Here is a 273,258-nt window from a genome sequence, read left to right on the forward strand (position 1 = left end):
AAGCCATGTAGAAGAAAAATGTGTTTTTGGTCACTTAAAGCTTTTCTAAGGTGCTGCATGGCAGTAGCAGAAACAGAAGGTCCAGGGATCACAAAACTCACACAACACAAACATCACCATGCAAACTTTTAATTCAAGGAAGAAAAATAAAATTAGAGTTTTGAGGTCTTCACCCAACAGCAGCAATAACGATTTTGCAATATATACAGTAGTAATATAATGTCCACATCAATGCATTTATCATCATTCATCATTGCTCCTATGTGTGAAAATGTAGTGTAAGATACCTTGTGTGGCTCAGCCTTTACTAATGTGTTGTAATGGAAATCCAAAGGGTTTTAATTCAAATCCAGAAAAGAACAACAGCAAAATTAAATGAAATATAATTCATTTTAATTAATTGAAAAGATAGGTCAAATCAACAGCTACAATAAATGCCTTTGACACTGAAGATTTTGGATGTGAAGAGTAAATTGTCACTATTCACGTTTTTATTTTTCGTCACATTTTTCATGCACTTTGGGAGTTCTACATCAGCAATTGGCAAAAAAAACACCTGACGCTGCGTATGTATGGGTGCATGCCTGCATCCGTGTGTGTGTGCAGGAGAGTCTGTGTGTATGTGTGTGTGTGCATGTGTATGTACTGGGATGTTTGTTGGCTGTTCTTGATGTAATTTATCATTCGGTGGCCCCGATGCACCAGTCAACAGTCTCCAATTCCCCTATAATATGGGGGATATTTGTGGCTGCTGTGAGGCAAACAATTTAATAAATCAGTTCATTGCAGTGCACACAACGCCCCTGAGCCTTACACATAAACAACATGTTTCAGCATCTAAAGATTCCAAAAGACAGATGAGAAAACAACTCGTATTAAACAGCCTCTTTAAGGAAGGCTAATTTCCAGTTGCTGTCCGCACTAAAACACAACATTTGTATTCCTAGGATGCTGTTGAAGAAAGATGAACCAATAGCTGTAATGGGCTAGACTTAACAGCAATTAAAAGAATAATTTCTAACTACATTTGCCATCCTTTTCATATTTTCAAATGATTATAAATTAATTACGCTACTCTCATCAGCGTAATTGAGTAACAGGAGATTAGCTGTAGATTAATTTAGTGGATAAATGTAATAGGAATGGGAGAATGGAAGAAAAAGGGAGCCTCATATCTTCAAATGAAAAATGCTTTAGAATGGGATTCTGGCCACACACACACAACATGCACGCACAACGCATTCATAACAGGCGCATGACACGATTCATAATGCATTTATGAAAGAACAATAGTTGTTTGTAAGAGCTTCATTACACATTTATATTACATGATTTAATGATTTATTCCACAATAAAAGTCAACCCCAGTTGGAAAGTGAGGGGGCTTGACTTGATTGGTAAAAGTCAGTAGAGTAAATGTGCTGGCTCAGTGAACTGATAATTGTTTATTCCTGATTGACTTTTATTTTGAAATTTGCTACGTAACCACTTAGATAACATGTAAGGATTTCTGACAATTCCTTATTCATATGTAAATGAGTCATGAAACGTGTTGTCAGCCTGTTATAAATGTGTGAAGGATTTACAAAGGGATAATAGTTGCAAGACGGCAGCATTACACACAACTGCTGAAAATGATACTGATCACAAAGAGAGGTGTGCGCCCTGCCAGATCTCACTGATGGCTTCCCCTCATGCCAGGTGTTTGTTGGTAACCTAAAGAGATAACATGAGTGAGACCCTGCCAGTTACCAAGAAGCTCGTTCCTGCAGCTTCTCTGACACTCATTTATCAACAGGAGCTCTACATAGCAACAGGTCTTTTCTTTGCCACCATTACCACTCAACAGCCATCACATTATGAGCACACATGGCTCTCTGTGTGTATGTGTGTGTGTGTGTGTGTGTGTGTGTATTCATGTGCATATGCATGTGCATGTGAGGCGGGTGGGCGGTGCAAATATGCATACATGTATCAAGAAGAGGCTCAGCATTCTAATTCATTCTTGATTAAATGTGCGAGCGGCACGCTGATTAAAGATGATCAGTGGAGATCCCTCCAGTACCCTTTCTAGAAGTTCTTGTGCTTTCTGATTAGATATGCCGTGATAGATTCCTAGCCATGTGGAAAAATAGGGGGAAAAATGCTGGATTTCCGCAAGTCATGAATTGCCTTCTGTCAGGGAGATGTAAATCAATGTAGCAAGCTTAAATTGATGGAGCATCTTCTGGCTGTGCGTGGTTTTATTCCTGGCTCACCCCGAGTGCTCCAGTGAGCGCATACACACACTGAAAGGTGGACTGCAAACAAAAATGAAAAGTGTGTTAAAGTAACAAATTCAGTGTCAAAGCTATCAATTGTATTGATCTGATCGAGCTGTGCGAGCTTTTTCCTGGGTCTTAGCTTGTTACGTAAACTGTAATTATGGATACAGTTGATGGAGAATCAGAGGCCTGTATCTGTGTTCATCCCCACTGACAGTGCTTATGTTGAGTTAATTGAGCTCATATCCCAGGATACATGGTGTGAGGCTATAACATTAGCCATTTCCTGCATGCAGCTCATTGGGATGCAAGGGCAGTGCTGGCAGAGTAAACTGCGCCTTGGCAGAGATGCTGAGCAGTGGTAGGTGCTGCTGCTGCAGGGACATGACAGCTACAGTCTTCCTGGCCATAAATCCCCCACACTCCGCAGGGCATACAGCCACACCTGTGTATTAAGTTGAAAGACAGCTAAATTCAATCTGCCCCATCTTGCCATGTCAGTGGGTGAACTTGGACTGGTGTAAGACATTTGTGCTGTTTCATCAACACCATGTTATTTATTCTGGGTGTTTTCTCTCTCTCTTGGGGGAAGGGGGTTGGGAGTTGCTGAGTCTCCCCAGAATGTGAACACAATTATGCCACTTCCTTCAGTTGTCCCACTCAAAATCAAAGCAATTAGCTCAGAGCCACAATCTAAGCTTTTCTTATTATGTCAGTCACGGACATAAGCATGTAATGTATTCTCGAGAAAACAGACTTGAATAGGGTGTGATGAATTTTAAGCTTTTCGTAATTTTTCTTTTTTAAATAAAGCAAACAACGATGTTCAAAGACAATCATTGACTGATTTATGAGGTGTACTTAATTGTTCATATTGCCTGTTGACATCAGCCACTTGCTGCTGGGTATAAGGAAGAGGAGGCAAACAGCTTCATCCAGCGGCTTGTTCTTCTCATTCTGCTTCCCAGCTCAGTGTGATATGACTTTGATTGTCTACTTGCAATTTACCCAGCAACTGCCAGCCCCCTGTCCTCGCTACATCTCATACAGACCTTTTCTTAGATCTCAATGGATTGCCTAGCAACCTTTTCCTTCAGTACAAATACCAATCTGTGCGCTGTACAGTACATGATGACCAATATAAGTGTTATGCAAGAGAGACTAACCAGAACAACACAAGTATAGAAATCCCCATTTGAGATATACAATACTTTATTACGCTCATTCGGTGTTGAAGAAATCAGTAACAACTGTCCACTTAGTTATACTGGAATATCGTTGAACGCTGGACAGTTGAACTGCTGCCTATATACCAGTATAATAAAGTCAATCAAAACCTTGTTTAAACCGGTAACTGGTGAGTCGGCACAGAGAACAGTGCTAAAGAGGGTATTAGTAGTATGCAATAGAAATCCTCCAAGTGAACCACCTCGATTGCCTTTCATCTCAACTGCAGCTAAATATAAAACTAGATTAAGCACATTTATGGGAGGTGGATTGATGGGGAATTTCCATATTATGCAGCACATACGGCAACTATAATCCTAAGGCGAGCATGCATCAGGTAAAGTGAATGGTATTCAGCCCATAATGCAAACCGAACAGCACAATACTGGCTTAACTATGGGGCTATTTACCATAATTGATTTGTATTTTCGACATTAAATGTGGCGTTGGGGGAGATGGATTCTGAAACCATTTAAATACCAGCATTAACTAGACATTACACTAGCTTTCAAGTCTCAGCTTAGAGAGCACAAATGCTGGCTCAAACAGCTGTGGCTATAGTTTGAGATTTTAAACCTAATTTCATTGCTTACTGAAATGTCGACAATGGGAGCTACGGGTTTCCTTTCACCACTGCTACCCAACGTCCCCCGCTGTCTTTCAATCAAGCATCATCATCACAAACCTTGTGTTTTTTTTAGTAGGTCAATGTGTCTTTTCCCAATTGTGTTTTGTCGACGCCCTCTTCTGCACTGGAAATCTGCAAAATCAAGGCAAAAATCTAGGACGCATATTGGATTTAGATATTAAATCTTCATCCAATAATGCTGACATCCTCATGTGAATCGTTTCTTATTGCTTCAAGTGATGAAGATGTATTTTTTATTGGGATTTCACCTCTGTTTTACTGTAACCACATGACAATGGATAAACATTGAGTCTGCAGATACAGAGCAGATTACTGGGTTATACAAGTTCATTTATGCAAGATTGTGTGTCTGTTCCCATCAAATTGCAAAATAATGGCCTAGTGAAGATAGTTTGAAATGGGAAAATGGTTGATTATGCCTTCAAGCTGTATACTAATGCAGGATTCATAGCATTTATCACTCCACAAAGATCCTTGTTTGAAGCAACTTTATGCGACGTAAACAGAGTTCTCAGTCACTGGGAGCGTTAAAAAGTGGATACGCCCTTGACCCTGAAAGCTATCATCAAAGCAGTAGATTGCCTTGCGATTAGACACACAGTTTAAAAATATACTAGCAGGTCCAGTGTCATACTGGGCCTGTAAGATGGTAAAGGTAATCTGAAAGTGTGGGCATAGCAGCGGCATAACTCCCCAGGGAAATCAGGCGCTTTCACAGCTGCCCTGCCTGCCAGCAGTTGCAACACAACTCCAAAATGACAGGGCAAAGTACAAGGGGACGAAGACGGAGAGAAACTTGAGGTCCACCTGATATCAAAACACTTCAAATACAGCATCAAGTGGGGGGTAAGACAAACGCCGCATGGTTCCAAATAAATACACGACTGCCTGAAGTGCAGCCGAATATGAAAGCGTGTCTCACTTCCACGCTGCAGGTTCTGAGTTGAATCCTACTGCCTGTGTGCGTTTTACAGTGTAAATATTCCTGCTCATTTTGTGTTATGCCAACTGCTCCGCATCCAGGCAGAGAGGAATATAGGTTAGACTATGCCAAGAGCAAAAAACATCTGGTCCTATTTTATTGGAATTCAGCTAGTTTGAGTAAACAAGTGTGCTGAGTTATTTGTATCACGTCTAGGTGTATATGCAAAGGAGCGCAGACAGTACATAAAATCAAGGAGCTATCACGACTTTTTAAAATTCTTCTACCCTTTAGTTTATTGTGCTTTTATGACTCTTGTAAATGCAGAGAGGCCCTCTTGATGAAGTCCTGAATCTAACTGAAGTAAGACCGTTGGATGAAATCAATGGAACAGAATGAGGGATGAGACGATTTTAAGCCCACATAATATAAAGTAGTATATTGTCTGGCTTACTTTGACAGCCCTGAAGAGGAAGTAAATAACTTGCCTCTGCTTTCCAAGAAAGTGCCAACAGAGTGTCAGTAGGACCAATATGTTGTCCAAATAGATAAACTGTCAACTGGATAACAAACCAACAAACATTTCTTGCCATTACCTTGACTCTTTTCATTTCTCAAAATTAGGTCTATGGCAGAATCCGAAGTAAATAAAAGTCAGTCAACCCAAAACCCCAAAAGGAGTACAAAGGTTGTTGTTCTTGCATCATGGAGGATAAACCAGAGTCTGCAGGCATGGAGATGGATCTCAAAACAAAGATTCTCACTCACGACACCCTGACATGGGTGTGCATACAAAAATCATGAACTATGACTCCAAGCACTGTTTTTTTCAGCTTTTCAGGCTATTTAACTTGATTAATTATTAGGGGAAGCTGAGGCTGAATAATTTCATTATTTCACACGAAGAAAGCATTTTTCACAAAGATTAGACACACGATAATATATTTCTCTATTAGAAATGTTTTTTCACATTCCATAAATCATCTTGTGACCTCTTAAAATCCTCTGACAACCCCCTTGGTTTAGGTAAACTCCAGAATGGAAAAAACCTTGTACTTATCTCTCGTTTATATGAGTCACCAAGTTGATTTGAGATGTGCTGTGAATGATAATCATTTTCCTAGTCTGTGTGTAAAGTTATATAGAAGGGACAACTGCAGAACTGGCTCTCGATGGAGGCATCATGACTGTTCAGCCTGTTAGTGCCAATGCATATAGACATCCTGTATAAATCTGAATCCCGCCAATGCTGTGCTGTTGCATCTGTCACAGCTCCCTGTCCTGGTTTTCTCACCGAATACTATTCACAATAAAACACTTGAAGTGAGTGCAGTATGCAATCTATCAGTGTCATTAAACTGTTACAAGTGTGCAGCTACACAGCAGTAAATCTTTCAGCAGCGCGTATCTGTCACTGAATACATTGTCATAAGCAGATATATCTTCGACACATCGCCTATTCTTACAGATGAACACAAGGCAAAGCATTTACAAAATGTCTGTTATTGATGAGTCATTGAAAATTGGAGAGAGAAAAGTGTGCAGTTGTACACAATGCGTATTTCATTTGTGATTAAGATTCCAGACGACTGATTTCAGTCGATCAACTTCAGGTTAGAACAATATTCAGGTTAGAACTCAGGACTGGACATGGACACAATTTTGACAATGATGTTGCAATATGGCAAAATATCATACATCCCCGCACCACGTTATGCCCAAAAAGAACAAGAATATACAAGAAAGGAAGAATACTTCTATAAAAGTAAAAACATAAAAAGTCAAATATATAATAAATATAATAACGTTCTTCAAGTTGTCATTTCACATGTTCAAAAGCATCGTGTTGTACAAATGCCCAACTCACAAACGTCCCAGTTATGCCACATTTAGTTTCGTTAAATTCCGCCATTTTCACGGCACATTATTTGTTTGTGAAGTACAGGTGGCCGACGTCTATTAATATCCAGGACTTTAATTGGGTATTGTTTTCTACACAAATATGCAGTGTCGTATGTTCCTTTTCGGGAAGCAACATAAAAGGTACGAGTCTGAGAGCCACGTTCAGAGAGGCTAGTGTGGTGTATTGTGTTGGATAACGGTCACACACAGTCACACAAGGACAAAATAGCAAGCGAAAGTTGCCAGGTCTTGATTACTTAGGAGAATACGGGGCACACATCATTATCAAACAGTCTGTTGTCTTCAGCACTGTGCTCTTCAGTCTCAACCACCCATGCAGTTGTCTAGGCACGGCAGACAGTTGTTTGGGCTGACACCACTTTGATGAATGACATTGTAAGTATTGGTCATTTACCATAGTTTATTCATCATGTACTATAATGTAACATCTTCTAAAAAGTACACACAGATAGATATATGAGTGTGACTGAAGTGCACAATCAGATTACTGGCTGTAGAACACATTTTATGACAAAAATATCCTTACAAGAAAGATTAATATGGATGATGAAAAGTAAATATGTCAACAGAGCAAACTCATTCCAACGCACCAAGCTCTGCACTTGGTGTTTATTTTTAATCAATGTTTACTTCTCAGCTAGATTAAATTAATTATAATGTAATCAACATTGCAAATCATTTAGGAAATCAAAAGTCCCCATGTAAATTACATGTACTGCTGGCAAAACGTGTGGGCTGTACATTTTACGTTGACAATTTATTCTTATTTGCTGACTTGCTTCTCTCATCTTGAGTAATTGATTCTGAGTGGCTCGTTTCTTGCGATGAAAAACACTACAGGGACTTGAGGAAGAGAAAGACCTCTGACTGACAGCATGATCAGAGAAAGCAGCAGAGAACCTTTTAGCTCGGTTGATCTTTAATTTGTTCTGCTATTCCGTTGCTCATCATGCTGTTTCCCCGTTCTGTTTATAGCATTTTGCATTTAATTACTTCACCTGACACTGCAGAGGTGCCCGAGCGGCGAGAAGTCGAGGTAATATGTCCAATAAGAATAACAAATCATTACATTATTATCCTTATTACTCCTCGAGAGGCATAGTGGAACACGAGAAGTCACACCGTTGGTTCCACCTCCTCTGCTAAATGAGGACATCAGGGGGTCAGGTGGGGGCGCGGGCTCGCCGATCAATTCCGCCGCACCCCTTCATTTCCACCGAGAAACATTTTCATTTTCATTAGCGTGACCCTGGGTCCAGGATACTATATGCAGCGGATTAATTGTCTCCTTTACTCCTTCGCTCGGTAATCCAATCCCAGTCCCCTTCACCACAGGCTTGTGTTTCATTAGAGGGGGTCCCCTGGTTCTCTGCAGCAGACATATAGGTTCAGTGAAGGAGACAAGAGGTGCTTCTCGAGCCTCGCGGCGGACGCAGCTCACTGTTGGAGGGAGTGGGACTGGGAGCAAGGCAGCACGGGCTCGGAGGGGAGGGCAGCCATAAGGCCCGTGTGGTGCCCGGCTGGCCTCGCACCTCCCAGGGCCTGAGTGGGGGGCTCCGCGCCCGCGTTGAGGTGCAGTGACAGGTGGGCGTGGCAGTAGTCCAGAACCGACTGCTCATACCTGTACAACGTCAGCGCACTCAGCTGCTGTGGTATCTGGGGGAAAAAAAGAGAAAAGGGAAAGAGGGAGAAAGAGAGAAAACCAGACCTGTAAGTCAATCCAAGAGCTTCTGCTTGCCCGTTCCACATTTTATCCGCTTTTAGAATATCTGGAACGCTTTTAATTCACTTCATGCAGCGGCGGCACAGCAGTGTCATTAATGCAGCCTTGGCCAGTGATACAGTGCGAGCCCCAAGACCTGAAGACTGTGGTGCTCAAACACCCACTTTCAACTGGAGTGATTTATATGCAAGATGAAAGCCTTAAGCAAGAGTGCATACATATTTTCTGCCCTCTTTTAAATGGAGTCAAGGCTCCATTTAGTAGAGAGTGCTTATTACATTACAAGCACTTTGCTGATTCAAAGACCCCTCTCAGTTTTACGTGCTACTGTGGTCTGAATTATGTCAATTAAATGGGATAAAGCTGCATCTTGGCCTGCGCAATATTGATACTAATATCTCCATGTCTGTTAATGTCTTCGCACAAAATATGAATGCACTCATGCATGTCAAAATGCACAAAGCAACATATACATAGTAACAGTCACACACATCAGATAACAGCACAGAACACATACAGGACTCACATACAGGACTTGTATGCATGGTAGACAACTCTCTCTTCTCATACTCACCTTCAGATAGAGAAGATATTCTTGCCATTACTTTCATTCACTTTAAGAATCTAATTCCAAGAAATCAACTATTTTCATTTTCAGTGATAATGTGTTCAACTTAACTGCAGTATACTGAATGAGCAAACTATTAGAACTAATTAAAATTGTGCAGTCTGTAACTGCACTGCGAACGTTGCTTTCACTGCCTCCATTAAAAAAATCACAGATCACTGTAATGTGACTTGTGGGTGGAATATCTATTGTTAAATATGCTGTCTTGGATTATTTTATTGGATTGCAATAGGATTTACTTTAAGCTGATTTGATGCAGCAAGGGCTTTTAGATAGGTGTTCCCTGAATGCGGTTAGGTCAAATTTCACAGCGCCGCCGCCATTCAGACCTCTGAATTTAAGATCACAGCTTACAAAAGGTTATGTTTTACAACCCGGTTCAGTTTGTTCGCCGCTTTAATGGAAAGCTTAGCTGAAGACACTCCATTGTGTAATTCAGCGGCTGAACTTCACACACTATTTTAGAGGACTTAATACAATATTCATGAACAACAATGCCCTGAATGCAAAATGAACTAAGTGGGAGGTCTGTATCTGGGAGTTCTCTCCACAAATTGTCATGGGGGAAGGCTGCATTGAGGACAAGTTTTCTCAAATTGCTGGAACAGAGAAAGTCAAACATATTGGTGGAAACTTAGACATAAATCTATGCCACTGGTTGTTTGGTCGAACCAATAGCCACCGCTCTGTATGTACAACAACAGAGTGGTACTATAGATTAAACAGCTATAGTATTTTTCAAACGTGCCATAAACTATACTGAGCTGAGGTTGCTGCGGCGATAAAGCTCACTGTTCGAGCTTTAGGGAACTCTATATGACTGTTATAAATACATACTAGCATAGCATACTCTCAGAGAGGTATAATGCTATCATTATATCGGTTGACTCACTATAAAACAACCTGGATCTTTTTAAATTAGGACAATCCAGACAGCAGAAATTGTTAGGATGAATTATCATGTGATCTTAGTTGGTGTGTTTTGGACTAAAACAACATAATGATTTGAAGGATTTGCATCATTCAAAATACTCAAAAGAGAAGGGAAGTTAAAATAATCAACAGTAATGAACTCCAGCGAGTTCTATAATAAAGTTCTGCAATGCCAAGCTTTGACAGTGACTGCTTGTTTATTGTACTTTATGTCAAGTTATTTCCCTAACTCTAGCCTGCTCACCACCACTGTGCAGATTGCTTAGGATTCAAACCCTCTCAAACCTCTCAAAGAGCTTGACTCATACTCTTAGAGTATGAGTCAGAAGTGATCTGATACCTAGACAGCATATATATATTCAGTCTAAGGCCTGGGTATCTGTGTCTTCAGGTGCTTTTTTTATTGTATGTAGTCTAGTGGTGTGTGTTGAGCCTTTACAAACCCCTCAAAGTGAAAAATACTTTATCTGTGTGATGCACATATCCATAACGTATCCCAATGAGATGAGAGAGGTCCCAAATTATGCCGATGTCAAAATCATTTTTTCTGCTCTTCCAGTAAATGCACTGTGAAGCGCTGATGCCTCGGCTTAGACTTGGGGCCGTGACATTTTGACATCTCTAAGCAAGCACCGGGTTCTGTGATGGAGACTAATTTCCAAAAATGTTTCTAGTTTGTCCAGCATAGATTTGCAACCTACCAGTCAAAGAACAAACACACACACACACACTCACACACAATCCACCCCCAGCAAGTATGGTGATAAAATCTGTTCGACAACAATCACTTTTTATCGTGACCTTTTTGGCTTTTTACTGCCACTTTCCTCAAACACTCTAGTTAGTTGCCGGCTTTTTCAGCACTTTGCTTGAGCTGTCACCTAGCTTACATAATGTGCACCCTCAGCCTTCAATCCGCAAAGTCACACACTCGTATTTTCTTTTCATCAGAGCCACTTACCATGAAATAAACTATAATTTCCGTTTCATGGGGTCTTTAAATTTTAGGAAGGCCCTCCCCAGTTTTTGCATCGACAGCCATGGGCGGCAGCTGCAACCTATTCTCTCTCAAATGTTGTAAACTAGAACGGAAACAGGAACACTCGAGCCCCTATGACTTGCTCCAGATCAGTCCTCAAAGATCACGCTTCAAGACGATTCGCGCATGCAAATCTGAATTCAGTACAATGGAAGTTCTACAGACACTGAAAAGTTAGGGAGGGAAAGTCACTGAAACTGTATCTGCAACACGATGGGTACTCGTCATCTAAAATGGGTTTTGGTGAGAAGGTGAGTGTAGTAGTTGGTTGTGAATCAGCAAGTGGTGGAAACCTGGATGCCCTTATCACATACTTGGGACACTGTGGCTTTGAATCCAACTCATGACCTTTATTGCATGTCACCCTCTTTCTCTCCTATATTTCTGTCTCATCTAAGAAAGCATAAATGTCTTAAAAAATCAATGATGGAGACTGAAGCAATACGGCTTAATGTAACTGCCTTGCGACACTACATTTACATCCAAGATAGTACATACAGTACATACAGTATCTGGGGTGGCAAGCTGTCCTGTAACCAAAGGTCACAGTTTAAATCCCTACAACAGCTAGTGTTTATCAACTGCCATATGTCCCGCTTAAGTGGTTTTGAGCAAGACATCGAACGCCGTGCTGCTCACTGATTGTAGGTCACTCTGGATAAGAGCATGAGCTAAATGACTAAAGTATAAAATGTAAATGCAAGTATTTAATCCTCACTCACACTAACTTCATGTCAGCTCTCTTTACAGCTGCGATGAGGTCTCTATGCGGTGAAGGGTGAATAAATTGAGATAAATGGGATTTATGTTTTTACCACTCTCGCACGCTAACAAAACGTAGCACTGCACTTTAAATATACTCCATTCACACTGAGCAGGCAGCGCTCCTTTGCTGTACTCCCTCGTGAGGAGGACGGAGTTCAAATATCCCCGTTTCTGAGGCAGTTTTCAAAGTAGGATCGGTTTCACGTCTTAGCAAAGAAGAAAAGAATAAAAGCCTTTTTGGCCAACCAAACAGAGCGAGCCTCCAGGTCTAATCAGGAATATTGGGGGAAATGCTGGCTGTTATGGTTGGTGCTCTTAGAGAGGTGAGTCATTGGCTGGCGTAGCCTGGACAGCAGCCAACAGCGCTGCTTTAGGGCCAATCGCTGCAAACAGTAGGATTTGCTTTAGGCATGATCACATCTTCCCTCAACTTTCATGGCTGTGGAAGTCTTCTCCCATCTCTGAGCTACGCAAAACGATAAATATAAAATGATTTCAAATCTCTTGATTACAATAGCCGACTATGAATAGCCCAGTTTTCTCTTGACAATCGTAAGTCATTATTCAGTGACTCATTGGCTCCAAGCCAAGGTAATAAAACGGGCATCTGGCATCAACTCTTGTCCTCACTTTATGTTAACAGTTTAAACTATGGCTGAACCTATTTATCGTCAAGGAAATTCAAAGGGAAGAAAAACTCCAGCTGAATATATATCGTGCAAGTTGGCTATTCTTACCCCGTTGATACTAAATCTTTATTCAAGGTATTGTATGTTCATATTATATGACATATTTAAACCCGAGGTGACAATGTTATGGCAGCGCGATTGCATCACCTTTCAAACTTGTTATGCATTTAGACTCTTATTATCTGCATCTCCCTCTTAGCTGACATGACTCATCTTCTATCATTAGAAACCTCTAGAGTTGAAAGCGATAAGAAATACATTTTGTAGTAGATCAAGCAGTTTCATAATCTGTTAAATCAGTCTGGGAGTTTTTTCTGTCTTCAAGTGCCAACAGCTGTAAGAATCACAACTCTTTTTCTTTGGTTCTTTAGTTTAGTTTAGTTTAGTTTAGTTTAGTTGTTTACACAGTGATACAGCAGAGGTGAAGTGATAAACACTGTGATAAAACACAATGGTAAAGTACAGAAAGAAGAGGAAAACATACTAATTGCATTTGACACAAATAACCCGTCGGCGTACAAAAATAATTCACCTCAAAACAAACAAAACGAAGGAGAAAAATAAAGATGCCAAGCAAAGATACTACTGAACTGAATGACAGAAACTAAATGACAAAGAAATACAATGTGTGTGTGTGTGTGTGTGTGTGTGTGTGGTGGGAGGGTTATACAGCAACAACAAATTGCATTAATGACAAGTTGGGGACTTAAATTCTATTTGCCCTGATGCAGGGAATGAAATCATAGGAGCAGTGCGAGTGTGGATCTCGGAGATGTATACTTCCCAGTCTGCCTTCAGCAAAACCAGTCTGTCAGCTTAGTCTGCCTTCAGCAAAACATAACCACTGGAATCCTGACCCCAGGCAAAATTACACATTACTCACTGCTGGCTCCTTGTTATGGCCATTTCTGCCCGAGAATGCAGTGCGCAGTGTAAAACTACTACTTCTGTATAGCGCAACCCATCACCGAGCTAAGCAAGTCATTTTATAATGGTAGGATTGCATGCAGTACACAAAGCCTGAAGATTATCTGGCCATTCTGACATCTGAATGTTGATGCTGAAATGCAGATCTCACAACACCAGTGAAATTACTGCAATATGGTGGCCATTTTAAAAGAAGAGGTCTGAATTTAGGCAGAATCTTTTGGTATTACATAAAACTACTTCTCCACCAAATTCAGTGTTTTATTACAAAACGCACAGATCTACATAAGCACTCTACTAACACACTCTGAGGCACTTTGCTGCAGATGCCGAGGAGGACAATGATATAAACCCTTATGACACAGCGCACCGCCATTAATTCTATTTCCCAAGCTATTAGCTTTTGATTGCTTATAAAAGCATTCACTTAAGTTGTTCCCCTTTGCACTGCTGTGAATGTGGGTCAAGCTGCAACTAAATGATTCCCAATTAGGTGACAGACAGCTGCACCATGCCAGCATGCCTCAGACTGGCACGGGAGGCATGAGCTCTCATTGGCATATTAACAACATCCTCCGCCCGAGCAGTGCTGCTGCTCTCTGTCAGCTGGATAATTCACTCAGTGGTCAACACTGCAGCGAGAGAGCACAGACAAGCCTCTATTATCATTGCTGTCTATTAGGCTACACACCCATGGATGCTGAATGGCATGCTAATGGCCACAAGGCCCTTTTCCCGATCGCTGCTTTGCATGGATAAATTGCAAAATGACTTAAGGGTGAGTGAGAAAGACACATAGTTGATAAGAAGTGGTCAGTGACATTGAATGAAGCGCGGCATAAGACTTAAACATACTGTACTTGGTAGAAATGCACTTTCAGATATCGTGTATTTCAGATGATGATTATCGTGGATGTTTGAAATGCGCGTGAAAAAGTTAAGACGCATCCGACAACACAATTTGCTGTTGCTAAACGGAACATTCAGTAATATTCAATAAATCAGACAACAAATACTACGGATGAGACAGCAAACTGTCTAGCTTCCTCCTTTTTAGGTTTTTGTAGCAATTAGGACAAAAAAAAGCTAACATCCATTGCGGCTGAAAGTTGTACATCGTAATACTGCATGTGCTAGAAATCCAGAAAGATGATCTTTTGCCGACTTTAATATTCACCATGTAATTACATTTCTATTTGAAAAGCGTTTCACATTTGTCAAAATAACCATAATCCTTCAGATGTGGGGATTTATCTCCCCCTAATGCTGCTCATCCCATTTTCTGCTCATCAATGTTGGCAATGCATGCCGAGATTTACTGTTATTTACTGGATGGACGTTTTATGAGTCACTACAGACTCTTTCTGATGTATGTAGATATAAGTAACCTGAACATGGATGCCAAGAAAGATAGATGCACCATAAATTAATTCATGTGCAGTAGGAACCATACAGTATGAAGAGATGTGCACTGTACTGTATGTTTCACTCTCCCTCGCTGGCTGTCTGTTTTTCTCTCTCCTTACACACCCACACACATCCCTGAGCACACACACGCACACGCCAATGCTGCTTGTCAAAACACCCATTAAATGCCTCAATCCTGAAAAAAATGATAATTATGTCACTTCTAAGGTCACAGTTGTTTACTTGAAACTGCGATGGTATCATGGCGTAATATGTTTTCAAATTTATTTAAAGCTTCATAGTTAATTTATGTAACAAACATGCAGCACATGTTTTGAAGAATACCGTTTGCAAAATGATGCTTTCATTCTGTAACAGACACTGTGCTGAGGACTAAACACTGCAGCCTTTGATGCAATTCCAACAATCTTTATGACAAAAAAAAAACCTCCACAACAAAGGCAATTTTTTCATTTGGACAGATACCTACAGTAATCCAATTTGATAATATGCCAGATGCTGTAGTGCCCTGCTCACAGTGTATACAACATGTTTGAAGAAATTTAAACTATGACGAATGTTTGTATGTATAAACGCTACACGCCAATGCTTGTATTATTTCATTTGGAGTCTTGTTGCATGGGTAGACCAACCTGGAATTACAGGGGAAAATACTCATATGTTTTTCTTATGGCCCAAGACTATGAGCAACTCTCTTCCAAAGCAAGAAACCAGAGGAACCAAGACTCGCCCATGGAGCTTATCCACTGACAGTGAATGGACTTACTCACTGTCATCCATCATCATTTTTTTTTTTTTACAGCCACATTACCAGGATATTTCAGTCGTTCTATCTATTACAAACCCTCAGAAAATCAGTGCAGGTATTGTCCAAGTCACCTTTTCCATCTTATCCAATTCATAGACCTGTGCATCACCGATAGGGAGGCTGGACAAATGGATAAATTATGGAATTCATTACAATAACTCACTCAAGAACAGTACGGCGGTTGGATTGTTGATTGCAAGATTTCAAGATTTAAATGTAGTTATCATCACACTATTGTATTGCACTGTCAGTAGGTTTGTAGAGTGAACACATGTAGATTAATATGTGTATATATGTAGGTCCATACGGGATAAGTGTCAATGTATGTAGGTTATATGTGTCATGCATGTATGTATATGATATATGTGTGTCAACAATTATGTATTGTATAATATGAATTATTGTATGCTTAAATGTTTTTAATGTGGACTCTTGGAAGATTAGCAAATAGGCTAAAAGAGATCCAAATAAAATCAATCAATCGATAGGGAGGCTGGACAACCTCTTGATTCTATTGTTTCTAGCTTCATTAGACAATAATTAATTGTCCCAAGCGTATAAAATAAACATAATGTCAATATATTACATAGAAATAACAAACATATTTAAAAAGGGAACTTTAAATCATTTGGCTTGTGCAAAGAACAAATGAAAACCCCAAACCAAACAGAATCACATCACTACTTGTAGACGCCACTAATGGTTTCCGCAGAGAGTATTTTTCTTGGAACTTTACTTTTTCACTTTCTCACCAAAAAGAAAAGTAGTTCAGAAAGAGAGAGAGAGACGATGTCAGATATGCTAAGAGGAAGGCTAAAAGGGGTTCAATGCACCAATGACAGGCTATTTCATTCTCTAATGGATTTCTTGAGTTTATCAGCCTTGCTTTGTCTAGATGAGATATCAAGCTAATGTTGCAAATCACAGATAATTTAGTAAGTGCAAAGAGATATGAAAAGACCAGACTGACAGACTTGTGTTTAATGGATATGGTAATAACACAATCACCTTAGTTCAGATTGAACGCTCATCGATTGTGCGGCTGACTGTATTGTTACCGCTTCAGAGAAGTCAGCCAATATTTTATATGATGGAAAGGTTTTACATATAACAGAGTTTCTGCACTCAGTGTCTAGAGTTGGAGTCTGCTTTTTCTTGTTTTTGAAAAATATTAAGTCGGCGCGAATATACTAAAATCCATGTGCTCCAGGACAACAGAGGAATGGTAATTTTAAGGGGAGACTGAAAAAGTTGACTTTCTGAGGTTTGAAAAGAACTTATTCCTCTAATCCACCCAAACAGCCTGTCAAGAGCTCAAAATGAGGGCAACAAGAGCATCTGAATAGTGTTGCTGAGGAATTTTTGCACCCTCAGCCATCACTTTCATTTCTCCAATACATTACTGACCACATCTAACTCAAATATAATTGCGTTAATTCAATGTGGTGCTGTTAAAACAGCGTCGAAAATAATCCCCAACAGACCCGGAGTGAAGACAGAAAAACATAAAAGCCTCAAATTTTCTGATATCTATGAAAAGTGCTTTCAGACTTTTCAAAACAAGACTTGCAAAAGAAAGATACGGAAAAAATAATCTTTATTTTTTTCATCTCGGGAGAGTTGGCAGATAAAGTTGATACATTGCGGTAAACCATCTCATATAAATGTCACAGTCTAAGGTCCAGGATGTTGTCATGCCATTGCTCAATCCACCATAGTACAGGCCTTTCACTCCTGTCCAGTTTCCATGGTGATAACTCATAAAAAATGGGCTGTATGTCTAACTCTTAATGCTGTGGAAGACTGTGTGTGTCTCTATGTGTGCGTGCGTGTGTGTGTGCGTGCCATATGAAGGTTTGTGTACTCTGTTATTATGTGAATATCCCCTTTACTTTCTACACTGAGATGAACTCTTAAAGGAGACTAGAAAGCCCATAAAGCACACAGTAAACACACACACACGCACAGACACGCACGCACACACATTTTGTCATTTTTTTCTGCACTAGATTTGATCTCTCTCCTCATGATTGTGTTTTGGTTGGAGAGCCAACATATCTACAAGAAAACAATTGGTCGCATAGAATATTCAAGACAATGAGCTGCAGGGAGAAAAAAAACAAAAAGATCAGATTTGGTTTATCCCTGATCTATTTGTCTGTTGCCTTCAAAAGAGGCCAGAGGACAGCCATCTGTTTAAGTGCTACAGTCTGAAACAGCCTCTGAACTTGAGCAGACTTGTCCAATATTGATGTGGCTGAAAATGTGAGGCGACAAGAGATGAACTGCAGCCAGCTGTTGGCCTCCTGTGATATTACCACAGAGGAATGGTCTGTACTAGGAGGATCTGGGTGATATACGGGGACCGGGGCCTGCTGAAGATTCATCTGCAGTGATGAGATGTGAATATTGCAGCGGGATAATGTACAACTCAAGTGAAGCGGTATGAGGCCATTGCTGTGATACAATAGCCACTGCATGAAACCATACATTATCCTGTCATTCTTCCCTTGCTGTCAAACAAAGGGACTGACGCTGCTGTCGCTGCGCCTCAACAGTTTCAGGAATTGCAGTCTCAAAGTGTCTTCTTCAAACAATCTGTAAGAACCGTGTTTTTTTTTTTAATTTATTTTTGGCAACATCTTTGGTCAAAGCTGTGGTGTTTCTGCACTGCACTTCCCAGACTTGTCAATCAAACAGTGTGTTCAGTGCTGTGATGGATTTTCTCTGAGTTTCTGTAGGTGGGGCTCTTTTCTTTCTCTGTCTGTCATGGTGGCTATCGCTGCTCATGCTAACTACCCAGTTCTTCTTCTGTTTGTTCCAAACAAACCAGACTTGTCTTTCTCTTGGGAGAGACCTACCAGACACCAGGTGTTTAGAACAGCAAATGTAAAAGTTTCATGAACTGGCTATGGGCTGAATCGCTATTGTGTTGTATCCGTCGCCAATAGAGAGTAGCAAAACTGACATTTATTTATATGAAAATGTCACCGATTTTCACTTTAAAGAATAATGTGTTGCCTCGGATTTGGAGTTTAATTAAAAAGTGCTTTGCAGTAGTTCTACAAAATGAGCATTTCTGCCAAGCTGTTGCCAACAGGTAGACTACAGTCCTGTTCTATTCAGAGGACTGATGCTGTGAAAAGAACATTATGTTTACGGCTGAGAAATCTTTCCCATGGCCCTGTCTGCATCACTCCTCTCTCTCTCTTTCTCTCTCTCTCTCTCTGCATTTCTTCCTCCGTCTAACTAGCACCTCTGCAGCCACATCAGTTTGATGGTCCACTTTATTAAGATGAATGATTCTCATCCGTGTGACGCCTTCCCTCATTTGACTGCGGAATCTTCCCGGTGTGTGCGGCGGAGGCGCCCAGCTGTCACCTTGGGCAGCTTGACAGGATCTCCCCGGAGGTCACCTTGGGGATCTAAGTTCACAGTCACAGTGCAAACGTTTCGTTGCCCCGGCAAAAGTGCCGCAGCATGACTCAGTTACACTGTCGGTCTGTTCAACGGGGCGAGATGTACCCCGGCAGGATGTACAGTAATAAATCACATAAGATAAACAAGCGGTGACAATGAAGGGAACAGGAGGGGTCAGCAGCCTCGATGTCTTCTTGAACAAAACCCATCTGAACTGGCTGATATGACGAGAGATGCGGGGGGAGAGGGGTGAAAGATGCCAGTGAGGTCTATGTGTGCTGCGGTGATATAAGGAGGGCGTCTGCCTTTTGGGCGAAAGCACTACCCTACATCTGTTCTGTGAGCCCTGCAGGATTGGGGGCAGTAAATGTAATTGATTACAAGACCCAGTGGTTCAGTTTGGCCTCAGTTTGATTATTTAGCGGTGCTCACAATGGGGGATAAACAACACAAGCAGATTAAGTGTTGACCATTAATCTCCTATGTTCAGCAATCACATTAACACAGAAAAATGCTCCTCTGCTTTGATATCCTTACACTTATTTTTTTTAATGTGACAAAAATCTTTCATTCTGACATAATAATAAAACACAGTTTTATTAGGCAATTTCTTAACTGTATTTGTGCTCCATCAATTGTTCCAGTCTGTTATAACAACAATTATGGACTGCTGAACGGAATTAAACAGAACAGAGGGGCTTAATCTAAATGAACGCCGCTGAACAACAACACATCACTACTTATCTATAAATAACAAGAAGGTGCTCTTTAAAATAGTGATTAAAACAACACATTTCATTTCAAACAACAAAGGAACCAACCGGCCTAATGAATCCTGAATTGAGATCAAGGAGTCAAGCAAATATCCTCTCAAAAACAACAAAAAAGCGGTCTGTTTTTCCTTTGTCAAACTTGGGTGTTTTTTGCGGTCTCTCTTTACCCGCTGTCAGACACAGCTGACATTAGTATTCTGATGCGGCCTCCTTCAAGCAGTGTTCGGTGCCAGCCACTTAATTTGTCATTTATTGCTCCATGACAACTGAAGTAATTGAACCTCTTGCCCATGGAAGATCTCTGCCAGCCTTGTGGCCGTTTTCCCTCATTGTGGGGGAGACGCAGCTACAGGACCTTGGTGCAAATAAGGGCACAGATCTCATTTTATGGGGCAATGAGATGGTTAGTATGTACCCCGGCCACAAGGGCCTCTGAGATGTTTACTGCACGCCTCAGAACCCCACTGAAGGCTAACTGGACTTCAGATAAAGAGAGGAAATTGGAGAGTATGAATAGCTATGAAAATGAAGGAGCGATGACAGAAGAGGGGAGAAAAGAGAAAAAGAACAACAGAGCCTGTGATTTGTGTTCATAAAATCATCTGTTGTGAGGAATTATTCTCGGAAGTCGTGTCACAGACAATTAGGATGCAAACTAATCACCTAACTAGAGACTTGGGATAATATGTGTGTTTGTCTCAATCTTCACGCACCAGGAAATGAAGGTGACTGTGTATCAGATTGAAGTATAATTAATTAATGTCAATCTTTGATCATATAGATTGCTATTTTTCTCATAGGTTATTGAAAAGTAAACTCTTTGCTTACTCAAATCTACACAAATCTTTCTTTTTTGATTCAAACTCTAACCCTTTCTTCCACCTTATTCTGATTTGTACACAGTCTGATCTACAAGGCTAATTAAGTTCTTCTTACTTCAGCAACATTCTGACTCTTCCCTTCATTAACGTTTTTGCACTCATTATAGTTGTATAGCAAGGACGTGTTAGACAAATTAGGGGATACAGAATGAAAGAAACGCCAGAAAAACGTGGTGGAACTCTTTCATGTGAGGAGAATTTGTTTTAAAAAGCAGAATAATTACCAGAGACAGGTAGGGTCTGAAATAATACCCATGTTGAGATATGGGCAGTATTTCCACTGTATGCATGTAACTTCTTTTTGTGTATTATATGTATTTGACATCACTTTAATTATCACTAAGTAATTTGGAGAATGATGCTTTTGATGGCAAGAGTTTTGTATTTTAGAAATACTGGAATACTTTCAAGCAGAAAAACATTTAATAGAAAAAAAAGCTTCTAAAGCTGAACTGCTATGATATTGATGACAGACATGTAATACTGGAAAAAGGATGTATTGATCAAGCCTGTAATGGGCTCTATTTGGAACCAATACTAGAAGACAAGTGTAGCTCTGAAACAATAACACTTGAGGGAGATAGGTTTGATTGCAGAGGATGCCCAATGAAAACAATAATGCTCTCAAAACCTACAGTATACAGGCTTTGCTCACACACCTAGAATGCTCAGTTTTAGATGAGGAAAAGTTCCAAGGTTTCTGGTGCCATTAAATATGTCATGTCATCTAATAGGGAAATATGGATAATATGGGACTTAAGATTTCCCAACATCTCAGCAATGTGCTGTGCATGTTCTATACTCTACATTGAAAAAAACACTTAAAGGAAAAATCCACCTTAAAACACACACACACAAAAAAAACAGCTATTGGCGATGCACCTTGCATTCCTGGGTCCATTTTATTGTTCGCTGGTGTATTTTTCTTATCCATGATAGTGTAAACATATACACATCAGGCACTTTCAGGCTCTTTTTGATCGCTAACTCGAAACCAGCATAAGTCTATTCTGGAGCAAAATGAATGCGTTTGAGGGTGCAAACAGACTTTTCAAGGGGAAACGGATTGGGATTCTTTCAGTTTCCATCAGGAAAGTCAGAATAGGCAAAAAATAACTCCCCCAAAAAAACATTAAAAAACAAAGAGAGGACTGGGTAGGGGGAAAAAAAGCAAGAAGAGAACCTGTTGCAATCAAGTGGTGCTGCCGGCCTGGTGTGTTTGCTGAAGACATTTGGAAAAAAAGGGTGGAAACGTACACCAGCGTGGGGGAGGTGCTGGCTTACGGGGGCAACATCAAAAAATTTCAAGACATAGCTGCACACTCATAACTCTATATACTATTATACTATGCTATAAAAATTAATTTGAGGGGCGTCCTGGTGGCTTAGAGGTCTAAGGCACGTACCATGTAACCGTGACGTCCTGTGCTGGAATCCGGCCCAGGACCTTTTGTCGCGCGTCATCCCCCTCTCTCTTCCAATCTTTCCTGTCTCTCTCAACTTTGAACTATCTAATAAAGGCAAGACAAGGCCAACAATAAATCTTAAATAAAAAAATAAATAAAATTTGAGAACACACATTGGCGTAAATATTGTACACGTAAGGGCTTTAACATAACTATAGCATAAATAGCACAAAAAGTTTCATGTTAGCTTGTTAAGTTAATGCATTTAAGTTATGCTTTGGTTGCATAAGAAAAATATTTTCTGAAATATTGAAAAAAGTGGTTGTAAATTGTTCTTCCTCTTCCAGTTATCACAAACATATTCATTAATGTGCTTTTACTTGTTTGCTCTAATAAGATAACAAAAGCAGAAAACCTCAATGATTCCTTACGGAAGGATCAATCAATGGAAATGTATTACATTGACGATACACACTATTGTTCTCAGCATGTGCCTGAGTGATGAAGTCAACCCTATCTGTCAACAAGGACTCTGAGCCCTTAAAAATCAAACATTTCTCTGTCAATCAATGCCAGAGCATGTGACATCTTTTTGAATAGCTGTCTGTACTGCAAAACCAATTCTATAAGCTTCAAGGCTCACTCCTGTCTCATGAGTCATTAGCGATCCTCTTCTCATCCCGGGCTTTACTAATTTAGCATGTCTGTACAACCTTGATATCAATCACTTGAGAAAGACTAATTAGGCCTGTAGTCTTGGATCTCACTGCACTATAATTGCCAAAGGTGTGCACAGTACACAAAATGTGTGCTGAGATGTGGGACCAACCCCTCCTTGCTCAAGTCAAGTCACAGGACCACATAGAGGTGTGCGGCGATGCTGCTATTTGTATCTGTATTTGTTCCACCAACCAATTTGTATTTGGATCTGTATTTGAATAAATCTGGGAGTGAGCAGAGCTTAAACTGAAAGTTCCCCCTTGTAATCATTGCCATTGCTATTGCTGAGATATTAAAGCATTAAACTCATGGCTTTATAATGACCCATCAATAATGATGAAATATATGAAAAAACAGATTATTTGCAAGTTCATAAACAACCGTAGCCATAACCAATTATAAACAGGAAACCCGAATCTCTACCCGAAACTTATTGTATGCTAGTATGACCTGCAGGAACACTGGGGGACACCAAACAATCAATTATATACTGAATTATATCCTCCTCTCACTCTGAACTACTCTTTCAATTGGATATACAGTGTGGGGTTGGTGGTAACTGGGAGACAGTGAACAGTAAATTATAAACATTATAAATCTTCATTATGAACTACCTTATGCTATGAAATACACAACCTGCCCTTCTCTAAGCTGTATTTAGTGAAGACCAGTAGTGCGCAGCGATGGGGAGACACAACATCCTGCTGTACTGAGCAGACTCAGTCAAACCAACTCACAAAGTCTATCAGCAGAGCAGAGCAGAGCAGCAGACCCACCGAGACAAGAATAAGCGAAAAATCAGCCTCACCAATGCTGAATTAGTAATCAAAATAATTAGACTATTCCTGGAGCAAACAAAAAGTGTACGAACAAGCAACACTCTCTCTCTCTCTCTCTCTTTCTCTGTATTGCGGATCTGCGTGTGGCAAGCAGTGAGAACACCAGCAGACTGACTGAGGGACACAAACACACCCGCCCACTTCGCATCTGAGCTAAATGAGAAAAGACAATCAAGTTATTTTCAGCTTAATATGTTTTCTCCATGATTATAGGTATGCTACTAAAACATCTTACTAATACTGAAAAAAATCGCAAGGAACAAATATTAATTTCAAACATATTATTCATGCTTTGTCGAATATGGTATTGTTATGGTACGGTGTTGGAACATCCTTAACGTCAAGTCAGGTGGCGCCATAGTGGAGATTCTCAGCTGTGGTCGAGCCTCTTTTAAAGAAACCCAGTTTAGATCCTCTAGTTCTTAGCAATTTTAGACCTATTTGTAAGTTACCTTTTCACTTTTTAAAGAAAGTAGTTTCTCCTCAGCTGATTGCTTTTATGAATAATAACAACACTTATGGCAAGTTTCAGTCTGGTTTTAGAGCCCAACATAGCACCGAGACTGCTCTTGTTAAAGTCACTAATGATGTACTACTTACTGTGAATGCTGGTGATTGCTCTATTTTAATCCTTCTTGATATTACTGCTGCTTTTGATGCAGTCGACCATACGATTTTACTCAATTACCTCGGAAAATGGATTGGCGTCACAGGCACCGTTGGTATGCTCATACTTTACCAGCTGGTCTTTTTCAGTGGTTATGGGGAATGCGTCTTCTGCACATCTTATGTCTGGTGTTCCCCAAGGTGCGATATTAGGTCCCTTATTGCTCTCATTTGCTTCCCTTAGGTCACGTAATTCGCAAACACAATATATCCTTCCATATATGTGGATGACACACAGCTATATGTTCCAGTAAAAAACTACATTAGTGCTAGTTTCAAGCTCACCACCTGTTTTGTCTGTGAAGCTGACCAATAGCTTGCATCAAAGCATCAAACCCAGGTATATCAATTGTAAGCATTTTCCAATCATTTTCAGCATCCAGGCTATGCTGATGACATCATCACACAAACAATAAAAATCAAGAAGACCCAAGGCAACCTGCTTAGGCCTATAAATAATTTTTGTCTCAGAGGGGGTGAACCGCCCCCTCCAGCCCCCCCAAAAAACATTAACAAACGCTCTCTCTCTCTCTCACACACACACACACACACACACACACACACACACACACACAAAACCAAGTGCCATATCATAGAAGACATACACACAAAAGAAAGAAAGAAGCAAGTAAACAAGCCAGAAAGCAAGAGAAACAGAGAGAGAGAGAGAGAGAGAGAGAGAGAGAGAGAGAGCGAGAGAGAGAGACGTATCATCTTTCATTCAGACCTATATTCATATTGAGCTTATACTACTCAACTTACACTATGCTTAGGGTTTGAAAAACAACTGTAAAAGTAATAATTCTAACAAATAAAATGAACACAACTAAGATGTACAGACTTTTTAGAACCTTAAAGTTGATTGGCGCATCACTTTGCATCAATGCCTCTACCTTGAGTGGGGATCAGACTACAAACCCCATTCTCAGCAAAATATTTTGCATTGTCACAGTCCATTTAGCCAACAAGACTGATGTTAATCAGAGTACTATTTATAGTTGACTGCAGAAATCATCCAATAATGCATCATGTCTAGAATGTCATGTGAACCGGATCATTTGGTGTTTTTGTAATAAAAGTTACATTTTAAAATGCAAACGCTACATGTTTTGAGATTCCTGTTTAGCTAAGGCTACTATTAAAAACTGTCCCTGTATTCAGAAGAGCTTGTGACATATTTTTCACATAAAAAACTCTTGTGCCTGCTCAACCAAGGTAGATCAATCAACACAATGCCTACAACAGAAGCAATAGACTCCACAATAAAATGTAAATGAATCACCCATATAAAAAAGAAATACCCCTGCACATTCCAATAGACTATAACAAGCAGTAACTTCGACATAAACTAAACAGCCTAAATACCAGAGATAACAATATATATGATATAATTTCTCCCCATCATTCCAACACAGTTATTACAACCGACGACACAACATATGACAGGCATAATAGCCAGGCGGCCAACAACAATGGCACTAAACACACAGCAGTCAATCCATTTTGAAGTAAAGAAAGTAGAGGAAGCCTAACTGCCACAGATTTAAGTGAATGAAAGTGAATGAGCATCCAAAATGAATGGAAGTCAATGAACACTGTCCCCAAAATATGTCCTCCTTATAAACAAACCAACATATAATCTGCCTTACAGTTGTCCCAACATTTTCTCCAGCTCAGTGACAATAGTATGAGATTGTTTTATTGGCCCTATAAATTTCCATTAATCAGCTGCAGCCTAACCTTGGTATTCTCTCAGCTAATGTTAAGCCTGCAGCTAGAAACCTGAGGCTGAGTTTTGATTCAAACTTGCGCTTTGATGATCAAGTTAAAAAAGCTGCACAGTCCAGTTGCCTCCAGTTGAAAACCATCAGCAAAGTAAAGTCTTTTTATATCATTTCATTTAAACTACTGTACTTCTCTTTATCCCTGTTTCAGTCAGAATTATTTCTCCCGGCTACAGAAGGCTTCTAACTAATGTAAGAGACCATAGCCCTATTTTAGCCTCACTACACTGGTTGCCTGTAAATTTTAGAATTGATTTCACAATTTTATTTGATCACCTTCAAGGCTTCATCTCTGAACTTGAAATCCCCTACGAGCCAAACCACAGCCTGAGATCCTCTGACAGGACGCTGTTACTCATTCCAAAATCCAGGCTGGAAACAACATTTGATCAGGCCTTCTATTCCACTGGTACTGTGGAACAAGCTGCCCGAGGAGATCAGGCAAGCTTCTTCAGTGTCTTCTTTTTTAAATCACTCCTAGTAACATAAACTTGCTTTTACTTATTATTTTGTCATCTGTTTTTTTTTAAATTATTGTTACTGTTTTTTTTTGTTTGGTTGTTTCTATTGTTTTCCTCTCTGTTTTGCGGTGAAGCATTTTGTAACTTTGTTTCGAAAAGTGCTCTTAGTAGCCTATTATTATTATTATTATTATTATCATTATTATTACTATTATTACTATTTCTTGGCCAACAGTAGCTGTGTTTCTTAATGTACAACTTGGCTGTCTCAACAGAATTGAATAGACATGGTTCATTTCTGTGCTGTTTTTGAGTGGGAACTGATCATTTCATCGCTGATACATCTGATTGATTTTGTGTTTGGATAATGTCAGCTTGTTAGCTAGCTAACCATCTGGTCAGCTATCTGTCTTTTTGTAAACACTTGTCATTTGGGCACTAGCTAACATATCTAGTAGAAGCTAGCGTTAGTATAGTCGCATGTTAACATTAGCACTGGTTGTTTTGCTAAATTAGCATGCTGGCTACTTAGCAACCAGCTGTTTGTTCAGCTCTTCTCAAACTAACTCACTCAATCACTGTTTTGGGGTGGAGACTTGGGCTGAATTCAGACAGTTTACTGTGTTACAGTAATCTACATTTGGAAATCTACCTTATCAGGCCAACTCCCCCCCAAGCTAATTTAACATCATCTGCCCTCTGCGGCTTCTTTATGGTTACGTATATTGTCTCGTGGTGATTCTGCACCTCCTGCACAAGAATATCAGTTTCCTCTTGGGAGGAGTTCTTGTGGAGGAACCAGTGGCGTGTCCTGGGTGGCCGAGGTGGGGCATAGACTCAAGCAAGGGTGGCACTGAGCGCAGCATGGAAGGATGGAAGGAGGTCCCAGGTCAGAATTCCGAATTCTGAGTCAGAATTCTGACTTTAATCTCAGAATTCCAACTTTAAACTCAGAATTCCAACTTTAAACTCAGAATTCTATCTTTTTTTCTCAGAATTCTGACATTAAATTCAGAATTCTGACTGAACTCAAATACATTTTTCACATGTGGCCCTAATCCTCTTCCGTACAAGGCCCAGGTTGAAAACAACCAGAATTATCAGGCATCACTGTCAACTGTATGCATATAAAAAAATGTAGACTACTAACATTACCTCTTGGTTTTTATCTTCAGGTGCGTGCTGCATTTTTCTATGCCATTCAGTTTGGTCAGACATAGTGGTTTTTTTCACATTGATCCCTAATTTGGTCTTCTCTTTGCTCCCCTTGGCATGTTTCTTGGAACACAGGAGTGTAGTTTTGGAAACAGAAATGCACTGGCTTGATGGTCCCGCGTCTAACATGGTAATCAGCCAATCATAACTCAGGATTTTGGGGTGGCACCTGGGGTATCCAATCAGATTTCAGGGGTGGCCCTGACCACCCCCCCTAGACACGCCCCTGGGAGGAACCACTCCAGACTGTTCTCTCCATCACCAAATTGTCAGAGTGCCGTGGTGCAGAGCGTACTCCTTTTAAAGGGAAGGAAAAGAGGTGATTTGATTGATCATGATTGAAGCCAGGCCCACCACACCTACTGATAATGTATTCCTCCTATTCCAAACCCCTTTACAACTGCACCGCAGCTGTGCCACGCACCTCTGGCCATGAAATTACCAAAAATGAGTCGCCATGTCCTGTGCGCTTGCACCATGCGCCTTTAACTGCGCTTTGCACCATGCACCATTGATTCATAACAATAGAGCCTGTAAAGTCAGATTTCTACTTGCACCTAGTATTATTTTACTGGCCCAGCAGGACAAAATCAAAATAATAGAGCAGCAGCAGTAACACAAACCTACAGTAAACCAGAGGGGAAATTCATGACACTGATAAATCTCTCCATTTAGCATCTTTCCAACACATTAATGAGACATGATGAGGGGGTGTCAGCTAGCCGTTTTGCCAACATACAAGCTAGTTGCTGCTGGCCCTTGTTGTGGGCTTCAAGTGTCTGTTTGCAGTAATTGTCAATTCCTTCAAAAAAAGTGAGCCAGCTCGAGCCGCCTTACTCGGAAATCGCTGACAAACGGTACAAATGATACGGAATTGATTCATCATTTTCAACCCAAGGAAACTGTTACTTCCACAATAAAAGAAAAAGTCTTTCTTTCCTCACTTTGTAATTTGAAGTACCTGCCACAATGTCCGCTCCCCACAACTCTCCAACTAACTCAGACGAAGGCTACTGATAATGAATTGTTGTGTGTGCGTGTGTGTACATTTGTGTGTACTTATTTGGTGCTAAAACAAGCTGTCGAGAGAAGTCAAGGTATGCAAGACTACAGCAGCATGTGTGAGTCTGTATCTCTCTGACTTGAGGGTTGACGTGATGCATATTCAACTAAATGCTGCTGCACATAACGATTCATATCAGTAGCCTTGTTTTCTGCTCACTTGAGACATCTCAATGCATGAGGCCCTTCCTTGACAACTTCAAGTGTGCAGTGGCACTGAGATGTCATCCCAAGTTAGAGTATAAAGAGATGTGTTACAAAGTGCTATAGTGCTATTATAGTGCTACAGTGCTTTCATAGACACAATCTGGTTGGCAAAACACAACCACTAAAAATGCATTGTGGGCAATAAAATGTCCTGCAGGTAAAATAGCTCCCATCATACACATCGATTCCATTATATCCTTCCTGAGAACCTGCAATCTAAAGCAGGCTGTATAACATACTGTGCACTAGGTTTGTAGTCTAAAAGTGGTCAATTTTGATTGATTAGCTTAGATAGCACATCACAAAAACAATTTTGGGTCAAAAGAAAGACTCTTTTGAAAATATGCGTCCCAACAAAAAATGTTTGAAAAATCCATTGCTCTAGAGGACAGTGTCTGTGCAACACAGTTAAATGATTGCTAAAAGAAAAAATGTTTTGACAGGTGGGTGGAAAAAATGAGAAAAGCACTTCTGGAGCCACGTGACCTCCCAGCTCTGCACAATGCCACCGCAGCAAGCTCACTCTTCTACGCTCTATGGAGATGGGGATTGACTAAGTTCCAAGAGTCGCCAAAAACAGGGAGGTTTCAGTGATGTCAAACATGCATGGGCCGGGCGATCAATACAAAGTCCTGATCTCCAATTGATGAAATGCCTCTCTTCTTGGCTCCAAGGATAATCTCACCCACTGATTTATCTGTGGTAAGAACGCTTTGCAGAACATGCAATATTGATCTCTCTCCACTTTGTTCCAATTTCCTTCCATTCACTCGTGTGTTTGCAACTCCCACTGCTACGTTTGAGCAGGATAACATCAAACACACGGAAATCACATTAATGTGGTGAGGTAAAAGACAAAAACCTTAAGATGTGTGCAGCACTGTAGAAAAGTAAAGCTACTAAGCATCAAATCACTCAGTGCATTTTAAGAAATGTGAAGTTTTCGAAATGTGTAAGTGATAAGATTCTGCTCCTCCATTTGAAATCTGTCTCATTGACAATATTACTATGGTTGCATCATCAGTGGCAACACTGTGAACATTCTGATGGTGAGAAAAAAAATCCTCTTAAATGGTTAGATCTATCTATCTATCTATCTATCTATCTATCTATCTACTTTATTTTTATATGCCGAGTTCTGTCTGAAATCTGTTCAGTGCACATCCAATCCTAACAATATACTATCTGCACCACATGCTGTAGATAATGTACACTGTAAATTTCAACATGCTACATTCATCAAATCTCTGTGAAGCCCAAAGGCTGTTGTGTGTCTAGTGTCATGCTGCTACTGTTTTATGTGAATGGTCAAATTTACTACCATGTTGCCCAGCATTGTGAGAGAAATATTACCCATTTAATAATATTTGGCTGATGTCTACTCAGTCAAAGCTGGAAAGCATTTAAAATTTTGAGTACTGAAACACCCCACTGATCAGAACGCATTACACGCCTTTCAGATAGGGCAAGTAAAAATACTCTGCAGAAACAAAGGACTGACCCATTTGTTCAATATAAAAGGGATACATTGGCACCCAGAGCAGAAACGCAGGGGTGATTTCCTCCTCTGCCTCCACCTGTGAACAATACATGTCACAACAAATGATACGGCAACAAATATCCAAACATCTCTACCGCACACACTGCCATATTCACACAGAAGTGATGTGTGACAGCGACAACATTTCATTCCTTGAGTCTATTTGCTCAGATTGCTAGGCGAAGGGTGTGGAATGATTCAAATTTAACGATTCGATTTAGATTAAAAGTTTGTCGCTTTTGAAGAGTGAGTCTCTGTTCTTTTTAAGAGGTTTTGTCTTTTCACAAATATCTTTGTTTCGGTTCATACCCCGCATGCTGTAGATCTCAATAGAAACCAGACAATACAGTTTCACAGCCCACTGTGTGGGCTGAAAGCACATGGATTGTTGCATCAGTAAATACAAACATACATATACGTCAGTCCAAATCTACACACATGATCGCCTAATTATATACCTACATGCTACAACCTGACACACATGCTTATATGCCTAAACATGTACACACACACACACACACACACACACACACACAGATAAACAAATAGACACCAGTTAACTGACAACATAAATTATATCTGTATATTTATTTTCTATATGATAAGCCACGCCCACATTGAGCAATCACAGCCAAATTTGGTATATAGACAAAAACTTGCCCCTCGACCACATACACCACATTTCAGAACATTTGGTCGAACAGATTTCGAGACATCATGTTTTGGCATTTGTGGCACCCCCTATCGACTGAATCCAAATTGGCTTGATATTTATACTTATAGAACACTCTTTTACATATGTACCAAGTTTCATGATGATTGGACAAAGTACCATCAAGTTTTGACCCATTTTGTGATGTGCCACAAATGCTAGCAACTCTATTGGTTAAGAACAGTCAAAGATATAAAAAATCTGTTACATTAGTTTTGACCTTGATGGTCCAAGAGGCAAATTTGTAGAACAACAATAGCTGGATGTGTGTGCAAAGTTTCATGTCTCTAGCCTGACCCAGTCTTTTACTGTTGACCGGTGGCTACAGCGCCACCAGGAATATTACTGTCATAATTGCTTTGGCACCTCCACAATTAGCTGCACAATCTCAAGTTTGAATGGAGCTGATATCTTAAAGTATGCTGGAGTTATGCAAGTCCAAAGTGTTGGGTGGAAGAATAAAAAGAACTGGTATGCTAGATTCAGCCCACCAATTTTATAAGTTAGGTAAAACTACAGATCACAGAGTCTCAGGTGCAGCAATGCCTACAGGTATCGCACATCCAAAAAGAACTTCTGTCGAAAGTCTGAATGAGAAACATGCAGGTTAGGCTTATTTTGGGGGGGAAATCTCACCCCACGCATGCAGCTGCCTGAGAGGAGCTTCACACCAACTCATCCTCCGAGCGGATAAGGCAAAGAGCAGAAGCTGGCAGAGACGCTGTATCATTCTCCCTTCACTGACTCACTCACCATTGCTTCCCATCAGACAGCAGCAAAAACACAGACTGAGAACTCATATAGATGAAGGCGTTTTACTTTCTGGGGATATCGCAATGTGATTCATGGGGCAAAATACAATATTATATCAAAATTCTTCACACTGGAACAAAAAATGAATGAATCAGCCGACAGGTAACTGTGCTGTGGAAGAGCCCGGTTCTTGTGCACAGGTGAAATTAACAGTCCAACAACTTTCTAAGGCATGTAGTAATGTGCCAAGTCAACATTTCATTCTTTTTTTTTGTATCATTCTCAGTTTCCTTTTCAGTGAATGAACGCGACACAGTAGACAGATCTACAGTATCTAGGTCAAATTGACTTAATACCCATAATTAAATGAATCATAACAAAATGAACAACTAAGTAGGCTCTAATTGCCTGGAGCTGAAAAATTAATGTTGCTGCTGTGACCATAAAACAGCATAAAATGTTATGCCCAAATATTTTCACAAGTTAAATTGTTTGCTCTGTCTGTACTGTCTGAGTTAAAGTGATAAATAAGATGTCAAGCCCTATTAAAGGAGAGGTGTCACAGATTGAACACACAGAAAAAAATTGAAGCACAACAGTATAGGAATCAAGGCCATATGATCCCTAAAAACTGAGGGGGACGTGTCTGATAGACTTTGGAATTATTGACTAAGAGGTATCTGTAGCCTTAATAATATAGGATTAAAATTAATATATGATTAATATTTTTTAAAGTTATTACAAACAAGTATTTACAGGATTTCTCCAAACCGTCCAGGGAAGCATTCCCCTGGACTCCCCAAGCATTTGTGCTGATCCCACATTTAAACTAGTTCTTTTGCTCCTCAGCTACAATTCAGACTTAATGGAAAAATCCATCCTCCGATACTCTTACACTGTTATCAATTTTTTTATTTTGTGATCAAGTGAAATGATTTATCTTCCCTCAACTCGCCTTGTCTATTTCTACTTCAGTTGGTGATTTCCTACATTTCCCAGAATGCTTTTCGACAACCCCCAGAGAACGGGCGTGAACTTGTCGCATTCAGCTGTGGGTTATGCATGTAAGTGGAAAGATGAATTATGATTTCATCTTGTGGCTGCATTGCATTCTGGTCTATTGAGACTACTGTTGGTGAAGAGTCGGTATGCACTGGAATAAGAAAAATATACAACCAAACAACAAAACCTATCACCATCATAGCTGTTTTTTAACAGTCTTATAAGTGTTATAGGGTGGATTTTCCTTTAATCCATGCATAAATTGCTCAAATAACACTGGAAATAGACAGTCAAAGCTCTTTGTATTAGACTTGAGCTGCACAGGTGCTTAACTCTTATTTCAGGCATCCCAAATATTGGAATCAGCTGTTTTAAAATGCCCTTTAAAAAGTACCTAGCTTTAATTGTTTTTAGCCGATTTGCCATTGCTTGAACAAAATGGTCTTGAATATATAAAAAGAGAAGATTTGTCACTTAAAAAAAAATAGTTCATGTCACATAAAAAGGCAAGTAGGCTTATTTGTGGCTGCAATATGGCTGGACCACTGGAGTTTCTGTGATATGAGAGGATGGACTATTTTAATTTATGACTGTAGTCTATTTCATTTTCACCAGAATCGGGTTGTGTTTTCTATACTGCTTCAATTCAATATCAGAATTTAGGCTATAGGGTTCTTTGTTAAACGGTATATGCCTATGTATGGACCCACTTGACTTGTTTCATTTTTATGCAATAACAGACAAGTTAATTTGATTTTGGGTGTAAGTGAAGGACTAGGTTATCGTCTGACGTAAATTGCATATGAGAGAAACATTGATGACATTGTCAATCAATGCTGACCTTGTTTTAAAATGCTAATTTGGAGATTAACAGCGTAATGATTTTCATTTCTGCTTTTCTCACCATCCATTGCCATCTTCAGTGATCTCCCTCTGACTATCACTTGCCTGGACAGCCTTAGGCTTAGTCATAGTTTATAGACATCAGTTCATTTTCTATGTAAATAAGTACATATAACCCAGAGTGAAATTCAATGCTGTCTGTGCTGAAGCGTGGAGGATGAACATAATATTTTACGCCTTTGTTAGATTGAGCTATCAGTCGGCTGGGCATGTGTCATTGTGAATCATAATAAGAATAATACAATCCTAAAATATCAATTGAATAAAAGACAAATTGGTAAGATGAATTATTATGAAGCAACCAGCCATATTCATATGAACAACCCATTTTAGACTGCGGTCTGGTACTGCACAGAACTCTTCTGTGCTTTTCTTCATAATTCTGCTAAGTTTGTTAGATTTTTTTTCCACCTCCTCTCAAGAGCAGATATCACACCTCTAAAAAGAGCTTCTGTCAAAAGTCTGAATCATGAACATCTCAGGACATGTTTATTTTGGGGAAATCTCACACAGCAGCCTGAGAGGTGTTTAATACCAAAGATAGGTCTGAAGTCAGAATATCGCCATCTGCATTTGTGGTAATGACAAGCCATTGCGCAGATTTAACTCATCTTGGATCACAGTCATGATGGGAATGACAGGCAGTATATAAATATCTGCTATGTAACATCTAATTTGTCTGTGCAAATTCTACGCTTAAAAAAATCAACTTTGAAACATCACCTGTTTTAGAAATGACAACTCTATGAAAGTTTGTTTCTTAGTACAAATAGATTTCAGAATTCAAGTCCTTTACTGGCATCTCAAGAAGCCATGTCAGCAGGTCTTCATTAAGTGAATGCTGTAGGAGTTGATCTTATAGACAGTTATGTCAAAATAGGAATTATAGTCTTGAACAGCTAAAATAATAGTTCACTGAATTATATTGGACCTGTTGTTTTGATGAGAAATGTATTTGGCTTGACTGCAGTAAAACAGTAAAAAAAAAAAAAAAATGAAAGAGAAAAACTTCCAAAACTATTTATGTATATATATATATATATATATATATCACCTTGGAACAGATCCCTAGCGTAGCATAGCACTTTGAGCTAATGTGGTGTGGTTGATCATATACAGAAGTCTATTGAAAGGAGTTTTTTTTATATTACCACTTAAAAACAGCAAGTGCTACATCTCAACACTAAAAAATAATGCATAGCAACCACTAGAAAAAGCAGTCAGATAACTTTTCCTCACTTCTCCCATCATTTATTTCAAGTTTTAAGGCAGTAGCCAATTCACTTCAAAGGCAGTTGGTTTCCTGCTCATTTGCTGCAGTCGAGTTTGAGTCAAGTTGACCAAAGCCCGGTTTTCACAAAATCATCAGTTATGATAAAAATAAACTACTTCTGCCGCTAATCGTCTTCCTCTCCATGGATTGCGGCCCTGCGGTCTTGCTTGCAGTGAATAACCTATGTTCATTTTTCTTATTAATTGGTAGCTATGGGCAAAGGCTGTGTGTGAATGTGTTACATAAGAAAGCAATGGGATATGTGAGGTGCCAGGTCGCCATACCAGACAGAGGGAGACCAAGCAAAATGAAAATAGGAAGAAATATTGATTTTTGTCAATTTGCTTTTCTATTTTTCATGCTTTTTTGTTTTGTTTTTTTCTTTGCTCTTTGTCTTCAATTGTTCATTGTTCTGGTGAGTCTTGGTAAAATCTGTCTGTCTAGTCTTTCAGTCTTTCCATCAAGCCTGTGAAATGAAAACAGTAAAATCATATATGCTAATTATGCGGCTAGCTCACCTTTATTTCCCAAGTGAACAACAAACACTGTAATAAATTAAATTCATGTACTAAACAGATGAAGGACAAGCTGGCATCTATTTGGCAGCTGGCAGTATTTTTGAATTGTTCTTTATGTCTTGAAGACGGGGCTCATACTACAGCGCCTAGGAATTAGACAAATGTTTGCTGAATGAAATGTGCCCACAGCTGCAATATTGGTCCTAGGCAAATACTTATAAGGACCAGCAGTTTTTAATATAGCCAGGATGGGGACATGGGGTCTCACATTCTAAGTGCAAATGTATGAAAAGATGATAACAACTTGGGCACATGTTTTGGGCTAGTGCTGACTTCAATTAGTTTAAAAACTAGCTTGCTCTTCAGAGTCTTACGGTCAAAATGCTCTCAACTCTTTCAGCTTGGTGGAAAGTGAGTCAAAGTAAACCTCTGCTGTATAGTCTGTATTTCAGAAGGTATTTGCATCAGTCACCCAGAGGTGCCAGCAGTTGCAGATCTCCCTGTCTCCTCGTTTCTTCTGCCCTCTTGCTGCCCACTTTAATTTTCTATGGGCAGGATCTCCTCACCTTGTTAATGCTAGCAAATTCTACCCAAGTACAAGAACCGCCTTTGGCTGAGATGATGGGATTTTCATTTTGATATTTTTTGAACTAACTTTGCAGCGGCTGTTCCGTGGGTGGACAGCAACTACTGCAGCTGCTCTATGAGTAGAGAAGTGGATGGCATACAAGGGAGCGAGCAATTTTTTGGCACCATGTGCTGCAGACCGAAGCCCAAGGAAGACCATGGATCTGCACAGTGCAAAGTGTTTGTCACAATTTACATTCAACCGGTTTAGCTTGCAGTCTCGAACCCAACCAGCTGAGCTGTGCTGGAAGAAATCTACAGAAACAATTTAACTCCAAGTCTATTGGCCCGGGCATGTGCAAAAGATAACAGGCTTCAATTGCAAAGCTCATTCTCCTGATTGAAAATGAAGCTAATAGCTTAAGTGCTTGCTATCTTGAATAGCTCAAATAATGTGCTGGGGGATCAGTGGGTTAAGGCGGACACTGTACAATGTGCTTGTGACATTGTGGGTTTGAACCCCTGGAGCAGCCTTTTTCGGATATGCCATCTCTCTCACTTTCATCTTTCTTGACACTCTCCACTGTGTGCCATCCAATAAAACTGAACTGCCTTCGCATATATCAGAGAAGAATGTGCTGCACTGCCTGTATTGTGATGCAAATAGCTCTAGACAACATCATCACACAGCATGGGCCCTTTTTTGTACTGCAACATGCTGAATTTTGACGCATTTAGTTACATGCCTGGGTAACAGAACACTCTGTCTGATCAGGACAATTTAGATGTTATTGAAAGATGCAGCAGTTTGAAACAGTTTTGAAAGTGTAAATGCGCCATTCTAACCTAAATGCGCCCATAAACACGGATAGTGGTTTACAATGTCATTAAATCGCTTATTCTACGAAGATATGTCTCCTGTTGTACTATGTGTTCTTACTTTGCATTGCGGTGTTTGGCACGAAATGTAACACACACACAAAAAAAAAATCCTATTACATTTTTAACAGCTCAGGCTGCTCCCCTGAGCTGTAGAGGGCAAGGAATAACAAAGCTGAGGGAAGTCTCGGCTCCTTACCTCTGATGGGCTATTAGTTATTCCAGCTAGCAGAAGCCCCATTAGGTCTGCCATTTAATGCTCCCACGCCACATTCTCACATGAAAGCTACAAGATTGATAAGCCGACCGTCTCACCTCAAGCTTCCCTTGTATTTGAGAAATGCTCTGCCACAGATATTCTGACAAAGAGCTGATTTAGCTACCTGTGTACTTCATATTATCTGACATTACTGAAAACAGTGAAACATATTTGCGCTTGCCCCTCCACTGGCTTCAGTGGAGAACACAGTGAGAAAGTCAGCAGTGCTACAGTGCATTCCAGTACACAAGCTGCCACCGACGTCTTAAAAACATATTTTACAAAATGATTTATAGCGTCCACGTGGAATATAGGAAATGAGCTGTGTGTCAGTGTGAGATAAAACGTCTTGTCTGAGTTGTGCTGACAGGTACAATGGAGGAGAAAGATGTCTCCTGTATTCCACGGCATGTCTGGTTAGTTCGACAAAAGGAGCCTTGAGACAAAGGTGCAGCAAAGATTCTAGTGACACTACGTCTTTCCCAGCACAGCATGTCCTGTTAATCACACTTTACTATACTGCCAAATGAAAAAAGCTGCTGGACAGGGGAAGACAGATGCATAGCATTAGGGGAAAAAGAGTACACAGGCAAAAAAAAAGTGCCTAATTAAGCATGAGCAAATTGATTAGTCTTTCTGTCAAGACTTTCTGTCTCAATCCCTTGGTGCCGTACAGTGGTTCAGAGTCAGTCATGTAGAGGAGTCCAGCTTCAGGACAAGCATTTCAATTTGCACACTTTAGGATGAGAAGTTTGCATAAGAGTTACTTCTGAGATTAAACAAAATAGCATAATGCAGTTTGAACACGATTGTGTTATTGCAGTAGTATACAAAAGCAATATGGAAATCAAGGCCAAATGCATAATTTATCTCTTATTTGGCCCCAGGCCTTTACGACGATATTCAGGCTGTGCTGACTGTTTGAACCTTGTAAATTAAACTAATGAATAAAAACTTAAGTACTCTATGGCTACAGGCAGAAAGAGAGAGGGAGACATATATGATCAGCGAGAATGATTGCAAATAATTACATAGATTATACAGGAGCAAAACAAATATCAAGTCTCACATGACTCATGTATTTGCCACAGATGAAGCACTGCTGTTGTAGCAAACACACAGGATAGGAGAGACCACCTGCACAGTGACTTGATCCAAAAAAAATTTATCATTCCATTCTGGACAGCAAGCCATTTGTGAATAAGTAACTGTCTGACTGAAAATGCATAGATCCATCAATGAGCTCTCAGGATGGCAGGAATGAAAGATGGGCATATTTTATATATAATGTATCTGATGTAAGTTTTGCACTTCATCTTTGTGACTGGAACCCAGAAAGCTGTGCTGTTACTGCAGTTTCAGCTAATGGGAATCGTATTCTCACTATATAACTATAAAACTACATGATTGAGAACAGCAGCTGGGTAATCATATGGAATTGAACAAACCCAGCATGTTACAATACAAGTCACCATGCACTGACCATCACCTCCTGATCCCACAACAGACAAGACCAGAGGAGAAAAAAAACATCTTTTTTCTCCGCATATTGTTAGAAAATTTACCTCTCGTGCCTCGCAGTGGAAATGGATTTTTGGAGGGCAACGGTCATACCTCGCATTCTCTGGAGCCTGAGATGGTGTATGTGTAGGGTCCTGTCCCATTAACCAGCACATCCATAGTCTCTGAGTGTGTAGGCTTGTAGTCCACATAGTACTCTTGCAGTGGCGAGTTAAGGGAGCGCTCAGTCTCCCGCGCCTTTTTCTGGCGCTTTTTAACCATGGAGCGCTGCTGAAGCTGTTTGATACTGCTGGGATAGCGCTTCCATGACACATAGATAACCAGCAGAATTATAGCCACAGATAAGAGGAGGGCCACGCTACCGGCTATGATCTTATGGAAGGACACATACTCAGTGTCTGGCAATGGGATGGTGGGGGAGACCTCAGAGGGAGTGGGGGAGACCGTCCTGTTCCAGATCAGCTTCTTATCCACCACAGACTGCGTGGGAAGAGGTGGCAGCTCAGGTTGAGACGGGGAAGTGACAGCAGACGTAGACGAGGCAGCGGGGGCAAGTGTTGCTGCACAGATATTAAGAGTCTCCACCACGTCATTGACTTTCTCTCCTTGTGCCTCCTTAGGGCCCGCACAAATCATAGTGGACTCCTTGTTACCTTTGAAGGCCCTCAGCCAGGCCACCAGGGGACACATGCTCGGGTTACAGTACCACACATTACCAGCCAGACTGATGGTGGTGAGGGAGATCCAAGCTTCCACTGTCTGCTGAGAGACGTTGGTGAGCTTGTTGGAGTCCAGGTTCAGAGTCTGCAGGTTGGGGAGGCATTGGAATGTACTGGCATCCAGCACTTGGAGCTCATTTCCTGAGAGGTCCAGCTTTTGCAAGGACGTCCACATCCACGGCAGGCCCTGGGTTATAGATTTGATACGGTTCCACTGCAAATAGAGCGCTCTCAGGTTAGTCAGGCGGGGGAAGTGAGCGAAATTTATCTTCGAAAACTGGTTGTGCTCCAAATGAAGCTCGATGAGCTTAAGGAGTCCGGCGAAGGCGTTACGTGTGAGGCTCCGCAGCCTGTTATAGCCAATATCAAGAAATTCCAAGTTGCGGCAGTCCAGGAAAATTCGCATTGGGACAGTTTTTAAGGAATTTGACCTCAAGTGTAGACTAAGTAATTTCCGCAGACCCTGGAATTGACTAGACTGGAGAACCTGCAATTTATTGTAGGAAAGGTCAAGGTTACGCAAATTCGGGACATCGTGGAAAGTGTTGTTTCTTAGCTGTGTGATCTTGTTAGAGCTGAGAATCAGTTCTTTTAGCCTCCGGATCCCATGGAAAGCTTGGCCGTCCACAGCGTTAATGTAGTTGTGGTCGAGGTACAGCCAAACCAGTTGACTCAGGCCTGAGAACTGCCGTGCTCTGAGGTTCACCAGGCTGTTGTAACGCAGGGAGAGGCCCTGCGTTCCTACAGACACATTGCTCGGCACGTCACGGAAGGCATTGGATTCACAGTATATTATTTTCCCATCACATCTACAGCTCTGGGGGCAGGGACGCTCACGGATGCTGCTTGGAGCAGCAACCAGCCAGGCGGGCACCAATGCTGTGAATACAAGCCATTTGAAAAGCACAGGGAGTCCTGCAGAAACACAGAAAAGTGATAGACTCAGGAAAGAGGAAAGAACACGGGCCAAGGATAGGCTAGAATAGCATAGGCAATATAGATGCAATAGAACAGAACAGAACAGAACAGAACAGAACAGAACAGAACAGAATAGAATAGAAGTATTCAATTGTATCAGGGAAGCAAATGTAGTAATTCTGACTGTGCTCTAAGGTTATTGCATTTGTTAACCAGAGAGGATTATTTGCAGACTAGGCAGCCCACTTAATTTGCATTCCTGTGTTCAATGCAATTCTGTGTTCAGACTGAATACCAATCTACATCCATTATCACTGTCAAACGCATATTCTTGGGACATGGGAACAGTGATTGATAACCAAATGCACCAGGCACGATCTGTCAAATAGTTGGTGAAAGAAAAATCTCCGTCAGATCCCACAGCCTGCAGTCATCATTCATAAGCTGCAGGGTGCAAAGAAACCAGCAGCATTGGCTTTAAGTGGATAGTAATTAGGCAAACGACAAGGACTTTGTGCAGAAATGTAGGCTTAGTAGCCTGCGGAACGATATGTACATACCCATATTTGCGCGGTGTCTGCTCCTCCTCATGTTTAGGGCTCTCTGTTGCATGCGTCCCAGGTCCACATGTTAGACGCACTCCGCGTTTAGTCCAAATAGTTGGACACGTACCCAGGACGCCCAGCTACACGGGAAATACGCACTTTGCGCCGTGGCCAGAGCCGCTTTGCGCACAGCCGCACGCACACCTGTCGGAGATGCGAGGAGCTCCTGAAGGTGTGAACCAACCCTTGTCTGTAGTTTCCTACGTTACCGAACAACATGAGCCTGATTATGCATATTTCAGGCTGCGATCCAACAAAAGCCCTTGGACGGACGCACTCAAGCTCATAGCCTGACGAGAATGATTTACCTCTTGTTTAGTTGGCTGTAAAATAGATTTTAAAGACGCATCCGGAGTCGCCAATTGTTGAATTTCATTGGTATGAAAGACATTGGCATAAAAGACATTGGCAACCGATCAAGTGAAGAAATTTGAGAGGAATACTTGTGGTCCGAAATGCGTCAAGTTGAATGAATCCCGAGTCAAATGTGGAAAAGAACGGGACCGGGCGCAGTCTGCTGTGGATAAGACCCGTTGACCGTGGCATCTAGAGTATATCAGTTGTCTTATAGCAACAGGAATGCTGTTGGTGTAGGATTATAGTGAGCTCGCCGGTGCTCGTTTTAGGACTTGAGATGCCCTCTCCTGGTCACTGAGCGACTCCCCTCAGCTCTCACCGTCACAGACTTCCTTGTCCTCGTGAAGCTGAACCTTCAGAGTTTATTGATTAAAGCGATGGAGTTAAGTATTTCTGTATCTGCTGTACATTTAATCAATTGGGGTAATCAATAATGTAAAGACAAGAATAAATGGGAAGAAAAACAGACTGTCTGCAAAAGCATGCAGCATGCCATATAGCTTACTGTAAAACTACACTTATTGTTTTCATATGCATGGTACTATGTGTTACTCAGTGCCATGAAATAAAGCTGAAAAGCTCAGTGGAAGAGAGTTTTTTTTTTTTTTTCACACCACTCATTGTTGCACATTGACACTGAAATGTGTCATGCCTAAACAAAGGATGCTTTCAAGGCCTCATAATGGGAGTTTGAGTCGGGGTCAAAGTCATCACTTCTAATGGGTCCCTCTGCCCCTGCACTTAATGAGCAGAGTAATTACTGGTAATGGACATTAATGAACATTTGAGCTAATACTGCAGTTGCTGTGTGACAGGAAAATGGGTGGAAACAACAAATAAAACTGAAGCGTCAAGCGCACCAGTAACTACTTTAATTCCCATTGTGAGGATCAATCAGGCAACTGGAGGCCATGCCCCACCTCCACCTCCACCCCATGTAAAGTTGGTACCACATTAGAGTCACCCTAACCTGATAGAGTGCCTTCATGAACTGTATGTGGATTGGTTTCCTGAGTCTACAAACTTCATGCTACCTCACTCTCATCTCCATTAAAAGGTCTGAGACTTCAGCAAAAAACATTGTTTCACACTAATGACGTGACTGAACATTTGTCCCCCCGCATTATTTCTCTTCTCACTTCATCCACATGACAAAACACTAGTCAATTTGGTCTGTAAATTGTCAAATCTATGAATAATCTGTGAAAACAAATTGCCAGAGTTCCATGCAGGGAAATCTGATATCTCCTGCTATAGCCCTGAGCTTAAAAATTCACATTAAGCTGCTGTTGTGCCATCATCCTACCCTTAAGTTTCATTTAATTCCCCGTGGCCTGTGCATCAATTCTGATTTATGTTGTTGAACAAATCTGACATGACCCACTTTTGCATTTCATCCAGCTTCTTTGGGTATTTGCTATAACTGGCATACGCAGGGAATGCTGAAATACAGCGGATCAATAATTCAGTTTCACAGGTTTGTATATTTATAGCCAGAAAATGTTATTTTTCAACATTGGAAGGAATATCACCACCTTAACTCCTCTTAACACCCCTGTTTTCCTGCTTTATATCTCACTTACAGTTTGAATTTGACTGTTGGTCAAAACGTTAGGCTCCAAATAAAATAAGGACTTGTCTTTCCTCTACCTCAAACCAGATTTTGGGACCTGGTGACCCCCAGTGGGTCTTCAAGTCAAGTAAATTTTATTAGCGTTAAATTTATATGAAGTCAACCCAATGAGAGAACAGGAGAGCCTAGCTAAGAGTGATGTTTCGGATCAGAGGTTTCACTCTTCTACTTTTATCTCCCCACCTGAAGTAATACATTTAAAACGAAGTCACATCAAACATTAAAAATCTCCTTAGATGGGGGTCTTTGGGACAAAATCTTACCAAACAGGCGTCTGTGGCTGAACACACATCTATTTTGAGGTTCTTGACATGAAAAGTATGAGGAGCCATGCCTTAAACATCACTAAAGGTGCAGTACACTGCCACCATATGCACTCACCTCGCTTTGCAAATAACTCGGCGCCCAAATTGCGTCCTATGAAACTTTAATGACTGTCTGTGACTGACTGAGCCCTGAATAATAGAGCAAGGGAAGGACCTGCTTTTTTGCAGCATAATGAATCCCCCTGTAACGGAGTGCGGAAATATATAAACAGTGATATAATTAGGACAAAAAAGACACCTAAAACAGCGTTCAGGCAGGTTCTGTTTACTCCACAATTTGGCTGAACCTGACTTATAAATGTGCAACTTTAATTACCCAGTGAATTATACCAAAACATCAGGTAAATATTTCTAGGGGAAAGGTCTTGTCCCAAAACATCTGGCATTTTATCCCCTGCTGCTGCTCAAATAAAAAAACAAAGAACATTGCATACAATTTGTCTTGTATGTCTTTTGGTATACAAGGGGTTGTGTATTATGTTTGCTCTGATATCCAGTAAATTATATGAATGGCATTGATTCCAACCATCTTACCACAGTTTAATTGCGTCTTTGTTCGGTCCTCATTATAATGAGGGTTCTTAAAGGTGTGCTTCTGCTTAGAAACTTTTTCATCTGGAGAACCCAGAGAGCACTGCAGGGATTCTTGAGGGTTTCTGTTGATTAAAAGCTGATAACTTGCTCATTTGACCCGCATTCATATTCTGTTTTATTTTAAGGAATCATATTTTTTTTCAGGATGCACGATAAGTGTCTTGTCTGTTTAGAAGAATTTACATGCCGAAACACCGGGAACAGAGGTGTCACCTAAAACATTCATGAGGTTAATGAGGGAAGGTGGTTGAGTTGAAACCCGCTCTCCATTAAAACGCTGTTGTAATAAAGGTAACACCATGAGTATTCAGTCACAGAGGCCTTCTCCAGCAACACTCAATGGGAAGTGATGGGTTCATAAAAACACAGAGACACAGCGATAGTCTACTCTTTCATATATTTCTATGAGGAATCCTGAGTGGATCAGTTGGTAAATACGCTTTAGAGACGGTGATCATGAGCTCTTGTGTGTAAATCCAGAGCAAAACAACCCTAATACGGTAACAAGGTCCCTTCAAAATGAGTTGTTTCCAGGATCATAAGTTTAGAGGGTCAACATACTTTTGCAACTCCGGGGATTTTATTTTTCATTTTTGTATTTTCTCATACATAATGCATTGTAGATGGCACTGTACGCATAAGACCACTGGACAAAAAGATTTCTTCATCAAAAAGGGTTCTACACTGTACCTGGAAAATGACTGTTGTGATTATGTACTTTCATCCCATCACTGGTATAGCACACTGTAATATAAGTCAAATCTGAAGAAAAAAAAATCTGAAAAAGCAAATAAATAAATAAAACAGTTGATGTGATGAGTCTCTCTTGTTAAAATAGACAAGGTAATTTACTTTAACATTTTTGTGGATTCATGCCATCCACCTGTCTTCTCACGCCAAAGGGCTTTAATCAAGGGATTACTTGGCAGTTTATGTCTTTCAGAGGTCATGAAAGGCCATTTTGAAAATGGGCGACCTCCTGCCACGCACAAAAATACAGTTAAATACAGTTCCTCTCAAAGACTCAGACAGATGAAGTGAGTGGGTGAAAGACTATCTATCTATCTATCTATCTATCTATCTATCTATCTATCTATCTATCTATCTATCTATCCTCAGGTACAGTGCAAAAGGACAGTGTAGATGTACAAGGACACTTTACAAATCAGTCTACACTATGTATTCAGTAATTTTGTTTAAAATCATTTAGTAAAGGTGGACTCACATCCAGATCTTCCTAAATGGGCTTGAAACAGATTAATTGTGCACAATATATGAAAGTGTGATGTGTTATCCACTTCCACTGCTCTATGCAACCTGTCATTGTCAGTTAGATGATAGGAGTTGGCACTTCTCTGGAAATGATTGTATTGTAGAATTACAACATGTGGGTGGTGTGCACACATATTCACTTCATTTTCTGTATTTTGCATAAGCAAGATAAGATCCAGTTGATAAGTTATCCCTGCTGTCACAGGATTACAGCCAACCAGTGGATGCAGTTTATAATCTCTAATATCAGTTCCTCTCTTACTGAATGCCGGTTTCCTTTTTTGTGTTGAAATCTATACAGGGTAACTTGATGGAAAAATCTGCAGTCCAAAAACAATCTCCTGCTTAAATTTTGCAAAAGATCCTCTCATTACAGCTTCATTGTCAGGCAGCATGTTTTCCCACACGTTATTAGCACGTTTCCTGAATGACATGTGATCTCTGCAGACAGGTGTGAGGCAGCACAGTCTTTGAAGAGCAGATTTTGTTTGACATTTCGTTGCAAAATGTGATACTATGACGCTGGAAGGTATTAGCTTAACACAAACATTTTCACACCTCTTACATTCACCCCTGCTATGGTTTCCTGAAACATCTCTCATAAATACATTTCTTTTCAGTGCAATCTATGGGCACCCTAAAATCTAATATTCCAACATTCCCAGCCAAATGTTTATATGAATTCATTAGTTCATATCAGCAAAACACAAGTAATGTCGATGTTGATTTCTCTCCTCTATCATCACTGAAGTCACAGATTTTAGATCAGTGTCAAGTGCTGTCAAGAAAACAGGACATTTCTCTTTCCATGCACAAGGGGATGCTGTTACCACACATTACAACTCAAACCTTCCAATATGATGCAGCCCAAATCATGTTTTCCAGACTATTGTGCCCAATGTGATGAATGTCTGTTCAAAGTAGACTCAGCAAAGTATGAAAAATGAGTATTAAATGACCATAGAATTATATGTTTCCCTATCTCCTCTACTTCAAGCATGTTTTTTTTTTTAAATTTTGCTTTGCCTGCTGATGACTGCCTATTTCATAAGGTCTATTCATTTGAATACCAATAAACTTACTGTTACCACCCCTTCAACACTATCTCTAGACACTGAGAGGTGTTAACCGTTTATTTACATAAACCCCCCCTGGTGTCTAGGGTGTGAATGGATGATGCATGTCAACATCGCACTTAAACAGTTATTATCATAATCATTGTTTAAATCAGCCACTGAGATTAGAAACAAAGCCCTGATTACCCCCCTTCCTGACATTTTAGAATGAATGAATGAATGAATGAATGAATCTATCAATGAATCAATGAATCAACAAACACATGGTTTTGGATTATGTGACCTTCCTCATTGTTTTCACAAAGGAAATGTTATCATAGATGCTATCATCAACATCGTCATCATCATCATCATCATCATCTTCATAATCATCATCATCATCATCAACATCATCATCATCATCATCATCATCATCACCACTACACCCCCCCACCATCAACTATACACACTGCTGTTAGCTGTGTTTAAGGTCTACTGCCTCCTGTCCTTGAACCTCATAGAAATGACATATGAATAGTTAAACTGTTTATAGTGTGCTATTCCCCTTCCGGTCCTCTATACCCCGTCGACCTCACCCCCCTGTCCCACTCACACCCCAAATTTCAACTAACTTTGAATTACAAGCTAATAAGTTGCAAAACATGCTAATGAAATCAAAATGTTATGGTCTACTGCCACCTCTATGAATGTAGGCTGCTATATCTTAGGGCATGTATACTAAATTTCATGAAATTTTGTCAAGCAGATTAAGATATTTTGGATAATTGGCCCCCTATGGTCAATTTGAAAGCAGCTGAGCTAACAGCTTTTGCAGGTTCATGGTGACCTGACCAGCTGTTCCAAAGCAATGATAGGTTACATTACAGCAGCATTTCACAAGTTCATTGATTAATAGCAGCCATGATGTTTGTCAAATTGCGCAAGAACCAAAAAAATCCATATCTGTATGTTAATCTATTAATGCCATGTTCTAAGCCTGGCGTCAACAGGTTGAGATACAAACAGAATAACAACTTTTGGTAAGTAACACATAATCTAATATCCAGCAGGGCAGATTTGACCAGCTAAAGATATTTCTAGATTAATTTCAGTGGGAAATGTGTAAACTTACATCTGTTGGCTGCAGGTGCAACATGCCTGAGGCGCTGGACCACCACCAAAAGCCTCTACATTTGCAAAGCCTCACTAGGGAGTTTCACTAGTTTCAATGGGAATATGTGCAAAATGATGTGTTTGTAGTAAATAGTGCAGCTCACCTACTTCAATACCAACTGTTTGGATAATATCCCCTAAATTTGCAAGTGACATCTTATTCTGGTCTGTTATTCAAAATGTGTTATTAATGGTGCTTTGTTGACGTTTTCCCATGCAAATCCATGTAAACTACTGCATGGACAAGCTGTAAAAGGAACGGGGACCTGCATAATGCAAAGTTTATTGTCTTGGTATCAGACATAAAAAATTCAGCAGGCAAGAGAAGGAACGATAATGCCTACCAAAAAGGACAAAGATAATTGAAACAGTTATTAAGGAACTTGAAAACAACAATTTCATTGTGGGCCTAAATATACTGGAATCCAAATGGCCAGATAAAGCAGAATTTTCCGAACAGCAGGTTAGATGCAGGCCTATTTCATAAACCAGTGACCTGCCACTGACTTAATCAAACGCTTGTGGGATCTGGATGAAATACACACCACTGTGGTTAAAAATATAACCGCACCAACTGGATTATCTCCCAAATGTGGGATATAGTGCCAAACGAGAAAAAAAACACAGATGCTGTCATTGGAATAAATTAAGAACCTTTTTTAACATAATTCTGCACTAATATTTAAGTTTTTCTTATAAGCAATAATTGATAGTATCATCAGTCATTACAGATGTTAAAACGAGCGAGAGTATTTGCTCGCCTACGCGTCTTTACGCATTTGAAAGAGAGGGGGGGGGAGAGAGAGAGAGAGAGAGAGAGAGAGAGAGAGAGAGAGAGAGAGAGAGACTGCATGGAGGATTGTGGATCAGTCTATTGGCGCTCAAACGGGTTATTGCGCACACAGCAGGCTGAACTAGCAGCGGCTCCAACTAAGATCCAAGTGTGAAGGTGTCCTATTTCTGAGGGCTTCAGACAGAAATCAGAGAGGGTTTTCAACGCTGCGTAAACTTGCATTTATATGGTTTCCTCCTCTAATTGGAGGCACAAGTGATGCTCACCATGCGGATCGACTCTAACTCCGACAAAAGGTTGCCTGAACTGCGATTTTCTCATCTGAGAGCAGTTTAATGTGCTCTCCATCCATTTATTTCAGAGGATTAATCCTTCCTTCACTAACGATGGGTAAGCCATTATGTTTTACATAATTTATTGACACATTTTCTCCCTCTTGAGGCCCATTGCAGCCAAGACGACAGCTATGAGGTGATTTGATCAATTTATATTGCCATGGTTATTAGTTCCTAAAATTGGAGGCTTGGGCTTGTTTTATTTTTTTATTTTTTTTGCACGTAAATGAATAAGTAGGACTCGTATTTATTTAAGTGGGCTATTCAAGTATCTATTTAAGTATTTATTGAAGTCATATCTATTGCTTATGCCTTCTTATTGATTCAACACTATGTCTGAATATTTTCACACATCCATTAAAGTATGCCAGACTCCATTATCAATTCTTCATGCGCTGAGACATCAGACTTAAAGCTGGTCCTCACTACAGACTCCTTCTGTTTGAAGAATGAATTTCCCAGCTTTACTTATTTATAAGTCTTTGAGCACACATTTTCTAACACTAGTCAGCCTTTTGATTGCCTCTCCCCCACTCTACCCCCAACAGGTTCTGTGATCTGGGACTGGAGGTTATCTTGTCTTCTTCTGCAGGCAGCTGTGTTGCTGCTGCTCAGCAAGGGGGAGAGGATGTGCCCCGCAAGTTGTCGCTGTGAAGGGAAGATTGTTTATTGCGAATCTGGCATCTTCCAAGACATCCCAGAGAACATCACCACCGGATGCCAGGGTCTGTCTCTGCGCTACAACAACCTGCTGGTTCTGTTGCCGTACCAGTTTGCTCATCTCAACCAGCTAATCTGGCTTTACCTGGACCACAACTCCATCACTGTTATAGATGCTTTAGCCTTCCACGGTGTGCGTAGGCTCAAAGAGCTGATCCTCAGCTCCAACAAGATCACACATCTGCACAATAACACCTTCAGCGCCGTACCCAACCTGCGCAATCTTGACTTGTCCTACAATCAGCTACAGTCCCTGCAGCCAGGCCATTTCTACGGCCTGCGCAAGCTACAGAACCTCCACCTTCGGTCTAACGGTCTGAAACAGATCCTTGTTCGCACATTTCTGGAATGCCGCAGCCTGGAGTTTCTAGACTTGGGTTATAATCGCTTGCGGAGCCTCACCCGCACAACATTCTTAGGGCTGTTCAAGTTGAAAGAGCTTCATTTAGAGCACAATCAATTTTCCAGGATTAATTTCTTTCTTTTCCCGCGCCTTACCAACCTCCAGGCCCTTTACTTGCAATGGAACCGCATACGATCCATCAATCAGGGCTCGCCTTGGACCTGGCATACACTACAGAAACTAGACCTTTCAGGGAATGAAATCCAAATGTTGGACCCAGCTGTTTTCCAGTGTATGCCAAACTTACAAATACTCAACCTTGAATCGAACAAGCTCAGCAGTGTGCCTATGGAAGCCGTAGCGGCGTGGACCTCCCTCACCGCCGTCAGCCTGGCCGGTAATGCCTGGGACTGCAGTCCCAGCATCTGCCCGCTCATGGGCTGGCTCAAAACCGCCAGAGATTCCAAGGACATCAGCATGATCTGCAGCAGTCCCAAGTTGGTGCAGGGAGAGCGGGTCGTGGATGTAGTGAGGAACCACTCGATATGTGTGGACATATTTGTGGTCTCCACCACTGCTCTGATCCTACTGACTTCAACCCCGGTTGTGAACATCCCAATCCGCCCGCCGCCTCCCCCTGACCTTACAGACCCGGGTCATCCTGAGTCACCGGTGCAGAGATTAACCCCTCCGCCTGTCCCTCCCAGTGTGATGGACAGAAAGGCACAGACGGAGGCCACAGCCATGATCTCCACAGTGCCCATCTCCCCAGAAACCTCTACATCATTTATCCCAGAGCTACAGTTTGAACATATGGCCTTCCATAAAATCATTGCAGGCAGCGTAGCCCTGTTCCTGTCGGTGTCATTGATCCTTCTGGTTATTTATGTTTCGTGGAGGCGCTACCCCAACACCATGAGGCAGCTGCAGGGGCACTCAGTCAACCACAAGCGCAGGAAAAAGACCCGGAAGCAAGAGCTGGACCTTAACTCTCAGTTGCAAGAGTACTATCTGAGTTACCATTCAAACTCAGAGACTATGGACTCTCTGGTGAGTGAGACAAGGCCATGTACCTGTACTGTATCAGGATCCATTGAATGTGAGGTCTGAGCTGTCCACCTTTAAAGACTAAAAAAAGTGCAATTGCAAAGCAGAGGTAAATGGTTTTCCTTGAAATTAAATGTTTTTACCTCCAAATGAGGTGATTGATTCTGCAGTATTGAAGAAATACGTGTACACATTTGGGTAGTATTATGTGCACAGAAAAGCTGAATGGAGAATGGTGAGAACTAATTGCTACCCTGACTGAAAAACAGTGACAATGTCAGTCTGGTTAACTATGTTTGATCTAACATAACTGGAGCGCTGCTACAGAAAATTTCAACCTTGTAGAGAGTGTGACCTTATTCTTTCAAACTACAGTATTTTGCCATAGAAGATATGAACCAACAAAAACACTTTCTACTTGTTAGTTTTGATTTGTATTATGTAGCTTGTAAAGCATTGAGGATGTATGTGTGTGTGTGTGGGTGTGTGTGTGTGTGTGTCTTTATGTGTACACGCGTGCATGTGTGTGTGTGTGTGTGTGTGTGTGTGTGTTTTGCAGGGTCGACCTCATGATCTGATGGTTAACTGAGTTCTGGTTGGAAGAATTGTGGCACCTTATTGTCACTGATACTGTGTGTCCATAAATACTATTTACATTTCTCATACTAGTGCCGCATTTAAAAGGAGCACCACCACTGAAAAGCAGCAGCGGAGGTATGAAAGCAGAGAGAGCATCTTGTCCTGAGATATTTTGCATGAGTTCATTCTCCTTAAATACGATGCTACTCTCTCTTATACAATAAATTGTCCTAATTTCAATTCCATTTGGTATAGGCTACACAGACTAACAATATTTAAAACTCACTATTCTAATCTCAGGACTGATATTTTCCAAGCTGTAAAAAAAAAAATCTGTTGTCAGGTCAAATGCAGGCCTCGATGTGTCCAATTAATGACGTTAATTTTCATAAAGAATTTTGTATTGACTATTCCTATCATTATGATTATGCATTGTTTGTGTAAAGACATAACAACATGGGTACTAGGCATTCTATGTGATAATGGCTGTGTAATTAAAAAAGACAACTATAATTTATGAGGAATGGTGTGCTGATGAATATATTGGTGCGTTATCGATGTGGAAAAAAAGTCTCATCCTTACATTCATTACTTGTGCTCTTGATATTGTAAATTTCACTGGATCTACTACAGCTGCAGCAGAGCGAAGCCAACATTTTTTCCCATCACCGGTCTCGTCTGCTGGCTGTCTTCTATTCTATCCTGTACTGGCACTAAGTGTGCTGTCTGTAGCTGTGCTGTATATCTCAGACTCAGGGTTGGGGCCCAGCGTCAGTCCCTGAGATACCACTGAGCAGCCCTCCGGATGGTTATCTGCTGTAGAAATCAGCTGTTTTCTGCCCTCAGTTTGAGCGTAAACAGGTTCAGTTTTAATGTAAGTGGGGGGTCAAGCAGGCGATGCCGTTCTTTGCTGATCCACGAGAGAAAAAGATCGCCGCATGCCAGTCCCTGAAACCAAAAAAGATTAAGAACCTCGGCTTTATATAATTCATGTATATGCTGTTGGTTCGGGAGTGTTGTTTTTCTGCTGCGAAAGGCAAGGAAGAAAAGAGGCAGGCTACTGAGGGACTGTGGGTGTTATGGGTCAAGGCAGTTTTTGCTGTGAGGATAATATCACCCACCTTGGTCTGTCTTCTTTCCCGTCCCCTCCCTCTCTCCCTCCCTCCCTCTCTCCCTCCCCCTCCCTCTTTTTTTCAGCTTGCTCACTGAGAGGAGAGAAAATTAAAGTGCGCAAGGGGACATATGTGCATGTGTTAAGCCAGGCAGGATTAGGCAGCTCCGGTGCCAGCATGTAAGACCCATTCTACCTGTTTGTTATCCACCTAATCAAAAAGGTGCTTTTTTCTGTGTGAGACTCAATTGAAAACAATAATCCACTGCTTACTGCGATCCGTCTTCCTTTCAGAAGGCTCCTCCGCTAGACATTTATACCACAACTGTCAGTTACTCCTCAGGCCGCCGCTGTGAAGCTATATGCCAGTGTCAAGGTGTTTGCCTGTGTAGTAGGAGACCAGTAAACAGACACTTGATGCCGTCTCCTTGTTAACAGTCATTAGCATGTGCACACGTCTTGTGCACAGTGTGTCTAAAGTATGTGACTGGTCAAAGGTTGGTCTGATGAGGATTTATGATCCCCATAATTCACTTTCTAAATATGACTCAGGATTTCTGTAGCCTCCAGGCAGGCATGAAGGCATGCTGCCAAGAGGATTTATATCCATATATTCTGTTTCCAGCACTTGCATATATGATGAATTTCTTTGGAGGGCCAATAGAAGCTTATGTCAGCCCATACAGCAATGTAATATGAATAGGACAAATGATTTGTTGATCTTATTTTGGCAGATATTGTAATTAGTGTTTGATTTGTCATATTGTGACTGATGAAATGCAATTCTGTGTGTTTTGAAAACTTTGGGTGTTCTGCAGCTAAGAAAAGAGTGCTGATTAGAGAACTGTGGACCGCGTCTCGCAGATCATTATTGAGGATATTGGGATGAAAAATTATGGGAGTGCACAGTATTGGCTTGGTACAGCAGTAACACAAATACAAGCACATTCCACTGGCAGAAATGTAAAATATGTACGCTAAAAGCGAAAAATCAAAAATGTCTTTTTGAGTTAATCGAGGTACCTGACCAAAAGGTACTCCAAGGGAGATGATGGAGGCCAAAACAAATCACTGAAATCATGCCTACGAGAGGTTTGCACTCAAAACATCCGACCGTATTTTTTTCTCCATTCTTCCTGTAAACCCTCTGTGAAGGGGAACTGGCTCAACTCTCACTGGCAGACATAAAATTTTGATTCCCGTCTCTGGCTGGGGGCTCTTTTCCAAGGTAACATGTATACAAACTTCTGTTCATCTTTGCCACAGGTTAGTACGCCAGTGATTTCAAAAACGACACAATGATCCCAGTAAGCGAGATAAAATCTGAATCTGTTTGGCTATAATCATATTTCATCGCTGCTCCTTTGTTTTGTTATTGCCAGTACTTCAAATACAGAGCGGTCAAACTCTGATCGCCCGACTCCTGCCCATATTTCCTTTCTATTAGAGCCACACAACATGAACTGAGCTTGGCTTTCCATTTTATGTCTTTAGAAGTAAGTAGGTTTAAAAAAAAAAAAAAAAAAAAATCATTGGCAAATCAATAGTACTAATGACTACAGCGTTCTATAGCTTCTAACTGCTTTCTTTAAGCAGACTTAATTACACCACTCCCCATTGCTTTTGAAATGTAACTTACCAGTCTACCATCTACTGGAAGGGATTTTCATGGGTAATTGAGACGAAGAACTCCCAAATTGGACAAAATGAACTCACAAGAAAGATGAGAGTCATGAGAGTCACTTCTTTCTTTTCTTTCTTTCTTTCTTTCTTTCTTTCTTTCTTTCACAAAAATTAGCATGTCATCACATCTACTTTAACAGTGTATGAATTAGGGAATTCAACATGAAGCAGCATTAAAGCTATTACCTAGTCAAAATAATGTGTTCCAGACTGTTAAATCCAAATGATTAACGTAAAGTTGAAAATAGAGTCAGTGAAGTATGAAGAATGAGTATTCAAAGACAGTTGTCACATTTTGAAAAAGTTGCCCTGTCTCCTCGGCTGAAAAACAGGGGTTCTTTTTTTTTACCTTTTGTGCAATGCATGTCACCTGTAAAATTAATTTGAATAGTAATGGTTTAAATCTATTGTTAGAAGGGCTTCAAAAGTCCCCGCAACCCCTCAGAGGACAGACGATTTTGCTCCTTTGCTTCTCTTTTGTTCAGGTCAAGGTGGGGATGGTAAGGAAGACCTTCCAGGCTGGAGGGTGTTGGAATCCCTGAATTTACCACTTTCTGACCACTTTGATATAAAAACCTCTTTTGGGTAATGTCATTGTCCCATAAGAGGACATTAGATATCTGGATGTTCCCTTAAAGCATCAGAAACAGCTTCTGAGTGTCCAGTTGACACAAAGTTGAATCCCATGCTCAGATTATGTTCCATATCATAATCTTTAACTCTCACCTTTCCTATTACTCCCCACTGTGTATAATCTACTGAAACAGAAATGTGAACATATATATAAAACAAAAGCAATAATTTAGATGTGTTTTGCATTTACCAAATGTTATGGGGCATAACATACAGTATACAGTTATAGTTATACAAGTTATAGTTTGGAAGAAAGTAGTGGAAGGTGGACATTTTCATCAGTCAACAAATATATTCATTGTCTGTCCACTCTGTATATCTTTCTAACAATAGCGTTTTGTGTTCCTGTAACATTTCACAGATGGCGGTAATTAGTATTCACATGCAATGTGTGTCACAATAAAACACCTTTCTGATTAAATCCTCTGTAAACTGGCCTTTAGTTGCAGCAATATGACACTATAAGCACCAGTGTTGGCGAGGCTGCTTCAAAAAAGTAATTTATTCAATTTGAAATACTTTTCATTCAAATTAAGCTATATTGTTGTCAATTATTTTAAGGTGCATAAGGGAATGCAGTGATCTCAAAGCAGCTATCTTTCTTTGGCTTTGTGCGTAACAATATCAAGAAATCATTTTCAGCATAAATTCAGTTTGACTTTTAAGATATGTATATATAGCACTATAAACAGAAAAAATGTGATTCTGAAAGTTATTTTGCTATACTTTCACATGACTCTAGCTCATATAGACTCACCTCCATCACTAATAAGCACAGAAGCAACTCATCAAGTGTCCATTTATTTAATATACTGCTATTAATTTAGGAAAATATGTGAATCTTAAATGTAGTATCTTAAAGTTTGTCTCTAACAGATACTGTACATGCTGACTCTGTGATGCAACAGTGATACAGTGCTTTCTTTCAGATGTTACCTCATTATTTCATTATTTCTCTGATTTATTTCCCCTGTTTCTTCAACTGCTGTGCTTCCCACACCAGGGAAATCAACCCAAAGCCAACACGAATTAAATGTATAAGATTTATAAGAAGCACATCTAGTCATATTGTTGTTTGCTGAGTAATAAAACATCACTCTGGTACATATAATAAAGACACTGTAGCAATTTCCATAGAGGATCCACTTTAGAGCTAAAAAAGAAAACTCATTTAATTCTAAAACAGAAGTTTCCACTCTTAGACAACGCCCCCGCCACACACACACACATATACACACACACACACACATATATATATACACACACACACACACACACACATACACCCTCTGCCCATCCCAAAGACAGTCTTGTGAGTTGACAGTATGTGACTGACAGATGAGCTGACTTGACACAAGTGAAATAAAAAAACAAAACAACAACAACAATGAACATCTCAAAAGCAAGAATGACACAACCTGCCCACGACCTTCTTGTATAACAAGCTAGCGGTTACCTGATCATTTCTGAATTATTATTACTATTTTTACAATGCATTATTCATAATTTGACATCAGATTAGGTATTATATTCGATTGTAGTAACCCCTAAACAGGCAAGGATCATCTCTCTGAATGTTTCAATCACAATATCCGCCCATTTAACAAGAGACATTGCTATTATAAATGCCTGTAAAATATTAGCCTGATTATTTTCTCTACAGAACTACCTCAGGCTCGTAGCTGTGGGCTACTCCACTGCTGCATGAGTGATGCCAGTGTGTGTGCGGCGGGGGCATACAGTGCCACAGCGCTCTGAAACATCCTAATAAAGATAAAAAGCACCAAACCCGTCTTTATTACCATAGAGACTCTACAGTGAAGGTCGTTAAGGGGCAGGAAAGCAGTGGAACCAACTTGCAGAGTAATGAATGGATGGTGGATTGCCGTTGGTTGGATCACTGGAGTTTGACTGGCTTTTAAGACTGTAACCTCATGACTCTGGGATTTTCTCTACAATACGTGCCCTCTCTGTGACACCTGTGCAGCAGAATCTTCTTCAGTGGTTTATTAAAGGGGTATTAAGTCATCTATGACCTTTATCGACCTCAACTGGCAACCGAGGATTTGTAACAACATTGACAGGCTGGCGCTTACTGGCGCTGCTTACGGTGGCCTGTAATTTACATAAATAATAAAGGCACAGTTTCGCAGTGGGGACGAGTAAGCGAGCTAATGAGAGTAGCGATCCATCAGAAATGTCTTGTGAAGAGGTGATATATCACCGAGTAACATAGCGCCATAGTAATACTGCGTTGTCATTTGTCATCTTTTGGCTTGAGAATGAAATGTCTTGAGACGCTGGTCAGTCGCTCGTAGCACTGTCCTCTACTGCCGAACAGATGAGAACAAGAGTGGGTTGGTGGGAGAGAAGGAGGGAGGGAGGGGGGGGTTGTTCCAATACACAGTCGGGGCTGGGGAATTGAGTTTTGAAAGGCAGCAGCACCTGGTGAAGTAATCTTTGAGTCACTTGTATTGATCAACAACTCTATCAACCCCCCGCAGGTATATTAGGGTCATTTTGTGCTACGGGACAGTACAAATCGTACTTATTGCACCTTTAAAGTGAGTTAACACACACACACACACACACACACTAACATATTGCAATTTCTCCTGTTTTTTTATGCTCCCTCTGTTGGAATAGAAAATGCTTCATTGATCCTCTTAAAAGCTACATAATCATGGAAGATGTGCGTTTCATTGAGAGTGCCTCTTTCCCTCTGATACACTGTAAAAACTCATAGTGCAATTTAGTGAAATCAACGCATCTTTATTCATTAACACAGTGTATATAGATGTGTTTGTCAATTTCAACTTAAAAGTGCTAGTTATGAGCTTCATGACTTAAAATTATGAGTTGAAAGAACACCTTATAAAGCATTCACTAAACTCAACACCGTTAGTTTATTAGCAGACTTCCCAGTATGCACTGCATTCGGTTTAACTCTCCAGGAACTCTTCCTTCTTCTGGTTTGAATGAAGTTACAGGATAGAGACTTGTTATGTATGTATGTTTGGTGAATCATAGGTCAATTTCTGATAATAAATAAATAAATAAATAAATAAATAAAAACATGATAAAATCTACTATCTATCTATCTTATCTATGTATCTGGGAATTCACTATCAAGTAAGTTTCTCTCTGATGCACATGGCAAGTACAATCCACTACACGTAAATGTATTGCAGCTGCATACTATATGCTGAGCTGTGTATTAATCATGTGATACTAGAGGAACTTCAACTTAAACCTAGCAAACCTTAAAAAATAAATAACACTGGATTTCAGTTCATCAATTAATGCATTCAACTTCAACACGAATCAGCACAACTAGACATTTGTTGATTGAACTTATTGTCTTAAGTTCACTCAGTTAGCTTTTCTACATTAGAACAACTAACTAATGATCTTTGACTTTACTATTCAGTACTACTTCAGTCAACTCACAATTTTAAGGCAGCAAGGAAACTTATGTTTTTAAGTTGAACTGCCTTAATATTTTTTGCAGCAATGATTATCACCCTGTTTATTTTCTGTATGTGTGTAAATGTTTTTCATTGAGGGCTTCAGTCCCCAAATATCAAGCCAATTCCACATTGGAAAATGAGTTGCTATTCATGTCATCCATAGAATATGATTATTTCCCCAGAATTCAATGCTATATTTACATCCAGGGGAATAACACACTAATCAGTCTAAGTAATGATTTCTGTATAATCCTGTGGTGTAATCTACTCATGAAATTTACATTATGAATAAAGGACATTGCTGAAAAAGATGTACAGCATTCTCCTTCCCGTAGTCAATATAATCGATTAGATTTACAGTACATTATATACAGTAGTAAGCAACTGCAGATCATCATGAGTTCAGCCATGACTGGGGCTTGAATTAGTTAATTAATGAATTAGTGGCAGGCTGATTAGAATCCTTTCTTTTTGCTGTCTTCAGTTTACCCCTATTGTTCTGGAAATAATACCATTCATCGTTGTTTTGATCTATTGAATGACATTATTTTGGTATAATTAACATGAATTCCATTTTAATATCTTATGCAATATGTAAATATGTTATGAAAATACATAATATTCATGCATTCTGTCCTTAATACATTCATCTCTGTAATGTTATGATAATTTGTGTGGTCATGTGCTAGGAGTGTTGTCATAGCAAATTGCATTCCCTTGTTAGACTTTGGACCAGACATTAAAAGAAACAAGTGCCAAGTTTTAAACTGATTTTTGAATTTGGAATGAACTGTGCATGTTTGAAATGCCTGTGGCAGTAACCTTTATAGGCCAACTATGGAGCCTGGGAGTTGCTGTCCTGTAGGGGAAAAAAATTGTTTTGTGATAATGAAGTGTTAACTTGGGTGTACAACTATTACACAATATCTAGAATGTGCATTCAAATAGCATAAACAGCATGCAAATAGATATAAAACATGCATGTACTAAATTCATATACAGTATGTGTAACTGCACCAACTGTTTCTCTGAGATGTTGAGGAGTGTTGGGTAATACAGATCCTTTATCAGGTCTGTAAGATCCTCCAGTCTGAATATTTACGACGGTATAGCCTATTAGCTCTCAATATCCTTATCATCCTTGTTGTTTCTTACTAACAGTAACACCTTTAAATGTCAGTAGGCAGTGCAACTTTTGTACCTAAAGTAAAATCTGATTAAGGAATCTATTGTGTCAAAATGGTTCAACTAAATACATTTCCCTTCAATAAATCTGTAATTAAACTATATATCAGTGCAATCAAGTAAAATAAATATGGTAAGTGGCACAGGTTAATTTGTTCACACAAATTATGAAATTGTGCTTAATCAGTTACCACCGCAATTACAATCAATGCATACAATAAATAACTCCTCACCTAGACAAATATTTGATACATCAAAATAATACATCTTCATTAAGTTCGCTTCACAGTGTTCTAAATAAAATAGTTGTTGTAACTCTGTGCTATTCAACCTTACAACCTCATCAAATCTTCTCACCATATGTGCACAATTAGTTATTAAAACACTTTATAATGAAGATTAACCCACACAACTACTCAAGCACACTTCATTATCACACATCCACACACTTTTTATTGGAACTTATTTACAATAGCCATTGCATTTCATTTCTGTAATATAATAATTGAGATCATCAGTATGTGTTGTTCTCTATGCTCTACCTATTAATCTTGCCACCCAGTTGTCATGATGTAATCCAAGACTGTAAACATCTCTGCAAGTCCACATTTTACTCCAAGCTCTTTGATGTCTTAAGTGGTGTTGCCAAAAGTGGTGTTGTGATTATTATAGCATTGCAAAGATTGGACGTTCCTGCCCATCTATTACTTCTAATTGTGCGATATCTGGCATGTGTTTATCTGAAGAGTAGATGCGGAGTATGTGCTGTGTGACTGCAGTTCACAGTTCAGTGAAATCTCAAATGAACAGCATCTTCTCTCTGATTCTCCTCTCAGACTTCATATCACATCAGATTTGCGTCATACATTTTTTGTTTTTGGTGAAAATTGACAGCTCTCTTGATAATAGGCAGTCTACCAATGCTACACATTATTTGGATTATTGGTACAGGAAACAGTAGCAAGCATATGCAATGTAGTCGATGGAGGGTTCTCACAAGTGTAGTAATACAAACGTGTGTGTGTCACTGCCTAGTGTTGACCATAATTGTCTGTATAGAAAATAATCAAGTTCACTTAATTGTGACTCTGAACAAAGAACGAGGATAAACAGCATCAAAAGAATGCAACATTCACTCCACAAGCTATTATTATTGTCTTGATGAAAATTGCCGCTACCGTTATGAAATATTATGTTGCTTTCAAGCATGGCCAAGCATGTATGAGAATCCATTCGACTGGGCTTCAATTCTGCAGAAATAATTTCCTCTCCAAAATGAATTTGTTGCTTTGTTGTTTTTTTTTCCTATTCTGTGTGATTGATTGTGGTACAACAGACAATAAAACATTACCTTACCCGCATTTTCATCATCACACTTTTTTCAAAATCTCACATCACAGTTGGTGGAGCGGGCTGTTACTTGTTAGAACAAGAACATTTTACTTAACTTTCACTTGAGAACAAAACAACGACTACAAAAGAACACATCATTATAGAGAACTGTAATTTATTGAACTGACTGTTCATCTGCTACTATTATTACCTCTTGGGAATTATCCTCTATAATTCCCCAATTGCATGTGGGAAATAGCAGCTATCAGAGAGGTGGAGAGAGCAGAGAGGTGGAGAGAGCAGAGAGAGAGAGAGAGAGAGAGAGAGAGAGAGAGGGAGAGAGAGAGAGAGAAAGATCTGAAGTTCTTTATCACAGAATACAGTTTCCATCCCACTCCTCCTAGCCAGGCTTAGGGGACCGTGCTCTCCATGGACTCTCTCTGTGTGCCAGACTTCACTGGGTTTAGCACAAGAAGCACAACTTATTGGATTATGGGGTCCACCATCTATGCTCAAATTGCCGGCGGCTGTGTGTGTGTGTCCACTTGTGTGTGTGCCCATGTGTGTGGTGCTTCTGACCGTATGTCTCTGTGTGTGTGTGTGTGTGTGTGGGGATATGTGGGTGGGTAGCTAGTGCACAGGGGAGGAATGAGGGAGAAAATACATGATAAATTCCCTTTTAGTTTCCTATTTTACATGCAGGATTTCTCACCCTTTCATGTTCAGGGGTTAGAAGTTTAAGCAGGCCTGAGGAGCATCTTTAGGGCAGAGCATCGTAAATGTAGCGCGGCTGTAAAGGTGTGCGAACAAGATCTTTTTCTTGTTCGAAATGGCTGTAACTTCACCTGTCTAATTCCAGTCCTCGGGAAGTGTTTTGTCTGCGCGCGGCGGATAAGGGTTGGCACACATTCGTGGTGAGATGGACTCTGCTGATGAAATAGCACTCCATCATTGTCCGTGCCTTGAGGGAATTTCACAGGGGAAGTCATTTACTGGCACAAAAAACACTCTCTATTTGTGTCCTTGGTTCTTATTCAATTCAGCAACCCCGCTCACCCTGCTTCGCACATTTCAGCTTAGGTAGCACGGGGTGTTAATATTCTCTCTAGGCTTGTTCTGCGAAGTTGAAGTTAATCTTTCTCCTTCTTCGTCGTCTTCTGATTTCCAACCAAAAAATATCACCTAGGAAACGACATCAATATGCTGTAAATGTCACATTAAAGCTGATGATAACATCAAATCCAAATCCAGTGTCCCTAACCTTACTAGTTTTAATATGAATATTATTAGAGAATGAACGCGTCAGGGGCAACCAATGGGAATTTTTCCCCTGCTGTGTCCAGCGCCATTCAGGCGTGTCCACATTGTGCTGTGCACCGCTTTCATGGCGGTGACTGGTAGATGTGCCCTTTCCTTAGTGAGTTACTCACTGAGATGAAGGATCATAGAGACCGGGGAGAATCTTTGCACTTGCCTCTTCATTATTTATTCTGCAGCGCGGCACATGGATAGCACGCTGGGTAGGCAGAGTTCCAAATGTGCCATGCCTGGAAAGAAGAAGTAATCGGTACCGTTAGACTGAACGCTAAGAGAACAATTAGAATGGAACGATGATTGGCAGCCAAAAATCCACCAACGCTGCTAACCCTGTACTCATTACTGGATGGTCTAAGTCTAGCACTACCCAGGCTGGATACCATATGTTTATGATGGGTATAAGACATCTGTGAATAATGACCAATTGTTGTAAAGGAGAGGAAAAAATCAATTTCACTGTCAGAGTGGCCGTTTAATTGAGAAGATTCAGAGGGGTATGAATATACAGTGTGGCCGAGAGCGAGCGAGCTGCATTCCGCTCACGTAGCTCTTTGAGGGGGTGAGTGACTGCCTCCCTCTGCCAGAAGCTCCATCCTTGTCCCAGTGGCGTCCCACCTTAAAAAGACGAATATATGTGCCTAACTGGCTCCCTGACATTGACACGCCGTGACTCACGCTGCCATGCTATTTCAGTATGACTGTTGGCAAGCCTTAGCTTTCCGTAGCCTCTCCCTTCCCTGCTTTGGTCATTTGTTTGCCTCCCCTGCTAGGCTGTTTACTTGTAATTTGGACATCTGTCAAGGTGGTTTGTTTGCTACCCTGTGGTGTGATTAGGGCCACCTTTGCCAAATCTAGGAAGATAGATGGGGTTATCACAAGTCTTGGCCGTGAGACAGAGCCAGAGTTTGGCCTCCTCTCATCTACTAAACTTAGTAGGACAATTAACAAAGCGTCGGGTGTCCAAAGGGATACTGCGAAAGAGGCTCAACAAATTCAATAGATTCAGGTCAACGGTCACATATTTATTCATCACGCTTGTTAGTACTCTCCTTCCACCAGTCTTAATAGCAGTGTTTCGGTGCGTCCCAGCACGGCCTGTGTGCTTTCCACGCTCCCTCCTTGGCCTGTCGCATTCTGTTCAGCGCTGCGCTCTGCTGCCAGAACCTCGTCCTTACACCAGGGGGACAGAGTGGGGCAATTAACCACCTGCTGGTAAAGAGGCCATACTGTATAGCCTCGCACACACTCACACACTCACAATTGCAAACTGTAGTGCATGACGTGATGCCACTCATACAGGCTGTATATTCATGAAGCTCAGGTATGAAGCTTGTATTCACAAAGCGTGTGAGAGAGAAGCGGGCGGTGGTGATTTCAGATCTGCATTCTGATCGTGTTTTGTCTCGGGTGTTGCTAATTTGTTCAACTCCTTAATGAACATTATTGGCAGGATCGCATTAACCAAGCACTTAACTCTCCTAATGGTCTAAGTCATGCTCCAAGGATATCACGTGACCAAGTACATACACTCTCAGACGATCAATACTGAATAATTTCACATAGGATTTCTCCCCATCCAATTTATGCTCATTGGCAATCACCCTGTTTCTGTTAATATTTGGATTGTCAGCCACCATGAAGTTTTGTAGTTTAATTAAGAAGTGACACAAATCACAACAGCCACTCATCTGGAGCTGTAAAACAGTTTGAAAAAAATCTAATCTCTACATCTTGGTAAATCATTAAAAGCTGATAAGGAGCTGTGGACTTGTGGACTGGTTCACATAGCACAACTCCTGACTTCTGTAATAAGCTTAATCATCAAAGAAAGGTTTTATTTAGAGCCTGAGCACTGCAGCGGCGGCAGTAGCTGCAGTGCGATTTGCAGCTCTGTTGTCGTGTATTGTGAGGTTCAAATCAACATGTGTCTCTCAGCCAGTGTGTTTTCATGGGTGTGACAAGAGGGTGTGGCAGGGAGGTGCTGGGGGAAATCTGCAGACTACTTCACACTGAAAGAACTTAAACTGCTGTTGAACAACCCTAAAGAATGTGCAACCAAACCACATACAAAACATTCAAACTATTTTGAAAAACAGAGTGACGTCTAAACACAATTCCATAAATGAGATCATGGTACAGATACCTGGGTTTGTGGCTTGGGAAAAATATATATAGGCTACATAAACGATGGAAATGATGCGGTGGAATCAAGGGAAAAGGTGAGAAACAGAGATAAAAATAGAAAGTATGATTTCAAATTTATGACTTCTTGTAGTTTAAGCCATTCGTGAATTAAAACTGTTGCCGACTAATTAACTTGTTGACTAGTTAAAAAAAAGTGGAACTTAAGAAATAGCTCAACAACATAGTTGTTGATCTGCTCCCCAACACTGGCAGGTAATAATTAATCTCATTCATCAGCTACTGTACTTAAGCCTGTGATAACAAAAAAAAAACAACAAAAAAACAAGCAGACAAACATTTTTTCTGCTCTATATTCAAAGTAACTATGCTAAATGACCTACATTATAACATGTTCCCATCCCAAAATACTTTTAAAAATGAGGTTGGAGGAATACAACTTTTCATTTGGGCTGGCTTGACACTGAAGGCAGTTTGAAATGCTCTCAGCTTCAGGAGTGGCCAATCAACCAGCACTATGGACAGAGAGGGTGTGGCTGATAGTTATCTGTTCAGTTTCACCTGAGAGCAAAATAAATAAGCAAGCATTACACACTGCACTGAAACACGGCCAAGCCTCAGGAGCTACACTGTCTTTGGATTATTTCTCCACTGAAAGGTAAATTGGAGTTAAATTTATTTTCAACCTATATTTCACTATTGCTCAACAGAACTCCATTTAGTATTCTTGGTAGTGTGCAGTTGTCCTACTTGAGAATTAATTATTTTGTCTTACCGCTGCTCACTTTGCTCACATTGATATTCACATTCATTTGAACTCTAACTTGCTAATAACCTGGCAGGGAGAACCTTTAAAACTTTAAGAGCAGTGCAGGTAATAATTCGACTGCCTTGTGCATGTTGGATTTTAGCCAAATAGGTGTAGCGTTACAGAACTGAGGTGCATGATAAAGACAACACAGCAGAAATGTTTTCATGGTCAGGAGATTAAATCAAAATGAGAAAGCACAAACATTCAAATAAGGTAGACAGTTTCTGAAATCACATTCTGAGAATCATTTCCTCACTTTGTCTTTGCATTTGCTCCCAGGGTCATAATGGAACATCTGTTAACAAGCGTGAGGCTTAAAGTGGCTGTGTTGTTTCTTTTAGCAATTCATCTCAAAACAGGTGAGTCTGGTTTGATAACCAAGGAGTGTGTTTGAGGTTTCTGCTAAATCTACATGTTTTTTAATGTGTCTGTGTCCACATCAGGCCTTCAGGCAGGCCTATACATATTCTGAGCATGAAGAGTTGAGCGTATCTGCTCTCTAACACAATAGGTGTTTTACTATAAGCGCCATAGTGGTGATGGGGCTTTGTTGAATCAAGTCAAATCTGTGATCCACACGGCAGATTGGCTTGTCTGACATGCTCTCAGTTATTGATGTGACAGTAATGCATCTGCCCTTGTGTGAACTGCATCACAGATGTCCAATGGACCATGGGCATAAAATGTGGCTGACAGCTACTCCTTTTAATATTCTTATTTCTTTCATGCCCACTGCTTGGTTGCAAAGGGTCAAAATGTTGTGTGCTTCCGTAAATTACTACTCTATGTGCCAGAGCGAATTCCCAATAGCATATTGAGAGGAGAGCATTATCTGAGCCCGCTCTCTGGCCAATGAGGAGGTGCAAAGGATTTGATTATTTGCAATGGTAGCTTAATGGTATCAAGCTTAGTGGTTGAGTGCGCTGGCAAGCGAGCTGCAACTCCACATGGGAAATATATCGTCCTTACTTCACAACTTGCCACTTTTTGCCAAAAGGGTTTATTAGTGTAAACATGTGACTGACTAATTTGAGTTTTTTTTATATTCCCATCATCATATCTGCCATCTGCGCCCTTTTATAAATGCCTCTAACATATTTTGTTCTGTTCCAGTGGAATCAGAGGGATCTCAGAGTATTAAAATTAATTTACAAAAAAGACATATAACAACTAAATTCTGTAGGGAATGTGCTGGATGTGAGATGGGCCAGGAGTAATGAATGCAGTCAACAAGGACGCTGACATGATTTACCAACATGGTCCATTAATGCTGCAAAGAAATTTACCAGAGGTTAAGCACCTATATGGGAAAATTGTGAGAGGAGGCTTGCCTCAGATGTCAGAGGTGTTTCAGTGACGGCACCACCAAGATAAACAACCTGAGACTGTAAAATGTGTCATTGTGTTGCCACACAATATTTTCAGCCTTGAGTTCTCCTTATAGAAACCAAGGCCTGTATGCGCCAAGCTTTTAGGCATGATGAATTGGGATTCCTGGTTAAAGTACATGACCACAAACAATAACCACATATTTGAGGTCAAGGGTGTGAGTCGTATTGAACCACATTCACACAGAGCGCTAACATACTGTTATTTGTCATCCAAGTACAATTTACATTTCTGTTAATGTATTCAGTTTTGGTCCTGATTTTAGCAATGTACTCATAATTAATGAATCTCAAGAGTTTTAATTTTACACATAACTCTTTTTCACACAAAATAGCACTTTTACTTTTCTTCTGGCTCCAAACCCTCAAATAAAAATCTTCAGTCTTCACTTTGACTTAAGAGGCCAATTAGTCTCAGATCAGCACTCCTCCTCCACTCGGAGACTGTTTGTGAATACAGGCCTAGAGCTTGAATGCCATTGAGAGGGGAAAAAACATTAACATATTTGAGAAATTACTTTTTTTCCCCCTTTTTTTTTCTAACATCTTCTTTTGGTCAAAGTATAAATTGCTTTCATTTGGACGGAGGAAGTGTATTATGAGGCAGACGATTTGAATGTAATGTCCTCTGCGCCACTGAGATATCACAGAGGCGATGCAGGTGACGTCCACGGGCTCCCAGACCATCCAACGGGCCCAGGGGGAGAAAGTCGCTCTGGGGTGCACCTACACCCCCGGCTCCTCGGACACCGGAGAACTGGACATCGAATGGTCCAACGTCAGCCCAGACATGACCCAGAAAGACAAGCTGGTGAGTGAGGAAAGAGCGGAATGCTGTGAGAAACTTGTCTGGGAGGCTGGAGAACTGACTTAGGCATACATTACTTCAGCATCTCAAACATTCGAGACTAGACTGACTAGACTTCGGGCTATGTTCTTACTAGCAATTTAGTGGAAAAACCTGCTCTGAAGGATTGTCGTCACTGAATGGGATCTTTGCATCTCAGATCTTATCGTACGCAGGGGGCCAGACGCTGCACTACGGTGACCCCGGCCTCTCCAAAAGGCTGAGCTTCACAGGAGACCCCAAGCTGGGAGACGCCTCCATTGCCATCTCGGATGTGAGGGTCTCGGACACGGCCACCTACCAGTGTAAAGTCAAGAAAGCGCCCGGTGTCGACATGCGAAAAGTCACTCTGGTGGTGATGGGTGAGGAAGAATTCCTTGACAGTCTGACACTCCTCCCCGACCGGTTTCTGTTTTACCTGTTCCTTCCTTCAGCTGCCCTCTTGTTCTTTTAAATATCGGTCTCACTCGTATGGAATGTTATTGCCTTTTGTAGTTTTCCTTCCCCTGCCCTTCTCTAGCCACACCTAGAGCTGCTTGTCTCTGTCACACGCCTAAAAGTTCCCCCTGATGAGCTGAAACATACAAGCATTCCTCTGAGGAAATGCTATTTGATATACTGGTGTTTATTTTTATATTTGTGCTTTCTCTTCACTAGTTCGCCCATCTGTGCCAAAATGCTGGGTAGAAGGCGGTGAGGAGAAAGGCGGCACGGTCTCCCTGCGCTGCAAATCCTCTCAGGGATCCACCCCTTTGAGTTATGTGTGGAGGAGAGAGAGCGGAGGTGCCATCCCACCCACTGCAACGCAAGGTACAGAGGCAACCTGCTAGAAAAGCGACCTCTCCATAAGCAGGTGTACACATCAATAATGTAGTGTTTACTCTGGTATGTAATGTGCTAGTACTAAATGTTCTGTTCTTTCATTAAGACCCACAGACCGGGGAGTTGTTGATAAGGAATCATTCAGAGAGCAATGTGGGAAATTATGTGTGTGAGGTGAAAAATGCTGTTGGCAGAGAGCAGTGCAAATACACACTGTATGCATACAACGGTAAGTCTAATCCAACATCAATTATATCATAATTCCTAATTTTACTCTTCTTTACACTTTCATGCCCTAAAGTATCTTATTGGTTTCTCATGTATGAGTGTTTGCCATCTGCTGCAATTTTAAATTCCATGAAATGATACCAGTTGAAACCTCTATTTAAAGCTAGTATACAGTGCTGTGAACAAGGACAGCTGCAGTTGTTTGACACCTGTCTCTAAGCGTCATTTCTACTCCCCTAGCTACCAACAAAGTGGGTGTCATAGTTGGGGCGGTAATAGGTGCTTTGTTGCTGCTGCTGCTACTCCTGCTTCTCATCTGGCTCCTGATTTGCTGCTGCCATAAGCGTCGCTATCAGAAGGAGGTTGCAAATGAAATCAGGTACAATATGAGAACTGATATGCATTTCAAACATCAATGAAAACCTTTAACACTTTATTTGGATATTCTAGTGTTGACACTCAACTATCAGGTGACAAAATGTAGATGTAGGTGACAAAACAAAGTGTCACTTGCCTATTTGCTGCATCTCCCAGACTATGTAACCCTGACCCTGACCTTAGCCTAACTCTTAAACCTAAACCCAATCCTAACCTGACCCTATTTCTAACATTAACCCTAGCTCAGACATTGAATATCTATAGACTACTTCTCACAAAATTATGAGTCTCACTTGAAACTCAGTAGACTTTTTAGTGACACATTACAGTCACTTGATAGGAAGTTGAGTGTCAACATTAGACTGTCCAAAATAAAGTGTGACCCTGGAAGAGGCTGCATCAGAAGAGCAGTATTTTGAGCGCTGTGCTGCTTCCTCAGGGAGGACGCCCCGGCCCCAGAGAGCCGGCCCTCCAGCAGAAACTCCAGCTTCCGCTCAGTGGTGGGCTACCGCACCCACCCCGGGGTGGTCTACAGCTCGGTGAGGAAAGCCCTGCCCAGTAGGACTGAGTCTGGCCGCAGCGCCATCTACACAGACAGGAGCAACGGCACATCGCAGCCAAACTCTGCCGGGGAGAAACCTCCTCCCCTCAAATACGACAGCAGATATGGATACCCAGTGTAACAATGGGAGTTCAAATGCAAGCCCACCTGGGCTTGATAGACTTTCCTTCAATACAAAACTACATCTTGTAAAGAATACTGTATGTATGTGACAAATGGTGCAATACAATATACTGGAGTATAATGGTACAGATCCACTAGAGGCATTTTTGCAGCCGCAATTGCTAATTAGCTAGTTAATAGCAGAGTGCTGCTATAGGACTACTGGAAACTTGTAAAATCTTAACTCTGCCTTATGGACAAACATAATGCGCAACTGGCTGACTTTCATGATGCACTGTAAAACACATCATGCCATTGTAAACAACAAGAGAAGGTTTGAGAAAATGCCTCCTCATACCCCAAGTCATTATTACACTGATTTTGCAAATGCTGTGTAAAGAGTGTGTGTGTATATAGAAAATAACTTTTTTGTTTTTGATTTTTTGTTTTGATGCATATTGTTTTTTCCATGAGGCATATGTAACTTGATATGTCATTTTTTATTTTTATTTTTATTTTTTTTTTTAATTTGTACAATTAAATAAAAGATTTTAAAATGAAAAACAAGTCAGTCAGCACGGCACCATCCTGCATGCCTTACAAAGCCCATCTAGGGTTCACTGAGCTTTCAGGTTTTTGTTTCATGGCTCCGTCTTTAATTGTTTGAGCATATCTGGGTAGACGAAACATAATGTATTAACGAGATACAAAGTAGGCTACATCTCCTAGTATGTAGAATGTGTGACGTGTCACCTTTCTGGAAATGATTCAACTAAATGAGACTGAATGAGTTTTTATTTTTGCATCACCACAATGAAATCAGACAGTCTGTTTTGACATGCAGTAAAGAATTTCTAAGTTTGTACTTTACCAACAAAAAAAATGAGGTATTAGAAAAGTATATAGGAATTTAATCTAAAACTTTACCAACAATCAGATTGTCTTTATGACTAGGGATTTGAATGCATTGATTTTGTACAGATTGTTTACATCAACAACAGGGGAGGAGAATTATGTTTAATGATGCATGGAGAGTGCATGAAAAATGAAACTTCATGTTCTGCTGTAGCCTAACCCTAATTTACAATTCAGATGAAAGTGCTTAAAAATAGTCTGAACAACAATTACATCTAACAGTTTTCACAGCCTATAGATGGAAGACGTAGTTTCAGTAGTGTCACTGTGTAAATATGAATTCAAACTAAAAGCTACTCAGAATATTTGATTCTCTGATGGCCTTGTACAAGCAAATTCAGTTCAGATGAATTGTGGCCCCGATCTTATGTGCATTTGACTCCTTTTCATTTGACACACTATACATTGAAAACTGTCAACGTGTGTGTGTGTGTGTGTGTGTGTGTGTAAATCTGTTTCTTCCTGTATGCCCAATTCAAGTAAAGATGTGCTTATTTATCACAAGGAACAGTTCACTGCAGTACAAAGCCTTATCGTGCTCAATAGTTACACAAGCCTCTCATTTGATCCATGAATGAACTGGGAAAATAGATACAATGATTAATTACAAAAACGTGACCATCAACCTGAAAAGGAAACCAAGAAACTCAAGTTCTAACAGGGTTGGTAAAGCAATTATTGAAAAAAAGGCACTGTCCTCAGAGCCAAATGTGCTTTCACATCTAGATTCAAAGAGCGCTCTAGCTGGAAGGAGATATTTTTTTTGTGTAGAAAGGTAGAATCTGGCCTTGAATTTAGCTTTGCATTGTTTTGGTTCCACTGACAAAATCAATTGGCTGTCATTCAGTAAACATGGTCATTTTAAGGAATTTAAGACCCCTTTGAGGGCAAAATGTGGTTTAGGAATTGGAAAGCCATATTCTTTGCTTATGTAATGAATGAATTACGACAATGCTCATTTTGATTACATAGTTTGTATGTAAAACAAGCAAGCAACACAAAAATAAAATGTAGACAGAGATTCTTAAAGTCAACATCTTGTTAAAAATCCAAGTGAGTGCCCTCCATAGCAAAACTACAGTGATAAGGTATTGCATTAGCAAGGCTCCTGAAGGTGATTCAAAGGTGATTGGCTTTCCTTATCAGGTAAATGTGTGTGTGATATGGTGTTTGTAAATATGTGGCCAAGCTTCAGGAATAACTATTTGCATGGGGAGCGCTTTAGAGTGTGATCTGTGAATTGGCTGTCATGGTGCGGTGATCGTCGTACAGTAAAGTCACCGGATATTCATAATGAGCACACATCCTTCTCACCACATGCTGATGCAAATACATAACCACAACTACCTGTGGTCATTTCTGATGCAAATCATGTCTAATTCTTATGTATAAATCCCTGTCAGAGAACACAAAAATCATGCCATTCTTAGTCAACATCTTTAGGCAAGGGGTTAAAGCTAACATTAAAATCATCAACTACAGCCAAAGGTATTGAGTCAGACAAGCTATCGCAAGGTCTAGCAAGGATTAAGAATGAAAAGAGAAAGCTTGGGTGGGGTTTAAAGTGATGAAATGCCTCATCCGACCCAAGGGATCTTCCTCTGAGGTAAAGTTTGAACCTTTTCTTCCTCTAATTGCTTCAGCCCTCTTAACCCAGCTATGCTTGACTTCATTTTACATATGATCACTCAAAATGCAGATTTTTACCTTCTTTAATGTTTTTTCTATAACATAATGGCACATTTGAAATGAGTTTATTCAGAACATTTCAAAAGCTTAGCGTGTGAATCTTTTCCCCATGCAGGCCGAGTGACAAACTGTGGCTGATTTCATTCTGTGGTAGAAATGACGAATCGTGTGGTTTGGACTGTCTCTGGAATTATTGCCTTCTTGCCATCAGTCTTTCAACACTACAAACAACATTTCAAAACACCACACTGAGCCGCTGAGTGGTACATAGAAAGGTATGAAGATTAAGTTATTCTAAAAAAAAAAACAAGAAAAAAGGTTTATATTCCAGCCATCTCCCCACATTGCTATAGGAAAAAGAATAGCATTATGCTGGGGACAAATAAGGTGATCATCTGGGTCATGACGGGCTTCGTGGCTGTCACCACTGTGTTCTTCAATCTATATATCTTCCTGATGAGTCTGTGGAGCTACAAGCAGAAGAAGCAGTGGACCGCTAGTGAGACCATCATCACCGCCCTGTCTGTGGCCAGCGGGGCCCACCAGCTGATCTGCTACTTCTGGATGACCATGGATGAGCTGGACATAGAGTGCCACATTGCCCAGAAGCTCTACTCAGTCATGCTCCTGTTGATCTTCAGCCTCAAGTTCACCATCATGTGGACCAGCGGCTTCCTCACCTTCTACTACAGCACCAAACTGGTGACCACACCCAATCAGTGCTACGCGAAGATCCAGGCCGCCATCCTCAAACACGTGACCCTTGCCGTTTTCCTCATGCCCCTGTGTGGCCTGGGGACCTGCTTGCCCATGCTGGTGGTGCTCCACCCTGAAAATCAAACCATGGAGAACAAAGACTGCGGGGTCATGATGCCGGACACCACCTACGGCAAGGTCTACGAAACCATATATCTGATGCTAGCCGACGTACTGCCGGGGCTGCTGATGATAAAATGCTGCATCTCCATCTCTGCCCACCTGGCCGTCCATCTCCGCAACATGAAGGCCAGTACCAACGGAGCCCACGGCCCAAAGCTGGGCGCTCAGATGAGGGTGATCCGCATGGCTCTGTCCCTGGTGGCGGTCTTCCTCTGCTTCCTGGTGGTCGACCTGTACGTACACTGTCAGATAGCAATCAACCACGAGAACGCCATCGTGCTCACCCTCTTCTTCACGTCCGTGTACACAACGGTCAGCGCCATGGTGCTGATCTACGGGAAAAAGACGTTCTGGAAAGCTCTGATCCAGGCCTACAACGTCTGCCTGGATGAGTATCCATGTTTGTCTTGTCTAAAGGTGCCTGAAAAAAAGGCCAAGCCCAGCTCTCCTCCCAAAATTGAAAATTGAGTTCTGTGAAAAGTCTGTTGTGCTGAAATCAATTAACATTTGTCTGAAATTGGACCACTTATTAAAAACACTTTGAAATTGCTCTTTTGTTATGTGCCAGCAATTACAGCAATGAATATTGTACTGCTGTATCAACGTTATTAAGATTAGTGAGCAGCTTTGCATTTTGAACATACTATCCAATTATTTTTTTCTTATATCAATATTTGTCTGACCTCACTGGCTGATGCTCCTCAGATTTTAAAGAGGGTTAGTTTAACTGTGCCAGCAATTTTAGCTAATTCAGAATGGGGAGGGCAGAGCCGTACGAGTCGAGTACTGGTCTTCACAGTGTGATCCTCAGCAGCCAGGTAACAACACACCACCTAAATGATGGGTTCATCAGACTGTACCTTGGCGTATGAATATTTCATGACAACAAATAATACCTGGGCCAGTAAAATAGATCCATAATAGCATGGTTGCATGGACATGATGTAACTCGGTACCCATCTGAAATGCTGAAAAATACATGTGACTGTGGTGAGAGTACAGAACATATTAATAAAACAAGAAAGTACTCACAACCTAAATTCTATTTTTTTTTTAGTTTTTTGATTTTTTTCTCAGTCATGTTGCAGATGGTTTAAACTGCAAATAGGGGTGATGGTAGCCTGAAGATTTGAAAGGCCAACTTGTAATTGGAGGGTTGCCAGTTCAAATTCCTGCATCGGCTCGGAAAATCTCGCCGGGAAAGGCACTTAACCCCCGGTTGCTTCTGTGGAGCTGCTCAGTGGCCGGCAGCACCAGTGTGTGTGTGTGTGTGTGCTTGTGCTGGGCAGCTCCCAGGTGTGAATGTGTGTAACTGTGTGCGCGTGGGCGTGTAGCTGGGCGTTGCTGAAAAGTGCATTCAGGCCCAGCAAGCCTACCCTGAGTAAATAAAGGTTTAAAAAAAAAAAATGCACCAGACCTCTTTGCAATGCTCCATTAGTTCATACCCTCTGGCACCACCTAGTGAGGTTCAAAGTGGAGATACAATAGTGCAGCTAATCCCACTCCACACAGAGGCTTGGGATCCCTCCAGCAGCTAAATGGACAAAGAAGGAAAGGGCATCTTTTCCTTTGATGCAGGGGAATTAAGTCATACCACTGCCTCTGGTTCTGTCCCCCCTCTCTCTCTCTCTCTCTCTCTTTCTCTCTCAGCTGGAGGAAGTTATGTTTGGCATACAACTAAATGTGACTGACACAATATTAGCTGACATGAAAGCAATACTCGCTATTGAATATCACCTATCTAGGGTCCTTTATTTATGAAATACTAATATTTGTGAGTTTGCAATCACATGTGTTTTGAAAATGCTGCAGAATGAACATCAGGTAACGTTTTGTCTCAAAGGACAAAATGTTTTCCACCGAGTGCCGTTTCCCATCCCAAGGTAATGGAAACTGTGTGAATATGACCTCGGAATCGGCATGCCAACCCAAAGTTACACACAGATGTTTTATTGGCCACTGTCAGTTTGCGGGAAGCTGTAGAGACATCTGCACTGCTAATTGAATTTAATTTTAATTAAAGTAAACTGGTTTCTCATGATGGAAAATATCCTTGGAGATACAGTATAAACTCGTAAACATTCCTATCAAGCTACAGCTAAGTGTGGAGATTGTTTCCATGGAGACAAAAAAAAAAAAATCCTGAGGATCCAACTAAACCTGGCAGTCGCAAAACTGCTTTCCATGCATGGGTGAACATCACAGTGCAGATCCTCAGACTGGGACCTCGACTAGTTTGCGCTCCTGAGACTGTGCAGGGAGAGTGATATCCTGTTCTCCAGTATCTGACAGGAAGGAACAGGCCATTAGCAGTCCAGATTAGCTCAACCAGCACCCACCACACTGCTGCTATAAACATCTCAAACTCCTCCCTGTAGACACCCTCCCTAGATAACTGACTTCATGAGCATGAGCTATAGAGCTGTTATTTTTCTACTCCCAATTGTATTTCAGATACATCTATTGCCAGTTTCACAGCAGTTTGTTACATCTTTGAGCATGAACGGGTCATTTTTCACACTATCAGCATCCAAATGACTGAGTTCCCCCTGAGAGCATTAAGACAAAAAAAAATGTAAATAAAAATGTATTCAGGATCATATTTAGGAGACCTTTCTAGAATAATGAAATAAAAATGTATTCAGGATCATATTTAGGAGACCTTTCTAGAATAATGAATGTCACCCGAAATAAATAAAATAAAAATGTAAAAAACTGTTTTGTTGGTCTTTCAATGAGTCTTTATTTTTGTTTGGTCGACAGTCTCGGCTTGTTCATGAAAAGAACATATTAGATCTCGTCATGCTAACATGACACAATATTTTGTATAAAATTTCTCTGATCCTTGTTAGGAAATGCAGACTGTAAAAAAATGTTATTCCCTTGTAAAAACAACTTGCAATATCTAGAAATATAAAAGCTAAAATACTGGCAATTTCAAGGATTCAAATTGATCATTTTCAAAAGAGCTTGCATGCATAGACTTAGCAATCTGAAGGCACATAAGTTGTATTGCTTCTTTAAAAAAAATTTAAATCACAAATAATTAAACCGTATATTGAGATTAGATTGAAATTAATCTGCTTAAAAATAAACTATCTCTGTACACCTTGGGTGTGCAAAACAACGAAAATCTCAAGTCATTCAATAACAATAATTTAAAGTATTCAATAATGCATCAATAAAAAAAGCAAAAAGGACATGTACCAGGACCTGAAATATAAAACTGATAAAGTGAACTCCAAAGGCATCTCTGCTTGTACCATACAGTGTTTAAGGTTATTTAAAGAGCAAACTTACTCCCACTGAACACATCAACGTGATGCAGCTGGGAAGCAAAACTCATTAGATCTAGTATTTTGTTCATCTGAAACATCAAAACAAATGCATAATCTGCATCACATTCATGTATGCCATCCAGTGTCTCTGAAACATTGCGGTTTAGAAAAATGGGTGCAGTCCTAATATTACCAAAGACCAGCGTTGCTATGGATAAAATCAGTCAGTCACTACCACAAAATAACTAAATCTTAAAATAACAATTACATTCTATACATTTTATTCCCTGCCCTTGCTCAATGTAAATAAAGGTTTGATAATGCCTAGTATCTAATGCAGCTCTCTCCTGTTCTATTATTGTGGAATGCCAGTGAACAGGTAGGGGGAAAATGAGTCATCCAGTGTCAATCCAACACATAAAAACAAAATACAACATTGCAGCATTGGTCATTCCTTTTCCCAGCAAGTGATATAGAAAAATACACCGTTTCACTGTACATCATTTTGACTTCTCTTCAGGAAAAAAATAAAGGATGGAATCACTGTTTTTCGTTACCTTTTCAAAAATATACCGAGCATCTCAATCCAAGGCTCTAGTGACGTTATGTACCACAGATGGTGTATCCATTCTTGTACTGTAGTACCATCCTATGACAATAACCCCACACATATCCTTCCTTGAGGCTTACAAACAAAACAAAAGCCGAATCCCTAGAACAAAGGACTGCTTGGAATTATTAGTAGCTTGCATCAGAATTCTTTTACCGCTCTAAATCTCACATCCATCCCACGTAGACGGTCCAGTATCTGTGCCATATTGTGGTGCGCTACAATACCGCAAATTAAACCGTTTCATCCCAGCCAGATGAGAGAATTAGCGAGACTTTGGGGCCTGCGTGTTGGTGTCTCCTTACTGGGGGCTGTGCTCGTACGAGGGGAACATAGACTTCCGCGTTTTAGGAGGCGGCGGTGGAGGCTTGCTCTCAATTTTCATAGGTAGCGGAGGAATGAACTGAGGGGGAAAGGAGAGGAAGGGAGAGTTCACGTTAGGGCTTCGAAAAAATAAAATAAAATATGAAAACAGAATATTTTAACGTTTACATGCCATTAAATATGCATTAGTGAGCGGGTGCTATTTTCTCCGAGTAGATGTACCTCTGAAGAGAACTGGGGGTTGTCAATCTCGTGCGGGTGTTTCTTTGGAGGCATGGGTGGGGGGGTCCCTGGGGTGTCAATGATATTGGCGTCATTGTCACTCAGCAGCGACGAATAACCTGCGAGAGGAGAGAGGAAATAAAAGCATTTCAGACCGCACGTGTGTGTGGGGATGCGTGTGTGTGTGTGTGTGTGTGTGTGTGTGTGTGTGTGTGTGTGTGACCTGATTAGGCCGGTAGGCCAGGATGTGCATAGACAGGGTTGGTAGGAATGTTACTTCTCCTTTTGTGTGCAAAGTAGATTTTTTAAAAGAGGAAATGATATGCTGTGTGGTGTTTGCTGGGAGTCACAGATGTGTTACGCACTGGAGCTGCGCGGTGTGTGTGGAGTGGCAGGTAGCGGGCTGAGAGGGTTAGACAGGCTGAGCTGGGATGAGACGCCCTGGAACAGGGAGAGGGTAAGCCGCCGGTCTCCTAACTGTAAACTCTTGGGTCTCTGCTGCTTCTCTGGAGGAATCTGGAAGGAAGCCAGAGAACAAAAATACAGGCCCGCTTGTAAAGCAGTCAAGCAAAATAGAGCTATTCCCAATTCACAGCTGAATCACAGGAAAAGCTTAATATCAGGATATGATCTCCGAGACTTGTAAACAACTTATGTATTCAGTTGCAGCATCCGGTGCCAATTCTATGAGTGAAAGTATGTTGCACGCCGAGATGAAAATAGCAGGAATTAAGTGCACCTGAATCGAAGGTCTTACCTCATCTGCATCTGACTGCCTCTCCAGTAGGACCTGGGATTTGCTCACGCTCCACTCCTTCCTGTTCTTTCTACTGATCCTGTTGTCATCCTCTGAGCGGGATAAAACCGAGGCCCTGCGATCGTTGGGACGGGACAACAAGGAGCTGCTAGTGAATATCAGGGCAGAGAGAGAGAGAGACGCAAAAAGAAACACAATGAGAAACACAAACAATACTGTTGGCATGCGCAAGACTTGGGAAAAATAACATATCACACTGTTTGAAGAAAGCGGTCCCTGTAGTGAAAGCAACAGAGCAACTCAGGCAACAACTTGGAAAAGCACAAAGGCGTAAAGCGGCGGGGGGGAAGGAGGCGGGGAGAGGACTGACTCTTGGGAGGAGATGCGGGACGGCCCGTCTGAGGACGCCGAGCCGCTGGAGAGGCCCGAGGAGGCGTTGGAGAGGGTGGAGACGGTGGACATGCGGCGCAGGGTAGAGGACAGGATGTAGGGCATCACCACCGAGCCCACGCGACTCTTCTTCCTCTCAGTGAGAGAGCAGGGCTGGGACACACAAATGGGATTAAGCATCATCGGGGGGGAAACTTGGCAGGGGAGATGCACAATGACAGGCAAAACACCGGTCGCAGTGGACTGCCTAAAGGAAGATTTATGGTCCTGCAGCAATATAATGTACACTCTGCTTTGAATGAGACGAGTTTGATAGGGAGGCAAGAGAGCCAATAGCTTAAGTTGGCACCCTCTTACATTAAATTGAGTTTGCGGCTGGCAACTCACCAAGGTTATGACGCCATAATGCTTCTCCACTTTCTCCCGAAGGTCTTGGAAGCAAGTCACCATGCGGTTGTGTAAGGGCTTCAGCTGCTCCGTTGACTTCTCCCCATGGATGCGAATCCCATCTGCCAGGAGAGGGATCTAGAGGGGAGGAGGGCATTCAAATATTACAAAACGTGTCGTGGGTTCGAGGCCAGAGTCAATGACAAGGACAGTCAAAGCATTCACCTGCAGGGCGATAAGATGTTTAAGGACCTCGATGCGCTCGTGGTCCTCTGGGTGCTCATGGATGTAGGTGTCTGTAAAGAATGCCTACAGAGACACACACACACACAGGATGGCAATTGGGTAGCATTTGAATACACTCATCAAAGTAAATGCTTAAAGTATAGCTGCAAGCAACACTGAACAGGTTTCCACAGCATGACAAAGAGGCCAGTGGTTCCCTTACGGATACAATTACATAGCTCACATAGCAGGCCCGAGGCCAGTCAGACCTCCGGTTCATGAGAAAGAGATTTTCACATTTGTATTATTGTTAGCAGCTTTATTATTCAGCAGTTATATTATTATTGTAGTTTAGCAGTTTTTAATAGCAGCAGCTTCTTCTCCAAAATAATGACCAAGTCCTGTGGAGCCAACTGCACTCCACCTGAACTGTGCTTGGTAAGATATTTCAAGTAATGGCTTCTTTTCCAAATTTCACATAGGAATTAGTTGAAATGGCTATTTTCTTCAGACATTAAACTATCATCACTTGGCTTAACGGGTATTTTCAATGGGATGATATTTACCCCAGTGATGAGTTTCAAGCTTATTAATTGCTCTGTTGAAATTTGTATGGCAACTTGAAAAACTGGATGGTAACCTTTTATTTGACCAATCACTTAGCAGAGTATTGTATTTCTATTGTATTGCATATGTATTGTTAAGTATTTTAGCTGTTTTGGGCAGTGAGCCTACACACCATGTGGTTGTTCATTATTTCCAGGTTACATCTGGCCTAGACCTGAACCTGGCCTGCTATGTGCCAAATTAGAAACAAAGTACTAATCTATACAATACTCCTACTCTTACTCCTACTACTAACTATTATAATACCACAGCACATTGTGTTAACCTCATTCGCTCAACAAATAAATGCAACATGCTCAAAAATGATCACTGAATTATTCTAGAAAATAAAGGAAAGAGTCAAACCTTCTCATAGTTGGAGAAGCCGCCCATGACAGCAGGGTCAACGATGCCGCTGAGCATCATGGACAGCGGATGGATGGCCTGCGAGCGATCGCAGGCCTGCTGCTGCACCAGGTTGCTCAGCTTTTCATTGGCCATCTCCATGGTTTCTATGGCATTCTCCAAAGGACTGATTTCCTCCTGCCAAGTGAGACAGGCACAAGGATGTATAAAGAAGATATTTAAGAGGAAGAAAGGATGATAGAAAAGACAACAAAAGCAGCAAGATGGTGGTTCAAGTGAGCATCAAGGTTGCCGGAGTTGCTTCTTACCACAGAGACAGATCTGACTTCGAACCATTTGAGAATTCCTGGGAAGCGATAGGCGGTGATGTAGGTTGTTCTCTCAATCCACATGGTCTGTAGGGCGGCATAAAACATGAAAATATATTAAGGGATGACATTTTAATATCTTTATTAGTCTTCAGAGTGAGGGAAGTGCAAACACAGGCCTGTTTATACTTGTAGAATTTATGAGTTCTGGGAGCCTGTTACTTAAACATAAAAATAAATTTAAAAAAACAGTGCTCACTGCAAATTCATTGTCTGGGTCCTTTTCACCTTTCCTGAAGGGCCTGGAATACTGGAACTGGTCCATTTCATTGGTTCTGTAATAGCTGGGAGAGAACAAGGAAGGACAGGAGTGAGTTAGCGATTCGACCAGGCGGAGTACAATAAATCCCAGGATCTTCATGAGAAAATAAATTAGCCATTAAGTGTTCTGGTCCGCACTTTAATATCTGCTCTGGAACCCCCTTGTCTTTAAACTGGTGCGGCACAGTGAGGACTGGCTTGACAGTAAAGCACTGGATGTCTGTGAAGTTCAGCTAAGGATAAAGACCACAGGCATTGTGGAATAGCAGTCAAAGACAAGTTGTATTGAATCATTTTGAATGCTCTATTCGTCAAAAACTTCTCTTTGCACATGCAGACATTGTGCGACATATTATCTAAGGATACGCTGTCCTGGGGAGTTGCTGATGTTGTCCCCAGGGGGCGCTGTGCTGGTCATCCGGACTGCGATGGGGAACTGAGACAGCAGCTTCAAGCTGAAGTCTTCCAGCCACTCGTACTCCTTGCCGCGGTAGATGAAGATCTTGTTCTGTAACACAAAAAGTGAAACACAATAAAACGCTAGCATTTCAATGATGCTCGAGACATATTAACTTATATTCCACATTATATGACAGGTGTGCTTCTGCAACGGCTCGTCAGGATGATATTTATTCTGACATTTTCTTGTGTCATCAAAAAGCTTAAACGTCTAGCTCTATGAAGCCAATAACCTTTATCAGCTTTATTGCACCTTGCCCCAAGAAACGTTTTAAAAAGCCAGCTCATTGCGTAAGCAGAGGTGCACGAGGGTTATTCTTACTCCAAGTCTGTATTTATTGAAAGAGGTAATCATTTTCTTACCCTGAGGAAGGAGGGGAATCCAAGGCCATAATATCCCACAGCAAAGTACTCAGGCTGAGGCCGCATAGCATGCATTATATTTTCATAGAACTGGGCTTGCTGTTTCTGTGACAGTGGAGAAAGAGGATGGGAGGGATGTAGTATATCTTGCTTAACAGGCATATATGTTCCAATATATCAGCTAGTGGTAACAAAATGATGATATTATTCACAATGAATTCATTCCAATAACATTTTCAGAGAGTGGATCGCCTCATTGCGTTTTATGTTATAATGAAAAAAAGGATTTAACGCGGCATAATCATAATAAACTATTTACAGTAAGAGTCTTATAAATAGATTGTTCATAATAGATTCCATGTGAGTAAACATCAAACACCACTGCATCAGCAGGCACTGTCTGGGAGGAACGGAGTTGAGTAAAAGGGTTGACACTGTTATCTCTTCTCCATTTCCTCGAGACGTTTTTTCAACCAACTGTACGCAGGCTTGGACAAGTTGGCAGCACATTCTTGTCTAAACCACAGTCAACGGACTAATTCTGATACTATTAATGAGCTGCGATGACATTTTGTTCACATCACAAAACAGTACGGCTAATTACTATGAATAAGTCCTCTTACCAGCAGCTGGCTGAGCTCCATGAAGTCAAACATGTGGCTCTCGTGCATCTTGGCCAGCTGTTTGCCCAACTCAATGGCCTTCTCCCACATCTGAGAAGACGTGTGCATCACTCAATTAAAAACAGACATGAATCTTGAACATGAAAAGACAGGAGCGCAGGCTAGACTTTGCCATCTGTCTCCAGGGGTTGTTCTGGGTGAAACCCCCGTCACCAGCTTTAGTCTATACTTTTATAGCAGCCCATGTTTAAGTTACTGCCTCACAAGTGTCACGCAGCTAACAGTGAGGGGGGGTTTCAAATGGAGAGGTTAATGCTCACTTTGCCCTTGTCCAGGTAACATATGATCTCCTGGAAGAGCCTCTCTTTCAGCTCCTGTTGGGTCCACACATGCTGCCCATCTCGGGGAATCAGATGGGGCGCGCAGGGCTTGTCAGACCACTGAGGAAGAACATTACCATGAATCAACATTCAGACAAACAGCTCAAACATAAAATCTCCATTAAACTGCAAAAAAACAACAAAAAAAAACTGTGTATGACACCTCCAGTAATTCGGCATGTAGTATCAGAGTGTAGGCTGCCTCTGTGTAGTTCTCACAGTCCAGGTGCAAATCCCGAAGCTTGTATAAGTACCTGGTTACAAAAATATCACATCAGTTAGGCGCACAGTGGTCCAAAAATCAGTGCACAAACAGCATGTCTTCAAGCTGACTCACCGGATGTAAATGTCCTCTCTCTTCTTTTCTTTGTAGAAATTCTGCACAAAAAAACAAAGGTTTTTTCTTCATTGCATATTCTTGAAAACATTTTGTCTCAAGCAATTTGCAGTGACAGCACAGGTGATCGTTATATGTAGAAACCCCCCGAGCGTTAACCCTTTGGTCAGCTAATCTGAGTGCGGGGCGTACCAGCACGTTGACGGTGCAGCTCATGCGGTGCTCGGGACTTTCGTCATGTGTGATGGTGCGGTACGCCAGGAGATTCTCCAGCAGGCTGCTGAGCAGCAGAGCCAGCTCCTCTCCCGACTGTGACAGGTATCTGTGGCGCCTGCAGTGCTCCAGTAACCTGCACACACAAACAATATGCTTCATAGACTACTCCCTAACTGCAACAGAGCTAATTCTGAGCTCTCAATTTCCCAAGGCCTGCCTTTCTCCTGACGGGGATATTAGATTCTGGTGGAGGTCCTATAGGAGAAAAACATGGGATAGCAGCACTCCAAAAATCCCCAAAACAGCAAGACCTGGTCTTAGTTTACCTTTTTTTTTTTTTATTCTGGCTTTGCGTTTCGGGGTAAAGCCTTCATCAGAGCACCAAGGTCTTGCAGGGCTTTTACAATCATTTTGGATTCTACATCCCATCTCTGTGGGGTTTCTATTGATTAGAGATTTCTTGTATTTCCAACATCCATCTTGTTCAACTGAATCCTAGAGGACTGGTTTCAAAATACAACACAATCTGACAGACCTTTATTGTATTTTAGAACCAATCCTATGTGGATTTCTTGTTACACAGGACTGGAGGATTTTTGATCGGTGCGTAATACTACTAAAATCCGTTTTAGAATAAAGAAGTAGTGCATGTTTGATCTGTCTTACGTTTTCTCCAGCAGGACTTTGTACTGTTCGTCCCCTCGGCCTCCTTCTACCTCTTGATCCAATTTTGTTATCAGTTCGTTCTCAAACTGCAAAGATAAGAGGGGCATTAAAAACACATCACAAATGTCATATTTAGCCAGGAGCGACTTCAGCAGAATTTAAACAATAATGCCAAAGCACTGAACTTTCGAGACAGCTCTTTACCATTTCAAATGTGCGTCCGGGGCTGAAGTTGTGCTCACACTGCATCATATCAAAGAAGATGGGGATGGTGGCTTTCCTCAGCTCGGGCTCCGGCACCAGCGTGGCCTCTAGAATGGGACCCACCATGGCAGGGATGAACTTCATTTTGTGGGGGCCTGAGGGACAAGCACAACATAATCATCCAGAAATATCATGGCATGATTTGAGAAGGCAATAAGCCGCGTCTTCATTTCACAAACAGAAGACAAAACTAATAAAGCGGTAAACAAAAAAACAAGGCTCTGTGAAACTGGACAATAAAAAAATATTGTCTTGTTATTCTCCTTGTATTACCACCGGTCACTGAATAAACAATTCCACAAAACTCTCTGATTATAGCAGTTTTACTGGGATGGTGCAAAATACTTACCGAGATTATACCACATATCTCTGATCTTAAAGCCAATGGCCTTCCTCATGTCTCCATATCTGTGGCAAATTAAATCAAATCACTTTGTAAATGCATGTTGAAGTGAAAGCAATGTTGATCCATATAAAATCATACATTTTTCATTTAAATAATCTATTTAACGAATGTAAATGATCATACTTGTTCAGTATCTTATTTCGTTTCTCTTGAGAGAAGGATTCCAACTGCAGTGACTTGTGGATGAGGAACGCCACGGTCAAATGAAAGTAGTTATTCCACAGCTGCAAGGAGAGTGAGGTTTTCAAATATTAATAGCATAATTACCTTCTCATAACACTGGCTTTTGATTTTCTGTTGAATAAAAAATGTGACCTCTAACAAGGTGGAGGAGGAGACCCACCTGTAGTTCGAAATGCGTCTGGTCCAGGAAATACATGTTGAGAACCTCGGAGTACTGGTTGATCGCCCTCAGGAAGACTTGCATCTGCAGCAGGTTCATGATCATCCAGTCAACAGGGAAGACATTTCCCATTAGGTCCTTAAACATGATGAATGTCTCCATCAGGAAGTCCTGAGGGCAGGAGCAGAGCAGTCGCATTACTGCATGTGTATGCACATTTTTGGTAAAAAAAAAATAAAAAAAAATGTAATACCCAGAAGACCCACCAACAGATACAACCATGCTTAACCAACCCAAGCCAGTCCGAAGCACTGCTGCTACATGTCAGGCCAACGTAACGTTACCACGGCTCAATGCAAGTGCAGTGACATCCTCATCATGTCAGTCCAATCCATTGCATGAAATGTCTATAATCAATATTCTCTTAAGGAGCCGTAAGTGGTCTGGCTGCTTTAATGCCTGTTATTGATGAGATGTTTCAGGACAAGATGTAGCCAAGAGGGGAGGAACCGGGACACTTACAATGATATCCTGTCTGGTCTTGAAGGTGCTGATATAGTGGGCGTAATGCATGTCATCCATTTGCTTCAGGATGGCCGTCATGCAGGCTAGATAGTGGCCCTGCGACAAAGGAGTCACACCATTACTCACAGGATTTCTCAGTGAAGCATCCCCCCAAAACACAGTATTTTATTCTTTGGTGTCCATTCACAGCACATATTCCTTGTTGTGTTGTTAGCAGATGAGGAACTAGGTGCACTCTGAGATTTGTGTATTAGTAGTAACATTGCTATTGTTGATGTTTTTATTATTAATATTAAAATCAGTAAGAATATGTTTCATCTGTATTGCCACTGTGCCTTACAATGAGAGGGGAGGATCTGTCCATGCTGATGACGGTGCGATTCACCCTGCGAAGAAGCCGTTCCATTATCAGCTGAACATGCCCCCGGGTCGGACCCTGCTCACACAAAACAACAGATACAATTGCCACTGATTTCGTGGACATGTGGCAGAATACTGACAAATCAAACACATGATCCCTGTGTGTGTGTGTGTGTGTGTGTGTGTGTGTGTGTGTGTGTACTGGTTAATTCCAACTCCTCACCACGTCCTTGCGGTCCAGGCTGTCCAACACAGTGCTGAGTAGTTGGACGCAGGCTTCGTAGTCAGGCTTACTAGAGTGATCATCCAATTGCCCACTCAGCTGGTCAGTGACGAGTGGTAATAGGACATCTCGACAATCTGCGGCAACAGAGGGGAGAAAAACAGAGTGGCTATCATCTAGCTCATTGAAAACGTTGTATGTAGGTGTAATGTGGCGCTGGAGCTGCAATTTTTCCCTGTTCATCTCATGTGAAATGTCATTACATTAAGTTGCCTGAGCCCCAAGAACGCCTACCTGGCTGCCTGAAAAGGTCACTCTCCACCATTTTACACATGCAGCCCAGCTTCTGACGCACAAGCTGCGAGTCAGGGATGCTCTCAATAAACTTGGTGAGAAGAACACTAGAAAATGTAAGAAAAGAGTTAATTGCATTTGACAACTAATAATTATTGTCATTTAAGACCAGGTTGATTTTATAGCAGCGAGAATTGAGAATAGCGCCTCCTTTACTGAAACGTAAACATGATAATTTGCACTGAGACTTGACAGGTAATTATCATTTCCTATTTGTGCAAAAGCCTGGGGATAGTCACCTGAGCTCCACGGGATCAAAGACGCTCTGGATGTCATTAATGATGCTGGGGAGGTATTTCAATATTGCCCCCTGAAAAAGCCAAGCAGCAGGTCCCATCAGATCGAGGCATGGGGTAAAATATCACTCACTTCTCTTTGTTTTAGTTTTATTTTTATTTCTTTAAAGCTCATTCTCTGGTAACATACAGGAAACCTGCAAATGTGAGCTGGCAACGTTTTCATCACCTTGCTCACACTGCCAAGTTCCTGCCAATAAAAGGTCAGGCAGCAAAAAAGCCAGTCAAACTTCCACAATTTACCTTTATCTTCACTCCCTCGTCCAGCGGTCTGTCCATGAGAGTGTTGAAGGAGAGGAAGAGGGTGCGAATGGAGTTGAAGAAAGCATCTCCGTCCTCGCTGTTCCCGTAGAATCTGAGAATCAACAAGGTCAGGCATTGCGTCACCCCAAACTACCCTTCTAATATCTGAGTGCGAACGGGATGCTTGCGCCGCGGCACCGCTCATACCTTAGGTAGAGGACCCGGGACTGTACAATGAACCTGAACAGGTACTTGAGAGCCTTGAGCGCCGCGTACAGCCTCTCGGTCAGGACGGGCTCCTCCGCGTGGCCCACGTAGTAGTTCAGCACCCGGGTCAGCTTCCTGAGAAAGCGAAATGAGGCATCAGGCATCAAGGTCAGCTGGTAATTGTGTGCGTGGGCGGAGGCGGAGAGCAAGGAGAAAAGAAGCGATAAAAATACACAGCATGAAGGAGTGCGAGGTGGAAAAGTACAGAAGGGAGACTCACATGTAAGCCAAAGTGGCACTGAAGTGTTTGTTGATGTAGGTTTCCAGGACAGGGTTAAAGTGCTGGAACTTGATGTCGCCAATCAGTGTGATGATAAATACCTGATTAGAAAGAAAAAGAGGAAGCAGCCTTACCTAATGATGACATGGCGTGTTATCATGGCATTGACACCTATGGGAAAAGGCATTGCCACTGACAGTGTAGTACTATAGAACTAACCAAGGCATTGAACACAAGGGTATCATAGGTGTCCTTCTCTGAGGTCTCCATCATGATGTTGAAGAGGGCATCAAGAGTGTCCTGGAGAAACTGTGCATAAAACAGAAACCTATTACAAAAGGTGCCATTTAAAGGGCATTATAAAACATCTATAAAATATAGAAGCGCATTACATATTTAGTGCGCAATCTGGGAAGAAGAGGACTCACTTTGACGATCTCCCCTCCCTCGACCTCCATTAGCCTCTGCAGGTTCTGGTCCAGATCCTCAGGGTTAGACCTCCAGTTTAACAGGCCAAGTAGATCCACTGGACAACATCAACACATCAGAAAAGATAGATACAACAATTTGTCCATTAGGACATCATTTACGGTAATTAGGTTAAAAGCTTGAGATTTCAATATTGAAAGCCTAATCAAATCTGCTTCAATCAACATCAACACATCAGCAAAATTGATCAGCTAAATGAATTTCAAGGCAATCAGGGAGAGGGAAAGAACAAGAATGGTGGCATAGGACAACTTATCCACGGTAGAATCTGCTGCATTTCTTAAAGATGACTTGTGACAGGACGTCTCTTTTTAATTATCACAGATTCTATCCTCTGAGATTGGAAAATATAAATGGTGCCCCACGGTACCGTTCTGAGTGAGTTTAGTGGAGCAGGTGAGTGTGGCTATCTGGAAGCTGTCTTTAGTCATAGGAATCACTCCTGAATGGTGGAACTGCTTCCCTGTTTGCCGCTCCTTTTCCTCCACTTCAGCCCAAGTCCCTGGCAAGGTGAGATAAACCTTTGCATCCTCTGCCTTTTTCACGTCAACCTAAGAAATGCAGAAAATGGGGAATGAATCATGAAGCGTATTGATCGATGGGGATGTAATTTCATATTTATTGATTGAGGGGAGATTCATGCATAATCCATCTACCCACTGTCAGCTATTCAAAGACACAATTTTTTGTGTAATTACATAAAAGCAATAAACAATACACTGCCCATTTTAAGGATGAGCTCAATGTATTAAAATTTATACAAATAGAAAAAGAGAATTCTGCAAGCGCACCTTGTAGACGATCAGGTCATGCCTGCCGTCTCGGAGTGTGGTCCCGTCTCCTTTCATGAGGCGGACGAAGGCCATGCCAAAGGGCTTCTCCGATTTGTCCCTGGCTGAAGGAAATACAGGAACATCACACCAGAACAGACCCACGCACAGCCCTTCTAGCCCTGTTTACCCTGGTGGAAGGATTACATGTAGCTGGTTGTCAGACAAATACGGCACTCACAGTCCTGGGATGATCTGTGTCGAAACATCACCCTCAGGTGACAGCGGCACACATCTTCAATGGGAATAGTCACCTTGCAGGGGGGGAGGGGAGGAAAGTAAAGGGGATTGAGGAAGAGTGTGAATACAGGATTATAAGCATACAAGAAGCACTATCTGGTGTGAGATTGGTATGACTAGCACGTTCTGTGCCAATATCTACCCCAGAAGATTATTTCATTATATTTAGGCAAATCCATTTGAGGGAGTAATTGGAGAACTTGAGATATTATGGGCAAAGTACTGTGCTGCTCTTCTCTTGTTCAAGCACACGTGAGTCTTGTGCGTGAGCTTACCTTCACCGTTTCATTCCAACAAGGCTGCTTAACCTGGTAGTAGATGACAGACTTGTACTCTGTGATCCCATCATACCCGGCCCCAGGAAATATTGCTTTCTACAAGAGATTGAGGGAAGGAAATTTGTTTACATGATAACCAACAATATCAATTTACTCCAGGATTCTTTTGCAATCAACTTTGACCTACAAGAATACATATTTATATCAAATTTGCAAAGGATGTCTGAAAGGATTAATACAAACAAAATAAAAATCAACCCTGCAAACGCATTATTAAGTCCAATAACAATGTATCTGGCATCTTACCTCCATGGGATTGCCTTCTTCATCATGCACACTCACTATGACCTCCACATTTTTCGGTGTCTTCTTTTTGCCACGATCAAACTCTCCCTGCAGCAAGGTCACATATATATCGTTCCTCACGTTTCCTGGAGAAGGAGCAACAGAAGATCAGGTGGACGTGCCGAGCCGTTTGTCGACCCTCACGGTTTTGTACGCAATTACAATGCACATGACCCCCCCCCCAGCGTCTGTAGTGCAATGGCCGGCAATAAAGACTTTAGGCACCTGGGAGGATGATTTCTGGAAAGCCCATCTTCCTGACGATGGCCGTGGTGCGGTCCACAAAGTGCGGGTAGTCCTTCCTGACCTGGGCGAGGTCTCCAGGGAGGAGTTTCAGGGTCACAAACAGCCCTGCCAGCAAAACACATGAAGAAACGCAATGAGGCAGACACAGAAAGGATAGACTCTGTAGACCCTCACGCATCATTTGTTTGCCCCAAAACAAAAAAAAAGGTTGATGTAGAGCGAGCCTCTGTAAATCACAGGGGACGCGGTGTCTGTGCGCGCTTCATTTTACCCTGGCCTTTGTGATTGACCTCCCGAGTGGCAATGACTTTGTTGAAGACAGCAGTGAGCGGCTCGTTCTCTCCTATGACTCTAGATGGGATGAGCGGAGACATGATGAGCTGCCTCTGACGGATGTAGGTTTCCATAGCTATCCTGGGAGAGGTGGATGAGAGAAAGAAAAATCTGCTGCTAACTTTGCTGACAGCTGACAAACAAATGGGTGGACAAGTAAGTTGCAGAGGCAATGCTAGGAAATCTGAGGTTAGGGACAATGGAACAGAGAGCAATAGGAACTGAGGCCCATAAAGTACAAACCTATTTATATGTGCATGTCAATCTATACAATACAGGTTGGTCTGAGTCATGCTATTACAAGAAAATATAAGTTTTCACCATATTTCCATCATAAAACCTCCACTTTTCATTGTTTCTTTCCTTTGCATGGCCTTGTTGTTATTATTTGGGACTATTTTACCCATTCATGATAGAATGTATAAGTGGAACATAAGTTACAGAGTGTTGAGGCAATATATATACCAAGAGATTCACAAGATTGGAAACTTTGACAAGGTTTTCTGTGTTACAATGAGTCTGTCGCAAGGAATACTCAGCAGAGGCAATGGGATTCTTAGACCCTTGCTATTCATTGTAGAGCAGAAAGAAAATTGCATGTCCAGGAAACTTTTACTCAAGCCTTTAGGGGACATAATTGAGTAGTACTATGCGTAAGCAGTGACTGTGCCAAAGTCTAGACTGGAGTACAGCCCTGCAGATGCAAAACGACTTCTGCATTTCAGGTCAGAAAAATGTCTCAAAAACCATGATTTAGCATTTAAAATAATCATTAAAACATTTGATGAGCCTTGGCTGGCGTTCATCAAAACATTCTATCCTACAGAAATATTTGTTTTGGTCTGTGACTTCTCCTGAGGTCACAGTGAACTCAGAAAGAGGTGAGAGTAAGCAAACATAGGTGAGGTGAAGGTTGCTGTCACCTCTGTGTGAATACGCTGACCACTGTGTTCATCTAATAGAGATGGATTCTGACTCAAACAGCAATAAGATGGACTTTCCACTGCTGACAAACATGGATATTGAAGTTTCACATGGGTCCTGAAATCATGGTTAAATGTGGTTTTGATGTTGACAATCATTCAAGATATTTTGAGTCTCCTTCCATCTCGGGGCCCTGTGAAAGTGTATCATCCTCATCCCCCCACTGTGCGCCTGATAGGAAGACACATCCTCGACTCTTTGAGAAGCACCAACACACAGTATTGCAAAAGGTTTCATGCTCGTCCTTGAAATGTCCTTGAAAAAGGGAAGTTGAATTGCATCCCTTTGAAACAATGTGATGAAAAACAATGAGCAAATGTAACTCAAATCCTATTCCAATTCCATTCCATTATCTGTACTCAATTGCATTAGGTTTCAAGGCAAGGTTGAGCCTGTTAACAGCATAAGCAGTGTGCGACAATATCAAAAGACTCACTGCTGAAAAGGAATGAAATGCTGTTTGTCCTCATCATCTGTTTTCCCATGGGCGATATCTGTTATGTCCATCACTGCAATGACAAAGACAATGGGAGCGTCACGGTATGGCAGCAGACTGTTGTCAAGGATAAGCTAATTTTCTAGTTGCAATGCAATTGTCTTGTTGTTGCCAAAACTACAGCAAGAGGAAGTTCCAAGTTTTAATATCTCAGAAATTCAATTTTCTCTCTATAACTTTGGAGACTGTATTTTCTTCAATAGCAGAACCAGTTGTTGGATCTCACTCACCTGTTGCCTAGCACCATGGACAGCCAGAATAGTAAGACAGATTGAGGGTCCTTGATCTCCTGCCGGCAGTGGGTGACGCCGCTGAATTGTGCATTCCACCCAGCTCTTTTGTTAAATTGTTTTTTATTCCTGGCTACGAATAATGTGACTTCTGAGTTAAGCATTCCTACTGACTCTGGTTTCAGTCCATTTGCTGGGACACCAGAGGAAACCATTTCTCATCAAACCCACTAATCATCTGGCCAAAAACAAAAAGACGGTTGCTAAACCAATTTCCACTGACCACTTTGCCAAGGCAGAGTTGGGGTATTTTCCAGGTCAGGAAGCAGGTGTTCCGATCTCATCCAGCACACAATCCTTCGTTTTTTTAGGCCTCAACATAACTACACATACAATTGCGATAATATATAATATTATTATATAAATGATATTATAATATAATATCATTTTTGTGTAGTTTTGCGATTTAATTTTTATGCAACTTTAACAGCTTTGCAAATATGGGGACATTTGAAAAGCATCTTACCAGCCACACCGAATGGTCTCCTTAGTCCTCCGGTGTGTTTCTTGCCCTCTTTGAGCTCCATGCAGCCCACTCTGATGATCTGACACACCAGGAAGAGCCGCTGTCTGATCAAGTCACTGCTGCTCAGGTCCTGGACACAAACATGATGATTTATAGGAGGGATCCATGGACCAAATATACATTCAACATTCAATCTTTATGTGCATTCAGGCAGTATGGCATATCGTATGGCTGCAGCTGTAGAGGAGCCCGGTAGTGTATTGGACCAATGTACCAAGAAGCAGTCAGTAATACAATGAAATGCATGAAATAAAGCCCTCAAACTTATCACTTTCCAAACTTGATGTGTTTACTGTCCTGGATGCTTCTGTAAGTCAACAGATTCTTGACCTATGAGCTCTGAGGAAGTAAATGTAATTATGTAATTCAAGCGTTTTGTCTGGATGAATGTGGTTTTTCACGTTTTGATTCACCATTTCCTGGTGGTAAACATGCGAGCTACTAGTTTTACAAGGAGCACCCATCCATGCAAACAGCAGCAATATGCATTGGAGGCAAATGTATTAAAAATATCCAAGATGTGTCATGAATGTGAGCAACTCAGTAAAAACTCTATAAATTAGGTGCTATCCAGGGGCAAACTGTCTTCTTTGTCACAGATTTCAGGCAGCATTGCGACTGTTTTGCACTAAATCTAAAGCAGAGGGACTATAGCCAGTGCGGTGGGATTCAGTTACCGTGAAAAGTGCAGGCAGATTGTTGAGTTTCTCAATTTCTTTAGGCATGCCCATACTGTCCCAGCGCACCAGGAAGTTCTCACTGTATGAATTTAAATAACAATCACAGTTAGGAATCTGTCTATCCAATGCATATCTTATATAGAAATACAAAAATACAACAAAACTGACTCAAAAACCCATGCATTATTCTCGCTGGCATATCTGGAGAGAAAATGCATAGTGTCCAGAAAATTTTGAGAAGCATTCATTTTTATAATAATATGACAGTTTATTGATCCCTGTAGGGATTCTCTTTATGCTTGCTGCCCTCCAGGGAGGTCAGAGGTCATGGTCCGCTACAGAGCAGCAGCCCTGCAGCTGGTAGGGATTCAGTGTTGTGTTATTAACGTGTTTTAAAACAAGCATGTAATCCCTGATAAGATGTGACCAGATTGGTGCAGGTTATTGTCATTGTGACAAGTGGTAGCCTAAAGTCGGCCTATACTTGTTTAGATTGTGCAGTCACTAATAAGGATGTTCATGAATAGGCCTAATCAATGATCTGTTCATTTAGTCCTATTTCTGACTGTGTGCATCATCAATCAATGTTATCAAACTAAAGGATTAATTTTGGTGTGCGGCGTAACTTTGTTCTTAGTGTATTGGCTGAAACATGCTATCTTATATCAAACTGCATAATGTAAACATTCAGTGCTTGCTGGGTTCAAGAGTCAAACTGTTTGAATTACTTGCCAACCCCCGGGTTAGAACCTGGGATCCCTGCATGAAAGTCCGCTGCCGTACCAAGTGAGCTAAAGCACCAGCGTGGCTGCCTCAGGTTCTGTATATCTGTATCCTGCGGCTCTATATGCGCAGTGGGGTTTCTAGAAATTTCTGGGTCTGAGCCTACCAACCGACCGATAGAGTGAATTATAAATGTCCAACAATTAAACTAAGCTGAATCAAACTCAACTAAGATAAGCTAGTCATAGTTTAATCACGGAACAAAGAGAAAAGGGAGGAGCTAACCTGATGAATTCAGACTGGTCAGGGTCGTAGAGAGACATGAGCAGCTCAGCATCTTCTCCAATGTTACATACAAAGTTTTTCAGGTTCATGAGGAGACTGTAGGTGTGGACTGTACTGAACAGGGACTGCCGCCTCATCTCCAGGTTTTGTAGCCGCGTCTGCAATAGACCATGGACACAGATGTTCATCGAAATGGACAGCTAACACTATGGAGGTAAGTGAGTGATAGTATCAATAAAACACAATCATGCCTTCTCCTCCTGTATCCTGTCATCGATGCTGCGGGATGCGATCTCGTGGGCCCGGAACAGACTGACCGTACTAGTGTAGTCCGGATCAAGCGTGTTTCCTGCTTCATCTCGCACCACCAGGTCCAACCCCAGAATCCTGAGCCACACAGAGCGTCAAATTGCCTCAGATGAGTTTACAAGGGCATAATCTTAGCGCCATGACTCAAGCACATAAAACTTTACAACAGCGTTTATGCCAGCATGCAATTCATTGCGGTAGAGAAAGACAGTGGGATTCATACCGGTTTCCATAATCAATCTTAGCAGTGACTTTCTTTTTGAGCTCTACAAGGTCATCCTTGGGCAGCGTTCCTGACACTATCTGAGATCGATATTCGATGAGGCTGTAGGCCATCTGCTGAACACTCCTGAACAGCGTAGTCTTGTTCGCCTGTCAGGAAAACAGGTAGACACCATGCATTATCAACAATACATTCAAAACAACAATATCTTCAAGTAAAAGTGAGAGTCAAAGTGGTGAGGAGCAGAGTGGTGTACTGTATGGAAGCAGAGAGACTGATAAGAGAGAGGTAATCTACACATACCACATAGAGCTTGTGCCATATCTGTGCCCATTCCCGCAGAGTAGCCCCCAGCTCCTGCACCAGGGGTAAATCTGCTGGGATAATTATTTCCTGCTGGCTACCAGCCACAAGGAGAGAATAATAAGATGTTGGAAAAGTGGTGCATCACTCACAAATCATGTCATATCATTTGGACAAACTCAAGTGCATTCCTATACATGATATAAATAGCTGGATCGTTTCCCTCCAAAAGCCAAGAAAAGCAGTACTGAATCCTCACTTACTATAATTACAAGTGCGCTGTTACGTTATTGGCAAATGACAAGGTGGGGCGGCAAACCAAAAGCAAAGTGGATTGTCATCAAGCTGATATGATGTTTACTGATTCATGATCTCACCCTATTCCCTCAACGGTGGCCTCCTTTAAGTGGATGTAGGAAGCTGGGAAAATGCCCTAAGGAAAGAGTGAGTTAATAACAGTATATATTCTAACAATAAATCTTGTTATAGGATAATGTGGTGCTGATGATGCCCGTACCCTCTGTGATTTGTCCCGTAGTGTGTAGCCCCTATACCAGCCTGAGGAGATAAAAGATTGATACACATTACAGCGAGGGAGAGGGAGCGAAGGAGACAGGAGTGGTGACAGTACAGGCTGTCGTGAGCGCTAGCTGCTAAATTGCAGACTCATTTACATTATGCATAACATATTGATCACAGGGCTGGTTAGTTCAACGTCTATTTTGAAGTTCCTGTGCCAGCTTGCTAGGAGAAGGAATAAGGGAGGGATATGTTGGGGCCTGTTGACTGTTCAGGCTCACTCACCTTCAAATGTCTCAAGTATGTGCACCGTGTCCCCCACCTGCAGACACAGCTCCTGCTCTCCTCTGGGATCATAATTGTAGATTGCTAAGGAACAAAGCAGGACTGTCTCATTACGTGCACCACACACACAAAAATGCAGCGATTGTACTATTAACAAAAACTGTTTTGACTGACGTGTTTTGTTCCCCGTCTAGGTCCAGAAGATTAAGAAAAAGGCAAAATCCCATTTCAATCGCGCAATGCACAGAAGAGCGGGTCTGTTTTTTAAAAGGTTTTGGATCAGAGGTTTGCAGTTTCTCAGTGGAAAAGGAAACAAATTCATCCCCCTTTTTCCCAGAACCTGGACTCGCAAGCGTAAAGGATCTTGATCTTTGATTTATTCCTCATCTTATTCTTCTTAACTACCGGGCAAGTAGTGTGTTTGTGCAGCAGGCCCGTGCGACTCAAACTTCTAAAGCATTTTAATGATTCTAGATTGAAACTGATGCCCCGAGGCTGTGTTCAGCATTAGAGCAAATGGACTGTGCCGGAGCAGGTAGTTTCCAGGTTTGTCACAATATCGACAGTAAGGAGCAGAGCTTTAAGGCAACTTACATCACATCCTCTTTCCTTCTGATATCACTGAGCCACTGAGGCCTCTGGTCAATAGTTACACTCTGCAGGGCCTGCTGCTGCCAACTGGGTCATCAGTGTGCCCTGCCCTTCCCTACATTCATACTCAGTTTGTTAACCTAAGAGCTTTCCTGGAGGCAGCTCTGTCTCCTTTTCAACTTTCCAAAGGACATGTATGGGAGGGATCACACAAGAATGTGTCTCATAGACACACACAAACACACACACACACACACACACACACACACACAGCTAACCAGAAAGACGTTGCAAAAGAGAAACCTTCACAAACAATACTGTTGCAAAGGTCTTTGTCATGACTTGAGGGAGCTGCAATACCGCGCAGACACCCGTTCTCATAGCGAGATAGAGGAAGTATGAGCAGAGCTCTGCCCTGACTTGCATGGTGATAATGCTTGTTGCTGGAGGCTAGATTTCACAGCACGCTTCAACTGGCTCAGCTTATCACACCTCCGTCTGAATACCAAAACTTGACAAAAAACTGAATATGACTACCCTTGTCTCTCCACGAGTTCTTCCTCATTGATAGATTTTTCCAGCTTTTCTAAACACACATTTGCACAGACAGGGATCTCCACAGGGAAACAATTATTAGTCTAAGACTATGCTTACTGCATGTTTGTGTAACCAGCTCCTGGGCTCTTAAAATATTAGGCTAGGCCCATGCCTACTATGTTGTTGGGACGATCCTCTGCACAGGTTCATCTGAATGACACCTTACTGTGAGATCCCTCATCCTCACAAGTTTTATATAAACAGAGATCAGAAACCTGGTTAAGGAGTTCAGAAACACCATAATACCATACGCTGGTTTTTGCTTGGTCAAAATTGGAAGTACCTCACATCACTGTAGTGGTATGTATATAATTAAAACTAACTATTATAACCCTATTGTGCTATTTTGTGTCTTGTGCTTTGTTTTCCTTCCTTGTGTTTTATTTTATTGCATCATTTTGTGCGATGATTGATTGTTGATTAGTTAGATTTAGGTATCCTCATTCTCTGTAAAGTCCTTTGGCACATGCTTGTGATGAAGGGCTATATGAATAAATTAACTTGACTTAACTTGAGGAGAAAGTTCAGGCCTTTAACACTAACATAATAATGTGAATGATTTATTTAATAGAGCTTATTGACATACTGTTAAATCTCATCAAAAAGAGTCTTCATTTTCACTTGGAAATCATTTGTGCAGCCAGAAACAATGCCCGAGTCAAACGCGCACTGAAGAAATGACATCTGCCTCTGGTCATGCCGAGAGTGACAATGGTCTATTCACCAAGTTGACACAGTGTCCAGGCCTGGCAACAGCATGGCAATATGCCAATGGCTAGAACCCAGTTGAGCATGTTGTGATGCCACACTGTCTAAACTAAAGGCAACAGTCTGGACCTTGGCAGCACAGCTCAGTGGTGCAACTCTATGACACACTATTTTCCACTTTAACTTGTAAACATCCGAGAAATACTGTGCTTAAAGCTGTTCTTGTAAGATTGCAATAAAACTTCCATCTTGGCAGGTTCGAGTTAATGTGCATACTAATGTTAAACCAAAGTCAGCCTGATTCTGTGTGAATGGGTTATCATAGAACTGGATTAACCAATAATTAAAGAACACCACGGGTGAATGGTCTCAGCAGCCACTGGCAGCCCCTCAACATAAGAACAACTTAATGAGAAAGTATATGAAGAGTGACTGGGTGATGAAAACACAAAACAACACAAAAAACAACTATTGCAAATTCTGGCAAAGACAAAACACACAAATCACACAATTATGCTAGATGTAGAGTCTAGCAACCAACAGGAGCTTGAATTAACCTTGTATTCAAGGCTGATTCTCAATTATGAGTATGAAAAAAATTATCTTTAATTTAATAAATGGATGAACAACGCCAGAAGTGGGGCAGAAGTGTCTCATTGAAGGGTGCCATGCTGCAACCACAGATTTGGGCTTTAAACAAAATAATAATCATCACCATCATCTTCATTTGCAGAAATTGTCAAACAAAGCACTTTACATACTAGATTATAAAACAAAGGCAAAGCAGAGAACATGGAAAGTGCCATAATGAAAAATGGCAGGACTTTAAATTTTTAGGACTGAATCAATGAATGAGGAAGGCTATTACATGAAAACTGATTTGTCATGAATCAGTATTCAAGAATGTATCATGTATCTGTTATGAAGCTTGTATTCAGGCATAATGGATTTTCAAAGAATTTCATGTACTACCAAAAATGGGTAGAGGTATCTTTACAAAAATCATTAGGTAAAAGCAAGTCTATTAAAGTTTGTTTTTGAGCCAATTCTCCTCAGGCAGGCCATTCAAAACATAAAGGCCCTGATCGAAAAGCCTTTTGCCCTGCGTCCACTGTCTAGACAGCCAAAAACGATCTGCGCTAAGATCTTAAACTGTGCTCCAGCTCATAAGCCCTTATAGGTTATCAATAAATCATAAAGTCAATGCTAAAATTCAAAGCGAATACTGTAAAAAGGCTAAAATTAGAACGATGTGGTCTCATCTTTTTATTCTGGTTAAAAACCTTGCCGCAACATTTTCACAGAAAGAGGAAATTACAATAGCCTTATCTAAATGAGGAAAAATAATAGCATAGATGTCTTTCTCCAGGTTGTAAAATGATTAAAGCACCGTATTTTGAAATGATGTCTCAGCTTTCAAAAGCCTGCCTGACCAACCATTTGGCCAGTTCATCAAAACGGAGAACAAGGTCAACACTTATCTCTAAATTACTGGCAGCAATCAGGTTTGACATTGGAAGATGAACAAACAGGAACATAATGATTGTGATCTATGGAGGCTGGGAAGCTGAACAGTTTCAGATTGTTTTCATTGAGTTAGGAACAAATGAGATACCCGCTCAGCATGTACCACCTGCAGGGCGAACTTTAAGAGCTTTATGCTGCAGGGATTTGTTATGGAAACTTATTTGGTATTTAGCATTTGTGTGAAAATGGACATTGTGTTTTTTGCATGATATCATCAAGTGGAACCCAATTAACACATCCACAACGCCTGATTATGTGCATAAGAGCTTCATGGCACATTCATGTATACCGATGTTAAATACCATTCAATAAAAAACAAGCCACTTTTCAAGGCTTATCTCAAGGAATGTTTAGAAGGGCAAATTCCAGAACAAAACCCCATGATACAACATGCATTAAAACACACAATATGCGAACACTAGGGGTTTACTACTGTCAGTTAAATGTAACAATAATAATAATAATGTCACATATATTAGCTTTATTGGCCCTCTCTATCAGTAACTGTGATAACTGGAAGTGACTTCCTGGAAAAGTGTTTTGATCAATGTGCTCAATAAAGGTGAGGTCAAAATAAATACGGTGTCTCACTGGTCCCTGATTGTACTGTTATGCCGATGCAATGTAAGTACTGTAGCTGTACATTTATTTGACACTGTGTTTAAACCTTTTTATACCATTATATGACCCCTTACAAAGCCATTGAATGTCATTATGGATATGAATAATGTGAAAACAGAGGTGCAATAAAAAAACTAACCAAAGAGTGCACCGACCTTCATCTGCTGATTATAGTACTTCACTTGAGCTTCTAGTACTTCATTTGTCTCCAGGAAGTGAAAACGGAGAAGCTATCCTGTTATGGTGGTGTCACAACATCACCATTAAAAATTGTGATATCTTAAGCCCCATATTATCCACATTTCCCTGTTTTAGCTAGCATGATATAATTGATATTATCAGAAACCTTGGGATCTCCTCTGTCATCCAAAATTTAGTTGCCTGCATGTGAGCAGAGCTTGGCTTTACTAATCGGATTAAAAGCATAAGACCTGGTACAGGGTCCGATGGCGTTTAAAGGATTAAGTACAGTGTTAGTGACACCAAGCCTGTTTCTGAGGCGAATGGCAGGAGAATGGCATAGTCTACAGAATCAAACAGAGCAACAGTTTTGAACGGCGTACCAGGATCTAAAAGGATTAAGACAGAAAACTCCCCAGCATCAGATGCTAAAAGAAGGTCATATATAACCAAGGGGGGGGTGTTTGTGCTGTGGAGTGCTCTATACACACCTGCAACTTCTGAAAAAAATGTTTTCACTCATAACAGCAACTGAGCAGACTTTCTCTAAAAGCTGAGGTGAAGTCGGTGTGAGGATCCAGGTTCGATTACAGCCAAGACATTTTGAAACTAGGGCTCTGGTTCACGCCTATTCCAGCAGTCAGAGGATTAGCTGAATGCTAGGCGTATGCCCTGCATCCCTAGATACAGGGGTTTTCTTCATGTGAACTGCATCTGCTGCACACCAGGAAGCATGTTTGCCTGAAAGCAATAAAAGTGATTTCAGCTTTTCGGCTGCGCTCGGTGTTGAGTCAGTATGGTAACCACCCAGCCTGCACTGACTGACTCACTACAGTACACTGGAAAGGGATTCCTTATATACCGTTGTACCGATTTACCTTGAGGGCGCGGAGGCCTACCTGATAGCATGCACACACACACACACACACACACACACACAGGTGACTAGGCCACACCTCATTACAAGCCCTTGCAGCCCTAATAAAAAATTCTTTCCCACTGTAAAGTTCTATGGAAAACAAAACCAGTTTAATAGCCATAATTCATTACCAACACTCACAAAAATCATTTCATCCCTGTCTAATCACAGCCATTAGCATTGACACACCAATGCCCATACAAGTCACATTAGTCTCACATATATAACAGCATGTGGGTCACAGCAGTGGTTGCCAAGCTGGGACCCCCGGGGGTCTTTGAGGGGCTTCCAGGGACCCTCCAGCAAAATGAGGATTCATTTAATTTCACTGTTACCCCATTCAACTGCATTCAAAGCTGAACTCAATGAGAGAATGTATAAGAACGACTGTTATGTTGACTGGACTCCTGGTTTTAATGCCCCCAGTCTTAACGTTACCTCCCCACCTACAGTACAGTAGGCTAGGTGAAAAATTCTTACAGTCGTACCAGAATGCGGATCCATTTCAGGGTCCTTGGCATGAAACAGTTTTTAAAGCCCTGCTGGGTTACAGTGTTTATCCCCCGTGTATCAACAACAAAGTCGCAACCAACTTGCCTCCCAACTTGACGCCACCAGAGCCCCTTTTCCCTTGAAGTTGGTGAAGTTGCAGAGAGCAGAGAAGTTAACAGTCACAGCGAGGGTTCAAGTAGCAAAACATTGTCGCGGGTCGAGCAAACTTACCGACGCCGTATTTCTCCTTTTTAGTTGGGATCCAGCGGGTCATTTCGGGGGAAGAGAGAAAGTTGGCCGAATAAATAAATAAGTATATACAATTACGAAACGAGGACGGGCGGTGCACTCCTGCTCGTCCCGAAGTCTACAGTTCCGCCATCATGACTTAGAGACAGGGGGAGGGGAGAGGAGGGCAAACAAGAGCTGGGAGAGGAGGGATAGGCGTAGACCAGACCCAGAGCGTCCCAAACTTCCCCAAACACTTCCACATTACACCATGGAACTCGTCTGGATATAGTCTCTCCCAAGCGAACCTGTCTGAGAAGTTTTTAGATGTTCTAGTGCGGATTTATGTAACTGTCTCTACTGTGGGTGGGGGGTCAGGAGAGTGGACGCTCCCTGCAAATCCTCTTAACTCTAAAAGGGAAATAAAAGTGAAATTTAAACTACTCCTCATTTTGCCTCCAGGGCCCCCCGGTGGTCCCCGCACCTCTCTTTGGGAACCACTGGCAGCAGACAATGTGACAATCAAAAGCAGAATAATTAATTGACTCCTAAGCTCTAAATCACTGACACTGTATAAAGAAACAATTCCAATGTTATTGTTTTTAATTTGAAATGTAATTGACTTGCAAACAGAACTCCAGGCTGCTGCTGTAGTTGGCTCCCATACATGAAATCCTTTCCAAAGTGAGAAAGCCTATATGTGCTAGGCCTGCTGGGATATGTTTATATAAACCCATATGGCATTAGACCTATATAGTTCATACAAAGAACAAGGTTACCTGTTCAGCATAGCATACTTATAACAGAAGTCTACCCAAAACAATTGTGTTCAATTTGAGCTTGTTAATTGCTGGAATTTTCATGTCACTTCAACTGGGGGATTAATTGTCTAGACTATCATTAACTTTATGTGCTATTGTCCTGCATGTCAGTATATCACAAATGATGCTCACCAGCCTCCTTCCCCGCCCAATGAAGCCATTTACAGCTGCTGCCTGCGACCTGGTATCCCACTTAGCCTTTTGTCTGCCCATCATGTGTTTTTTTTTCTGGTGCCACTGGTCAGCCAAATGGTGCTGTCAATAATGTTCAGCCATCCAGTGCTTTTGTTGTTCCCTCTGACAGCTTGATCTCCGTTCCTTTTCTTTGTGTGGCGTGAGTTTTGATGTGGCTGCTTTAAATCACAGCTTGCAGAGAATTAATAGTAACACAAGCACATGGTTGGTGGTCAGTCGAACAGAAAGCTATTATTGAATCAAATTATTTTGCAAAGGACAAGGCTATTCAATGAACATATGGTAATTTGAAAAGCAGCACAGGCTCACCAAGTGATAGTGGCCACAACCAAAATCAGGACTTTTAAAACCGTGCCTTTAGATAGTGTCGTCTTTGAATTATTCTCTTTTCTGCCATAAAATTATATGGAGGATTGACATGTTTGACAGCTGTAGAATCTTCAAGGTTATGATTTGAGCTGTTGGACATGATTACTGTGACCTATTGGTAGAGCTATAGGTGCTCACTGAGGCTTTCAATTCATTGTATGAGGCTTCAGATGTGCAGATGTCTTTTTCACCTCTGAGTGTCCTTATTCCATAGGAAATATCTCTCACACTTCATGTCAGATGGGAAGAGTTACTATTAGGCCATCAAAAGGGAAAAACAATCAAATCTGCAAAAAGGAATACAATATTGCCATCATCTGACTGCTTTGTGCCATTACATACAATACATTGTTATTCCTTGACAGAGCCTGAACATTTTATCACATTTTGTACTGACATAGGGTTTTAAATATATGCATATATGCAACAGCTTAAATCTATTGCCTCAGTACAACTACTAAATCTTTAAAGATAAATATATTGAATTCAACTGGTGATGGGAGCATTAGATTTACTGACCACCACCAATGTGTGTGTGTGTGTGTGTGTGTGTGTGTGTGCGCGCGTGTGTGTGTGTGTGTGTGTCTACTTGACAAGTAGAGTTCAACTCCAGAGTTCACCTAGAGTTGAACGTTCCACAAGCAATGGGAGTATAAGGCTGCGCTTTAGCAGAAACTCCCTGTTTCTGCTCTAATCTGTCATGCTCTAATGTAGATCAGGTTACGTTATGTCTCAGGCCTCGTCATATTAAAACCCTCGACGAGGTGCAGCATTTTAATGATAGGGGAGCTTAGAAAGAGAGAGGCGCTTTGAATTCAGCACCCCTTATCCAGTGCTGTTGCCTAGCAAAGCTCAGTGGTTGATCTATCGGCTCAACTATGTGCAGATGCATGAGGTTAACAGAAACAGGTGTACAAGTGGCTGCAGTGCCAGAATGGCTGAATATAAAGTCCAATTACTCTCACTTTCTGGCCACAAGTGAACAAGTGTCTTGTGATAATGGACTCTCATTGTTATTGTAGATAAAAAGAGAGATGAACCAATTGTCTCTCCTGAAACTAGGGTATATAATAGATTAACATTAGCATTTTAGCATGATATACTTCGTTCAAATAATAATAAATGTGTCCCCTATGTCCAATTATTCAATGACTAACATTACTGAATTTATTAAATTGGGATTTTCATGATGTGAGAAAGGACTTCTGAATGGTAGTATTGGTAATATTGGTCTCAGCCCTGCCTGAAGTGTTCGATTCCTGAGATAAAAACAGACAAAAGGCCTAATGGATTGAAGGGTCCACTGCCAGGACTGCGTGATGCCAAAAGCAAATGGAAATGCCGCCTGCTAAATGAAGACCTCAGCATCCACCTGCCTGTCTAGCAGCAAAAACAGGTAATAGCCCTGGCCCCGCAATGCTGGGTAGACAGGTCACTGCACTCTCCACTGGGGCAGAATTTGATTCATGGTTTCACTCATTTTGGTGCAGGTACAGTACAACCAAACTCTCCTACTTTCCTGGTTTATAGCATGTTCTGTTTATATGTTTGTCCTCTGTCACTGTTTGCATAGGAGGTCCTGTTGTCTCTATGTGTGAGTATATACACATATACTGTGTAACAATGTCAGTTGTCAATATGTTTCTGCACTAATGCCACCAAGAAAAATCCCTGAAGTTAAAGGGGAATGCCACCCATTTTAAGAATTCATGTTATTTGTTATTACATGTTATTTATGTTAATATATGTTATTTCTGTGCTCCAAGACAATTCAGTCAGTGTCTGTAAACTTGCACCACTCTTAAAGCTAGAAATCCGAGAGAAAACCCTTGAATTTGTCATGTCACTGCGATGTAAAATAATAATAAGAAAAAAGCTCCATAGACAATGAATGGAGCACTGAATTTGTGGAGCCATAAGATGCCAAGTTGAGTTGTGACCCTGAATAGAAATAAGCAGGTAAAGAAAATAAATGAAAATTATTCTGATTCACATTTTGATGTTAGATAGATACAGATTTACAATATTATTTAGCACAGATATTTTTGTGTCTCTGCTTCACATCGGGACACAATATGGGTTGTCCATTGTTTGATAGAAGGAGAGGTTTCAAATACAGAAATACACTGAGATGACATTGAAACATATGGTGTGTATGCGTCTGTTCATGGGACCAGTCTTCTGCAGGTACAGCACACACACAAAGTCAGGCACATTTATGCACATTTATATTCATATTCACAACTATAACATCTAATTTCCAGATTTTAATGCATGAGAGAGGATGTGCCCTGGGGCTCCCTCATTTGTTTCCATCGACTCAGTGATGCATCCTTTGTTCCCCTTCAGTGGCCGGCTCAGTGCAGCGAGCTTGGATGGGAGCACAGAAGGCCATCCGAAAACTGTATGCTGTGTGTACACTAGAAACAAGCATCTATTTTTAGAGAGTGTAAAAGTTTTAAAATGAAATGGGTACTACTGTCTTCTCTCCTAAGCCAGTGCGAAGGCTCATTCGACAGACTTTAATTGGGTGAGGGAGATTCCCGGAGATCAGCAGAGGGAGCCACAACTCTTATCTAACACTTCCTTTCTTTGTGGAAACAAACTGTTGGCTATGTGACAACCACAAAGGCTGACCACAGTGTGAAAACCCTCGCTGTCTGGAACGGGGCTGGAGCAGAGAGGAGTGGACGCCCACCTACATGTCCGGACCCATAATCAGGACGACGGCTTCTACTAACAAAGGTGCAACATCTTTCCAGAGCTATGGGAAGCGTTAACTTTCTGCTTTGTGGTTCTACTCTCCCAATATCAATGCAATTCCTGAATATCAATGTGTATTTGTCCTATGCAGGTGCTACAGTGAGGCGCAAGGCTGTGATGGACAGCTAGTCTTCTGTCACAGGACCCCTGGAGACATCAGCATTTCACATCAGCATCGACTTGATTATCTATTCAAAGGTTATCAGGTGGGCCAAAGTACAAGATCAAACTTACAATCATTGTCTGACTTTCAGCCCAGAGCAGTGATGAAACACGGCGTATCGTTCTGTGTGCTCCAGAAATATTATACCTCTTTTGTAGTAAGAGAAAGCTGATATTGTCCTTCTTGTGTAGATAATGTTTCATGACTCTGGGACCAAGCCAAACCATTGATATTGTTGTAAAATGCTAGGAATACATGAATGTCAATAGGAAAATCAGTCAGTTTTTATTAATCCCTGGAAGGCTGACTTTTAGGAAATACAAGGACTTAAGTTACAACAGCTGTAACATCATTGTCATTTTTAGTTGTGTGGGGATTTCATTTGTCAAGCCATCAAGTGCAAAACGACTATCTCAAATGTGTTGTTGATATTTTCCCTGTTTTCGATGCAAATGATCATCCCAAATGAGTCGTCTGCTGAAAATTTTATGTTGAACACAATCACAATAATCATATTTTATGTGGTGGGATTTTTGGCAAGTGTACAACACCGACGCTCGTTTGTTTTGCCTCTTTACAGGAAACGAAGTTGCCGCCTACGTCTCCTGCTGCACCCTCGATACTTTTTCATCAAAGGATTGTACTTTGGGGAGGTCTCAGTGGGAGGCAGCGCCGGACCTGCTTCTCATATATCATGTGCCCACATGAGGGAGAGAGATTTATATACCGGTCCATTCACGGCCGATATGTGACAGATGAAGCTTGAATGAAACTCAATATGTGAGAAATAAAATGTGATAAAAAAAAAAAAACATCCTTCCTTTTGCTGTGCTTACAGTGGGTCTGTGTCATGTGCCCAACACACACACACACACACACACACACACATGCACAACCCCGCAAGCCTCCCCTACTGCTGCAAGCCACATGTGACATAAATGATGCATACAGCAGGAACACCTGAGGCGACATCTATGTATCCCTCTGGTTCTTCTTCTGGTGATTTCTATTGTGCAGAGCTCTATCATGACTTCAGCCTTCTGTCTGTCGGTTTGTGTTTGTCAAATTCAAACAACAGCAAACCATCACTTCATCATTACAATCAATAAGAAAACATTTACAGTATTGCTATCTCTTTCAGCTGATACTGTGGTGTATATTTAAGTAAGTGTATATTTAAGCATAGCCTAAATTATTTCCAAGAAGAAATTACAGTGATTAAATGGAGTGCTCCGTTGGACTCGCTCTACTCTTTCTGCAGCAATAAGAGGGACAGAGGAAGGAGGATAATAGTCTAGCTCAGGGTGGGGTGAAGTGAGGACAGGGACAATAGAGAGGGAGAGGGGAAGGAGACGGCAGCATTGCTTAGTTTGGGGTGTTGCCTTCCTTTGACACATACAAGATAGGCTATATGTACCAAAAGTGCAAGGATGTATGTGTACAAATAAAAAAAACATAAGATGATGCAATGTTTCAAACACTCCACATCTATTCCTGTGTGTGCGCGTGTGCGTGTAGATGTAGATGTAGATGTGTGTGTGTGTGTGTGTGGCGGGGTTGGGGGGTTCATTTGTGTGCCATAGGGATTGTATCTCTGCAGATGCCTGAAGGAAGCCCCTGGTCTCTCCACCTCTTTGCTGGGGGAAAGAAAGTCTGTCCTCTGTCAAGGTTTAGTGCAGTGACATATTTCTTTGCTTCTCTCTCTCTCTCTCTCTCTCTCTCTCTCTCTCTCTCTCTCTCTCTGTCTCTCTCTCTCACTGTCTCTCTCTCTAATGAAATAATGAAATTGCTCTCTCCCGCTGTCCTCCATCAGTTGACACTTGGCCAGATTCTTTGGTGCAGCAGACTAGCTGAGTCATAAAGGTTTCAGTGGGCCCTGATTTATGAACAGTGATGTGGATGAGGGTGAGGCAGCAGGAAAAACACTGGTGTCAGCTCACTGATCACACACTGACTATAGGCAGAACGGGACAGAGACGACCTGCTGACTTATGAGATAAAGACAAGCACACACCACACTAATTCTGCTTCCTACTCCCTTTTCATTTAGTCAATTCAAGAGAAATCCAATGAGGCTGCATGAGCAGTTAATGTTGTAAATCTGAGGGGTAATATTTCAGATTTGCTATGAATCAGTTGTTTAATAACATGTTGCTCTTTTGAAATAGGCATCTACAGTGAAGTTTTAAGTTTTCATTTCAAAGATCGGGCTGGAAATGGTATCTTTTGCTGAAAGAAACTAAAATGACTCATAGTTGCTGATTTTGCCCGGTTTGCTGCAGCCCTCCCTCCCAGAAAATTGTGGACTGGCTTGTCAAGATGGATAGAACCAAAGGCTATTTGGCTGCCATCTACATACTTTCTCCATTAACCCCCATTAAAATTCTGGCTTGAGAGGAGCATTTTGTTCAAACCCAGACTGGAAAACAGCAGCCCCAGGCTAACTAGCAAGTAAAAAAAGTCTATCCCTGCTTGTCAAAATGAGACACAGAGCTTGGACACTGAATATCATTTTCTGTTAATGCGTTTATTTATGCTTAATGTTATTTGATTCGGCAGTTCATTGCAGTTGTGAGTGTTTAGACATATGAATAAAACAGCCTCGAGTCAGCATTAGTTTAACGTTTTTCAAGGCTTTATTGGAGTTCAATGCAGCACATCATGAATTCCACTCTCAGTGAGGATTTTCAGTAAGGCATTTCAAACTGGGTATTGCACATACTTGCTGTCTTATAGGCATATGTTGGTGACAGTAAAGCACACAGGTATTTGCAAACAAAACTCCACAAAGCAGAATTTGCACTCCAGACACTTCCCACATCCTGTCCTCTAAATCATTGTCTTCCATTGATTAGCTGTTTTATTGTTTGATTTCTTTGCTGGTACAGTATGCATGCTTGCGTACATGCACTGGCTCACTCATATTGATGATACAGAGGAAGTGTTCACCCACATTATTGCCCTCTGATTTCTAGAGATTTTCATCTGGCTTGCACTGGATGAACATGTCTGTATATAGAGCACCGAAGAAGACAAGACCCTTCAGATACAATGCTGTCAGGCATTATTCAGCATGTCAATCTAAACCTTTTTATCCTTTGCTTTTCCATTTTTCTCTTCAGCCTCCGCTGCCTCTACTTCTTTACTGTCTTCGTCCTCTTTCTCACCTCCCGCATCATCCCCTTCCTCTTTCTGATCAGCTTCCTCTTCTCCTTCTGCAGGTTGGCTCTCCTCTCCTCCTTCCTCCCCGTCTTCTTTTGCTGCTTCTCCTGCCTCACCTTCTTCATTTGCAGCGTCATTTGGGGAATGGATAAAAGTTAGAATTAGTTGACTGCTACTACACAAAAAATGCAAGTACAAATATCAAGCAAACATGAGAATAGCAATCAAATTGAAGTACTAAACTTACCTTCTCCATCTGCTTCTTTACCTCCCTCTTCCTCTCCCTCTCCCTGTTTTTCCGCCTGATCCTCTTCTGCCTCCTCCTTCTCTTCCTCCTTCTCTTCCTCTGCCTCCTCCTTCTCTCCCTCCTGCTCCTCTTCCTCTGCCTCCTTCTCTTCCTCCGCTTCCTCCTCCTCCTTCTCCTCCTTCTCTTCTCCCTCCTCCTCTTCTGCCTCCTCCTCTTCTGCCTCCTCCTTCTCTTCTCCCTGCTCCTCTTCTACCTCCTCCTTCTCTTCCTCCTCCACCTCCAGTTCCTCCTCTTCCTGGGGAGGGCTGGCCTCTGCCCGCAGTGCTTGGGTGGCAGATATTGTCTCCTCTGTGGAGAGCGGAGAACCGCGGAAGCGGGAGCTGAGTAGATAGGGGGCTGCGGAGCTCAGCTGAGAGTGCATGGAGAACTGAGGACCTCCATACGATGGGGCAGTGTACATGGCTTGGGAGTAAACATTGATGGACCCTGGTCCTGCCACATTAAAACGGTTCTCTTCCCCTTCAAGCAGCTTCCTAACATAGATTAAGAAACACATTCGAAGAAAATGACATGGTTAATTAGTTGTTTTTGAGGCGTTCATTCAAAGCCTTTATACAATGAAGATACAATATACAAAACATAGACACTGATAACACACTGACCTATAAGCTGCAATCTCAATATCCAAAGCCATCTTCACATTCAGGAGGTCCTGATAATCTTTCAAGTAGCGAGCCATGTCGTTCTTGTTTGCCCGCAACTCGTCCTCCAGTTGACTTATTGTGTCCTGTAGAGAGAGAGAGAGAGAGATAAATTGATGTGTTAGTGGGAGATTATGGTGCTAGATGCTGAATGCATCTCAACTAATCTTACATCTTTTGGGTATTATTAACACTCTCATTTACAGTCAGATTACAAGTCAAACTGATTGGAATTGTCAAAAGATGTCGAAATTTACTGAAATCTCTTATTTTCATCATAGAGGCCAATGTTTAAATGGAACCTATTCCTTTGTTTCAATGCTTTTCACTCTCTGACCTGCAGTGCAGAGATCTCAGCACTCTGTTTCTCCTCCACGTCCTGCAGTTGGTTCTCCAGAGCTTGGTTCATCTGGCGGCAGGCTTCAATCTCCAGCTCCCTGGCTTTGAGCAGCCGGCGGTACTCTCCAGCCTCATCTTTGGCATTGCGTGCACTGTCTGTGTTGCGAGCGCTGTCTACTGTCATCACATTCATCTTGCCGCAGAACCATTCTTCGGCCGATTGGAGGTTGTGTTGTGCCAGTTTCTCATACTGCACTCGAATGTCGCGGAGGGCGACGGATAGGTCGGGTTTAGCCACCTCCATCTCCACTGACACCTGGGCGCTGTACTGTACTTGGGCCTGCAGTTCTGCTATCTCGCTCTCATGGAGGCGCTTCAGGAAGGCCAGCTCGTCCAGCAGGGTCCCAACTCTTTTCTCGAGCTCGGCCTGGCCCAGAGCGGCCTCATCTGACCCCTTCCTGGCATCCATGAGCCTGCCTTCCACTTCCTCCCTGGCAAGCACTTCTTCCTCATAGCGCCCCTGCAGGTTCTGCAGCACCTCCTCCATCTGGTCCCTGTGGTTCTGGGCAGCCTGCTTCTCATGACGGGCCTCTTCCACGGCGGCACGGAGCTGGCGGATCTCGTGCTCGTACAGCCCCTGGATGTTGGATGGCTCCACGTGCCTCTGCCTGAGGACCAGGAGTTCAGTCTCCAGCAACTTGTTCTGCTGCTCCAGTTCATGGACCCGCTCAATGAAGCTGGCGAAGCGGTCATTCAGGTCCTGCAGCTCAGCTTTTTCCTGAGTCCTCAAGGTTTTGAACTCAGAACTGACCTGTGCTGCCTGGTTAAGGTTTAGTTCGGTGGTAGTGGCAGACAGTGGAGCAGAAAACAGCATGGAGGAGCAGCTGGAGATGGCACGGCTGTGTGTCGGATAACTTCTGCGTGTAGACCCATAGGAAGTTAGTGGGGCAGAATGGCTGGAATATACGGACTTGGATCCTATTCCTCCACCTGCTCCATATCCTGCACTGCGCACCACCACTTTCCTCTTGTAGGAGGAAGGGAAATAAGGGTCGTAGCCAATGGAAGTCATGACTTGCGAGGCAGGCTGCTCTACGTCTAGGAATGAAGCCGGCTTGACTGCACAGTGGAATCTGCATTACTCTGGCTTTTATAGTGCCAGTAATGACTGTGACGTAAGCTGTTTTTTGTAGGCATGCTGACAGAAGAAATCGATAATGGTGCCAGCCAGCCAGTCTCAGCCAAAGAGAGAGATGGAGGGAGGGGTGCGGAGGTGGGAGTGGGGGGAGGAGGGGGCGGGGATAAGTGTTGGAGCAACAAGGGACTGCAACAGACAGGGTCACTGAGGACAAATACAGTTTTGATGTATATTGTTCCCCTTGAAAAAAGCATAAGCTGTTACAACTGTCACCTTAAATCCTGACAAAGGCCTATCTCTGTCATGTACCAGTGCAAACTCCTTGAATAGTGCCTCTACCAACTGACAGAGGAGGGGGGGGGGGGGAAACACCTTTTGTCAACAATGACACAGCTTTGCACCATTTTGCGTCAGCCGTCAGCTGTAAGAGAGAATTCATTAAAATATCATCATGATCAAAATATCCCAATAAAGATGGCAGTTTATTTTTAGAACACTGCAACAGACCGAACAAATTCATCACAATAGGCCAATAAAAAACATTTCGAGACTCCAATGATTCCAACATTCCAATGATAAAAAAGAACTGCTCAGTCTTACAAAATAAAATGTTAAGCTCTGCACAATTTTAGAGGATTCTAATCAAAGTTCGCCCCCTAGTGGTTGTCTGTTCGCCATGCAAGTTACCCTGCATTAAATAATATTCTGACTCACTAAATGTAGCTGTATATGAGATACATTGCATATCACAAAACACTGCTTGCTAGGGATCAACTTTATAGATGCATTTTCCGCTTTACAGAAATTACATCTCAGTAAAAGTGATGTCTGAGAAACCCATGGACTGTCAAGTGCCTCACTGTACAAATAGCCTAGAGCATGGGATATGCTGTTTCATGGTTCAAAATCTTGATTTACAGGTTTTGGTTACCAAAGCCTGGGAATAAATGAATTCTTCCTTTCAGGATAGACTAGAAATCCTGGGATTCGTTGCAGAGAATAGACAGTCTCTTGAACAGGGAATTAGGTTCCTTGTCTTCCTATATTGGCCTTGATGTTGGCTACTAATGTGGTCACCTGTGAACCTGTGTTAAAGTAGCTTTGCATAATTAAAATGCATATATGAAAGTCATATTTTCCAATTATACGTGATCTCTGTGTCACTGTAATTTGCTTTTATTTTTTAAATACAACGACACAGTCATCAGAAGTATCGTGTTAAAAATTACATATTTTTTCAGACCTGCCAAGTACAAATTTGAAAAGACAGAGATGGAATTAAATGCTTATTTTATATACCTCCAATAAATAATGTGGTGTTGTTTTAGTCTGTTTTCATACACGCCAATCTTCAGAATGAGCAATATTTTTTCTCTCTTTAGTCTCGTACACATAACGAAATTAATGTGTGAATATGTGATATGAAATCAAAGACAAAGAGCAATGCCTTTGTGGTAAAAGACATTTGTCAGTACGGCGTGCAGGTTGTGTAGATTGGGATGGTGTGGTTTCACGAAATATCAAAGTCTGTGATTGGCCACATGAAAACACCCACAATATATTGTCCAATAAGCGATGACCTTACTAAAGAGCGGGTAGCAGAACTGTTGCTGTGATGCTGTGACGTAAAACAATACTAACGTTAACAACAACAAAGGATGATGTTATGAAGTTTTGAAATTAGTTTGTGCCTCATTTCCCCATATAAACGAAGTTTTTTCACCGTTCACTGTCTTGTCAAAGTCACAGTATACACGTAATTACAATGAGGATGACCGGTAAGTCGTTTCAGCTTTACAAGTGATGGTCACCCGGTGAGGCTAACGTTACGTTAGCTAGCTCACGTTATCTATCCAGCTGAGTTAGCTTGCTAGCTAGGCTAGCCAACAAAATTGAACTATTTTATCACCAGGTGACAGGTGTTCATTCTGTGTGTTTCATCAGGGATGAATCTGTTCATTTGCTCAGGAGAGATTTTCGGGGCAGCTGAGAATCTGAGCGGTTACCGCTGCAGAGCTAACCTGGCTAAGTTTTGAGTGACATTTGGGCTAAGGGTAGTCCCAAACACTTCTCGATCGATAAATGCTATCAAGTGACACAGCACCTTGCCCAATTATCTGTCCAGTTAGGGTTTCTTAGGAGACTCTCAAATACACGTAACGTTACATAAACTGAATGAATATAAAACAGCAGGAGACTTGGTAGTCGAATGATATTGCTAGATGAAAGACTTGTCAATAACATTAGCTAACGTTAGTCTCCGTAGGCTATTGTTGTCTGGCGATGGGACATTGAAAAGGCTATATTCAGCCTGTATATATTTTCTCTGTATATTTTCTTTTACATAAATTCAGTCATTGAATGGTCCATTTGCCTGTTTTCCACACACTCTCTCTCTGTGTCTGCTGCGCTTCCACACATTTCTGCAGATCCCGTGAAAAGCTGCTAAGCTTCAAGTTGGAAGATCAGCTTCATCGATATTAAAATGGTAAGGCCTCCTATTCAGCTAGCCAGTGCATCCTTGGTGTGTTGTGCATTTTACTTGTGCAGCCTATGGTTGCACTGACTATTCTTTAGCAGGCATTGCTCTTACTAGCTCCCCTTGCAATCAACCATTCCTGAGCTATATGTCTTGCCTGGCCAAGGTTTTTGTCTTCTTTTCTTTCATGTATTTTTTTTTCCAGATCCGGATAGCAGCATTGAATGCTGCTTCAACAGCTGCTGATGAGTCTCAAGACCCGCTGAAAAGTAACAAGAGTCAGACTAAGGAGGCTCAGGTACAGACTGTTACACACTATGCAAAATAATTAGTAATATTAGGCCTATCTAATTACTCAGACGTTTTCTTTCTTCTATTTAATAAAACATGTTTTATCCCTAAGGGGTATTTAAAATAAGTTGTCTGATTTGTTTGTTGTCTGTTTGTCGTCTGATTTGTTTTCTCTGTAGGAAGCCGAGGCTTTTGCTTTATATCACAAAGCTTTAGATCTTCAAAAACATGACAAGTTTGAGGATTCAGCCAAGGCCTATCATGAACTTCTCAAAACTCCACTGCTTAAAGAGGTAACATGTCACACAGCGTAAGCCTGATCCTCTTATCAGGGTTCCTGATAGATTGATCAAAAAATTTGAAAAACAGTTTCAAAATTACTGTAAATCTAGAACAATTTGGTAAACTTTACCCAATCTTTAAAAGGCATGATTTCAAATTTCCAAAAAAGTAAAGAAAGTTCAACCTTTCACTGATCACCTACAAATTCAGAACACAAAATTCAGATTGAGTTGTCTGATTGCACAATTCTTGCTCTATACAGGGGCCCTGTCTTTACATTCATATTTCTTGACAGCACTAAGATTAATCTGCATTACACTTTGTCTGATGCCGTATTTGATGCATCCTCTAATGTTTTAGGCCATGCCCTCAGATGATCAGAGAGTGGGTCTCAAGCATCCTGGGCTGATGTTGAAATACTCTACTTTTAAAAACTTGGCTAGTTTGGCTGCATTGCGAGATGACTTGGAGACGGCTATGGAGTTTTACTTGGAGGTAAATCAATCAAAATACCAAAATAGCACCAGTTTAAGTGTCTATTGTTATACCTATGACATTGGACCATTTTGTGCAACAAAATGAAAATGCCTTTTTAACGCACATAAAGTCCACTGTAGAGAGTGTTCCTATCCCATTTGCTGATGTGTTCTTTTCCCAGGCTGTTATGTTGGATTCCACTGATGTGAACATGTGGTACAAGATTGGTCAGGTGGCTGTGCGACTGGTGCGCATACCTCTGGCCCGACATGCCTTTGAGGAGGGTCTGCATTGTAACCCAGACCACTGGCCCTGCCTGGACAACCTCATAACTATTCTCTACACACTCAGCGACTACAGCTGTATGTCATACATCTTTATAAGCCTTTTTGCTATGTGTCCTCTCACTGCATTAGCGGTGTTCTTTTGAAGTTTGCAAATGGCTTAGATATTGAAAGGGGAGTACTATCATCTGTTTGTATTTTTCCAGGCTGTTTGTATTTCATCTCCAAAGCCCTAGAGAAGGATCACTGTTACACTAAAGGCCTGGTGTTGAAGGAGAAAATCTTTGAGGAGCAGCCCTGTTTGAAGAGGGACACCATGCAGATGTTCATGAAATGGTGAAGCCCGCTCACTCTGTATTCCTTAACTCCATCTTGAGAATGTGCCATAGCTGTAGCTTTATACTTTCACATCAGTGAACCCGTCTGTTTGGAGTTTTACAAACCTCTGTGCTGTGGTCTATTTTGTGTGCAGCGATATGTCTGTTCACTATGTGGATGTGGAGGAGGAGGAAAGCCAATCCATTGTGGACGAGGCCCTGGAGCTACGGAAACGCAGACAAGCTCTCTCTTACCGTGAACCGAAGCCTGACCTTGTCCTGATTCAGCCCATACGCTGCTTCTCGTGAGTGCTATCCAGCTTTACTCTCTGGTTGTGCTAATAGTTTTGAGCAGGGTATATAAATTAATTGGTGATATCTCCTTTTAATAAGAATTGAACTAGTATGAATGAGCTATTGTTTTGCTCTTCAGGTGGAAGCATGTGGGCGAGAGCCTTCTTGCAATGTACAGACATCAGACCACATGTGAGCCACCGCGCCCGAGCCTCGGCCGCAGGATTGACCTCTCGGAATACCGCGACCCCAACTGCCTCCAGAACCTGCCCCAACCAAGCAGCCCAATCAGCACGGGCCAGACCACCGTGCCCAGCAGCAGCCCCAGCTCCTCCCTGCCCCCGGTGTCCCTCCCTGAGCCAGCAGTTGTGCCCCAACCCAGCATTCAGCCTCAGATCGCCCCCAGCCAGGCCACTGTAGAGATCACCACTACTGCTCCCCCTGTTGGTTAGTTGCTTGCAAAGACAAATTACTAAATTGCTTTTGTATGTATTGTTTTGTGTTAGTTATATTTGTAACTATAATCGTTGTATTACTGTTATGCAGTGTGATTTAATGATTTATTGTCCATACTGTACGTTCACAGCTATGGATACTTCACTGACAGAAAAAGTGAAGAAAGCGCCGAAGAGGAAACGTGTGATGGAAGATAGTGGCGAGACAGCCAAGCGACGCTCGGCACGTGTTCGAAATACAAAGTGCAAGAAGGAAGAGAAGATTGATTTTCAGGAGCTGCTTTTCAAATATCTACCCTCCAGGTAACCTCAAATCAAATATAGGTAGTTAACATCACTTCTTTGAGTTTAGCTTGGTTGGTAAAGCATAGGTTTGCCACGCCAGAGATCCTGGGTTCAATTCCATCAGAGTCGACACGCAGCCATTCTGTTCTTTTTACACTTGTCTATTTTTGCCGCAGCTGCTTATGTCTGTGAAGCATGTAAATACACTATTTTGACTTGCGGGTGTATCTATACACAATGAAGACATAGAAAATCAATATATTTTAAGATTTCTTTATTTATTGCACCAAAATTTCAGTTTCCCAATTGAAAACAGTCAAACTCCTTCCACACTGTAAGTCAAAATGACCCTAAACAAGCTTCCAAATAATCTGCAGACACTGAACTGTTTGATTTTTTTTCAAAAACTAACAACCATTTCACATTTGCTTTTAGGCTAAAGAAATTTGATCCGGAGGATGATGATGAGAGCCTGAGTAATCTTGAGGCGCAGTGTAATGGGAAGGATGACGCACGGCTTCTCCATGGGAGTTGCTTGCCTGTGGACTCAATTGAATACATGGAATCTGGTATGTAGTGTATCATGGATATGTACGGACAATTCATTCTCTACTGGCATGTTGTGTTTTCTGTCATTATATTCCCTTCTGTAGAACAACAGGATGTTCACAACTTCCTGCTCAATAATATGGCCAATGGTGGCATACTGGACCTGATGATGCGCTATCTGAAAGCAGTGGGTCAGAAGTTCACGGAGGATTGGCCTCGGGGGCTGACTGCTGTGGTACTGGAGGTCTATCAGACCTGGAGGAAGCACAGCAGCGGCCTTCCTAACCCTCTGCTTCGGGACTGCAGCAACCAACACATTCGGGTAAACAGTTGTTTAACTTCTTGACGAACTGAACTGGATTGGCAACATTTTCTGTTTCGGAGCCAATGAGCCAACTGAATTGGGTTGCAGATGTTAAAGGGCTTTGGGGCTTTGGGGCTATCTGGAGATCATTGGCTCATTGGCTCCAAAACAGAAACATTTTGGGGCTCCACATTATAAGCAATAGACACAAAGTAACAAGGTGGAATCTCTTTATTATGGTAGAGGTTGTTGCTTGCTGTTGTTAATGTAGCTTATCCTGTCCCTGCAAGAGACAAACACTAGTGGAGAAATCTAAATTCTCTCTCTAGCTGGAAGCCTCGGCAAAGACAATTGACTGTTCTGAACATCTCAGCACTGCAAAACATAGTTATTAGAATAATTCTTCAACTGTCTTATGATTTTTCTCAGTATGTTCACCTATGAAAGAGCAATGTTTGTTTTACATGCACCTTATGTTGTTTTTGGCCTGGGTTAAAGTTGAAAGACATCTGATCCACATATTCCCAGCTACTCTGGGCTGTTTAAGGACTCAATCTGGACATCAGACATTTGGGCTGGTCCGTAAACTCCCACGGCTAATTCAGGTTTTTAGAACCAAGGACCCAGACATAGTTTTCAGTCAGATTGGGCCTCATATTTTGCACCCATGATGACCTCTAATAAGTGATTACTTCTGTTTCATATACAGGAAATGTTGGCAATGAGCTTAGCATGTATGGAGCTGCAGTTGGAGCAATGGTCACACAGCAAAGGGAAGACTGGTAAGTGCCAGTGAACTAGCCTTGACTTGGGCTTGCAACATCCATCTGTTACCCTGTGAATTAGGGCTTTACCCACGATGAAGTTGGGGGGAGGATCATCACGGATCCAAATCCATAGTCCGAAACTTGCATTGTATTTTTAAAATTACAATGATTAGTCTGAACGGGGTGCTGCAATTACAAAATAAGATGAAATATTTGTTACTGATTAGCTGAGAGGGGGAGCGTATCATTTGTGGGGGACGCCATGTTTACTGTTGCCTTGTTATACATTTCTTTGGTCTTTTCTAGTGTCTCCGCGAAGGAACAACATTGGTCCTGGCAGTGATGCAGCTGACACAGAGTTCCCTGGGCAGCACTTCCAGGGCGATCTGTTACTCCTGGCCTTAGGTTCTTCCCAGAGGGACCTTTTTGAGGAGGACTGGCTGGATGTTATGGTGCGTGTCTACTGGCTCAAGGCACGATTCTTGGCCCTTCAGGTAAGGTTTTTGCTTGCCCTTTGATTCTGTGGGAGCTTACCTCTCAGCCATCTCAAGTTTGAGCTCACCTCAGATGGCCTGCTTCTCTGTGTGCTGCCTTGTTTTTTCTCAGGGGGACATGGAGCTGGCCTTGGAGAGCTACGACGTCTGTACAGGCTTGTTGCAGAGCAAGCCGAAAACCCCAGAGGGAAAACATTACACCATCAACCTGCCTAACCTACGTGTAGATGCAGCAATCTCAGTGGAGGAGGTCAGTTTCCTGGCTGATAAAGAACTCTCAGATGCATAAAGTTGCAAATGTGTTTTTCTTTTGTCAATCTAATTCCCAATTCCTACACATTATAATAATACACTTTTGTCTAATTATTTTTTTCTTCATATTTTACTTGCAAATAACCTGACCATTGTACAAAGAAAGGAGGCAGTTCCACCTCTAGTATGGAGTGCACTATGCAGGATATGTTAACACTTTTGAGATGATGCTAACCAGCTTGTACTATCCACTAAACATACACAGTGTACTAAACGTTAGTGTGCACCATAGCAAACTAATTCAATATCGTATACAACATGGTGACTGTGCAGCATTTTTTTGCATAACAGTAAATTCGAGAAAGAGATTATTTTCAAAAATTAGCAAATTCCTTTAAGAGCTTCTCTGTAGCTATTTTGGTTGTGGTTTCATGAAAGCTCTTCTGTCTCCATGGATAGATTGACAAGAGGCTGAAGTCTCTGGAGCGTTGTCAGTCTCTGGAGGAGATCCAGCGCCTCTTTGAGTCTGGGGACTTCGAGTCTGTTGTGCGCCTGTTACAGCCCACTCTTAATTACGGCAGCAGGAGCAAACCTCTGGAGTTTGTCAGCTCAGCACCCGAGAGGCCTGCTCAGCTGATGCTTCTTCAGGTTAGATATGCTGCAAATCATAACCACAATAATATAAATTGATTCTCCATCACTTTGGAAGCACATGATATTGAATTGCACGGTTGACATTTTGTCATTCTCTGCCCTACTTCCCTGTGGCATAGAACTCGCTGTTGAAGCAGAAGGACTACCAGCAGTGTCTGGAGTACACAGAGTTGGCTCTGAACGAAGCCCTACAGCAGCTCAACTCAATCCCAGCCAGCTCCCCCTCTGCTAAGGAGGAGTGGGTCAACACCATCGCACAGCTGCTGAATGGCATCGAGGTCTGCTTCACTGAAAAGCCAGAGCTTCTCAGCAGCGTCCCTCGCTTCTCCAGCATGGCCCGACTGGCTAACAACCTCATCCAGGTCAGGCGCGTGCTAAACACAACACTGTTCTTCGCTAAAGGAATAAATAAAGCTTTGTGGGAGCTAAAACTAGTGTGTTGTTATTGTTGTGTTTCCAGCTGATTGACCTTAGCATGGCCATTTCCGACGATCCCAAGGAGCCTTATTTCTTCTCGGTTCTGCCTTGGATTATCCTGCATCGCATTATCAAACATGAAGAGGCTGCTTTTGACTGCATGCTTCGACAGCACATGTCTGTAGGGGATGATGAAGGTTTGTTGGGTTCTCATTTTCAAGCCCACTGTTTATGTCTTGGTAGTCGTTACACTGGGTTGATACTGTTAAGTCTCATCCCCAGATGACTCGGACACTCCCATGCTGCCCTCCTCCCTGATGTTGCTGAATACAGCCCACGAGTACCTTGGCCGACGCTCCTGGTGCTGCAACTCAGACGGTGCACTCCTCAAGTTTTATGTGAGTCTGTTGTTACACTTTGGTTGAAGCCCTGATCAAGTAATGATGTGTATTGTGTTATAGTGCTGTCATTTTTTTCATAATTTAGTTTGAATGCAACCATTGCTTTTGAAAAAAATCCATATAATTTTCTTCAAAACTCCCCCAGTTAAAAGAAAATAGGCTTGATTCATTGTTTTAATGCAGTGCTCACAGGGAAAGGCAGGTTCCACATTGAACAATAATGCAGCCTGCAACAGTTTCATGATAGTTTTTTAAAGTTCTGCAAGTAATGTATTCTGCCTAAGTGCAGGGACCAAGATGCTGTTCTGAGAGTGCTGTTATATCTAGTGAAAACATTCCATGAAGCAATGCATTGCTTATATCATGTAGGCCTATATGCATATATGCCTTACATTTATTCAAAAATGGGATATTTTGATCACTGTTTCTCGTATGTTTTGTCAGTGCTTTGTCTGTTTATTGTACAGAGAAAATAACATGGGAAAATTGCAAAATAATTTTGAACATTGGGAGGAAAGCAGGTCATATGAGGCTACAATAGCAGTAGTAGTTTATATCATCTGTATGGATTATCTGAACACTTTCACCAAGCTGTATGCCATATGTTTGGTGTAGGTTCAAGTTCTGGAAAAAGAGCTTGCAGCCTCCTCAAAGGAAGAGTCCCATCCCTACAAAGAGGAGCTGGAGATGGCCTTGGAGCAGTGCTTTTTTTGCCTATATGCCTACCCCAGTAAGAAGAGCAAGGCCCGCTACCTTGAGGACCACTCTTCTCCCCAGGTCAAACACTCACATCCTTCTTAATGTCACCCTAGTCATGCTTTTGGTTCAGTGCATCATCATTTCCTTTTTTTTAACAACTTTATTTACATTTTCACAATACAAAATATATTCAAGTTGGAATATGGTTACATGTATATACTGACTTATCACCCCCACCCCACTCTAACATAAACACCCACCCCCAGCCACCTCCTCCCATTCAGGGTCACACAAACAACCAAGGAGAAGAAAAAAAAAAAAATTTTTTACCAGCCTTGTCCTTTACATTTTTGGTACGTAAATTAACCAGTTTACATATATGACGGCTACAGATTGTTCAGTCAAAGGATAGTTTCAAAATAACTAATAAAAGGAGACCAGGTTTCATCAAACTTTTGGCGTGATCCACGTGCAGTATATCTGACCTTCTCTAATTTCAACATTGACATCACCTCCTGAATCCACTGCATAAAGGATGGCGGCTTTTTTGCCTTCCAATTATACAAAATAAGTCGACGGGCCAGCAGAGAGGCAAATGCAATTGCATTTCTTTGGTGACCAAGGAGGCCCCCCTCTGACTGGACTATCCCAAAAATGGCAGTAAGGGGGTTAGGATTCAGTGTTGTATTGCATAGAGATGAAAAACATTCAAAGACTGAGGACCAGAAGCTGCTTAGAGATTGGCAGGACCAGAACATATGCCCTAGAGAGAGACCGGCGTATGATGGCACCTAGGACATTCTGGGCGGACAGATGGATACATTTTGGACAATTTATCATTGGAAAAATGCAGGCGATTAAATATTTTAAATTGTATCAGATTGAGTCTTACACAGAAAGATGAAGAGTGAATCTGTGAAATAATGGAGTCCCACAGTTCATCTGAGATTTCCTCTCCTACGTCTGATATGCATCATCATTTCTGACATGACAATTATATCCATGCTGTCATAGCCATTCTACCATAGCTTGTTCCTGTCACGTTCGTGGCCTGCATGATATGGCGATAATATGCAATGTGCGATTCATTTGCTGCAGTAACCATATGACATGTGATATAGCAATATCAGAGTGTACCATTCTTTATTCCTCCTGATTAGGTGTACTGCTAAAGCACATCTTGAAAATAAATAGCCTATGACAGCTGTATCAAAAATGAAAGAAATTTAAAATTTTCATTAATATACATTAATATGTGTTTGGTCTGGCTACTACTGGAACATTCCCCCATTTCTTTGAGGCTTGGCTTCAAAGACATGCCTCCTTCCTGGCCCCCTGGTCTCTTGTGTTTTTGCAATGTATTTGTCCGGCCACTAGGTGGTTGTCATTCCCACAGTTGTGTGTTGGTACATTTCTGACTGACATTCTAACTATAATGCAGTAATTGTGCAATAGCACAATGCAAGAGAGTTCACTTGCTAACGCTGTTAGCTGGTTGAACATCTAAGTCCTAGGATCCTGAGGAGCCGCAAAAACAACTCAGTGCATCATTAAACAAATTGATTCACTTTCATGGAGCTTGAATTGGGTTAATTGTCTGTATCAAAATGTATCAGAAGTTCCCCTGGGCTTACACACTGGAGGGAAGTAGCAGGACCAAGCTCCTGTTTGGAACTTTAAATCATAGTAGAAGTCCTAAAGGTGTATTCACAAACACCTCCGGCTTTTTCACTGAACCCTTGTTCAGTATTTTATGAATTTTCAGTGAAGATAGAAGAGTGACAACAGAGAGATGCAATAGCCGAACAGGAGTTAGCAGTTGTGTTGTTCTGCATTAGATATACACATTAGTAGACTAAATAACCAAGAGGCCCCATTACCACCCTTTTGCTCTGCCACTGTGTTTTACACTGTGATATAATGGACCGTGACATTAACATTTCCTGTGAAATTAATCTCTGTTTGGACTGCAGGTTGAACTGTTGTGGAGCAATACCCTGTTCATGTTCCAGTATTTCAAACCTAAGACACTGCCTGAGTTTGACAGCTACAAGACCAGCACAGTGTCTGCGGACCTGGCCAATCTACTGAGGAGATTCTCTGGCATCGCTCCCCAGAGTGACACTCCCACCCTCACCATGGACGAAGTGGCAGCCTACATCGAGGACACGACAGCAAAGGTCAGTTACTGGGCTCACACCGAATGTTCAGAGCGCAAATGAGTTAGACATGCCAAATGAGTGGATGTTAAGTTAAGCTCTCTGTATTACCATGGTGTTTTTTTTAAAGTCATGCACGACCATTAAGTCACAGAATTGTACTTAAAGAAACATTGCATTTTGTTCTCTTTAAGGCCCCATGCCTTCCTGAGGGTGGTGCCCCTGCGCCTCCCATCATTAATGAGATCTACTACCTGCTGGCTGACTACCACTTCAAGAACAAGGAGCAGTCCAAAGCCATCAAGTTCTATATGCATGACATCTGTGTGTGTCCCAACAGGTTGGCATTCAGCTCATATCTCTACACCAGTGTAAATACTTTAGCAGAAAAGAAATGCTTTGGTAATTCTATCCTATTTTCTTGCATCTTAAAAGTTAATATTTTATTTCTGCAATAAAGATTTGCAAAAACAACATATGACCGATTTATATGAGTGTAAATGTGCATGTGTCGGTCTGTCTGTTTTCTGGTATTACAATTCCAGAAGATTAATAATCAGAATCAGCCAGATTTGCCAAGTACAGTAAATGTTATGGAATCCATCTTGGTGGCACTGGTGCAGATGCAGTGTGTGTCTTCCATCAGGTTTGACTCCTGGGCCGGTATGGCTCTAGCCAGGGCCAGCCGTATCCAGGAAAAGCTAAACTCCAACGAGCTGAAGAGTGACGGACCCATCTGGAAACACTCCCAGGCTGTGCTCAACTGCTTTAAGAGGGCCCTGGAGATAGACGGCTCCAACCTGTCTCTGTGGATCGAGTATGGTACCATATCATATGCCCTGCACTCCTTTGCCTCGCGACAGCTCAAGCAGTGGCGCAGCGAGCTGCCTCCAGAAGTGGTTAAACAGGTGAGGCGCATGTTAACGTCAGGCGTCGGGGAGTTTTTTTGTTGCTCCGCTGTCAGTTTGGGTTGCGTCCGATTTTGTGTCAGATTTTCCACCTCTGTGAGCTAAATAGATGTCACGTCCTGTCACTTCTGCTTGTTCCACATGTGAATTTGCTGTAGAGTAAATTGATCTGTCCCCTTGAGGTAGATCACTCATGAAGGCTCAACTGTGTGTGTGTGTATGGTTTCAGATGGAGGAGAGGAGAGACTCCATGCTGGAGACAGCCTCCCAGTGTTTCCAGGGTGCTTCCCGTTGTGAGGGGGACAGTGATGAGGAAGAGTGGCTCATCCACTACATGCTGGGGAAGATAGCAGAGAAACGCAAACAGCCTCCACGGGAATACCTGCAGCTTTACAAAAAGGTACACAACAGGGGTAACCCATGCAAAATGATATGAATTTCAGTGATGTGATACATAAGTGCCATAAACAAATATGTTGAGGATAATTCCAGTTCTTTTCAACCTGGGTCTTATTTTCCTAGTTTTTGAAATTTTGAACATTATCAATCATCATGATGGCAAAAAAAAGGCCCAGGTTGAAAATAACCTGAATTATCCTTTAATGTTGATGACCCTGATGAAGGCCACAAGCCGAAGCGCGTTGGTCTAACAATAAAGTTGTTCTATATACTACAAGTGTTGCTGGAGTTTTTACCTTTTTAGACCTTTTTCCCTTCTCCATGCACCTTGGAAGTAGGTGAAGTTGTGCCAGAAACCCCTACTCTTATCCTTTAATGTTGACATGATTGCAGACATTTCTCTAGCTCTCCCTGTGAGTGGTTTCATAACCCACCTACAGAAACAAAGATCACTGCCCTCCCACCACCGCAAGATGTTTTCCATGATAGAAAAATGTATGAAGTTACTCATAGGTCTTTTGTTCTGATTAGATCAGTGGAGGCAGCTGAACTTGTAAGAAACAGAGGGCCATGGAGGTCAGCAAAGGATGAGGGGGCAGTGTTAACACCGTGAACTCATGTCAGCACACATGGCTCTGTTAACGCCTCCCTATTGCAGTCATTTCCCTCAGTATTATTTATGTAAGGGTTATTTAGTATTGGCAATCAGATGAGTGCGTTGTGTTGTTGACTCTCTCCTCTTATTTACAGGCAGCACATTATCTGCATGAGGAGGCAGCCAGGTACCCCCGGAAAATCCATTACCATAATCCTCCTGACCTGGCCATGGAAGCCCTGGAGGTGAGCTACCTGTAGCTGGTCATTCAAAGGGTTTCTAGTTGTGTCACATTGATGCAATGATTTATAAGATAAGTGTCAGAAACCATTCTAATTCAAATGAATGAATGAAAGACATAGACATGCACCTTTGGACCATTAACCCTCTCTCTCCAACGTCTCCCCTCCAGTTATATTTCCGTCTGAGTGCCACCATCTTAAAACTGCTTGAGGGTGGTGTGCCTGACCTGGAGCACGAGGTCTTTTTCAATATACTGGTTGAGGCAGCCACAGGGCCGTTTGCCAGGGGGGAGGAGAAGAGCATGCCAAGCTTGCCTAGGTCCCACGAAAAGTAAGCTACAGTAATATAACCCAGTAGGAATCGGAAAACACAACTGCCCATAAGGCCCAACATTCATCCTGGATCTTTCTGGTCCTTCATTCTTTCCAGGGAGAAGCCCCCCTCAATGATGGATGAAGACTCCCACTGTTCATCAGTTTGCGCAGGAAATGTCCTCGGCTCCTCCCTTCCTTCAGTTGCCGCCCCAGGTCTGACATCCCCTCCTTACATGGCCACACCGGTCGACCACGATTACGCCAAACGTAAAACACTCCGGCGGCAGCAGTGGCAGCAGCAGCAGCAGCAGCAGCAGCAGCAGCAGCAGCAGCAGCAGCATGAGGAGCAGCAGGCCGATGGTACAGTCCCAGTCCTAGACACTGCCTCTGGGGTTGGGCCCTTTGCCTTTTCTGCACTGGGACAGGAAGCCCACTGGGGGGTGCTAAGAAGGCTAATCACCACGCTAATGGCTTTGGTTTCAGTAATAATTATCCCCATATGCACTGGGTGATTGGGATGTGGTGAAATGGGCAATATGGCTACTGATTATTTGACTGCTTTGTTGCACCTAAAAAAGCAGTGGTGTTCACACAAACACAGGTATGAAGTCAGAGTTTGTCAGAGAGCATCCAGTGTGTGTGCTGGTATAACATCCATTTTAAGTCTCTGTTTTACTGTTGGTCTTTCTCCTTATTTACTTTCCTTCCCACTCCTCTTGCTTCTTCTAATATTTTGCAATTGCTGTTTTGTTGTAATTTCCTCAGCTTGTATCATAGAGCAAATGCATCAGCTTTGATGAAACAGCATTGTCAGGCAGTACTGCAGGCTTATGGGTTTTTGGTGCTAAAGCTTTGCCAATGACAGCCAAGCCTTGGTTACACTTGGCCAGTTACCGCACTAGACAATGATGACAGTAAACACAGATTTATCGAGAAGCACCTCTGCTGGATCATAGACTGACGAGTTCATCTAAGGTTGGTGTAAAAGTTGCAGAAGCCTGACAATTTGGGATTTCATCTCTCTTTTACAAATCAGGATACTAGTTTCATGTGAACTATAAATTTTGGGTGTACTGTGTAAAATTACAGAATGTTTTTAGTATTACACAACCCACAGAAATGTGTACATATCTCATAAAGCGGGACATGAAAGTAGGAAATGAACGCATTTGCATAATGGTTTCTTGACTTCATAGTTGCAAGCAATAATGTTCATCTAAAGCAAACTATGAGCTTTTAAATTGTCGCACATTTACCATCCATTATGGAACCTCTTTTACATGCAGTGTTATACAGTCATGACTGTCTTTTTTGTACATTAGAGACATTGTAAGTATACCTCTGAGCTTTTCAGTAGTATTTTATGGTGCCACCAAGAAGTCAGAATGAACAGCAAATGTTTGCTACATCTTTGATATTGAATGAGTATATTGCAGAGTCAATGATTTTATTCCAGTCTTAAGTCAATGCATCAAAGGTGATTGTGAAACAAAGATGCTGAGATGCTATTGGAGAAAACATAGCCCTGACCATTCTTTCCATGGAACAAAACTTAAGCCAGTGACATCCTTCCACCCACCCCATGCCCTGAATCATGTTTAGCTTGAATGTGCGAATAATGCAGCCATATTGCCCATGTTGCCAGTTTTGTCACCCTTTCCAGATTCCTTCCTACCTACCTACCTACCTGCCTGCTACCTCTCTGCCTGCTTGCTTCTACCACCTGCTTTGCCATTTATATATGCATGTAGATCTAATGGGGTGAATGTCTCCACTGTACTGGACAAATTCAGTCCTTTATCACAATCCACTAAATAGTGTGTCATGTGGTCACATTTTGTTTCGGTTTGGTGTTGGCTTAAACTTACAAAAAGACTTAAACTTCGTGGTGATATTTTAAATCTTGTGTGAATCCTGTGTTTGCCATTGCAATTATGTTCAATTAATGTGAAAATGCCATGTCAGGAAGAATGTGACTGGCCCCTTATCGGCACACATCTTTGAGACTGAAGGTAAAAAATAGACTACCATGCGCAGGTTTGCCTGTGGGTGTCCAATCCCTCTGGCTTGAGGCCTGTTTGAAGCACATCATGGTAACAAAAAACTGTAGGGCCTGATTCAGACTCGAAGCATATCTACACCTGATTTACCTGAAACTGTGTATTTATAAAATCATTACGGTGGGAAACCCACCTTCAAAAGTTAATGTTATTGCCGTAATACTGAGCAGTTCTGTCTTGATTTGTGAACATGAACTAGCATCCCCCAGAGCTAGAAACAAGAGAGCCAAGATGTTCTTGATGTTGCCGCTCCATTGACAGTGAAATGGGAGATCAGTTAGACACAGTAACAGTAGCCAGGGTGATTTTCCAGAGGTATGAACACATTTCTGAGTGTCTTCATAGCCAGAGAAGCAGCTCTAGGTTTTGTCTGTTGATGATATCACAGATAATAATGACCTTTCTCCAGTTTCTGGTTTGGGGGAGAGATGTTAATGTTCACAAATATTGATTGAGCTGTCTGAAAGCATCCGAATAACATTGTATTTTCTCATTTACTGGTCAGTCTACCAACAAATGTGGTGTAAATCGACAAATGTGCAAATCTGCCACTATGATCCACATACGATGCACTGCACATTTTGTGTGCTCTCAGAGAGAGATTGGTTTGAGTCTGAATCAGGTTCTAGGTTATCAAGGGGAGTAGAATTAATTCTGTACTCAGTTGTCAAGAATGATATGTGATTTTTTTTTAAAGAAAATGTCATCATCTCAGTTTCTTGTCAATTCAGGGATACAGCTTTGCTTGATTATATTTTAAAACCAGCTCCCCATATCTTCAACAGCCTCCCCAGAGTTTGACCATGATTACTGCCTGCCCAGGTCTCCAATGTGGCTGGCTTCCCTGAATGGTACTGCTCTTAATACCCACCAAACAAGGCTATGTTTTCAGTCCAAAAACAGTTCTAAACGAATACTGAAGTGCATTCCTATAGGAAGCACAGGTCACACAGTTATCAGTTTACATAAGTTCTTAAGTACCATAGTACCTACCAGTATCTTACCTCTGTAAACTATTATGTTGCTGCCATCTGTTTTGCACTGCCTTTTATAATGTACATTGGTGTTAATTTATTATTGTGAATCTTTCGAGTAGTCCCTTGTGTGCATTCTCTGAAATTGCAGAGTCTTGTTGCCCTCCTGCTAATTCTGTTATTTACAGTCCCCTGCCAAGGACTTTTCTTGCTGAGGCTGCACAACGTGGCAATTAAGAGGAATGCTGGCATTTTGGTTTTGGGCTTGTTACAAAAACAAACCACCTCTCCTTCATAACAATTGAGTTTGTCATTAGTGACACATTGATAGCGATGCACTAATAAGGATTTTTTTCATTGCAATTAGGAATATTTTACATTTTTTGTATTTTAAAACAAGCCATCTATCAACAGTTTTAAAAAGGCCCACACAGCATACTGCCAAAGCATCAGCTGTGCATACTGGATCATTGATTGAAATTCCCCACATGATACAATAATCTCCATTTATTGGCTAATACCACCACTATAAGCAGATAGATTGAGCATCCCCACTAAATACTATCAAAATGTAAAGCTACATATACCCCCATTGTTAGGAATGAAGATCACTTCACACATGAGTACCTTTTCCATGATATCCCAAAGGTTAAATTGTGTGTTTGGCCCTGGGGCCAGGCAGCTGGCCACATGACCCGTGTTGTTTTTGTGTTGCCTCCCTGGCAGAGCGCAGTCAGGACAGCGAGGTGGTGATGCTTTCTGACTCCAACTCCACCCAGGATGCCTTCACAGATCCTGCTAGCTCACAGGACAGCAGCCACAAGCTGGCTTCGGGGAAGGCCAGCTCCTCCTCATCAGAAAACACAACCCCTATGAAGGAAGGGCAGCCTGCAGCTGATGACACAGGTACACTGGCATGGGAATAGTGGACTTCACATTGATGCTTTGGTAGGTGATATTTGAATCATTCATAAATCTTTGATTTGAATCCTATATTAGCTTCACATGGAGAAAAAAGCAATGAGGGAGGACACGCTGGCATCCAGATGGAGGATAAAGTTGTCCAGGAAGTAGTAGACCCTATGTCGGTGACACTGCCTGAAGCTCCAGCCCCCAAGATTTCAATGGATCCCTGTCCTCATTCTCTGCCTGTCACAGCCACCCCTCCGAAGTCCGCCCCTTCTCAACAGGCCGCTCCCCAGACCCCAGCCAGCGAGGGCAAGAGGAAACCAGAGCCACCCGTTGAGGTGGTGGAGGTGCCCAAAGCCCTACCTGCAGAGCGCACCGACCAGAGACGTATGCTGGTGGAAATGTGTGTCAGCGCTCTCTTCCTCTGCCTCGGCCGCTTCCCTCAGCACTACAAGAGTCTCTACCGCCTGGCCTTCTTCTACACCGATAGCAAGACCCATCAGGTCAGTCCACCCACGGAACTACCCTGCTAATTTACGGCACTAGCCCATTCTCATTGCTTTTCACAGGCCAACTCATCCATTAAACCCAGGCTATACACCTGTCATCAGTATCTCCTGCCATTAAGGCTGACATTTACAGAAGATGGGTCTTTCTAAGAATTCTTACAATTCCATGGAAATCACATCGACCTTTTGTGTAGCTCATGTCAGGGACTTAAAGCTGCTGGGCCTACTAGTATTTTTTTTTTTTTTTTTGTATTTTCCTGTGTGCCTGTGGGCTCTCTGCAGTGGTACAGGAGGTGCTGAAACAGCATGTGTGTTGGCTATAAGGCTCTGTGGGCAGAGGTGTGTGTGGGTGGTAGCGCAGTGCTCTCTCAGCCAGTTTGGCACAGGGAGGTTGTGTTGAGCTTTACTGTGGTGGCATCCTTCTGTCAGCACTCTGTTTGTCAACCCGTTTTAATGCAGTCTTGGTCCCTACTCAATAAGGACGAGTTGGGGAGGGAAGGGTGCTAACAGTTTTTAGTTTAGTGTTTTATAATATCGGTATACATTTGACCTCAAAGTATATGCAGTGTCAGAGCATGCGTCTCATGGCTCCTGGCTGCAGCCTCTTCCTCGTTTGTTTGGACAAAATTGATTGAGAAAAGATAATCTCAGATCACGATCAAGTGCTGTAGCTTTAAATGGTGGATAAAAGCTGATGTTTAGACCTCATTTAATGGCAGACAAAGAACAGATAACCTTGTTTGATCCACTTTATAATGTTCGAGATTGTAAGCAAGACTGAAACAATCTTGAATCTTTTTCTTGATTCTTGTAGTAGCAGTCATGAGCACTACGGTTATTAAATTAAATTAAGATAATATAATTCCCAGAGCGAAACCTTGATGTAGAATGACTTTTGATTGAAGCTTTTACAGTTGGTAAGGCTTTCCCCAATTTCTGCCTCCGGTGGAGTTCTCTACTGCCTAGATGAAAGCAAATGTGAAAGCACCCTGGCAGTAACTTGATGACACAATCGCTTGATGTGATTCTGTTGACACGGGTAGCTTAGCTGCTCTCACAACTCCTCGCATCCAGTGTTAAAAGCCTCTGCACCCCTTTTGTTCTCAGGAAAATTGCTCTACCTGCATTGACTGGCCAGCGTAACTCTCACTACAAAGATGGAAGGAGAGAGAGCCTGTAATCTCATGTTAGAAGATACCGGATTTGTGGCAGATAACATGAAGTGGTGTTAGCTTGCTATTTTTTTCAAGCGTGGCACTGGTGTAGATACTGATTTGTGAGTCATCATACTGCGAAAAGATGTCTGCGTTTTCCTGATTGCAAATAAGCATAATTGTTTCATTTTCATTTTGCAGTAGTGCATGATTTAAATACTACATTGCTAATTTGCCTCTCTGTGGTCTATCAATCCTGACTCAGTCAGGGAGGGGTATCCCCTTGTTTTCCTATTTATATACATTTATATACATACAAATGTATGGGTTTTTTTTCTCCACAGAACCTACAGTGGGCCCGAGATGTGTTGCTAGGAAGCAGTGTCCCATGGCAACAGCTGAAGCACATGCCAGCACAAGGACTTTTCTGCGAAAGAAACAAGACAAACCTGTTCAATGTAAGTCATATAGTTCACACCAGCATAGCTATTACTCTACTCTAAATATGTCATTATGTCACCACATATTGCTAAAGACATTCGGAGACCCCATTTCATTGCTGGGAGCATACGTGGCAGGCTAACAGTTACATTGTTAAAATCTCATTAACCACGTTTAGTGTTCTGCATAAGGCAGAGGTAATAGAGAAACAGGCTGTTTTTCCAAGTTTGCAGACCAACAAAGCTGTTGATATTGAGGATGTCCTGACCTTTTTTTGTTTATATTTCACAATGTGATGCATACACTTGGGTGGCTTAAAAAACATTAAAAAAAACTTAATACATTGTGAAGTCCCTAACAATCCCCAGTCCTAGTTCATATTAATTTCCACTAACTCTCAAAACTGTAATTACTGCACAGCACTTGTAAGGGTGCTGACAAATGCAGGGGAAAACACGAAGAGATTCTGTACAATCCCACGAGTCATTCATGGCAATGATATCTATACCTAATGAATTAATCTCATCTCTCTGGCTCCCTAATTGATCAACAACCTTGATCTCTGTCATGGCTCATGCTATGCTACTTGGCTTGTTAACGTTGGCAACTGAACTGGTAGCAAACATATTAAATGGCTTATAGCATACTATATATCGCTGTTGTCATGTGAAAACCTCATAACCCCCATTTTGGTGATTCATGTTTTCACTTCAATTGAAGGATTACCTGTTCCTCTATGGGATAAGAAAAAATTTGCCTATTTTGCCTAATTTGCTTATGAAACCCTTTCAAAACACACTGGAGAATGTCAAAACTGCATGGTGGTCATGCCAAAAACAAACTTGTTTTTCTTAGTTCCTAAAAAGTTGACATTTTGTAAGGTTTTCACCTGACGGCAACAATATACTCCTTGACACAGCACAAAAAGCCGTCTTTGAACCGGCTTCATGACTAGATGGGAAGGCGGCTTATTGGTGAAAAATGCTGGTCTGACCCTTTAACACAGAACTCAAAGCCGCCGACAAGCTGGCTTCAAGTCAGCTTTTTTAATCTGTGTGAAAGCGGCTATACATACATAGAAGCATTGCTTAATACAAAAATGTGCTTGATTGTAAAATGCCTATATGTGTTTTCTTACAATCATCAAACGATTTAGCTATATATACCTCCATACATCACTGTATGGTAGCAGTTCATGCACACTAACAGATGAAGAACCCATGAACCGATGAAGTACGTTCTCACATTCTTGGTTAATGATCTGTCTCTGTGTTCACTGTGAGTGCAGGCATAGAACATGGTTAGGTTTACTTTTTCACACAATTTAATTTGATGCACTAAAATAAGCCCTAATTATGGATCACTAATACAAGCACTGCTATGAAAGGAGCCACACAGTGGGTGATTGTTGTATTGTCTGCCTCCCAGAATTACAAGGCCTCTGGTGGGTTCCAGGGGAGGAGATTACTGTCTGGATCTGTCATCTGTTCTGCATATCGGCTCATTTACCTCTTTTCACATTTACTTGAATGAAATCCATATGGAAACACATATTACAGCTATTTCAGTGAGCGCAAGAAATGTGTTTACTTTTGGATTCTGTTCTGCTTGTGTGGTTTGTCATAGCCTGAATACTTTCACTTTTATTAGAGAGCCAATAATGCAGGCAGAGTCTCATATCAAGTCAGGACCTATGGCTATAGAGTCCAAAGCTGCCTCCAGAAGGCTTCTGGTAACAGACTGTAGGTGCGGTGTGTGAGGGCCAGGCCTAAGCTGGGGGAGAACTCTGCAGATCTCTGGCTCCCACTGGGTTCTCACAGAGCCCCTTCTGGAGGCAAACCTGCCGCCCTGGCATACCAACTGTTGGAGCTTTACTGTTCCCTTCAAACCAAGTCCTCTCTCTCTACCACAGGGCACTGCAAACCGCCTTGAATATTAATCAAACGGGCCTGTTTTCTGAGTCTAGTGTTTGTTCAAGACAAATCTATCAGTCAATCAGTGACACTAACAGTAGAGTTGCTACAAGACAGGGCATAGCCTATATTTTCAACTTTAATTTTGTCTAGGGACATTTGACTGGGCACACGTCCTCTTTCAACAACACCCTGCTTCACACTCACACAGTTACTCACATTCACACCTGGGAGCTGCCCAGTACAACCAGTCTTCTACCGTTGGCTGCAAAACAGCTCCACGAGCATAATAGGGGATTAAGTGCCTTGCTCATGGGCGCCTCGACAGTAGTTGTTGAAGGAGGGGAACAGATTTTGCCAGCTGGAACAGGAATTGAACCGACATCCTTCCAGTCACAAGTCCGGCAAGTCAATCTTAGCTGGGCCTACAGGTGAGTTTGACTTGTCTTTAGCATCACAATCACAATCAATCACTGTCAGTGTATGAATATATTGTGCGTTGAGCAGTCATCTCTGAGTGACAGAATGACCAAGTGAGTGCATGAGAGCTGGCACAAATTGACACAGACCGTGGATCACATCAACGATCTGAGAAGACACATGGCACCTTGATGTCAAGGAGACTTGTGTCTCAACAGAGCGCGTACCTCATTGAGCCTGTTGGTGAATACTCAGTTCCCTTATGTAGGTCATGACGCCCTACTTTCCTCCTTGTTTTGGCTGGGTTATATCAACTGGGCCTGCATAAAGTAACCTATATACTGCTGTTTTGAAATGATCCAGATCAGTTGAGGTTGTGTTGCATAATTTATTGCTGTTAGTCTTCAACAGGAGGGCTTTTTAGGAGGGCTAGTGCACTCTGTTAAACTGGTAATCAACTCACGATTGTTAGAGTACCGTTATTATTTGGAGTCTCAAATTGAAGTCATAGTAATTTGACAAATGTTTAGGGCTGTATTCAAGACAGTATGTGAATCAGTTTATCTAAAAGTGTAGGTGAGGTCTAGGTTAATATTGCCACAGAGTCACAGGATAGCAAGGCTGGATCTCATGATATTTGGCTGTAATGCTGTTGTAATGCTGGGCATAGTACTTGTCAGGGCAAGAAAACCATCCTCTTTAGTTTGGACCCTCTGGCTGTATAGGACTACTGTTGTCTGATCCTGCAGAGTCACTGTGTGCTTGCTCAGGCACGGTGTTGCCCCCCCCCCCCCCCCCCCCCCCCCCTCCACACAGACATACACACGTGTGCTTACATATTCCTCCACCCACTCACACATTCACTCTCCTCCAAGCTCCAGAGAAAATGGATGTCCTTGTTGCTGCATTTCAGACAAACATTATCCCATCCTGGTCTTTTAACTTTTCAGAGAACGTGTTTTGAACTGTTACTGTCTCTTCAGGGCGAGCTTTCATGTTGGCTTTGACTACTTGAGTTTAACTTTGCTTGTAGGTAGGCCTCAGTGTCTTGTTATAGTAGGTTAGTGTAATCTTTTGGGGGACAGTTACACTTGCATTACTTGCATCACTTTGATGTATGACTCAAACATTTTGTGTGTTCAGCTGTGCAATGTGCTGTAGGTGGAGCTCCACTCAGGAGAACCTTTTTTTTTTGTGAAGGGAGGAGTGTTAGCCAAATAAATACATGTGTTGAAGAAGTTGATATTTTGATTTGCATCTCAGAGGTTGACTCTGCCTGCCAGTATGTTCTCCTTGTCTCGTTCTACTCTGTTTTGTTGAGCTCAGCATTTTTCAGCATTTTTTTTTTGTCACTCGCACAACAGGAAGCAGGAAAAACAAGGTGTGTTTGCGTTTGCTTAGTATGTTTATGGTGACCAGCTGGAGAGACACAACCAGAGATGAAAGAGAGGAAAGGAAGGAGGTGAGGGCTGTTGAATTATTATGCTGCTGGCTGAGGACATACTTTGTGTGTGTAGCACTATCTTGCCTGTACAGGCAGCACCTTTCTTCTTCAGCCTGCTTCTTTCTTGTTATTGGGGGATTTTACCTTTACAAACATGCTCTTTTTTTCCCCACTCTTTTTTTTTGTCCGTCCGTCCTCCTCTCTCTACATCACGCTACATTGATCTGGTTTTGTTGAGCCCATTTTTCAGCCAGTTTGTGTTCTCTTGTTCTTTTCCTGTTGCTCTCTTGTCTTCAGGGTGATCATGCTCTACCCCTCCCCCTGGCTCTTATTCGCTCTACTCCTCTCCTCTATCTGTTGCACCCGCGTTGTTTCCTCATTACTCTCTCTCACTCCTCTGTTTGTGTATGTATTGTGTGGGTGTGCACTAATGGGCGGGAGTTACTCAGCCTGCCTCTGATTGGCTAGCAAAGACCTACAGGGATTGGCTGTATGCTGTGTATAGTGAGAGGGAAAAGAAGGGAGGAGGGGGAAAAGAACTCCAGCAGGCTGGGGTCAGGGGAGAGCGGAGATAGAGAGAGTGCGTGGGTGTTTTTGTTTTGAGATGGCAGGGTTTGAAAGCGGGAGAGGAACGAGTCAGCTTGTATGTCAGTGGCATACTGAGCTTATAGGCCCTGACGCCAGCGCTGTTTCTCCTCTTGTCAAGGCGACTGCTATCCTCTCCTTCTTCTTCTACTCCTGTTCTGCCGTGTGCAGCCGTGCTTCCCTCTTGCTCTCTCCTGCAGCTCTCGCAGCCCCAGCACCCAAATGCAGCCCACCCCTTGCTCTCTGAGCGTGAGCCGCTTTCAGGGTGGGGGCGCTGCCAGGGCTGCTGGTGCTGCTACCGCCAGCAGGAAACTGTCCAAAAGAATACTAACACAGGCGCCAGTGGAGTAGCTTTCCTTGGTGATGGTGAGTCGCTTTCTCTCTTTCCCACAGACTCTTGTGCTTACCGACTCGAGCACAAGATCATTTTAATTTGTTTGTATGAGTGGAGTTCCCCTGTGGTTTGCGAGAGTTGGTGTTATACTTGGAGTGGAGTATTTTTACTTGGCCTGTAGATGAGGAGAGGACTTCCCAGTGCTGGCAACACAGATGTGTGTTTTCACTCTGCCTGGTTTTCGTCTGCAGTCAATAGCCTTAGGCTTGTGTTGTTGCATAGAGATGGACCATAGGATCGCAGAACTAATTGATGCAAAAGCAATTTCCTGTAGTAGTGTCAGCATTTTTCCTGATATATTCAGTGGTATTTTGCAGGGTGGTGTACCTTGATAGAAACTGACATGAGACATTGGTCTGTGCATGTGGTGATGTGAGTGTACTATGCGCTCACATAGTGAGGTCAACAGGGGATTCATGGGTCATGTTCAGTGTTAGTGAGGGAAAGTGGTGCTCCAGCAGTATGATAAAGAACTGCAAAAGAAAATGACTTTTAAAGAGACTTCCTGGGGTTCTTGATCCATTGGTCCTGATTTTTCACATCAAGTAGCGTAATAATGTTGAAGACGAATGTAGAAGGGTGGAAAATTAACACCAGCCACCTGCTGGTAATATCTGCAGGTAACCAGCCATCCTGGATGTTCTTCTCTTATCTAAAAATGTAGTTGGCAGGTAAATCAGTAAAATTGCCTTTTGAATTTTGGAACTGGAGGGGCCTGTAGGGAAAACTGCTTCCTGCTGTGGTGGTTAGGTTGGCAAAGAAAAAAAACCCAATGTAATCTAATGTGAACTCATACTCTGACCATATTTCTGCTTGTTGCCAACTTTTAGTTGAGGGCTGACAGAGTGAAGCATTTCAGTGCAGTTTATTTATAATAGCAGCCACAGTAATTTAGCTGCATTAGTCATTACTGGTTGCTACAAGACTCATTATCAGTAACTGTATGCAAAGCACAGTTTCCTAGAGTTTATTAGTTATTCCAGGGAGGAGGTTTTGAGCCTGTCTCTTCCCTGTCATTGATGGCATACTGAGGGCTTCCCTGTGAGATGATGTTTGGGAAACACCCAGCATCTAGTCGTGGCTCAGGGTTTTACCCAGGGAACTAGAGGGAGAATCCCTTTTCTGTCCCTTCTTCTCCCTCGCACTCTTGATCCTCTGTTTTGCTCCTCTTTCTATTATTTTTTCTTTTTATAAAAGATGGCCAGAGCATGAGAGTAGCACTAATGCTAAATTGGCATGCTGCAACAGTTATCCTAGTATGTTGCTGTTTGTAATGCTGGATTAAGTAAGCAATTAGGAATTGTTTATGTGACATGTGAATATTCCACAGTCTAATCGCTTTCTTCATCTCCCACAACCAAACTGAAAACAACCTGAAAATTGGTTGGAGAAAGAGCAGATTTATTTTTCCCCCAAGCATCCTCTTGTCACAAATTCATCACTTGTTCCTCCCACTTTTGCTATGCATGTAAATCTCTGTTTGATTCCTAGGTGGTGTATCAGCCACATGTTTGTGCCAAAGCTGTTGCTCCAGATATCAACCAGTGGTCATATTTTCCTTTACAAAAAAGAAAAAAATATGCTTAAAATCATTGCGGTTAAAGTCTTACAAATCTGCTTTAGCTGTTGTGCTACAGCATAATCTGTGCAAAGCCATGGCTCTGCTCTCCCTAAACAGATTTGCTGTGGTTGGATGGTTCTCCGCTGAGGAACAACTCTCCTCCATTAGAGCTGTTTTTCTAAGTGAGCATAGCCCACCCCCTCGCCTTACTTGCCCTGCTCCTGTTGGAGGCTTTTGCTAATCTGTGCATTGAAAGGTTAAAACCTTCCCAAGCCCTGCCTGATTGCATCATATAATAATAAATCTTCTGTGTTTCACACAGGCGTTGTAGCCACGCTCTAGTTCTTGAGCATTTTTCTAACCACTGGCTCTGAAGCTGGATCATTCCACTAACCTGAATAGGATCCCAATAACCCCATCATTGAAATAATTAATGAACTTTCTGAGCAGGAAAGATGGAGTGCTGAATTATTCTGCTTTTATGTTCAGGAACAAAAAAGTAGTAATCTCCTGTTAGAAACAAATGGGAGCAGCCAAAGAACTGAAAACCCTGAAAAATCACATCCCTGATTTATTATTTGTTAAGGAGAGAGGTATAATTTTGCTGGGATGTGAGATTGAGTGCCCATATTACATTTTGGATGGCCAGCTTTGACACCTTTTTGAGTGAATAGGCTCCAAGTCCATCCTCTGGAATGCGATTTGATTTGACAGATTTATTTAGCCTTTCTTTCCTGCTTGGCTCCTCTCCAGTGGCTTTGAAAATGTCATCTGACAATCTGGAGCTGTCAGTTAGGAGGAGGACTAGGCTCCCCAGTGCCTTCGATAGCTGAAAGAGCCATCTCATTTGTTTTGTTCCGTCCTGATATGGGCAGCTTTGCTCTGCCTCACACACACTTCTGAGGCCAGGAGCTCTACTCCGTGCCATGTGCTTTATAACTGTACACAGCCTAGGCCACCATCTGCACTCACATCCATAGCTTTAGAGTGCAAAACCTCGCCCAGTTCACCTGCTGAGAGGACATGTGCTCGCTGAAAAGGTTGACTCGGCCGTCACAAAAACACCTCATCAGTCTTTCTGCAAAGGAGGGGCTGTCTTTGTCGGCAGCAAGTCCGTTGTTCTGTTGCATTGCCTGGACAGAACTGTGCACTAATGAGGCTGCCTATCATGTCTGCCCAGAGAGAAAGCTCCCCAACCCTCCCCACCTCCTACACGGCCAGCCAGTCCACAGGATCTCTCCTGCAGCAAGTCTTTCCATCCCCTCATTAGGGCTTTCTTCGATGAATGCCATGTTTTTAGCTCACATTAATTCCTCTTGCCTTCTCTTCTCCTTTCTTTCCCTTCGGTTTTTCCATGTCTCCCTGTTAATTGTTTCCGTGTGTCATAGACTCCACGGTGCTTCGAAAACCTGCAATAATGGCAGAACACAGGCTATAAAAATATAAACGTTGGGAATTGCCCAGATTAGCCTGTTTGTTCGCTGATGGTCCAAGTAATACTGAATCAACGAGTCGCGTCTAGCCAATGACAGCTCGTCGTAGACTCCATTCAGCCTCCTTGCCCACTGCAGGGTGATTTTATTAATGTTGGATGATGTTTTGAAACTGAGCCATGTTTTGAAATCAAGCTCCTGCTAAACTAAAAGTCAATGCCACACAAAAGCTTGAGTCTGTGCCATGTGCCGCTGTCAGTTTGTTGGAGATGCAATATTTTAGGTTATTCGGTTTTGGCACAGTGACAGTAAACTGATGATTTCGCTCTTCATTTGTTTCTCCTCCACCACCTCCAGGGCATCTGGCGTATTCCAGTGGATGAGATTGATCGCCCGGGAAGTTTTGCATCTCATATGAACCGATCCATCGTCCTCTTGCTGGAGGTGCTGTCTCAGCTCAAGGATCACGACACACTGCTGAAAGTCTCTTTCATGCTGCAGAGAACCCCTGACCAGGGAAAGTAAGGACCAATCTCTTAAAGTACTGCACTGGATTATATGTGTTTGTTCTATTACTTATCCTCTCTCTCTCGCTCTCTCTCTCTCTCTCTCTCTCTCTGTGCCTTGAAGGAAGTATTTACGGGATGTTGATCGCCAGGTTTTGGCCCAAAGAGCATTTTTCCTAACTGTAAAAGTCCTGGAGGACAATCTGAACAGTCTCACAGGGGTAAGGAAGCAGAACTCACTGTACACACTCTGAGAGCAGCTCTGTGTTTTACGCTTTTGGCATGCACCCACCTTGTGTTGTGACAGGTTCTGTTCTCTCTCAGGTGTCTGAGCAGCCTTCCAAAGTGCCTGCGCCCTCCATGGGGGAGATGACCACAACGGATGCATCCAACAGGCCCAGTTCAGAGGACAGCAAACATGCGCTGCCTAAGAAGCCCGGGCTCACAGAGGGAGTCTGTGCCACAGGCCCTGACACCGGGCCCAGGGAGGCCTCCCAGGCACAGCTTGCCCCAGCCCCACTGGCCACAGACAAGGGGGATAAGGCTCAGGAGCTCCAGTCTGGGAAGGTGGAGGTTGCTGGGATTGAGGGGCTCAGAACAGGGCCAGAGGAACCCATGGAGTTGGACACTAGCCACTGGAGGAGGCCCTCTACTACTGCAGATTCTCAGGGCAGCCAAACGGAGGCTGAGGCCCCACGGAGCGCTACGGAGCCTGGGGAGAAAGTGGCTGAGAGCAGCCGGACACCAGAGCTGTCTCTGGAGGAGCTAAGCATCAGCTCCAGGCAGCAGCAGCTCCAGGCCCCAGCACCGAAGGGTACAGTGACAGCCAGTGGGACTGATCAGGGCTTGTTGCGAAGGCCCAACAGGAAAAGAAAGCTACTGGAGGATGTGGAGTCAGGCAAAACCCTGCTGCTCGATGCCTACAGGGTGTGGCAGCAAGGCCAGAAAGTCATGACCTACGACCTGGGGCGCATTGAAAAGATCATGTCAGAGACTTACATGCTCATAAAACAGGTATACCTCTTCAAGATATACAAGGTGTCTCTGGTGTGCTTATATCAGATACAGGCATGCAGGCAGACGTGCACATACACATATACGTACACAGAAGCTTGCTTATTTATTGCTGAGAACATAGGCTCTACTATAATTTTTTTTATTATTCTGCATTGTCATGCATGCTTGATATGAGCACTCCTAAAATAAAATGGGGAAACCCCTCTCTAAGCTGAATTAGTAACATAACCCCCTCTGCAGTGTAGGGACTTTCCCTGCTTCAATCAGGTATCAAACACTACTGCAAACCAGGCTTATAAAGCACGGTTGTGTTATTACTCACAGTAAACCAAAGTCAACCTCTGCACATTGCTATTACTGTTTGAACAGATTGCCGACTCTGAACTCAGAAATGGTTCTGATATGTTGCCCCATTGTGTAGCATAATTTTTAAGAATATTATTGAAAGGCTTATTTTTGGAGACCCAGTAAGAGCCTCTCTCTGAATGAGTCACATTCAGTCACAAGGCTCCAGAGTGCTACCATTTGGTTGCATTTTGTGACTTTTCTTCAGGTGTTGATGCTAATCATTTTCTTTGGTCACGCCAGGGCTGATGGCAAAAAGCACCCACTCTAAACATTTAATTCATTATCCACTCTGTTCACTCTGCTGTTGCATGCCCCATAGCCTCCAGTCCAATGATCCCTCTTGGTGGGTTATCAGGTTTTATGTAGACCATGTCATGAATGCAGTTTAGCAAGATCACACACATAAGCAAGGTTCCCACTGGTTATGGAATTTCTATATCATGGAATTTAGAGAGGTGTATGCCACACAGGGAAAGTCAGGACATTTAATAAATTCTCTGGGGAAGTCATGGGATATCAGGGAACTGGATTACTTTACAAAAATATGCCTGAATGCATTTTGCAACTTCTTTCACACATTCATAGCAATAGATGGTGTTTTTCTGCTGTTTTTGTACATCGTATTCTCCGCAGCAAGCCCAATTTAAGTGGAAACCAGACTGTTTACCCCTTGAGAACTTTTCAGAGCTGAAAAACAACATTAACAAACTGGGAAGGAATTACATTTTTAGGTTGGGAAAAGTCATGGAATTTTACATCGAGGCCACATAGGGAAACCTGTATGAAACCTAGTGTTTGCTGAAATGTAAATCAAATTCCAAGTAGTAAATACTGCACTTAACACCTAATCTATGGTTCGGGCAAGGAATAGCCTTTAAAAAAGAAGTAAAATCTTGTTGCAGAGATTTTGCTTTTTGCTATGTCAAGCCTCCTGTAAAAATGAGCCCCATCTCTACTAGATACATCTACACTATCCTTTCATTTTCCTCCATGATGAATTCGAGATAGGGGATTTTGCCGAAACTTGAAGAAATTATGCATCTCACACCACTGCGTTCCCTCAATTTCAAAATTACAGTGATTGGACTAGGGGTTGCATCTTGCCTTTGGGTGCTAAATCAGCTTGCCAATGTCCATGTTAACCATTTTTTGCCCCCATACAAAGCCTATGTAATGGTGAAATTCTCTATTAATGTAATGTAATGTAATAGTGGTGGTGGTGCCACAAAGTGAAAATGCTTAGTGGCATAGTGCCATCACAGTGACAGGGATGCCTTCGTTGTATTTCTCCGGAGCAAGCTTGAAGTGTGTTTGGAAGTTACTCCAACTGTAGCGCTTGCTGTGGCATTCATGGTGTCGTTACAGAGCAGCTCACATCAGCTTATATAGCCTTATTGAGCTGTAGATCAATGCTGACCCTAGGGAAGTTGCCATGTCATTGGCTATGTGTCATGTCAGAAAGCTGCAGCTGGAGTGGGAGGTAACAGGAAGGGCAATAGGCTAGGCTAGGCCAGCTACTATAGCTTTTGTCCTATTTAGGTGCTTTCTTCCAGTTGCTATCATTTCTTGTTCACTTCAAGAGGTAACAAAGAGAACATTTTCTCAGTCACATCCAGAAGAAAGAATAGCCAACCAGCTTGTTTTGCATGGCAGCTCTCTGTCATCAAATGAGCAAATCAAATGCAATTCATTTGTCTGGGCATTTTCTTGCAGTAACTACATATGGCTAATGAAATGTTTTCTCAGTCGGTTTTGTATTCTATATGGTCTCTCGCATTTCATAGCTGCATGTAGTTATAATTTAGATCTGTCCCTTGCCTCTTGCCATTTAGATTTTTTTTGTCATTTAGAATAGAACTCCTGCATATTTCAGTCTTTTTTTTTCTTTCAGATCACTTTAGGGTACTAATCTTTCAAAGTCCCACTAAATCTTATGCTCTAAACACAGACGGAGCATTTTCTCCCATCAGAAAGTATTTGCAGCTCGATAAGTGAAGGATAAAAACTGCACCAGCTCGCCCATTCAGAAGCTCGACCACACATCATCATGCTAACAGCCCTTCCACATTTCACAACCCAAAGCATGGCCTCAGAATGTGTTCAAATGACAGCTCTCGGGCGTTATCAAACACTATCTGTTAATGAAAGTGTAGCAGCTCCTCCACCATCTCTGAAAAGCCATGATGGTCTCCCAAATACTCCCCGAGGTTTCTCCAGGTCCAGCCTGTTGCAGCGTATCAGCTTCACTTCCATTCTGTAATAATAGGAGAATTGCATTTAAAAACTGCATTAAAAGGTTATTTATGTCCAGTGACATTCCTGAGAGTTTAAGTGAAAGATTTTATTGTGGAGGAATACTAGAGAGATGTCTTCTTAAAATTAGCTATATTCAAACATGAATTATGTGATATTGATGTCACCACTGGCAAGTGGGTGTGGTTTGACGAGGAACGTTTGCAGGGGGGATAGACATGAAGTCAAAACAGAGGGCTGCCCCCTGTGATACATCGAAGCTTGAGTCAGTCCATCTGACAGTTGCATAATTTGAAAAATAGCAGAATGGGGCTGCCGTGAAATCCCTCCCTGTGGGGCTCCCTGAACCACTGCATACAACAGGCTGCTTGAGGGAAAGGAACGGCTGTGTGAACAAGAGTACTACTAAGTGTATGATGTTCTGCTGTAGCTAAGCTCCCTAACTCCCACACAACACCACACATCTACTGGCTGTACCGGGTCCTAATGAGAGCCTTTCTCTGCCCGTGCTATGATCAGTCAGCCATTTGCAGACTCTCAGAAGAGTTCCTGCTGGTTCCGACAGTCAGAATCAGAAATTACAGGAATCTGTCTTGTTTGCATTGGTGCAGAGACGTGTTGACAAATCAGCACACGTGGTACATGGACAACTGGACCACAAACCGTGCAAAGGGACTTATGATAGACCATAGGCTGCACATATCACTCCAGAAATATACATATAAAATATACATTTTTCAAGCCGCATGACATATAATATTTTTGCAGCCGTAGAACACGAGTATGCAGTAGTGCACTGGCTATACTGAATATAATGAGATGCATGAAATGATTTATGACATTGTGAATAATGAACATGTAGATATGTTGCTCTGCTCTCATCCTTTGCCCTAACTTCTTCATTCTGCCTGTTCTCCGGTCTCAGGTCGATGAGGATGTAGCTTTGGACCAAGCTGTCAAGTTCTGCCAGATACAGTTGGCCACTTCTGCCCAAAGACAGGTAAAACACTGTTAAACTCAGCTCCTCTGCTATCTTTCTCTGCCTCCACATTTCCTTCTGATTTACACTTTCTTGTGCAGTGTAGCTGCATACTGTAGTGTCCATTTATGTCGAGAGCTAAATGTGTGTGCTATCTATCCTGGTTTATGCCAGATACTCTGATCTGTTTCATCTGTTTCCCCGTCTGACTGGAGCAGTCTTCCATAGCAGGGCTTTAAAAGAAGCTACTCAAAGGATGTTTATGCTGGTGGAGATGGTCCACAAAGCAAACAGAAACTTAAACTTTGCTCCGATTCTTATTTGACCACCGGAACGGCAACAAGATTTATTCAATGACTGTCAACATCATGCATTACTTTTATATAGCCTTTATCCAAACTGCAGAAGAAAACATTCAGGATGACAGAATTTAATAAACGCTTTTTGTTCATGAAATTAGTCATAAAAAGAACATGTTTTTGATTGTAATAGGTGAAAGTTTAAAAAGGATAGCAGCGCTGCTTGTTTCCATTACCTTGGTTATGATTCAGCTGGGATCAGGAGCAGAATATCCAGAACAAACCTCAGTTATACACCTCAGTAATGCCGTAGAATAGCAGTGTCAGCATTGTCCCGCAACCTAGATAGTAATTTTAGATTACTGGACTTGCTTGTGATTAAAAGTTGTTGTTTTTTTAACTTTACTCTTACAGCCAACAGCTATGTGGGTGCATCTTTGCTAAGAGTTGTATCTGAGAGGCTTGAATACAGTGTCTGTGGAGTGGTCCACTCCCCATGTTTAAGTTTGCCTTATTTGGGTGCATTTGGCGCAGGAGACCTAAAGTATGGCTCTGTTGCTAGGAACAGTACAGTGTAGCTATTTAGCAGAAACTGAGTCGAACAGTATTTGCAAATAACTCCTTTGTTTTAACCTATTTTGTGTACAAATCGGGTGGGGTTTGCCACATAGGAGAATACAATCAGCTCCAGAAAGTTTAGACGATCGGAAGAAGGCACTGGAGTCAATTTAGTATACTTATCTGTGATTGACTTTCCAGGCACTATCTGAATTGCCCTGATGTGGTAAACCCCACCCATCTGGCATTCCAAGTAGATTAAAACAAACAATAAGAATCATGTGCGATTTCTATTTGACCCAGGATGCTATTTATCTCATAATATTGTTCATTTAGGGACAGGTATTGTGTTGTAATCTCATAAATGTGGGGAATTAACCAGGCAGCATCTGTAGTAAAGTGTGCTAAACTGATGAGTAAGTGGGTAATTCCCAGACTTATTCAAGTCTTCCCTGCTCCAACCTGCCAGTGCTAAATATAGCCCAAAGTGTGGCGTGAATGTTCCCTGTTGTCCTCTCCAGCCTCACTCCAGTAGTTGCCAAACTTGTTATTGGTTTCAGCTGAGCATTGGTATGCTTGCTGTTTGTAATTTGCACATGAAAGGCAAATCCACACTTGATTTACAAGGGAAGACGCCAGATAAAAGCATCTGAATTCATTAAACAAGGATGTGTCCGATTACACTGATAAAAGCTAATGGGAAATGCTCTGTTTGAATTTGCTGATTTAGCTAGAGCTAAACCAGTAATAATGACCACAGAGCTTTGTCTTTACTACTCATATTCCTTATCGAATCAGTTGCTCTGCCTCATCCTCTGTCGCTGACTCCTATCCCCCTTCCTCCCCTCCCTCCTCCTGCCCACACAGTCATCAAGGGTCTCTCTGCCCACATCCTGTTGTCACGGTGATGTTCCCGCAACCTCAGGCTTGTGAAAAGTAGCTGTGGGCAAAATAAATCTCTTTTTTCCCAGTTCAGTGATTATATGATTTTATTTTCTGCATGATTTATTTTTGTTTTCTTTGTTCTTTTTATTCTATTCATTTGTTTATCTACTTATTTTGAAGCATTTACACTTGGATAAGACACAACAAGGTTGCGTTTAGACCGGGCTCCTAGCCACTTTTATTAAACACGTGTAAAAACACCCACAAGGATTGGAAGATGATTTTACTGAAACGGCTATGTGGGCAGTTTGGAAATCAGTTTCCAGTCAGTTTCCATTTTTTGTGTATTTACATTTATACTTAATTAAGACAGAATGTTGATACATCTTCTATCTGCACTGTGATTTTCATGCCAGGTGTACGTGAGGCCACAGTTGATCGGAAAAAATGGTTTGAAGCCTTAACTTGACACACTCCAGATGCATCTTCAGGCTGCATTGAGAATTTACTGTCGGGTGTAAACGGCGTCATTGCTGACTGGTTTCAGATTATGATAAGTAATTTCCCGATGGTCATTTGTGTTCTAAAATGACCTGGATACCCATAAGATATTGTGCTTCTACATGCAAGCTTGTTTTGAAGTCCATCAAATGGCTGCTTTTGTGTGATTATTGTGCCGCCTACTCATGTTGGGGTTCGCATTGGGTTGTGCTTTTATGAAATGGGAACTGTGAGTTGGCACCCTGGAGTTCTCAGCTCGAAGATATGAAAAAGTCTTTGCCTGTGCCTCAAAAATTCAATAAACTGCTTCATCCAGATTCGCACATTCCTTCAAGCCCCCGCAAGTGCAGAGCGAGGTCTAACTGTATGGTGCTGATCCGGAAAATCAGCTGTGTTGTGCTCTCTGTTTTCATCCCTATTATTTGCTCCCTCAGCTAGATCTCATGTCAGGGAAGCATGTCAAATTTGAATAACCTGTGTGCTCATCATTGTCATGCCCTGAATCTTCAGAAACTGTCGATAATGGATTGAACTTTCCAGAGTGATTTATTTTGAAAATCGGTTTTTCTTTGCTCCTGTACTTTATCTGGGGAGATGGTGCAGTCTTTCACCTGCTCTACTGGCCCTCGTATCATTGGGCCTCCTCAGAGAGAGTTCATGGAGTCACTGTACTGCGATACTGGGCAAAGGCAGGCTTATGAATGTTGAGCTTTACTTATGGAAGAATATGGAGATTTAGCTTCACAAAGGAGCTCCATCATCAGTCTTATTTGGGGAGGCAATTTAATTAAAATGTTCGGTTGGCTGGTCTTTTCAATTGTGTTGGAAAGATGACCGAAACCGTAGATGACATCTACAGCGGTACTAGTCTGATTTAAAGCCCCATCTCGATAATTGCAGAGAACCATTGTTTGATTCACATTTTCGGACCTCAGTCTTGCTGCCAGCAGCCCGCTCTTGCCACACAGTGAACGCTAGTGGAACCTACAGAGTGACTGCATGTAGTCTGCTGCAGTGTTCTCAGGTACAGTGTTTCCTAACGCACAGGGTCCAACTGACTTGTTCGTGTCTTTGTTGCCGATGTTTAATTCATGAGATGTGAATCATCAAAGCTAGCGTTGGAACTCTGTGCATGCTTGTAGCTGCCGTGCCGGTCTGCGTTGAGCTGAGGGATCTGTTGCTGTCTAAGGTTTGGAAGGCTGCTCTGTTTGTTTGATTGTCTGTGCTCTGCTGTGTGAATCCCTCAGGGAGCTTCATCATACAGCTCTGACTCAGAGCACAATTTGACTTAAAATCCCAGCAGTGAGAGCCTGAGAAAAATGGAAAGCTCTGTTATTGCCAAATTATCTGGTGCTAACATATTTGTTAAGCCTACTTATCAGCTTGTACATGACAGTAGTAGACTATAGCCTTCAACATTGCCTATGGGCCTTTTGAAACCTTGACAAAACAATAAATCATTCAAATTGGATTTTGCTGCTGACATGGATCACTCTGTGGCATATTTAGTATTGTCATTTACTGTCACTTCACAGTGTGTTTGGACTTGTATACATAATTATTGCAGTAGAATAATTCTGTATACTTCATTCTGATGCTATGAAGTCTACAATGCTTCCTTTTACTGGATGTTAAATTCATTCTGCCCTATTTCTTTAGCTACTTCTTAAATTTGGCCACTTTTCATACACAGAACAATATGAAGAAGAACTGGTTAAACGGGTTAGAAAGGCTAGTTCAACTTTCATCCATTTTAAAGGGAAAACTGTAGAGAAGGTGTATTCATTTCTTTTGACTGTGCTCCTCTGCGTTGCCATGACAGCGGCTGTGGGAGCAGGGCGGCTGTTGTCACAGGTTGTTTGTGCAGCTCTTGTGTTTATGAGTGGTCCTCAAAAGGACGCCCAGGAAAGTGGCACAGAGGGATGTAGCGTGGTCTAGTGCAGTTCTCTTCGCCAGCACCCCACACAGCCACTGAGTCCGGCACACAAGTAAGCCTCCGAGCCCCTAGGGAAGACCTCGCAACATTGTAAAGGATATCATTGCTTCTAGCATAAAGAGCCAAGACTAAGAGTGGTGGTGTGTATTGTGTGAAAAGTGCAGTGGTATCGACTGTGACTCATTCCATTTCTTCAAGTCCTGCAAAAGATTCTGCCTCCAGGGAAGAGGATGTGCAGTTCTCAGCGTTCTACCTGAGCAGGGGGAAGGCTGGCGCTGCAGATGGATCCCCAAGGTCAATCGCACCTCTTCACCGCCACTGCTCTCTCTCTGTCTCCAACAGTCCGCAGGCGATGCCCCGACCACACCTAAGTACACCAAGGACCACCGCGACATCTTCTTCCCCGCCTCGCTGCCGACGCCGGTCCTGCTCAGCCACGCCGCCTGCCACCCGCTGTCCGCCCAGGACGGCCAAGCCAAATCGGTGTACGAGCCCCTGAGCAAGCTGTCCAGACCTCCAGCCTCGGGCTTCCACGACCAGCCGCAGCACAGGAGAACAGCCGGCCACCCTGCTGCAGCCATGGCCTTCCTACCACACACAGGTACAGTAGCCCCCACTCTGCCATCTCTGACCACCAGTTGGTTATTTTGGTGGTGTTTGCCATGATGTAATGTATAAAAACATGTGACCAGCAATGATTGCGCTTTGGAAAGCAAATGCTTTTTTTTGAGTTGTAGTGCTGAGTCGTAGTTTAAAAGACATCTGTACTTCAGTTTATATGTGTGTGTGGTGTTTTAATTCCCAGGTGTATCCTGTGGTGGGCTGATGCCTCTGCTTGAGTAGGAAGTGAGGCTTTGAAGGTGTCTGTGCAGTTTGTGAGGACTCTGCCTTGCTCTTAGTCTAAATGACCAGCAGGGGGCACCTGTGGCCTTTCACAGCTCGGTTACATAAACTCTAGACCCTGGCCTGGTTTTATTTTGCCTTTTGGGTTTTGTCAGTCCCCCAATTAAGAGTTTTAGAGAGCTGTCTCATCCAGATTGTGATTTTTTTTTTTCTTTTGTTTATGTCTACATGAATTACTGGAGGGGTTTGGAATAATCATCTCTGATGCTCGTAATGAATATTTTGGTGGTGAATATGCATTTGCATTTAGTCTCATATTCACCACCTACAGTAAAAATACAACCCTTAAACCTAGTGTCTTCAGCCTGAACTCCCCTAATATTCTAGTGGATTTTAAACATTTGGGGGAAAATAAAAATAATATACCAACTTTGCCTGTGATTTAGGGACCTTGAATCTACTGTATGCATCCGCAGTATTTGTTAGTGTTAGAAAACTCCTTCACTTCTTTTTGAGCAAGCTTTCATTGCATTTCTGTTAGATGAGCACTGAGGAGCTATTGGATTTGGCTCTCGCCAGTTGGCTCACCTATTTTTTCCTGCTTTCACCTCACAGTCATGGTCTTTCTAGGTTTACAGTGATATCTGGGAACTATGGGTTACTTAAAGCCCCTAACCCCTAGCTATAAGAGAGCTATACATCTCTTAAACAGTGGATAACATGGATAAAAGGAAGATATAAAGAATCTTGAAAGATTATTACATAGGTTGTTGCTTATTAGGGGTATGACCCAAAATATCCTTACATTACTTGAATTTACTCAAAATCTACCCCAATTCAAGCTCACCTGAATCTGGGCCATAATTTATATTTTTCCATGATGTATTACCATACAAACAAATAATGTAACATAAGCTTTTTCCACATTTGCAAACATAATCAAAAATACAAATTTAATAGGGATGTAACAATACATTCAGCTAACGGTTCAGTTCAATACACATACTGGGTTCACGGTTCAATATTATCACAATTTTTGAGCAAAACCTTAATGAAGATAGTTACGACTTACATTTTTTTTTTTATTTCTTAGGGAAAACAAAAACAAAACAAAAGTTCTGTAAATGTAATACTTTTTCACAGCTTTTTTAATGCCAGCCAAAATAGAACTTAAGTTCAAATTAATCCACAAATAAGAAGTATACATCTGCGCAACCAGGGAAATGTGTCACTTGAGAAGTAGTACAAAGAGAAATAGTTACATTTATAAGACCTCTGAAACCATATTTAAGATTCAAACTTGACATTTAACCATACAGCGGTGGCTGGAGTTCTTCATTGCGTTGTCATACATAGTGCAGCATGTTGCTAGTGTTACCTGTAAGGAAAGGCTCTGGTACAGTTCTTGCCAACAGTCTTTGTCTTGTTGTTTTCTTCCTTAATTGGAAACCCACAATGCAGCCACACAGCAAACTATTTCTCAAGAGGTCCTTAAGTTATTAATGTTTTAAGACCTTTGAAGGTTGTGCAAACACATATGCAAAAGGATGTGTGCATGAACATACACACACACACACACACACACACATCTGGCATCAGGCAACACTGCACTGATGTGTACTATTGTAATGGTATAGGCAACATTAAAGGAGAAACTAGAGAGGTGGATTATTGTATTGGTTTTCATTGATGTTAGACACGTATATGCATACTCAACTCCTGTGCAGACTGTCAAAACAACTTTCCTCTTGGAGGATAATAAAGTATCTAAATAAAATCTAATCTAAAAAGCAGCATGACCCTCATCAGTATGCTTAAAATGCTTCATTCTTGAATTCTACCTGAGGGGCAGAAGAAAGTCAAGCCTGTATAAGATAAAAATGAAGTAGCTTGTCTGATCGCAATAGTTGTGTATTTCAGTTATTACTTTTTGTGTGTGTATGTTTGATTTAGTTCACATAAACTCATTTCACATTAGTGCCTACTGAAGATGGAAGTGAACTCAATACATTGAATCACTCCAACAGACCTTTAAGACCACTACTAGGAATCAAGGCTTGATACACGTTATTTATTTGTGCTAAAATCGTCAGCACTTATTCCGCCATCTTTATGCTTATAGTCCATTGGATTCTACATCAATTACAAATAGTTAGGTTCTGCATATTTTGACTGTTTAATGTACAATAACTAGCAATTTTGTCACTGTTTATTTGCTGTAAAAGTCCAAAGATAGCTAAAAAAAAAGAAATCCAAAAATAATTTTGCTACAATTGTCTTTGTTAGCGAGGGATCTTATTAGATCATTTATTAAAGTAAAATTGTGGTAATTTGTGACATTTGGGAGACCCATCCTTTGTATTCATTTTATAAAAAAAAAAACAAATCCGTACCATGTCCTACATGTATCGCCTTGCCGTATTGTGACAGTGTGTTTTGTCCACAGAGGAGCGAGAGGAGCCCTCAGAGGGACTTTCATACCGACAGCAGGAGTCTCACCTTTGTCAACAAATGAAACTCGCCACTGTATCCCAAGGGCAAGAAATGACAGCAGGCTGGTACCAGGAGGAGCCTGCCGCATGTAGCACCGCGCAACTTTGCCCAGGTCAGAACCTCTCGGATTAGAGGTGGGGTAGGAAAAGGTGACAGGGGGATAAACGGATTGAATTAATAATTAAATTGTCTAATTAGTAGAATTTTCACTGACTTTCTAAACCTTCAAAACGTTCTGATATTTAGAAATGGCCCTCTTGTTTCATCTATTTCTTCTTCTTTCTTTTTTTTCAGACCAGCAGCAGTATGCCAGCAATGAGCAGTCCAAGCTTCCAGACCCCAGCCGTATCCGCTCTCGTATCCCACCCAACATGCCAAAGCTTTTCATCCCTTCCACGGTTACCAAGTTCCCACCAGAGATCACAGTAACGCCTCCTACGCCCACGCTGCTCTCCCCCAAAGGCAGCATCTCAGAAGAAACCAAACAGAGACTTAAGGTATTCTGTCTGCCTCTAAAATGCAAATGCCTGTGGTTCTGTGTCTGTGTGTCCGTGTGTGTGCGCGTGTCTGTCTGTCTGTCTGTCTGTGTGTGTGTGTGTGTGTGTCTGCCTGTGTATGTGTATGTGTGTGACCATGCATAACCACATGCACAGCGCTCTCAACTCCTCTCCTGTAGTCAGTCGAATGCCTGTCTGAGACCCAACAGTGCCCCCTGCTGTTTGTGCCCGTACAGAACGTCATCTTGTCCTCCCAGTCTGCAGCCACAGTCAAGAAGGACACGCTGAGCCAGCCGGCGCTGGAGGTGCAGGAGACGTCCAGCCAGGAGTCGTCTCTGGAGAGCGAGTCGGACGAGGAGGACGATTACATGGACATCTGAGCCTCCCGCTGAAAACCGACCGGCGCCCGGGCCACGCTCCTCGCAGCTCGGCCTCTGACTTTGCCAAACCCCCCCACCCCCCACCCCCGTGCCCCTGTCTTAAGATAACGGAATGGTACATGTCGCTGCAGCTAACGTGTCTTTGTTGATGCTATTGTTCTCTCTCGTGCGTTAAGAAATGGTAAAAGAAAAAAAAATGCAAAAGAAAAAAGGCACTCCCGAACTGAGAAAATGCAGTATTCCCGTCGCCTGTCATGTCACTGTTTTGCTCTGGTTGTCAGCGGTGATGGTGGATGACAGGCGATGTCTTCGGTTTCACAGCATGTCTGTAACGTGCCATTTATGCGTATGGCACAGCAGCTAAAAGAGCTTTCCTGTACTCACTGAAAACGGGAAGCGCTATAAAAGAACAACTTATCAACTGTATGCTGGATCTGGCGAAGCGGGCTTCTGGCCTGCGGAGCCGTCCAGCCCTTTGTTTATGCATCTTTTCTGATGTCGTATGCTAATTGTATCTCTAAGCTGCAGCTAAATCCTCGTCTTGAGAACTCTACATCTCCGATCTGAGGTGCTTCAATCCGGACTGGCGCTCAGCAGCATGTACCTGCTGTCAACCACTTTGACCATTTACATAGGCATGATAATTTAATCTGCGAGGCACTTGCATTGATACATGACATATTTCAATGGACGCAAAGGTGAAATGAGGACAATCAGCTGCATTCGAAGTTTGTCTGTGGGGCCGCTGCGCCGCACGGCCTCCTAACCTGTAGCAGATTGGATATGTTTACACTTAACATTTGGGATGTCTTTCATTTGTCACTTAATTTTGTGCTATTTTTGTACTCACTGTATTTCTTGTAATATTTTGTCCAATATATATTTTTTCTTTTGTGTGCATTTGTAGCTAAGAGGAACAGTTCTTACCAGGAAGAAGTCCTGTCACCAGCATTGATCAGAATGATATAGAAAGGGAGTTGGTTTCGATTATTAGAAATTAGCTTTTGTACATATCATAATCCAAATATCTTTCCAATGTGACTGCTCTAATGGTCTGGGTATTGAGTTAAGCTGTGGAGGTGTGCGTGTGAGAGAGTGTGAAGGTTAGGGTTAGGGTTAGGGTCACTTCAATTCCAATCAACTCAGGAAACTATGGACAGGACTAGTTACTGGACACATTCATGTGATCTCTTTTATTTCCTGAATTCAGTGGAATTGAAATGCAGGCTGAGGAAAACCTTATAATACAGATGCCTTTCCAATGGAACCATTTTGGTAAATTCGTCAAAATTCTAGCTTAACTCAGAGGAAGACAACAGAATGTTTTTTTACAGATTGTTTTCTATAAAAAGAAGGATATTTACTGATTATGTTTCTTGAAAGCCGTCTATAAAGACTTTTTAAAAAGGACACAAATGAATAACTAAACAGTATCACCCTTGACAAAACTGTTGGGAGTTTGTATTTTTTTGTTTATTTGTTTGTTTTTTGTTTTTTGGTGTAAGATACTTTTATATTCTACTGCTGAGCTTCTTCTGGGAATGTATCATGGCTAAGAGGTGACTGGGCTCAAGGCTTTTGTTCTGCTCTGTCCCCTTAGCTCAGGCTACTGGAGGGGAACTGTTCTCTACATTTGGACTGATTGCGTATAAGATGTCACAAACCAAAAATATATTTGAGAAACACGTACCTGTGCTGTGTGCTAATTAAATTGCCCTCAAAGTCTGCAGAAAATCTTTCCCTGCAAGGGTCTTTTACATATATTTATAATGACTATTATTGCATTCATTTAGAGTTGGGTAAGATGCAAGTGTAATTTCATTATGCCTCTGGCTGTTTCCACAGTAAATGGACTATTTGAATTGTGCCTGCAACTCCCATCAGATGAGGATGGACAACATGTAAGGATCAAACTTCATTCTATATAATCTAATCAAGTCACAGAGATGAAGTACCTAACTTTTGGCCAACATATATTACTACACTATACTTGCCACATATTCATTTTTAAGTTTAGATCAGACAAATGCTTTGTTTGTTTTTTCCCTCACTTGCCCATCAGAGAAGGCATTCATTGACAAAACTGTGACCTTAAAAAAGGTCTTTTCGTAGTCTACACTGTATAGTAACATCACTTCTTGATTTGCAAATTTCAGTAATGATCTTTTATGGCATGATATGAGCATGAAAGAAAACATTTTCTGACATTCATTTACAATTTTAGCTCATTTATTTCGGCATGATAATAATGGGTATAATATCCGTTGTCACAGTAGGGAAACGGTTATATGTAATTTGTCCATTTATGATATTGAAAGGACAAGAAAGAAATTGTGTTACCAAGACTACATCAGATATGACGGTGGTTTGTGTCTTAGCCTCTACCGCAAAATCTCTCCAGTGTGCCGAGGCCTTCTGGAGTCCGAGGGAAAACGTCTATGGCTGCCACAACTACAACTACAGTGCATTATAAGGGCTCTCATAAGGAATTATAATGCATCCATAATGCTTATGACCATGCTTCTGTTCATAAAACAAATATTTTGTAAGCATGATGTCTTTATAAACATGGTCAAAAGGCATTTTGAGTTAATTATAATTCCTTATGGGGGGAATGTGGTCGTCATAAAGTGTTACTGCCAGTTTGACTACTTTCATCTATCAAACTTAGTAGCAGTAGAATATCACAAACTAAGGAGTGTGATTTATGAGTAAATTATAGGGCTATTAAGGACCAGGAAAATAAATGGCATGTTTTCCCAACCATGGATGTAAGAGCTGAGGTTTTTATTATGTTTTGAAATCATGAAAAGCAACATTCGGCTTCATTTACTGCCAAGGCAGAGTCTGGCATGTAAGCAGTGAGGTACGACATTATCTGAGCATGGCTTCAGTTCTTACAGTATTATAAAGCTCTTATAGTTTCACTTATTTGACAGCAGCATTCGTCTTTCAGTTCCATTAGACTATGCTTTAGTCTGCTAATGCTCTCATATCGCCAAAGTGATTATGCGTGTGTGTGTGTGTGTGTCCTGATTTCACTTTCTGTCAGAAAAAAGGATATAGATTTCAAGAACTGGTTTGTAAAATTACAAGGCCTCAAATATGCTAATGACCTTTGGCTGGAGGATTCATTTTGAATGTTGTTTTAAATTAACTTACAACAAAAAGTCAGGTGCAGCCCAGACCAATTGGGACTTTATATAAAACTGAGAACCATGTTATTTAAATTCCATCAATAACATTAATATTTGATCCGGACAATGAATTCTCTATTAGCTGGAAGTAAAATACAGATAATATCCAAACAACATAATTTGTGTCAAGATGAAACAATCCTGATGATTAAAACTAAAATTAAGAACTATCCAAAAATGTTTCATTACAAGATGGGCATTAGTGTAAATTATCTTCCCCTTAGTTGTTTTTGAAACTTGAAAGATGAGGAAAAACATCCTCTTATTTCAGTCACCATGCCCCCTATGGAGCTGTGGTGTTTTTCTTGTCCCCACTCGCCCCTGTAGCCGGCAGACCACCCTGTTGCCCACATTGACTTTGTGGTCAAAGGGCTTGTACACTCTGGTGTGAAGTCTCCGACACGAGGGAAGTCATTAGTCTTCATTAGCAACTTCCAGGAGTTTCTTATGAAGTGCTGTGAAATTGTCATTTGCCCCTTTGCCAGGCAAGCTAGATTTGAGGTTTGTTTTCTTATGTGGCAGACCAAATGTGTGCTCGCCCAACCCCTAGTTTCACTATGTGACATCACGCTCACTCCTAATTTGGGATGTCAGAGAGGGCATTTCAACACGGTCTTTCTCAATTCTATCATCAAAAAAAGGTTTATTTTTGTATCTGCTCTGCAAAGTCTGAATGGGATCTAAATGAATATAATAAAATCCTATAAATTATAAAACTTCCTGTTGAGCAAACTAGCTACTTTACCTTGTGATTTCATCTTATGAGCTCAAAAATTCATGCTGGTGTTTTTTGTTGCCATTATTTGTATTCATACCTTCAGAATCAAATACTGTGCTGTGCCAGCAGATCCACAGAAGATTAGACATGGGGCTGTGAATCCGTTCTAATCACACCACAGGATAGAAAAGCAGAGGAACTGAAATTGTGATGGACCTGTTGTCAGGTAGAGACATTTCTCCTGTGATGTGTGATTGTTCGGTCTCCTGCGACATCAGGTTGTTTCCAGCCAGCGGCTGCTACCTCTACAAACCCCTCAAAGTGGCCAATTAAGCATCAAAAGGGCATGCTGCATGGCTAATGTGAGCGAAAGGTGTGAGATTTCTCGTCAGTCCACTCCAGGGGCTCTTTATTGGGCTGCTAGAGAGCCGTCTGATCCTTGGGACCTGGCTGTGTATTGGCAGCTGTTAACTGCTGAGCACAAGGGGATCTGTGCAGTTAAAGCAAATGGCCACAGACTGACACCTGGGAGGTAGAACATCCCTGCTGAAGGTGATCACTGAGCAGACAGGGAGAGACTCAGGTAAAATAGAAGAAAAAAGAGGCTTGTACAGGCATTAGTCATGGGGGGTTTCGTCTGAGTAGGGGTATCAGCTGACCTTGTATCATTGCTTGATACTGAGGATATCTGTGGTTAGTTGTGAGTGTGCTATCTACTGTAGGAATCCTGCGATCATCTCTTTTCATTCACTCTTCCCTGGTAAACATTAGTAATGAGCAAAACTCATATACAGTATTTGACAATTTATCAGACAAGATATCGTCGTTGGCCCGCTCAGTGTCTCACATGGGTGCGTCTGATACCCATAAAGAGGAGGAAATGAGTGATGGGCCTTAGACAAAATCCACCTGGTTTGTGGTTTGCCCTACCAGTCATAGTCAGTCTCAGAATAGAATAGAACAGAATAGGAAACTCTAATGTCCTCATTGAGGCAATTTGTTTCAAAACTTAAAAAACAGTTTCAACATTTAGCACACAATAGTATCACATGGTAAAAGTGGAATCACCTATTGAAATCAAATACTATACTGTATTATACTGTGCAGTAATAATACAGTTTCAGAGCTTCAGTGCTTTGTTGTCAACAACCCTCAGGTGACAAACACAGCAAGATAAAGTACATGCAATTTAAAACTGTACATGTCTGGATAAAGTGCGTACTATGAAGTGCACACTCCATAATGTAGCATCCTATTTAACTGCAGAATAGGTCAAAACATCATGAGTTAAATCATTTTAAAAGTAGTAATGATCAAAATAAAAACAAGCAAGTTAAACAAGTTAAAGTGCATGTTGTTCGTAGCGTGTAGGACTGGAGGGCATTAAATCGCTGTTTTTATGGCCCCAGCTTATCCACTGTGTAACGGCTGAAGGGATGAATGAGTTTCTGGTTGTATTTGTTTTAGTCTGTGGACATCTGAACCTGCGGCCAGATGGTAGAACCTCAAACTCGTGATTAAGGGAAAGGTTATGGGAAATGTCTATCGCCATCTCGTCTGCCATTTTGGTCTCTCTGCTGCTCGCCTTTGACTTTCCCCACATATCTTTACCATCCTACCCAGTCTTCTCCAGACTGCTATCTCTCTGACGTGTCATCCAAGTCCAAATCCCCCGAGGCAAGCTGTTACATACGACAGCGGCCCCTGCCTTTGTCCCCGGGCCACGTACCGAAGCCTCACCAGTCCCACCTGTCACCTCCTGACCCGGCGTGTAATGGGATTGACACTGCCGCTGCTGAAATGTACACCTCGGCTCTGCCGCTGACACACTCGCTCGCTAAAGCCGGACGGGTCATCTCCCGAGGATTTACCGCCAAAATCTCTCCATTTCTTGTGTTATCTGTTCTCTCCTGAACACACAAAGAGCTGTGTGATCTCTTCTCCCCGTGAAAGGGTTGAAGGGGATCCCCAGACCCTGAGAACAGACCGCTCAGAGGTCTCTGGGAAGCAGGAGTTTGCCCCTCAGAAGTGCTAAGTGAGGAGAGCCACACTGAACCTGTGATTAATAACTCCTCGACAACAATTGGCTTCACATAAGGAGGATAAAAACACATCGCACTTCCTCAAGGCCAAAGTTCTGCCACCAAGTTGGCTCTCCACACCAGGGGGGATTACTGGGACAGTCCTGCAGCAGGGCTTTAACCCCATTCGGCATTTAACATGAGCTATGCCCGAGTACTAAAGTGGTTGTACAAGAGCTCTGCATCTCAAGTGCATTTTGTTGATGGCACCATTATTACCACCGTGCCATTATCCTGTTTTATTCTACATCGACCCAACACAGGACCCTTCAACAGACTAATCAATATTTTCACAGGCAAGACTCTCTGGTTGTAAACATCTCTTTATGCACACTTAACTGCTGATTCTTCAGATAGCTGCGCTCACTTAGAAAGTGGGGAAACATTCATCAGGCTATTTTGCTTTGTTGCACAAATTGCTGTTGAAGTGAAATTCCGGCTCTGGCAACTGAGCCGTTATCCATACAGTTGCTGGGAGACGAGCAGCAAAAGATGCCATTCTGTTAGAGAACTGAGAGCACAGAAGGTATTGTATGCAATATGCAAACGTGAGAATACAATGAGAAAAGTAACTGCAAGTGTTGGGACTGTACCAGGAGAGGCTGCATGAGACATGAAAGTCATGCAAGTCAATTCAGATTTTGATGTCAAGAGTGGGAACTTGGTTCAGTTATTGTGAATGCAGGTCCTCTATGCTAATAGCTGCAGTGTTTAGCATTTGTTTTGCCTGTGGTAACAGGGTATGATACAGGCGGAGACAGCCTGTGAATGACACTCGTGGATTTGCCTGGCTGTGGATGGTGGGAGGATGGTTGGGTTGTTGTGGCAGGTCTTTATTCTCCCTCCCTCCTGTCCCATTCAAGGCTGACTTGGGCTTGTGGTGCTAACTGGCTGTTAATTGCTAGCCTATACACTGGCTTTCTCCACACTGAGAACCCAGGTCCTTCAGGGGAAACTAGCCTAATGAGATTATCTATCAGAGCAGGGGCTTGTCTAGACTCCCCAATACACAACCCCCGCTGCCGGCAGCCCGCAGCCAGCACAAGACGCCCCCAGGTAAAAGTTACCTGGAGGAAGACTGCATGTTATCATCACGCCATTATGGGTTTACACAGAGTTTCCCACCCACTTCTCAATTTCTATGATGGGGAACAGGCCGAAGCTGAGACATTTGGGAAAAGTGTAAAGGTGATCAGATGTTAGATATTAGAAAATGTTGAAATTACTATCATTTTATGCAATTCTAAATGAATATATTGGATTTGTACAATGATAAATGTGAGTGTTACGTTTCTATATTCAACAGACTCTCAGAGACAGAAAATACTCCTATTTTGAGCAAATAATGAATCCTTTCATGTAAAATGCTAAATAAAATGGATTATCTCACTTGAATGTGCCTTCTCCTGTATTTCTATCAGTTGTGTTAAATTAATCATAATGGATATTTTACCACATTGCATGAAGACACTAAATGGGGGGTTTGTGTGCGGTTATGTCTGTGTGAATGATATTTACACTGATTTTGGTGCCGCTGGAAGCCCCGATCTGCAGCAGGGAAGCCCGTCCATATTTGTTTAAAAGTCTCTTAGCAGTTAATAAAGATGCATTTCCTCCGACCCCCTTCCTGTGGGGACGGTATCAAGGCTCTGTTAAGTCTCTTTGATTTCCAGCGCCCTCCAATCACAGTGGGACACTGACTCATCATTGTGTCACTTCAAAGCCTGGGAATGGCTCTCCTGACCCCACCCACTGCAGGGCTCCCCTTAAAAGTCATGGACACCCCATCCTGCAGGACTGAAGATCTCTTACTTATCTGGTGCCACAAGACTGCCTGACTTATACTCCCTGAACCACTGGATTTACACAGAAGGCAGATGAGCGAGGAGGGAGCGCAGACCTAAACCAACACTTTGGATATCATTGATAACTGGATTGCTGATCGGCCCTCAGTGCATGAACCTTTTCCAGCTCTGCCTGTGCCGCCACTCAATCTGAAGAATGCAGTCCATCAGAGGTGAGTACAGTTTTCTGACCATCCAGCCTTCATTGGATTTCCACTGGATTTTTCCATCAAAAGCTCCAATTTCCTAATTAGTTTTGGAAGGATTAGTCACAGCTGTGTATTTCTTATCTTTATCACAGATAACTCAAATATCTTCACAGTTACTAAAGCATGGCTATGATGAATCTCGCTTCTTTACTAGACTTGAAGCCCAGCTTCAGCGGCCCCCCTCCATCCTCCATGGCTGCTGGCCCCGATGCCTATCTGCAGGGCAGCATCAGGATGACTCTGGAGGACCCCGACCTCTGGAAGTCCTTTCATGAGATAGGAACGGAGATGATCATCACTAAGCCGGGCAGGTAAGACGAGCAGGAAAATTACATTCACCAGTCAAAAATGTTGGAAAACTACTCCAGTCATCATCACTCTAATGTCATTGTGATTGTTTGAAAGGGATATTTTATTGTCTATGGCTCTATGCTTATATTAACTCATGTATCCACTTGTGTTTTTTTTACAGGAGAATGTTTCCACACTGTAAAATTAATCTCTCTGGCCTGATTCCATGTGCCAAGTACATCTTATTGGTTGACATGGTTCCTGAGGATGGCTTCAGGTATAAGGTAAGACAACAAGAGATTTATCATTAATTTATAAAACACTAAAATCAGAATAGTAAAAGAAAGTAATATTTGTAGTACTTTTACTTTTTACCACACAGTTCAAAAAGTGAAAACAAGTCAAAATTTTAGCCTTGATTTATAGCAACCATGGCATTGGCCATAGTTTCCCCTGAGTGCTTACTGGTATCCTCAGTCAAGACTCAGCCCCATCCCCTCTTTATCACCCCCCCACCCGCCCCCCTCCCCTGACATTGCACATCAAAGGCTGTTATCTCTTCCTGTTTTTCTATCCCCTGCTGGGAGCCCACTGTACTAGCCCCCTATCTCCGTGGGTGGTAGTGGCCAACCATCACTCTCCACTCCATCGTCCCCCTCGCACTGTGGGAAGGGAAGACGGTGCTCCTCCGTAAATCACCTTATTGTATGACAGATTAGCCTAATGATGCTTTGACTCTCTGTCTCCTTCCAGTGGAATAAAGAGAAATGGGAGGTGGCGGGAAAAGCGGAGCCCCAGCCTCCCTGCAGGACCTACCTCCACCCAGACTCTCCAGCCCCGGGGAGCCACTGGATGAAGCAGTCCGTCTCCTTCCTCAAGCTCAAGCTCACCAACAATACGCTAGACCAGCACGGCCATGTAAGTAACATGAATCAAAGTGGATCGCGCTAGCAGCCATTCCTCATTTCCAAATGATATCCACCATGTAAAGAAAGTGACTCACACAATGATTGACAGCAGCAAATTCAAACAAAGGATGGTGCTTTTTAAAGGATAGTGGGTAATTTAAATCCTTGGTTGACAAATGATAACACTGCTACAGACTGCTACAGACTTATTCCCCCCACAAAATGGATACTTTGGGAAGTGTGCAGTGCAGCTGAAAGTGGCTTAAAATGAAAGGACTCAGACCTTGATCCAACTCTTCCTCTCTTTGCAGATCATTTTGCACTCTATGCATCGCTACCACCCGCGCTTCCACATCATTCAGGCCGATGATCTGTTCAGCGTCCGCTGGAGTGTCTTCCAGACCTTCACCTTCCCTGAAACTTCCTTCACAGCAGTCACTGCCTACCAGAACACTAAGGTCAGTCTCCTTTTTAACTGCAAGCCAATGCCAGCTATTGGTGAGGAAATCACACAACACTAAGATTTACCTAACCTAATATAATAACTGAATTGATGTTGCCTCCCCTCAGATAACAAAGCTGAAGATAGATCACAACCCATTTGCGAAAGGTTTCCGGGATGAAGGAACGAATACAAAAAGGTTGGTATGGTAGTTTTCACATAGGCTGTTTTGTCTTGATGCTTGAATGACTATTAACCTGAGCATTCAGGAGTGTATTTAGTATTGCTTTAATAAACCTGATGTTTCTCTGCAGGCGTGCAAACAAGAACCCAGCCTGCCCTGAAAAGCGAGCCAAGACGACTGGCGCTCTGAACAGAGAGTCTGAAGAAGACAGTCCTCCAGGTACTGACTCTAGACTCTTCTTCTGCTCATGCTTTTTTGTGTTGTTGTGCTCTGTACTGTAAGTTGATCTGATGATTCGTGTCTGACATTTGTGTCTGATTTGTGTGTGGCAGATTTCTGCCGGTCGTCATACGAGGGTTACGAGGGGGAGGAAGGAGATCTGCCGAAAAGGAAAGAGGTTGATGCAGTCAAGGAGGAGCGCTACTCCCCTTGGGCTGCTGAGAGGGAGCACAGTGTGAGGACTGAATCCCCTGCTGGGACAGACACCAGGGACATGTACAACACAGAGCAGCTTGTGCCGGCACCAGCCTCCTACCAGCCTTACAGGTGAGCACCACTGAAGTGATACACATCCTCTGAAACATACAAGAACTTAGTCTCGTCACAGCAAACACGCCACCCACAAATCACTGACGACATTCCCTTTGCTCTCCAGGTTCCACGAATACGGAAAGTCCCCGTCTCCCTCCTCCAGCATCGGCAGCAGTAACGGAGGATCGGGACGCAGCAGCTTTGAGTCCCGGGTCCCTGACGTCGCCACCGTCCCCGAGCACGAGTCTTCAAAGTCCCGCACGCACGAGATGGGCCCGTCCCCCTGCGGCCCCCAGCCCCTCCCCGGCCACCAGGACTACACCGGGGTGCTGAACATGACCATGGCCCAGGCCGGCAAGCCGGGGGTGCTGGGCCACCACATCTACGGCCCCTACGGCGCTGAGCAGCCGCTGGGCCAGTGGAGCGGCCCCGGCCCCGCCCAGTACCCCCCTCCCCACCACCTGGCCGCCGACTACACCGCGCAAGCCGTGCACCACGGCTATCACCATGGCAACGTGGCCGAGTGGAGCCAGTACCCGCTCTTCTCCTATTCCTGCTGGTGAAAGAGTCTTCGGTGAGGAGAAACACTGTACTGACTGAGAGTGACTGTGCAGACGCTGCTGTGTGCCATCTTGCAACAATGTTGATCCAGTGCTCACAGCTATGAGAATGCATGCCCAGACACGGCCGAGGGCCAGACGCCTGCCTGTGTCAAGAACGGAAAGACTGAAAGATGAGAAGAAGTAAGGAGCAGCCCGTCACTGTCTTATGTCCAGACTGGCTGCACTGACTGCTGCTGTCACAGCAGGTTTCGGTCTGCAGTGCTGACTGCAACTAGAGTGCAGTAGGCCTATGTCATGCTAATTGGTTGTCTTATTGTTGAATTGTCTATTTATTTTGTATTTGAATTGAAGTTCATCTCCAAGTTTAAATATTATTTTTGTAAAAAAAAGTAGAAATTAAGAAAGAATGAATAAAAACATTGGTGTGCAATTAATTTCTGTCTTGAAATATGTGATGTGATCTGAAAATAAAAACCTAAAAGTCACAATGATTTTGAGTTTTCCTTTGTGTAAACAGACTTTCCACTGGATTTCCATATATGTTTTCCATCACAATTCGATACACAGCTCCATTTACTGAACGATTAAAATCAATGAATGAATGAGAATAGAGCGCATGGTAACAGCTTTTCAGATCGTCCTGTGTTGAAGACAGCAGCGTCCTCTGCAGTAAACATCTGAATGCCTGGTACCTGGCCACCTCTGAAAACCAATACATCCTGTGGCTGTGTGTTTGTATTTCCTCTTTGTTGATCTAATGGGGACCACACTCTAGTTTCGACTGGCCCAGCATGCATTAAAGACCCTGCATTATTGTGGCTCTGGGAGGGGGAAAGGCTCACCTGCTGAGGTTTACCCACCGGCATCATAAAGCATTGCACGACTATCGTTCTCCATGTCAATGAGCGTTAAAAAGCATGAAAATGGGGGGCTGTTGGCTCCCTTTCACAACTGAAAAACACAAGGCTGCGCTCATCACCCCCACCCTGGGTGGATATGAGCTGCTAATGACTGTTGTAAAGGCCGGGGGGGGGGCGAAGGGGGGTGTCATCCTCCTCGTGTGATGTGGGCTTTTATTCAGCGCAATTCATTATCTTGCAGGCTTCTTGAACCATTAGAGCCATATGTCCGGCCCCTTTCTCCTTCGCCACAGGCTTCCCCCCAGCTGTATGATGCACACAGTTTATTTACACAGTTTAATGAGGAAAGAGAATGGAGATCTGTCTTGGATTCTGTGCCGCTCCGTCGCACTCAGGTCCCTCATTCTGGTCATTACTGATTATTAGATGTGCTGATACAGTCTTGGGAGAGAAGGTCAGCGTAATGAAGTTCACATTCGGAGTAATTATATTGCTAAGATGTCAGACTTGCTCCCAAGTTCTTAATGCACATAACCTGTATTTTGGTTTTGTCAGAACATGTGATCTTACAAAGACACAATACAAGGGCTCAGTGTAAAATACAAGATTGAATTTCAGCTTTGCTAAAAACCAATAATGATACAAGCTGTGAATATTCAGGTGATACTCATGTACTTGTACTTCACAAATGTAACATTTAGAGTTAGATGAACTTGAGTTTTTTGGAACATCTGCACTCACAAATAAAGTGTACATTACTGTATTTCTGTGTGTATCCTAACCCTAACCCTAACCTGAATAATCTATTCTAATTTTACAGCCAAACCTATATTAATGACAACATTCTCTACTATGTTCTACGGCGATGCTCCTTGATCATACATAGCAGAATGTTACATACATGATTTGCGCTCCAGAGTCATACTGATGCCAAGTAAGGACGCCTATAATGTTTTCTTACTGTTGCTCTCACCGTGAGTCACTTTGAATGGGAGCATCAGCTAAATGCCTAAAAGGTGATGCAGCATGGAGGTTGAGCTGTGTCACAGGTTGGGGCTGCGGGGTCGGCGCACTCCCTACATGGCCCGGAGGAATATGTCAAATGGTGAAGAGGAGCATTTCCGAGTGCAGAGCTCCTTCACAGGTGACTCTTAACCTTCTTCGTTCATCGCTGCTCTGACTTCCTGCCCTGACAAGTTGACTCAGGCTCACCATATGCAGCCTACGCAGCAGGAGAAACAACAAGAATGAAAGCAAGGGAGGGAGCACTTAGTAAAAAAACTCCCTAGACACTCACATCCAAGACCCATCCATTGGGTTTAAACTGCGCAGTGCTAGACCAATGGGCAATTTAGGGCTTTTAATTGTTCAGATAATGGGCAAGCAAAGAGCAGCAGATCGACCTGCACTCAGATGTCTGTAAAGGCCGCTGACGAGGTTAAGTGCACGACATATGTCTTAACTATCCCCCAGGGGGTAATGGTTTCAGAATGAATAGATTGCTATTTACAGACGCATGAACATAAACATAGCAGATTGTTGAAGCGAGATGTCCAGCGCTGGTGTCAGCAGGCCCCAGCAGACAACTTGGAGGGGGCCGGCACAACAGTGTGAAAGAGAGAGGGGGCCACTCACTTAGGGCTGGCGGGGGGTAACAGATGTAGATGAAACAGTCTCAGAGAGGAAAGCAGCAGTCAAGCTTCATAAAGTCAATGGACCGTAGGGCCAAATGGAGAGGAACTGGTGGAGACTGGGCGGGATAAAGGGCATAAGGCAGCAGCCGACACAGCCTGCTCCAGCCTGCTTAGTTACTGTCATTTCAGTCACAGCTCAAATGAGGAAGACAATGATCGCTGGGAATTTTCTTTTCAGTTGCATTTATGAAATTATGCTGAATTACACAAATATAAGACAGCTATGTGAAACATCAGGAAAGAGTAAAAGTACACGTTCTAGAACCCAATCAAAGTGCACACATGACAAATTCAATATATTACTAATTTTATTAAACTTCAAACTATGCCCATGGATAGGATAACTTAACTTGCATAATCTGACCCCATGTGTGACAGTGTGTTCCAATGCATTGTATTTTCCCGTTGAGACATAACTTTCATTATGTGAAAAAGAACATTTTGAAACTTTCCATAATTGTTATTTGAGTCTTCCCATGACACAGAAATAATGTATGCATAGTGGTATGGATGTCATAAAACTCTGCCAATACAAATATTCTAATGGAATTCTTTTGTGCGCTCTTTGGATTATGCCATGGAATGGCTTACATTAAAGTGATAGATCAATGAGAGGATAGCAATAAAAACCATTACCATACTGGTTTGGCTTCACCACACAAAACAGCTGTTGTAAATGTATATCATTAATTTACAAACATGGCAACATATTGTGAGGTGAGGTCTACAACCTGTAGCACCAGTGCCTCATCATTCAGGTACCAACCATAATCAATTTAACAGTGTTTTGACCTTAAACCTTGATATGAGAGGCACAATACCTAAGGCCTATCTCTATCAAAACAAAACAAAACAAAATGCACAACACAGGTTCAGTGTAGCCACAAAAACAAGGCACAATGTTAAAATTCATCACTTCATGAGTAACAGCTTAATGATTACTTTTAGGTGGATGTGTTAGTACCTCCACTCTAGCTTTTGGCAAAAACCAGTAGTTGCCAGGCCCGAGATGTGAACAAAATAGTTTTAAAAAGTCAACAGACTATCCATTAATGTCAGAATTTGACAATTCAGTTAACTAACTTGTTAACGCTTTGATGGCCATTACAAAAGGTGACAGCTGCCAATAACATTCTAAACAACCAAGTCTGAACTAATTTTAGAAGAAAATCCTATATCAAAAATTGTATTTAAAAGAACAACCATGATCAGCTGAGAGTTCTCCATGTTATCACATTATTGCATAGCCAGTATTGCTCACTGCCTCATTGCTCAGTGACAAACAACGCAGGAACAGCTCCAGTGACAGACAAGAAAATGAGGGATCAGCTATGAACAGCCATGTAAGCATTTACATGTGAGTGGGCCAAGGGGTTCATGGACGGAGTGTGATTATATAAGTACACATATTTGAGGAATAACAAATAAGTGTCTAAAGGCCATGAATGACACTTTGGTTCAGAGGCACTCAAAGTGGTCAACATGCAAGGAGGAAACAACGCTGCCATAACCACTGTGACAAAAATGTGGGGAAAATATCCCCAAGGTACTTCTGCTTAGGACATGCTGAATAACTAAGTGCCTGACAGTCTCCAGTCCCCATAGATTCCTTTCCAACAATGCCGCCTCTCGACAGCTGAGACACAGATTAGTCCTCGCTGGAGTCCTCCGAGTTGTCCATGTCCACGTCTTCCCATGAGGCCTTGGTGCGCTGATCCCAGCTTCTGGCCTGGCCAATCACAGCTGGGGGCAGCGGCACCACACAGGCTGCCAAGCCGGAGATGCGGTCCTCAAATTTTGTTCCGCTCTCCCAGTCATCTGTGTCGGTGTTGTACATGTGAACGTATTTCATCCTATTGCCTTTATCATGAGAGCGTCCCCCCAGTATGTAGATGCGACTGTCCAGCACCGCCACGCCTGGTTCTCCGTGTCCAGCAGGGAGAGGGCTCATCAGAGACCAAGAGTTAGCTGCTGGGTTGAAGCATGCCACCTGAAAAAAAATGGGAAATGCATTACTCTCCATTACATAAAAGTTAATCGACTTGATACATAAACAATAAATCGATCATCGATTTTTCTTGAACATCCCTAATCAATAATAAACCCAGTGAAAAAGTGCCACTCTGGCTCACAATATACATTCAATAAATACATTCTTACTCCCCCACAAAGTTAGAAACATTGATGTTTCAGCCCACAAAGGCCTTCATCAGAATGTACAATGAGGTGGGACTAGACAGGCTATATTTTGTAGTTAGGGTTAATTAGAGACAGCTGTGAGTGATTTCCCCTAGAGATCAAGGCGTCCTCCTGGTTGAGAGGGCACTGTGAGACAAAAATGAGCGCAAAAAAATAAAAGGCATACCAAACACATTCAAATACAACAGGGGTATACAAAAAGACATCTCTCATATGAAAACCCCAAGTATAAAAACTTGGGGATTAAGGGAAAAATAACAAATAAGACTATGAAACAAACAACAGGAATACAACATTTTAAATGGTATCAAGTACACTGGGACTATTCCAGTTTGTTTTTGGCTGCACCTTGGCTCACACCGGTGCGAGCGCTGCCTTCGGTCTGCAGCAGTAAACACTGGTGAAGAGATATTATACCTTAAGGACATCGCGCCGATATCCACGCTCATCATTGCTTCCGCCAATAACGTAGACTTGTCCGTTAACAGACGCCATGCCATGCCAGGCCCGCTCCATGGGCCCCTCTGCACATGGTGTCCACTGGTTGGCCTCAGGGTCAAAGCAGTAGGTCTCCCTCAGGTACGTCCCTCCTCTGCGCCCGCACGTAATATAAATTTTGCTGTCCACCACCGCTCCAGCATGGGCATAAACCTAGAGGGAAGGCTACACTAGTATTGAGGGAAATTTATGGCAAACCATTATGAAAAGGGGAGTTTCTCCTTATCACTGCTACCCTGCAGCAATGCCTACAAGAGGAAAGCCCTTTAATCAACAACACATCAGTGGTTATGCAGCACCATCATGTGGATCGTGGCAGTATTACATGCATTTATTTTTTTATGTGGGCAATTGTTCCATCTTCACAGAATTTCTATTTTTCCATACCTCTCTCTTGAGGGCAGCAAGGTATTCCCATGTGTTGGTGTGTGGGTCATAGCGCTCCACTGAGTCCAGCTCACTGCTGTAGTCCCGCCCTCCGATGGCATATATATGGCCGCCCACCACACAAACACAGTGGTCAGCATGCTGCTGCTGCAGAGGCTTGATGGAGCACCAGCTGTTGTGACGAGGGTCATATCTGGGAAGAACAGACAAGTGTCAAAGCAATCCAGAAGAAATATGACTTGTCTACCTGCCCCTTCAATCAGCAGGAAGCAATCTGTGCACAAATTACAGCTCAAATCAAATCAACTGCGAGGAGCAACACAGAGCATGCTGTCTGAATAAAACACATCTGTTGATTACTTTTTATTTAAACAGTGTATGACATGTTTTTCACCCTCAGTAACGTCACTTTAACGTTAGTCGGTCCAAGATACAGACAAAAGGATACAAAATATGATCACACCGGCAGTTCAGATATGCGCTCCTTTGAATAGGACAAATATGAGCGATGATGTGGGATCTCACCTCCAGCAGCGGGTCTCGGCACGAAATCCACTGGTGTTCTTGTCTCCCCCGATCAGATAGACAAAGTTGTTGAGCACAGCGATACCCTGGTTGGACATTCGGGGGGCGTGAGCTGCGGTGAGGGTCCTCCACTCGCCCCAGCTTGGGTGGAACACCTGAAACAAGTCCTCGCTGTCAGTGAGGGAGCCCGAGGTGAACATCCCCCCAAAGCCCAGGATGCACTGGAAGCTGGAGCGCGGCTGGGTGAGAGGATCCTGGAGGACGGGCTGCCAGATCTCCTGCTCGTGGTAACGCAGGGCGGCCGTGACCGACTCCTTCAGCGGACACTGGTTCAGTCTCCCGCACAGCCTCTGCAACACTTGTTTCTCCATCAGGCAGAAACGCACAGCCTCAAGCATCCTCAGATTGTCCTTTGAGACAGAAAGATAAGAAATTAGCTGAATGTGATTAGGGTAGATCAAGGTTAGACAAAGTGTGTAATGCTGAAGAACACACCTCTCTCTTTCACAAATGTGCTAGCTCTGACAAATAACAGATTACGCTCAGTGGGACATGTCTACATTCATTCAGTGGATTCTGTTTCCCTCACCTTTGTAATGAGGTTAAATTAGATGATTTTAAGTAATTCTGCGGCGATGTTACTGTCTCTCACATTGACTAAATGCATGACACTTAGCCATAACCCTTCTTTTCCCACTAGCTCAGAAAATGTGCTTCACTGGGGAATTGCTGACAAGAAAATATAAATGGATTGTACTGTAGTAGAATCCCAGTCTCTTCACATCTACCTAAAAAGCAGGTGCATAGTCAAATAGAGTGGTTCCCTCCTTGCCCAGTGAATAGTGTGTATCTGGAGAGCTGGAGAGATGAGTGCAATATGCAGACAAACCTTATGACCTACCTGCAAGCACACCTGGTCCGTCTCCACCTGCTCGGGGCTGTAGTGGTAGTGCAGTGCCGCCTCATACACCTCATTCTCACTGTTCACCTCAAGCTCATCGCTGCACAGCACTCTGAAGACTTTATCTGGGGGCAGCTGTCGGTACACCTCAGTCCGAGACAAAGTCTGGATGTTCCTGAGGATGTAGGAGTGGACCTTGGAATCAAGTTGCTGCAGCCCGTACAGATCGGCTAGTTTATGCATCTCCAAAATGTTGGTGTCATCCAGCCAGGAGAAGAGGAAGTCACAGCAGAAGTTAATGACATCCTCAATCTATAAAACACAGAAAGGGTACAGGTTAGCTCTGTGACCTCAAAAAGGGAACAACTTGACTTAAGTAGGCAAGAGGAGGACAGCAAACAGCCTACCTGTACCAGACTGGCAGCAACCAGGACTTCCTGCACATTGTCCAGGTCTAACTCGATCTCTGAGGTGTAGATGAAATCAAGTAGTTTTGTCATGGCCATATAGGTCACCCCATGTACTGGGATCTCCATCTGCTGTGTCTCCCGAAGCCCTCCAGCAAACATCCCCCTAGTGGAGAAACAATGCACTGTTACATGGCGGTGTTGAGAAGTGACACCATTAGAGCCACCTTTTTGATGGAAAGCGTAAAGAGTCAGGCAAGAGGCAGGCTGTTACCGAAAGTAATCGCAGGAGGCAGCCAGAAGGATGCGGTGGGCTTGAATAGGCCGACCCTCTACCATCAGTACCACATCAAACAGAATGCCACTTTGCCTCAGAGACAGCAGGCCGTCAAGCAAGCTTCTGAAGTGGGCAGAGCTTCTGAAGGTCTGACGGCCGCAGTGGCCTGACGAGCCGGCGAGTCCTCTCATTGGACTCAGCTCACCATCCTCGGCCATTGCAGGATGCTGGTGTCTTGGCTTCATCACTTGTATCTAGCTAATGCTGACATCATCTCTAGTATTCTTCACATGCTAGTTATAGCTATAAGCAGTAGCTGTTGTTGGCATCTGACGTTAAAGAAAGACACAAGCAGGAAGGGGAGGATTAGGTTGGGTTGACATTCACTGATAAAGCAGCTAGGTTAACGTTAACATAAAAGTAGAGTTAGATGGTTAGCGTGAAAGGTCAGTGCCTGATTTTTGAACGTTAACGTTATGCATTGATCTACAGTAGTGTCAGAAAGACATGGAAATGGAGAGTTACATAAGCAACTAGCTAGCCTGCTAGGTAGCTGATGTAACGTTAGCGTATTGCTTATGCAAAGAGCTAGGTTAGCTAGACAGTAGGAACTAAAACAAAACGACTGAACGCAAATATCTAAAGCCTTCGTCAAGATAAATTCTCAACAAACCCTTTTCACATTAAATGTTTGGTTGAAATAACACCACGTCCTTTGTAGAACGGTTAGCGGAGGGCCCAGGCATCTGGTTTGACAAATCAAAACAAGTATGTTTACTTTTTGTGTCAGGCTGTGGGCTGAAATGCTACTGGCTGGTGCTGTCACATTGTCCCGCCCAGCTACCCAGCAACAGCCAATCACGAATGTCTGTTACACTATGTGGGGAAAAATATGAGTACAAATTTGTATCTTACAATGATCATGTGTTTATACTGTGCTGACGTTGGACATCATCTTCCTTTTATATTGTCTTGGGTTTCTGATTATGCACATAGACAAAATAACCCTTTTGTTAAACAAATTTGGATACTGCGGCTCTCTCTGTCAAGCACAAGAGGACGCTGTTATCTGCTTGTATGCTGTCTGTCCCCTAGGGCCATTTCAAAAGGGTCAGTCAATTTAAATCTTGAAGACATTAGGCATAGACCTGTGGTGTCCACTCATGTGCCATGGAGTTTTTCATTACCAACCAAACTCTAAACTGCTGTTTTTTTTACTGACTAGTTAACCCCTGTCTGGATGAAAGTGTGCTAGTGTGTGCCTGTGCATGTGTGTGTAGCCCTATGTGTGTTGTCACACTACATGTCATAAAAGTATACTGGCAAGGTTGTTAACCTATTTCAAAACACAAAAATGGAATAAAAAAAGAAATAAAATTGTGAAAATGACATTTACCAGATAAGAAAATTGTCTTTAAGTGTTAAGTTAATTTAATTCTTATCTAAAATATTAAAGATATAACTTTCATCTACCAATATGTCAGAATTGTTTTCATCAGCCTTGTCCACTGTGTGTTATATTCATCATTTTTCTCCTCTAATATTAGATAGGTCTACATCTAATCATCTAAACAGTTCCCACATTAGTTTTCCACTGTTTGATAACCAGAACTCTGCGTGAGCTGCCAGATAGATTTCCTACAGCAGCCTGTCTTGATGCTCCTTTTTTATTGAGGCCTCCATATTGCTACAAACTCATTCATCTTCTGGCAAGATTTCAATTTGCATATATCATTTCCTGACACAAAGGCTGGAGATGTTTCCACTAGCAAAAAAAAACCGGTTGGAATTATCCATCACTTGATTTATTGTCTAGTCTAATATATATTGTATATATCTCCCCAGTTTGGTTGTAAAGTTTCTTTTTTGCTTGGTTCCTCTCAGATCAAGTCTTTGGTTGGTTCAGATTTTAACACTGTCACAACCTCTTTTGGGTGCTTTCTTTCTAATGTTAATATCACTCACTGTGTGTTATGTGTCCTAGACTGACTGACTATTTTAATTGTGGTACAATTGAAATAGTCATTAATCAGAAAAATAGGTCAGTCATTAGTCACCATCAAGAAAATTAATGCTGAACCTAATATTACCTTTCCATTTGTCATTTGTTTGATCCTGTGAAATTTGAAAATTCCATATACAGATACAAGATACAGTATGTATTCAGTGAAGTCTCAGCTAAACTGGGTCTTACTACTAAGCACTTAACATGGAAACAGGTTAATGTAACAGTGTTACATTGTGTGTTTAAATCTCTCACCATCTCACTGAACCTACAGGACAGTTTTATAATGAATTTGATTACGATCACTACATAAATGGGAAGATATAATCTACAAGCAGTATTTGAAGGCAGTATAAATAGACAATTATGATCAAGATTGCTTTATTCCTTATAACCCACCATGTTAACGACATGGATTTTTTTCCTGTTCATCAATCCCCATTTAAGTGAAAGGCAATATTGTCCAACGTTATCTGATGGTTATTGCTCTGTATCTCAGGAATAAATCCTCTAAAGTATTGCTATTTTGTAAGTTAAAGTGTTAAAATTGCTCATTAATCTGTTAACGTCTCATAATGTGTTCTGCTTCCATGCCAGCAAACATCTTGTAATATAAGGTGTCACATTTTCCAGATGGTGGATATCTCATTTTGGAAAGACACAGTTCATTTGTTAATTGTTCAGGGAGAAAGTGAAATGATTTGTCACACATTACCTGCTGATGTGGGTGACGTCATCACACTAAAATATATAATAAATAATAAAGTTCATAGGATTCTGCCGCTGTTGTTTCCGTTGTTGCTTTGGTCAGTGAGTGAGAGTGAAACTGAGTTGTTTGTTTTTGCTGGACCTTCCTCAAGGTCACAGAGCGCCTGGTAACGCCATTATTGAGAGTGCAGCATTCCAGTACATTAGCAGCAGCAGTGGTCAGTCTGGTCTTATCAGGAAAAGGCCGTGCAGCAGCCACACTAGTAGCTGGAGGAAGGCATGACAAACAAATAAAAACAAAATGGGCTGCATTTGCACAATTAACTGTCAATACACTCCAAAATAGATTCTAAAAAGAGGATGTTGGCTAATGGCAGTTATCAAGACGTGAACTGGTCCATGACCTGAGCAGCATTTATTTTCTGGGGCAGACCTATTATGAGCGTCCAAATAAATGGCTGTTACATAAATCCAGCGATTGTTAAGAAAAGTTAACCTTTTCGGGCAAATAATTACTGAACAATGAGCCTGACTGTTTTACAATATCATGACTGGCTATCCTTACTGGCTATCCTTTATTAATGAGCGCCGCTGAGTCGCAGACAGGAGTACGCATGCTATGGGCACAATAGACACTAACAAGGACCAGGGCTGGTGCAGCAGCTTGCTGAACAGCGAGTGTGGCAGCCATGCTCCGCAGCATGGCTCCTGTATGCTGCATCTGATAAGAGAAGGAACTGGCAGGCCAGGACAATGCAACTGATTAGTTTCGGACAGCTGAGCTCCAGTGGTGCCATTCATTCAGCCCACATCCCACCCAAGATGGTTTCCATGCCAACTACCTGCCATCTATGGTGTGGCACAAGAGACTTGACTGGCTCCCTATGGCAGAGACGGCTTCATAATAGGATAAAGAAACTGTACTATTGATGTCACTGGTACAATTTTCCTGCATAGTGCTGAAATTTTACACCGGAGCCTTTAAATATATTTTCCTGTGTTCATTTGTTCTGCCGTTTAAAGTGCATCTGTGGCCAATGTGCAAAGAGTGTATGTGAAAATTCAAATCTGGGCTGCTCATAAGGGACTGAGAGCTATGGAAGCAGGGTGAATGAACTGCGTATTTCACAAACACTCTGCTCTGTGATTCATAAGTCGAATGAATAGATGTATAGTGACTGAGGTATGACCCTGGAAGGTGTAATTTTGCTGTGGCTGCTTGGTGATTGCGAAGCATGCAATCAATTTTCCTCTGCTCCGAAATTCTATAACACAACAACTCCCCGGACCGCTGTTTGATGAAGCCTACCCTCACTCTAAGATGGCAGTCTCTGGGTGATTCATAATTCTCCTCAAATGATAAACAGTGGGGTTTTTCTTCCTCCTCCACGCTGCCGTATCAGTCAGGATTTTGGACAGATCTGCTGAGGAAATTTGGCATGATAATGAATCATTTTGGGGAAATTACAACTGCATACTACAGTGCATTTGTCTGGAAAAAAAATATGGACTTCATACTGTGATTTGTATCCCTTCTCTATTCAGTGAGGAATCAGAAGAATTACAATTGCATGGGAAAGATTTGACACTGATGGCAATTTACAACCATAATGGTGGCTCCCAAGTGATGGGAGATCTAGGTTGCCTAGTCTCTGTCTTCCCTGGCCATGTTTCTTGCAGAGGTCAACGGCTTAGGCCAGAGTCATCTTTGGAGAAGGCTGGGACATTTCCATGCCTCACAGGGGAGCTAAAGAAAAGAAACCAATGTCACTGAGTTTAAGAACACAAACATTTAACCCTCCCAGTGGAATGTGCTGTTCTGCAGGATGATCTAAACTAGGTGTTGACAAGTCAAAAAAGGAAGAAAACATGAAGTTAAACCACCCAATTACAACGAAAGGGATTTGAAAACACGTTTCTCTCTGTTTCAAGTCCTTTTTGAACATGGTTGGGAACCCTTTCCTTTTACCAGTGACCCCGCCTGCTTATCCCTCAATGCTTATTTAAAGATTGTGAGTGGTTGGACATCTTTATGACTTCCTCTAGAGATACAGTCTTGTGGAAGGCGGATGATCAGGTCTTTTTTTCATGCAAGGCCCGCATGTGGCAGGAAAATGACATTTCCCAGTGGAAAATATTATACAAGACTGCAACCAGAGCCTTGGTGGCTGCAGATAGCTGGGCTGGACAGCTCTATGACAGCTATACTCAGAGGGGAGGTCTGCATCATAGAATATATATGCCTACACTGCTGTAAATAATAGAATATGAGAGGCTATGGAAGTATTCTCATGTCTTTGTTTGCATTAGTATCTGCTATGCTATGCTTGTGTATCTGCACTGAAGGCTTTTACATTGTCTCAAATGGATTCATATATGCTTGTCAAGGAATGTTCAGTTTGTCTTGCATTTTTCCTTGAGATTTCACACATTTTTCATAAACATGGCCATGTAACCCTGGTAACGACCATCCTTTCCAACACTTGCAATGAGGCCAATTGATGGTGTATTTCACGTCATCAGGTGCTAAAGCGAATAAAATTTGAATTTGGCTATTGCTAAGCTGTGGCCAGGAGCCAGAGTCGGCACCCGGTCATATCTGCCACATATCAGTGGATCTGGACTCATATTGAACAGGGCTTCAGGGGATCAATATCAACTTGCCCTTCTCCTTCTATCGCGTTATGCTGCCTCTGAATCCAGTTTTCACCCCCTCCCCGTTGGGAAGTGCTCTATTTTGGGGTGTGACATCCAGCACCTTATTCGCTGTGATGGCGTTAGTGTAAATTCTGAATCATAATGCCGACACCATGGAACACTGAGAAAGAGCGAGGCAGAAACACAAATTGTCTGTGCTACAAAGAGACGTGGCCGGAGCTGAGCAGAATACTTATGTGGCTTCAGAGAGCAGGAAGGGGATGCAGAACATTTATATGAATTAAAAGGAGGAGGGTCAGCAGGTCTAATGCACACTAGATTGATTCTACCTTTCCTTCGGCTAATGCAATTGTGTTTTAATAAACCCCTGTCTCAGGTCTCTCTCTGTCCATTTCTCTCTCGATCGCTCTTTTCTCTTGCTTCCCCTTCAAATCAGTGAACTCCAAACGTTTTGTTGAATCGCCACTAAACAAAATGTCACTCTTGAAGGGAGTTCTACGTCGCAGTGCCATAGCACGTACTCGATCATGTAAACAGCTTCTTCTTTTTGTGCCAAATATTTGTACCGGATATCAAAAGGGACATTGAACTGAAATGTATTTTTTAGCTTCATTTCTTTTCACATCTGTCACGACTTCATGGGCCATAAACAGGAATGCAAGTGTGATTTAGACACGTATCAGGAATTAATGAGGAGAACTGAAACAGTCGGAGGTGCCAAGACTGGGTTTAACTGGGTTTCTTCTGCCCACGCCAACTTTGAACACAGCTTATCATTTTCCAACCTAGTGGATGGAACTAAGACAGTCCAAGTCAAGTTTTGACCTATTTAGGGAACAGTGCGGTTACTGATGTGGGTGAGCTTATAAAACGCTTTAAAATGTGCATTTTGAGGCTTTCTCAGAACTACTTCTTCAATTTTACAGTGGGTGAACTGTGCTTCAGTTTCATATACTCGCCAACGGGCGCTCGTCTCTTGCCTGCTCCAAAAGTCACATTTAAACAGAAGAGCATCAGGGTGAGCTCAATGTCAGATGTGATCTGCGCGGCTGAGGGGGTTGTTTGTCATCCCTGAGTACCAGCGGCATTGTGGCCTTTGTTCTCGGCGAGGGTTATTTAAAGCCTCAGGGGATTTATAGGACTGTGTTGCAGTGATGGTGTCAAGGATCACTTCAACTTAGGTTCATGTAAAAGGCTCTGCTACTGCCGGCCCTTCGTTAAATGAGTAGTTCCTTGGACAGAATGAGTATGGATTCAGGGCTGCAGTGAGGGAAAGACTGGAGCCAAGTAGTCAATACGCTTTATATGCTTCAAAATGTAATTTCATTGACACAAAATGTCGAAGAGTTGAAAAGATGGATTAGACTCCAGCTATATTCTGATTTTGTATTCTTGGGAGCCAAGTTTGTAATGTCTTGGCATCGAATTCTGGGATTAATTTTGTTGGTTAGATGTGGCGCTCTGGGGGAACAGCATGGTCAAAGAGTACAATCTCCTCTCTTAGTTTTTTTTGTGACATCTAAAACTCTGTGTAGATTGCTGTGATACATTATGAACAGTAGTGATATTCTCCAAATTAACAAACAAAAATCGTCGTTTGATTTTCCCTTTCCCCTCCTTTGGATGTTTTTTACAACGTAACCTTATCATCAAGAGGACTGTTGTAGGCTACTGCACAGAAAGCACCATGTTTATGTCAGCCTAGAGTTAATATATTACCTGTATGTGTCACACCTGACATTTTGTGCACGGAAGGTGTTTCATGTATCTGTGTATTGTATCTGATGTCACGTAATGTGATGGGCATGTAAACACCAAGACAAAATGCCTACAGAGTTGTGCATGTCTTGGATTCTCATTTTTTTTCAGTTGCATCCCAACCAGAACCAAACAAAGTGTGAAGTTACACAGGGTCTGGGTGACAAAGCCATCACTTCTTCCCTTGTTTTGGCTGGTTGGTGTTATTTTAGTCCGACATTTAAATCAGACAATCTGTTTTGAAGCACCACTGAACAGCGGAGGATATTAAGGGTCTGTTAAAACGGGAGTCGTCCTCAAGACAAATAAATCACACAAAAGCAGGCTGTGCGCTTAGAATACAGAGGAGCAGGCGCTTCCCAAATGCTGTGAAATATGGCTATCTTGAGCTACAGCTAGGGAACAATTTACTGTTTATGGGACAGAGTTCTTTATTAATTTGCACTGCCAGTGACACGTAAAACTATTAACAATTCCCACAAGAACCACTTGTACCATTATTGGTTTATGTAATATGAGACTCATTCCAAACCCAAATATGGCCATATATTTGAATCAAGTCAGAGTATGTGTTGTCTAAATAGACATAGACTGGAAGACTAAACAATTGATACAGTTTACCGAATCAAAGACCCATCAAATATTTCATGTGACAGAGTAAGATAATGCTTCAAAGATGTTTGGAACACCTAATCTGTCCTTGTTCTAATTTATCTCCTATTAGATATAACAAAATCCATCTGTTTCGATAGCCGAAACTCATTTTTCTGCGTTTGGAGGGCTCTCTGACGGAGATTTTGCATTTAGAGACAATGTTCCCTTTCCTTGAGAGGTATTTTTCCTTTCCATATTGCATAAGCCTCTCCGGCCACACTCTGCCAGTGAGTCCATCGCCTTGCAGCTTATGAATCCCATTAAACTGGTGCACCATGGTGTCAAAAAAAAAAAAAACCACAATTCCGTGTCACCATGCTCCTCAACTGTCTAGACATTTAAGACTTATTTGCAGAAATGCTTTCCTCTATCCTCGCTTCACAGCAACAACAGTTGGTGGAGAAATCGAAATGACTGTGAGTGACAGTGGCGGAGATTGCGCAGGAGAGAGGTACAGCAGCCGTGCCATGTCTCAAGATACTGAATGGTTGCTCACTAGGGAAAGAAATAATCCATCTCTGCAGTACTACAGTCACATATAGCCATTCTCGGTGTTCCTGTTCTCCCCCCTTGCAAAATGAGTGCATAGATTAATCGTCTTGGGCGAGTTGACACCCGTGTCTCTGTGTCAAGTAAACACCCACAGTGCCATTGTTGTCGGTGGCAAGTCATTTCACCGCTCCACCTTTTAGACAAAGCTATTATTGTTCCCTCAAAGAGCCTCCACTTAAAAACAGAAGTGTGTGGGGACAGTGTGAAGACGCAGTGAACAATCTGTTGCACAAGCTAGAGGGAGGTGTGAACGCCGCTTTAAAATAGTGTTATTTGTCTGAGGGATCTGGACACGGGTTTGCTTGTGATGGTGTTTCAGTTTTGGGTGGATGCGAGACGTTATGCAACGGATACACAGATGCCAGCGACGTGGCACCTGTTTCGTCAGTCTGCTGTGGCCTGCTGTAGGTAAATCAACAGCGTGTGACATTTTCACACGCAGGCCTGGTTAATGACCTTTGTTGAAAAGTATAGGACTTGCCTTGCTTGAATATGTGCATGTATCCATCAATACCCATTACTGTCTATCAATATTCATCATGAAATGCTGGCAGCATGGAAAGTGATTTTGTAATACATCACAGTGTGTTGGAGTGTGACAATATATGTTTCAAATGGAATGAACTCATAACCATGATTATAGATTGTTATGTCTTCTGTAATGGACATAGGGATTCTCCCTCAACAAAAACGTTATCTTCAAGAGCTTTGAACTTCTGAGTCTCACCCACAGCCTCACACAGGATGAGAAAGCCTCTGAGTTTCTCTGAATACCATTGTTTCTAAGTTCATTCTCCCCGGCTAACTGTGTCCAAATTGTCTTGATAAAAACTGTTAGCTGTGATGGCAGCCATTTGAAAACCATCCCATGTAAGGAAAAAAGAACTATAGTTATCATATAATAGATTTTAGTAGGATACTATAGAAATAACCACAGCAAAACTTTAAAAATAAAAAATTATACCACAGAAAATGCTATCTAAAATTTAATAAATCAATTTCAATATGATCATTATACTCAGTACTGAGCACAAGAGACACACTGCAAGTCCCTATAGGAATATTATAGGAATATTACAGTGATTTTTCATCAGGGATGAAATGAAATGTGAAACCTCCTGATGCCCCTTTGCAAGAGACAAACCGAATGCTAATGTCCCCCACTAATACATTGCTGGGCTTCAGGTAGATGAAACAGGCCATGTGTACATTACTAAATTAGTCCAAATAACTCAATTTCCCCATAGACCTGTGTGTGTGTGTGTGTGTGTGTGTGTGTGTGTCCCCGTGCGTGCGTGGCTGCGTACGTGTGTGTACTTGTGCGTGCGTGCGTGTCATCGAGAAGTGCAGCCTATTATGTAACATGTTTCCAATCACATCCCTGCCTGAGTCTGAGTCTGAGGCATAAGGTCGCTTTAAGAGATAACTCGGCTCATATCAGTGATCCCAACAGGACGCCTCCTGCCTTCTGCTCGCTCCAAAACTCTGCTGCGTCTCACCCGAACCAAGCCAATTGTTCCAAGTTCAAGGAGAGACAATATTTCGGTGAGTACAAGAAAAAAAAAAGAAGAAGAAGAAATGAGAAACTGGACAGCTGCTTAACATATGGCATTTTGTGCTTATAGCATGTAACTCTTTTATATGAGTGGCAGCTTACCTGAAAGTGAGGGAAACATGTTTATGTTGTGGATTCTTTCCTATAGGGCCGGTTTATTTATTTTCATGGCATGCTGTGATTTATCCCTATAATGAAAAAATCTCTCTAATATCTGTAATGTCTTAAAGTGTAGCCTATCTGTGGTAGGCTACTCCCTAGTGAATTTATAGTGATCTTATCCGCGCTTAATGGCACGTTTAATCTCCTATGTTGTCACTATAATATTCCCAATGGGACGTGTGGTATGCACTGGTCAGGCTGCTCCTTATGAAATGTTAAAAGTGCATGCAACCTGTGTAGTGTTGTTCAGTGGACACGCAGCGGGTCTTAAGCTGTTGTCACCGCTGGAAGTGTGTGTCAGGTGATGGATTTCCCCCTGACAGGAGAGCAGCGAGCATACAGAGTGGAGTTTGGTCGCCAGAGGGAGGGAGCAGAGAGGGAAGAGCGGCTCCTCTCGCTCGGTCTGGACTCCCACCTGTCCGGACCAGAAAGTCAGCCTCACTGCAAGCCGACGGCAGCTCGGCAGAGCCCGGCATCGGCCAGACAGACAGTCGAGGGATAACACCGGGACCGCAGTGATCGAGGGTAGGATTCATATGCCACTTTCACACTTTTCATCCTGTCTCACTGGCGTTGTGGGGTGAGGTGTTTTTCCTCAGCCGGTGCGTGATTGCCATAATCAAGCCGGTTTTTTGCATGAGCGAATGCGGACTTGTGGCTCTTTTCATCTCACGTCAAAGTGGCTTTGTGAAGGATTTTAATTGGGGTTATATTAAGGATAAATCTAAAATGAGGCTTCCCCCCCCAAAAAAAAACAACTTGTATATGTAGCCATGTAGAGGCATATAGCCTCAATAAGCTCCCAATTCTTCATCTGTGATTTTTCTTTTCAGTGACTTTACAGTTGTTCTTGTCCTCCAGTCTGATTCTGATGTTCGGGTCTCTGCATGTTGCATAATATCTAATTAGTATGCCTTGAGAATTGCGGATTAAGGCTGTAATCGCAGTCACATTTTGGTACTATTGTTCTTGTTTAATTTGGAAACATCTGGGTAAGCCTGCTCCGTTGCCTGAGCTGTCCTTTTCCAGCATATGGCCAGATAAGACATCCTCACAACACAAGGCAATGCATCACCTCAAGAAGCCAAGCTCTGCCATAAATAATCAGCATCAAGGCTGCTGGATGGGCAGGACATGCAGGCCACATAATATAACCAAAAATTCAGCCAGTCTTGATCTGGTTGACATCCAGGAAGGGTTGCACAGTCCAGAAGTTTATATGCTGAACATTATGGGATGCAAACTCTGGCCAGACTGTACCACATAAAAATTAATGTGGTACAACTCCCTCAGTTAGATCCAAGTCATTTTTTAAACTTTTGTTGCCTTATGAATACTGTGGCTCTGTTTGTAATCAGATGAAACAAAACATTGCATTAGGACATTACCAGTAAAACAGACAGCCATGAGCAATTACTGTCATTACCTGTCAATATGCATTATCACTGAGAACGCATTGGAAATGATACATTTTTTCAGTCCTACAGATTCCATTCTGTTAGCGTAGCCCTATGACAGCAAACCTAATTTCTGGGGCATTGAGCCTGGGGCAAAACATCTTGGTTAATCAGTGCTGTTTTCATTGCTACACACACACACACACACACACACACACACACACACATGCGCGCACACACGCACGCATGCATGCACGCATGCATGCACGCATGCATGCACGCGTGCACACACTCTATCCTGATGTTCATGGTCTTGGTGTAATGAAATTGTATTTCTGTTTTCCAGTACATTAGTTTGTTGGCGGTTGTAGGACCACATGTGCTTGGGAATCTGAAAACCATTGTGAATGCTCAGTGACAATGAGAGGTGTCTGTTATTTTTATGGACAAAAACAGAATAAATTCCTGCTGTCAGAAGGGGAGAAAACAGTGAGGGGGAATGATTGTCTCTGAAGGAGCAGTCATTAACACCGTTATTGTGATGGAAATTTAAATCATCTTGCCATTATAATGATGCCACAAAGTCTGGATCTGTGCTGTTTCCTTGATGATACCCCATCAGTGCATCATTTATTCTTATAGCCAATATTCAGGAAGATAGAAAATCTTTGTTTTTCCGCCACAGCCTCATGATATTTGCATACCGGCATTAATTATTCCCTTCATTATTCTCTGTTTTGTAATATTCAATCCATTGTCAGTGTTTACACAGCTGTAATTGTAGCACTGAACACATCTCAGCACCAAACAGATACTTATGGAATTACAGCCAAGAGCGTTGTGAATTTAAAACTTATCCTGCAGCAAGTGAACAGTAGCCATCCTATCAATTTGCCCTGCATGTCCTCATTTAAAAGAAGTAAGGGAGTAATCAGAAAATGAGTTTTTTCCAGTGTGTGAGGGTAGATTTCTTTTCCTGCTGCAGCTTCCATGGTGGTTACATTTTAATTTGAGTGAACAACCAAGCTCATAATTTCTCTAGAATTTATAACTTTAAAATGAGCTTTTCGTGACATGGAATTCATTTAAGTTGACCCGTTTTTTGTTTTTTTTCTTTCTTCCTTCTTCTTTTCTCAGGCAGCAAATGAAGACAGCAACAAAGGAAATTAAAGGATGATGGAAACCTCTGAAAAATGCAAATATTATTCATGAAATAACTACAGCAGGTGTGACACGATAAAACAGTACAATTAGATCCCAACCTATGAAATAAGTCCAGGACAAAGAGCATGGAGCTGCAGCAGAAAACCAATCACAACCAGGCCTCGTGGAAAGAGATACCTTGGGATTTGCCCGAGGTGTGCCCGTCCTCAGTGAGCGGCGCCACTTTCCTGATTGTCGCTTACAGCACGGTGATCGCAGTGGGCGTCATCGGCAACGCTTGCCTGGTGTTTGTCATCACGCGGCAGAAGGAGATGCGCAATGTCACCAACATCTTCATCGCCAACCTGTCCTGCTCCGACATCCTCATGTGCATCGTGTGCCTGCCTGTCACCATCATCTACACGCTGATGGACCACTGGATCCTAGGAGAGGCCCTCTGCAAGCTCACGCCCTTTGTCCAGTGTATATCGGTTACCGTTTCCATTTTTTCCCTCGTCCTCATTGCCATGGAACGCTACCAGCTCATCATCCACCCCACCGGATGGAAGCCCGTGGTGGGACAGTCCTACCTGGCTGTGGCCGTCACCTGGGTGGTGGCCTGCTTAATCTCCCTGCCTTTCCTCTCGTTCAGCATCCTCACCAACCCTTTCCAGAACCTGAGCATCCCCCTCGAGCTGAACGACCACTTCGTCTGCATGGAGTGCTGGCCGTCGGAAAGTAAACGGCTGGCCTACACCACCTCCCTGCTGATGTTCCAGTACTTCCTCCCGCTCGGCCTCATCATGGTCTGCTACCTGCGCATCTTCCTGCGCCTCAGGAGGAGGAAGGACATGGTGGACCGCGCCAGGCACTCCAGCCAAAAGAAGACCAAGGGCTCCAAGAGGATCAACGCCATGCTCGGCTCCATAGTGGTGTTGTTCGCCCTCTGCTGGCTCCCGCTCAACGTCTTCAACGCGGTGTTCGACTGGAACCACAAGATCATCCCGCCCTGCCAGCACGACGTCATCTTCTCCGCCTGCCACCTCACCGCCATGGTCTCCACTTGCGTCAATCCCATCATCTACGGCTTCCTCAACAGCAACTTCCAGAAACAGCTCAAGTCCACCCTGCTGCGCTGTCGCTGCTGGGGGACGGCGGAGAGTTATGAGAGCTTCCCGCTGTCCATTGTCAGCACAGAGGTCACCAAGGGGTCGATCCTCAGCAAAGGATCTATCAGCATCAACACTTAAATCCGAGCCTTTCAGCGAGAGACAAAGAAATTATCGGGCCTCTTCAACCCCCATTGTTTTGATCATCCGTGGGAGCTTTCCTTGCTTAGTTGTGTGCAAGCAGGTTTGACATTTCCAAAGTTATAAACCTAGTAATGGTTGTCCAGAGGAAGCAGACTGAAAACACTTACCCAGCATGGCACGGTGCCCTCGATTTGGTATGACCTCACATGTAGGAGGAAGTAGATAATCAAATGCTGGTGCAAAGGTTATACAGTTTAAGTGTTGTAGGGCAACCAGAGACACTTTACATGAGCACTTTTGCAACTACAGTCTGTATAGTGCATTCCCAGTGTGCTGTGGTGATGTGTGAGTGACAACATAGCATCTAATCCAGTGACTCAAACACACATTTACTGTCAAGTTTCTTTCCAAAGCGTAGGGATCCACCCAGAAGTCAGGTTTGAATGAGTGTTGGCTGTTAGAGTGCGCTTTTCACATATTTAACCACTGTAATTTATCGTGAGCATTGGAACCACCAGATAGTATTGAGAGGAGGGAGCGGGGCACTGCAAATGTACCTTTCAGGGGCTGTACAATTCACTGTTTTATGTTATTAGTATTGATGAAAACATAAGCAATTGTTAAGGGATTGTGAACCGTAATGTGTTAATGATTATCCATATAGACAATAGCTTATTACACAACTGATGGAGAGAACATTAGTGCAATTAAATGTGGCTCCAGGCATTCAGTGAACATTGTCAAATGATTTACTTGCATCATGTTAATGCATTTTTTATTATCTTAAAAAAATCATCACAAATGATTAAGTGATCTTTTTCAGAGAACCTTGACAAGGACTGAGATTGAGAACTACACACCTTTCATGCTGTCCACCAAGGTCTGTGCTCCAATATATTGCTGTGTGCAGGATGGTTTTTGTAATAAAATGTGCCATGCAACAACAATATATCAAGTGCCATAAAACAAAGTATAACAGGCAGTAAAGGACTATGTCAGCGCAGGGTTCTTCCACTGTATATAACTTCTCTAAATACATGTATGCCCTATAAAAGGTGTGACACAGTTATAGTTCCTGGTGTGATTGGCAATAAACAGCACTCTGTAGCATTGCAGGTATCTCTCCTAGGAAACTTGTTGTTAGTAACTTTTCTTTGTGGTATTGAACTGAATTAAAACATTTACTATTATCTTTAAAGTGTCTGTTGTAATATATTGCTATCGACGAAACACAACCTTACTGTCTGTTTGGCCTTCCCACACGAAAGCATTATATTTACTCATACTAAAAATGATTTATACACTAAGATGAAACATTCATCGCCATCATAAAAGTTTGGCAAACTTCACATCTGCCTTGCTGTCTGAGTGTGTGTTACACACTCGCATTATTGGTTTCTAACTCAGAGTGCAACAACTCTTTCACCTTGAAGGTCACTTCATCCAAATCACTCTCCGGTGTCCAGAAAATATTTTGGTTCTGTGTTATAAGTCTCCCACTGAAGGCAAAATGATATATTGACACCAGGCTGCACTGTTCCCACTACAGGAAACACTAGGGAGTCTGCGACCTCACTTTCTCTCCGTCTCTGGTAAAATACCCGTTCCCCAGAGTTTATATTTATAGTACCAATGTGTTTAAACATGAGCCATTCAACGCTCAATCTGTCCGTACCAATATAGGGTGCGGTGTACACTGGAGTAACCTCAACGTGACATTTAAACACCCAATATTTCAAAATCCTCATTTCTTTCCGAGGTCATATTCAGTGCACCGACTCTGTGTGCATTATTCAGGGGAAATGTCTGCGATCGCATCACATTTTCGATGTGCTCGTAGTGTTGGGTAAATCAGCGTTGTGTTTGATGCCATAAATGTTAGACAGTACGGAGAAGAAAAAGAAATTTGGAGGCGAGATCAATGAGGAGGCAACACAGTAAGTAGTTGCGCTAAATATTCATGCTGAGGGAACGCGCCAGTTACTTTTATCCGTTCGCATCTTGAGTGGGTCTGCCACCGGAGCTCCAGCCTGTCTCAAGCAGGAAGAGTGTCAGCTAAATGCTGGAGAGGAAAGGGAAAGTGAGATTTCTATCAGCTGTTTGATGATAACCTCGTGAATTAAACTGTAGGAATGTTCTTACATCTTACACAAAGCAAAATTGTGTGCTCGTGCTATTGTGGCCTGACCTGACCTGCCCCCCCCCGCCCCTCTCTCCCTCCAAAAACCTGCACAGCAAAGAATAGGCTAACTGACTGAATTTCTACTATAAAGAAGAGTTCTCGGATGTTATGCCTGGCACTATTGCACTATTTAGTCAGTATTTGCCTACATGAACAAGTCGCTCTAAACAGTAAATACAAGAGAGCCAGGACTCTCAAGGCGGTGACATATTCCAGGAACCATTTTCTGGAGCTGCTCCATTGACAACGAGTGGGAGATCGATTTTATGGACGCTGTGACGCCACTAGCCAAGTCACTTTTAAGGGGCTATGGGGACATTTCTATGCTATGAAATAAAGCTCAGCTGGATACAAACACTCAGCGAGTCCACAAAGCCAGACTCTCGCTGTCAGCGGAGCAGTTCCAGAAAGATTAGTATCTTGGCTCTCTGTATTTTAATTTAGAGAGCGAGTTGCCCGTGTTAGCGGTATCGCACCATCACAGGAACAACATGAACTACATGGTTGGGTGGAGATTTCATTTGCCGAAGCTGTTGTTTTGAACATTTAAATTATATCCACTCATATATTTTGCCTGGATGTAAGAGCACAGCACAGCTTAACCCTCTTTGTCTTGTCCCCTTATTAATAATAATTATAATAGTAATAACAATAATAGCCCTAACTGTTTTCTGTTACTTTGTAGGAGAAAATCCCACTCCTTATGTCTGAATTTTGCTCCCCAGCCCAAACCCTCTCTATCCCCTGACTTCCCTATTCAGATCTTATGTGTAAGACTTAATATTATAGTGTCAGATATTAAAAGATTAAGTATACAAGTGCCAATCGCATATCTGAAACTGCAGTGTAAATATTGACCCTATCTAATGTCAAATGGGAATTAAGAAGCATTAGTGTCACAAAAAATCATATTTGCATACAGTTTTAACTGCCGTACAAGCAGCCATTGAATGAGTTCCCCATGTGTCTAAATGTTACTGATTTCTCAGTGTGAGGTCCTGTGTTGGATGACGTCACATCAAGTCGCTGGCCTTGTGCATCTTTGCTCCTTTGCGAGAGGGAACTAATCTTTTTTGTTTTGGCAGATGAAAAGGTCACAGAGACTCGGTCTGCTGCCTCTGGAATTCTAATCGTGGTATTATACATACGAGCACCTGTAAGACGGCGCCGACACGTGCAGGTAGCACACCTAGGGGTCAAACGCGTTTATCAGTAGGCTATTTCCTGCTTCCGTCATTTCTCTATTGAATCGCAATCTAATGGCCCTGCCCGGCATCAGTCACTCCCTGATACACCACAGCTCTGGTGGATTTTTTTTTTTGGAGCATTTCCTGGTTTTACCACTTTGTTTTGTCATCGTAATAGTATGAATGTTTTTGTTTTTTTGTTATCCTTCATCAGGCAGTCCTGGGTCATACGCATATAATCCTCCAAAATGAAATCTAACAGTTGTCTGTGCCTCTGCTTTTGAAATAAATCTAGTAATATCCATCCTATAGTGGAGATATTGCTGGGTCTCATTTTCCTCAGTATCTCCTGTAGTATTAATAACGCGCGCGCGTGTGCACACACACACACACACACACACACACACACACACACACATTTTTGTCTTGCATAACACAAGCAGACTTGACAGCCGGGAATAGCAGTCCCCTGATTGGTGTCGGCCAGTTCTCCCTCAGGATTGGATTTGTCATAGCATGCATGTGCTTTCATTTACATGCTGTCATTGATTTTTGGTCACAAAAAGAGATCTGGCCATTACATCTTCACACAAGATTACATTAGACAGACAGATAGACAGATTAGATAGATAGATAGATAGATAGATAGATAGATAGATAGATAGATAGATAATAGAGACAATAGCTATACTAGAAATTCTTTCATCTTTATAATCTTGCCCTTACAATTTAGGATCTGGCCTCTCCATCTGACCTTCCATTTTCTTTGATGAGAAGAAAGAGGTAGACCTCGACCTGCTGCTGTAGTTGCCTGGTTACAGCTTCCTCGGGGGTTTCAATGGGTTTCCTTCAAGCTGAGGAGCACCAACCTATTAAAGGCACTTTATTAAACACTGACAGAGGAGCTAGTCCAAGCTAAAGCACTGTCAGCGCAGCTAGTTCATTCTGATGGTTCACCTGCTTGTGTAATTAAACATCTTGCCTCCGATACATGGGAAGGAGAAGAAGGCGAGGCAAATCATTTATAGCTGGGAACACTTGGTGACAAATCACAATTGGCTTCATATCGTACACAGCAAGGTTTATACGCCTGAACACTCAATGCAAAGTAAGTGGTAAAGAATTTGTCATCAATATTTAAGGTAGATTGATTAGATCCACCATGGCCTGTTAAAAGAAGCATCACTCAGGTGAGCATGTGAAAGAAGATCTTAAATGGTGAAGATCGTTGTTGATTCATCCTCACAAATTCAAGATCCCCCGGCCTGCAGGCATTAAACACACAGCATTTATTTTGGAGGCTCTCAGCTGCTGGTCTGCATCGTCACAGCATGCGGTGTTGTTGTGGTTCTTCTGTTCCACTGCAACACCGGGGCTTTTCCCCTGATGCTCACTTTTATTAGTTCAATCTGCTTTAAGACCAGTCTCTCTGAGACCAATTAGAAGTAACCTGGTGGACCCACAAGCTTTTAGGAGTACAGGCTCAGCACGGTCTGGGTCTCCAACAGGTATTTTCTCGGTTACACTCTTTGAAATCGTCTAGTGCCCCACTTATCTTGTCTACATGTATCCTTTAATCACCAGAGGTGGAGTTGCTTTGATGTTTACACTTTTTAAAAATGTAAATAATATTCCTTGCCGCAAATAATGTGTTTCTGATATGACGTCTCTGATTTTAAAATGGAGTGTAGATGGGCACCGGATGGTAGAGTTTTTGTTCACAACAGTCCTGAGTAAATATTTTATGTCCTGCAGTGCAACTGCCTATCATATCAAATCAGATTCAATAAAGGACAATACTTCATCCATATGGCGGGCAGGGTATGTTCAATGGAAGTGCTTGCAATTTCATCAACAAGATGAAGCCCATGGAAGTGATTATCTGTCTTGTGTGTTTGCTGAGTAGCAGCAGAGTGACAGACAGATTGAAATACTTTGAAAAACACACTTTCCATTGGAGATAAGAAAATGTCCAACCCATTCACTAGTCAGCAGGATATTACAGGGTGTTGTATCACTGTCAAATCTACATGATGAATGCAATCCAATGTGTTATTCAATTTGTTTAAACTCCATACACTATTGGCAAACATGCACATGTGCCGCTTAATCAAATAGGTTTCATGTTGCTTATCCAACCATGAATAAGCACTTTTATCACCCCAAAGAGATTGTGGAGTGTAGCTGAAGCAAGCCAGGCAAACAGTGAGTTATCACAATGTGATAAACTGTCTTAAAACACGTCCTCATATTGAACAAATACAATAAAGTACAGTCAATTACAATAAATGACAGTATTGACAAGATCAGATCCAACCCATATACAGAAAGTACTGTAGATAAATTCTTCGCATCAGTTATATTGGTTGTGTGCATAGATTGTACAAAATGTTCGATTATTTAATGAAACAGTCTGACATTGAGATGCTACAGCAAACCTTAATACTATTAGTACTAAAATCTGAAAGAGTAGAAGGAAGCAGTTTCACGCTGTTTTCTAGCGCCCTCTGATGGCTCAGTACTGAGATCCTGATTAGTTAGATGCATCTGCAACTGCAATGCAAGCCTCATTTTTAGTAAAGTGTATTGTGTGATACAATGTGCCTCTAAACTGAAATACCTCCATGACTTATAACATGAGGAAATCAGAGGGGGAGCAGAATAATAAAAACAAAAAGGCCTTGTGGCTTGTGTGCATGATTTGGACATAAATCATCTGAGGCAGTGACCAAAACAACAACGATATGCCACTGTGGTATTTTATTGTAGAAGTTAGTAATCAAATTTGTTATATGTTTTGTGTCCATTTTCCCTGTCGGTGACACTGCCCTACAAGAGAATACAAAGATTTAAACTATTATCATATAGAGTAGACAATGATTTCATAGAAATATGTGACAATGCTCTGACAATCTGATCATACATGACACAGACACACCCACTGACAACTGAACACAGAAACACAAAATGTCACTAATGAGGAAAAACTTACAAGCAATCCTCTTATTCTGTAATGTTTGGCGAACGGCGATTCTTCAGCACAACCCAGAACACTGCAGGGTGTGTCCATTTTTGGAAACTCCTCAACGTTCTGCAGGGGAAACAAAACACAACAAAAGTGTACAGTAGAAAAGAGAAGCTTCGAATGCTAAGACAGCCTACAAAGAGCTGTGAGTGTGACTGATTAAAGCTTACACTGCCCAGTGTGTCTGACAGGCTGTCCAGCTCCCTCTTGCCCCCCGGACTCAGGCCGTACGACCAGTGCTGACTACAGCTCTGTGGTACAAACGTCCCCAAAAGCAGCAGCCACAGCCCCAAGGTTTTCCTCTCCATTCTGAAAACAAGCACTTTCACATTACACATATAAGCATGACATTACCCACATGCCCAGATTTCCCATTTGCCCCGTTACTGAATTTTCTTTTACCTTTCTGTGCAGCTTCTCTGATTTGCTCTTGTCTGTAGTTGTTTGTGAATGGATGCTGCTGCACACTATTTTCCAAGGCTTATATAGGCCTATGCTGTGTGTTTCCTGATGGCCCAACACTTCACTGCAGGGGGTCACAAAATTGGATTAAGCCACATTTACTGGCAACCTGCAGAGCCTTTTAAAAGATTACATTTCGTGCGTGATTTTTGCACCAACAACTGACGTAAGGAAAGCTTTGTGTGTGGTCAAAAACTGAATCACAGGCTCAGCTATACTTGTTTCGCATTTTCAAGTACTATCATAAAGTCATATATCGAGGGCTTGGAGCCAAAGGGGCGTAAGTGCGTTATAGTAGATTTTATAGGAGAGCCAATACAAATTTTGATCAACCTTGGATCAGCTGCCGTTACCACATACTGAGCACAATATTTAAACCTTTTGTGTTATCAGATTGAGCATCACTATAAAAACAATACTGCTACAGTTTAAGTTGAATTATATTTGTTAACTTTTTTAAAAATGGCAAAAGAGTGAAATACGCCTTTTTGGCACATTGTCCCAATACAGCCATGCAGAATATGGGCGTATGTAAGTAAACAATTGTAAAACACATTCATTTTAATACAAATCTAGCAATTACACTTCAATCAACACTGAAATATAAAACAAGATCAGAATGAATATCTTTATCTTGAAGTAATGCTCAGCAACTTTCACCAAGGCCTTTAAAATTGTAGGCTAAATGGAACATATCAAATTGATTGATACATGTTTTGTTAAAAACTTTTAATAAACCTTTTTAATAAACCTCTATAGACATAAGAAACTACTTTTGATTCTAAACTACTACTTTTTTTTTCTTTTGCTAGTATAATACATTTTTGAATGTGTCCCAGGACACATCACTTATTGATGTGTCCTGGGACACATTCAAAGACCTGTAAAACTCCTCATAACACTGAGGGATAACTTCAGCTACCAGCAGTCTTACTACCAGAGCTCATCTTGACCAGTTCACACTCCTAACATTATAAAATAACATTTTGAATCTATAGGCTATAAGTAGTTCATGGAAATATTAACATATTTACATTAATCTAACATTGACCTAGAATATTAATTAGGATATGAATAGGATACTAAAAATGATGTGATCATGCTGCCATGCTAGCATTACTTACGTCAGCATGCATTTTGAGTTGACCTAAGTGCTGTTAGAATCCTCTACCCACGATGCTTGTTCAGTGTCAAAAGTGAGGTTTTGCTAGGTGTCAAAAGGGCGTAAGTGTTGTTACGCCCTTTTGGCAGCAAACAAAACCCTACTTTTACTGTTACGGCTTTCAGTTTTTGTTTAATTAAAACTTATGGGTCATGATTTCAGTTGTGTCCTTTTGGCACTGAAAAGATCTCACTGAGACCTTTCAACTGATATATAATACTCATATTCACCCAAAATCGCACTTACGCCCCTCCAAGCCCTCGATATGTATCTAGAGAGGTACAATAGATACTAATTTATTTGCAACTAAGACACACAATAATGACGACAGATGACAAACTTATTCATCTTCATAGCAGTTTATTTATAACAGTCATTTATGGAAATATATTTCCGTGGTCAAGTGCAATAATTATAGACAGGGAGGACTACACCACACCCTGTCTTAAAGAAACTAACCTTTGCCCCATATCAGGTAAGATGTATCAAAATAAATAACCGTAGCTCTTACATTGATTTTCACACTCAAGGTGAAACACACTACATGATTGCCTTCATCGTTCATTCTCACAGGCAGGGTACCTAGTATTGAACTGAGTGAATAATATTGCATCTGAAAAGCTTGGAGCTACAGCTAGAGAAACTTCACCAGTCCAGGACGAGTACAGCTCTTCGAACATGCAAACAGACGCTTTCCAGCAAGAACTGAAATGAGATTGTTCCTTGACAAACACAGTGCAGCAACAAGTTACAACATCTGACGACTCCAATGACTTTTGGATGTTTTGGAAGCACTGGATTTGATTTACATTAGATTACAAGCACCATACATTTTTGGTGAAAAGGTATAACGTGTTACAATTTCAACACATCTGTGCAAAGCGGGAGTTGAAAGAGTGATTAAATGCTTTACATGGAGCATGTTTCCAGGCAATCACACTTCTCCCGACTGGGTGGAACATGACTGACAAAATTAACATCTCACATTAACACTGCCTTCCGTTAAAAGCACAAAGAGTTGGATTATTTGCTCATATTTAGGTATAAGGAATAATGAGTAACATATACATACTTGACAATAAGCAAAGCCACAGTGAAATGCATGCAATTATAGATCAGTCATACACAGGGTAAAAAAAGAGGTAGATTCACAGAGCGCAAAACGAGGGAAAGCTTTTCAAGTAAGCTATATTCAAAAGTAGGAAAGGAGAAAACTCACAGCTGTAAATGATGTATTGCATACACAAGTTGTGCTGAAAACTAGTCCTGTAGCATAGTTTTGCGGTGCGCTAACAGCACTTTTAGCCATTCAGACTGTGCTATTGTATGGCTTTGGCTTGCATCGCTTCCTTTCAACACATTGTCTCCAGCAAAAATAAATTACATAGTTTGAGAAGAACATACAGTTACACACTTATTGGTAACTGGACCCCTTCATTTCTGCAGCATCGAGTGAAGCTCGTTACATTGAACTTTACTGCACACAGATAATCCGATAATCTTTGCCTCCCAGTAATGTGTCAAGTAATACGAAATGAATATAAACTACGTAAAACATTAAATGAACATAGTTACTGGATTGCATCCAGACATCTTTACATACACTAGGAATATTACTTTGTTTTGGTGACGAATGCAGACGCAGTTGAACATTTAAACATATCCTACCGTAAAAACATACATGGATAACCCTGGATAAACTCTAGTGCAAGATATTTAAAGCTAACATAATATAGGGGGAATGCCAGGGATGTGCATACAACGACCTGTACTGCCAACAGGTACAGAGAGATTGATAGTAAGTGGGGAAGTGGGATAGGCTGACTAGAGAGTAGAGGAGCCAAGCATTAAAGAAGCCAGCTGGGGCCCAGACTGAACTTGCGGGGGTGTGCTGGAGTTATCTGACGCTCTGCGACATGTGTAGCGGCGTCAGCATCTCTTCAAATATGGCTCCTTTCACGTTGGACCCTCTCAGGTTGGCTTCTTGTAGATCACAGCCGGACAGGTCACAGTTCTGCAAAAAGCAAGCAGGGACAAAATGATAAACCGGGATTAAATGGATTTAATTAGTTAGGGCACTCAGATGGACTCCTGTGCAATATGCTCACAGACCCACCTTGCTTTAAAAGTTGCAACGTAACTGGAGAAAAGGCTTTCTGAAAGGCTGTCAATATTTTCCACTGCACATACCACAAGCTTTTCAATGAATCATTTCCATTCCACTGGGAACATACAGAGAGCGCCTAAAATATATCTCTCCGTGGGGCTCAATTCAATAAATGAGCACTTACTGCAACTATGCCTTACAAGCCACTTCTGCCTTAAAATTTAAACTTTAGCGTATTCTATTATGAATGTTGCACTGAAGTGGTTGGAAGGATATTTACAGCTTCACAGACAATGTTTCCTGCCAAGGTACCGGGGCCAAAAAACACAATGTCATTTTATGCCAGAGAAATGAAGAAATGAAAATTGAGTATGAGAATTACCACTGAAATACACAAAGTTAACCTTTGGTTCAACAAACTATTCCTCAGTATGAAGGAGCGGTTAGGCTGATATGCACTCATCAAGGGAAAGTCCACCCTAAAGCCCTCTAGCTAAAACCTACAGCCAAAATTTCCAATTACTTTTTTTAAACAGAAATTTCCGGTTAAAAAGAGTTTTTTAGGGTTTTGTACCTGTTATTTGTCATGCAGTGTTTGCTGACTGCAAGGCACGAGCAGTTTAGGGCTAGCTTTGTTTGACTGGTAAAAATATCTGTCTCATCTCTGGTTTAATAGAAGTTTATTTTCCTCCACCTCCTGCACAGAGGGGGCCCAGGCCTGCCTTTCAGTCATGGTGACGCCAAGTTTAAATTGTCAGATATGCAACAAAATAAATTCAGGTTTTTTCCACATCCTAAAATTGATTGGAACACTTCCATTCATTCCTGAAATGAACCTCTTAAACAGGACAACCTAAGGCAGAAAAGCCATTCAATTCCAATAAAGATACTAAAATTAAATCCATGTTATCCATTGTATTAATTGGTTATTTATTTAACAGGGATAGCGCATACTAATATATTGCACCAGAGTTAATAAAGATAGTTTTTTCTGTTGCCCCTGGGCCTTGGGAAAGACATTGTTGCGTTCAACCTTGCGTAACTTAATATTGGGGATATTGCTTCTGAGCCATCTTTGGTGAAGTTGTTTCTGGTAAACATCAGGGTTCACAAACACAAAGATATCGCAAAATCTATAATCCAATTTATTCAGATCTACTTTGTTTAATCCTTTTTGTTCCCTGCAGCTACTCCCCAGGAGGTTGCTGTAAATAAGAATGTCTTCTGAGTCAACCTGCCTGGTTAAATAAGGGTTTATCAACATAATCCCCTCTGATAGCCTCAACTTACCTCGAGATCAGTCCCTGCTAAAGTGGCGCCCCGCAGGTTACAGTTCTTCAGCTTGGCATTTTTGAGAGTGGCCACACGCAGGTTGATACCGGTCATCTGGCTTCCTTCCATGTCAACTCCTTTCAGATTAGCACCTAATTACAACAACATTTTGCTTAAAACAAGGTTATAACTGTGGGACCACCTCCTCCTAAATTAAGCAATGTGATGGATTTACCCTCCAGGTTGGCCTTCAGTCCAGATGGATCCTCAAAATTGCATCCTTTGAGAGAAGCCCCCTCGGCATTGGAACAGAGCATCTTCACCCCTTGTAAGTTTGCACCCTTCAGCAGAGAAACCAAACATCATCAGTATTCACAGTGTCTTTCTGTATCTGGAAATATTAAGCAACCCCCTACAGCGGATTCTGCTTCCCAGCGATGTCATCAGGCAGAGGACAAAATAACAGGCTGCTTGGTTGTTAACATATTTTGACAATATGGAGTGAATTTGAGAGTAGATGTGTGCCTTGAGTGATCAAGTTTGTCCAGTTAATGGGAAACGAGTGCAGGTCAAGAATAGAATGACTTCCTCCACGCCGATGAGAAGGCAGGAGGTGTGAAGTGGCCAAATACCAAAAACAATAGCAGTTGTTCACCAGGAGGAAGGCCAGGAATTAAAAATAAAAAAAAGTTTGTGTGTGCCGCACCACAAAAATGACAGACAGAACTGTTCTCTTGCCTTAAATGAACCACTTTAAGAGTGCATTCCCCACTTGGTGCATGTCTGCTGGTATGAATGAATTATTCAGTGGTGGCGAGGAAAGAGTTTTCAGACTCACATCCAGGTTGGCCCCAGACAGATCGGCCCGCTCCAGATTGGAACAGCATAGGTTGGCATGTGTCAGGTTGCAGCGGCTGAGGTTTGCCATCTTGAAATTGATGTAGCGCAGGTCGAGCCGAGAGAGATCAGCCCCGCTGAAATTAAGACCCTAAAAACGGTAATCAAAAGTGTCAATCATTAACTCGGCCTGATGTTATCATGGTAGACATTGTATTTGGTGTCAAGTCTTATCTTCCACCAGCTGTACCTGGCAACGGAGCTCTGACTTGGTGGGTGTGGCCAGTAGAAAACGAACAAACTCCTTTCGGGAAATGGGAGAGTGGTCTTCAGGTGGCTGCGAGTTCTGGTTTAAAAAAAACAATCATGTGGCAAGTCAACAAACAGTCAAGGGAGTATTCACATTACTAATGCATATTACCCATCTTCCACACTTCAGATTACCTTTATTGCTACTTCCAGCTGTTCTGCAAGCTGCTCAATTCCAAAGAAGCGAGCCTCCTCTAGGACACCTGCAAGACAGTTCAGACAGTGCTACCAACCTGGACTCATTTTCAATTTTTTATCAAGGAATTACTGTGGCATAAACCACAGGGGTGACTTCATTCAGTGAGTCTGATCAGATGAATTCAGCAGACTTCTGTGAGTGTGATCAAGTCTCAGGACTAGGCATGCAAGACTGTAGAAGTAAAAAAGGCCAGACTTACCCCGTATATTGATGCCTTCATTGACAATGAGCTGACCGTGTCTCAAGTAGTTGAGAATAGGCTCAAAGTATTCGGGGCTGCGGTCGATTAGGTAAGCCCCATGCTCGTCCTGCTTGTTCCCCCACACATCTAGAGCAAAGGTAGAGGCTCACGTGACCCGTTCTAACAGATGGGTCACAGAAAAAAAAAAAAGATTACTGATTGGCTGGTCAGCTCTGTAGTCTAGTAGTAACTTACCCTTCTCTCTGAACATGTGGGCAAGCATACTCTCTGGCTCCTTGCTGACCAAGGTGCTCCTGCACACGAGATAGAAAAGTTCTTATGAGGGCCAAGATAACTAAAGAGGAACAAAATCGATCCCATGAACAGACGTAATTACCGTGGAACCAGAATCCTAAGTTTACAGTGAGCACAGTGATTAGGACCACACTTACCTGGTGGTGGTGAAGATACGACCACCAATATTGAGGGTCAACCAATCAGTGTGTGCTCCAGGGTGATCGGATGTAACCTTGACTTCATTCTGAGGGTCTGAAATGAAAGAAGATGAAGAGCAAAAGACTCTGAGATCTGCATTCTTTCATTATTCATTGGACTCAAGTGAGTTATTTTCAAGCAGACCAGGAGAAAAGATGATGACAACACTCACCAATAAATGGATCTCCCTCTGAGACATACAGCACGTCGTCATCTCTGTAAAAAGGACAGACACACAATGAGTGAATATGCTCATAATGTGCTTAGCAACATATTAATCATCCTCTATGTTTAGGTTACCTGATGAGGGCAATGTCATCTATGAGACCACCCTTTCCATTGTATAAACAGGAGGCTCTGATTCCTAACTTATTGCTTGCTACCGATAATAGGTCAGACAAGGTCCCGTACACTGCTACAACCTAAAAGGAGAAGAGAAAATGACATTGGGGTTTTGTCTGAATCTGACAAACTCTGAAACACAATGGGTCATTCCTGTTTACTATAATATTACTGATTGGTTAAGTTAGCGTTGCAAGAAGGAGCAGCTACGTTTATGGACAGGCCATGTGAAAATATGCCTTTTAAAACCAACATATTTGTAAACAACATAATCTGTTGGCAGCATTAAACTTCACTTAATATTGTTTATAACAGTTATGAAGTGTACAATGAAACGCGTCTGCTCTGTAGAATAGGCCAGTCATTCTGCGGCCCAAGCTACATTTCGCAAACTAGCAAACTACTTACGCACCTTGCCATTTTTAGACGTCCCGTTAACAAATAAGGTAACTCTTCTCATTCTTTAGGCGCTTTGGCTGTGAGTAGCTTGTTACAATTTCAATGAAAACGTAACGTTTGCTAGCTAACCCTTGCTAGCTAACCCTTGCTTGCCGGGGATCAAGCTGGCTAGCTAGCTGCACCAGACAACAACACGAGACTGATGCTGCCTTCAGGTGCTGTCGCAAATACAACAATTGCTACTAGAGCGTATGGTAAAGGCGACTGAGAAAGTTTGAACGATACCCGAGTTGCCAATGTGTAACGTTCAGATGACAGAGAGCATGAGAGCCAACAACCAACAATTGGTGGTAAAGTGATGTATGCAACAACTTCTAGATAATAAATAACAAAACATTAATTAAAAGCCTCATGCGCATTTTCTTCTTCCTTCTACCGCTGCAGCACAAATGAGCTCTGTGACACTTTATTTCTAAAATAAAGCAACAGCCGCCAAAATACAGTTTTGTTACAGAGTCCACTGTGTTATTATTTTTACAGACACGCGCATGAATCATACAGGCATGAATACGCGACAAGACTCTACGACGTCCGACCGCGGGGAGCTCCTGAAGGCAGCATCGATACAGAAGGTACGTTCGTTTCATACGTCGGATCGCAAAAGGATCTGCAGACCGGTGCACACGTTTGCTATCACGAATAACCGGAGACAATGATTTTTTATTCGGATTTTATGCTTATATCAGAACTGCCCGCGTTGTTTTTAACGTTACATTCTGTTACTTTATGCATTTATTGTCTTCCCAACTTCATGTATGACTTGGGTGTCGGCAAGCTAGTCCAGTTGGTGGTGGTAATGCACCAGCAAGTTGCCGCCCACTGAAAATAGTAAAGGTAGAAGAAGAAACCCGGAAACCACACTATCCCCAACATAAGCAGCTACTTTTACACTTAAAACTCACGCCCAGCTTCAATTTAGGTCTATTTTCGCCCTGTTTTTGTCAGTTACACCATGGCGTCTGATCGAGAGCATTGTTCGTGCTGTTCCCATCAAGTTTCCTCACCTAGTGTTCACCAGACGTTGAATGAAATGGACTTTGAAAGAGGTTAGCATCCATACAAGCCAGCTGAGGTTGTCAGTCATGGTGTGTTCAGGTGGCCTGTGTCATCAGTAAACTTGTTCATTTTAACATTACCTCTTTATCATTCATGACACACTGGACTTCCTCCCAATGCACACAGTAGCAGAGTCATTTCACTTTTGAGTTAATGAGTGGAGTACACTGCTTTGTTGTGATAACTAAACTGTCATTCACACATGCAGGTATCTGGTCTGCTGCGATGGATGGGGACTTGGAGAGGGTCAAGTCGTTGGTCCAGAGAGGCACAGACCCGAACCTGAGAGACTCAGCCAGATACACTGCTTTGGTGAGGATACTGGGAAGGTGTCTAGATGTTTGACAGTGTCTGCTGTACTACTGGATCTAACTTCCTGAGTCATTTTGTGTGTTTTTGTTTCAGCACTATGCAAGCCGCAGCGATCGTCTTGCTGTATGCGAGTTTCTTCTAGAGAGCGGTGCTTGTGCCTCTCCCCAGACGCCAGGCGGTGCCACGCCACTCCATCGATCAGCTTACTGCGGTCATCTGGATGTGGTTAGACTCCTGCTGCGCTACAGGGCAGATCCACTGCTCTGTGATGACGACGGAGCGTCCCCCTTACATAAGGTAGGCCTACTGTGGCTGCAGCACGACAGCAATAGCAATATCACAATAAAACCTTTGCAGAGAAGTATTTTGATCATCATTTCACTGGTGCCTGTGTGTGTTGGATGAGCAGGCTGCAGAACGGGGTCATGAACGGGTGTGTGAGCTGCTTGTTGAGCGCTGCCCGTCCCTCCGGAGCCAGGTGAACAAGAAGCTGCAGCTGCCCTACCAGCTGGCACCCGAGGGTCCCCTGCAGGATCTCTTAAAACCACCACGGTGACGGGAGACACATTGGGAGTCTGTATTGAGCGAGACCAAACAAATGATGTGATCTCAAAATGGACTGTAACAGCAGGCGAGGTCTACTCCGGTCGTGATTACACCCAGATTGACTGGGATGCTGTCAGTGGTAAATTTGGCTGCTTTTTCTCCACAACCGAGCCTCATCTGTGTGCCGTGGAAAGGAACTGGGTACACACCACCATTTATAACCTTAACACCATGAGCCTCATTGCGTTATTGATTTCTCCTTAGTTTACTGCTTGTGTAATAAACATAACTCCTACACCACAGAAATGTGGAAAACTTGCCAAATACCTACAAGGTCTAAGGTTGGTTGCTGCTGCACTTTTGTACCAGATGACTCACAAAAGGAATACTGTGGCCATGGTGCATACAGTAGTGCATTAATACAGTTGAAATTGGTGGTGAAATGAAGGATAATGCCATGTTCAAGAGGTAAAGATGGCAGCCATTTTCAAATGTTTCTTGATCATTGACCATCATGAAAAGGCCCTTCACATGAAAACAGAGCAACAGTATTTCAGCTTATGTGTTAGAGAATGGCAACTGAAAATGCTTAGGTTGTGTTTGCGAGCTGAGTAGTGAACAGATGTGATCGATTTCTGTGGGAGAATGAAATGAATATTCCTCCCAGTCCCACGTTGCCGTTTTTTAAAGGTGGTGTTACTGGCTGAATCCCAGTGTCCAGACATTGACAAACAATGTGCAGGCACACTGAGCTGTATTGTGCGTTTGTTAATGATTTTTCTGTGGGGTGCGTTGGGCTGCCACATAAACAGATTCCCAAGTTCACTGCAAGTCTGCAAGGGAGGAGCAGGCATAAAGATTCAGCTACTAGTTGACTAGGTGATTTATGGGACGGAGCTGCAGTCGAGGTCAAAAGGCACAGAGTCCTGACTCTTTGTGTGCTTAACTCTTTGGGAATTACTCCACTTACATGAACAATATGTGTATGAATTGATTCATAAAGGAACAAAATGAATAGAAATAAAAGTCTTAAGTGAATTTGTGTTTTCTGTTTCCTCAAGTGTATCAGCAGTGGGACAGTGGGTATTTATGTTTTAGCTCCAACATATGGAGCCACATAGCATCTGAAAGAATGCTCAGTGTCTCACCAGCTGCTTACAGGTGCATAAAGGATGATGGCTTCCTGGGTTGATGTCGTTCGGTCCTCCCAGGCAATCCCACAGTGCATTCGCTCTGCCTCTTACACTCTACCCAAAATAGCTTTGGAGAGCATTAATCATTGATTGCTTTGCAACATGGGACGAGTGTGAGAAAGCAAATTGTGTTTAAACAAGAGGCCGGCATCTTGCCTGCCTTTGGTTCGCTGTTAAATTTTGCATTGCAGCTTTAGAGTGATCCTGGATATATTTTTTACTCCGATGCAGCTGGTCTCAACCTGCAGGGGGAGCCATTGTTTTACAAGCAGCAATTGGTTTTCCTAGTCATCAGGTCTGTCTGCAATTTTCACAGGCTGCTATGCTAATAGACCATGTGAAAAAAAAAAAATAAAGCTGGCAGCTCCCATGGATTGACCTCATTCAGTCCTCCCAGCGCTCTGCTGGAACACTAAACAGAGGAACTGTTGGAAAGAGGGAAAGGCCTCAGTGTAGCTGTCACAGCTGATGGCAAGGCATCATGGTTAGGCAACACCAGGGTGCCAAATGATATGTGCCACTGTTCTTGGCAGTTAAGACTGTTGGTATTAAGCAATACAGAGCAGCAAACTTTCCATTGTTCCCAAGGACTACTAATAAAACCAGTTCATCTTGGCACATCAGTATCATTAGACCTGACATGTTCTAATTTGTCTGTTAGAGAAGTTGGTGGCGTCTCAGCCTACATTCTTGCAAGCAACAACTGAGACATTCGACATGGATTCTGTCAAAAAAAAGTCACTTTGTCCATTTTACCACTTTGCTTCAACATGCCCTCTAGGTGTGGTAACTTTCTGGATGACCAGTAAGAAAGGTGCTGTCTCTTAGTATCTACTGTTGCTGGCAAAAGCATGTCTACTATTTCTAAACTGGCTAGAGCGAATGCTGATGGTTGACAGTCTTTCCATTTTTGGAGGGGTAATGACATCAAACCAGGCAACTGGCAGCTTTAAGCACATGGTCCATTAATCTGGAAACTCTGGCTCCTAATTTGTTTTAACTGCTGTTTCAGATACCGCTTTATGTGTGTCATTTTGGCCTGTGAGGGAACATTTAGCACAATTAAATAATAGTTTCCCTAACACCTCAACGCGCTTCATAGGTCATTCTAAAGAAAATTGTTTTGTAGGAATACTACTGTGATTAGTCTAAACTTTAATTTAAAAGGAATACCCAAGTTATGAGCTTCTCTCTCTCTTACTAATCTGATTGAGATGATTCATGCTCTCTCAGGTTATCAAAAGCAGGACACAAATATTTACATGCAGAGAGACCAGAAAGGATGGAAGCCTGGGGGCGAATGAATGATGTTGATGTTTCAGTATCTGCTCAAACGGATGGGAAGACTTTCAACTATGTCTCACATACTTTCTCATTCAAAGCAGGCTGAATGAGTAACACATGCGCGCCCAGAGACAGATACCCTGTCTCTCGTCCCCAGTCGTCTCCGCAGTCGGCGTAAATGTGCGCTCGCGACAGAAACCGCTCGCTGCAGTCTGAGGAACTTTCATTGGGTCCGCTGGTGGGTGGTGTTTCCATTGCAACCTTCAAACCACATCCAGTGCCGTGACTGGAGGGGTGCCAGGCCACATCTGGAGCTCATTGCAGCTGACGCCACACTGCACAAGGAGATGGGGTGGGTTGGGGGGCTGGGGGGGTTCAGCTCCGAGAACCAGGCCAAGAGAGCTGTTTACACTCAGTGACAAGCACCTCCTTCCACGCAGCTAAAGAGCTGTTGCTAAAACCACCCGACTTGAATGCCCCATGTCAGCGATATTAATTGCTCAGCCTTTTTTTCCATCGGTTGGTAGATATCGTTTGTTTGTTTGCTTTTTTCAAATGGCATGAAAAACAAAGCATATTCTGCTATTTGAATTAGCCCACTAATTTCGACTGGCGCTCAGGCTATCACACCCAATCACAGCACCCACCGACTGTTCCTCTGCCAGGTTCTATGTAATATAATCAAAGTTGATGTCTTAGATTTGCTTGCAGTGAGCAAGTTAATGAAAACCCTATGTGTCACTGGGTAAAACTGGAGGAATGTTAAAGGGCCTCAGTCTTTTTTGATATTTTTTTCATGAGCTGGTTTGAATTTGAGAACTGCTTGCCCCCTTTATGTGGAAAAGCAATCAGAAACTGGCTCGTGTTGGGTGAAAATGAGCAGCTCCGTTGGAAAAAAAATAAAGACCTCCTTTCACCCTCTTTGTTTTCTTTCAAACGGCTATGCTACTAAAGCAGCGTATTGTCAATAGAGATGTTACTGCCAGTGATCTCCAGGATGTTTCGTGCTGTATTTCTCAGAATGTGACCTGTGATTTTCATGCCTATAGCTTTTGAAAGCTTTCAAGTAATGTGAGGACTTAGGGAGGACTCCACAAGACGAGGAATTTGGATTACAGCTCTGTTTAGTGAGATTTATTTGGAAAGCAATGAAACTTCCTGGCCCTGGAACCCACTTCCACCATAATGAGCCCAAGTTAAACCAGGACTGGATGTTATTCCCCTCAAAAATAGAAGGTGGTCTGTGTGTGCCATGCTAGTGTGGAGTATTTGAAGTCAGTGCTACAACTCTATTTTAAACAGGGCTTTACTCTGTTGCTGCTGCCAGAGATTTAAGAAAGACTGAACTATGTATGATGGGAACATCTTGTCCTGTGTGCCTACATCTTCAGTTTGAGAATTGTTCTCAAGCGGACAAAATCTAATAAACAACAAAAAATGACTGTTACTGAGTATTTCTCTGTATATTTCGTAACACAAAAAAATAATTCAAAGTCATATTCCACAGTGTATCCTAAAGCTCATCGTGTTTTATTGTGCCATATGTCGGTTTTCTTTGTTTTGGTTGCATTGTCGACAAGTAATACCTGAAGGTGTGTTTGCATGGATAAATGGGTCTGGTCCTTGTGTCCACCTGTACAAGACTAGAGCCATTCCCTGGTCTCCCAGCTGCACTGGCAGAGCCCGAGTTCTCCTGAAGTAATCAGGTAAATGGCTGGCAGATGGGCACACATTAAGGAGTGGAGTTCCAGACACTGGCATGGAGGACCGCCCCATATTGTCTCATCTGCATTGGGTAGGTAGGAGTGTGTGTGTGTGTGTGTGTGTGTGTCGGGGGAGGCGGAGGGGTCTTGCTATAATCAAATCTACGGGAGCTGCTCCTCGGAGATCCTGCATAATCCAATTTAGGTCCACTCCCACTTCAAAGCAGCATGTTGTCTGATGATTGAAGTGATGTCGCAGATCTTACGCTCCCACTTTCCAGGTCAGAGGGTGACGAGAGCCAAGAGTCCAGGCTGCAGCTCGTCTCTCCCAGGCAATCAGCGGCGTGACTGTCAGACATGTCGAGCTTATCTCCTGATCAAGCCGAGAGCCATAAAAGACCTTGTGATGAATATTCTTTGAAGCCTTGATCAACATTTTGATTTATTTGATTAATATTTTGATGATAAAAAACAGACACTTCCTTTTATCCGTATTAGGATCCTCCAACCCTGTCAGTCTTGCATGTGGAGGACATGTCAGTGGGATTTGTCGGCTATAACGTGTTCCTGCAGCCAGTCCCTACATGCCTGGAATGAAATGGAAGTATATCTGGACAACATGCAAACTTCCTTAGTTGCATTGGCCGTTTGCACAGTTTCCCCCATATATCTCCTCCATGATGAGTTTCCATGACAAGTTTTCTCCAACAAATTGTGTTTAGCGCTCAGCAAAGATGTTAGCTTTTATTTCGGTGTTATTTGCACCAAAAGCAGAGGATATATTTGATGATGAAAATTCATTTTCTCGGATGGATGCTAAGTTGGATTCTTAAACTCTGGGCTGGATGCATAAGTTTCTTTTTATTGATTATGGAGATGTAATCTTCTCAAAAGCATGGCCACACAAGCAACCCATAATCTCTACTATATATGTCAGAGGGCAATAAATGAATCTGTTGGGATCATATATCTAGGTCCCATCAAACAAGAGTATGGTAATGACTCATCTTAACATGTATCATCTGCTGAATCTGTAATACTTAAGGAACTCTTAAGATCCATGTGCCACCTGTTTTAGCTGCACTTGTTGTGCTCCTTCACTATCCTTCACCCATTCTATTGAGCTTTTGTGTACATATTTTATTTTGCATGTTGTCTGTTTTACATGTTGTGTGTTTTGACTATGTGGTGTTTCTGACAATGGCTTGAGGATGCATGACAGTCTATTCAGCTGCTCACACACTAAGTCTTAGACAATATTCTTTTGGGAATCGTATAGAACAAGACTTTGTTAGTAAAGTTGACAGTAAAGTGGATTTTGCATGAGGAATGAGGGTTTAAGACTATAAGATCACATAACAAACAAAAAGGCTACTGGAGCCCATCCTGAAAGTGCAATTTCACTTTTATGTAACGTTTGTAGTTTTTGGCATAAATATACTGATGTGGGTTCATGATGAGTCAGCCACCTATTATACTGGCTTAGTATTGGTGGATGACTCATATATTCTTAGTGATATTCTCAGTGTCCCTCAGCTGCATTGTGCTTTCATTAGTTTAAAATTCCTAATTCAAACATATATGTCAACTAAAACCGAGCAACAGTGATATGATTTTTTTCCCTAATTTCTCTATTTTTTGTCATCATAGAGTGAGGTGGAAAAAATGCCAAATGCTGCTGGTGAACACACTGTGGGAAGAGCTAATGTCAGAGATTTAGTGTTAATTGAGGCATATTGAGGTGAGTGTTCTGGAAAATGTACCAAAATCATGTGTAGTAAAATTAAAAAATACCAATAAAAGACACTCTTGGAACACATTCAGAAGCCATAATGCAAAGAAAAGAAATAATATATTTTGAATGACATTTTAGGGTTGAAGGTTCAGGTGGTCAGAAAAAAACACTCAGGAGAACAGGATAAGAGTTAAAACTTCAACAAAAGCGGACATCTTTGGAATATCAGATTGGCTTTCATTCATGCACACTGTTCGAAACGGAGCACAATAGGTGAATAGCATGTATAGACAAGATGCAGGGTGGAAGTACTTGAAATACAAACATCTCTTCTCTTTTTTCTTTTTTTTTTTTTTTTTTTTACATACTCCTCATGCTGGGAGATTTGTCCTGCAGCTCTCTCTCTTCTGTTATTCAGACAAGGGAAATGTGGTTGGAATACAATAGAACGACAGAGCAAAATAGTTGCATCTAGTGATCATCATTCACGAGTAAAACAATGCAGCTGCTGGGTCACTTTCTACAGTAGCAAACAGCAAAACAGTCACAGCAGCAGAGACAAGACTCTCTTTCTGAGTAAATGAGCAGGGAATGCAGCAGCACGCTGCACATGTAATTGAACAAGATGATTACGCTGATGAACTAAGGCTCATGGAGGCGCACCGTCCCTCTGTCAGCAGGTGCCCGGCACACACTGGCCCATTCATATGCGCATTCCTGTCTCTCCACTTGCAGCCCAGCAGGTTCCTCCCGGGCCACTCAGGACAGGGGCTGACGCACACAAAGGGTCTTCAATCTGCCTCAGACAACAGCCAGCATAAAGGCCCGGAAAGCCACAACAGCGTTATGTCAAAGAGCGGGGTGGGGGTAGCGAGCGGAGCTTTGGGGGGGCCCGGTGCAGGACTGGGGCACCGCTGATGGATGGATGAGGGCTGGGCTCAGGCAACGTAGTGGAAGGACTGTCTGAGGTTTTTGCGCATAAAGACGGATATTTGTACTTGCCCGGTAACAATGGAATGCAAACAAGAAAAGGAAGGACAATCAAACACCACTTTGGGCTGTGAAGAAGCTGCTAGGGAAATCATCATGCAAAGCGTCCCCGGGCCAGATATTGTTCATTCTGAGCATTGCATGACTCGCTGTTTGTTCCCATGCTGATGTGTGGGTTTGCCTCCCTTCAGTTTGCTTTTTGCATAAGGTATTCCTGGCTTTAACAGTGTCCGGCACATTTCCTTACACTGAAAGGAAGAGAGGAGCGGTCAGAAATGCCCCACCTCATCTTGAAACAGACTGTATGTCTAGGCTAAGCTTTTGTCTACTGTGTCTCAGTGAGGGTTCAACTGACTCTGAGGCCTGCACAGTGCCAGGCCTATATCCCAAATAATGTACATGACTACACTCATTCAGCCCGTGTGAACAAACTGTGAAATATTTAACCCAACCCTTATGTCATTACAAGTTGAAAAAGTACCAGTCTGTTTAATTATTAAGAAATTCCATAAATTGCAAGGCTTTTATTTTATAGCTTTAGCTTAAGCCCCCTCAGTAAGTCAGCCTATATGTTTCTTGAGCGACCATGGCATGTAAACACCACACAGACAGGTTAATGATTGATGATGCATGCTTTTTGAAATAAACCCTAGATAGTTTTTGTTCTTTTCCCACATGCTATCTTACAAATATAGCGATTTAAACCCTGTTTAACACCATGTGTCCCTTGTGTGTTGCTATAAACAGTTAAAGGCCATCTTTTATTGTTATATAATTAGCCTATTTTGCACAATTGTTACCAGCCTAAGCTGTCAGTGTTCAGACTGGGATTTTACAGCATTTTTCAATCACACACTTTTTTACTCGGACCAGATCCATCAATGGCCTCCTCTCATCAGCCGACAACAATACGCAACCAACTGAAGAAATGAATACATCCAACACCATATGTTGTGAATTTTGCCTTTTGGCTTTCATGTCCATGTGTGTAATTTATTCATTTTCATCATTAACGACCTGATGCATAGCTCAAGGGACCGCTTTATCAGTGAGACCAAAAGAGCTGATGACACCAGAAATCTCTATAAAATATCTGGTGCGAAACTGTGCTGTTGCATCAAAGATCTGCTGTGTGTGCCGAACCCAGTTTTGATGCTGTGAAATGGTAAGATGTGGTTGATTTCAGCACATGCACATTTAACTCTCACTATTAGTTGCCCTAATAAACATGCCTTGGTTTTTCCCTGGTATGTATGCGGTTGTCAGATTCACACTTCATCTGTTTCATAGTAACAGCTCTCTTTCAAGCTTATTTCAGTTCAAAGTGCATTTAACAAAACAGTCTCGGCAAACTTATAAAGGTTGGAAACACTCCAGACTGAGATATCCACCACTCAGAAAGTGTGACACTCACTAAAATGCCCTTGGGCATCGAAGCAAAAAATCATTACTGAATGCCACTGTAGATAATAGCTAACTTGAGCTCTGTGCTCACAAAACAGTAACATATAATCATTGTAAACATGAGGTAATAACTTCTTTCATATAGCATGTTGGAGAGAATCACTACAATTTAAGGAGATTCATTTAAACTGGAAAAGGGTTTTTGAACTAATGATAACACAAATGACAAATAAAACAAACAGCACCAAAACGTAAAATTCAAAATTGAAGTTCAAAGGTCTACGCGTGTATGTTTGTGTTTCTGTGTGTGTGTGTGTGTGTGTGTGTGTGTGTGTGTGTGTGTGTGTGTGTGTTTATGCAAGTTAGTATGTGAATACTTGTGCAGGATAAAGCTAAACAAAATTCTCCAAAGGCTGGAGTTTGATAGAATTCAGCATGTCGCTGCATTCAGTATAAGTGCTTTAGGTTTCTACACCCATCGAGACCCAAGGCTCTACTGGACCAAGGAGGTTCTATACTGGACTCGATGGCAATCTTTGAATCTTAATGCACTTCCTGGTATGAGTCAGAATTGGCTTTTTTTTATTTTGGCGTGATATCGACTACATGGCAGACAATGGATAGCGATGACTCAGTGATGTGATCAGACCTTACACTTCCAGCTTTGGATTGCAAAATTCAGATTTTAGAGGAGTTTTAGACTATTTGTAGAACGATACTAGCTAGACAGCAGCACACGACACTATATGTAATCTGGATGAGGCAAAATCATAGATCCGTTTCTCAGCATCCTGTAATGACACGCCAAGATCCTCCTTTGTTTGTTGATAGGAGCTAATATTGGGGTTGGAGAGTATTGGACCTTTGCAGCAGAAACTCAGTTCCACGTGCCAAGAGGTTATAACCCATGTAACAGCTGTGAGATTATGTTTGTTCACTCTCAGTAGAGAACAATGGAGCGACTACAAATGAGGAGCAGGAATATCTTTGTTTGAGACTGGTGCATAGAATTTGCATTGAGCCATAAAGTTGCCTCTTTTTGGTGGATATCCATACATAATAGAGTCTAACAATGTAATCATAATGAAAGACTATAGCACATGTTGAAATATAAATCCCTCTCTCCCCCGACTCCTTCTTTAATCTAAATTCCAAGCTGGGATTCATGTGTCTTCGCAGCTTCAGTCATCCGTCATTTGTCAACGGTGACATGAAATCAAAGACCATATGAGCTCTTCAGATATAAACTATGTGTTTGATCAGGCACAACAAACTTTCTTGTTTGTGCTGAGTTGGCAGATGTATGTGAAATTGTGATCCTCTTTGAAATGCTGCCAATGCATATGATCTTTACTCCAACACAGTAAAGCTATTTATAGGTGCCTCGAGCGGGAAGTTGATGAAAATGTACTTTCTGTCATAGCTTTGAAGTGATAAATTAGCATTCATTTCTCTTATCTGAAAGCCTATACAAAGAAAGCAAATTCCCTTCCCAGGTGCATGTTGATGTTATTATGCACACTGTACTGCACTAACTGCTGAATTCATATTTGACTGATTCATACTGAGGATCCTTTGGGTCTATTTACACTGATGAACATGTGTCTTCTTACATCTATCATCTGCTAGAGCTCTCTTGTTGGTGTAAACAGGGCTTTAAACAGTGAGAGGCCTCGCCTGACACAATGTAAAAGATGCATTCATTTCCCTCATGTTAGCCACCTATACTTTGTGACTTCTTTACGTGAGACCTAAAATAGTATAGCTAAAAAAAAAATCACGTGGGCTGGGAGAGAGGCCTATTCAAGGAAACAAACTGAATCTGTCATTGAAGCTATTGTTGGCAAGAAGTTGACTTTTACACTGTAATGGCTTAACTAAGGTATAATTTGTTCTTAGCAGACATAATTTGAATGGTGGCTAATGAAGAAATGGCAGGCAAACTACACTCACTATGTTAATGCTCAAAATCCTCCACCCCTATTGCTGCAAGAAATCTCTTACTGGCTATGAACTCTCTTTGAAGACACGTAAAAAGCCACAAACATATACAGAGACCCATAAGAAAAATATTTTAAGTAACTGGAATTGGAATTCTGTTGTAATTTTAAAAGTCCAGGCCTCAATATTTTATTTATCTCTCTTTGTAAAATGCAACAAATGGCTTAATTCATTCATTCATTATTGACTTTTCAAAGCCTACTTTAACTATCTGGGGTTTTCCTAGCAAAAAAAATCTCTATATTTGTAGTGTCTGTGGTGCTCAGTAGTGAATTTATAGTGACCTTGTTGCAATTTATGACATTCTTTACCTTGTGTGGTATTGAGACTTGCAATGATATTTGTTTAGTATTCCTCTAAAATGTATAATGTAGTTCTTTTTGCTCGGGGTTTGTCCGTGGTTTTCAATCCAGAGTACGGCTGGTTTTCTACCAGGCAGCTGATTGCAGTCAATTGCATTCACCTGGCTTCCCAGGTGTGAAATAGTCCCTGATTAGATAGCTAGAATGAAACCCAGCAGGGCTCCAGAGCAGGACTGAAAACTACTGACCTGTGTGTTGTGTAGAACTACAATCCCACAATGCAAAGAGCGCGGTCACAGTTTTTGGTAGGCCTGCCTGGAGTTGGTGGAGGACGCTCTGCTGGAGAGGTGTTGTGGATGGCAGGGGGAGCCAGGTTTCTTCCAGCCGGAGACCTGCGTCAAGCCGGACAGAGACAGACAGAATAATACCGGAATTTAGGCTTCTAGAGTTGCCTTCAAAATAAAAGCATTACATTTGTCACTTGGGCATCAAAAATTGCATCTAAACATTCAATGGAATCATTGCATTAAATTCGGAGTGAAACTATGGCTGTAGGATAGATGCTGCACATATATAATTTGCTGACATACTATAGACAAGCTTTAAAGGATACAGAAGGAATTCCAATGAGCAAGCTAGAAAGCTGTTATTATATGGCCACAGCATGGCAGAAACAAGTAACACACTGGAGTTGTGTTTAACATGCTCTTTTGAACTAGCCATGCAAAAGAGGCTATTTAACTTTTTTTGCTTGAACAGTGAATGAAAGCAAAAACCAATAAACAAAGAGCACCTTCCACAAATGCCTCCACACAGAGAAATCCAATAGAAGCACTCTCTATCCTTTCCTTTAAATTAGGAAGTCTACTATCTAAAAAAAAGTCATTTTGTCCCATAGTAGTGGCACAATTGTTCCTTAAGGCTGTGGGATGGGAGCTACTGTAGCCTACCTGGTGTTGGGTGTCAAGTCCGCGAGAATAAAACGTTGCGACACGTGTTCTTCAATAGGGGTTTTATTTTGAAAGCTGCACCCGGAAGTGATATTTTGCATTCTATCTAGCTTGACACTGGTCCGGAGGATGCGCATATTCTCAGATTTAAGGGGGGAGGCTTTGAGCAGCAGGACTCTCGTTGTTTTACAGCATTTATCCGCCCGGAATGGTCAAAATAGTCTTCAGGATTTGTTGAAATACCGATCTTTTGTAAGAATATAAACGGCACTTCTCTTTCGGATGTTTTGTTAGGTAAGTTGAACAACTTTAAGACACAGTTTTCGGAGGTGAATGGACTTTTTTCCATCGTGAGCGAAACGATTTGGGATAAAGCGACAACCAAAAACTACCGCATAGGCTGCCCTCGCTCAATTGCTTTGGTGTTTTTTTTGTAGGTTAGGTAAGGTAAAACAAGTAGGCCGTAAAGGAAAAAACGGCGCCCATCGTTAAAACGTTCATATTTTCAAAGTGCAAGTTACTGAGAGAGTTTTTTCCGCTCTGTTGAGTATTTGGGTTTTACGGAGTGGGGGGACGCACATTCTTTTGATACAGGCGCTGTTCGCTACTTCACACAAGTTTGGCCAAAACATGTTCAAACTTGCTATACGTTTCTAGTTTTGGAGTAGATAAACTCCTCCAACGGACCCACATTTTGAGCCTGGATATATTGTTTTTGGAAAAGTTTCTCCACATCCAACCTCAGCCCAGGAGTCTTCCCCATCTGGCGAACGGAGGTTAACACTGGCTGTTCTGCAGCCCCCCACCAAAAAGGTGAGTTGGTATTTATTAGTCCTTTACTATTCGATTTTGTTTCATTTTACTGTGTGTGTGTGTGTGTGCCAGGGGGTTGTTGGCTACCATTATAATTGTCTTTGATTTTATTGATGAGCATCTAGAAGTGTAAATTAAAAAACGTGAATTGTGGCCCTCATGTGTGTCCCAGAGCCTGCTTTCAGACATGAATCTCAACCACCTGTATCTTACCTTTTTTTTTAGAAATTGTGAAAATGGAAAACTGCCCATTTATTTGTCTTCTTTAAGAAAGCACAGAGTGGTTGTGTGTGTATTAACACCTCCATCTCCATGCTTGAGAATGAAAGGGGACAAACACTGTAAGAGCAAGGCCCAGTACTGTCAGCACTCCTGTTAAAACTGAATGGAAATACACAGAAAAGACCTTGCTTTATGTCAGTGCTTTTATATCCAAAGTCACAGCAGCAGCCTCTTAAGGTTAGGCAAGTTATTATAATAAATACCACCCATAGTATCAAAGCTAAAAAGCAGAATGCAGATGTGTTATTATGTTCAGATGCACATTGTGGAGCTGCTCCTTTTGACCATGGAGTTAGGCTTTGTGAATGCATATTACTTGTCTGAACATGAACATCCTTTTGAGATTTATTGTGTTATATCTCTAGAAAAAATAATCCCGGTCACTGCCACCATATCTATCCTCATACATCTTTGCCAAATTTAGTCTTGGCTGTAGAGGTTTCAGGCAAAACCTTGCTGTTCTGTGTCTAGATACAGGCAATAAAACCATATGTCCACGAACAAACTGTGTTCTTTAATACAAACCAGGACACAGGAATAATTACTAATGCAGAAAGTCAGAGATGTTCCCGTTTTAAATACTCAAAGGACAGACATCACATCGCGAAGGTCTACATCTGTCATGAAGTCTGGGGTTTGGAAGAGGTAGTCAGATGTTACGTAGAGCTCTAAATGTTGTGTTTTAAAATGAGAGGGAGAAGATGGATGGTCGAGAAAAGCAGCATGTCCACAGGGAGTTCACCAGGAAAAAAAAGTTTTCTCTTGAACTGTAGAATGGGAAGTGAGGAATAATCCTGCCCTCTAATTTACTAGGCTGCTCCACTGGCACAGAATTATTGTCACTTCAGCTGTATAATCATACCTACTCTTGGTAAATCCATAGAAAAATAGAGAAATGTGGTGTGGCATCAACATCACATTAAATATTTCCTAGCAAGCTATCTGTGTGTGTGGAAATTTGACTAGTAGGCTAAGTTTTACTAACCTATCTTTTAGATCAGGCTGTTTTGTAATCTGCCTATCATATTAAAGGAAGGAATCTAAGCACTTGTTTTCACCTTTTTGGTTTCAACCATTTTTCCCCCCATTTTAATATAATGTCTAATTGTAACATGTGCTCAGTGAGTGTACTGAGCATGGCACTAACACTGCCAGGGTTAGAGTTTTTTTCCCCCAGTTGAACCTCCCATGGGAAACCATATGCACTCATGGCATTGAAAGGCACTTTGGATGTAAGTGTCAACAAATGGCATACGTAATGCCGCCTGGCTTGACCGTGATTTCTTTACATTTGAGTCAAATCTCAGCACACACACGAGGCTCCGTCCACAGCACGCTGGTGGAGAACCAGTGATTCAAGCTGCGAGACTACTAAGAAAAACCTGAAGTTTTTGTTTTTCTGAAAACAGTAGCCTTAGGGGAATAGTCTGATGATGCAGCTACGTCCGCTGAACTACACCCTCGTGGAGAAAAACTTTGCACCAGCAGACTGGCCCGTCGCCGGGAGTGCAGAGTTGACTGGGGTTGGGCTACAGAATCCGAGAGCTGAGGAATTTTATGCATGGATGGCAGTGAACAGTAATTATGGTGCAGGCCACGCTTTGGCTTAGGCCTGTAACCTTTGTCTTTGTATAATGAGAGCAGCAAAATGTGTCTTGCACGTTGTAATCTGTTAGTCTTAGCCCTCTGATTTGGCTGATTTTCAGCGAAATGCTGTCATCCCTTAAGAACTTGGAAAAACAACGAGGATTTGACTAAGCATATGATCTGTTTGGTGTTGGAATCCCTCTTTATACTCAGCTGTTGTTGTAATGCAGCAAATGGCTTGAGTCTTTCAAATGTAATTACGTTTTGAGTGTTTTTGTAATTAATTAATTGATTTTTCACTTTGCTAGAATGTTAATTTTTCTGAAGTCAGTCTCCATTATTGGTTCAGATAACCCATATTCTGGCTTTTTGTCACATATCTCAATACATTTTATTTTAAAAGAAAAATTACTTGAATTGATTTTAATTGAAAAGTATGAGTAAGGACACAATGAAATTATATTTCCTGCATCTACCTCACAGTGTTTGTATGTTAAAAGTATAAATTTGGACTAAGTTCTCATAATGCATACATACAATACACTTTCTGAAAGTGGGTAATGTAGGCCCACATTGTCTTACAGAAGTGTGCGCCAACTAAGAGCAAAAATGTAGCGCCAAAGTGATATTTAGGCCTTGGTTTATCTATTTTGATTTGTATGAATTTCCCACTGCTAGGTGGTTTAGCCTCGCCCCTTAGTCCTACACATGGATTCTTGGACGTTGGAAGTGAATAAGAAGCATTTTATCCACCTTGGACAACAACCGGCATAATTCCCTTGAGCAAGGCACTGAACTGCCAACTGCTGTGGTAGAGCCGCCCAGTGGGCAACAGGACAGGACTGTAGTATTGGGCGGCTCCCAGGTGTGAGATGTATCCGTGTGTAATCCTCCTTCATCTGCTCCCCTGGGCCGTTGCTCTAAAACAAAATGTTTTCCGAGTCAGTTTGGCTGGTTGAAAAAAATAAAAAAACAAAGGTAAAACTGTTTTTCTCCAATGTTCACAAACAATACAAATGTAAGCAATCTACTTACAGACTTGAAATTCATATTTAGGTGTAACATAAAATTGCTCATTTGATCAATGTAAAGATGTAATAAATAACTTCAAATAACATTTCAACAGGGCTTCTAGTGGGGAGATACTCACATTTCTGATTGGGCCTTTAAATCCCATGACGAGTACAGCACAGTAAATATCTCTTCTATCTTTTCTAAACCACTCTTCTAATTTTGTTGTATTAAAGTATGTAGGCAAGTGTATTAAATGTAATGTAGTTATTTTGGTACTATTGGCAAATTTCTTTGTATCCACAAAGCAGTCTAATCTAGCCAAGTAAAGTTAAAGTGATTCTCAAGTTAGACGGGACTAAAACACAGTGGACCTCAGAAATCCAAACTGACCACTTATCAGAATGATTAGGCTAATAAAATATACAAATGTGAGTAGGCCTACTTTCTGTGAATTTGTTTTCAGTTGTTTGAACTTCCTTTTGATGTATGCAAAGACAGGCATTTTAATCACAGAACTGAATGTGGTGTTTTGTAATGAGTGTCTTGTTATTTTGAAGTGTTTGAACACTATTAATCTACAGTGTTTCAATTATCTGAACTGTTTGCTCCCAGCTACATCCATTTTCGAAAGAGGAGTTTGGATTAAATGAGGCTCTGTTGTGCTTTCATTGTTGCGAATAGGCCCACATCATCATTAGTAGTTTTGAATAAGATTAAGTAGAGAGCTAAACAGTCACTCTATGGTACTCATCACTATGGTATTCACATGGCATTCAGAGCTGCCCACGAGCGAAAGATGAGTGCGACTGTGTGAATAGTAAGACATACTGAAGGTTTAACTCTTGCTCCCATGGGAGCCGAGTATGACAAAGCATTCTGTGTGTCACACTTTGAAGACGCCGTTTCCGTCTCCCTCAGTTATGGACTGTTGTCTTAGTGGTCATGTAGTGATGAGAGCCCAGGGAACGTGGTCGGCTGCATGCTCTTTGGACTTCCTTCTGTCTGGCAGCAGAAGTAGATTCTTGGAGCCTTCCCAAAGACTGACTCACTGCTTACAGAGCCGGGATGACCAAGCTTCTTTATCCCCCCGGACCCCCCTGATCCAGCTCAGCTGCCGGAACACTAGACCATTCTTGGAAAGTGAAATTGAATTGGTTTTGAGGAGAGCACAATGAGCGTTTCAGTGATGAACACTCACACAAGCAATTACCTCTCAAAGAAAACCAAAGCTGCATCTGAAAACGACTTTGCGTGAAAGCGTAACCAAGTTGGGGTTTCTTTGACCCGGTTGTGACAGTGTGCATGTTTACAGAATGAACTTATTTTGGATTGGTTTGGGACTCCATTGATTTTTCAACATTGATGAGGCCTATGTAGTCTTTTTAAGCTTGACTTGTCAGGAGTATAGGAACCCTACAACAAGCATTTGTTTCACACAACTTCACATGCATGGGAACAAATGGTGGTTGGGGGGTCATGTTGGGGTTGGGACCAAAACCAACTGTTAGGCGATAGATCTCTGAGTGTGGAAATGATGGCCTGGCGGTCTCTCTACAGGGGTGTCACATAACAGGCCTTAGTTTTTTGGTCTTTAACAAATTCCTCGGGGGGGATTATGGGGGTTAGGGGCAAGTGTTAATCTCTATGGCCAGATGCTGCAGAGGTGATGATGCGAGCAGATGTGCATCTGAGGGTCACCCACTGCACCGTGCCCGTTTGGCGTGTATGTCCTCGACCCCTGTGTGTTATCAACAGCACCGACCGTAGAGCAACGCGCCACTGTTGGTCTGAGCGGCAACAAGAAAGCTTTTGATTCTGTTTTTTTTCTGTGTGGTGACAGACTTCATGAGTTAATTCCATACTGAGGTTTTGAAAACAAAACATTACATTCCCAAGAACAGTGTAAGACATATTCACAACTTGTTTGCTTGTGCTACCAGAGCAAGCCTGTGGTCTGCATTTTCTTATCACAGAGTGTTTTTGTACAAGTAAGCCAAAATGCTCCAGTAGTACCTACCTTGAACCTTGCGAACATACAAAATGTTTTTTGGGTTTTTTTTAATGAACGAGGAGCTGCTTTGCCAACAAAACACTAATAGCTAGAGATTATTGAGTCACTTGGTTCTTCAGTTTTAAAGGAACAAAGATCTTGTTGTACAGTAAATTGTACAGTTGTTTGAGCATTAGGATTGGCCTAATTTCCTACTTGCACATCATAACTTTATTTTCATCAAGCATAACCCAATTTTACTGATAAGAGATTTTGAAAGGCACGAGGTTTGCATACGTGATCATGCAATCGTTTGTTTTATTCTTTTCAGTTTAGCACCGTGAATGACCCGGTGCTGATGCCCCAACCGTCTGAATGGAGTTCCACTCGCAGAAAAGCCAAAAGTTGTAGCTCCCTCAGCAGGATGCTGGTGAGGCACAGTATACTTCTGTTTCTGGCTTTGCTCGCCCAGATTTTGCCGACCCAGTCCCGGCCCACCAGCACTGATGAAGGTAAGATGGTTTGATAACTTCAGTTTTCCCCCTTAAATCTACTGGAACTCTATTTGTGCAGGAAAGCAGTTTTCCTAGCTCTTGCAGTGTTGTTAAATGTTTTGTGATTGAATGAACTTAAGTGATGGAATGAGTGATTAAATGTATGCCAACATTTGATAGACTATCTTATCTTGGGAAGCAGTCCACTGATAATAAATGCTTTGCTCTTTGTGTAGGAATGTAATCCTAACACTTCTCCCGTCTTTGGTGAGGTCTGTCCCTTTGTAGTGTCAGTGATTCCCCACCACCCCCATTTCCCTGTGTCTGGTGTTGTTTGAGTACACTTTACTGAGTCAGATGTAGCACAAACTTTCTAACTATTTGTAATGCGTTGTTTTTTTGTTTGGTTTTGGTAGCCGAATGGATTCATACTCATCAACTTATTAGAAATAGGTTTTCTCCAATCCTGCTGATAGCAGTAAGGGTTTCTTTTGCTTTTTTGTGAAGAACTTTGTAAGGCTTGATTTTGAAAGGTGCTATATAAATTAAGTCTTGCTTGCTTACTTACTTACTTATTTTGTTCTTAAACTGAACTGTATACTTTCAAGATTGCTTAGAAAACAGTTAGCTTGGTCTGGTGGTTGCACAAGTTCAGTTCTCAAAAGGGGAAAGAGACATTGAAATTGAATCCTTAAAAATGTGTCTCTTGGATACAGTCCAACAGTGTAATAGCTGCCTGGACTTGTGGGTAGATAGGTTTGGATGTTTACACTCGGCAGTCGGAAGTGGAGTGCAGCAAAAGAATATGATAAAGCTCAGCATTATAATTAGAGTAATTAAGCAAGAGGGTCTCTCTTGGGCAGTAAGCCCTAAAATAAACTTGGCACGGCTGTGTTTAAGCCAACAGTGGGACAGGGAGGAGTAAATGACTCCCATCTGTAGCCCAAGGGCAGCCCCACTACCTAGCAGTCCCTGCTCCTCTCCTCCTTTGTAATGAAAAGGTATTTGTTGTCACTGAGAGAGGAGTTAACTGCCAGGGAAACTATAAATTAGCCGGTTTTCGAAAAAAGGAAAGAAGATGCTACTTTGAGCCCTCCCTTATCCTCAAAGATAGGGTTTCTGAGGAGAATGTTTTTCTTCTCAGGCGAGCCTAGGCGATAAATTGCCGTGGGGTGGGGGAGTCTGATGCATTTACACTCCACCCCGTTCTCAATCACCAAATGGCCAGGTACTATCTATGCGCCTCTCTGCTTTTCCTCCTGCTCCCCCACTGACTTTTGCTTGGGAATGCTTCACTTTCCCCCCGCTTCCCTGCTGGGTGACGGATGGCTTCAGCTGTCGACAAACAATCACAGCAGAAGCATTTGGTTGCATTCCTTTTGTCTCCGGTGGGGAAACAAAATAGTTATATGGAAATGGTCATGTTTTATGCGCGCTCCTTTTGTTTGTTTCGCTGTTTTTGTTGTGTGTTGTTGACATAAGAAAAGAATATTCCCTGATTCAATTCAGTTCATTTAATTTGTTCTGGACCCACAAGGACAGGCATTATAATGATTACAACCCCCCTTATAATTTTCACCTCAATGTGATGATTCAGTGAAACTTGATTGTGTTTTTGTCGTAAGAATTATTTCAGTGTAGGAATATTGAGTTGCTGGTGGTGCATCTTGTGTGACAGTGAAGTGTCAAAGAGGGAAGTCATTCAAACATGGGGCCACATAGATATATGGGGGTCCCAGTGGATTCCTTTGACTGTGCGATCTGCTGTCAGTCAAAGTAGAAAAGACACTGACCCTTCAGTGGAGGGCTGTAAAGATCTAGAGCTGCCACAGCCCCGAGGCAGACTGTTCTCAGACAGCGATGGGGGGCCCAGAGGAGCACGGCTCTGCTGAATTTCAGAGAGGGGATGAAACTATGAGTGAACTTGACTTGAAGGATAACACCGGTGTGATTTTAGTTTTTTCCTATTGGCATTAATGCCCATGAAAAATCTAAACCCACCAAAATAAAAATGAATAAACAAGACCAATGTATTTACCACAGTCAGAAGCTACTGCTGTCTGTTTTACTGCAGGTTTGCCTGACCTCCCAGAAGTCATAGGCTCCTGTTGTTTTACAAAAATAAATTAAAAACATCTTGCAGAGACATACTGCTGCCTTGGGTAACGTAATTCATCATTTTAAACGTGTGTATTGTCTTATTTCCTAACATGACTTTATGACGCCACAATCACTACAGTATCGTATCAAAACTAATTCCATTCTGCCAGAATTTAATGTGAAGAGATCACTGAGCGTCTCCAACTAGACGATGCCTCCCATCATGCATAAAGTTTTGTTTTGCCTCTTCACTGCCACCAGAAGTAACTGTGCGCCGTAATGGAAAAAGTGAAAATAGTCCTCAATTAAACTCAATAATAAACTGCATGATAAAGTCATGTTTGCAAAAACTGCCATACTCGTGTTGTTCAACATGATGGATTACGTTAGTCAAGGCAGCAGTATGTCTCTGTGAGCTGTTTTTAATCTATTTTTGCAAATAATGGGAGCCTATGACTTCTGGGAGGTCGGACAAACCTGCAGTAGAACAGACAGCAGTAGTTCTGACTGTGGTAAATACATTGGTGGGTACAGACTTTTCATGGGCAATAATGGCGATAGTAAAAATAAAATTAGACCGGTGTTATCCTTCCTGTTTGTTTGTCCAATAAAGACATATTGTAGGCCTAAATGTTGCAGAACTCATTTGAATGATACAGGAATAACTTAAAGGTTAATTTTGCACTGCAGGGTAATCCTTGTAGCCCCCAAGTGTTAATCCATGGTAATTGTCAATGGCTCATTTAGGAATGAAAAGGTCCCCTACTGGAGTGCTTTCAGAAGGGACACTTACTCAGTGAATTTTTTGGGCTTGCTAATAGGCATTGTGCTATTCTTTTGCTTCCTGCCAGTCCTGCCTATTGTCACTTATCAATCCCCCCCAGCCGTCACCCACCCCTTCACTCTGATGTGGTCAAATAAGTCGGGGAGACCGGCCATAGTGATTTTTCTCTGTGTGCCATCTCAGTGCCTCAACCAGCCTGACTTTACTGCACTCAACGATCGCTCCAGCGAGAGCAGGAAATCCCAGCAGTCATTCACACGGCATATTGCTTCCTATCTTGAAGCCAGAGAAGGTTCCATAGACTGGCGCCAACTTGTTGATTTTTTTTTTTTTTTAGTTGGTCTGGAACTCACAGACTCATGAGCTTTTCTTTTCTAGTTCAAAACCTTGGGTTGCATGCTTTCTTCTTCACCAAAATCCCTTTCATGATTTGTATAATTAGGCTGATTTTAAAGGATGTCAATCAATTTTTCCAAATGGTTGGAAGAACACATGAGAGCAAGACTATTCCAGCTGGGTTGCTTTCTGAAAATATGGTCCTTAATCCATTTTAATCCAATCATAGCGCCAGAAGGATTAATTCAATTGAAACATCCTAAAATTCAAAGGAAACGTTGGAAACTCAGCACTCATTGCTGTGTGAAGAGATTAAATAAAACTAGTAGTGTGTTTCTATTTTCACAATCCTATGTATGTGTTTTGCTACACTTAACTACTACTTTCTACACTGACTTAGAGCTCCACTCTGAAGTCAGAAAAATGGTAGATCTCTGTTGAAAGCCTAAGATGTGAAAGTAGTTGTCAGTATTAAAATAATGCCTGTATTGGCTCTCTTTTTTTTTTTTCTTTAGATGGGGTTAGGATTGAATGCACTACAATGTGTTTTGTCTTACTCCAGTTTTAAGTAGGTTGTCACAGAAGCACAAAGGATTCTGACTATGCTGTACAATAAAGCAACACGCAAATCTTTATGGCTTTTATGGGCTTTTTATGATGTCTGCAGCCGGATTAATAGCTAGGATGTTGACACAGCCTTATCAGTGGCATCGACATTTAAAGGGCGAGGAGCAAAAACATACTGGACGGCCCCCACACAAAGCACAGAGACCTTGCGTTTAAGGCTGTGTCCAGGTTGGATAGCTCTAGCCCATCACTAAATGCCTCTTCTACTTTCCCCCCTTTGGTTTTGTTTTTGAGGAGAAAGTTGATCCTACCCCCTGGCCCCTTTTCCTGCTGGGATTAAGGGCCTGTCAGACATATGTGATCCAGGAAATACCTTTACTAGGCCCAACTGGGGTCACCATAGCAACTGGCACTAGAACCTGCCGCTGCAGGCCCTCTCTCGCTCGCTCTTGTGCACATGCTCGCTCGCTCTCCCTCGCTCTCTTCGCTCCCTCTCCCCCTTTATTGTTTGGAGGCCTTTGTTGTGATGGAGGGAGGGATTACTGTGATCAGGTTTGCTGATGTTGTCCTGAGGTTATGCTATATGGGTGTGCTTCCTGTTGTGAGGAAGAACATTTATGTTACAAACACAGAGCGTCCTACAGAGAAGAAGTTTGTATAGTTCAGAATGTTCTCATCTTGAGGTTTTGTTCACCACTGTGGTGGCATTTGATTATAGAGGATGTTTATGCTTTTTTCTTTTGGTTCTTCTAGGGTGGAAAATAGTGTGCAGAAGAAATGAGAAGGGAGGATGAATAAAAAGACTTTTGAATAGGCACATTATGACTGCCACAAGGGATTACTTTGGATATGCTACTTTGCTAAGTATATCACCAGAAGTAGGCTATTAATTTGCAGTTAATTGGAGCAATGTTCCTCGTGTGCCTTTTGGCATGGAAGTGTGATCATTGAACAAGAATCTCAAGCAAGTTAGCCAGTGACGATCTCTACCTTTTGTAACTGGACAAACAACACCATTGTGATGGACAATGTGTCAACATAATTGGGTTACCCCCTCCCCCTCTGGACTATGTAGTCATTTAGAACAGGGGGGCTCAGGTGTCTCGCTGCGTGACGCCTCCCCCCTCTTCATTCCTCTAATTGAATTTCACCTTCCTTTCCCAAGTAGCTCCTTGCCCGCCTGACGATAGGGCCTTGACTAATTTGGGATGCGATTTAATTTAAGGGAGAGGTTAGGCAGGCAGTGTGCTGAGAGCGGCTGTAGTTCGATTTTCAACACGGCAGAAGTAAACAAGGACTTGGATTCAAGAAGGAACCATGATTGTGCATGGTTGTACTTTCAGGGAAATCAAGGAAAGGGCCTCTCTTCTGTCTCTTTGGCCTTGCTTTATAATAGAAAATCTCAGAAATGCTTTTTCATCCTAGTGTTTATGCTAGAGATGCTGTCCCTTTTGTATTGTAGCTTTCTGAACATTATAGACACTATCTGTATCATATTATTTACTATTTACTCAATTGGAGATATTGTGAAATTTGTCTAAGTAGGGACAGTCCTGGTGGTTATCCTTTTGTATCATACGGTTATAGTTGGGCTCAAAGGTAGTATCCTTGTTTTCCTCGTTATTGTGTTCATAACAGCATCCTAGTTACTCAGTCTGAGCCTAGTTACTACTGTGCTGCTCAAACCGCGCCATGTCCTATTGTTTCCGTCTGTAGTCCCGGTGGAAACCCAAGCGGAGATGTTCACCCTCTACCCCGGGGACCGGCTGGATCTGGGCTGCACTGCCAAGGACTCCCCCCAGGCTGTCAACTGGACCAAGGACCATGTAGTGGTGGTGGACGGAGAACACACGCATATCCGCAACGGCCAGCTGGAGATTGAGGCCGTGGAGCTGGTGGACTCTGGCCTGTACGCATGCACCACCTTCGGCAACCACAGCGTCTACTTCAATGTCACAGGTAAGGTCATAGAAGCAGACCAACCAGTTTGTTTTTATAGTCTTTTTTTAAAAAATGTTTAAATGTTATTTATTTATTTATTTAAAGCTATCAGTACTAAAAAGGGAAGATGCTCTATCAATGTAAAGGCAGTGTATCACAGGTCAACCATAATGGGCAGCAGCGCCCAGTGGGTTGCCTTGGTTTTGGTGCTTTAAACAAAAAGGAACATCTTTTTGCCAGGAAACATTTGAATAGATTTCTGATTCTGTGTCTGACTGTTGCCATTTTTACATTTCTCCAAAAATTCATGTGTATCATTGACAAACTGCTTGCTTTAATTGCTTTAAACACAATTACAAAGCAGTTGTGTTTGGTATGGCTGACAATTAACTCTGTTTCTACTCTACTAGTTGATACCCTGGCATCATCTGAGGATGAAGACGAGGATGACGAGTCTTCATCAGAGGAAGCCAAACTGTTAGGCAGTCAAAAACTGCTGCGTAAGTGGCCTAATCTCCTTCCCAATACAACTACAAATCAATAATTACCTGGCTAGCTAATGGTCATGAGTTTATGAGTAACTTTCATGAATGGTCAATGACTTATGATTCAGCTATAGACCTACCATGTGTTTGTGGGTCACATTTGGGTGATTTCACTCTGAATCAGAGGGCTTTCACTACTTCAATGACAACTCCTGCATCAGGAATGTGCCTGTGGTGACTAACCGTGGTCATCATCTGGCTTACTACTGCCTGCTCTGACCACAAGGAAGCCAGCAGCCACCAAGCGTGGCAGGCATGCCGACCTTGACTTTGACTCCTACTGCCTTATCTAGCCCCTTAAAAGTACACATGACTTTACAACTTAGTTAAGAATTAAAAGAATCAAAAATCAAAATGGTTTTTAGTATTTGAAGAAACTTGAGGTCCATGCCAATCCAGGACTGCCAAGTCCTGCGACTGTGATTTAAAAATTCGTTTTGGCTGAACATATATAATGTCATCCAAAAGGGGCTAGGACTTTTCGAGTACATAGAATACATTAAACACACTCAGGAATGGGGTGTTTTGTGTTTTTAGATGTGTTTTTTTAGTTTTCCCCTAATAATTTTGAATCTATATCAATTGCATAATTCCATGAATTACTCTCTCTGCTATGCTGCTTATAACTGCTTTCTCTCCCTCTCTTGCTTCTTAGCAATGGCCCCACAATGGGCTCATCCAGAAAAGATGGAGAAAAAGCTTCATGCTGTCCCAGCCAGTAAGACTGTCAAGTTTCGATGCCAGGCCAATGGCAACCCAACCCCCACTCTGAAATGGTTCAAGAATGGCAAGGAGTTCAAGAGAGACCAACGCATCGGTGGCTTCAAGGTAAAAAATAGAATAAAAAAAAAAACCTGGTCCCCTCAACTTCTCTGTTGTGGCACCAAATAATCTACGTCCCGCTTAGCAATCCTTATTGAATCACTCCTAGCTCATTGACTATGAGTGTAGATGTGTCAGTGATCTCATCATTACATTAGATCACCGGCCGCCTCCCTCCCTTCCACTTCTGCAAGTGGAAAGCAGAGGCAAGTTTCACATCTGACCTGGGAAACAATGCAAGATGAAATCCTATGCCACAAAGGGAAGGTTGTGCCACAATAACAATACCTCCAGGTGGGCAATCCTAGCCATCCGTTTGGACGAAGGCTACTGTTGGCTGTCCTCATTTTGTACATCAGTGTGTCGTCTTTTCAGTAATGGCATCCGTACAGCAGTAAATTTACCTTGACAGTCAATATACCTATGGTATATGATGAGATATGATGACTATTTTTTTTGTTAACGTCTTCACAACTTCAGTCAGACTGTGCTGAAATGTGACGCTAACTGTTGATAAACTGTGAGGCTATATCAGTTGATAAGGCCGTTTACTCCAGCCTCTGGGTTTGAGCCAGGTTCACTTAGGGGAAGTGAGACAGGGTAAACAGTTCACAGTGAAGGGTGTGGACCAGAGTTGGCATGCTTCAGCTTCCCCTCACCATAAATATATCATCTCTGCAACCCAGGGATGAACATGATTAATCAATGTTTCCAATTTATCAGGAGACTTTTAGCTTGAGCTCTGACGCCATTGATCATTTGAGGTTTTTTTGATAAGTGTCTTGAAATTCCAACGGGCAAGGAGTTTTTGTTCCAGAACAAGGTGCGGGCCAGGAAGTGTGTTTTGAAAGCCAGAAATCTCACCTAATTGTTGAGTCATTATATTGATCAACAACCCTATCAAACCCCAGCAGATATATTGTGGTCATTTTGTGCTAGGGGGAACTAAAAATCTCACTTAGTGTACCTTAAGTTGAGTTTATCTATGGATGGCTGCACTGACTGGCAGCAGCCTCACAGGTGTACGATGCACATGTTCACAGAGACTAAGACACAACCCCCCTCCTTCCCCTGCATCTGCTCTTCCCATCAAGGTGTAGGCCAGTCCAGCCTTGTCCTCTACTCCCCCTACCCCTCTCCCTCCCCAGCTGGGACACATTTAGGAGTTTCCTCTCAGCTGCCTGCTCCCCTATCCCCCCCCTCAGCCCAACCAGGCAGCACACTTCACCATCTGGCTGCTGTTTTTTCAGTCAAGGTGCAAAGGTCTGCATCGGCGGCTGGGGACGTCTCTCATCCCTCCCACACTCTGCTTTTATGACCAGGCCTCTATTGTTCATATCGTCTGCATGGAGACGGGCAGGAGGCAGGGAATAATGCACACCACATGTATGAAGCCAAGCACAACACATCTGGCAACAGGCAGCTGGACTCCCTCATCACATTTTAGCTAAATGAGGGAAACCGTATGGCTCGGCCTGTGTATATGCATGTTTGATGTTGCCATTGCCTTAGAGGTTTGTTGGTTTAATCACACACTGCCGGTCTTGGCAGATTTATGGAAGAAAAATTATAACTTGTCTTGGAAAAAGAGAGCCAGACTTCACCGGAGACATCAATTGACGCTAATAAGACAGGTTGGGGCAGATGTATATAAAACATGTACCCCCTTTTCCTTTTTGGTATTTGGTGGGTACGGCTAAACGACACACGTTTGAAACGCCACATGGACACGACAAATGAGAGTATGATCGATTTGGCTGACCAATACAGCAACTTACAGACTTAGTAAAGTTCCACCGCCTAAAACTTTGGACGGTGTTGATGGGGAGAGGGAATAGCATTTTATCTTGTGATCAGCATCACACAGCATTGAACTTGTTGGTCATTTGTACTTAATGGACAAAAAATAACTATTATGCAAATGTCATATTGAGAGGTCAAGGTTTTGGCATGAAAATAGATGGGAATTTAAGCTTGAGCTCTTTCAAATGTTCGCTATTGGTAGTCAAATTCACAATTGCAATTGTAGTCTCATCTGTGTTACCATGATTGTCTCACTACTGGCCTTATTTTTGTTTATTTCATTTGACTGAAAAGAATTTTTCACTGTTGAATTGAATGACTGAGCCATTGATACAAGGACTGACTATATTTTGGTGCTAGAAATTGTTTTAAACATTTCTTTCTTTTGTGTACTGGAACTAAATTGAGAGATTCTTCGCAGTCTGAAAGTTGTACAGAAATCCTTGGGCACCAGCAAATTAAAGAATCTGTGTCTGTATTCCCATTTAAAATCCTGATTTGGGGTTTTATCTGCTTTGTCACACACAATACATTGTTTGGTAATGCTCAATATATTGCTTTCTCTAATCAAGGCCAACTACAGGATATATTTTACTGTGATCAAGAGACAGGCCTTCTATCTGGATTATGTCACAAATATTTTTGTTTTTCATTACCCATTCTATATACAGCCACTATAACCTTTTTCTCCAACGTTCAGGTCCGAGACCATGTGTGGACCATCATCATGGAGTCTGTAGTGCCCTCTGACAAGGGGAACTATACCTGCGTAGTGGAAAACCAACATGGCAGCATCAATCACACCTACCAGCTAGACGTAGTCGGTAAGTGTTCTCTCTCCTGTTTCTTGCTGCTGGTACATACAGGGTGATCCTGATCCTGGCTTAATCATCTGTTGGATATTCATGAGGGTCTAGTGTCATGTTGGTTCAATATCACTAATGTTGCACACCACTAGACCTGATTAACCGACCTGATGTAATCCTCATCCCGAGAGCACAAGGGGAGTCATGTAGTGTTCGTCTAGGCTGAACTGGGAATGTCACGTCAGCCATTTGATAAATTAAGGCTGTTTACTTGCGGCCTGAGTGATGGAGAGATGTAGAGGAGTGAACTGATTACTCCCTCCAGGACCTGCCCTGTGACTCGCTCTCGCACCATTGGTTCTATAAATCACAGTCCCACTTCCTCCGTCACTGTTGTCCCCTGGGCTCGGCGTGACCTCACTACAGCCCCAGACCCTGATCAGCAGCGAGATCGCCTCAGTGAGGGGAATGTATCCTCAAGAGTGCATGCTAAGTCCCCCACTGATGTCTGGGTCAGAAAAGCCCGGACATTTGTCACTCTGCCAGATGCTTTGCTCATTAGTTTACTTTGGAGAGTTATCAGTCATCAAAATGGAGCCCCAAGAACATTTCATTGTACAGTAACGGCTCCAGATCAGACTCTTAACTTGTCTGTCCATCTATTTTGGCCAAATGTCAGTAATTACACAGGCGGGATATAGTTGGGGAAACAGTCGTTTTAATTCTCCGGCTGAGAAATCGCTGTCTGTAACTTGTGAAATTACACAGTATCAGATCAGATTAAACTAGTGACCTTGTCTGCAATCAGCTGTAGCCATTTCCAGTAAGAAAGACTTAACATGATGGAGGTTTTATTTGGCTTGTGTTTGAGAATCAGTCAGGCATGTGTACTTTTGGATTATTGCACTTGTGTTTATTTTTGATACGGTGTGTTTGCTTCACAGTTCACGAGACTTCCAAACTAACATTTGTGTGTCTGTCTATTGTGTTGCAGAGCGCTCTCCCCACAGGCCGATCCTACAGGCTGGCCTGCCAGCTAACCGCACCGCAGTAGTGGGCAGCGATGTGGAGTTTGAGTGCAAAGTGTTCAGCGACCCTCAGCCTCACATCCAGTGGCTGAAACACATCGAGGTCAACGGGAGCCGTGTTGGCCCTGATGGCTTACCGTACGTCCGTGTTCTCAAGGTAGGAGCTTACTCTGACCAGTCTGCCACAACAAGCCTGACTCTACGGGTTTTGATTTTAGTTCAAGACAAAAAGACAGTTTATTTGATGTGGTAACCTTTTTTTGTAATGCTAAATGGGGAAACACAACCAAACTGTTGGACTTTATTTAAATTGTTTCATTGATAAGCCCTGTTTTTGATGTTACTATTACGTTATTTGTGTTAGTTTTATTTTCCTTTCCTGCTATGCTATGCTATTTACAGTCTTAGGTCCCCAACACTGTCTGTTAAAGAGGGGGCAAAGTGTATACATGTTAATGATTTGATGTGAAAGTTTATTTTACATTACTATTATAACTCTGAAAACGATGAACCATACAAACAAATGCTTCTCCTTTAATATTGTTCAGCAGAGAAAAATGTTTTTCCTTAATTCTTATAATGTGAGCATGTGCCTGTTTCTTTTTTTGTCTGTGCTGCACATGACTTGTTTTTATTTCCAGCATTCTGGGGTCAATAGCTCGGACACTCAGGTGCTGACCCTCTACAATGTGACTGAGGAGGAGAGCGGGGAGTATATATGTAAAGTGTCCAATTATATAGGAGAGGCCAATCAGTCGGCCTGGCTGACTGTCACCAGATATGAGCCCACAGGTAACCACCACGCAGCAGTACAGGACCGCATATAGGACCACACAGAGGAGGCGCTTCCAGGACCACCTGGAAAGCTAGGGCCATATACTAGAGACAACCTCAGCTGTTTCTCTCCTCCCTCCCTCCATTTTTCCCTCCCTCTATCCTGCCTCAGTGCTCCTGACTGTAAATGACGCTATGGAAAATTCCCAGCAGAACAGTTGAAAGTGTTTAGTCTCAGGTTTATGTTGGACTCCATTCTCATTCCTGCCCCATGCCTGTGCTGTGCCCTCCTAATAAGGGCCTCTCTTGCCATCCTCTTCTATTACTCTCGCTCCCTTGCCCTTCAAAGTCCTCCGCTCACATCTCAGAGACTCTCTCTCTCTCCCTCTATTAACTGCCTTTGGTTTTTTTCCACACCTTTTCCAGCTGTCTTGCTCTGTTTACCTATCTTTCACTGACCCCCTGTTGTTTGTCTCATGCTCAGAACTGAGTGTTTGTGCAAGATGTGTGCGAGGCCTTGAAAGTTTGAGTGTGCCCTGTTCTGCTGTGGAGTTTTCCATGTTGCCCATCTCTTGCATGTAGAGATGAGACTGAGGTATTTGATGTCCGGTGATGGGATGATGCGATGGCCCAATGAGGGGTTCAGCAGTGCGGCCTCTACCTAACAAGCTCCTCCACTAACAGAGACTGGAGGGCTCTCCCTGACAGTGTCCTCCGCAGGGGCTCTGGGTGATACTTTTTGGGAAGATGGTGTTGGATCGAGGAGGAGAACGCTCCTCCGTCCCATTCCCTCTACTACAATGCCTTTCTCTTTCAGAATCCTTTACTCATGGCTCCCTTTTTCCTCTTGGGCCTCTTGTTGGGTCTGCTTCCTTTGTTATTTTCTAGACCGCTGGCCTTAACACCACGGACAAGGAAATGGAAGTCCTCCAACTGAGGAATGTGTCTTTTGATGACGCTGGGGAGTATACCTGCTTGGCGGGCAATTCTATCGGGTTCTCTCATCACTCTGCATGGTTGACCGTTTTTGAAGGTATCAGTGGTTCTGTCTCTCTCCTGAATTTCCATATCTCTCCCTTTCCTCCTATCCAGCCTGGCTATCCACCACATTGGCCAGAATGGGGTCTTGTCTGACTCCAGTTCTGTTGAGAAATGTGAGAGGAAGCCAGGGCAGGTTACCACTACTAAATCTCCTCCCTCCCTCTGTGCTCAGCATGGCTCCTGCTCCATCTAAACTCTCTGGATGGGAGAGTACGGGCCATGTTCTGCTCTGTCTTGTATGAAATCACAGAATGCCAAACAGCCCATGAAGTATTCTCTATAGAGTCTATCATAAGAGTGAAATATGCAATTAAAAATAGGCCAATCAGTGTCTCAACCAAAGGTTATGTAGAAAGAGTGCTTGATAGTCTCACATTAATACAAGGGTTGTTTGGCAGCTCTGATCAGGTTTCACTCTAAACTGTGTCTCCCATTCTGCTCTTTAATTGGTGTTTACATTTGATTTGGTTTAAAGCTGATGTTCTTTGACAAGCGCTACAAATGACATGTATCCCTGATGTCATTTCCTGCTGTGAGCACAGCGCCTGGCTTTGATAATTGGCCCACTGTAGTGGATGTGTCTCATTCCTGAGGGTTGGAATGGGCATTTGTCCAATTATCAAGCTGCTTGTCAGTCAGCTTCTTCACACAAGTGCAGCTCACTTGTGTTGCTGGTGTTGGTTAGAGGTGTAACGGTACACTGAAAAACATTTTCCTATATACACCCTTGGTTTGGGATGAATTGCAGTTCAAATAGTTGGAGAAGATTCAACATGTATGCGATAATGTTCCACTAATTAGGCAACAAAATACCCTGTGCAATATTGTTCAGTTTTCATACTTTTTGCATTCAGGGGGAACTTTGACTTTGTTGAGTTATATCATGAACACAGATGCGTGTCCGATGTTCAAATACAAAACTTAACGTTTTAGTTCAAAGTTCAGGCTGGGCTCAGAAGTTCAAAGCCCGGGGTCTGAAATGGCAAATGGGCAACTAGAAAAATTCTCAGCATCACTTATGTCTACTCCTGGGCAGTTTAAGCTTCCTTGTTGAATGAAAATACATTCAGCAGTGTCTTTTAGCAGTGAATCAAATGGGATTATATAATAATTATGTAATTATATGATTATATAATTGTATGAATTCTAGAGGCAGTGCTTAACATGATACTGCATTTGATTTTCTATGAAAATGTCAAGAATATAATTAGATAATTCCTGTTATTTTCATCCTGGGCCTTATTTTCGCCATCATGACGATTGTGTTCAAAATTTGACTGCTGGCTCCCGGCTACCTAGAGGTACGTAAAGCTCTACAGTGAAGTGACAACATTTTGAACATAATCAATTGTCACGATGGCAAAGATAACCAGAATTATCCTTTCAAAATCTACTCGGCAGGAATTATGGCTGTGTAAAGCTTATGTTTTAACAAAAAACACATTTGGAGCTGGTTTTACGTTTCTGTTATCTAGCTCGGATGTACTGAGCTGCATCCCAAACCAAGGAACACACAGAACCATATTTTTCTCAAAATTTTTGGATCCGTTACACCCCCTAGTATTGGTATGAATAAATGTTGGTGTTTTCACTGAATGGGAGGAAAAAAACATGATCTGAATTGGATGGTTAAATGAAAAGTGTCAACAATTATTACCACATAAGTATGTCGGTTTTATGTGACAAGACATTGTTTGTATTACCAGCACCAACACACAATTCTTTTGAAAATGCATTAAAAAAATGAGGGAGTCAGAATGGGACATATCCATTTTATTAATCGTGTTAAGCAGTTAAGCTTTTGAATTGATCTCATGCTTTGTGGCATGCCTTTCTAGCTAGACATACAGGTAGACATGCAATGTAAATGAGAACATTTGATAAAGTAGAAATGATATGCAGTGCTCTTACATGTTGAATGTGTGAAGTATCAATACTGTGTACAAAAATCAGAGCCTTTGCGCACTATTTAACTAATTAAATATCCATTAACTACTACATTAACAAAATACTTAATATTTGTAGTTTGCAGTAAAACTTTGGATTATCTGAATCGGTAGAACATCTAAACACTGAGGCCATTAGGTTTGTCCTAACTGTTTCTCAGTGGGGTCTAGCATGTGCCTGTAGAGAACTTGGCTGCTCTCTGATTCAAGGGACTATGACCACTTCTCACACTGGCAAAGAATGTAGAGTGAAACCCTATGCTTCAAAGAAGTGATTATTGTGCCACAATAGGAGTTTGTGCCTAGGCCTCCTGTCCCGTGTGTGTCTGTGTCAAAGGCTCTGGTTTTTAGACATGGCAGCTGTTTGTGTGTGTGTGTGTGTTTGGGTGGGCCATCTGTTCTGTTTGTGTTGCTGCGTCCCGCAAAACATGGATATGTGTGGTGTGTTTGGGTATATGTAGTCCCTCTGTGGTAGTTTTGATTTCATTCATGGTAGCTGACCCCCCCCCATCCCACCCCCGACCCCCTTGCGTTCCCCCATCCAGCAGTCCCACACTACCCTCCAGCCAACCACACCTACTTGGAGGTGGTCATCTACTGTGTGGGTTTCTTTATCATCGCTGTCATGGTGGCCACCGCCGTTATCGTCAAGATGCGCACCTCCTCCAAGAAGAGTGACTTCAACAGTCAGCTGGCCGTCCACAAGCTGGCCAAGAGCATCCCCCTGCGCAGACAGGTAACAGAAAGTAGATAGGGGGTTTGGAATATTTATACCTTTTTCCTCTCTTCTCATCTCTTTATGTTTCCACATCCCATTTGCTCTCATACTAAATTTAAAGCTATTCATTATATTGAGCTATTAAGCTAATCAGCATATTTCCATGGAATTTATGTTACTGCCAGTACAAATGGTGTTTTTAATATTTGGGAAAATGAAAAGCATTCATTCATAGAGCTTCCAGATTCCTTGTGAATCCTTGACGTCCTGTAAATCAGGTAGGTATGAGAAGTCGAGGTGTTCCTTCCCCATACTCACAGCTCAACAAAGTAGTTTTGGTCATTTTATACATGTTCCTATAAAACATGGTTTAGAAATTCAGCAGTACTCTGTAGTTTTCAATCTCTTTCAAGTTCCTTTTTAATCCGTGTCTTTTCCACTATGAGAGAGTAATGTCAGGCTTCTTTACCTCAGGTGTCTGTGGACTCGAGCTCCTCCATCCACTCTGGGGTGATGCTGGTTCGTCCCTCTCGCCTGTCCTCCAGCGGCTCTCCGATGCTGTCTGGGGTGTCTGAGTATGAACTGCCCCAGGACCCCCGCTGGGAGCTTCCCAGGGACAGGTATGTTCTGGACAAAACCTCCAGGCGGGGCGACAGAAGCCTACAGGTTAGAGAAGTGGGCTTGTGACAGGAATTTTGCCGGTTTGAAATCCAGAACCAGGAAAATCTGGATGGAGAAAGTGAATGAGAAACACTCACTGAAATGGAGCTTACATTCTCAGTCAACTTGAAGCTTAATTAAAGGTTAAAAAAGGCCAGCCTTCCACACACAGAGATTTGGAGTTACAGTCCACTGACTGTCACTGACTCTCTCTCTTTTTCTTTTTCCCCACACAGACTGGTGCTTGGGAAGCCCCTGGGAGAAGGCTGCTTCGGTCAGGTGGTGATGGGAGAGGCGCTGGGTCTCGACAAAGAGAAGCCAAACCGTGTGACGAAAGTCGCAGTCAAAATGCTGAAATGTAAGTCAGCTGCCCTTTTTAAAGGTTCTCAGTCCGTCGCGTGCGTATAGACTTGGGTGGATGGGTACTAAACCTAATGGGATCTGCTGGAATGCAGCTAGTGTTTGTTAAGAGGAAACTTCTTTAAAGCACAGAATAGTTTTTGCGTAAGCCTCAACTCCAGGCTCCAGGGAGGAGAACATTTCTGACACCAGAGCTGTGATGAACAGATATTAAGAGACATCTGCCACTGGCTCCCAGCCACTGTGCAACGGGAGAGCGGAGTAAAAATTTATGAGAACCCTTGACATCCGATATACGACAGTGTTCATAAAACTGCAAGGAGTAGGGATGTAGGGAAAGTAGCATTTATTGCCTGGTACTTTTTAAGTGCCTTTCCCCAGGGAGCATTCCCTTCGACTAGCCTCAGCCCAACTCTAACTGTTGTGTCTGTGAAAGCTATCATGTTGGTATGCCTGCCTGGTCAAGGTGATTATTGTTGGGCCTTTTTGGGCCTTTTCACCGACAGAACATCAACTAATTGTCCTAATATGATTTATTTCCCTTCCCCTCCAGCTGACGCCACAGAGAAAGACCTGTCAGACTTGATCTCAGAGATGGAGATGATGAAGATCATTGGGAAGCACAAGAACATCATTAATCTGCTGGGAGCCTGCACACAGGATGGTAGGACCCAGACAGACAGGGGCCCAGTACTGACCCAGGCCTGCTCTGTAACACACTCACACATGCTCGCATGCACACGCACACACGCACGCACACACACAGGCATGCACCACACACACACCCATTCTGAGAAAATCTCAGAACCTGTTGTCCCTCAGACAAAGTGTTGCCGTGCGCCTTACATTGAGAGATGTGTAGAACGGCATGAATAAGCGATCCTGACACCAGCTTCCGAGCTCTCAGTTTGAAATGACCACAGCTGCTGCCAGGGTTGCCATATCTCTCAAATCATCCCTGACAAGGCCTGGCACTGTTCATCAGCCTCTGCTGTGGAGGAAAACTAACCTCTAATGACCCTATGGTGCATATTGCTCTGTTCCCCCCACACTAGAAACACTGCTAAACAAGCTCTTTGTTCGCTCCACTTCCTTGATAAGTAAATGACAACATTCCTTATAGCTTTATCTACCAACTGTTTTGACATTGAAATGTGTCTTATCTTGAGTAAACACTCTATGGATGCATTTAAGCATTGACTTCAAAGTATTTTTGAGTGCACTGATTTATTTATTTTTTGGTCCAGTCCTTAAACCTATGCTTTTTCATTACAGTTTACTACAATTAGCTATTCTTCCCTGTTACAAAAAATAATTTAGCATTGAGATACTGTCCATCACCCAGCTGTCTGGTATAATTTAAGAATTCACATATGACACGGCAGTGCTTACTACCATCCTGCAAGAATTTATGTGAAAATAAAGATGATTTTTCCCGTAGAATGATTTTCTGTGTCACATAGCTTCATTTTATGGCGATGACAGGATTTATTGACACTTTTTTTCCCCTTTTTGTTTCCAGGTCCGTTGTATGTGATTGTAGAATATGCGTCCAAGGGCAACCTGCGGGAGTACTTGCGAGCTCGGCGCCCACCGGGCATGGAGTACTGCTACAACCCTGACCAGGTTCCCGTGGAGAACATGTCCATCAAAGACCTGGTGTCTTGTGCGTACCAGGTGGCCCGGGGCATGGAGTATCTGGCCTCCAAGAAGGTAACGCAACAATACAACCAGGGTCCAAAATTACACCCACCCAGCAGCAATGTCTTTGGTGGATAAATCGATAAGGGAAACCACACTAGCCGCTGTAGCCGGCTACTTTTTGAAATGCTAACATTTGAATGCCTTGGTTATATACAGTCTTGGGTGCTTGCCTGTTCTCACATAGCTGACTATCTTTATGTCACTTCAGCATTAATATCAAAATATCTTGTACTTTGAATTCTGTTGCACATGAATTCCAAACTTGAGCAAGTTTCAAATTAACACACATTACCTGTTTTCACCGTTTCCATGTATAGAATTGGGTAGAGTGACATATTGCTATGAAAAATGCATATCAATAATTTTGAAGGGTAAAAAGTATTCTTGGCAGGTAAATGTTTTTAGTTTATTAGCTCTTGGCAGATGAGACAGAATCCAACCGAATACTCTGTATATCAGCACAGTTCCTCCTATCATTACAAGATAGGAGAGAGGACACTGGTTCAGCTCTGGTAAAGTCTGGTTGTATTTGTGCAGTGCATCCACAGAGATCTGGCGGCTCGTAACGTCTTGGTAACGGAGGACAATGTGATGAAGATAGCAGACTTTGGCCTGGCAAGAGATATCCACCACATTGATTACTACAAGAAGACCACCAATGTGAGTCACTTATCATTTGCCTACTGTTATTCATAGCTGGGTGAACATCTTCTACTATTCTGCATCCACACAGCTATCCATAACACCTACACCTTTCCCACAGGGTCGTTTACCAGTCAAGTGGATGGCTCCCGAGGCTCTGTTTGACCGGATATACACACACCAAAGTGATGTGTGAGTATTGTGTTTAATGATTCTTCCAATTCATTCTTGAAGGAATGTGAGGGGAAAATATCTAGTCGTGCAAAGCCTGACGCTCTTGTCTGTTTCTCTCTGCAGCTGGTCATTCGGGGTGCTGCTGTGGGAGATCTTCACCCTGGGAGGCTCCCCGTACCCCGGGGTCCCAGTGGAAGAGCTGTTTAAGCTGCTGAAGGAGGGTCACCGTATGGACAAGCCCTCCACCTGCACTCATGAGCTGTAAGGGAACACGTCACCCGCATGTTTCTGAACACGTTTTAGAGGCGCACGTTCCGACTGCTTGAGACTTGGCATGGCCTTCTTTATGCTAATTTTCAAGTTCTTAATATCTCATTTCCAGCATTTCCTCATTTGGAAACACTCAAGTAACGGGGGAAACAATTTCTTTAGCAAAGAGTCTGGGGACTTTGTTTGATGGTTGCCTACAGCGATAGTGTCACTATTGCTGAGGCGGGTGCTCTTGTGAATGGAATATTTTCTTTCTGATTTGTCTTGTAATTGTCAAGAGAGAGAAAATGTCAACAGGAGCAAACAGCTGATTCAATTTGTAGAAGTGTATGTAGACTCTACAGGCAGAACTTGAAAATAAATGGCACTTTACAGCATGTAAAAAAATCTTTTTTAAAAGTAACACAATCTGCTCAGCTTTAAAGACGAGGCCAAGCTGGCTTACGGCTGCGTTCGCTGCTTGGTCCACATTATGGGCATCAATACAATGTTCCCTCTATTGTTGTACATCAGGTAAATTCCAGGTGCTTAGCAACTAAATGATGCTGCCTACCCTTGTTTGAGTGACATATCTGGCAACCAATAAAACTTAACACTCAAAAGTTGACCGTATTCCAATTGGAGCACATTGTTCAGCTCCGTCTCAGGTTGCTAGACCGTCACCTTCCAGCTACAGCTGGATGGGAGGTTTGGCTCACTGGGCTGTTTCTGAGCCTTCTTTTAGAAGAATTTTACATACGAATACAAACATCACATGCATTCTTTTATATAAGATTTGGCATTTTATACATTAATACAGAGAGGCATGAGGCAGTATGATCTTGACTGCTTTCAGTTAAAAATCACTCACATCTTTTCCCTCTCTCTGCAGGTACATGATGATGAGGGACTGCTGGCATGCTGTGCCCTCTCATAGACCCACGTTCAAACAGCTGGTGGAGGATCTAGACCGCTGCCTGGCCATGACATCCAACCAGGTCAGTCCTACTCTACTACTACACCATCAGACTGCAGGGAACCAACAAGTTTCTGCTTCTCTCACGTGCATTTCTGAAATAATGTCCAGTCAATATTGTAACATAAGTTGTATTTAATGAGAGAGAGTAACAATCAACTCGGGGGCATAAAGAGGCTTTGGTCTCAACCAGATTTGACTGTTTTGGATGTCCAATACCTAATTCTCTGTCCATTTGTGCATATAGGAGTATTTGGAGCTGTCCGTGCCTCTGGACCAATATTCCCCCAGCTACCCCGACACCCGCAGCTCGACCTGCTCCTCGGGCGAGGACTCCGTCTTCTCCCACGACGCCGGAGCCGAGGAGCCCTGCCTGCCAAAGTTCCCTCCCCACTCCAACGGGGCAGCCATTAAGAAACGCTGATACCTCAACTCCACTCAGACAAACGTTGTGACATATCCTCTCCCCGTCCTCCGCTCCCTGCCTCATGGGGTTGGACTCTTCCCCACATTCCCAGAGATGAAGCTAAAACACTGGTGCTCTGTGAGAAAGGAGGCTCGGAGGCACCTTCTGGAACTTGTTGGGTCACGTGGGCCGAAGAGTGCAGCCGTTTCCAGGTTCCTGGTGGCGAGGTGGCTACGATGTTTACGGGGCACTTTGTATTACCGGGAGTGGCAGTGTGTCACAGCGCTGGAAAAGAACAGACTCCCACTCTTCTCTCCACTTTGGGCATTCCACGGGTCAAGAGAATCGAAAGGACTGACTGATTGTGTCAGTTGTATTTTTCCACGGTTGTTCCATCAGTAGTGAAGGAAAGCATTCCGCTTTTCAGACCAAATCCAGAGAATATATTACCAAGGGACACGCATACCTTGTATATGTCAGCACAGTGGTCCACTGCATCATTCAAACTATCTTCTTGTAAATACAGTTAGAAAATTATAAATATGAATATATATTTACACTGTACTCTTATTTTTATTACCATATTTGATTTATTTTCTTTTTGTACAAGGATGCTTTTGTTTGATCCATTTTTGAATATAGTCCGTAGGGGCAGTTGTTACATGAAACTATCTTAAAATTGTATTGAGGATTACTTGGCCAGTTTTTTGCTGTATCACAATTCTTTTCAGCTTCGCTTCCCCCTTTAATCTGCTACATAATCATCAATGGAAAAATATATTAGCTTTTGTTTTCAGGTTCAAGTGGTTTTCATGACACAACCTGCAATACGACATAGCTCAGTGTTTGGCTTTTCTGTCCATCAGAAGTCAGCCTTGCTCCCTTATGAAAAATCCATACTGTGGGTGGGTGTGTGTGTGTGTGTGCGCATGTGTGTGCGAGTGCTTGTGCAAACCAGCGTGTGTCTGTGCATATCAATGAGTGCTAGAATCAGCAGGGTGTGCAGAAAAATGTACTTCATTTATCTTGTCTCATTCAAGATTGTTGGGTTTACTTCAAGGATGGTCACAACTGTAAATATTCCTGGTTGTTAGCCATGCTTGTTAAAAAGAACCAGAGTAATTTGTTTCAGTCAACATCATGCACTTCACTGTGCATGCCTCCCATGTGATGAACTGATCTTCTACTGTAAATGCTTTAACAGGAGTTACATTTGCAGCCGTATAACTTCTGTTAAAGGGTTGCAGAACACGTATGTCATCGTAAAAGGATTACATTAAATAAAATGCTATCGAAAAACAAACCGTTAAAGCTTTCAGAGTTTGAACTGAACTTAATAAACAGGTCCATAAATATCAAGATTTTCTTGTTTGTGATGTAAATCATGTTTACAGAGATGGAACGATGGCCACTTCAATCTCCCACCCATTTAGCGCAGGTTGCTGGGGCCGATTAAATATGATAATGTACTGCTGACATCAGAAGAAATGTCGGCTAGTGCAGAGAGCCACAGCCAGCAGTAAACATGTAATTTATGGCGGTGTGAATGGCTTGGCAAGTGCTGGTGCTACACTTCCATTCATCAGCCCCGCCAACCTTGATGCCCGTGTCTGGCTCTGGCTTCCTGCCATTGGCTGAGGCATCACCTGGATTGCAGTCTCCATGCAACAGGCTAAAATCAGCCACATGGCGTGGCTGGCTCTCGACCCTTTTTAAAAGCTAGCTTTTACAACTAGGGTCAATGCAGTTAGCCCTTAGTGCCTATTTCACTTTTAAAGGAAAACAGTGGAGAGAGCTTAATTTGTGCATGCCGTCGATAGAGAATTGAGCCTTGTTTGTCCCAACAGTGATATGATTACAAAAGTTGCTGGGATTTGTAAGGCGACACCGATATATCCTCGACAGCACATGCCATGGCCTTCAAGGATACAAGGTCATTTCTATCCTCTACCAGTCAACAGCCACTTCCAGATTTCCACTTACTCTTCCAGAATGCAGACACACATATGACCTTAATGTTTTTGGAGAAATTCCATCCATCCCTGGAAACGGGTAGTCATAAAAGTATCATCTGTGTGCTGTGGTTGAGGTGATGATGAAGGGCTCTATAGAAGAATAGAAAGCACAGGAGAAGCCTTGCTTTATAACCAGCTAATGGGGCAGAGCGTGGATCACAGGTGCAATTAGGTGGAGGGTATTATCACTCCTGACAGATGGCACAGGAAGAGTTTGGTAGAGCAAAGTTCAAAAGCGATCGTCCAGTATAGCAACAGTGAGATAATCGATGCTCTACTAATAGGTACACCTGTGCTTTATGAACTTATGAGTTGTCAAAGAAAAACTCAAATGACTTCAGTGTATCTTTGTTTTGCATTGATAGCAACAAACTGGGAGAGGTCTTAGAGCGCGTTTATTGTCAGCAATCATGAGTGGGGAATGTGACAATGTCAAATTAAATGGTCTCTAATTGCTGAGATGCTAAAAAATATAAGTAGAAGGCACTCCTATCCTCTATTTTAGTCTGCTCAGAAAAACTGATTTGGCAATGCTTGTAAATCGATTTGGGAATAGTGGAATTTCAGCCATCTAAGCGTTGCCCAGCTGTAATTGACAACTTAAACCAGCAGCAGCAACACCCTTGTTGAATTCTTGTCAGCTTAAAGTACTGTGTGGATTTATAGCCTTGAAGAGCCATTATAACAGCTACTAATTTCAAGACATTCATATGACACTGTAAAAAAAAAAGCTCAGTAAATCAATTCATTGTAGTTAAATCAAGTAGTGCACTAAACATGGTCACTGTTTTGGAAGTATAATTACTTCAAGCACCATTAGTTCTAAGAAAAACTTAGTGACTTAGTTTATAAAGGCTAATTGTAAACACTAAGGAACTAACTTTGATGCAGGCTTAGCTGTTGTCTTGTCGATGTGTGTTGTGCTCCAGAGTGGCTGGTCTATGTATTTAGGGGGTGATAATGAAACATAAGTATAATAATAATGATATTCACTAATATTTCAGTTAGATTTAAAGCCCTCTGACAAGATTGATGAAGATCAATGAGACAGAATTTCCCAAAATGTAACTACCAATCAAAAACAGCATAAAGCTCAATACATTTTTTGAAATATTCAATTTTTACAATGTGTTTTCAAGTTGAAAGGATGCATTTTAAATGTGATGAATTTAATAACAGGCCAAAAGGCTTGTTAAGGCTTTAGTGTCAGCATCACTTTAGTTCGTCTGGTACTTTTGAAAAGACTGCCTTGAAGACAACAGCTTTTTGTTGCTTTGTGTTCTTGTTTACCAAAGATAGTTTGATTTATTGGAGTTTGGGATGATCATCTCCGGGTCTCCAGATCGGCTCGAGCCTCTCCATTACTCTCAACACTTTGCGGCCTGTCAGCACTGACAGATGACCTGCCCTTCAACTTGCTGCCACCCCATGGAGGAGACACATCGTCAATCAGAGATCATTACTCTGCCTCAGTAGGGGAGAGTGGGTCCAGGCAGGGTGACGGTGGTGGTGATAGGGTGATGATGATGGCACTGGTGATGGCGTGTGTGTGTGTGTGTGTGTGTGTGTGTGCAGTTGGGGTTCTGTTTATTTCAGCCTCCAGGAAAGAGGACCGGTGACATCAGCCTGTTGTTGTATACCTCCGTCACCTCACAAATGAACTGATTATTTATGGGAAAGAGGGAGGAGAGAGTAGCGGAGGGGAAGCTGTCGATGCACACGGAGGCATAGAGACAAGGGTTACAGAAGACAGCGGTGCGATACTGGAACTCATGAATATCAATCTGGCCGGCGTCCATCTGCTAGATGAAGGAGACTTGTCTCTTGTCCTATAGGAGGCGAACAGAACAGAGGGGCGTTCAGACATTACAGCAATGCAGCTCGGCCCAGCGTGAGTGAGTGTGGGTAACCAGAACAGACAGGCTTGCCCCCAGTGCCATCCCACAGATTACAGCGTTGATTTCAAAACAGAGGAGGAATTTTAATTTTCTATTGTTCGCTCATTGTGATAGATTCTCCACCCTCGTTAACCGCAGTTAAACTGATGAGCAGCTGTTTTGCGTCTGAATGTGGCCACTGTGGTTTTGGGTGTAGTTCACTCCTGGCAAAAATATTTTTCAAAACAAAATATGTAATGTTTTAATGAGGTAAACATTTTGTCAGCAGTACATGTCGATGAAGTCTTCGTCATGGGGTATCTGCCGGCATCCGGAGGTAGAAGTGACAGCCGATGGCAGCGGGTGTCCTCTCCTCGTCCCTGCTCTTTGGTTGTTGATGTGTCTGTCTCCATTGAGGGCCGGGGCCCCTGTTTGTGAGATGGCTGTCTGTGACAGGTCCCGGTGCCCTGCCTGCTCTCTGGGACAGACATGACAGATGGGGTGAGCCTGGGGCAAGGCCTGTCACTCACTACACGTCTCACTATTGTCTGAGTTTCTGCCCCCCCTCCTCCCTCTGTCCTTATCATAAAAACCATAACTTCAGATAGTTTTGCACACAGGACGGCGCAGCGGCGGTATTCACAAGACGCACAAAAGCGACTAATGTAGTGCAGCAGTGTAGGCAACATTTGTAAACTAGTTCAGCACATTCTCTGACAGCAAGATGAATACACCATAATCTGTGGAAAGAGTATTTATGGAGTCTGGAGGCATGGGTGTGGTCAGGTAAATGAGATGGGGAAGGGTGTTTTTGTTTGGTGTGTGTGTGTGGAGCTACCGGGGGGGGGGGGTGTGGTGGAGCGGGCCGGCGGCGGCGGAGGGGGGGCGCCTGTGTCTGCTTGACTAGGTGTGTGTTTGGCGTCCACACAAAAACTGACGCCTACAGGCATGGCCCCGCCTCTTTCCCACCAGATCGACTTTCTTCAGCGCAGGAATGAGACACAGACACCTCCTCCAGGCTGAGACATATAATCTGGGCCTGTCAGGGCCTTTATCAAACAGGATCAACTGGTGTGCCAAGCCTTTCTCCGCAGTCCCCACAGGCAGGAGGATACCTGCGCATGCATTCCTCCAGCACATCCCAGTCCCAAGAGGCATATCACCTATCTTTTTTTATGGCAAGGGGGAAGGGGGAAGTGGGTGTGTGTGTGGGGTGGGGAGAGGTGTGTGTGTGTGTGTGTGTGTGTGTGTGGAGGGGGGGGTACAGTAGCTCCTCTGCATTGTCCTGATTGAAAACTCAGATAGCAACACGGTCTTTGGTTGGGAGGATTTTCCTGATCCCCAGAGTCTCAAAATGTCAAAATGACGATCAACAAAAAAATCCCTGTCCCTGCTGGCTTAGAAATGGTCGATTTTGATATCCGAAAGAGATTGATCGGTCCCGTCTTGCTCGACAACCGCCGCCTTGGTGATAGCAATCTGTTTTCACTGCTAAACGATGACGATAATGCATTATTGATTGTGTGACAGATTGGTGCGAATGGTGGGGGTTTCATACCCCCCGGAAGGATGCTGCGCCCCACCCGAGGGAGCTTTCCTCATGCAACTCCAGCTCCCTCTGAGTGTCCCCGCTCCGAGGCCCTGCGCCGTGAGTGACGAGATAAGGCAGGGTATGAATCAAAGCTGGGTCGTTGTGGCACAGGACTCTAATCATATCACTTGCCCCTGAGCCATATGTCTTTGTACTCTCTTTAATTGAATTGAGCCGGGGATGAGATTGGCTGACATACCTTCCAGTGGCTGAGCCGCACTGAGAGAGCAGGCAAGAAATAAGAGCCAGTTTGGACGGTTGTTTTCTTGGCAGAGTTTGGTACAAAATACAAGGCATCCTACAGCTAACGTTGCAGCCCACCTTTGTCCTGTAGTTACACTTCCACTGCTTTCATTGCTGCATTGTCAGCTGTCAGGGGATCATCCGAGGCCCCAACCTTTATTGTCTAATATGAAATAATTGTGAGCTTTATGGGCATGTTTGTGACACTGCAATTGCTTGTTAAAGACAGACTCATCAAACCTGACAGATTTGTGCTCAGCACGGCTTGTTGTGACAAACACTTACCTTATTGAATTTCTCGGTCACGTGTTCCATCGCGGTGGCTGAATGCATTACTTGCTCCTGACTCACCAAGGGAGGACAGAGGCGCTGGCGGCCTGACGTCAACTTGTCCTCGATCTTGGCCCGCTGAATTAGTGGCATCTATCAGCCACCGGGCTGATGAGGAGAGATAGAGACGGAGTTAATGATTTAAGATCTCACAATCACCTGTTTATTGCGCCCTTGTCCACCTTTTATAATCATTTTATCTAAAGAATTACTTCCATTCCAGTTGTTTTCAGAGCAATGTGGATATATTACATTCAGCGGTGTTTCCGTACTATCTATAGAAAGACTATAACGTGTGTGTACATGCCTGAGTGGAGTCTGAACATTGTTGTGACTCCTGTGTGAATACGTTACCTGGGGCAGCTGGGATTTTCCCTGAAAAGAACTGAGGTGAAACAGATTTCATCTTTCTTCCTATGTTTTTTTTTTTTGTTTTTTTTCTACTTCCAGTGCAGCCGAGAGGCCAAGCCGTGAAAACCAAACAGATGTGGAAGCAGGGACAGAGAGCCCTTTTCAGGCTCCTTGGCCCATAATCAGGATGGGATGTGGGTTTGAAGCCGAAGCGAACACGGTCAATGTTAAACAGTGTACAGCCTTTGCTTGTGACGTCGAGTCAAACTTATCCAAACACGCTCGGTCCCCAGCAAAGCGGGGCAACGGGGGCAGTGGAGCTGGTCCAAAAGCAGAGGTGAATGGCTCTGATTTAGAGTGTGTATGTGCCAGACAGCAGAGGATATAGTGGGAGGGTCACAGTCTGGTACAGGAGAAAAGGAGGCTCTGTGGTGTTTGATGACTAATTTTTGCCAAACTCAGCATGGTGGGGTGCTACTTGTGATGTTAAGCGCTCAGGGTGAGTGGTAACTTGGCTGGACTTTCCTTTATTACCTGCAATGTGGAAATGAAACGGGACCGCTCCAGAGGCACAGCTGTTAATGCTATATACCTGAGAGATGTGCTGAGGCTGCACTGCCTGTAGGAACATGTCGGATCTTCAAAGTTTCTCCTCAGCTCTCCATATTGGCCTCTTATGTTGCTCAGGGTCAGGGTGTGATGTGTTGTGACACATCACACCCTGATGTGTCACACTGAAACGGCCTTTTGACCTTTCCATGCTGGTATATTGTTTTCCTATTCACCTTCTGTTTAGTTTATCCAACAATTCAAAATATGAACAAATTTTTCTATATTTGAGGAGTTTCATTCCATAATGAGATATCCATCATTTGAAAATAAATGACACTTACTCTTACAAAAATGAAAATAAAGCACATTATGATTCACTATCAAAGTTGAGTGTCATAAAACCTTTGCTTACAAGATATTAGTGTTTTTGAGGATTGAATCATGTCGGTTTTGAGATATTAACTGATTAATGTCAGGCAATTTCCCCCCCCAAAAAATGATACATTTTGGAATGAAACATGCAATTTTGTTAATATACTTGCAAAAGTAAGTATTTTGGGGATGAATGTCTCTTGAGCAATTGAAATGCTTGTGCCTTAAAGAGGGCATTTTAGGATCTCCAGCTGCTGTTTCATGCTCTGCTCTCCATGCCATGCAATTAAGCCGGTTCCCACCGGAGGTTTAGGTTGGGTGGAGCTCTATGAGGAGTAAGCTCCAGCATTAGCAGGAATAAGCTGCTCTTCACCAAGCATAACTAACTTAAATCCACATATGGTCTGAACAAAAAAAAAACACAAAGACACACACAAACACACTGCGCCAAAGCCCAAAAGAAAATAAAGCATAAAAATAGCAGCTGCATAGAAGATGTCAATCCTTAACGGAAAAAGACACAAAGTGTCACCACCCATAATTGTGTTGTTGATTCAAATATTTACTCATTGTCTGTGAAAACGTACATCAGTGTGACATCACACATTTGGGGGCTGGACTGTTTTCAGTTGTTCTCAGCCAAAAAAGACACAGAGATGTTGTAGAAAATGTTCACTAATATAGACCAAAACTGTCCCAAGGCAAAGAAATAACATTTTTCCAACATATTTGGAATACGTAATTCTATAGTATTCCCCTTCCATCCATCAAGATAATATACTTTATGGCATAACTTATTCATATATTCACAATACATGTGACTGAGTCTGTTCCCCCTAAAAATACTTTTGTATCAGTCCTGCATCAAAATGAATGACTGAATGAATTAATGAATTAATGAATGACTTACTGTGGTAAACCACAATAAGTATTTCAATCAATATTTTCACCTGGCAGTGCCTTTACATTTTACATTAGGGGTTATGGCAAAAACAAAATGATCAATTTCACATAATTTCCTGTATTGCTCTCCTGTTTCAATAATAGTAGCCTACAGAAACCTCTGCTTTGGATCAGACATAACTGTTCAGAGGGAAATATGGTCATCATGTAATTACACTGAACAGAAAGATATTTTAGAAAGAGCAGTGTTTGCAGTACAGCAGCCATCCTGTCCCAGCGCTGAACACCACATGTTGTCCCTGTCCTGCCTGTCTGGGCTGGAACAATGTGTGAGACCTAGGCAGTATGCTAATGCCAGACAGTATGTTGCTCACTGAAAGGTAGCGGCTATGTGCTTGTGACAACAGAGTTGTTGTGATGGAGGGCTGGCTGTGCCTGGCACTGAGGCAGTGGCCCTGCCAGTGGCCGTCCAGCTCCTATCTGACCATGTGTCCGCCCTGATGGACTTCATGTTGTGGCCAACAGCGCCCTCCTGTGTCAGGAGTCGGTAGTGAGAGTCACTGGGCACAATGATTTCCAAGCCTCTCTCCAGTATCTGTTGTTAATCTGCTGTTAGTGTATGAAATAGTTCAATCCAAAAAGAATAAAAAGTATGTACTTGTTGGCTGTTATGATCCTTTACATGTGTTCTGAACCAATATCACCCTATAAGGCGATGATTCATCCTTTACCAGCAAAAGTTGCGTAATATTGAGTATCAATGACAGGATAAATGTATTATTAGTAATATGAGCCCGCTTACATCACTGTTGGATGAATACAGAAGACACTGGGGCTCTCAGAAATTGACCCTAAACAAGTCACTTTTCCTATTTTTGCCTATTCTTTCTTAAACAAATGTTCTTCCTGGCTTTACTGCCTCCAGCTCTGGGAAATTAAATGCCAAGCATCAAGTAACCATGTCCTCGTATCCCAGAGAGGTGTTCTGGATCTTAAAGTCTATGAAGACAAACAGATTTTCATTTCCACCCTTTAAAGTAACTGTCAAAAGTCACATATCACGAGTCAGAGATTTGCTTAGCATTATTAAAGATCTATGATGTTTAGTTTTAAAAACTATTAGTCAGAACATGAAATTGGTCCATTGTGGGCCATTTTCAAAAACTGCAGAGATGAATTTGCAATGGCTATGTTTCATTGACTCCAAAATTGAGTTACCTAGTTACATAGTGGTATTAAGGCTTCAAGGCAATAATCTGAGACATTTCATTTGCCTGAAATAATGCTCAATAACTGCAAATCCATTTTCTGTGTCATGAATGTTGGTGTTTATATAATATAGAAGTTGTTAAACTCCCAGGTCTTGTGGTTTTTCTGGTACAAAATTCATGCATATTGTCCCACCATTAGGTATTTGACTTACAAACTACATTACATCATAGCTATATAAATGACTTGACTTCATCAATGGGTGGTGTCCACACACAGATTACAGCATCCTCCATGAGTTTTTTTTTTTTTTGTTGAAGTACCATCGGTCTCTGCATTGGTGGCGGTTCAGAAATGGCCAGATCATACACACACAGCCACGCACACACACACACACCTACACCCTTTATGCCTCCCTCTCTGGTCTCGTTCCCCTGGCTGCTTGGCATGCCTTCACACCTGATCAGAGGCTCAGTCAGCAGTATTATCTTCAGAACAGGACACACTTGAGCCTCTGCCTTGATGCTCCCCCTCCCCCCCACGCTGCTTTCCTGCTGTCGTTTTAAGGTTTCTGTGTGTGCGATAGTAAATAATTCAGTGTCAGCGGCGCTGCATACAGGTCCTGGTGCGGAGAAAAGCAGCCCTGCTCGTCACTCCTGCAGTCTGCACTCTCACAGCAGCTCCCGAGAGAGAGAGAGAGAGAGGGAGAGAGGGAGAGAGAGGGAGAGAGAGAGTGGGAGAGAGAGAGAGAGAGAGAGAGAGAGGGAGAGAGAGAGTGGGAGAGAGAGAGAGAGAGAGAGAGAGAGAGAGAGAGAGAGAGAGAGAGAGGGAGAGAGATTGCACAGATCCAGGGAAGCTGCAGAGCACCCACACCCACAGAGGATACACGGGACTACCCTTGCTCTCCCCCCTCCCTCCCTCCCTCCCTCCTATTCCCTTCTCTCTCTCTCTCTCTCTCTCTCTCTCTCTCTCTCTCTCTCTCTCTCTCTCCCTCTCTCCCATCCCCTCTCTCTCTCTTGTTCTCTCTCTCTCTCCCTCAACTCTTCGCTCAGCATCATCAAAACTGCTGTTGCTGCTACTGGGGCTGCAGGCGGATAGGGACCATTTGGCGTTCAACGAGCCACTTATCTCTTAGGGGAAAACCCAAACTTGTAGAAGCTGAGTCGCACGCCTTCCCCCATCCTCCTGTCCAAGCCTGAAGGAAGGATGCTGGACGTCGGATCCAGAGGGGCCCCGGGATGGCTGAGGCTGATCTGCTTGTCCAACTTGTGTCTGTTTCTCTGCCTGCTGGGGGAGTCGGACGGCCGGAGAGCCCCCAAGATACCCCGCTGCCCCGCGACCTGCTCCTGCACCAAAGACAGTGCCTTCTGTGTGGACACCAAGGCTATCCCCAAGAGCTTTCCCCCTGGAATCATCTCTCTGTGAGTAAAACATCCACCTCTTGGTCTCTCACTGACCGGAGCAGGGACATAAAGGCAAAGCAAGTCCATCCTTTCATAGCCTCTATGAAGAGCGAGTAGATCAGTGTGTGTGATGGTACAGATAGTGTTGCACAGCTCCCATGATGTAATGCTGCATACAAAAATGCTGCTTCTCATTTAATTACATGAAATACCGTTCAACCAGGAACTCATATAGATATGTATCTGTCATTTTAAGATCCTGCTGCTGCTGTCAAGATGCAATGTGTCTTTCCACTGGCAGACAAATCCATACAAGACAGTATTACATAACAACAATGTACCCCTACCATATTATGATGAACTTAGAGGGAACAAAAGAGATGTTATCCAGTGTTGGGATGGGAAAGGCACAGCATATGAAACACATGCCTTAATAAAACAGATGACAGAATGAGTACTAGGTGTCCCTGTGCCAGCAACCCCCTCTCGTCCCTGGACAGGAGTCAGGAGAGGAGGCAGAGTGGAGCCCTGTAGCAGTGGGAGCGCAGCAGTGAAATCCTCTAGAGCTCCAGGGAGGAATACTAACAATAGCTTTCCTATCTCACAGCTGAAGACCTGCTTCTCCTCTGAGAGGCTGGATCCGAAGCAGAGTAGATAGGTGCTCTCTGTAAATGGAGCACCTTCTACGAAATAGAAAGCTTTAAACACCCGGATGGGGGAAAGGTTACGTTTTGCTGAGAGGGTTACGGAGTGCTCGCTTTACGTTTGGTGTTGACTATTGCGTTTGAACAGTCAAGGGAATTCAAGAGCACAGGCGGAGGTGGAGGTGGCCTCGTTTCACAATAGAGAAGAAGTGAACAAGTGAATACGGAAGTTGCGTGTCCTAGTTTTGAAAAGATCTCCCTGAAACTCAAACTGCAAGGACAGCCATGCCCTTAGTGAGGGGAGCTTTAGAGGGGACGGCATGACACGTAAAGTGGTCAAAAGTTAGGTAAATAAATAGATTCTGCCCCAGTTCCTTCCATGTTTACCCATCTTATGTTCCCAGGTCTTCATGTTTCTCATCAAAATACAGACCACGACATTTTCACCAGAACATTGTTTACAACCATGAACCACTGATGACATCACACCTCCGAGCTTTAGCACTGCCAGTGTCGTCTGCATCCTGACATCCAGAAGATGCATTTGATGATGGCTAACACACCCTTGTGTATTTGAACAGGACGATGGTGAACGCAGCCTTCACCACGATCCCAGAAGGAGCGTTCTCCCACCTACACCTACTGCAGTTCCTGTGAGTCAACTTCTGATTTAATACACAGTTTTAATCTTTAATAGTCTTTCTCTTGCTGACAGAACTGTCTACTTGTTCTCTACATAGCCATTTATGTTCACAGTTGTCCTTACTTACGTGTCGTACATGTCGAATGTATTTATTCACACATATACACACACATATTACAATACTTGCAGACATCTATTGTTTTCAGTAACAATGAAAGGACTGCAACCACTAGAAATGAATGGTTATTGAAAACAGTGGTGACATAGCAGTAATAAGAGTAAAGTGGCTCTGTATCAGTGTCATTGCCAATGACTGACTCCCTTCAGTTCTGCTCTATCAGACAAAGGGCCATTTGTCTCCTCAAATGCAGTCGAGTGTGTTTGTGTGTGTGTGTGTATTTGCGTGCGTGTGTGTGTGTCTGTCTGAGCTTGTGTGTAGGTCTGCATGTGTGTATGTGCACAAGTAAATGCCTGATGTATTTATGTTTTATTCTTTTGAACTGCACTCCTTTAGCCTTGTATTATGTTGTGAAAGTTTTCAGGCAAGAAGCATTCTTCACTTCTTCACTTGTTTATAAAGTCTTTTGGTTTACCTAGTGACAGTTAGAAATAGTTTTATCAAATGCTGTAATGACTATAAATTGTTTAGATGTTTCTCCCTAGCTTCAGTGGACTTTGGGAACGTTAAGTGTATGATTTGGTCATTATTGCCTCCTTTTTGCAGTCTGCTGAACTCCAACACATTCACCACGGTTGCTGATGATGCCTTTGCTGGTCTGTCTCACCTGCAGTACCTGTAAGTGTCACTTGATGCCCCTAAAAGCAGCATACTACACTACAACATTATTTTGATTTAATTAAATATTTTGGCCATTTCACACAACTTAATGATATTGAAGAAAAATACTGTATTTATGTGGATTTCTGGTGTCCAGTGTGCTTGAGGAACAGTTTTAGAGCTGCAATGTAATATTTCAAGGGTGGAGCCTGCAGTACGGCAGAAGTGGCTAAAAGTGATATTGAATATAAACCCTCCTCCTACTACAGAGAGCATGCTGCCTCTGTGTCATCCGGTAGAGCTGAATATGCCATTCTGTGAATTGATGGGCCTTGAGAAAATATTGGTTTGCTGATGGCTTTGAGTTTGCAGCTTTCCATGAAGGCCATGCATCAGGCTGCACAAACTGACTGTGTGGCTCTGGCTGCAGCCCAGCATCAGGCCTCTGCATCACCGCCAGTACCCCCGCTACCCACTGTGAATGCTAATAAAGTCATATTTTCATATCCAGCCTCCTCCAGAGAGTCTGCTGGCTGAGCACATGCTGTGTTCCCTCCTCCATCTGTAGACGATACAAAGACAGGCGGGATCAAATGATGCTGACAAACAGATAACCTTTGTAATACTCCTGCACTCAATGTCCCATTTTTAAGAAATTAGTCACAGGCATGAAAATAGGTCTTCGCATAATCAATTCTTTACTTTTGTTGACTGAAGTAAGTACATTTGCCTTATCAAATCAGCTGTGCTTCCCCTGCTAATACAATTGCTGAATTGATTGTATCAGCCAGTGGGAGATAAATGAAAAATAACAAAAAGGAATTATCTATATCACTCTTTTGTTCTCAACTCATACATAATCTTCAAGATAAAATACTACCTTTTTTCCTGTAAATCCATCAGGTTCATACACTATTAGTGAAATCCTGCATAACTACTGCTACTAACAATCATGATCCTGATCCCTACACTGACAAGACAAGCTTCTTTCCAAACAAGGATGACATTCTATAATATACAATATTGGCTGTCATGATTAACGATTTCAAATTTCTCATTCTCTGAAAACTGCATCTCTTTCTCAGGTTCATCGAGAATAATGACATCCAGGCTCTGTCAAAGTATACCTTCAGAGGGCTCAAATCCCTGACTCACCTGTGAGTATCTTGTTGAGCCAATAAAATGAAGAAATAGTCAGATGATTGCTTTTCATTATATATACTATCAGTACCCCAGAAACCTTGTATGCATGCTAAAGCACGTACCATGTTGCCTCGATGAATTCAATCATTCCTGCCACTTTGTTTCATATAGTCTAATTAAGCAAAAATGCCAGAAAGAACGGAGGCACAAAGTTTCTTCAGACTACGTCAAAACCAGATATTTATAATGGTTTTTCCCTATGGATTTTTTCAGGTCTCTCTCAAACAACAACCTGCAGCTGCTGCCAAGAGATCTCTTCAAACATCTCGACATCCTGACAGATTTGTAAGTGTGCACACACTGAAAACCGCCCCAGTGTCTTGACATGCCGGGTGGTTTGGCCCTACAATCTGCCACGACAAAACAGTGGTTTGCTGGGCTTCCCTGGGGGTTTAGTGGACTACCGCACTCGTCTGCTAATCCGCCTGGTTGTCTTGTCTGGTCTGAATCTGGCTCATGCTGGTGCACTTCTGTTTTTTTCCTCTTTTGTCTCCCGGTTTTTGTATTGAGAAACACAGAAAATGTGGAAATGTGGACTATCCAGACTACCCTTTAAAAACAGAGGTTTGGCAAATTTATGTTTGTGATTTAAATTGAGAATTATTCTGCTTCCCTGCCTGCTACACAGAGACCTGCGGGGGAACTCTTTCCGCTGTGACTGTAAAATCAAGTGGCTGGTAGACTGGATGGAAAAGACCAACACCTCCGTTCCAGCCATCTACTGTGCCAGCCCGTTTGAATTCCAGGGACGCAGAATCCATGATCTCACCCCACGAGACTTCAATTGCATCAGCGCAGGTTTGATCAGAATCATTGCCCTTACTGAAAGTGATGCCAAAGGTGATGTCATGGCATAACTTCTTGGTTTACAATCCCTATTATCCCCGTCTCTCTCTTCCTATAGATTTTGCCGTTTATGAAACCTTCCCTTTCCACTCGGTGTCAGTGGAGTCCTACGAATTCAATGGAGACCAGTTTGTGGCCTTTGCCCAGCCTGATTCAGGCTTCTGCACGCTGTACATTTGGGACCATGTGGAGATGGTCTTCAGGAAGTTCCATAACATAACCTGTAAGTTGCTGGCTTTGTGAAAAGTGTTAGTACCATATTATGTTATGAATGAAATGAATTCTGAATGTTTTTTTGGTTTCTGTGTATCTCTCTCAGCTCGCTCTGCTGTGTACTGCAAACCCGTGGTGATAAACAACACTCTTTACATGGTTGTGGCTCAACTTTTTGGAGGATCTCATATCTACAAGTGAGACTTTTGCATCTTCATCTTACATACAGCTAATGCCTTACTGAATTTCTCAACCACAGTTAAAAAGGACAAGGCCTCAAAAATCGTAAGAGTAAAAGGGAAAATGTAAATTAGCAAAACGTTTCCTTGTTATATTACAGGTGGGAAGAGGACCCACAGCGCTTTGTAAAGATCCAAGATATTGATACCACCCGGGTGAGAAAGCCCAACTTCGTGGAGACCTTCCAGCTGGATGGGGAGTGGTACTTTGTGGTAGCAGACAGCTCCAAGGCTGGCTCCACCAGCATCTATCGCTGGAACAGCAACGGGTTCTACTCTCACCAGTCCCTCCACCCCTGGCACCGGGACACCCATGTGGAGTTCCTTGACGTTGGGGGCAAGCAGCACCTCATCCTCTCCAGCGCCTCTCAGCCTCCAGTGGTTTACCAGTGGAACCGAAGCCAGAGGCAGTTCGCTTTCCATTCCCAAATCACCGAGCTGGCCGACGTGCAGATGGTGAAGCACTTCTGGGTGCGGAAGGTCCTGTACCTCTGCCTCACACGCTTCATCGGCGACTCCAAGATCCTGCGCTGGGAAGGACAGCGCTTCGTCGAGATCCAGACCCTTCCCTCGCGCGGCTCCATGGCTGTGTATCCCTTCACAGTGGGCCTCCGCCATTACCTCCTCCTGGGAAGTGATTTCTCCTTCTCCAGAGTTTACCTGTGGGATGAGCTCACTCAGCGCTTTCAGCCCTTCCAGGAACTCAACATGCGAGCGCCTCGGGCCTTCAGCTTGGTGTCTGTGGACAACAAGGACATCCTGCTGGCTGCCAGCTTCAAAGGCAACACCCTGGCCTACCAGCACCTGGTGGTGGATCTGAGTGCCAAGTAGACATCTTACAGTACAAGGCGGGGAGGGCGTTTCTGAGAGCATTTATCAACATGTGCCATACAAGGAAAAGACTGCAAGTTGTTTAAGCCATGTGACTAAAAGTCTGCTATCTCACCGGATGTTTTAAGTGAGGCAACTAATTAAATGATTATTGTTTTTTCTATTTTTATGCAATATCCCTTAACATTGGAATTAAATCATATGATAATACACAGCATCAGTAACATGCCTACATAAATGTCATGTCACTGCAGCATCACTGCTTCTATTTAGCCAACCATGTGTCTTGGCCAATTGTTTTTTGAGACTGTTATGCTGTATACTGTACTTTACAAATGGTGTGAAAATGGTGTGCATGTGCATCTACTGAATTATTCACACTGAATGGGATTTGATATGGCAAATGAGTGAAATACCATGGAGATTTTATAGGTTACACTGTATAGGTTACCTGTGTAGCAATCTGCATGCCATGTTACAACTGGTATTTCATTGAACTCTAAACACAATATAAAACAAGCAATACTGATCTTAATAATACCTTATGTCTTCATATGTTTATCCTTATTTATGAGATACCAATGCACCTGTTTTGAATATAATCTGATATGATCCGCAGGAGACACGCCTATGGTCAACTGAAAAGGACTGTATAGTTTAAATAGCTAAGTTCTTAGTCACATTCAAAAGTGCATGAATGAATGAATCCTGATGTTTTTCTATGTCTTATATGTTTGACAGAGCTGATCTTCAAAAACCATGCATCAATAACAAATAGACTAAAAGCATGACTCCTGTAGCCAAACTCGAGTCTCTCTGCAATACAAATGCGTCCAGCTGTGACTTTGGACCACATCAATCTGTCTTTGCAATTAAATCAATATGATAGTGTATGATGCCCTTTGACCTGTATAAAATGTAGGATTATGCTAAAAATAATGAAGCTGTTGGTTGCAATGTGGCTCTATTTCTGTCCTGCAGCTGTATGCCTATTCACCTTGGTAAGTCCTGTACCAGGGTTATTAGGGTTATTCACATGTATAGTAGTTTGTACTCGATAATGGCATAATATCGACCTAATACAAATTAGAATTAATCATACTCTACATTTTTGAGTTTACTAATTTCAAATTGGACGAATAATTACACTAACAGCACTGAAACAACGTCAGGAATGTGTAAATTGGGGCAAAATGACTCAATCAAATCACTTGGATGCGCAGAAAGGACGCAAATTTGATGCTCCACTTCCAAAATTGAAAGCTAAGTTCTGGGTACGCATGTTTTGATTTTCCAGGCTGCCTACGTGGGTGGAATATATATATATTTGCGCATTCGATAATAGGCTCCGCCCCATCGCACGGTTCTGAATTGAAAACGTGCGCAGCCTTATGTTGTTGTTATTTTGAGGGTTAGCCAACGTGAGCTAGCCAAATTTCTATGCATCGTAGTGAAGTGTGGGTTTGCTGGATGGATGGCAATGACATGTGAGATCCTGCTGTGACTTTCCATCAGGAGTCGGTTATATGATACTTGAGCTCACAAGTTATCTTTCTAAGCGCTGTAATTTATTTCTGGTAAGAGTGACGTGATGGTGGCTGTTGTCGCTAGCTAGCTACCAGCGACGAAGTTATAGCTAGCTGGCTGGGCTGGCTGCTTAGCATAACAAACCGACAGCTAGCGTTCGGCTTAACTTACGGTTCAGACTTTGAGTAAAAATGTCTTATCCCTCTGAAACGACTTTGCCACCTGAGTGGGAGGACGACGAACGGATGAACTTCCTGTTCTCCGACTTCAAAGAAAACCGAGATGTCAACACGACGGACTGGGACAGTAAGATGGACTTCTGGACGACCCTCATCACACAGAGCTGTAAGGAGCGAGGGACCGTGTGTGTCAACTTACAAGAGCTGAACAAGATTTTTCGGAGGAATGGAACTTCGCCGTTGGGCTTGGGTACTATCATTCAATCCATGGCCAGGTAACTGTCCCTGCTGACAGTTCATGTCTATCAGAATAATAATTCCTGTTTCAGTGTATTCATGTGCAGTCAGTGCGGTTACTCATTGTGTCTGTTTAACTTCTACCAGATGTGGGAAGATACAGAGGGAGTCAGAGTTTGCTGCCAATGTGGACTCTGGCTGGCTGTCCTGGGGTGTGGGCCTGTTGCTGGTGAAGCCTTTGAAATGGACCTTCTCCACTCTCCTAGGAAGCAGCCGGGTGCCTTTAGAGGAGTCCTTTGTTGTTATAGAACTAGTGAAGGTGTGTAGAGTAAAATACTTCAATAGGTCAGTAAAGGGTATGTGGGCCACCACTTGAATAAAGTCATCTTGTGTCTTCCAGGAGAAAGCAGCAGAGTTGCTTGAGGTGTACCGGAGCAGCGAATTTGCAACCCGCTCCCTGCTGTCCTTCCAAGAGCTCTGTGTGCTGTCCTCCCATGTCTGCACTGATGAGAGCACCCTGTGTATGGCTCTGCTGCAGCTGCAGAGGGAGAAGCAAGTGACGGTTTCATTGCACGAAGGCGAGAAGGTAAAGCGTAACCTGAGTGCCACTCACGACCCATGCAATCATGGTCATTAGAGGTGTGTTACGCAAAAAAATGTGTCAGGATCCTGAGTCGTCATGTTTAATCTGTCTCTGCTCTCCACAGATTGTGAAGTTTTCTCAGCCTGGGCAGGATCGTGTCTCTCCGGTCAGCGATGTGGATATAGGCATCTACCAGCTGCAGCGCAGTGAGAAGCTGCTGGGAGAGCGGGTGGAGGCCCTGGGTCTTGAGGCTGACAAGTATGTCAACCCAAATATGAGCTTGTAGAATGTTTTTATCGGATCATGATGTGTAATTAATCTGTCGTTATTTGGTTGGGATTTATAAACGAGGCGACGAACCATTTGAGCAAAGCCGGTGGTCCTGTGCTTGTAAAAGGGTAAATCAAGCATGGAATGGATGTTCACATCATTTTTAGGGAATGACGTTGAGTTGGAGTGGTTTAGTCAGTGAAGTCATTGAATTAAATTGTTATTCCAATTCTGAAATAATAGATGCTACGGCTGCAACTGTGCAACAACCATGATTGTTGTTTTTGAGTTCTGCAGCATCACCAACTGAACAACTTAAATACTTAAACTTAAATAAATCTTATCAGATGGATAGTTGTCAGTTGTCACTTATCAGTTGCTGCTTGGTCCATCCTTTGCCAGGCACTGGAAGTGTTAGCCTGGCCAGATGGATTGCGTTGCATTCAGATGATTCACAAGGTCAGAAGTCGTTTGTGATTTCTGCTAACGCCAGATTGTATTAACTGTGTGCAGGTGCAGAGAAGAAGCAAGGCTGCTGCTTCGGGAAGGGAAGAAATCTCAGGTTTGCTGCTAAACTGTCAAATCCCACTTTAATACATGCAACCACCTAGTCCCATTACCACTTAATTCAATGGTCTATCCCACAGGCACTAAGGTGTTTGAGAGGCCGCAAGAGGGTAGAAAAGAGAGCAGACAACCTGTTTGCCCAGCTGGAGACCATCAGAGGAATCCTAGACAGAATAGCTCAATCACAGACTGATAAACTGGTAAGAATAAACATTAACATTCAATGACAGTGTTATACCAAAAGCACTTGGTCAGTTATTACAGCCTACCTGATCCCAGCTTCACTGTTCAGTTCTTCTTAACCAAGTTGTTGTGTGTAGGTTATGCAAGCGTATCAGAGTGGAGTGGCAGCCCTGCGCCTCTCTCTGAAGGATGTGACTGTGGAACATGCCGAGAGCCTTGTGGATCAAATCCAGGAGGTAGCTTTTTTTTTTTTAAGACACTGATTATTGTATTTTATCATTTTAACTGTTGAATGTGACACTTGCATAACTCCAAATGTATGTTTTCTATTACATAACCAGTTATGTGACACTCAAGATGAGGTGAACCAAACTATAGCTGGTGGTGCGCCCAGCTCAGGTATGGCATTTTAATTTGGTACTCTGTATCTTTAAAACATATTACTTGTTATCTAATTAACATTATTGATGAGCTTTGGATTTCTCAAATTATAATTTTTTCCCCTATTTTTTTCATAGATGCAGACATGGATGAGTTGGAGGAAGAACTTAAGTCTTTGTTGGAAGACTCTAAGCCGGATGGAATCTCAGGTTTACCTGAAGTTCCATCAAACCCTCTGTCACCTGCCAGGGAGCCGAGCCTCCCAGGTAAAGACCTGCTGAGCTCTTTGCCCGCTGTACCGCAAAGCTACTTAAATATTACCGATGAGGAACTGGAGGAGGAATTGAATCGCTTAACCCTCACAGATTCAGGTTCGCCTGCTGCTTTCTCCATTTTTTTCTTTCTCTCTGCAATGAAGCAATGTAACATGAAGCGTCTGAAAGTAACACGTGGTCATCTCTCTCTCTCTCTCTCTCTCTCTCTCTCTCTCTCTCTCTCTCTCTCTCTCTCTCTCTCTCTCTCTCTCGCTCTCTCGCTCTCTCTCTCTAGGCTTTCAGCAGAAGAAAATGACTTTGCCAACTAAGAGGTTAGAGCCTGCACAGTGATGGCACAAGCAAGAAGATGCCAAGTTTGAGTCCTGGGCTGCAGAGAGTGCTTGGAAGAGGCTCTGCGTCAGCATTTCAACACAAGCTGTATTTCTTAAAAAATGGCTAAGGATCTGAGTCCTTAAGAGTAAAAAAAAAACAACCTATAAAAGTAAATTAGAAATTAGATGGAACTAAATTGAGTGGTTGCTGATGAAAAAACAAGGCACTTTTCTTCATTTAATGAAAATGAGAATGCCTTTACTGCGGAGGCATGCCAAAAATGATTTATTTTTATCTTTTTGCTTTCTGTTTTTTTTTTAGTTGACATGCGTTTCAGCTTGAAAGCTTTCAGGCCTTGTCAGGATTTGGAGGTTGTCAAGTCAAAACTTAACCTGTTTTAAATATGCTTTTTGGTATGCCACCACAGTGAATGCTTTTAATTTTGTGATATTTTTGACAAGAATTTGAACATCTATATTTGTCTTTTGCATAGAGTGTTTGTCAGTGTTTGTAAATGTCCCGCATGGGCGATCCTTTAACAGATGTGTTTTAAGTGGCCTTTGAACTGTAGATATATCACTAAAATAAAGATAATGTCAACATGCCAAATCACTTATCAAAGCAACAAGTACAGTTAGGCTCCCTGCAGTGCCTGTGAGCACTGAGAAGCCTACCATAAGTGAGTTTAACCAAATATGTTTATCAAAATAAAATTTATTTTAATCATTTGACTGTAGTAGTATTTGTAACACTGGATAAATAAGATGTTGTGTTTGTTATGGCAACTTTCTCTGTTATCCTTAATGAAACCATAACAAAACATACGTCGAGATTGGTAATGGTGGGCGGGTTACTACCTCAGGCCGTAAAATATGTTACTTATTATCCGGACAACGCGGAGAAAAAAAACAAACACATCTTGACTGCGACTGCCACGTCACTCAGCGGAGACCTGCGACGGCTGTTGACGAAGAGAAGCTAGCTAACGTTAGCCAGCGGCTAGCAGCTGGCTGTCCGGTAATGCGACTTGTTCTCAGAAGGGAGGACTTTCGCTATGTCGCGAGTAAGTATGAAACATATTTTAAAGACTATATACAAGCCTATTTGTTGACATTGACAGTCATTAAAAATATCTCAGTCTCAGTTCGTTTATCTCCCATAGCCAACGCATAGCCTAGTTAACGTTATTCCCCTGTGAAGCCTGAGCAGGCACAGTCCATGTTTCCGTATGAGGAAAACATGATTGTTTCTGCCTTTTCCCTTTAACCTGGTTAAGTTCTATTCACAGCTTAAATTAATAGGACTTTGCCCCACTGCAGCATCGATTTTCCTCCAAAGCGAGGAATTTGATGTCCACAAGTGGGAGCACTCCGCCCAGGCCCTTTTCTAGCAAGACCTTTCAGCCATCGCCATGCTAATGTAACTGATTTTTCCTGTATGTTTCGACGCAGGTCATGATGATAAGTGAAGATAATGGGATGGAGCTCCGGAGCAAGTCAATACCCTTTCCATCAGTCGACTGTTACACGATTTTTATAAATTAAACTAGCAAGTTGAAGACAATCTGCATAATGGGAAGGTTGGTTTGTTGTCACTCCCAAGTGTCTAGTTTTACACTGATTCACATAACTGAAATATTTTACATTCAGACTCTCCCTCCGTCCATCTCTTGACAGAATCAGCTTTTCGTGCCTTTTCCCAGCCTCATGGCATTTCAGCCTGTCATCCCAGGTTCTTCCTCGGCTCCTGGTCCCTTCCCTCAGACAGCTGCTCTTCATTAGCCTGGTGGTTTGCCTGGTGGGTCTGCTTTACCTGTTGCTTGTCACAGGAAAGGGGCATGCCAGCTGGATCAGAAAGGAAAGTCACTTCCACAGGTAAATTAACAGCTGCACATGAAGATACTGTACTGTCAGATCTTGTGTTTTACTGAATACAGGCATGATTATCTTAATTTGAACTTTGTCGGTGAAAAGACACTTGGCAAGGGTGACTGATGTGGAGGCGACCGATACAAGCAATCCCAACCTGAACTATGGCCTGGTGGTGGACTGCGGCAGCAGTGGCTCCAGGGTGTTTGTGTACTGCTGGCCCCGGCACAATGGTAATCCCCATGAACTACTTGACATCCGGCAAATGAGAGATCTACACCGCAAGCCAGTGGTCATGAAGATCAAGCCAGGTGAGATGCACAGTGCTAGGCTTCTCATGACTCAAAACAGAATATGAGCATCTTGTTAAATACTTAACAATTCCTACTGGATGTTAAGACTCTCAATAGACTAAATTTAGTGAGAAATGTTGAATTAAGCAAAGTGTTTTGCTGGCATATCATTGTAAAAATGTTAAACAGTAAGGATAAGTAAATAGTAAAGTAAGTAAATAGCCCTCCCTCTAACCAAGCACCATCCAATGCTCCAAGCTAGAATAATGTAAAGGCTTTAGGATTTAGGATTGAGAATACCAAGTCAGGGGGCTATAAAGGCTTTCAAAACTTGCCTGCTGTTAGCCCACTTCAAACTAATCATTTTGTTGTTTAATATACAGTAAGCATAAGATCTAATTCCTTTGTGTTTTTGCTTCTAGGCATCTCTGAATTGGCCACAACACCCGAGAAAGCAAGTGAATATATCTATCCGCTGCTGAGCTTTGCAGCCCAACACATCCCCAAAAATAAGCATCAAGAAACACCCTTGTACATCCTATGCACAGCTGGAATGAGGATTCTGCCTGACAGGTACAGTTGGGCCTGCTGAACAGAACCTCATAATGTATACTCACACTACTTTTAGAAAGCCTCAGATATGAATATGGCTGCAAGAAATGTTCAGACCCCAAGTTCAAGTAACACTGAGTGATGCTGGGAGGTGGAATCTGTTCATGTTTAATATGCCATAGATTTGATGGTGAGATTGCCTTGTTTGTTAAATCTCAGTCAGCAGGAAGCGCTTCTTGAGGATCTGCGGACAGACATCCCAGTCCACTTCAACTTCCTCTTCTCTGACTCCCATGTGGAAGTCATTTCTGGCAAGCAGGAAGGTAAGTAAAAGGACAAGAATAAGATTAGACCTGTATACAAAATCTATACATTGTAATTGCAGCTTTATTATATTTCATTACTTTACATAACAGTTTATGTCATTACATATTAGACATACTGCAGTAGGAATGTTAGCCTACTTCTTAAAGCTGCACTAGGCAACTTCGCACTTTGGTAAGTCGAAGCAGGAGATAAGGGTTTGAATTTTTGAAAGTTTGAGGGACTTCATCATTACCCAGAAATGATGTAGTGTGACATCAGTGAACTGCGCACTCCTCTGACATAAATTTCTTTGTCTTAGTGGCTGGTAGGGGTGGAGATGATGGGGGGGGGGATCTTTTTGCAACCATCGTTAGTGAGTTCATCTTTCTGAACAGCACTCACTTGCTGCTGTTTAGGAGACAGTTTTGTAATTCGCTCTTAAGTTTAGACTCATCACTCCCTGTGCGCCAAAAAGATTGCCCATCAGTCACCACCTGACACCTGAAATTAATTTGAGCAGATAAGGCAAATCTGCGGCATCTCAATAATGGGAGATGGGACGCTTTCCTCTAGGGTAGCCCCAATTTATGATGTGGACTAATAAGACGGGTGTCTTTTCCACAAAAAATCTTGCCTAGTGCAACTTTAAAGATGCAGGAGTTTCATAAAACAGCAGGTAATTTGATAGAAAATATTTAAATTTGTTGTCGTTGGTTCTAGGGGTGTATGCATGGATTGGAATCAACTTTGTCCTTGGAAGGTTTAACCATGTGCACAACGGTAAGTTCCCAAGCAAATGGTGTTTCAGCAATGTACCATTTTCACAAATTGATTTGCATTGCTGTATGAGTCCCAATTATATTTTTTCACTGGCAAAAGGCTAACAATTATCTCTCATCTCACATCTCAAAAACCACTTTGATATCAGTGTTTCCTCTGCCACTGAATAGGTGATGTGCCACCTTGCTTAAAGAGAAAAATGAATTTGTAATAGCAGTATTAGCAAATTTCAGTGTTGCATTGTCTAAGTGCTGTCTTAGCAACCTCTCCACCCAACCAAGAAAACTGGGGGAAAAACACAGCACTATACAAGTTTTAAAACTCGTATTAACTAACTTTTTAACACATGATGTGCCCTCCTTGCTGGTTACCTGTCACTTCTCTCCTGTCAATCTTACAGATGGGGAAGCTGTAATAGAGGTAAATGTCCCAGGCAGCGATCAGCAGGAGGCGCTGGTGAGGAAAAGGACTGCTGGTGTCCTGGACATGGGCGGGGTCTCCACGCAGATCGCATACGAAGTGCCCAAAACTGTAAGCTTTGCTTCTCCACAACAGGTTATTATCACCAACCAATTCTGTTTTTGTGCTGTCTTTGGTTTTGTCACTCACCCTTTGTTCTTCTCCCTCCTCCCAACTTCTGTCATTCCCCGGTTAAACCTGTATGCACCATTTTTGTCCCGTGGAGATGAAGTACTCTCCATTCACCACTATTGAAGGCATCCTGTAAGCCTGCTGCATGACTCCATAGCAGGATTTAGGATTGAGAATACCAACTGTTTTCTGAAGAGATGATCAAACACAATGGAAGTTATCCATAATACACTGGATCAGAATTTCTGTTTCTTTTTTTTTTTCTATTCTTATCCATATGTAGTGTACCAGGTGATACATAAACTGCATGTCCTCCTTGCTTTCATTGTTTTTGCTTTACACCACATGCTGTTCAACTCCAGTTTGACTGTCATCTTGTTGGGTAGTTTCAGCTTCTGTCTATTTCTGGTGTGTTGAGATATTAAATATTAGACTAGAGATATTATCTGAAGTATTAAACTTGCGGGCTTATGTGTCCTTAAATATAGGTTACCTGTAATCAACTGTAGAGGTGGGGACAATGCATGGGTATATTAGGTAGAGCCCACCCTTCCCTATAGCTGATTTTTGTGTGTCCCGTAGGAGGAAGTTGCCAAGAACTTACTGGCAGAGTTCAACTTGGGGTGTGACGCACATCGCACAGAGCATGTTTATCGTGTGTATGTGTCCACCTTCCTGGGCTTTGGGGGAAATGCAGCGCGCCAAAGATATGAGGAGAGCCTCATCAGAAATACTGTCACTCGAAATAAGTGAGAGCCACTTCCTATTGCCTGATTTTAAAATTTGTAATATTTGATACAGTTCGGTACCCACCATTGGTAGTACTTACTGAGTACATTGTGTTATTGATTTGTCCAGGTTGTTCGACCAGCATGTTGGTGAGACAGCAGACTCTCCCCTCCTGGACCCCTGTCTGCCCACGGACCTGCAGGACGGGGTCGGGCCGCCTACACAGAAGCTCTATCTGCGAGGCACAGGGGACTTTGACCAGTGTAGGCAGCTTCTCCAGCCGTTCCTCAACCGCACCAACGAGACTCAAACCTCCCTGAACGGCATCTACCAGCCAGCCATCGACTACAACAACAGCCAGTTCTACGGCTTTTCTGAGTTCTACTACTGCACAGAGGACGTGCTGCGCATGGGCGGAGATTATAACTCTTCCAAATATGCCCGGGCTGCCAAGGTAAACGCTACAGCTGAAAATCTGACATGTACTCTTAAGAAGCATGTCAGATTTAGCCTCGTTAAATTATTTGTTATTTGTGGTTGAGCTCCAAACTGTTAGGAATGGTTTATCTCGTGAGATATCCTCTATTACAGAAATACAACACTTTTAAGTCATTGTTTTAAGCACAAATTCTTGCATTTTAGTGCCCCCCGTCAAAATGTTCCCATGTCACTACTGGATTTTAATTGATTGTATTAAGACACAAGTATGACATTTTTTCTCTCTCCTATTGATTCACTGAGCTTTTGACACAAGAACTGTGACAGCACCATGAGTGTTATATGTATTCTGAGGCTGTAGAAGGGTTGTTTACAACTTATTTAAGTGAGGATAGGTTATGAATTTTGCTCAAAGCTTATTTTTTCTAAGTCAAACTTGTCAAGAATCTTGCGTGAACATATTTAAAATGTGTATGACCAAATAGATTCCTGATTGGCCTGTGACTTTCATTAGTGTAATATTCAGTAGGGCCGAGCTCCAGGGGCAGCTCGGCCTTCCTTTTAATATTTGCTCATGTCTTATCACTTGGGAGAATTTTACAATATTACGGTTTTAAATTTCCACAGAGTTACTGTGCCACCCAGTGGAGGACTCTGAAGGAACGCTTCAACTCTGGCTTGTATGCCTCACACGCTGATCTTCACAGACTGAAGTAAGTCACACAAGAAGATCAAACCCCTTGTAGATCTAGGCTAACTACTTCACCACACCTCAACAAAGACACTGTCTACTTTGCCCAAGAATGTTTATCATTGGCATTATGTTTATATGTGTGTGCAGGTACCAGTGTTTTAAATCGGCATGGATGTATGAGGTATTCCACTCGGGCTTCTCTTTCCCAACCAATTATAAAAACCTGAAGACTGCCCTTTTGGTCTATGACAAGGAAGTCCAGTGGACGCTTGGAGCGATCCTTTACAGGACACGTTTTCTGCCTTTGAGGTAAGATGCAGCCTCTCTCTCTCTCTCTCTCTCATCAAGCCTTTATTTTGCCAGATAGCAGATACATCATCTCTCCCTTCCAAGCATGTCTAAAGAACTTGTTTGATTTGCCTCTCCCAGGGACATCCAGCAGGAAAGCCTGAAAGGAGTGCACTCCCACTGGCGGCACAGCTTCTCCTTTGTCAACAACCACTACTTATTCCTGGCCTGTTTCTTCGTTGTGCTGTTGTCTATTCTGCTGTACTTGCTGCGCCTTCGCCGCATCCACCGGCGTACGGCGCAGCGCTGCACCCCCTCCTCTGTGGCTGGACCGTGGCTGGAAAAGGGCCTGGGCTCGCCCACACTTCCCATCAACCTCTAAACTTTTAGAGTGTAAAGTCTGGACAGCATGTCTGACTTTCCAAAGCCAGTCTCCACTCCTTTCCTCTCTTAGGCCATCTGCTTGTTCGATGAGTCTGTCTTCGTTTGTAGGCTGCTGCCCTGAAAACAGGGCCGCTGCCTTCTATGACTTGATCAAGCCCAGTAAACAGAGAGACATATTCATTAGGAAGATCTCGCATGATGAGTTTTCAGGCTTGACTCAGCCATGAGAATATTTGTGTGTTCATGTTAAGTTATTAGGGCCCGAGCACCGACCGGTGCGAAGCCCTATTGAAATGCAAGGAATTATTATTATTATTATTATTATTATTATTATTATTATTATTATTATATTTCCCTCCAATGAATTGCATTTTTAAGGGGCTAAAGGTGCTCGAAAACTCACCAAACTTTGCACACGCCTCAGAAGTGGTGAAAAGTTACATATTTTATGGGTCTTGCGCATGGGTGTGGCAAAATGGCTCAATAGCGCCCACTACAAAATTTTAAAAAAATACTCATCGCTCTACGTTTCACCTACATGTACCAAATTTGGTAGGCACATGTATCATGTCCAGACTTACAAAAAACATCAATAGGTGCCATGGCCTAAACCCAACAGGAAGTCAGCCATTTTGAATTGATTGTGGCATTTTTGTGCGTTTTTACAGGGGTCATACTTTAACGAACTCCTCCTAGGAGGTTAATCGGATCCACCTCAAACTTGGTCAGCGTATATAACAGACCTTAACGATGAAAAATCATCAAAAGCTTGAGTTTACGTCCAACGGTGTGGGCGTGACGAGGCGTCGAATTTCCATGTTTCGCCACGAAACAGGAAGTGCTATGTAACTCGACTGTACATGGTCAAATCTGCCCCAAACTTCACATGTTTGCTAAGTGTCATGGCCTCAAGACATCGACATGGCAATATTCAGCTATAGTCATAGCGCCACCTACTGGCAACACAGGAAGTGGTTTGTAACTCCACTGTACATGGTTACATCTGCCCCAAACTTCACATGTTTGATAAGTGTCATGGTCTCAAGACATCGACATGGCAATATTCAGTTATAGTCATAGCGCCACCTACTGGCAAAACAGGAAGTGGTTTGTAGCTCGGCTGTACGTGGTCAAATCTGCCCCAAACTTCACATCTTTAATAAGAGTCCCGGTCTGAAGACATCGACATGCCAATATTCAGTTATAGTCATAGCGCCACCTACTGCCAACACAGGAAGTGGTTTGTAACTCCACTGTACATGGTTACATCTGCCCCAAACTTCACGTTTGATAAGTGTCATGGTCTCAAGACATCGACATGGCAATATTGAGTTATAGTCATAGCGCCACCTACTGGCAAAACAGGAAGTGGTTTGTAGCTCGGCTGTACGTGGTCAAATCTGCCCCAAACTTCACATGTTTGATGCCAGTCCCGGCGTGAACACATCTACAGGCCAATATTTACTTATGGTCATAGCGCCACCTACTGGCAACACAGGAAGTGCTTTGTAACTCCACTGTACATGGTCACATCTGCCCCAAACTTCACATGTTTGATGAGTGTCCCAGCCTCAACACATCCACAGGCCAATATTCAGTTATAGTCATAGCACCACCTACTGGCAACACAGGAAGTGGTTTGTAACTCGGCTGTACGTGGTCAAATCTGCACCAAACTTCACATATGTGATGAGAGTCCCGGGCTGAAGACATCGACATGCCAATATTCAGTTATAGTCATAGCGCCACCTACTGCCGACACAGGAAATGACACGTTCTATACTGAAAATTCTGAGCCGCGTCGATCGGTCAGTGTCCAGTAACGATGCGGCGGCTGCGGCACACCCCGACGTGCGCGAAGTGCGAGGGCCCGATCATCGCTGCTTGCAGCTTTAATTTCGTTTGATATTGAAATGACAGCCTTTTTATTTGCTCCACATATGATTGAGGTACAAAAAGAATACATATTCTTCCCTGACGTGTTCCTACTTCATCAAGTTCAAATGGCAGCTGCCTCCAAGTGTCTATGAAAATTAATGTTAACAAGACAAACATACCGGCACTTTGCTGGCTAGGTAATATTCTATATCCAAATAAATATATGGATTGTCTGTATTTTGTTGAATTTCACACAGTTGGACTCTGATATGCCATTTGGAGGCAATTTCTTTTGTTTTCTATTTATGTGTGTGCACTTGCCTTTCTCTGCCTTGTTAGGTGCATGATCACAGTATGTTTTTTTTTTTGTTTTTTTGTTTTTTTTAGTTTTTATAATTGATTAACGGTATAAGCACTTACCATTTCCACCGAAACCTCAAATGCAATACGATTATTAGGAAGGAGCACTTCATAATGTGGTAGAGAATGAGAATGTACAGTGCTGCCATGCTGGAATGGTCTTTTTTCTTTTCCATGTCTTTTTCCCAGGTCGTTCTGCGTAGTATTTATATTGCAGGACAGGTAGCCTGTAAGCTACACTAGTGCAATATTTGTTCATGTCTTTTCACTGTTAGGAAGTTCTCCATTACACATGAGCTCAATCTCTCTAAAAGCCCTGTTTAAATCAATGTGTGGGGTTCATCCAAGTATTCATTTGGATACCTTTACATTTATTTACAGATACATCGGGCTTCATTTTCAGAAGCTGTCATATCACTGCTGTGAGGGGATAGTAAATGAAAGCACATCCCATTATTTATATGAAAACGACGGTGTAGTGAACTATTTGCACAGATGAATAAAAAATAGGTGTTGGCACATTGCAATTCCGTAATAAAAGTTTTATGGTACTCTTCTTTGGCTGTTCATTTCCTGGAGAGGTGGTCAGACTCAACAGGCTGTGACTGTACTTCCTTGGAACAAATCTAAAATCCGTAGGCCTTTCTAAAAGTATTGTTTAAAGCTCTTCAACACTGGAGTTGATGTGGTAAGCACTAGCCTCCCTACCTCACTGTTGAAAGGGACACAGTGTAACCCTAGTCAAGGTTTAAGCTAATAGTAATTGGGATTAGAGTTTAAGTGATGTGTGTGAACATCAATCAACAGCAGTAAGTGGCAGACCGCCACTAATCACATCAGCTCAGCACAGGTTTGCCTATTAGAGTGCATGTTGTTGGAGCCGCTCTGTCTCAGTACAGAGACATGCAGAGGGAGGTATTGGCATTCCACCGTCTGTCTGCCCTGTTTTCAGTGTCAGATCTGACCCAAGGCGAGGAAAAATGACGGAAGAACTGGTTCGTCTAAAATAGATGTTAAGGACGTTGCACAATGTACAAACAACATCAGCTGAAGTGGAAAAACCCGCTGAAATTAGATGAGTAGACTTCTTCATTCTCAATTGGGCTCACCATTGTATGGAGTTGTCATAGCAGTTGTGGCAAATGTCCATTTGTTTAAGTGTGACGCATTTCTAATAAATAGTAATCAACATATCATTATTGTCTCCATTCATAAGAGGAACAGCTTCTGGATGGGACACCTAAATGTTTGCTCTGCAAGTGGGACACATCAGCAATCAGTCTTCAAGTAGGTGGTATTATTAGCCTTCAGACATTGCAACTTAGACAACAGAAGATAACCATTTAAAATCAAGGTACTGTTGCAGTTATCTCTCTGGTTGACACTGAAGATATTTGTATTACATGTTCTCAATCCAAATAATAATGCAATAATTTTGGTCATCAACTCACATGTTTGCTTGCCCTGCCGCTACACCTCAATCACCTGAATTTAGACTGGACACAGGGTGAGCCATTTGCAATTGTTGCAAGTTAAGAATAATTATACCACTAAATGTATCAAATGGTGTAGTGGTGATCATATACAGTAGTTCTGTAGTATGACAAGGCTACTATAGCACTACTAGGAAGTTTTTGCAGTCAGTTTTACAGCAGAGACTCTGTTTCCTTGCAGTACACGCGAACACCAGCTGTAACAACACTGTGCTTGGACAAGTGGTGCTTTAAGACATCAAGCTCCTAATGCTGAGTCACCCATTTGTTACCTTGCTTCACTGACACGCCCACAGTGACACCGCAGTCTGCTTGGTGGGGGAATGTCAATGGAGCTTATGTTTCAACCAGTGGTGAGTGATACAGGATAGTGAACAGATCCTGCTCATGTCCCACTCATCCACTGTTAATAATATTAGCAATGTGTCTCCTGCGTTAATAAACCAATATCATATAGAGATCAAATATTTTGACCAGCAGATATCAATTTGCAAATGGGAAGAAAAGATCTCACTGTAATGTGGGAAATGGGTGAGAGGTTATTCATGGCGAAGCGCTGAATTATATGAGGTTTGTTCAGTTTTTTCAGATAATAGCTATTCAACTGCTAGGATGCAAACACAAATGTTGCCGCCAGCATCCAATTTAATCTCAAGGTGAAATTTAAACTTCTGGCCTGCAACAAGAGCCAGGGGATGACACTGCCAAAAAAACAGATTATGAATTATTAAGAATAAGAGATGTAATGAGAAAAATGTGAAGAGCCATTCAAGATGTGCCGTTTCCAACAGGCTCCTTGAAAATAATTAGTTTGACGCCATATGGAAATAACATCTAATTATCATATTATCATCATTATCATCATTTCATATGACTACCATTCATTCACATGAGGAGAAGTAGGGTTCTCCACACCTTCCCATAATCACCCAAAGGTGCATGTCAACATAGAGAGATGCAGAGGAGGCCTTAAGAGGCAATAACATAATTGAGATGCTTCTTCTTCCTCCTCTTTTTATTAGGATCTCTTTTAGCCCGAGTGGGTTACTTTTCCAAGAGTCCTACATTAAAAACCCACTTTAATTAATACAAGGTAAAACACACTGGTGAAAATGTACCAAGATACACACAAATAAAAACATTCATTCAATTCAATACAAAAAAGGATCTTTATTTAAGACTGTCATGAGCTACACAAAATGCATACAACTTCAGTGCATCCTTAACTTAAACGCATGTTTTTTTGTAGTCCTGGGTCTTGAGTGTATGGTTACAACCAAATATATGGAGTTTTTCACTTTAGCTTTGATGACCTCCTTGTAGTCTCCAGCACCTCTTGACCTAGAATATCTGCTGTGCATATAGCCTTATGTTTATATACATATATATATATATATTTACTGTACATATATATACAAATATACATACACAGTTTCTCTAGATACTTCATGGACTTCATAATATTACATTCTTTAGATGTTTTTAAAGTCTCTTTGGATAAGCACCAAGTAGCTTTAGGAAGCTTATTATATAAAAATACTGCTTGATATAAGGTATAAGGTCTGTTGTGGACCACATGGTGCTCTGAAGAACCATCATAATTTGAACAATTATTGTAACCTCTAAATGTTTTTTCACTGCTACTTTTTAGGAACTAATGGTGGTACCTTACAGTAAGCACCTTG

At 42.3% G+C, this 273,258-nt stretch overlaps 17 protein-coding genes and 1 long non-coding RNA gene across 27 annotated transcripts; 12 read left to right on the top strand and 6 right to left on the bottom strand.

Moving 5' to 3' along the window:
* Nucleotides 1–8,422: 8,422 nt before the first annotated feature.
* LOC139933684 (leucine-rich repeat transmembrane neuronal protein 4) lies at nt 8,423–41,514 on the bottom strand. The gene is made up of 3 exons (XM_071927862.1): nt 41,484–41,514; nt 39,380–40,920; nt 8,423–8,641 (listed from the first exon to the last, which is right to left on the bottom strand). Exons 1-3 carry the CDS (start codon nt 41,512–41,514, stop codon nt 8,423–8,425), a joined length of 1,791 nt encoding a protein of 596 aa, XP_071783963.1.
* Nucleotides 41,515–49,117: 7,603 nt separating this feature from the next.
* On the top strand, nt 49,118–51,239 carry lrrtm4l2 (leucine rich repeat transmembrane neuronal 4 like 2). Its single transcript, XM_071927802.2, has 2 exons — nt 49,118–49,121; nt 49,615–51,239. The coding sequence occupies exons 1-2, from the start codon at nt 49,118–49,120 to the stop codon at nt 51,237–51,239; spliced, it is 1,629 nt and encodes a 542-aa protein (XP_071783903.2).
* A 13,962-nt stretch (nt 51,240–65,201) lies between these two features.
* On the top strand, nt 65,202–71,159 carry vsig8b (V-set and immunoglobulin domain containing 8b). 2 transcript variants are annotated; one of them, XM_071927857.2, is made up of 8 exons: nt 65,202–65,286; nt 65,719–65,798; nt 67,469–67,638; nt 67,835–68,036; nt 68,332–68,484; nt 68,603–68,725; nt 68,965–69,103; nt 69,542–71,159. In XM_071927857.2, the coding sequence occupies exons 2-8, from the start codon at nt 65,726–65,728 to the stop codon at nt 69,783–69,785; spliced, it is 1,104 nt and encodes a 367-aa protein (XP_071783958.2). In that variant the 5' UTR covers nt 65,202–65,286; nt 65,719–65,725; the 3' UTR covers nt 69,786–71,159. The 2 variants fall into 2 exon arrangements, with proteins under 2 accessions (XP_071783958.2, XP_071783959.2); XM_071927858.2 differs by having other exon boundaries at nt 67,478–67,638.
* Nucleotides 71,160–72,739: 1,580 nt separating this feature from the next.
* Nucleotides 72,740–73,741, top strand: tas2r202 (taste receptor, type 2, member 202). The gene has a single exon (XM_071927798.2). It carries the CDS (start codon nt 72,740–72,742, stop codon nt 73,715–73,717), a length of 978 nt encoding a protein of 325 aa, XP_071783899.2. The 3' UTR covers nt 73,718–73,741.
* Nucleotides 73,742–75,980: 2,239 nt separating this feature from the next.
* dock5 (dedicator of cytokinesis 5) lies at nt 75,981–101,989 on the bottom strand. 2 transcript variants are annotated; one of them, XM_071927796.2, is made up of 51 exons: nt 101,839–101,989; nt 95,973–96,056; nt 95,686–95,726; nt 95,546–95,601; nt 95,169–95,265; nt 94,866–95,014; nt 94,585–94,720; nt 94,334–94,491; nt 93,323–93,404; nt 92,586–92,715; nt 91,770–91,842; nt 90,288–90,430; nt 89,996–90,121; nt 89,732–89,856; nt 89,423–89,521; nt 89,089–89,161; nt 88,869–88,972; nt 88,448–88,628; nt 88,017–88,114; nt 87,808–87,897; nt 87,589–87,689; nt 87,309–87,443; nt 87,102–87,213; nt 86,802–86,872; nt 86,503–86,609; nt 86,209–86,345; nt 85,966–86,061; nt 85,623–85,721; nt 85,101–85,271; nt 84,881–84,981; nt 84,701–84,759; nt 84,292–84,446; nt 84,088–84,173; nt 83,398–83,554; nt 83,206–83,246; nt 83,032–83,122; nt 82,809–82,928; nt 82,489–82,578; nt 81,866–81,970; nt 81,410–81,551; nt 81,182–81,263; nt 80,982–81,066; nt 80,723–80,809; nt 80,415–80,591; nt 79,443–79,526; nt 79,218–79,355; nt 78,811–78,983; nt 78,441–78,585; nt 78,049–78,199; nt 77,684–77,802; nt 75,981–77,540 (listed from the first exon to the last, which is right to left on the bottom strand). In XM_071927796.2, exons 1-51 carry the CDS (start codon nt 101,879–101,881, stop codon nt 77,439–77,441), a joined length of 5,607 nt encoding a protein of 1,868 aa, XP_071783897.1. In that variant the 5' UTR covers nt 101,882–101,989; the 3' UTR covers nt 75,981–77,438. The 2 variants fall into 2 exon arrangements, with proteins under 2 accessions (XP_071783897.1, XP_071783896.1); XM_071927795.2 differs by having other exon boundaries at nt 78,441–78,588.
* A 3,867-nt stretch (nt 101,990–105,856) lies between these two features.
* Nucleotides 105,857–106,933, top strand: LOC144539587 (uncharacterized). Its single transcript, XR_013505032.1, has 3 exons — nt 105,857–105,965; nt 106,075–106,189; nt 106,727–106,933. It is a non-coding gene; the product is annotated as an uncharacterized LOC144539587 (long non-coding RNA).
* An 876-nt stretch (nt 106,934–107,809) lies between these two features.
* neflb (neurofilament light chain b) lies at nt 107,810–111,667 on the bottom strand. Its single transcript, XM_078285161.1, has 4 exons — nt 110,594–111,667; nt 110,218–110,342; nt 109,556–110,088; nt 107,810–107,913 (listed from the first exon to the last, which is right to left on the bottom strand). Exons 1-4 carry the CDS (start codon nt 111,665–111,667, stop codon nt 107,810–107,812), a joined length of 1,836 nt encoding a protein of 611 aa, XP_078141287.1.
* Nucleotides 111,668–113,380: 1,713 nt separating this feature from the next.
* On the top strand, nt 113,381–156,244 carry cabin1 (calcineurin binding protein 1). Its single transcript, XM_071927823.2, has 39 exons — nt 113,381–113,511; nt 114,163–114,221; nt 114,418–114,510; nt 114,683–114,796; nt 115,146–115,280; nt 115,444–115,624; nt 115,753–115,882; nt 116,019–116,168; nt 116,297–116,604; nt 116,744–116,915; nt 117,333–117,466; nt 117,551–117,768; nt 118,460–118,532; nt 118,824–119,011; nt 119,124–119,261; nt 119,723–119,911; nt 120,037–120,279; nt 120,378–120,531; nt 120,617–120,732; nt 121,351–121,512; nt 123,408–123,614; nt 123,788–123,933; nt 124,240–124,501; nt 124,731–124,901; nt 125,651–125,740; nt 125,908–126,068; nt 126,168–126,412; nt 128,898–128,963; nt 129,813–129,992; nt 130,086–130,498; nt 132,003–132,116; nt 140,207–140,370; nt 140,480–140,576; nt 140,680–141,369; nt 144,899–144,973; nt 149,474–149,732; nt 152,421–152,579; nt 152,762–152,964; nt 153,201–156,244. The coding sequence occupies exons 2-39, from the start codon at nt 114,219–114,221 to the stop codon at nt 153,342–153,344; spliced, it is 6,747 nt and encodes a 2,248-aa protein (XP_071783924.2). The 5' UTR covers nt 113,381–113,511; nt 114,163–114,218; the 3' UTR covers nt 153,345–156,244.
* A 5,042-nt stretch (nt 156,245–161,286) lies between these two features.
* tbx16 (T-box transcription factor 16) lies at nt 161,287–164,312 on the top strand. Its single transcript, XM_071927879.2, has 9 exons — nt 161,287–161,357; nt 161,548–161,704; nt 161,866–161,968; nt 162,438–162,602; nt 162,904–163,050; nt 163,163–163,233; nt 163,349–163,437; nt 163,551–163,764; nt 163,874–164,312. The coding sequence occupies exons 1-9, from the start codon at nt 161,342–161,344 to the stop codon at nt 164,310–164,312; spliced, it is 1,401 nt and encodes a 466-aa protein (XP_071783980.1). The 5' UTR covers nt 161,287–161,341.
* A 2,844-nt stretch (nt 164,313–167,156) lies between these two features.
* Nucleotides 167,157–172,838, bottom strand: klhl22 (kelch-like family member 22). Of its 3 annotated transcripts, XM_071927842.2 has the most exons (8): nt 172,734–172,833; nt 172,058–172,389; nt 171,784–171,949; nt 171,377–171,688; nt 170,476–170,885; nt 169,951–170,143; nt 169,483–169,716; nt 167,157–168,856 (listed from the first exon to the last, which is right to left on the bottom strand). In XM_071927842.2, the coding sequence occupies exons 2-8, from the start codon at nt 172,303–172,305 to the stop codon at nt 168,515–168,517; spliced, it is 1,905 nt and encodes a 634-aa protein (XP_071783943.1). In that variant the 5' UTR covers nt 172,306–172,389; nt 172,734–172,833; the 3' UTR covers nt 167,157–168,514. The 3 variants fall into 3 exon arrangements, with proteins under 3 accessions (XP_071783943.1, XP_071783945.1, XP_071783944.1); XM_071927844.2 differs by lacking the exon at nt 172,058–172,389 and having other exon boundaries at nt 172,743–172,838; XM_071927843.2 differs by having other exon boundaries at nt 172,058–172,813.
* An 11,960-nt stretch (nt 172,839–184,798) lies between these two features.
* Nucleotides 184,799–185,902, top strand: npy8br (neuropeptide Y receptor Y8b). The gene has a single exon (XM_071927876.2). The coding sequence runs from the start codon at nt 184,799–184,801 to the stop codon at nt 185,900–185,902; it is 1,104 nt and encodes a 367-aa protein (XP_071783977.1).
* Nucleotides 185,903–192,046: 6,144 nt separating this feature from the next.
* On the bottom strand, nt 192,047–192,740 carry LOC139933695 (progonadoliberin-1-like). Its single transcript, XM_071927878.1, has 4 exons — nt 192,702–192,740; nt 192,470–192,608; nt 192,267–192,365; nt 192,047–192,103 (listed from the first exon to the last, which is right to left on the bottom strand). The coding sequence occupies exons 2-4, from the start codon at nt 192,605–192,607 to the stop codon at nt 192,047–192,049; spliced, it is 294 nt and encodes a 97-aa protein (XP_071783979.1). The 5' UTR covers nt 192,608; nt 192,702–192,740.
* Nucleotides 192,741–194,272: 1,532 nt separating this feature from the next.
* On the bottom strand, nt 194,273–200,263 carry kctd9a (potassium channel tetramerization domain containing 9a). The gene is made up of 12 exons (XM_071920428.2): nt 200,078–200,263; nt 199,624–199,745; nt 199,496–199,539; nt 199,281–199,377; nt 199,084–199,142; nt 198,847–198,975; nt 198,584–198,651; nt 198,390–198,485; nt 198,141–198,290; nt 197,538–197,643; nt 197,321–197,454; nt 194,273–195,937 (listed from the first exon to the last, which is right to left on the bottom strand). The coding sequence occupies exons 1-12, from the start codon at nt 200,123–200,125 to the stop codon at nt 195,821–195,823; spliced, it is 1,170 nt and encodes a 389-aa protein (XP_071776529.1). The 5' UTR covers nt 200,126–200,263; the 3' UTR covers nt 194,273–195,820.
* Nucleotides 200,264–200,787: 524 nt separating this feature from the next.
* ankrd39 (ankyrin repeat domain 39) lies at nt 200,788–203,278 on the top strand. The gene is made up of 4 exons (XM_071920439.2): nt 200,788–201,170; nt 201,389–201,492; nt 201,586–201,789; nt 201,902–203,278. Exons 1-4 carry the CDS (start codon nt 201,077–201,079, stop codon nt 202,046–202,048), a joined length of 549 nt encoding a protein of 182 aa, XP_071776540.1. The 5' UTR covers nt 200,788–201,076; the 3' UTR covers nt 202,049–203,278.
* Nucleotides 203,279–213,756: 10,478 nt separating this feature from the next.
* fgfr1a (fibroblast growth factor receptor 1a) lies at nt 213,757–241,521 on the top strand. 3 transcript variants are annotated; one of them, XM_078285302.1, is made up of 18 exons: nt 213,757–214,413; nt 219,618–219,798; nt 225,284–225,526; nt 225,919–226,008; nt 226,709–226,881; nt 229,379–229,502; nt 230,479–230,669; nt 231,154–231,304; nt 234,819–235,015; nt 235,466–235,611; nt 235,888–236,009; nt 236,565–236,675; nt 237,534–237,724; nt 238,253–238,375; nt 238,479–238,549; nt 238,655–238,792; nt 239,673–239,778; nt 240,004–241,521. In XM_078285302.1, the coding sequence occupies exons 2-18, from the start codon at nt 219,645–219,647 to the stop codon at nt 240,178–240,180; spliced, it is 2,508 nt and encodes an 835-aa protein (XP_078141428.1). In that variant the 5' UTR covers nt 213,757–214,413; nt 219,618–219,644; the 3' UTR covers nt 240,181–241,521. The 3 variants fall into 3 exon arrangements, with proteins under 3 accessions (XP_078141428.1, XP_078141429.1, XP_071776535.2); XM_078285303.1 differs by having other exon boundaries at nt 234,819–235,009; XM_071920434.2 differs by lacking the exons at nt 213,757–214,413; nt 219,618–219,798 and adding an exon at nt 220,953–221,008.
* Nucleotides 241,522–250,811: 9,290 nt separating this feature from the next.
* Nucleotides 250,812–256,405, top strand: lgi3 (leucine-rich repeat LGI family, member 3). The gene is made up of 9 exons (XM_071920431.2): nt 250,812–251,026; nt 252,234–252,305; nt 253,020–253,091; nt 254,159–254,230; nt 254,490–254,561; nt 254,905–255,074; nt 255,181–255,345; nt 255,442–255,532; nt 255,676–256,405. Exons 1-9 carry the CDS (start codon nt 250,812–250,814, stop codon nt 256,403–256,405), a joined length of 1,659 nt encoding a protein of 552 aa, XP_071776532.1.
* Nucleotides 256,406–257,829: 1,424 nt separating this feature from the next.
* On the top strand, nt 257,830–261,647 carry chmp7 (charged multivesicular body protein 7). Of its 2 annotated transcripts, none has more exons than XM_071920429.2 (10): nt 257,830–258,386; nt 258,496–258,667; nt 258,749–258,934; nt 259,056–259,189; nt 259,715–259,763; nt 259,849–259,968; nt 260,089–260,187; nt 260,293–260,350; nt 260,470–260,703; nt 260,882–261,647. In XM_071920429.2, exons 1-10 carry the CDS (start codon nt 258,124–258,126, stop codon nt 260,935–260,937), a joined length of 1,371 nt encoding a protein of 456 aa, XP_071776530.2. In that variant the 5' UTR covers nt 257,830–258,123; the 3' UTR covers nt 260,938–261,647. The 2 variants fall into 2 exon arrangements, with proteins under 2 accessions (XP_071776530.2, XP_071776531.2); XM_071920430.2 differs by having other exon boundaries at nt 260,470–260,598.
* A 223-nt stretch (nt 261,648–261,870) lies between these two features.
* Nucleotides 261,871–270,636, top strand: entpd4 (ectonucleoside triphosphate diphosphohydrolase 4). Of its 3 annotated transcripts, none has more exons than XM_071920425.2 (13): nt 261,871–261,982; nt 262,371–262,498; nt 262,569–262,793; nt 262,893–263,098; nt 263,503–263,653; nt 263,852–263,955; nt 264,659–264,718; nt 265,119–265,273; nt 265,892–266,058; nt 266,168–266,492; nt 267,104–267,189; nt 267,318–267,479; nt 267,600–270,636. In XM_071920425.2, the coding sequence occupies exons 2-13, from the start codon at nt 262,491–262,493 to the stop codon at nt 267,838–267,840; spliced, it is 1,890 nt and encodes a 629-aa protein (XP_071776526.1). In that variant the 5' UTR covers nt 261,871–261,982; nt 262,371–262,490; the 3' UTR covers nt 267,841–270,636. The 3 variants fall into 3 exon arrangements, with proteins under 3 accessions (XP_071776526.1, XP_071776527.1, XP_071776528.1); XM_071920426.2 differs by having other exon boundaries at nt 265,119–265,249; XM_071920427.2 differs by having other exon boundaries at nt 262,596–262,793.
* The last annotated feature ends 2,622 nt before the right edge of the window (nt 270,637–273,258 follow it).

Source organism: Centroberyx gerrardi, chromosome 8, assembly GCF_048128805.1.
Source record: "Centroberyx gerrardi isolate f3 chromosome 8, fCenGer3.hap1.cur.20231027, whole genome shotgun sequence".
Taxonomy (NCBI): domain Eukaryota; kingdom Metazoa; phylum Chordata; class Actinopteri; order Beryciformes; family Berycidae; genus Centroberyx; species Centroberyx gerrardi.

Bases quoted from the DNA above. Each gene is read 5' to 3' on its own strand.
- LOC139933684 (XM_071927862.1), bottom strand. From the start codon at position 41,514: ATGAGGAGGAGCAGACACCGCGCAAATATGG. The intron at 40,921-41,483 runs GTATGTACATAT...GTGTTTCTGCAG, and splicing joins CAGACACCGCGCAAATATGG to GACTCCCTGTGCTTTTCAAA. The intron at 8,642-39,379 runs GTATGACCGTTG...TTTTTCCCCCAG, and splicing joins CAGGCTCCAGAGAATGCGAG to ATACCACAGCAGCTGAGTGC.
- vsig8b (XM_071927857.2), top strand. From the start codon at position 65,726: ATGGAACATCTGTTAACAAGCGTGAGGCTTAAAGTGGCTGTGTTGTTT. The intron at 67,639-67,834 runs GTGAGTGAGGAA...TTTGCATCTCAG, and splicing joins TGACCCAGAAAGACAAGCTG to ATCTTATCGTACGCAGGGGG. The intron at 69,104-69,541 runs GTACAATATGAG...CTGCTTCCTCAG, and splicing joins GAGGTTGCAAATGAAATCAG to GGAGGACGCCCCGGCCCCAG.
- tas2r202 (XM_071927798.2), top strand. From the start codon at position 72,740: ATGCTGGGGACAAATAAGGTGATCATCTGGGTCATGACGGGCTTCGTG.
- dock5 (XM_071927795.2), bottom strand. From the start codon at position 101,881: ATGACCCGCTGGATCCCAACTAAAAAGGAGAAATACGGCGTCG. The intron at 83,247-83,397 runs GTACGCCCCGCA...TTTTTTGTGCAG, and splicing joins GCTGCACCGTCAACGTGCTG to AATTTCTACAAAGAAAAGAA. The intron at 80,810-80,981 runs GTGAGCACTGTT...GCCGCCCTACAG, and splicing joins ACCCAGACAATGAATTTGCA to ACCATGTGGATTGAGAGAAC.
- neflb (XM_078285161.1), bottom strand. From the start codon at position 111,667: ATGACTTCCATTGGCTACGACCCTTATTTCCCTTCCTCCTACAAGAGG. The intron at 110,343-110,593 runs GTCAGAGAGTGA...CTCTCTCTACAG, and splicing joins CTGAGATCTCTGCACTGCAG to GACACAATAAGTCAACTGGA. The intron at 107,914-109,555 runs GTAAGTTTAGTA...ATTTCATTAGAG, and splicing joins TAAAGAAGCAGATGGAGAAG to AGAGAGACAGTGAGAGAGAG.
- cabin1 (XM_071927823.2), top strand. The intron at 114,797-115,145 runs GTAACATGTCAC...CTAATGTTTTAG, and splicing joins AAACTCCACTGCTTAAAGAG to GCCATGCCCTCAGATGATCA. The intron at 118,533-118,823 runs GTAAGTGCCAGT...GGTCTTTTCTAG, and splicing joins ACACAGCAAAGGGAAGACTG to TGTCTCCGCGAAGGAACAAC.
- tbx16 (XM_071927879.2), top strand. The intron at 161,969-162,437 runs GTAAGACAACAA...GTCTCCTTCCAG, and splicing joins AGGATGGCTTCAGGTATAAG to TGGAATAAAGAGAAATGGGA. The intron at 163,438-163,550 runs GTACTGACTCTA...TGTGTGTGGCAG, and splicing joins TGAAGAAGACAGTCCTCCAG to ATTTCTGCCGGTCGTCATAC.
- klhl22 (XM_071927842.2), bottom strand. From the start codon at position 172,305: ATGAAGCCAAGACACCAGCATCCTGCAATGGCCGAGGATGGTGAGCTG. The intron at 171,689-171,783 runs GTAGGCTGTTTG...TGTGTTTTATAG, and splicing joins TTGCTGCCAGTCTGGTACAG to ATTGAGGATGTCATTAACTT. The intron at 170,886-171,376 runs GTAGGTCATAAG...TCTGTCTCAAAG, and splicing joins CGGACCAGGTGTGCTTGCAG to GACAATCTGAGGATGCTTGA.
- npy8br (XM_071927876.2), top strand. From the start codon at position 184,799: ATGGAGCTGCAGCAGAAAACCAATCACAACCAGGCCTCGTGGAAAGAG.
- LOC139933695 (XM_071927878.1), bottom strand. From the start codon at position 192,607: ATGGAGAGGAAAACCTTGGGGCTGTGGCTGCTGCTTTTGGGGACGTTT. The intron at 192,366-192,469 runs GTAAGCTTTAAT...TTTCCCCTGCAG, and splicing joins TGTCAGACACACTGGGCAGT to AACGTTGAGGAGTTTCCAAA. The intron at 192,104-192,266 runs GTAAGTTTTTCC...ATTCTCTTGTAG, and splicing joins ACAGAATAAGAGGATTGCTT to GGCAGTGTCACCGACAGGGA.
- kctd9a (XM_071920428.2), bottom strand. From the start codon at position 200,125: ATGAGAAGAGTTACCTTATTTGTTAACGGGACGTCTAAAAATGGCAAG. The intron at 199,540-199,623 runs GTAACCTAAACA...TCCTTTTTACAG, and splicing joins GATGACATTGCCCTCATCAG to AGATGACGACGTGCTGTATG. The intron at 198,652-198,846 runs GTAAGTCTGGCC...ACTGTCTTGCAG, and splicing joins TGAAGGCATCAATATACGGG to GTGTCCTAGAGGAGGCTCGC.
- ankrd39 (XM_071920439.2), top strand. From the start codon at position 201,077: ATGGCGTCTGATCGAGAGCATTGTTCGTGCTGTTCCCATCAAGTTTCC. The intron at 201,493-201,585 runs GTGAGGATACTG...TTTTTGTTTCAG, and splicing joins CAGCCAGATACACTGCTTTG to CACTATGCAAGCCGCAGCGA. The intron at 201,790-201,901 runs GTAGGCCTACTG...TTGGATGAGCAG, and splicing joins GAGCGTCCCCCTTACATAAG to GCTGCAGAACGGGGTCATGA.
- fgfr1a (XM_078285302.1), top strand. From the start codon at position 219,645: ATGCCCCAACCGTCTGAATGGAGTTCCACTCGCAGAAAAGCCAAAAGT. The intron at 219,799-225,283 runs GTAAGATGGTTT...TTCCGTCTGTAG, and splicing joins GCCCACCAGCACTGATGAAG to TCCCGGTGGAAACCCAAGCG. The intron at 226,882-229,378 runs GTAAAAAATAGA...TCCAACGTTCAG, and splicing joins AACGCATCGGTGGCTTCAAG to GTCCGAGACCATGTGTGGAC.
- lgi3 (XM_071920431.2), top strand. From the start codon at position 250,812: ATGCTGGACGTCGGATCCAGAGGGGCCCCGGGATGGCTGAGGCTGATC. The intron at 254,562-254,904 runs GTAAGTGTGCAC...CCTGCTACACAG, and splicing joins CTCGACATCCTGACAGATTT to AGACCTGCGGGGGAACTCTT. The intron at 255,346-255,441 runs GTAAGTTGCTGG...TATCTCTCTCAG, and splicing joins GAAGTTCCATAACATAACCT to CTCGCTCTGCTGTGTACTGC.
- chmp7 (XM_071920429.2), top strand. From the start codon at position 258,124: ATGTCTTATCCCTCTGAAACGACTTTGCCACCTGAGTGGGAGGACGAC. The intron at 259,190-259,714 runs GTATGTCAACCC...AACTGTGTGCAG, and splicing joins CTGGGTCTTGAGGCTGACAA to GTGCAGAGAAGAAGCAAGGC. The intron at 260,351-260,469 runs GTATGGCATTTT...TTTTTTTCATAG, and splicing joins TGGTGGTGCGCCCAGCTCAG to ATGCAGACATGGATGAGTTG.
- entpd4 (XM_071920425.2), top strand. The intron at 262,794-262,892 runs GTAAATTAACAG...GTCGGTGAAAAG, and splicing joins AAGGAAAGTCACTTCCACAG to ACACTTGGCAAGGGTGACTG. The intron at 266,493-267,103 runs GTAAACGCTACA...AAATTTCCACAG, and splicing joins AATATGCCCGGGCTGCCAAG to AGTTACTGTGCCACCCAGTG.